Below are 288358 nucleotides of genomic sequence, written 5' to 3'. Positions count from 1 at the left end.
AAACTCACACCCCCAAGAAGCTAAATGCGAAACACTTGTTGGGGTGTTTTCCTTGGTTATTCACTTCACAGGTTTCTTGCCTCACTTATTATCATTTATCATCCACACTGAATTTAATATTATTCCACCAAGTGTTTGCCTTTTTTCACCTTCGTGACCTCCTCGTATTATTTCTATCAGGTAGCAACTTTTGCAATTAGTCTTTGGTATTTTCCTGATATCCTGAACAGGCCATTGTGCAATTTGACACTTTTTTTCTGGTCCTTGATCACTTAGGTTCAATAGCCACGTGGCATTTATACTTCAACCTCAATTACAATTTTTACATTTGATTCCCATGGTTAATTCAGTGTATTTTTTGCCCACTTTGTTGACATAATTTATTATCCAAATGTTCTTTATGATACCAATATTTTGGCTTACCTGTTGGAAAAAACTTCTGTGCTCACATTCTCCTTTTAATTGTTTTTATCATGTTTGTTATCTCATTAATAAAGATTTATCTTTTATTATTTGGCCTGTAAACTAATGTTACTATATAGCCATTAAAGAGGGCCCCATACTATTGTGGTCAAAACATTGAGAATTATTTGGGGGTAATCTGAAACGCATAGGCAACTCATAGGCATTTTTCCGTAAAGAACCTAGGTGCACTTATGTAATACATCTCTACATAAAGATCTTTCCCCTTAACAGCAATTATATATTGTTTTTATGGCAGCCAATTTGGGTATCAGGCAACAATTAAAGACCAATAATGTTGTTTTAGTTTCACCCCCTTAGATGCAGCGGTCAATATCCACCATAGCATCTAAGGTGTTTTATCAGCTGGCTGATCAATAATATGTAATGTAATCATTTGGTACCTATGCTATTGAATGGGCTTAACAATAACCCCCCAAATCATCTCCCTATTAGTTAATGCCACGAAAGAAGTGAAAACAGAAAATGTAAAAAAAAAAAACACAATAATTTTTTTTCCTTTTCTTCATCCCTACCAAAAATTAATCTATAAATAATGTGCACCCCTTTAATCTGCATTTATGGCATACTAACAGAATTAACCACAAATGCCTGGCAGATATGGATCCATTTGGAATTTCCTGGTTGCATTATACTTAAATTGAAAGCCTTCTTGTGCATAGAAGTCTCAAATTTATCACCTTTTCACAGCTTAGGTGGCAAATTACTAATAGAATATTTATTAGATATTATTTGACAAGATTTGAATTAGCCAAACTGTTGCTCACTGTCCCCCATACGGTCTTCGGAGCTTCATCTTATTGCGATCATGTGCTGAAACCCCAGGTTTCTTCTTTATGATAGACCTGGACTTTCGTCCGGGGCCTAGCCTTGGCCAGAAGTCTTAACGGAGAGTGCGCTTTACAAGTCTGCACCCCGAGGTTCTTCATTAGAGGCAGAAAGTCCCGGTATAGAGTCTGCATCATAAAATCTATGCACACATCATGATGACATCACCGTGACCTTGCAACACGCATGCACAGGGACATCCCGAGCCTAGTGATAACGTCCTAAGGTCATGGTGCATGCCACAGCCTTACAAAGTCCTAGGCTAGTGTGAATGTGCATAAGGGGAAGGAAAAAATCCAAAACGACAACCATAGGTCTATTATATAAAATTGCTTTATTAATGGAAGGGCAAGGCATTTGTGCGTTATTATCATCTGTTGTCCTTTGGCAACAATGTGTGCTTTTATTATTATATGTTTGCTTTTTTTTATCACTGCCCACAGTTAATATGCCACGCTTGCCATTTCCCCGATATGCGCATACACAGTGCCCTCACTATCCTGTCGACGCCGACGTCTATGGGCAATAGCAGGTGTCGGATCACGTGGGGCCCTACGTGTTTCTGACGTCACAGCCCTGATGACGCCGGGCCTGGCTTGTTTGTGGGTTGCCAGGGCAGCATATTACAACTTCCGGGGTCGGCTTACATGGTACTCTTCTGGTCTGCGGCCTTTTTAAACCCAGCCTACTTGCTTAACATCGCGCCCCCTGATGAAGGTGTTCTGAAACGCGTGTTGGGGCGGGCAGGTGGACCCTCTGTTTGCCCACACTTGCTTATTTATCAGGTGGTGTTTTTGTGCCAGATATTATATTGTTTCTATTTGTAACATGGAGATCTATCCTATACTATTTACATGACATCTTCTGGCTAGCATCTGTTTTAATTGTCTACTTATGTTAGATGGTATGTAACCTAATGTACCTTCTGATACTATGTGGTATTGATCTAGAGTTTATACCGTATGATGATTCTATATTCAGGGCATCCATGGTCTGCTGTGCCCTTATCTTCTTTTGGCTGACTATCGGCTTTTTTAGCATGTAATACTTTGCCTTGCCCTTGCATTAATAAAGCAATTTTATATAATAGATCTATGGTTGTCGTTTTGGATTTTTTCCTCCCCCTTATGTATGTATCTATTTGACAACTGGTCTTATTTTAGGTCCATGGTATTTATATATTTTTGGGGGGACTATCAATCTAAGATTTGGATATGATATTTGGTATATTTATTTTCCCCAAATGATTCATATACCAATGTTCACCACTTATCTTTTCTAGTGTGAATATACGCGGAGTTTCAGCTCGCGGTGGTGGCACAAAGCCTCACCAAGGAATGTACAGGAGAGGGTGAACAGAGGAGAAAGTCCGAGAGGTAAGTAGTGAGCTGAGTATTATTTTGCTTATTAATCTTTTGTTGGCCCTCTAAGATTCAGAAAAAAAATGGATTTGTGATGTGTGAATTACAAAAAAATCCACCTTCTGCAGAATTTCGACTTTTGTCAATTTCGAGTGGAATTGAATTCTACTCAAATAAATTCTCTGAGCTTGAAAACATCACTGATCACGAGAATGGAGGTTCTTATAGGCCATGATCTGTCACTTCAACTAGGATAGATTGGAGAAGCATGGTTGAGCATGACTATTGCAGGTCCAATCCCCGTCTATGGGACTGACGGAGATAGTCCTACAGTGGCAACAGTCACGCACTACCGTACCATTCCATTCACTAATGGCCGAATAGAGGCAAAGTTGGGTTTTGGGAGTTGCTTTCGCAAAAAAGAGTGGGAAAGCCCCATTACGTCTAAGAGAGTTACAAAAAGAACCAAACAAGCCGCTTTCCTGCCAGATGTTTTTAGATTTTCTTTATTTCATGCCTTGTTATAAAGTTTCTTCCTGCCCGGCTGGTGTTTTGCATTTTGCGGCTTCTATGCACATCCAGCTCACCCAATGTGCACACTTATAAACATGAATTGTGGGCTTGACTTTTATTTCCCATGACTCGTAATTTTCTTTTGCATTTATGGTCCGCGTATAAATCTAGCACTTGTAAAAAAAATTGGTACGGATCTTCTCTGATTTTATAGTAAAGCATACAGCACCACCTATTGACACCAGGCAAAATGGCAGAACTATACGGTATAGACATTCAGAAATACAAGACTCTCGACTGCACACCGGGATTCATGGAGATCTTTTTGGATGGAGTCGATCACAGATTAATGGGACCCCGTTATCAGGAGGGCATATTCCATGACACTCCACAATTTATTGTAGTTCCATGATGATTTTTTTTGAATTTTTCAGAATTAGGGAATTTAACTGATTATCTAAAATTTCTATCATTTACTTCCAAAAAAAAACATAAGATGCAAAAACTTTACTATTTGCCTTACAGGATGTAGCTATTAAACATCCTTTAGAATAAAAAATCACATCATAACTGATAAATGTTGCAGTCAGTGTTAATAAGCTGCAAACCAAAAGAAAACACATCATCAGCAATAATGAAATCCCGGCATAGAATATACGGTAAGTCATTATTTCCAAATGTAGAAACCCAATGATTTTCTCCATACAAAAATATTCAATAGCAATATGCTCAGTTTGTGTTTTTGTTGCTTTTTCTTTTTTTTTTTGCATTTTAAAGTGAATTTGACCCAGGGTTTTGGGGGTTTTTTTTAAGCAGAGAAATGATGGAATTTGGCACTTAAAAATACAATTTCTATTTTACGTATTTTTTCACCAACCAACGTAAGAAAATGTGCAAAGTAATGGTAAAAATAATATATCATCTTTATTTGAATATGGATTTAAAAGCATATGAATATCCCACACCATCGATACGCAAACAGTCTGTTGGGCGAACCAACAAGAAATCCTGCAATAAATAAAATGACGAGAAAAAAAAACAAATAAAAAAACAATAATTACAGAATAAATGTCAAAGTAAAAAAAAAGAGTATAAAAATATTCGCAGGTTAAATGTCAAAATGGTGTTTCAAAAGTGTAAAATTTAATACCCTGAAATGGAGAATAAAAAAAAATGTGTTAAAGTAGCATGATAAACTGACTCACTACCCAAACACACCCGACGCTTGTTTCACCAATACTTTGTCTGGGGTGATTAGAGCATGTTAGCTAAAAAAAAAAACAACCAATCAGATACTGTCATGGCATAAAGTGTTGGCACCCTTGAAATTGTTCCACAAAATGAAGTATTTCTTCCAGGAAAGTATTGCCATTACACATGTTTTGTTATATATGTTTATTACCTTTGTGTGTATTGGAACAACACAAAAAAAGCAGAGAAAGAAAGGCAAATTGGACATAATTTCATACAAAAATGGGTGAGATAAAATTGATGGCACCTTTCCAAAATTGTGGATAAACAACTTTGTATCAGGCATGTGATGCTGGTTCAAACTCACATGTGGCAAGTAACAGGTGTGAGCAATATGAAAATCACACCTGAAACCAGATAAAAAAAGGGAAGAAGTTGACTCAATCTTTGCATTTGTGTATCTGTGTGCCACACTAAGCACGGGGACGAGGAGGAAGAGGAGAACAGAACTGTCGGAGGGCTTGGGAACCAATATTGTTGAACAATATCAACAATCTCAAGGTAGCAAGTCTATCTACAGAGATCTTGATGTTCCATTGTCCACTATGAACAACATAATCATGACGTTTACCAACCGTGGCACTGGACCTAATGTCCCTGGTCATGGACGGCAGAGAAATATTGATGAAAGGTTTGTGGAGAGATTCTAAAAATTGCTGCTGGGAGAAGGCGCCTTCAAATATGAGAGACCTAGAGCAGTTTGTAAAAGAGTGCTCCAAAATTCCAATTGAGAGGTGTAAGAAGCTTGTTGATGGTTATAGGAAGTAATTGATTGCCGTTATCTATTCCAAAGGGTGAGCAACCAAATATGCAATAGTTGACAATAATTTTGTCCAACCCATTTTTGGTGTTTTGTGTGATATTCTGTCCAATTTGCCTTTTTTTCCTGTTTTTTTGTTGTTGTTCCAATAAACACAAAGGAAATAAACATGTGTATAACAAAACCAGCGTAATTGCAATAATAATCTTGGAGAAATACTTCATTTTCTGTAATAATTTCAAGGGTGCCAACACTTTCGGACATAACTTTTTTGTCTGACATGATTGGTTTGTTGTGTCTTACATAACATTCTTTTACTCCCAGAAATCACACCAGATAAAGAACTTGTGAAACAAGCATCGGATGTTATTGGTAGGTGAGCAGGTTTATCATATTTTTTGCAGTTTCATTTTCAAAAATTTTTTTAATCAACTTTGGCATGTCTGCCCTATGTAGAAACATGACCTTAAAAGAGTTGCTTACATGGAGCATGTTTTATTTTTTTTTTTGCGTTTATTTTTTCATGCTGATCAACCACGTTTTACAGTAACAGCAAAATTAATGAGATCTTTAGAATTTCATCCACACACTGCATTTTTTTACTTTTTTTTAACTTTTTTTTCCTTTAACCTGTGGAGCATTTAAAAAAAAAAGCATTACAGCCTGTCAATTCTTTCAGTGTTTTTACTGCAATTTTTACCTGTTGAGATCAAAGAGGCTCAGCAGCAAAAGCACTCAAGAAAAGAACATTTAACCCCTTCACAACATGCGGTGTTTAAATACCGCGCCGGTCTGAACCGGCTGTATTGAGCGGGCTCACGCAGCAAGCCCTCTCCGTACATGGCAGGCGAAGCAGGACCTGCCACCAACAATAGAGAGGAGCTCCGCCTGCGATTGTTGACCTGTGAAATGCTGCTATCAATCTCTGACAGCGGCTTTTAACACGAACCTACAAGCGCACATGTACTTACTTCCGTCCATCGGCGCACATGTGATGAGGTCGCGGGTCGCCGGTGGATTGTCATGACAGCCGGAGGTCAGCTACTGATCCCCGTGCCTGTAAATATGGAACTCGTTGCATATAGCACAACTGATCAGACGATCACATCTTCAAAAGATGACAATAAAATCAGTAAAAAGTAAAAAAAAAGTCTTAAAAAATCTAAAAAAATAAAAAAAACAATAGAAGTTCAAATCACCTTACTTTCCCCCCCAATGTAAATTACGATATTAACCCCTTCAATTCCAAGCCTGTTTTCACCTTCATGACAGGGAAAAATATTTTACAATTCTGTCCACTGTCACTTTATCTGGTAATAACTCTGGAACACTTCAACGTATCCCAGTGATTGAGATTGTTTTTCATGACATATTGTACTTTATGATAGCGATAACATTTCTTTGATATGACTTGCGTTTATCTGTAAAAAAAAAATGGAAATTTGGCCAAAATTTGGAAAATTTAGCTATTTTCAAACTTTTTAAATTTTATGCCCTTAAATCAGAGCGTTATATCACACAAAATAGTTAATACATAACATTTCCCACATGTCAACTTTACATCAGCACAATTTTTGAAAAATAATTTTTTTTGTTAGGAAGTTATCAGGGTTAAAATTTGACCAGTGAGGAAAAAATGGACCGCAAATTTCTTGTGCAATTTCTCCTGGGCATTCCAATACCCCCATATGTGGGGGAAAACCACTGTTTGGGCGCACAGCAGAGCTCAGAAGAGAAGGAATGCCATTTGAATTTTTTAATTTAATATTTGCTAGATTACTTAGCATACGCCATGTCGTGTTTGGAGAGCCCCTAATGTGCCTAAACAGTGGAAATCTCACACAAGTGACCCCACTAAGAAACTAGATCCCTAAGGGAACATATCTAAATGTGTGGTGAGCACCTTGAACTCCAAGGTGCTCCACAGAACTTTATAACATTGAGCCGTGAAAATAAAAAAAATCACATTTTCCCCTAAAAATGTTTTTTAGCCCCATTTTTTTCACAAGGATAGCAAAAGAAAAATTACCCCAAAATTTGGTATGCAATTTCTCCTGAGTACGCTGTGGTTTAAAACTACTTTTGAGGCACAATGCAAAGCTCAAAAGAGAAGTGCCATATTGGAGTTCAAATTTTCCTAGACTGTCTTTAGGCAGAGCCCTGAAGTGCCAGAACAGTAGAACTCTCTATAAGAGACCTCATTTTACAAACACCTCTTAATGAATTTATCTAGTGGTGCAGTGATCATATTGACGCCACAGGTGGGTCACAGAATTTTATAACATTGGGCAATGAAGACAAAAAATTATATTTTTAACCCCCCAAATTTTGTTTTAGCCCCAGATTTTACATTTTCACATGGGGAAATGGGTAAAAAATGGCACCAAAATTTGTCCCACAATTTCTGATGAATGTAGAAATACCCTAAATGTGGCTGTACAGTACTGCTTAGCCATATGGCGAGACTTAGGAGGGATGGAGCGTTATTTGCCAATAGAGCTCCGTCCCTCCTGACCCTCGCCATATGGCTAAGCAGTACTGTTATACAAAAGATATCATAAAGCGCAGAATTTTCTATAATAATTTGCGGACTCCATATACAGAGTGCCTAAGAGCTAGAAGAGCAGAATTCCCCCCTCAAGTGACCCCATTTTGTAAATTATACCCATTTGGGAATTTATCTACAGCTGCAGGGGTGATTTTGACTCCATGGATGCTTTCCAGAAACAAGCAGCAGTGAATGTTGCAGAGTGAAAATTACAAACTGCCATTGTAGTGACCAGTACATTGTGTTCAGCTCATGCACCCGTTAATTAGGCGGGCTTTCATCACTATAGTAACATGGAAGCCCCCTATATTTCCGTTAACAGATGACGAAAGTGAGTGGAGACTTTTATTGTGGATTGAGTTGAAGCTTTTATTACGAACATTTTACATCACAATTTGGAACTTATTTATCCGTCGCTCTACGCTGAGCACTTACATCAGGGTTTCCCTTTAAATCTTTGAGTGATATGATTCAGATGAAACCCCTGAGCGAGGCACTCACTATAATGAGGCAGCAGAGTTACTCTGGACTCCGTCAGGCCTCTGTTCAGTGGTGTCCTCTTTTTCAGAGGTGCAGAAAACTGTGGCTGATACCAACTATTATGCACTCCTAATATAAAGACTGACACCGACGGATCACAGGTTAGACAGCGTTCACAAAACTGCCATCTTCACATTTGAGGGGATCTTCCACCGAAGGTTCTGTTTGAATCATGCATTTCAGAGATTTAGACGGAAACCACGATGTAACAAGCGCTCAACACAGAATAAATGTGAGCCGAGCCTTACTGAGATCTTTGGGAGGCAGAATGAACAAATCAACATGTGAAGAATTGGTTTTATTTATTTTTTACGCTGTTCCTTGTGCAATATAAATGATTAGATGACTTTATTCTTCTGGTCGGTGTGATTACAGCGATACCAGAATATGTTTGGCTGCTGTCACACACTAAAAGACACTTTTTGTTTTCAAAAACTAGTTTTTGCATCACCAGATTTTGAGAGCTATGATTTTTCTATATTTCTACTGACATGTGAGGGCTTGTTATTTGAGGGATAAGTTGATGTACCATTTTCAGTCTCACAACATTTTATGATCGCTTTCTATTCTGATTTTTGGGAGGCAGAATGAACAAACACCAGCAATTCAGGATTTTTTTTTTATGTCGTTTCGTGTGTGGTAAAATTGAAAAGGCAGCTTTATTTTTCGGGGCAGTACGATTACAGCAATACCCCATTTATATCTTTTGTTATGTTTTGGCTCTTTTACACAATAAACTGTATGGCGGCTTGATTTTTGCGGAACAATATGACGTTTTCAGCGGTAACATTTTTATTTACATTCGTCTATTTAATTATGTTTTTTTCCACTTTTTGTTCGGCGGTAGATAATAAAGCATCTTTTTGTCTCGTTTCTTATTTATTTTTTTTCACAGTATTCACTAAAGGGGTTAACTAGTTAGACACTTTCATAGGTCGGGTCATTGTGGTCGCCCCGTAGGTGAGTATAATAATGTTTTGTTTTTGCCTTGCTGGACGAATTGGAGTCATATGTGCAGCATTATAGAATGCTGTCACATGGGGCTGAAAGGTGGTGGCCGTAGGTTATTTGGGATAAAAATGGCGACAGGTTCCCTTTAACGATTGGAGACAGACCGTACAAATATTTTAATCTACAAACATGGGGATCTGACATTGAAGAGATGTATTTAATCTATTTTTTCCCAGTAAAAATGAATATTCACAAGCATAAAGCAAAGATGTACTTTCTCCTGTTATAGAGAAAAAGGTGCCAATTCCGGTGCCAAGTTGTCATGATAGATTATTACTCTGCAATACTGGTATGGAAAGATGGCTGGCCTCATACCCGTCCTCTGTCTTGTAACTTTCCCTCTACGGAATTCTTGAATTTCCACCTTCTATTCGGCGGCAGACAGTTTTCAGCACAATATTTTAACATGTCATCCATTGGTCTTAATATGGAATCCATCCCGTCAGATAAGCAATGAACGACCTTTAACTCCATAAAGTCTATAACGTATTATCACTTCGATCAAGGAAAGCCACACACTAAGAAAATCTGAGAATGAAATAAATATATTTCTTGCCTGGCAGCTGGATGTAGACATAAGACGTTGGTGAGACATCCCAAGAACAGGAAGGTTTTCCACGGGAACATCTTCCCATAATCGAGGGCATTCACAGTTGTTAACGTCTATGTAGCCGGGTGCAGAAACAGCGACACGCTTGTGTTATGGGCTATATGTTGAAATGCAGATTATTCCCATTCACAAAAATGAAGACGAGCTGCAAAAAAAAAATAGTATATCATCACAGAGGTTGGATACGTTGCAGCAAACCTTCAGCACACGTTGCGTTTTTTTCCACACAAATTTTTTGCAAAAACTTTGCGGCAATTTTCATCACCAGTAAAATTAATGAGATTTCTCTAATCTTATGCATACGAAGCTTATTTTGTCCTTGCAGATTCAAATCTACAGCATTCCTTGCAACGTTTTTGCAACATATTTCACTCATACTAATATAAGTGGGGAAAAATGCGCAACAAACATGTATTTTACGCTGCATTTTTCCTGCCAAAACTTCAGGATTTGCAGCAGAATTTTATGTTGCAAGTCCTGAACGTGTGCACGTAGCAGTCTTGATTAAAAATCTTCTACCGTTTTGTGTACACAGCTCCCATACTGTAACGAATGGAAGCGGAGGCAGAGATGGTGAAGTTCACATTCGTTTTTATTTTTAAAGTGGAACCTCGGGACCACGGTCCGGGGGGCTCCGAAGGGGGCGTGACTAGTGAGCCCCGGGTACCCATAGTAAAGCCCCTCAGACAGGACCAGACTGTAATACCTGGAGGATACAGGTGCTACCTCCAGTTAGACCCCAGAAACGTGGCAGCTGTCCCAGCGGGACCAAAAGGGATAACAGAAGTGACAACAAAGTCCGTAGTTAGACGGGACCTGGATCTGGGTAGTTGGTAAGTAGCTGGTTCCAGTGACCTTGATGTGGTAGGGGTCGGGATTGGGGGGTGGACCACTGCTTACCCTGTTCGGACACCGCAGACACCAGGCGACTCAAGGACGAGGCGGAGACAGATTTCATGTGTAACAGTTCCGGATTTATTCGTCGTCCTCCTGACGACCACCAAACACGCATCGCAGCTTCTTCACACTGTCTCCAGGCCCGGGTACCTGCGCCTTCGTTCCAGTCACAGTAGCGCACCTCGTGGATCTTTCACTGAGGGCAGTCCTAGACCAATCTACCCCCAGCGCTTCACCTGTCCGAGGTCGTCGTCCAGTCGGTACCCCCGGGGACTCACTTGTTTTTCGATCCATCAACTCGCCTGTCTTGCGGTCCGTCGGGTCAGGGCCACCCCCCTGACCGTCTCTTCTCTGTCCATCCCCTGGCTGAGCTCTTCTCTCTTCCCTGTTTTCTTCTGAGCTCCTCCCGGGACTAAACTCAACTCGAGCCCTGCCTACTTCTATTTATCCCCTCTCTCACAGGGGAATTCCCCTCCCGGGCTCCTATCTCCCCGCCCCCCATGACTAAGCATATCCTGAGCCATAAGCTGATGTACAGTGCTGCACTACTCTCCCCTGCCATCTTATGGTTACTTCTCAGTACTACACCCTCCTATTCTGCGTTTCCTAGCTGTCACCCTTCTATCCTGTCAATCTCCATCTCTGGTGTACAAACCATCCCCTCCTACTGCCAGTCATGTCTGTCCGTCAAGTCACCTTCATCACATTGACACAGGCCTCGGACTCGGATGGCTGTTGGCGGAACGGGATGGCTTTCTCCCAGATGGTTGCAGATATATCCAGGATGATCAGGATACTGATATTATGTGGAGACAAATAGCATTAGAGAATGCACAGAGACTGCAGACGCAGCACAGACAGGTTAGCAAGAGAACCAGATGTAGCAATGATTGATACTCGTTGCTCCGGCGCTCTCCCTATGGAGGAAAGGCCAGAAATAGCCGCCAGTGCGCTGCCATTGGATAATTGCCCATTTTGAAAAATGCACGCTGTCCCTTTAAGAAGGCAAGAGAGCACGCGGGCATGCCCTAATAGCTTTAGTTGCAGATCTGCCGACAGGACGCCAGGAGGTGGGGGAAGGGGAGAGACCTGAAAGTAGCAGCATGAGACACAGAGGGAGCCGGCTGCTGCCCAAGGACAGCGTGCGAAGCACGAGGTGAGTTCCCAGAACGGGGGACAGTGGTAGACCTGGATGCAGCGCCAGGACAGAGACCGGGTGCAATAGTGACAGACCTGGGCGCCGCGCCAGGACAGGGACCGGGTGTAACACATACTGAACCATGGGCTCAATTTAACATTCGGAGTAAGCCAGTTTTCTGATGTAAAATTGCTTTAAAGGGAACCTGTCACCCCCCAGGCGTTTTTAAGTAAAAGAGCAACCTTGTGCAGCACTAATGCTGCATTCTGTCAAGGTGGCTCTTTTATTTAGCGTCCCTTCAACCGCAGAAATAAGCGTTTTTAAAATTTGTCAGACATACCTGAAGTTTGACCGGGGGTCAGGTCTTTCCCCCTCTGACACAGTCGCCTCACATTCATCAGTCATTTCTTCCTTCAGTCTTTGCTCCGCCTCCTCAGCGTTCATTTGAAATCCTGGCGCCTGCGCTGTACTATATTTTCTTGGGCATGCGCAGTTAGCGTTGCCCGTGCTCTGACATCACATCATGTCCTACCTATCACGCCTGCATGGTCGCGTGGCCAGAGATCCCGTCCCACACTGCGGGGCTGGGAATCTTGGGCATGTGCAGTAGTTCTCTGCGGCTCTCCCTCAAATCCCTCCGCCTCTTTCCTACTGTGCAGCATCATAGGAATTAGTGATGAGCTGACGATTCCTATGACGCTGCACAGTAGGAAAGAGGCGGAGGGATTTGAGGGAGAGCTGCAGAGAACTACTGCGCATGCCCAAGATTCCCAGCCCCGCAGTGTGAATAAAACAAAAGAGACTGCGGGGCGGGATCTCTGGCCACGCATCCACACAGGTGCGATAGGAAGGACATGATGTGATGTCAGAGCACGGGCAGCGCTAACTGCACATGCCCAAGAAAATATAGTACAGCGCAGGCGCCAGGATTTCAAATGAACACTGAGGAGGCGGAGCAAAGACTGAAGGAAGAAATAACTGATGGATGTGAGGCGACTGTGTCAGAGGGGGAAAGACCTGCCCCCGGTCAAACTTCAGGTATGTCTGACCAATTTTAAAAATGATTATTTCTGCGGTGGAAGGGACGCTAAATAAAAGAGCCACCTTGACAGAATGCAGCATTAGTGCCGCACAAGGTGGCTCTTTTACTTAAAAACGCCTGGGGGGGTAACAGGTTCCCTTTAAATGCAATTTATTTGTCGCTGCATAACATTTTTTTTAAATATTCACAGGGTTTTACATCAACTTTTGAAAATAAGGTGGATCTTAGTCAAATAGGAACTTGGTCCTGCACCCAATCAGATTACTCACAAAAGTGAAGTGAATTTTTTAGCTCGCGCCCACCAGCTGAGAAATGCACAAAATTAATTGAATTGTGCACAATTTGTGCATCTAACTCTAGTGCACTGTTCATGAAGGCTGCCGTACTAAGCACCATTTTTAATGAATTGGGTCGTATGTGTCTGCACCGTTAACACGGCTCTGCGGCAAGTAGTTAGTGACAGATATAAAGGTGCAAAGCTAGATCAGACTACAGAAGGTTTGTAGTCTGTAACCATGGAGACACACTGTTCTGCATGATATACTGTTAACTAGGAAGTTTTTAATCAAGACTATGTGCAACGTTGCTTTTGTTTTAAATTTATATCCACTGGGGAAAAAAATGGTTGCAAAAGAAGGTCCTGCCCTTTATACTTCATTGGATGAGTCAATGATTTGAGTTTATAAATTGACCATAATAATTAATTACAGGAAAACATTTTAATTTACGCAGATTAATAAACTGGGAAATGAAACTTTGTGGAGATGCAGCAGAACTGAACTCATCTCCGGCTCAACAAAGTGATCAAGCTATGCTCCAACTACCTGTACAAATAACCTACATACTGGGACGGGGGCCATTAATCATATACTAGAGTGATGTCTTGACTACTTGCCATAATGGCACGATTACAGGTTGACGTGTGCCGGGTGGTCCTAATTACAGCACAGCAAGTATTCCCTGACTTAAGACACCTGATAGTACTTAGGTCTCCTGCTAACAGTGGCTAGGAAAAACACTCATGATTGTTTCTACATATTATTAGTAATTGGAACATTTTACTTTTTTTTGTTTAATTTTATAGTTGGAATGATTAAAACAGGAACAGAAGTATAGAAATCCAGTCAAATAAAGAGCATTCCAAGTGACAAACGGATACTGGAGTGTAAATGGGTCCACCTGCAATATAAAAATATTCCAATAATGTAAATGGAACATGATATGTAGGGGTAGATTTGGGCAAATTTATTTGAGTGGAATTGAATTGGACTCAAATCTTACAAAAATGTGCTGTCTGGAGAAAATGGATTTTTGTAAACTGCTTCAATATAATCCTGCATCTGCCATTTTGCTGAACAGTAGAGGACTGGCAAAAGGTTAAGAAGAAAATGAAAACAAATACTCTTCTCACCACTCATCCCTTCAGCCGACCCTCGCTGCTCTGTTTGATTCTACATGCCTCTGTCGGTTCTTCGTGCCTTTGAAGGTTCTCCACGTGTTTGTTGGTTCTTCATGCCTCTGTCGGTTCTCCATACCTCTGTCGGTTCTCCATGCCTCTGTGGTACCACTTCTATGGCTTAATGTTTACCCTAGGTCGGGACTTCTGGAAGTAAGCCGTTCCTGGAGGTCAAAGGGCCTGCTCTTGACCGGAAGTCCTGACATAGGGTGAACACCGGGCTCAAGACAGAGGTGCACAGGACAGTGGGCAGGGAGCTTCCGGAGAGGGGGCCATGTTTTTTTTCTTTTTACAGCTTACGTTTATTACCAAGGATTTGGAGACCCCAGAGCATAATAAGGAACAAATTCACAGAGAAATAACTGCTGCAAAACAAATTTCCCAATAAAATCTTCTCGATTTGGCAAATTCAAATTTTGTCAGATGCACTCATTTCTAGTGGTGATTGTGCATTGGAACCCAGAAACTTCTTGATACACCTATGCTAAGCACATACCAAATGCTACACTGGTCCCCCCAAATAATCGTATGTTAATTCACGTGGACCCGTATTGAGGATGTCACTATGGCATGAAGAACCGAACTGTACAAGTCTCAGAATGCCAAATGTTTAGCTTTATTCACTAATATATTATCTGTATTCATGTTTGTTTCTCTCCTTGGTCCCCTATAAGTTTTTTTCTTTCATATGCAGCCTTACATTTGGAGTTTCTACTGGGAAAGTAATCTATCTCTGGAATTGTATGAGCCACCTGTCATGAGATCTGGAACAGACGCTACCAATCTGTTATGTTGGAGCCAAGGAACACAAGACTGGGAACGTATTGCCCGTAATTGCTAAGATGCCAATTCTCAAACGGTATTGGTGCACTGAATGGGAAAACACATCCGTGTTACGAAGCCACCAAACTCAGGGTCCCAATACTGCAATTACAAGCCATACTTGTCATGATCTGAGTTTGATCTGACAGATTTAATGTATATAGTGAACTTTTTTCCTTTGGCTTGGTGCCAAAGTGGGTTGATTGCCCCCGGTGGCCATTAGGGTCATTACACGTTTGTCGTTTGTATCAACAAAGAACCATATCTCAACTATTAAGTGAAAATTAGGGACCAAAAGAGTTTTAGCAAAAAAGGGTAAATTTTATTACATAATAATTAAAAACAACAACAGAGCATCAATGCTAAAGCAGGCAGTGATAGACATAAATAATAGATGACATCTAGAGAAAAAATCCAAGTGGAAAGAATAATAATAGAGAGCATTACTCCCTCAAGGTACTCAATAATAAGTCACATCCATATATTATAAATATGATCTAGAATGCCTCATTCATCAATCTGCCATAATTATGTAGTAGAGATAATAGAAAATATTTCTTTTGCCGAAGGATTTATTTTAATAAATTCACTAAAATATTAGTTCTCAGCTGAAGAAAGAATATAGGACCAATATTGTATAATGTACATAACGCCGTAAGCAGTTATCACCGCACGGAGAATAGGTTACAAAAAGCTGCACCAATCACGTGAACTCGCATAAAGTGGCAAGAGTTAAAAGTGAGTACAAGTAATTCCCACATTGTGAGCCGGCAAAAAAATTAGCCCACTATGATGTTCAAAAAGAACAACATAAGCAAACAGTTAGTTGCTCAGCAGAGTAAACCACATATTAATGTGAATAAGACTGGGCGCAATTTGAAAAGAAAATACAAGTAGTGACCTCAGCAAATACTGGCGAAAATAAGCCCATAAAAATGACCAGGCTAAGGCAAAAGCAAACTATTATCTACTATTCAGAGAAAAATACCTATTAATGCAAGTTGAACCGGATGACAATTAAAGAATAGAGTAACGTAACACTTACATTAAAGTGACTATGTGCTGCCGCTGCCTGCCGCCTCTACGCGCGTTGCGCCTTGGCTTCCTCAGGAGGAGGAACTTGCATTAATAGGTATTTTTCTCTGAATAGTAGATAATAGTTTGCTTTTGCCTTAGCCTGGTCATTTTTATGGGCTTATTTTCGCCAGTATTTGCTGAGGTCACTACTTGTATTTTCTTTTGAAATTGCGCCCAGTCTTATTCACATTAATATGTGGTTTACTCTGCTGAGCAACTAACTGTTTGCTTATGTTGTTCTTTTTGAACATCATAGTGGGCTAATTTTTTTGCCGGCTCACATTGTGGCAATTACTTGTACTCACTTTTAACTCTTGCCACTTTATGCGAGTTCACGTGATTGGTGCAGCTTTTTGTAACCTATTCTCCGTGCGGTGATAACTGCTTACGGCGTTATGTACATTATACAATATTGGTCCTATATTCTTTCTTCAGCTGAGAACTAATATTTTAGTGAATTTATTAAAATAAATCCTTCGGCAAAAGAAATATTTTCTATTATCTCTACTACATAAATATGGAAGATTGATGAATGAGGCATTCTAGATCATATTTATAATATATGGATGTGACTTATTATTGAGTACCTTGAGGGAGTAATGCTCTCTATTATTATTCTTTCCACTTGGATTTTTTCTCTAGATGTCATCTATTATTTATGTCTATCACTGCCTGCTTTAGCATTGATGCTCTGTTGTTGTTTTTAATTATTATGTAATAAAATTTACCCTTTTTTGCTAAAACTCTTTTGGTCCCTAATTTTCACTTAATAGTTGAGATATGGTTCTTTGTTGATATATACTGCTTTGTGAGTTATGCTATCACTTATTTCCCATTAACAGGGGATTTTTTTGGTACTTAACGTTTGTCGTTTGGTCTAAGTTACCCCGGTGGTGGTTAGTGATATTACACTTTAGTTAAAGTGCACATTTATCATGCAGGTGTGATTGCTGGCTCTGCTATAAAAGAGTCACAGGTGTTGCAATTAGAGTTGGTGATAGTTGTTCATTTGCAACCAACCTTGGTGGAGGAAGGAGCTGCAGAGAGAGCTCCTTGAAGCACGGTCTGAGCCCTGTTGTGGAAGTAGTCAGAGGGGATTTCCTTGCAGCTCTGACAGAGCTTGGTACCAGCATTTCAGGAGGAGAGCTGCATTCTGGTGGTGGACTCTGTGCTGGAGCATTAGCACAGAGAGAGCTAAGTGTTTCTTTATCCCTGTTTGTGACTTTCCTTATGTATGTTCTAGTACAGTGGTGGGATTAGTTTCCGCACCGACCAATTCCCTAGTGAGGGACTAGGTGCAGGGTGAGTCAGGGTTTCTAGGTTCCCGATCGGCGCCCGGTGCGGAACCGGCTTAGGGACTGTTGAGGAGTGCAGGGTCACTGGCTCAGGGGAGTGCAGGAGGTCTCCACGTCCCCATTCCCTAGTGCAGGGCCCACCACTGTAATTGTTCCCTGTGTTTACCCTTATTATTTAAATTCGCCAGCTGGAGGTGGGGTATCCAGTTTTACGTGTACTTCTTAAATTCGCCAGCTGGAGGCGGTGTATCCGGCTGCACGTTCCATTATTATTTAAATTCGCCTAGCTGGAGGCGGTGTATCCAGGGTCACGTGTGCCATAAATTCGCCCTGCTGGAGGCGCTGTGTCCAGTCACACGTTGATCGTTACAATACTTTTCAGTAGTACTATTGGCCTTAGTTGACAGCACAAACAAGTTTGTAATTATAGATACTGGGGATTCTAGAAATTTCAAATCTTCCATAATGTGTCGACGGCCTCAGAATAATGATTTGGATGTTCCACCCCCACGACTCCTACCCAGTTCCAGTGGAAATCCAGCTCCTTTTGTTGTGGTTGGGAATGAGAATTTTTAGCTGAAAAGTTCTGAAGGCCCTATCCATGCAGAGGTCTGGAGCACTGTTGCTGCATCTTGAACTACATGCTAGCACATGCACAGCGATTGGTGGAATGTGCCTTTGGCATTTTGTGTGCAAAATGGAGGGTACTGATGTATGCCTTCCAATTAAGTGAACAAAATGTCAATGCTGTCACTAAGGTATGTGTGATCCTACACCCAGATCCACGATTTCCCAGGGTATGTGGGTGATGATGGCCCAATCCCGGATCAGTCCCACATGTTGTCACTAGACGCCATGATCCTTCGGCCATGAAAATACGTGAAACATCTGCCAGCTATTTTATTACGATTAAAGGAATCTACTCCCTGGCAAGACTCTTCTGTTAGTTTGCCATAGTGATGTACGTTTCCCCTACAAACAATATAAACGTGAGTTAACATCAAATGTGTGCAGTGTCTTATATGAAGGTACTTTACAGTAAACTTAGAATTGTGGGAATTATAACTGATATAAATAATCTTCTAAAACTAAGTTAAATTTTGTAACCCAAAACCTAACCCAAAACCTAAGCCTACATAGAAGGCTCAGCCAGATTGTTGGCGTTAGGAAAAAAAAGCATTGGCGACTCTTGCCATAAAAACACCCAAAAAGTAGTTGACATAATAAATCAAATATTATACATTTTAAAAGCTGGCGGTGGTGGAAAAACATAGGAGGTTGAGGGAAGTGGGTTGAAGGCCCATGGTAAATATGGACTTGTGAAAAAAACACCGTCATGTTGTGTGACTTTGCCCCAAGGATGATACATGTGCACCACACTGTAATCATGGCTTGGGCTGCATGTTAGACTTCCCTCGCCATGTGTGGTGCTCATACTGTGAGGAAGGTGGTGGCAGCTGAAATGGTGGTGCTGTCGCCTGGTCTTCTTCCATCACCATGGGGTGGTTTCTGTTCTCAGAAGAAAGCTCCCAACTCTCTAAAAAATCAAAAAACACCAATGCATTGTTGGGTGGTGTGAACGCATGACTGCTGTGCAGCCTTATGGCCCGGGGTATGTCCGGAAAGTAGTGTCCCAGGCTATGGAAAAAAGCCTTTTCCCCATCATCATTGACAGTTTGAGCTTAATTAGTCCAGAACGCAACTATCTACCTCGAGACTGACAGTGATGAGGAGGTCCCTCCTTCAGCGGGCCCTTTGGGGAATTGGTGTAGTGTGGGGGGGGTGTAAGGGCAGCTTGAGACTGCTGCTCTGGGCTTGCTCTTTCTTATGTGGTTCCACAGATGGTTTTGTCGCAGCTCCTTCTTCCACTTCGAACACCCCAACTGGATTCACTATCTCAAACTTGAAGCATTGCCCCACTCTCTTATGTTGCACTTAGATCTGAATTGTCAAAGATGAGATTTATTTTTAAAATTTGGACCACAATTAAAACAATACATTCCTACATCCCAAAAGGAATGCACTTACAGATGCATATCCATAATGAGAGCTAAAAAAATAATTCGCTCCATGTAGCTGTATGGGCATTTTTCAAGGGCCGCATCACCATTTCTACGGTGCTGTTGACGCTTGAACCAAGAAAAGTCACGGCATCTCCGCCAGCATCTTATCACATCTCTCACTGGAAAGACAATGCAAAAACATTTCTACATTACAAATGAAAAATGATATATTTAACATTTATAGTGTGTTTGAAATGGAAATGGAGTATGGTCGTGTTAAAATATTGTAATGGCGTGAGAAACCAGAACAGTTTTGTAATATTAGCATTATATTACCATTGCTTCTAAGCGGTTGCTTGGTGGACAGATGTTACCTTCATACAAAATAAAAAAGGGGAGAAGCCAGCGCGCCTATAGTCAGAACGCAATACATAAAGTGTATGTGTACATATTGATTTCTAACTGTACTTTAAAATGAGACATTGAGCAAACAATTGATCAATTCTTTGAGCCACCCCGCCACGTCATAGGCATTCTCATATGGGGCAGTCTGTTATGATGAGTCACCGAAGGAGGAAAAAACAAAATACCAGCTAAGTCCAGAAAAACCAGAGAGGTTGGCAGCTATCAGATTGCAGACCCCTGAACCTATCCCCAACAACTAGCAGTAGCCGTGGGGGGTTCCTACGGTGCCCTAGACCCCTCGATCACAGCCGGAGAACTATATAGCCTAAAGACAGAAAGGGGAAAAACTAAACTGCCCCAGAGCAGACCCCAAAACAATAGGCAGCCCCCAACATATAATGACGGTGAAGCAAGATGAAAACACTAACACAGATAGAAAGATAGGTTGAGCAAATGATGGGGCCCAAGCTAACTACATAGGACAGGATAGGAAAGCTGCTGTCTGCCATCCGCAAAATGAGCCAACCGACTGATAGGGAAAACAGGCCCTGAAGATGCTAGGCTTCAAAAGACTATATCAGCACTCAGGTATATTCTGAAGACAGAGCAAAATATCAACAGATCAGAGACAAAAATGGAGTTCAGCTCACCCCCGGCCGGGGATGGCAAAACTCCCAAAAAAAACAAGGCAAAACAAAAACAAAACTGAAGAGTACAAAGCAGAGCAGAAAAACTTAGCTTTGAGATGCAGGAATCAGACTGGTCTCCAAGAATCCAGCAGGAAAATCACCAGCCAGGAAGAAGGGCGTCGGCAGCCTTATATCCAGTCCTCAATTCCAGCCACCCAGTCATCATCTAGCTGCCCATGTGTTTGGTAATCAGTCTCACTACCTTCCTTCACCAGAGGAGGGAGTTCATCAGACCTCAATGGTGAAGGAAAAAATGAGCTCACAACAGCAGTCCTACTCTACATTTTTTGTATTCGCTGTGCCATTACGGCCTCCTAAATGTACTCAAAGCAAGACTATATGAAATGCAAAATGTACCTGAAGCGTTTCTGAATCACTCCCATGGCACCAGAAAGGGCGAGCGCGGATAAAGGCTGACCAGGTCCGGACATGGACATTTCAGATCTAACCTCCACTCTGCCAAACCAGCAACCACAGATGAAGGGTGAAACAGGCCCAGACACAGGTGCGCAATCAAATACATCCTGGGGCAGCGCTGGCTTCTCCCTCTTTTTTAGCTACCTTCATATACTCAGTCCTTTACTGTGTGCACCCATGGACCCTTACACACTGTACAATACATTTTTCACTGATATAAAGGACACTATATGGACGGAATAGATTTCAATGATTTGCGGAGCTACTAGCACCATGCTGTGAGTTTTTCTCATGTCAAATTGGCAGGAGAAAAAAATGTTAATCAGCACAGCCCCACAGAATAACATTGGTCCGAGTGCTATCTGATAAAATATCGGATACCACTCGTTCGAGTGATGCGCGGAGCTATTAAGGTCAATGCGATTAGGTATACTAAATTTGCATTTTTTTCTAGTGACTTAAGTCAGGACTTTGTAAAAAAAAAAAAAAATGTGGTTTGTGTTGGCATTTTCCGAGATCTGTAACTTTTTGTATTTTCCCATCTGTCGTAAAGAAAAATTGTAAATTCCATAAAGACATCTTCGGAGAAGGTGACATATCATCATCAATTTGAACATATGGAATAAAATATAACTGGAAAAGTAAGAAACTAATTATAACTGGGGAAGTGAGAAAGAGCTGACACTTCAGTCTCCATTGAGGTAGGGTCCGCTGCTGTGAATAGGTAATTACAACAAGGAATCTGATGGGAACCAGCCAAAAAGGCTAGGATTTGTATACGCAGAGGTGAAAAAGTACACTTCCGAGCCAAGTGCTTCCTTTGTACGCTCTGGAGCCTCTGGTCAGTGATGAATATTGGTTTTTGCATCGATCCGATATTTATGGGAGATATATTTTCGATGTCATAGTGAAGGGACGAACATAATGCATTCGTTCACTTCATCGTAAGGCCGACTGAAAACATCCAACTTCATATCGGCAGTTAGATGGTGCTATTCATGCCATATTTCACCTCTATAGAAAGGTAAAATCATGACAGGAAAAATGACAACGATATTAACCACCTGGGACCTTCAGGGGAAAAAATATCCAAAAAGTTGGAGATTTCATAAAATTCTAAAAGCGGGTGGGGATAATTATTTCTCTCAAGATGGGGCACAGGCATGGGCCTTTTCCTTACCCTCTGATTCAACTGTTTCATTTTATAGTGGATGTTTTTTTCTCAGATTCATCTATGATGATCCTGATAGACCATCATTGGTTGAGTTTATTATCCATTCTCTGCTATAGTGGGAGCAGATTGCAGAGAATTACTGTGCCGAGTTTCGGCGCTGGTCCACAGATACACAATGGAATGACCAGGTGCTGAAAAGCTAGTTTTTCCAGGGTTTATCTGAGAGGGTGAGGGAGGGTTTGGTAATCTACAAGACCTCTCTTTCTATGGAGGACGTTCCGTGAGAGGAGAACCCCTATTCCACTTAAGAGGTGTGGAGATTGTTTTGTGGTAAAACGGGACACTTTGTCAGTACCTGTCCATCGGTGCCAAAAGAGAGACAGCAGCCGGAAAACTCTTAGACCCAGGTAACATAGTAACATAGTTTTGAAGGCTGAAAGAAGACCTTATGTCCATCTAGTTCAGCCCATTTTTAGTGCAGCTGTTCTGCATTGTTGATCCTGGGGAAGGCAAAAAACCCACAGAGTAGAAGCCAATTTTCTTTATAGGGAAAAAAATTCCTTCCCCTAAGCTGGGTCAACCATCTACCTATAATATTCTGTTATTCGTAACCTTCTATACTGTTAAGGCCCCGTCTCACTAAGCAATCTCGGTAGCGAGATCGCTGCTGAGTCACAACTTTTGTGACATAACAGCGATCTCACCAGCGAGATCGCTGTGTGTGACAGCGATCAGCGAGCGGCCCCCCTGCCGGTATCGCTGATCGCTGCAAGAAATCTCTGGACATTTCTTTGGTCGCTGGTCTCCCGCTGGCCAGCACGCATCGCTGTGTGTGACAGCGGGAGACCAGCGATCAGGTGTAAAAAATAATTAAAAAAATAAAAAATATAGTTATTCTCACCTTCCGATGTCCCGTTCAGCCATCCTGCCTCTCTCCACGCTCCGGTCCCAGTGATCCTTTGCACGAATGACTGCGAGACTTTGTTATCCCGCGAGACTGTGACATCTCGCGGTCATTCGTGCAAAGGATCACTGGGACCGGAGCGTGGAGAGAGGCAGGATGGCTGAACGCGACGTCGGAAGGTGAGAATAACTATATTTTTTATTTTGATTCTATTTTTTACAGGATGGCCAGCGATGCCGGGCGCTCGGCATCGCTGTGCTGATCGCTGGTGAAGCTGTCTGTGTGACAGCTCACCAGCGATCACATAGCGACTTACTAGCGATCCTGACACCTTGATATCGGTGTCGGGATCGCTGGTAAGTCGCTTAGTGAGACGGGGCCTTTACTCACAAGAAAAGCATCCATTCATTTCTTACATTCATTCAGTGAGTTGGCCATCACCACTTCCTCAGGAAGAGAATTCCAGAGCCTCACTGCTCTTACTGCTCTTAGGTACTTTTGGGGGATCTTAACCGGGGTCTTCACTATAGTGTTTCAGTATTTGATACCAGCCAGGAAAAAGATTGGAGACCAAGCGATTTCTATTTTCATATTTCTTGAGAATGATTCTTTACATCTGACCCAGGGGATCATTTCTGAGTTGATACAGGGGCTGGAACTCCGTATTGGGGTACTTCATTCAGAGAGCACATCATATTATGTCCTCCAAAGTCTTCCTGCACACGCAGTGTTGGGGTTTCCTTTGTTGGCCCTACATAATCCCACTGCTGATTAGCAAACTCATAAGAAAACAAAATGGAGCCCGGATTGTATGGACCTCAGTTTAGGAACCTGTATTTCTGTGGTTACCATAAACCTTCCTTGCCCTCTCTGATTTTTGTTATGTATTTGCAGAGAAAGGATGTCAGAAGTTACTACCCCATGAAAAAAATCAGCTTGTTATGAAAACTGTGACCAAAAAATGTGACAAAATCTGTGAAACAAACTATTCTTGTAACTATGCCCTAATATCGCATGTCCTATGTCGAGTGCGGTTGTATGGAGCCTGCAACACACAGGGCAGGTGGTGGCTGTAAAAGGTTTGAGGCCGGGATCACACTACCGTGCGTGATGCGAGAAATTCGAACGAGTCTCTCGCATCAACACCTGGCGCTACTGCCGGCACTCACGACCGGAGCTGCGGCTGCATAGAAATACATGCAGCCGCAGCTCCGGTCCTGAGTGTCGGCGGCAGCGCCAGGTGTTGATACTAGAGACTCGTTCGAGTTTCTCGCATCACGCACGGTAGTGTGATCCCGGCCTTATTCACACAGCAGTATCTTTGATCAGTAATTGTATGCCAAATTTCTCTCATCTCCTGGTTTGCTGTGACAGCGGCGCAGTCTGCTGGAACCCACCTCCCCGTGCCTGCCATTTTGGAGCTGCCTGCGGCCGTCCTCGACGGAGACGGTGATTTTTGCTATATGCAGTGATGCTGTGGCATTACTGTAAAGAGCACAAGCAATCGGACTATTGCAGCTTCAAGTCCCTTAAGGGGACTATTAACAGTAGAAAACAGTGAAAAATATAGATTGAAGAGCGAAAAAAAACTTCAATTCACTCCAATTTTCCCACATTAACAATAAAAATAATAAAAACATACACATATGTGGTATCAGCGCTCTGATAAAAGTCAAATCTATCCAAGAATAAATATAATTAAACACCGTAAAGTGAAAAAATTCAGGAATGCCGATATCACTTTTTTTGGTGGCTGCAATACCACAAGAAAATGATTTAACAAGCAATCAAAGCGTCACATATATATGAAAATGGCATCAATAAAAATATTATTTTTTTCTTTTTTATTTCTTTATTTTTGAGGAGGTAAAAGGCACTGATGTCAAATTTAAAAAGAAATTCTGTTTTAAAAGTTTTTTGTTTTTTTTTCATTTTGTATGTCACAATTGTTTTAGTCCCATTGGGTGAATTGCAAAACAGAAGCCGCGGAGACACCATCACATGTTTCTCAACGCAAGCAATCACCAGCCAGGTCTTTCCCCGGGAAGGAACAACCACGGGAAGGGCAGTCTCCAATGAAGGAAAAACCACCTATGCCAAAACATGGTATCCATCCACAGACAGCTGTCTTTTACTAGGCATTGCTCCTACCGGCCAGTTTCCTACTCCACACTGATGAGGGTCAATACCCCGAAACATCTGTCTGTGGATGGATACCATGTTTTGGCAAAGGTGGTTTCCTTCATTGGAGACTGCCCTTCCCGTGGTTGTTCCTTCCCGGGGAAAGACCTGGCTGGTCATTGCTTGCGTTGAGAAACATGTGATGGTGTCTCCGCGGCTTCTGTTTTGCATGTTTTACATATTTCCCATAAGGGATGGGGGCAGTGCCCTAGAATCACTGCGTTGAGAAACACGTGATGGTGTCTCCGCAGTGTCGGATGTTGATCTCCATTGGGTGAATTGAACCTGCCATCATCTGATGGCTTGTACTATCTACTGCAATAGAAAAGTGCTGCATTGTATAGTAAAATTACGGTTGACTGAGCTTCATAGGAGGGCTATCATGGCTGCCATGATAACACATTGGTGCACAGTGATCACGCCACGAGTGGCAAATGGAAGCCAGAGTGCGTGCATAGGCAATTACATCATTTAAATGCCGCTGTTAGGCTATGTGCGCATATTGAGTATTTGCTTACAGAAATTTCTGCAAGGTTTCTGCATCTCTTTGTTCTGTCCCCACATGAGGCACATGGAGGTGTATTTGATCGGGGTTGGGAGAGATTCCTACCTTCTGTTTCCTCAATGCAGGGCAGACAGGACCATATGCTGTTCAGCGTCCTGAGAGATGATGCACACCAGGAATTGTACAGTCCAGACTTGTTTAATTGGAAATCTGGACATACAACGTATGATTGGCAATACAATACGTTCTCCAGATATGCAGTGTTAACAACAAGGTGTGAGCAATGAAGTGTGTGGTCAAAAGACTGACTCACAGCTCGGTACAAGCATGTCTCTCCCAGGAGAAAGTGAAACTAAAAAATGGCTGCTAGAAGGAGGAAGAGAAGGCGTGACCTCTGAACCGAAAGTGAAAGGCATGTACAAGAATTAATTTGCTGCAGGCTGCCATACAGAAAAAAGACCAGCAGGTGGCAGCAGAGCAAATGCAAGACTATTATACACCATGGAAAATAACACAATCTATGGAAACCATAGAAGCATAGTTCAGGTGGAACAGCACACTCTTGGCTGCAAAAATGCGTGTTTTGCCGCGATTTTTGCTGCATTTATGCAGAGGTTTTGTATGCGTTTTTTGCATGCGCTTTTGGGCAGCAATGAAGGATTTTTTGAGTTAAATAAAGATATTAAAATAAAAAGCTTTGTGATGTAATTTCTTGGTTCAGCACCACCTTTTTCATTCTGATGCAGTAGCATCAGGGTAATAGGATTAGGGCTTGGTGTTAGCAGCTGTCACAGACACCAAGCCCTAGGCTTAGTAATTGAAAGGTGTCAGCCAGACACCCTCGTTAAGTTTGTAAACACAAATACACACACAAACACACACACATGTCACCAGTATATGTAGGACCGTTAGCAGAATTAACATACATAGGCTGTAACCAAAAAGCAATTCTTAATTTAAAGAAAAAACAAATTGTGTGGGCTCCCGCGTAATTGTCATAACCAGCAGAGGGAAAGTTGATGGCTGAGGGCTGATGTTAATATTTTGGGAAGGAGCCAATAGCCATAAAGGTTCCCAGCCTATTAATATCAGCTTTCGGCATAACCTTTACAGGTTAATTTACAGGGGGAACCCAGAAAAAAATTGACATAGGGTCCTCCTACAAAATCTAACCAGCAAAGGCTAAAGAGACAGCTGTGGGCTGATATTAATAGCCTAGGAAGTGACCATGGATATTGGCACCCACCCAGACTAAAAACATAAGCTCTCAGCCACCTCAGAAAAGGAGCATCTATAAAATGCGCCAAATTTGGCACTTTGCCTCGCTCTTCCAACTTGCCCCATAGCGGTGGCAAGTGGGTTAATGGTTGGGGGTGGTTGAAGTCACCTTTGTATTGTCAAAGCTGCGGGGTCACGGTGACATCTGGCATCTAAACCATTACCTTGATTGCCACCACACCAGGGCAATCGGGAAGAGCCAGGCAAAGCACCAGAATTTGTGCATCTAATGTGATGTGCCAATTCTGGGGTGGCTGTGTGCTGGTATTTTCAGGCTGGAATTGGCCCAATAACCAAGGACTTTCCCATCCCAATAATATAAGCCCAAAGCTGTCTGCTTTACCTTTGCTGGATATGAAAAATAAGGGGACCCCACATTATTTTTAAAAATTATTTATTTATGAAGTTAAACAAGGCTAAAAACATCTGTGTAAAAGTATTTACAAAGCATGTGCTTTTTTTTAACTGCAGATTTTCCAGATATAATGAAAGTCTATGGGGAAATTCCATACAGAAGTCTGAGCATTCAAGCAAGAGAAATTCAGAAACCATTATCCCATCCACTGTGCTTGTAGGCTGTGTCCAGAACACAAGTATTATTGATCTTGGGCATGCAGAATTAGAGATTGACAGCAGCATTTAAATGATTAAACTTCAGCCATCAGTGAAAGCTCCAGTTGCTGGCAGGTGACAGCTGTGTAACACAGGCGGTTTCTGCCTGGCATGATGCAGGCTAAGCTTTAATCCGCTTTTATCACCGATCTGTTTATCTGTTCAATTTATGCTCAATTCTCTATTCTCATCCATTTTTATCAGAATCAGAATTGGCCATTTTCGTGCATGGGGATCTGTTAAAAATGGATGAAAACAGAAAGCAATATAACTTTTACCAGATCCATCGCTAAGTGAAAATTGAAAAAAAAAGTTTCCATAGTTTACCTTGTTCAGTTTTTAAAAACTGATGGGGCAAAAAAAGAAGAAGAGGCGGTGCTGGAGAAAGACAGGAGTGAATGTGAGCTAAATCGACAGTTGACGGGAAAAATAGTGTGGCGTAAATTATAAACTAATGTCCATGAGCCATCTAGTGGCTGTAGATAGAGTGCGATACATGCCAGAAATGCTACACCGCCAATCCACCACTTCTATATGTAAAAAATGTGCCGAGAGGTTCCTATATAGGCAGGCGGACATTTAATTTCTCCAACTTCAGGTCACTGTACAGTGCTTCTTGTGAAGAGAACCTGCAGTATGTCAATTACAAGCACACACTTCACAACTTTCCAAGGATGTCCAAGGAGGCCGATGGATAAAGCGAAGACCTCCCAAATCCCCGGAAGATCAGGCATATCGTCTTAGCACTTCTTCTTGGCTAAGGCTAGTTTCACACTTGCTTTTTTTTGCAGCGCGTTTTTCCCGCAAAAAAACGCATTGAAAAAACGCATACATAAGCATACAACTGCTGCGTTTTTTTCAAGCATTTTTATGAGCATGCATGAAAAAAACGCAGCGTTTTTATGCGTTTGTATGCGTTTTTAGCGCGTTTTTACCGCGTTTGCGTTTTTTTCCAACATTTTTAGGTGGCCCCTCACACTACCCAAACCATGACTTTACTAACCCTAACCCTGACCCTAACCCTAACCCTAACCCTGACCCTAACCCTAACCCTGACCCTAACCCTTAACAAAACCATACTTAACCCTAATCCTGACCCTAACCCTGACCCTAATCCTTAACAAAACCATACTTAACCCTAACCCTGACCCTAACCCTAACCCTGACCCTAACCCTAACCCTAACCCTGACCCTAACCCTAACCCTAACCCTGACCCTAACCCTAACCCTAACCCTAACCCTGACCCTAACCCTTAACAAAACCATACTTAACCCTAATCCTGACCCTAACCCTGACCCTAATCCTTAACAAAACCATACTTAACCCTAACCCTGACCCTAACCCTAACCCTGACCCTAACCCTAACCCTGACCCTAACCCTAACCCTAACCCTGACCCTAACCCTTAACAAAACCATACTTAACCCTAATCCTGACCCTAACCCTGACCCTAACCCTTAACCAAACCATACTAAACCCTAACCCTGACCCAAAACCCAACCCTAACCCTGACCCTGACCCTAACCCCCCTTAACTAACCCTAACTCTAACTCAAACCCCTAAATTCCATGGTTAAAAAAAAAAAACGCATATGCAAAAAAACGCTTACATGAGCATGCCAGTGCGCACATATGCGCATCCATAGGCTATAATGGCCCTTTTTAGCGCAAAACGTGCGCATATGTGCGCATGCGCTTTTTTGCAGGGCCAAAAAATGCAACATGATGCGTCTGGAAAATCCAATCGCACACCCCAAAAAAACGCAGCGCATGAAAATCGCATACATGCGCTTACAAGCGCGCAAGTATGCGCACCCATGTTAAAGATAGGGGAAAAAACGCATGCGCAGGTTAGCGTTTTTTTCCAGCGCTAAAAAACGCAAATGTGAAACCAGCCTAAGTCCTTTACTCTACTCATTCTTGCAATCTTGCAACCTTATTCCCAGGTGGCCCAGCAGACAATGTCCTGATTTGGGGGCTACCTAATAACGATGTTTGCTGCAGTGTGTCTGAGAATAAATGAAGCTGCAGTAAAGAGAGTTGTCTGGTCAGAGGCCGTTCTAGTTTAGCACAGACCTGGGCAAAGTATGACTCTTGGGCCCCATGGCTGTTCGGTGCGACTCACAGACAGGGACAGCCAAAGGGCCGGATCCAGTGACGGTCCCACCAGTGTGGGACTGGACAGCAAAGGGCCCACCAGTAACATTGACTTTGAGGGGCGCACTTTTAACCTGCATACAAATATTACACCCCCCTCATTCACAAATGTACCTGTATCTCTAAATAATAATAAGCTAGGCAGTTTGCTTAATGAATGAAGAGATGCTGCTTTTTTCTGTACAGAGTAATTCAAGAGAATTATGCCAAGTACTATCTATATAGTGGGGTTGGGGCCCCAGATCTGCACAGGGGCCCATCGGGGGATTCCCCTGTTACCCTGTGGGCCAGTCCGAGCCTGGGTCCCACCAAGTGGCCGCTTCTCGCCCGGTGTCTCACTTTCACTGGCATCTTTATGCTCGGGATGCAGGTACCAATAAATACAGTGATGGAATAGATATGCTGTCAGCTCCCTCTTCCATCATTGAGCCTGTTCTTATGAGAGAGCAGCAGATGTGACGACTTCACCACATTGGGGCAACTGTGCCCCAATACACAACGCAGACTGGAGCAGCAGGGCAACAGGGTGAAGTGAGTAGCTTGTATGTAAGGGGGCTATGTGAGGACATTATACTGTGCAGGGGGGCTGTGTGAGGACATAATACTGTGTAAGGCTACTTTCACATTAGCGTTTTTTAGCGCTGTGCATCGTGCGCAATAGAAACGCATGCAAAAACTCATCATGCGTTTTGTATATGTGGCGCCCCTGAGGCTCAGTCACCACAGAGGTACTGCACCTCCTCATGAGGTGTGGTGCCCCACCATACAGGTAAGTTGGAGGCTCCTGACCACGCTCCAACACCTGCATCCCACACAACACAGTAGTTCAGCAAAGCGACATTGCGGCTCCCTGCTTGGAGTGTAGCAGAGCACCTTTGGTGGTTCCCTGCTTGGAACACGAAACGTGCTGGGAGGCGGGTGGAGTTAGAATACATAAAAGAGAGGGAAGGTTTAGGATTTGAGGTCAGTCAGTCAGTGAGAGGGAGTCACTCGGTGAGGAGTGAGGAAAGAAGATCCCTGAGAGAGGGATGGAGGAAGGAGGTGCTGCAGCAGATCTCAGTGACCTGGGTCTGCTGGCACGGGAAAGGAAAGAAGGAGAAAGACATTGAACTGAAACCTGATCTTCCATAAGAAGGAAAGACTAGTACGGAACGTAGGAGTAAAAGGGAACAGAGGACGTGGGTTAGAGGAAGAAGCCTGCCTAGAAGTTCTAAGCGCAAGGCCGGGGCCCGATCCCCGAGGTTGTATGGATACTAATGGTCCTACAGCAGACACCAGTGGAGTAGTGGACTGTAAATGCATTACTCCCATCTAAGACTTGGGGGCATAACAGCAACATTGATAGTGAGCCGGGACTCAGGAGTCCCCGAAGCAGGCTACTGCTGTCTGCCGTACAAGTAGAGTTCTTGGAAACATCTGTCAGGAGGCACTCCAGTGTAACTCAGTATTGGGAATACTTCACACTTAAAGGCGCTATAAGAGGAGACGTTCAGAAAGGCACATGTTGGCGGAGCATTGGAAGGGAGCATTCCATCTGGCCTGGAGGTTGATTGAGTCCCTGACCCGGAGGACACAGCACGGAGGCAGGCACTTGTATGTGTACTACAGACTGAGAGTAAAGCTTTGGAACTACAAGCCTGGTGTCCTCCATTGATTCTTGCGCCAACACACCCAGCACCGCTACATCTGGGTACCAGCTTCTACACCGCTTGTGCCTCTCCTCTACCCCTACATCTACACTGCCCTGGGGCTACAGCTCCACCTGTGGGGAGCTTCACCATCTTGGCTGCAACACACCACCAGCCCCAGAGGATCTGCACGCAGCGTCGGCTCAACATCTCACTTGCCGAACACCACAGGTGGCGTCACGAACTATTCCATTAATTACTTTCCACCATTCAAACTTCCCCTATTAATTGGGTGCCCAGGGCCACGGACCGGGTCACCGCTGCTGTGACACATCCCGCCGACACGAGTACCCCGAGGCCCTGGGAGGGCGACCCAAACTTGGCGTCACAAACAGGATGACGAGACCCGATGCCATTGGGTCCTGTGTGCCTGAGACTTAAAGTTTTTGAAGATGTGCCGAAGACCCAATTTAATAGACTGTAAAATGAACATTAAAAATGGCCGCTGGCATGGTGAAGAAGGGCGTGACAACATGGGAGGCCCTAAGAAAAGACCGCGAACTGTCCTGGGCCTCCCCTGCCTGAATTACTATGCAACGGCAACATGGCCCACCCCCGAGGGGTTCGTATACTGGCTTGGTATGAAGGAGCTGGAAGAAGACGCCGCCCCAAGAAGGAGGGGCGGAAGTCAGTGGCGGGAAAAGAGCCGAGACAGGAAGAACGCCAGAACGCCATCTTGGAAGGAGAAGGGAGGAGGCCTGCAGAGCGCGAGGAGGTTATGCTGGACCTCCCCGGCGCCATGGCTGAGGGCTCCAACCCAGTGTCCGAGATGAACCGCCAGCAGCTGGAGGACGAAATAGCCCAGCTGACACGCCACCTGCAACTGAGGCAGGAAGTGCTATGGACCTTAAAACTGCAGCGCGCCCAGGAGGGGCCTACACCTGCGGTACCTGCACCACCTGTACCCACCGCTGCTGCACCGGAATCTTTCCAGGCAGACATTGTGGAGCCTGAAACCGCTGCCATACCACCGGTAGCGTATAGTGTTCCCTCTCTGCCGTTACCACCGGAGGAGTTGAACACGGCCCTGGGAGCCGAAGCGGAATCATAGAATCATAGAATCGTAGAGTTGGAAGGGACCTCCTGGGCCATCTGGTCCAACCCCCTGCTCAAAGCAGGATTCGCTAAATCATCCCAGTCAGATGTCTGTCCAGCCTCTGTTTGAAGACTTCCATTGAAGGAGAACTCACCACTTCTCGTGGCAGCCTGTTCCACTCATTGATCACTCTAACTGTCAAAAAGTTTTTTCTAATATCTAATCTGTGTCTCCTCCCATTCAGTTTCATCCCATTGCTTCTAGTCTTTCCTTGTGCAAATGAGAATAAAGTTGATCCTTCTACAATGTGACAGCCCTTTAGATATTTGTAGACAGCTATTAAGTCTCCTCTCAGTCTTCTCTTTTGCAAACTAAACATTCCCAAATCCTGCAACCTTTCCTCATAAGACAGGGTTTGCAGACCGGTCACCATTCTGGTCGCTCTTTTCTGAACTTGCTCCAGTTTGTTGATGTCTTTTTTAAAATGTGGTGCCCAAAACTGGACACAATATTCCAGATGAGGTCTGACCAAAGAGGAGTAGAGGGAAATAATGACTTCACGTGATCTAGACTGTATGCTTCTGTTAATACATCCTAGAATTGCATTTGCCTTTTTTGGGAGGAAGAGAAGCCTCCGTCCGGACCTGACATGGCCGTGCAGGTCCCTCCAGAGACCCCTGCAGACTCGGAGCTGCCATTAGCTCCACCGCCGTCCCCGGCATCCCAGCGAACGGCGTCCACCGCCACTATGCCTGCACCGGAGCAGAGACCGCACCACCAGGAGGCCCCAGGTACGTCTGAAGCCCCTACACTTGGGAAGGCCCTAGGGTGTACCGCGGTCGCGGCGGCCGGCCAGATCGTGTTAGATCTGGTCTGGAAACGGGATACCTGTCCCTGGGGGGATTCATCTGAACCCCCAACGGTGGTGCAGCGGTACACCAAGAGCCGGTATCGGTCTCGGGAGGAACGAGAAGAAGATGAGAACTGGGCTGGCTGCCAAGTGACCATTCGACAACTGGCAGCTGAACACCGAGAGAGGGAGCAGCAAAGGTTAGCTGTACTGGGCCCTGATTTGGACTGGAAGGAGCAGGTCCGTGCCAGTCGCTATGGTCCCCGGGACGCAGCAGGTTGGGGGCACGTCCTAAATGTAAATCATGAGAGAGGGTTCGGCTTCATCCATAACCACGGCCAAATCTCCGATCTGTTCTTCAATCGGATGGACTTGGAACCCCACTTGAGAAAAGGGCACCCTGCCAGAAACTTGCATCCAGGAGATCATGTAACGTTTACCAGACATGAAGGATTGAGAGGCTAGTATGCAATGAACATCAGACGGGTCCCGGAGGATCTATTCAAGTCCTGCAGGCAGTAGCAGCCTACTGCCCCTTCATCCCCAGTGACCACTCCAACAGTGTTTGTGCCTACCCCCACGTGCCGAGCTGGATCAACACCAGTCCCGCAGCCAAGCGTACAGAAAACCACAAGTTTGACTCCGATGGAGAAGGAGTACCTGCGGACTGCCAATGCATTATTCTCCCCTAGAAGCAGTTCCAGTCCAGAAACCCCAGGAGGGGACAACAATTAGTCAAGATGCTTCTTTAATATAACTTTGTTGCCCAGGAGGGTATTTGCACCGTTGTGCCTTTTGTTTCTTATTTTGACCATCATGGTTTAGTTTTGTTTATTCCAGTTGTTGCCCAGTTTTATTGGCAGCTTCCCCACTTGAACTGCAGAGATCATGAATGCTGAATGGTCCAGAACTGTTATTGTATATAGTTTGCACCTCTTTAGGTGCTCTCTCTTCGTTTTACATAGGACTCTCTCTTCTTGAAGGAAGAATTACCTCAGCATAAGGACATTTCCAGACATGTTGGCGGGACCCCTGTCTATTATTTGCACTTATTGATAATGGTTAATATATTTTTAAACAGAAAGCTAGAAAGTGATAATGCTTAATGACAGATTTTATAGTGAATGTTTTACAAATGTCAAAATTTAGTAAACGGTATACTAAAGAAATTTTGAAGTCCAAATGCCTTGAATGTGAATAAAGAATTGAAGTTACATGTGATGAACCAGACACCAGCAGTTGTCATATAAGAAAGTAAGAGAATGTGTAGAGTAACAGAACAGAGATGTGTTGCTAGAAAAAGGTGAATTGATATTGAGTTGCATCCATAGCACTTTAAATTAGGTAGCATAATTTTGAATTTAGAGAGCTAGCTAAAACTGTTTGCAACGTTCAAGAAACCGTGCCTCCCACATTGAGAAGTTTAGTATAAGAAATGTTTATTGAGCATTACAAAAAAAAATTGTATGTTTCTGTATTGTCAACTTTGTTTGCCTTGCAGCCCGCGGACGTGCTGTGCTTAACGGGGGGGTATGTGGTGCCCCTGAGGCTCAGTCGCCACAGAGGTACTGCACCTCCTCCTGAGGTGTGATGTTATGAATGAGTCACCGAGGAGGAAAAACAAAAACAAGCTAAGCCACAGAAAACCAGAGGGGTTGGTAACTAAGCGGATTGCAGACCCCTGATCCTATCCACACAACTAGCAGTAGCCGTGGAGCGTATCTACGATGATCCTAGACGCCTCGTCACAGCCGGAGAACTAAATAAACCTAAAGCAAGAAAAGGGGAAATCTAAACAGCCCCAGAGCAGACCCCAAAGAAATAGACAGCCCCCAAACATGTATTGTCGGTGAGACAAGATGAAAACACAAACACAGATAGGAAAATAAGCTGAGCAAACGATGGGGCCCAAACTAACTAGAAAGGACAGGAAAGGTCTGCAATCACGCACAAAACCCAGCCAAAAAATGTCCAACACTTTCTGATAACAAAAACCCTGAAGTCACTAGACTTCAATTCCCTATATCAGCACTCTGGTATATCCTGAAGACAGAGCAAAAAGAGACCAATCTGATCAGGGACAAAAAGCAAACTGGCATAAACAGAGACATAAGAATGGAAATTCAGCACAGCCCCAGCAGGGGCTGGCTGACAACAAAAACTGAGAAAACCAGACCAAATCTCATGTGAAAAAATAGCAGAGCACACTTAGCTTGAGAAGGCAGGAACAGAACTGGAGACCAGAACTTCAGGGCAGGAAAATCACCAGCACAGAATTAGGGAGTCGGCTGTCTTAAATCCAGTCAGAGACTCCTGATGTCCACTCACAGTCCTCCTCCTCAGGTGGCAGGTCTCTGCCATTTAGATCAGCTTCATTACCTACTGTTACCACTAGAGGGAGCCCGGATGGAGAACTCACAACTCCTCTGTCAACACATCCAGCTCCACCACCCTCACCAGAAGCCAGAGGTAAACCAGAAAATGAGTTCACAACAGTACCCCCCCTTGAAGAGGGGTCACCGAACCCTCATTCACGCCACCGCGCCGATCAGGATGGGACCGGTGAAAAGCACGAACCAATCTGTCGGCATGAATGTCAGAGGCAGGGACCCAAGAGTTGTTCTCCTGGCCATAACCCTTCCACTTGATCAAATACTGGAGTCTCCGTCTAGCCAGACGAGAATCCAGTATTTTCTCCACCTCATATTCCACATTACCCTCAACACAGGGTCAGGAGGTGCCGCCATAGGAACCACTGGCTCAACAAACCTCTTCAACAGAGACTTATGAAACACGTTATGGATCTTAAATGTAACTGGAAGAGCCAATCAAAAAGAAACCGGGTTAAGAATCTCCAAAATCCTATAAGGTCCAATAAATCTTGGCTTGAACTTTGGAGATGCAACCTTCATAGAGATATTTTTTGACGACAACCAAACCATATCACCCACTTTAAACTAGGGACCAATGGTCCTATGCCAGTTGGAAAACCGCTGGGCCTTTTCTTGAGAGAGGGACAACTTATCCACCACTTGGTCCCAAATCTGCTGCATTCTCTCTACCACAGTGTCAACACCTGGGCAGGCTGAAGATTCCACTTGCCCTGAAGAAAATCGAGGATGAAACCCAAAGTTACAGAAAAAGGGCGACATCACTGTGGCAGAACTAGCTCTATTATTTAGGGCGAATTCGGCCAAGGGCAAAAATGAGACCCAATCATCCTGATCAGCAGATATAAAACATGTCAAATAAGACTCCAAAGTCTGGTTTGTTCTCTTAGTCTGCCCATTGGTCTGTGGGTGAAACGCAGAGGAGAAGGATAACTGAATTCCCAGCTTGAAACAAAAAGCTTTCCAAAATCTGGAGACAAACTGAACTCCTCTGTCTGACACAATGTTCTCAGGAATCCCATGCAACCGAACCACCTGTTGTAAAAACAAGGGCACCAACTCTGAGGAAGATGGCAGCTTTGGGAGAGGTACAAGATGGACCATATTAGAAAATCTATCACAAATCACCCAGATAACAGTCATTCTCTGAAAGACAGGAAGATCAGAAATAAAATCCATTGAGATATGGGTCCATGGCCTCTTGGGCACCGGCAAGGGCATCAAGAACCCACTAGAACGAGAACAGGGTTTAGACCGGGAACAAGTCCCACAAGACTGCACAAAATTCCTGACATCACAAGATAAGGCGGGCCACCAAAAAGACCGACTCACCAAATCTCTGGTACAAAAAAATACCTGGATGACCAGCCAACGCAGAGCAATGAACTTCAGACATCACTCTCTTCCTCCACTGGTCAGGAACATACAATTTTCCCATAGGACAACGCTCAGGTTTGCCCTCCTGAAATTCTTCCAGGGCACGTCTCAAATCGGGCGAGATGGCAGAAAGAACTACCCCCTCACCTAAGATGGTAGCAGGCTTGGTCACAACAGGAGAATCAGCAAAGAAACTCCTAGAAAGGGCGTCTGCCTTAAAATTCTTAGTGCCCGGAAGAAAGTAGACCACAAAATCAAAACGCGTGAAAAACAAGGCCCACCTAGTCTGTCTAGGATTCAAGCGTTTGGCCAACTCCAGGTAAATCAAATTCTTGTGGTCAGTAAGGACCACAACTTGATGTCTAGCTCCCTCCAACCAATGTCTCCACTCCTCGAATGCCCACTTCATGGCCAACAATTCCCGATTCCCCACATCATAGTTGCGTTCAGATGGGGACAACTTTCGTGAAAAGAAGGCACAGGGATTCATTTTAGAAGTCACCGGATCTTTTTGGGACAAAACAGCTCCTGCACCAATCTCCGAAGCATCTACCTCTACCTGAAATGGAAGTGAGACATCAGGTTGCCGTAAAACCGGAGCAGAAGTGAACCTCCGCTTCAGCTCCTGAAATGCCAAAACAGCCTCTGGAGACCAATTCAGCACATCAGCTCCCTTTTTGGTCAGATCAGTCAGAGGTTTGGCAATACCAGAAAAATTAGCTATAAATTTACGATAAAAATTAGCAAAATCCAAAAACTTCTGGAGAGCCTTCAAAGAAGTGGGCTGAACCCAATCATAAATGGCCTGTACCTTAGCCGGGTCCATTTCAATAGTTGATGGAGAGAAAATAAATCCCCAAAATGAAATCCTCTGTACACCAAAAAGGCATTTCGATCCCTTAACATACAGAGAATTCTCCCTCAAAATCCGGAACAGAGTCCGAACATGTTCCACATGAGAATCCCAATCACTGGAAAAGATCAGAATATCATCCAAATAGATGATCAAAAACTTATCCACAAAGTCCCGGAAAATATCATTCATGAAGGATTGGAAGACAGAAGGGGCATTAGTGAGCCCAAAAGGCATCACCAGGTACTCAAAATGTCCCTCCGGAGTAATAAACGCCATCTTCCATTCACCCCCATGCTTGATGCGAATAAGATTATACGCCCCCCCTGAGGTCAAGCTTAGTAAACCAGCAGGCACCTTTAACTTTGGAGAATAAATCAGGGGTAACGGATACTGATATTTAACCGTAATCTTGTTAAGGGAACGATAGTCAATACAAGGCCTTAATGAACCATCTTTCTTCGCCACGAAAAAAATCCCAGCACCTAAGGGTGAAGAGGATGGTCTAATATGACCCTTCTCCAACGACTCCTTAATATAAGATCGCATAGCCTCATGTTCAGGTACAGATAAGTTGAAAAGCCGACCCTTGGGAAATTTACACCCAGGTCTCAACTCAATTGCACAATCATAAATCCTATGAGGAGGCAGGGACGCAGACTTACTCTCACTAAATACATCATAAAAATCAGTCAAATAGTCAGGAACATCATGAGACTGGGGAGAGGTGGAGAAAACAGGAGTGTCACCAAGAGCACACCGACAGCCCCAACTCACCACAGACAAAGATTTCCAATCCAAAACTGGATTATGGATTTGCAACCAGGGAAAACCCAGAACAATAGCATCATGCAAATTATGCAGTACCAAAAATCTACAATTTTCTTGGTGGTCTGGGGCGACCCGCATTATCACCTGGGTCCAAAACTGAGGTTTATTCTCCGCCAAAGGAGTAGCATCAATACCCCTCAAAGGGATAGGCGTCCACAGAGGTATCATGGGAAAACCACAACGTTTAGCAAAATCCAAATCCATCAGATTCAAAGCCGCTCCTGAATCCACAAAAGCCTTGGCGGAAAATGTGGATAAGGAGCAGATCAGAGTAATTGCCAGAAGAAACTTAGGTTGTACACTGCCCACAGCAAATGTGTGTGCAAAACGTTTCTCTCGTTTAGGGCAGACATAAATAATATGAGAGGCACATAGCATAGGTTCAGACATTTGTTCAAAAGGTGGCAACACCTCTCGTGTAGTTTTACGTTCACGTAAACGCCGATCAACTTGAATGGCTAATGACATAGAATCGTCAAGACCAGTGGGAACAGGAAATCCCACCATAATATCTTTTACGGTTTCTAATAAACCCTTGCGAAAGAGAGCTGCCAAGGCACCATCATTCCATGTAAGGACCGCCCACTTTCTGAAATTTTGACAGTATAACTCTGCAGAATCCTGACCCTGGTTCAATGCCAATAGGGCTTTCTCAGCTTGATCAACGGCATTAGGTTCATCATACAACAACCCCAAGGCCTGAAAAAATGCATCCACATTAGTCAGAATAGGATCCTCAGGTGTCTAAGAAAATGCCCAATCCTGGGGATCACCGCGCAGCAAGGAGATGACAATTTTAACCTGCTGCGCAGAGCTCCCTGATGAGTTAGGCTTCAGGGCAAGAAATAATTTACAATTATTCTTAAAATTCAAAAATTTAGACTGATCCCCAGAATACACATCAGGAGTAGGGATTTTGGGTTCAACCGCATGTGATTGAGCGAGATAGCTGCTCCACACAATCAGACAATTGCTTAATCTCCATTAAGGAAAAAATCCTCCTACGGCCCCAGAGAAAAAGATGAAAAAATGCATAAAAAAAAAATTCTGACACTTTTTTTTTTCCTGCTTTGAGTACCCTAGAATCTGCGGTATGGCTGGTGATTCTGTTATGAATGAGTCACCGAGGAGGAAAAACAAGCTAAGCCACAGAAAACCAGAGGGGTTGGTAACTAAGCGGATTGCAGACCTATGATCCTATCCACACAACTAGCAGTAGCCGTGGAGCGTACTTACGATGATCCTAGATGCCTCGTCACAGCCGGAGAACTAAATAAACCTAAAGCAAGAAAAGGGGAAATCTAAACTGCCCCAGAGCAGACCCCAAAGAAATAGACAGCCCCCAAACATGTATTGTCGGTGAGACAAGATGAAAACACAAACACAGGTAGGAAAATAAGCTGAGCAAACGATGGGGCCCAAACTAACTAGAAAGGACAGGAAAGGAATGATGCTGTCTGCAATCACGCACAAAACCCTGCCAAAAAATGTCCAACACTTTCTGATAACAAAAACCCTGAAGTCACTAGACTTTAATTCCCTATATCAGCACTCTGGTATATCCTGAAGACAGAGCAAAAAGAGACCAATCTGATCAGGGACAAAAAGCAAACTGGCATAAACAGAGACATAAGAATGGAAATTCAGCACAGCCCCAGCAGGGGCTGGCTGACAACAAAAACTGAGAAAACCAGACCAAATCTCATGTGAAAAAATAGCAGAGCACACTTAGCTTGAGAAGGCAGGAACAGAAATGGAGACCAGAACCTCAGGGCAGGAAAATCACCAGCACAGAATTAGGGAGTCGGCTGTCTTAAATCCAGTCAGAGACTCCTGATGTCCACTCACAGTCCTCCTCCTCAGGTGGCAGGTCTCTGCCATTTAGATCAGCTTCATTACCTACTGTTACCACTAGAGGGAGCCCGGATGGAGAACTCACGACTCCTCTGTCAACACATCCAGCTCCACCACCCTCACCAGAAGCCAGAGGTAAACCAGAAAATGAGTTCACAACATTGTGGTGCCCCACCATCCAGGTAACTTGGAGGCTCCTGACCACGCTGCAACACCTGCATCCCACACAACATGGTAGTTCAGCAAAGCCATATTGCGGCTCCCTGCTTGGAGTGTAGCAGAGCACCTTTGGTGGCTCCCTGCTTGGAACACGAAACGTGCTGGGAGGTGAGTGGAGTTAGAATACATAAAAGAGCGGGAAGGTTTAGGATTTGAGGTCAGTCAGTCAGTCAGTCAGTCAGTGAGAGGGAGTCACTCGGTGAGGAGTGAGGAAAGAAGATCCCTGAGAGAGGGACGGAGGAATGAGGTGCTGCAGCAGATCTCAGTGACCTGGGTCTGCTGGCACGGGAAAGGAAAGAAGGAGAAAGACATTGAACTGAAACCTGATCTTCCATAAGAAGGAAAGACTAGTACGGAACGTAGGAGTAAATGGGAACAGAGGACATGAGTTAGAGGAAGAACCCTGCCTAGAAGTTCTAAGCGCAAGGCCGGGGCCCGGTCCCCGAGGTTGTTTGGATACTAATGGTCCTACAGCAGACACCGGTGGAGTAGTGGGCTGTAAATGCACTACTCCCATCTAAGACTTGGGGGCATAACAGCAACCTTGATAGTGAGTCGGGACTCAGGAGTAAGGAGTCCCCGAAGCAGGCTACTGCTGTCTGCCGTACAAGTAGAGTTCTTGGAAACATCTGTCAGGAGGCACTCCAGTGTAACTCAGTATTGGGAGTACTTCACACTTAAAGGCGCTATAAGAGGAGACGTTCAGAAAGGCACATGTTGGCAGAGCGTTGGATGGGAGCATTCCATCTGGCCTGGAGGTTGATTGAGTCCCTGACCTGGAGGACACAGCACGGAGGCAGGCACTTGTATGTGTACTACAGACTGTGAGTAAAGCTTTGGAACTACAAGCCTGGTGTCCTCCATTGATTCTTGCGCCAACACACCCAGCACTGCTACATCTGGGTACCAGCTTCTACACCGCTTGTGCCTCTCCTCTACCCCTACATCTACACTGCCCTGGGGCTATAGCTCCACCTGTGGGGAGCTTCGCCATCTTGGCTGCAACACACCACCAGCCCCAGAGGATCTGCACGCAGCGTCGGCTCAACATCTCACTTGCCGAACACCACAGGTGGCGTCACGTACTATTCCATTAATTACTTTCCACCATTCAAACTTCCCCTATTAATTGGGCGCCCAGGGCCACGGACCGGGTCACCGCTGCTGTGACACATCCCGCCGACGCCGGCCCGGTACCGAGTACCCCGCGGCCCTGGGAGGGCGACCCATATACGTTTGCCTATTTTATGCCCATGCGTTTTAACCAGTTTCTAGCCATGTTAACTCTTAAAACGCATGCGACTTTAAACGCAGGTGTGCGCATGTTAATGCGCACGCCAGCGCTCCCATAGACTGTAATGTGATTATTTTTCGCATTCCGTGTGCATTTGTGCGCATGCGTTTTTTTGACACAGGTTGGACGCACAAAAAATGCAACAGGGTGCGCCTAGGCGCACACTACAAAAAAACGCATGCGCACAAAAGCGCATACAAACGTGTGCAAACGCTAGACCATGCTAAAGATAGGGGCTCAGGACGCATGCGCATGTACGCGCACGATGCAGTGTGCTAAAAAACGTTAGTGTGAAACCAGCCTAAGGAGTCTGTTTGATGACATCATAGTATGTAAGGGGATTGGTGGCGACATTGTACTGAGTAGGGACTGTGTGGGGACATCATACTACATGGTGGACTCTGTGTTGACATACTGTGTAAGGGGACATCATGCTTTGTGGGAACATCATACTGTGTGGGGACATCATACTGTATGGTGGCTTTGTGAGGACATCATACCTTTTGAGGGGACATAATACTGTGTGTGGTGACTGTGGGGCATCGTATTATGTTGGGAGCTGTTGATCAAGACAGAGGGGCTGAATAACAGGAGCTATATTATTTACTATTATAAAGTGTATAAAAAAGCAGTAAATTACTTATATGGTGTTAATTAGCTCCTACAGGTAAGAATTCATGCCCTATCGTATCATGTATCAGCAGTAAGAGCTATTCAGCACACTTAATTCTGCTCAATATTAAGAGAAAAAAAACACAAAAAACAATAGTGTAAATTATGTTCGACTGATGGGTTCAGCCCTGCACAACAGTCACAGTCTCTCATGCGGCCCCTTTGCCCTCCCATAGTTTAGCAGGCCTGGTCTGGGGACTATCCTTATTTCAGAGTCTGGCCTGGCATCTGTGTATTTAGAAGGTGTTGTCTGAGGTCTTTATTCATTTGGTAGGGTCTGGATTTGCTCATTGGTCCGGATTCATTTTGGGATGTGATAACAAAGGTCATATGAAGGGCTACAGTCAGCACCCAATGAACAAGTGCAAGGGCCCACTGCAACTGGAGGTCTTACTCTTTACATTGTACAGGAGGAGGAGGATGTGAGCTGTGACACCGCCTATTGGGATTGGTAGATAACTTGTTATCAGCTGTGTATACAGATGTTACCTGTCATTGTAATCATGCTTGTGATTATAAAAAGCCTACTGTATACTCTTCCTCCAAAGGAGCAAAAAAGCCCCGGCAATCATTGTAAAAATGACAAGATTATAAAATAAAAAAAATAAATACTTTTAACACGAAAACCTTGTTTAGACAGTAGGTCATTTTCTGATGATAGCTACTAATAGGGTGTCCCTTCTGACACAGTTTCCTCACAACACAATTGAGGTTTGCCAAAGGAGTTGTCTTGGCATTTGGGGGCCTACTGAAAACGCCTGTCATAGACATGTTTGTACAGCCATTAGGCTCAGTCTGGGCACTGGGAATTTTTACAATGCACCACACTACTAAAATCGTGCAGTGTACTGTACCATTGATGTTAAATTTACATCTCCTAAAGGGAGTAATAAAAAATGTAAACAATGAAAAATATTTAAAACGTCAATTTTCCCGAAAGTTACATAAAGCCTGAACAAAAAAAAATGGAATATAATTGGTACAGTAACTCTCCAAACGCATATATATCATAATATTTATCCAATAAGGTGATTACCGAAATTCAAAGAACAAAAAAATTAAAAGGTGGGATTGCTGTTTTTCTTTTGGTCACTTCACTTTCCCCCAAAAAAGTTTAATAAAAAGAGATCATAAGTTAGTACGGACTCCACAATGGCACCAATAAAAACTACAACTTGTACCGAAGAAAATCAAGCCGTGACATTAGTCCAAGCACCAAAAAGGAAAAAGTTATAGCTCGTGGAAGACGAGGAGGGAAAGTCGAAAGTGATGGGGAACCCATAGGCGGCCTCGATCCTATGAGCTACTTGTCATTGAAGAACTGTCTTATGTTAGGGGTACTTCACACTAAGCGAGATCGCTGATGCGTCACCGATTTTGTGATGCAACAGCGATCTCGCTGTGTGTGGCATGTATCAGCGACCGGCCCCCCTGCCGGGTATCGCTGATCGTGCAGGAATGTCCTGGGCCATTTTTTGATTGTTGGTCTCCCGTTGGCCAGCATGCATTGCTGCGTGTGGCAGCGGGAGACCAGCGATCAGCCAGCTCCCAGCGTTGTAAGCAAATTGCTGGGAGCTGGTATCCAGGGTAAATAGCGGATAACTAAGCGACGCACGTCGCTTAGTTACCCGCTCTGTACCCTGGATACCAGCATGCTCACGCTGGGAGCTGGTATCCAAGGTAATCCAAGGTTTACCCTGTATACCAGCTCCCAGCGCGACCACGCTGGTATCCAGGGTAAACAGCAGGTAACTAAGCGACACGCGTGCTTAGTTACCCACTATTTATCGCTGGTGAGTCTGCCTGTTTGACAGCTCACCAGCGATCATGTAGCACCGCACCAGCGGTCCTGACCAGGTCGTATTGTTGTCAGGATCACTGGTGCGTCGTTTAGTGTAACGGGACCCTTAGGATGTGTCCTATATAAATGGCTAAAAAAAGTGTGACATCTCTATATCTCTAGATCTCTTTGGCAAACAGACCCCATAGAGTTAATATTGTGAGTTTGTTCATGATATTATATTTCCCGTCGCCGTCATAAATATTCGCCCATATACGTTTAACTATGTCAATGCCATGAGTCACCTCGTACCGGGAAACCAGGCTCAAGCACCACACCACAAAATGTAATGTATAAAGAGAACCCAATACAGATCGTTTTCCCGGCACAGTTCCTGTACATAAAATGTCGGGTCATTACCCTATGAAATACCATACGAGTTATCGGCCGGTGGCAGGGAGAGGCGTTGTTAGTGTAGGGATCTGCTTTCTCAGCCAGGTGCCATTACATGTCCTCCGAGATAACGTTCAGGAGCAGCGCAGGGTAAACAGACCCCGACCACATATTATAATAAAAGTTTAATGACTCTTTCCAGCTCCGCCGAACTTTCTCATACTCATTTTTTACTACTGTTCAGTTCATTGACATTGTGGGATCGGTTTTTAAGAGCAATTTCTTGGCGGGATTAAATTCTGTGTTAATCTAGCCGTCCGTGTAGAACAAATTATTTCATTTTTTTTTTTTATCCCAGCTGAGATCTGCTCCCATAATGTGGTGACGGAAAACTTCACATTTCTTCACTATAATCACCGTACAAATAATATAAGAATTATTTACCTTAAGTTATTAAAACTGTCTAAGGCAACATTCACAAGTGGCGTTTTGGTGCATTAAGCTGCTTTTACAGTAGCGGCAAAAGCTATGAGATTTCAGAAACCTCATGCACACACTTGTATATTTTTTTTTCCTAACTGAATAGGAAAATTGCAGCATTTCAATTCTTTCAGCATTTTTGCAGAATTTTTTCACCCATAAAAAACTTTGCCATCAATTTTTGCAGTGTTTTTTAGTAGAAAAAATACAGGTACAGCATGATGTGAAACCCATTTATTTTTGTAATTTTCCCAAGTTTAAATCAAAGTGTCTTGGTGCCTCACCTGATTCACTAGTAGGATTTTTTATGGATTAAACGTGCGCTGCCAGACCATCACTCCTCACAAGTTGTGTGCTTAATACATTTATTTCCCAACGCGTTTCGAAGTTAAAAACCTCTTCTTCAGGGGATGACATGTACAGACAGGTAAAGACATTGCCGGTTTTATACATACACAATTCAAAAATTGGCGCCCTTTTTTTTATTTACCAACGCGTTTCGAAGTTAAAAACCTCTTCTTCAGGGGATGACATGTACAGACAGGTAAAGACATTGCCGGTTTTATACATACACAATTCAAAAATTGGCGCCAATTTTTGAATTGTGTATGTATAAAACCGGCAATGTCTTTACCTGTCTGTACATGTCATCCCCTGAAGAAGAGGTTTTTAACTTCGAAACGCGTTGGGACATAAATGTATTAAGCACACAACTTGTGAGGAGTGATGGTCTGGCAGCGCACGTTTAATCCATAAAAAATCCTACTAGTGAATCTGAAGATTTATGGCCACAGCGTGGTCATTTGGATGTGCAGCAAGCTGACCTTGTTCCTTTATGCCTGCTACTCTCCTACATAGGGTGAGTATAATTAATTGTTTTACTTCTCGATTTTCTCAGATAAGACCCTATTGCGCTCTTTTCCTTTCAGTTTCCACTATTGGTGCCTCACCTGAGCACAGATGTTAGTGACTGCTCTCAAAGTCATCAGGATAGTCATAGTACATTATGAATTATCTCTTCACTTCGGACAGGGGCATAATATTGTTGGAAAAAGAGGAAATGTTCCAGCTTTTGGTAAAATTTTGAGAGTAATCTTTATTCCATCAAAACAAAAAATTAAAAATACAATGGACAGGAACAGGAGCAAGCGATGCGTTTCGAACACGGTTGTTCTTTATCAAGCATAGCTTGAGGAACATTTCCTCTTTTTCCTGCAATTGCTAAACACGAGTGGTCGGCTCTTGGTTCCGTGCACGCTGGACTCCTGTAAACTTCAACGGTGAGCTGGCATTATCTTTTATGCTTTCTGAGTAATATTGTTGTTTATTATTTTAATTAATTTACAGGAGACGTTGGCTTCAGTGAACTGGGCGATGATGTGAGTATGGTTTAATTTAGATTCAATAAAGGAGTTTGTGTCATTATTTCAAATAAAGGACTTTATTCTGGGTGTATGTGTTTTTTATACAATATCACTATGGGGTTAGTAATGAGGCCATCTTATAGATGCCTCTCCATTTCTAACTTCTGGACTTGACATCACCTAACAATACAAAGGTGACTTCAAACCCCCCCCAACTATTACACCACTTACCACCACTACACTAAGAGTGAGGCTAACTGCCAGAATTGATGCATTTTATAGATGCGCCATTTCTGGGACAGCTGAGAGCTAATGTTTTTAATCTGGCACAGGGCCAATATCCATGACCCTTCCTAGGTTAGTAATATCAGCCAGCAGCTGTCTGCTTAGCCTTTGCTTGTTATTGATTATAGAGGAACTCTACTTCATTTTTTGGGGGGATCCCACATTTAATAACCAGGAATGGCTAATTATAAAGCTGTGAGTTGATATTAATAGACTGGGAAGCTTCATGGGTATAAACATCTGCCCCCAGATGTCTGCTTTCCTTCTGCTGGTTATGAAAATTAGAGCCCACGCCATTTTTTATAGAAAATAATGCATTTTGTAATAAAATACATGTACAGTAAGCTGCACGCGCACTGAACTAATCATATATGTGACTGACATCTATATATGTATTTTATGTGTTCATATTTATTCTGTTGGGTCACACTGTGATTTTACTGTACACGGCAGATAAAATGTTGAGTTTTCAAGGACATCGGTGTGTAAAAATCGGACTGAACACGCATGGTCCGAGTGATGTGCAATTTTTTTTCTCACATCCATTGACTTGCATTGGCGAATCTAGTCCAAAATACGAGGGTAATCAGAGCATGCTATGATTTTGTTCTCAACCCAAATTCAGCTAAGAAAAAAAATTACAGATGAGCAGGGACTCATAGATTTACATTGGTCCGAGTTCAATCGGATTTTTTATCTGATTGCACACGTTTGTTTTTCTCGCAGTTGAGCATGAGCCCTAATAACCCCACGTGTGTCACCGCTGCCAGGTATGGTAATGCACACCAAGTTCTGAGAGTTGCTGTTTGGTTACAGCCTATGTAGGTTTTATCTATGAATGCTTCTACATAGGCTGGTGACAATGTGGGACATCCAGAGGCGTAGCTAGGGTTTTGGTTCAGGGGGGCGAAACTTCTGAGTGGACCCCTAACCAGAGAACCTCAACAGATGACCACGCTGTTGCCAAAAATAATCTATATATAAAAATACCAATATTGATATTACCGCCATATGGTCAGAGGTAAATAATACCAGTCCTACAGAACATATAATAGATTAGAGCAGAGTTACAGATTATGTCTTACCGCTGACGATCTTTCTGATGGAATCATTCACTTTTCAAGTCTTTTCCATCTTGTCCAGACCGACATGACGACTCCTCCAGCCAGGACTCGGCTACAGAGAATACAAGAAAGATATATTTCACTTCTCAGATTTTCAGCACTGTCACCAATTGGACTATTCTCAACCTGCACAAACTGCTCATCCTGCTGATACACCAATGCTGAGCCACAGCTGCCGTATGTGTCCCTGTTACTGCACCTACTATGTGACCTCTAAATTTTAAAGAAAACCTCTAGAATATAGTGATGCCTGGTGCAAGTGCCCTAGAAAACAGTGCCCGCATTGTGTCCCCTAGAAAGTAATAGTGCCCTGTGTGCCCCTTTGACAGTCACAGTAACCCAAGTTCCCCTATAATAAGTGCCCACTTTACATTTAGTAATGTCCCAAGTCTCCCCCTGTACAGCTCCCCTATACACAGTATGATGCTCTTATACACAGTATAATGCCCCCTCACTGTATGATGGCCCCCTAGATAGCTTCCATATAGCACAGTGGTCTCCAACCTTTTTGACCTCGAGAGCCACATTCAGCACTGAGAGAGGGGCGCGAGCCACATCCAGCTCCACTCACAGTAGTGTCAACCAAACCCCCATTACAGGTATAATGATAACCAAAGCTTTGCCACATAAATCACTCCAAATCAGTACACTGAGGTCCAGGGGTTCCCACAATCCCCCCAATCAGTATTCTCCCATCAAGGACTCCCAACACACTGTCACATCCAGCTTTGAGCACCTCCTCTAACAGGTAGTATCATCCTGTCTCCAGTGTAACATACTTAAAACATCTCTAAACCCCTAAGACCAGCATATGTGCATCCAGATCTGCTCTTCTGTACAGGGCTACTCACACAAGTCACCATATTGAGAAGTGCTCCTCATACCTGTTTGTTAGACCTGAAGCTAATGCACCAAGCTGGCTGACAGCCGCGAGCCACAATTCATGGAACCGTGAGTCACAAGTGTCTCCTGAGCTACAGGTTGGAGACCCCTGATATAGCATAATACACCAGATAGTCCTCAATATAGTATAATGCACTCCGCATAGGCAGAGTCTATAGTATAATGTACTTCCATAGGCAGCCTCTATATTACAATGCACCCCCATAGGCAGCCTCTGTATTATAATGCACCCCCATAGGCAGCCTCTGTATTATAATGCTCCCCCATAGACAGCCTCTGTATTATAATGCACCCCCATAGGCAGCCTCTGTATTATAATGCAGCCCCATAGACAGCCTCTGTATTATAATGCACCCCCATAGGCAGCCTCTATATTACAATGCACCCCCATAGGCAGCCTCTGTATTATAATGCAGCCCCATAGGCAGCCTCTGTATTATAATGCACCCCCATAGGCAGCCTCTGTATTATAATGCACCCCCATAGGCAGCCTCTATATTATAATGCACCCCCATAGGCAGCCTCTGTATTATAATGCACCCCCATAGGCAGCCTCCATATTACAATGCACCCCCATAGGCAGCCTCTATGTTACAATGCACCCCCATAGGCAGCCTCTGTATTATAATGCACCCCCATAGGCAGCCTCTGTATTATAATGCACCACCATAGGCAGCCTCTATATTACAATGCACCCCCATAGGCAGCCTCTGTATTATAATGCACTCCCCATAGGCAGCCTCTATATTATAATGAACAACCATAGGCAGCCTCTGTATTATAATGCACCCCCATAGGCAGCCTCTATATTATAATGCACTCCCCATAGGCAGCCTCTATATTATAATGAACCCCCATAGGCAGCCTCTGTATTATAATGCACCCCCATAGGCAGCCTCTATATTATAATGCACCCCCATAGACAGCCTCTATATTATAATGCACCCCATAGGCAGCCTCTGTATTATAATGCACTCCCCATAGGCAGCCTCTATATTATAATGAACCCCCATAGGCAGCCTCTATATTATAATGCACCCCATAGGCAGCCTCTGTATTATAATGCACTCCCCATAGGCAGCCTCTATATTATAATGCACCCCCATAGACAGCCTCTATATTATAATGCACCCCCATAGGCAGCCTCTGTATTATAATGCACTCCCCATAGGCAGCCTCTATATTATAATGCACCCCCATAGACAGCCTCTATATTATAATGCACCCCATAGGCAGCCTCTGTATTATAATGCAACCCTATAGGCAGCCTCTGTATTATAATGCACCCCCATAGACAGCCTCTGTATTATAATGCACTCCCCATAGGCAGCCTCTATATTATAATGCACCCCCATAGACAGCCTCTATATTATAATGCACCCCATAGGCAGCCTCTGTATTATAATGCACCCCCATAGACAGCCTCTGTATTATAATGCACTCCCCATAGGCAGCCTCTGTATTATAATGCACTCCCCATAGGCAGCCTCTATATTATAATGCACTCCCCATAGGCAGCCTCTATATTATAATGCACCCCCATAGGCAGCCTCTGTATTATAATGCACCCCCATAGGCAGCCTCTGTATTATAATGCACCCCCATAGGCAGCCTCTGTATTATAATGCACCCCCATAGGCAGCCTCTGTATTATAATGCACCCCCATAGGCAGCCTCTGTATCATAATGCACCCCCATAGGCAGCCTTCGTATTATAATGCACCCCCATAGGCAGCCTCTGTATTATAATGCTCCCCCATAGGCAGCCTCTGTATTATAATGCACCCCCATAGGCAGCCTCTGTATTATAATGCACCCCCATAGGCAGCCTCTGTATCATAATGCACCCCCATAGGCAGCCTTCGTATTATAATGCACCCCCATAGGCAGCCTCTGTATTATAATGCACCCCCATAGGCAGCCTCTGTATTATAATGCACCCCCATAGACAGCCTCTGTATTATAATGCACCCCCATAGGCAGCCTCTGTATTATAATGCTCCCCCATAGGCAGCCTCTGTATTATAATGCACCCCCATAGGCAGCCTCTGTATTATAATGCACCCCCATAGACAGCCTCTGTATTATAATGCACCCCCATAGACAGCCTCTGTATTATAATGCACCCCCATAGGCAGCCTCTGTATTATAATGCACCCCCATAGGCAGCCTCTGTATCATAATGCACCCCCATAGGCAGCCTTCGTATTATAATGCACCCCCATAGGCAGCCTCTGTATTATAATGCTCCCCCATAGGCAGCCTCTGTATTATAATGCACCCCCATAGGCAGCCTCTGTATTATAATGCACCCCCATAGGCAGCCTCTGTATCATAATGCACCCCCATAGGCAGCCTTCGTATTATAATGCACCCCCATAGGCAGCCTCTGTATTATAATGCACCCCCATAGGCAGCCTCTGTATTATAATGCACCCCCATAGACAGCCTCTGTATTATAATGCACCCCCATAGGCAGCCTCTGTATTATAATGCTCCCCCATAGGCAGCCTCTGTATTATAATGCACCCCCATAGGCAGCCTCTGTATTATAATGCACCCCCATAGACAGCCTCTGTATTATAATGCACCCCCATAGACAGCCTCTGTATTATAATGCTCCCCCATAGACAGCCTCTGTATTATAATGCACCCCCATAGGCAGCCTCTGTATTATAATGCACCCCCATAGGCAGCCTCTGTATTATAATGCACCCCCATAGACAGCCTCTGTATTATAATGCACCCCCATAGACAGCCTCTGTATTATAATGCTCCCCCATAGACAGCCTCTGTATTATAATGCACCCCCATAGACAGCCTCTGTATCATAATGCACCCCCATAGGCAGCCTCTGTATTATAATGCACCCCCATAGGCAGCCTCTGTATTATAATGCACCCCCATAGGCAGCCTCTGTATTATAATGCACCCCCATAGGCAGCCTCTGTATTATAATGCACCCCCATAGACAGCCTCTGTATTATAATGCACCCCCATAGGCAGCCTCTGTATTATAATGCACTCCCCATAGGCAGCCTCTGTATTATAATGAACCCCCATAGGCAGCCTCTGTATTATAATGCACCCCCATAGGCAGCCTCTATATTATAATGAACCCCCATAGGCAGCCTCTATATTATAATGAACCCCCATAGGCAGCCTCTATATTATAATGAACCCCCATAGGCAGCCTCTATATTATAATGAACCCCCATAGGCAGCCTCTATATTATAATGAACCCCCATAGGCAGCCTCTATATTATAATGAACCCCCATAGGCAGCCTCTATATTATAATGAACCCCCATAGGCAGCCTCTATATTATAATGCACCCCCATAGTCAGCCTCTGTAGCCCCTATAGGCAGCCTATTATAATTCACCCCGTTACAAAAATAAATACATCTAATACTCACCTCTCTTCCTCCCGGCTCCTGCGCTGCTCCCTGCTCTCCCGCTCATCTCCTGACAGCGGGCGCCGGGCAGTGACGTCAGCACGCCTGCTGTCAGAGAGAGGGGGATGATGGGAGAAGAAGCGCTCGCTCCCTCTCTCAGCACTGCGGTCAGCTGTATGGGTTAGATGCTGATACAGCTGACCCTGCGATGACGGGCGGGGGGCCCACTGCTGGCATCGGTCCCCCCACCGCCTGCTTGGGGCCCATAGCGGCCGGGCGGCAGAGCAGGGAGATCGATTCTCCCTGCTCTGCTGCAGAATGCAATTGTATCGGCGCGCTGTGCACGCCGATACAGTTACATAGCGTAGGTCCGGGTGGGCCCCTCAGAGCGCGGGGCCCCCTCTGCCCCGCCCCCCGGTAGCTACGCTACTGGGGACATCGCTTTAACCCTTGGATTACCTTCGGACCTGGGATGAGTATATATAGTTAATTTAAATAATTAAAATGTGTCTGTTTTATTTCAAATAGATTGTATTATTCTCCGTGTGTGTGTTTATTGAATTATTTACTTACAGGTTTAGTAATGATAGTGGCTGGCATCTTCATTACTAAACCTAGGGCTTGGTGTCAGAGACAATTGCTGACAGCAACCAGTAATTCCAATACCCAGATGCTACTGCACCAGGTAATGGGGAAGAACCTGGGCTAAGTGCCAGAATTGGTGCTTCAAATATGAAATGCCATTACTGGTGCAGCTGAGGGCTGGTATTTTTAGCCTGGGAAATAAGCATGAAAAAGAAGGTGTGACCCTCTGTAATGGGGATGTGACCCTCTAAAATGTGGATGTGACCCGCTAAAAAGTGCATGTGACCCACATCCACCTTTTATAGGGCCACATTCACATTTTAGAGGGCCACATCCCCATTCTTGATGGTTAAAACGTTTTCCCATACTTGATTGCCGGTGCCTGCCTGGAGGACACACGGGACCCCTGAATGATGTGAGCACTGTGAGTGGACTGTGGGAGCAATGGTGGCCGCTGCCTGTCTTCAGTTGTCAGACTCAGACCTGGCGGGGTTCAGACAGGGTTCAGAAGCGTGCTTACGTAGCACGCTGTATATGACACGCCTCTTTGTCTGAACCCTGACCGGATCCTCCAATCCCAGCACGCCGCCGCCACTGCCACAGCAACACCGTCTCAGACTGCAGTCAGTGCAGTGATTGATTGCTGCCTACCCGCCCCGCTGTGTCAGCCGTGTGTGGCTGGCCGCTCACTCTCCTCTCCACTACCGCGGGACGCGTGGCCACGGTCATGTTTTCTTTCATCATTGTAATGTACACGCTGCGGCTGCGGGGCGTGCGGGTGGCGTGGCCCTGTCTGATGCTAATTAACTGGCCCAGGGAGCAAATGCCTCTCTGCCACCCGACCCAGCCAGCCCCTGATCACTGCACTCCTAGATTAATTCATTGAAGGGTGTAGTTTGTAAAATGATGTCATATATTGGGGGTTTCTGCTGTTCTGGCACCTCAGGGGCTCTGCTAATGTGACATGGTAACCTCAATCCAGTCCAACAAAATCTGAATTCCAATATGGCACCTCTTCTATACTGAGGTTTGTGCTGTGGGGTATCGATGTACTCAGAAATTGCACAAAAAATTTTGGGTTCCATTTTCTCCTGCTATCCTTGTGAAAATTAGAAAATTTGGGGCTAAAACAACACTTTTGTGGGAAAAATATATTTTTTTCATTTTCACAGAACAACGTTGTAAAATTCTGAGAAGCACGTGTAGGTTCGAGGTGCCCACCACACATCTAGATAAAGTCCTTGAGGGGTTTAGTTTTCAAAATGGGGACTTTTGTTGGGGGTTTCCACTCTTAAGGCACATCAGGGGCTCTCCAAAAGCGACATGGCATCCACTAGTGATTCTAGCCAACTTTGCACTCCAAAAGTAAAATGGTGCTCCTTCCCTTACAAGCCCTGCTGTGCGCCCATACAGCAGATATCCTCCACATATTGGGTATTGGCATACTCATGAGAAAATGCATAGCAAATACTGTGGTTCAATTTCTCCTTAGGTGCTCAACACACGTATAGATACATTGCTTGAGGAGTGTAGTTACGAGAATGGCATCATTTGTTGGGGGCATCCACTGTTTAGGCACATCAATGGCTCTCTAAACGCGCCATAGCATCAGCTAATGATTCCAGCCAATTTTGCATTCAAAAAGTCAAACGGTGCTCCTTCCCTTCTGAGCCCTGCCGTTGTCACGCACAGTGTGGGAAAGACTAAGTCCAACATGAAGGGATGAGGGGAAGGAAGCCCAACACTAGGGAAGAGGGGAGTGGAAACCTTTAGGCAGATCTAAAGTCACCCTGTCTGCCCTAAACGTCCCTATATAGCTTCTGCACCTATCGCCGAGGAGGAACCTAATCCCTGCCTGACCTCTGGCAATAAACCCTACTTAGAGAAGGACGGGGTAAGCGCTAGTCGATCCCTACTTAAACTACAGACAGATGGTATAGACAAACAAGGGGAACACTTATCTTGAGTAGACTCAGCAAGATAACACAGACGGCCTCCAACAGCACCAAACAGGAAGATAGCTGACTGCTATAGGTCCAATACACAACAGGGGGAAATGGAAATATCACCGGCGATTCCCAGAAGCAGCAAGGAAGTCTATAAATGTGAAGCACAGTATTCAGTTGTACGGGACATCTTGTTCTCCAGATCTCCATTTTTGTGCTTGCGACGCCATTTTGTTGTTTACGAGTTAAATTTTGTAACTAGGTGAAAGTTCTCAGCTGTTATAAAACCAGACTGCTCCAGCTTGCAAAAGATATGAGATATGAGACCCTGAAGAATGCGCTATTGTTTTATTCTCTACATCACGTAACTAGGGATATATTCCGATTTTCTTGCAATACTATTGGCTTATAAAGTAAATGTATTACGACGATGCTATTGGTAGCTGAGTATTTTGCATAATTAAGCAAAATACTATAAAAAGGTGACATAATAAACGGGGTTAGTGATCTGCCTTGATCCTCCCATACAGAGGCACACGTCTCCGTCTGGTCATTCCCAGTTGCTAGCAACGCCTTGTGGATTAATTTGGAAATCACTTGGTCAACCGTGAAGGGTTAATTTAGCCCTCCCTCAACATAAACACCCAGGACCATGTGTGTCAATTAGAGCCAGGGGAAGGTCATCACTGGGTCTAAGAGTCAGAAGGACTAGGAAGGCGTCTGCAAAGCCAACCACAGAGACCTTCTGCAGCCAGATGCTGTTCAACGGTCTACAGCCTGTGACACACCCGTGACAGCCGTGCACCCAAACAGTAGTTTTCTGCCACATGTGGGGTGTTGGCGTGATTAGGAGAAATTTTGGGGTCTATTTTCGCCTGTTACCCCTATGAAAATAAAAAAATTCAGGTCTAAAGTAAAATGTTTGTAAAAAATGTTAAATGTTCATTTTTTTCTTCCACATTCAATTAATTCCTGTGAAGCAACTGAAGAGTTAACTTTTTGTATATGGTTATTATTACATACAGTGACACTGGACAGAATTGTAAATTTTGGCCTGGTCATGAAGGTGAAACAGGCTTGGGGTAAAAGGGTTAATTGTCTAGTGGAGAACTCTAACCATTTATCCCATGTTTGCCATGTTTGGGGTTCATAGGTAGCACCAGCATTGAACCCGTCAAACTAGAAAAATACACATCAGATTGTGGAAAAACATTATTTCTATGATGTGACACCAAATAAAATGATAGGTGATAGATATGTACAAACACTAATCCCATAATGACCCGTTTACCGTGAAGCCACACTGAGCACAAATTTTCCAAATTTAGAATCTTGGAGTTTTTTTTAGCCTTAAAGAGAAGAATCTAAAAATAACACATTAATGACTTCTAAAAATAGCAGAAGTCATTAGGAAAGGAAACTTTCCAGGTTCCATTAACATCGGGGTATATTTCCTGTGACCAGTAATGTTAATGAAGCTGTAAATGACTATTTAGTCTAATGATTGACCTTGAATTCTGGTCACTGCTGTAACTTTCTCTGAATATATTGCTGTATACTGTAAAATTTGTATGGTGTACATAGCAAAAATTCCTAAAACCGTGGCCTATATTTAGGGACGCTCTCGTATAAGTTTGTGTATCATGTATTTTACAGTGTCAACGATCTACATAGCACTTTAGTATAATGCAACATTGCCTATTTTTAAGATAAAATGCAACTTAGGCTGGTTTCTTATGTCAGACATTAACAGCCCAAGTACTGACTAGCCGTGTGTCTTCGGACCTCAGATCAAAAGTCTCATAGTCATGTAAGAGGATGTTGCCCTAGGGTGTTTTCACATTGCATTCAGGCACCCGTTCCTTGGCTCCATCGGGGGTTTGCGTCCGAACCTCGGGCAAAACTAGATTTGTGCAAATACGCCAACGTGGCCACAGACTAAAATGATGCCGGCAACGTGAACACGAGCACTGCCGGGCATCATTTTCTGGAGTGTGTGCCTACAGAAGGTAGACACTCAGACATAGTAGACTGCGTCTGGGTGTCTGTCCTAGACACCTGTCTGGTCCGGCCACAGATATCTTGATGCTAAGGGTGTTTTCACATTGCGTTCAGGCACCCTTTCAGTGTCCCATTCGGTGCTTGTATCTGAACCTCCCACAAAAGGGAAATCAGAAGCAATCCTCGACGAGGCCACTGAATGGGTGGCTGAACGCAATGTGAAAGCATCCTTAGGGTCAGGAAACCTTTGGCTGGTCCAGACATCGCGGATTGTCTTCAGATGATGAATGTTGTACATGTAAAACCGGTCTTAGCCCCTTTCTGACATCAGACATAATTATCTGTCCATGTGCCCTGGGCCTTTTTGACCAAGGATGGATTATTACGTCATTTTGATCACCCGCACACACCGGGGGTGCGCAGGCGATCGCTACCATGTGTCAGCTGATTCTGACAGCTGACACCCGGCACTAAGTGCCAGGTGTGGTCACAGACCGCTCCCGGCACTTCAACCCCCGAAATGTTGTGATCTAATGCGATAGCAGCATTCCGGGAGGCGGCAGAGGGCTGACAGGCCCTCTACTTCGGATTGGAGACCCCGCGGCTTAACGCAGGGTCCCGATCGTTGCCATTGTGACCTGATGTCATCATGACAACATCCGGATCACCAGAGCTAGGAAAGTTGTTGATCATGCAAAAAAAATAGCTATCAAAATATGGAGATAAAAAGCATTTTTTAGTGTCTGACAGCTGCCAAATTGCTAGGACAGGAACACCAGTAGACGCACATGCACTTTATATCTTCTACTGTTTACATCAGGTACTTTCTTCTATTATGCAACATTAGGGATTCTAACCGCCAGACGTATTGTACTAAGTTCCACACTTATGTGATGAGCTGCTGACTTCTACTGCCCATTTATGACCTTGCTGTATAATTGATTCCTCCCAAGGTAACATACTTTGTTTCCTCTTTCATGATAGTAGATTTGTACCTAGCCTAAGCAGGACAGGTTATTCTGCACTGTCTCATAGTTGTTCACCTATAAGAATGATGCCACATGGAGGTCACAATACCATTAGCTTGCCTCTCCCTGTACAGTAATGTGTTCAGAAAGTAGGGACAACGCTTGAACCACCAATGAAATAGCTCATTCTTTCTGCAGTTCGTGAAGTGTTTTTTTTTAGGAATTTTCAGACATTCTGGAAGAGTAGATAAAGCCACACACTACTAAATAGGTATGGCATCAGCACCACTTTTATGACCTTCTGACCACTAAACTGTGTAGGCTACTTGGTGATCTCAGCGGTTAGATCGCTAGTGAAGAGGTGCTGATGACATTTATTTCCCCAACATCAAAGGTTAAATGCCAGAGAAGATAGGTAGCAGCTAGTTTCTTAAGGAAATAAGGATATGACCACATTGTGCTGAAGTACAGTCAGTAGGCCAGAGTCCTGCCCAGGGATATGGAAAGAGAGAGAGACAGTGAAATGCTACAGTGACGACAGTACAGAAGCGAATGCCAAAGTCCCCACAGTGAGAAGTGGATTAGATGCAGACTAGGGACTACTCTACTTTAGTCAAAGTTGGCAACTGGAACATACATGGTAGTGACCTCAAACAGGAAAGCCAGGTAGTCAGCCTAAGGCTGGAGGACACAAAAACCCAGGAGAGGATCACCCTTAGACCAAGTGACAGACGAATGAGGAGGCGCCAGGCGGACTGTTGGGTTGGGATGAAGTTTGTGGAGTGAGAAGGCCGGAGTTGTGTGTGACTGTCTGGAGAAGTAATGAATGTGAGTGTGAGCGTGGACTTGACTAAGACCCATGAAGGGAGCTGTGACAGTGTGCAACACAGTATAGGTAACAGCACAAAAGCACTAACAGCTTGTAAGGGGGTCAGTTACTTCCTAGGGTCCCACTTGAGGATGGGACAAACACATACAACGAGACATGTAGATCATGGGAACTGTGGTTTGGTCAATAACGCACCAGGGATTGTGTTTTACAGTGGTCTCAGAAGAGGTAACAGTTGTGGTAACAACTCCTTATACAGGGCATAGACTTTTCAGTTAATACTGAGGTAGCAGCTAGTAGGTGGTAAATAGTCCCTACTCACTCCCTTTCTTGGAAGCTTACTGTATAACAGTACACCTTCTCTTACTGGCCTCACTGCTTCACGGTGCCTTTCTGTCCAGTTCCTCCGTACCGAGGACTCGCTACAGCGCAGTTATCTTCTCTCCCCTCCTGTCCACATTTTGAAAGAGTGGTAGTGTAGCGCCCCTGAGGCTTCAGTCGCCACAGAGGTACTGCAGCTTCTCCTAAGGTGTAGTGCCCCACCATCCAGGTAAGGTGGGAACTCCTGACCACGCTCCACACCTGCATTCCACACACAGGATAGTTCAGTGGGGCCACATAACAGCTTCAGGCTGGGGGTTAGCAGAGCACCCCTCGTGGAACCCTGCTTTGTAACACGAGATGTGCTGGGAGGCGGGTGGAGTTAGATGATATAAAAGAGAGGGAAAGTGTAGGATTTCAGGTCAGTCAGACGATGGTCTGAGAGAGAGCAGGCTGAGGAGCTCAAGGCGGAGAAAGGCAGTCAGACAGGAGAGGCTGAGGACTGGTCTTAGTGGAACGAGCTTCTCAGGGAAGGAAGTGAAGGAGAAAGACGTAGACTGAAGACTACAGATTCCATAAGAGAGAGATAGAACAGATCGGAGCGAAGGAGAAGGAGAACAGAGAGGAGGAGTGGGTTGGATAGGAACCCTGCCTATAGGTTCTCAGCGCAAAGGCCGGGGCCCGGTCCCCAAGGTTGATTGGATCTTTATATCCGGCAACAGACACCGGAGGAGTAGTGAGCCGCTAACGCCTTACTCCCACCATAGACTTAGGACACAACAGCGAAACGGTTAGAGAGCCGGGACTCAGGAGAGGAGTCCCTGAAGCAGGCTACAGCTGTCTGTCTTACAAGTAGAGACTAGAAACACCTAGAGAGAGGCATTCCAGGGTAACTAAGTACTGGAGAGCTTCGCACCTAAAGGCGCATTTGAGGAGTTGTTCAGTGAAGGTACATATTGGCGGAGTGTGGAAGGGAGAGTCCTGTCCTGCCTGGAGGTTGGATGGAGCCCTGACCTGGAGAACACAGTACGGAGGCAGGCAGTGGTGTGAACTGCAAACAGTGAGTAAAGCTTTGGAACCGCATACTCTGGTGTCCTCCAGTTATTCCCGCATCGATATACCTGGGTAACAACATCTACACCATCCTGTGCCTCTCCTCATCCATTGCACCTACACTGCCCTGGGACTACAGCTCCACCTGTGGGGAGCTATACCATCTCTGCTGCACACCATCAGTCCCAGAGGATCTGTACGCAGCGTTGGCTAACACCTCACTTGCCAAATACCACTGGTCGCGTCACGAACTATAACAATAAACTCTAACACCTTTAACACCACTGTAACAGGGTCTTCCAAGCTGGGGTACCTCTTTCAGTACCACCCAGTGCTTTCGGAGGTCCGGTCTGCGTTGGCTGGAGTCTGAATGAAGGATGCTGGCTGGAATTCCTCTGAGTGCTTGGGCGCATATAAAAGATCACTGCTTCTCCATGTATTTACAGTCTGACAACACTTTACTCACAGGACACAGAATATATCACACAGATACAGAGGGCCGGCCAATAGACAGGCGTCAGGCCAGACATGCATTACAAAAGCCGCAGGTGGCCGGAGCCTGCGTATGTTTACTGTGGGAATTACAAAGGCAGGGGGAGGGCGGACACTACTGATACATTAGGGACATGCATCTCCTATGGAACCTATTATACATACATATAACTGCACAACATATTCTGGGTGCTGAGTGGTTCTGTAACAACTACCGCCATTGATATTGGGCACCCAGGGCCACGGACCGGGTCACCGCTGCTGTGACACATTCCCCTGACACCGGCCCGGTACCGAGTACCCCACAGACCTGGGAGGGCGACCCAGTAGTACTTTGTGTCCAGTGGAACAGTCGACTGGAATATAGTCTTAAAAATGGTTGAAATGTTGCAAGATTTTTGTGCAACTAGTAGTGGTCTAAAAATGTAGCAACTTTGGGGATTTTTGTGCCAGTCCTGGTTGATGCTTCGTCAAGAAGAAATGTGGCTGAGCGCTGCCCACATGACAGGTGAAAGATGCACCAAATACTGTTTATTAATGAATTTAGCATTTCTTACTCTAGCACATTCTTTATAAATTGGCCTGCAAAATGACAGTCTTGATGAATCGGTGCCTTAGGCCGGTTGCCCATGATCTGGAAAAAGCAGTGCTTTGGACGCAAGGGATGTTGACTGTGTCCAAAGCACAGCCTTTCTATTGAACCACAAAGATTTACCGCATTCAATGCATTCTATAGATGTGTTTTCTCTTGCGGAGACTAGCATCTCTGCAAGAGAAATTGACATGCTGCAATCTGGAAAGACATGCCGCATGTCAGTGTCTGCGGGTGATCCACGGGCAATTGTGGACGCGTAATACCTGTTCCGAGCCGGGTTTCGAACTGTTGAGGCTGCCTCCCATGTTGCCTGAGGGAAGAAATGAGGGACTGGACCAACCTTATGACCCAGGTAGGAGGGGCAAGATAAAAGAAAAACCGCGCGCGGTGGCAGGCAGTTTGGCGCAAAACAGCAGCGTGCAGCAGGGTGAGCAATGTGCTCCATCCTTTGAGCACCGGAGCTGCGACAAGCTGTTTTTGTCGACTCTTGCCGTCTTCAGCGGGACGTTTGGAGAGAGAGGTGCCGTGTGCCCAGTGACTGTAAGAGAGAGAGGTGCCATGCGCTTAGTGACCGGGAGTACCGGGCACATGTGGAAGGGAGAAAGCCGGGTGTCAGACATACACTTGCGGCCTTCCCTGCCAGTTGCTGTACGCCAGTCCACGTTTGACTCGGCCACATGGGTTTATGGACTAGGGGCTCAGCAGAAGGAACCGGAGACCGACCGCTGCCATCAAAAGACGGACCATCGTTTAAAGGACCCCCTCCGTGGACACCTTCCCAGCCTTTGCCGGTGCTACAACCAATGCAGAATCATTTGTGGAGGAGGAACATAAAGGACACGATAACTTTGAGAATTGGACTGCTACTATTCTGCATTTGTTGTTTTTTTCCATTTTGGCATTAACTTTTTAACCATTTATCTCCCTGCGAGGAGTTTATACTCTGTTAGATTAAATTGTTAAATTCGTTAACCCTTGCTCTGTCTCCGATCCGACACTGCATCCCGCAACCTGCTTACAGCTGCATAAATATGTAGTGTCAAACTCGCAGCATTTGCTGATTATGGGTACATACCCTTAGTCTCTTACCATTTTCATGACTTCCTGGCCTTGGCTTAGTTCACATAAAGTTTGTTGTTGCACGCTACCAACCACGGTTTTCATACGGGCATTGACCTTTACTCACAGTTGTCTTTTCTTAGGGCTGAAAGCTTACTAATAAATAACTGTTTCTTCTGCGTTATGTCACTGGACTTGGCAAACCTCAAATTCTGTACTGCTGCGTTTTGGGTGGTGGATACCTTTTCCCCGCTACCATATTCCTGAGAAAATACGGCAATTAGTGAGCACTGATTATCTTCTTTACTTAGATCTGTGGCGCCTGAGCTGGGGTATGTCCCAGTTATATTCACTCTGCCCACATGGCGACATGATATTGTGGTCACTTCAGATTGTACCCAAACGTTAATCTTGTGAACATATGCAAAAAGATAAAAAGATGAGAGCACGTCTGTGGGAATAACTTAATGACAAGTAGTACAGCGGTATCCATGTGGGGTGGGGTGGTTATGTTCACCTTAAGGGGTTGCACTTGGAGCACAACATCCTTGGATGCCTATGACCTCAGAGGTATGAGCAGATGCCGGTCCTCATCCATCTGAATGCCCACTGGGGATCGGTCTTGTATTTGTGAGGTAATACGAGAATAGTAGAAGTAGTTAGGTGACGGGTCGCTGCCAGCGTATTTCAGGGATGAACCGCCAGCTTCATCAGGTGTATTGCGCATAATTCACAAAGGGGATTTTGAGCCTCAAAAACGTGTTGTATTTTGACACTGTACATGTTCTATTCATTTAGTAACGATCATAACTCTTTTTTCTGGATACTATTATCCTAAAATCGGGATCCAATTGCACCTCCATCTAGAGTCCAGTATCACGCGACGAATCTCATCACAGAACATTTCTATTACATAACCCATAGAAAACAGTTCAAGCACACAACTGGTGGAGGTGGACAGTGACATTTTTCAGTTCTTTTACAATTTATATTTTCACCACCAATCTGAATGCAGTTAATTTTTTTTCACCTGTTCACGACGGTCATCTGCTTATATGTCCCAATTATAATTTTCCAGAGAAGAAAAGCCATTACTCACATTCACTACCAGCACACGCAGTTAATATGCTAATGCTCAGGCTAGAATTTTTTTGTCTTGACCTAATTGGTCACATAAACTAATTATTCATACAATGTTTAACTTCTTTAGCTCTGTCTTGAGCTATTAGTACAGGAGGGAGTCCGAGATCTGACTCAGAACTAAAGAAGTCACATTAGATGTGGAACTGAGCAAAGCTTGCTACGACAATGGCAAGGATGGCATTGCAGTTGCTAGGCTTCTTCATATCGCTTATTGGTTTCATCGGAACGATTATTGCCACAGTGCTCCCTCATTGGTGGAGAACTGCTCATGTTGGCACCAACATTATCACAGCAGTGGAATACATGAAGGGCCTTTGGATGGAATGTGTGTGGCACACGACTGGAATTTACCAATGCCAAGTTCACCAGTCTCAGCTAGCGCTCCCTCGTAATCTTCAGATCGCACGAGGTATGATGGTGACATCTTGTGTCCTTTCACTCCTGGCATGTGTGGTCTCTGTGTTTGGCATGAACTGCACTCAATGTGCCAAAGGGTCTCCAGCCAAGAAGATGATTGTTGTCCTTGGTGGAATTGCTTTCCTCTTTGCTGGGTTTACATGTCTCATTCCAGTAGCATGGTCAACCAACGACGTTGTCCAAGACTTTTATAACCCAGTACTCCCTTACGGGATGAAGTTTGAGATTGGCCAAGCTCTCTATGTCGGCTTTATCTCAGGAGGTCTGACGATAATTGGTGGAATTATTCTTCTCTTTACGGCATGTCAGAAGAACATTCCTCAAGTTGCCTATATCCACCCATCACACAACATAAGGAGGGTACCAATGAGAAGACCAATGCCGGTCCATAAAAGTAGCCATACACCTACATGGTCCTCTGCATCACGCCATGGGTACCAGCTTAATGACTTTGTCTGACTTGATCCGTTTCCATTTTAGAACTTTCTGAAATTTATTTTTTATCCATGCAATGTTTACTGTATTTTTAGAACAAGTACATGGCGTCTGAGAAATGGAAGGACTTGTAAATATTTGTCATATTTTATAATAATTTATTAATCTGAATGCACAAGGATTAAAATATGTTTCTCTTGAAAGTTGGACATCTGGTGAACATTGTCGAAGTCTCCAGATTTCCAGGAAAATAAAGTAGCACAAAATGTAAATTTATTGTTGTATATTGTAAGTGTTTTCTAACAGCAGAGATTGGATACAGTTGTGGCCAAAAGTATTAACACCCCTGCAATTTTGTCAGATAATACTCAGTTTCTTCCTGAAAATGATTGCAATCACAAATTCTTTGGTATTATTATCTTCATTTAATTTGTCTTAAATGAAAAAACACAAAATAGAATGAAGCAAAACATTGATCATTTCACACAAAACTCCAAAAATGGGCCAGACAAAAGTATTCGCACCCTCAACCTAATACTTGGTTGCACAACCTTTAGCCAAAATAACTGCAACCAACCGCTTCCAGTAATCATCAATGAGCTTCTTACAGTGCTCTGCTGGAATTTTAGACCATTCTTCTTTGGCAAACTGCTGCAGGTCCCTGATATTAGAAGGGTGCCTTCTCCAAACTGCCATTTTTAGTTCTCTCCACAGGTGTTCTATGGGATCCAGGTCTGGACTCATTGCTGGCCACCTTAGAAGTCTCCAGTGCTTTCTCTCAAACCATTTTCTAGTGCTTTTTGAAGTGTGTTTTGGGTCATTGTCCTGCTGGAAGACCCATGACCTCTGAGGGAGACCCAGCTTTCTCACACTGGGCCCTACATTATGCTGCAAAATTTGTTGGTAGTCTTCAAACTTCATAATGCCATGCACACGGTCAAGCAGTCCAGTGCCAGAGGCAGCAAAGCAACCCCAAAACATCAGGGAACCTCCGCCATGTTTGACTTTTTTTCTCCTGTAAACTCAATGTTGATGCCTTTGCCCAAAAAGTTCTACTTTTGTCTCATCTGACCAGAGAACATTCTTCCAAAACATTTTAGGCATTTTCAGGTAAGTTTTGGCAAACTCCAGCCTGGCTTTTTTATGTCTCGGGGTAAGAAGTGGGGTCTTCCTGGGTCTCCTACCATACAGTCCCTTTTCATTCAGACGCCGACGGATAGTACGGGTTGACACTGTTGTACCCTCGGACTGCAGGGCAGCTTGAACTTGTTTGGATGTTAGTCGAGGTTCTTTATCCAACATCCGCACAATCTTGCGTTGAAATCTCTTGTCAATTTTTCTTTTCCGTCCACATCTAGGGAGGTTAGCCACAGTGCCATGGGCTTTACACTTCTTGAAGACACTGCGCACGGTAGACACAGGAACATTCAGGTCTTTGGAGATGGACTTGTAGCCTTGAGATTGCTCATGCTTCCTCACAATTTGGTTTCTCAAGTCCTCAGACAGTTCTTTGGTCTTCTTTCTTTCCTCCATGCTCAATGTGGCACACACAAGGACACAGGACAGAGGTTGAGTCAACTTTAATCCATGTCAACTGGCTGCCAGTGTGATTTAGTTATTGCCAACACCTGTTAGGTGCCACAGGTAAGTTACAGGTGCTGTTAATTACACACATTAGAGAAGCATCACATGATTTTTCGAACAGTGCCAATACTTTTGTCCACCCTCTTTTTTATGTTTGGTGTGGAATTATATCCAATTTGGCTTTAGGACAATTCTTTTTGTGTTTTTTCATTTAAGACAAATTAAATGAAGATAATAATAACAAAGAATTTGTGTTTGCAATAATATTCAGGAAGAAACTGAGTATTATCTGACAAAATTGCAGGGGTGTCAATACTTTTGGCCACAACTGTGTATGCCCACGGCCTGTAGGCGCCGGTGTAACTGGCAAGTTTTTCGAACAGAAGACGCTTCAATAACATACCAGCTGTGTTTTTCTCGAAGATTCTTTTAGGTCATTTTTTGCAGAAATGTTACTACCGGTGTTTTCTTCTTCTTTTTTTTTTAAAACTTGTATGCATAAAATAGTGGCCGACTTCTCAGCAGAAGCTGCAAGAAGAATGGACGAGTCACTTCTTTTAACCACTTTGCAGCTTTGGAACCCTGAAACAATTAAAAGAAGCTCAAAAGAATTAAATTATGATTGCAAATTATTTTTACATTGCACTGCACATGTTCAATGTTTTTAGTGTTTCCTTAGCTACAGGGGTGGTGAATGTCCGGCCTGAGGGCCGTATACGGCCCGCCATATCATCTGATCCGGCCCACAGCCACTCCAGAGCCGCGATCCGGTACCTTGTGGCAGGAGCCAGAGGAGGACTCTTGCTCTGCTTCCTAGCCCCGCCTGCCGGATACAGCGCACTGATACGTGCACGCACTGATGGGGACTGAGCACACCCAGCCGGACCCCAGCGGCCCCCGCGCACTGATACCGGCTAATCATGGGTATCTGGAGCTGGAGGAGTCACCGCGCGCCGCTACCCAGTGTGAGCTGCGCTGGATTCTGTCTGCGGCCTGCCTTCTCCATCACCCCGGCCTGCCTTCTTCATCACCCCGGTCACCGATGCGGTGGTGACCGTGTGCTGTTGTGTGTGCGGTGCGGGGCTTGGGGGCTATCCAGGAGGCCTGGTCAGCCAGTTACTTCCATCACTGTGTACTCACTGGACCACTCCAACACCAGGTCAGTATGTGCTGCCTAATGGGGACCTGTCCTGCTTAATGGGGACCTATGCTGCCTAATGGGGACCTGTGCTGCCTAATGGGGACCTGTGCTGCCTAATGGGGACCTGTCCTGCTTAATGGGGACCTATGCTGCCTAATGGGGACCTGTGCTGCCTAATGGGGACCTGTGCTGCCTAATGGGGACATTTGCCTGCCTAATGGGGACCTCTGCTGCCTAATGGGGACCTGTGCTGCCTAATGGTGACATTTACCTGTCTGTTGGGGACCTGTGCTGCCTAATGGTGACATTTACCTGCCTATTGGGGACCAATGCTGCCTAATGGGGACATGTGTTGCCTAATGGGGACCTATGCTGCATAATGGTCACCTGTGCTGCCTAATGGGGACATTTACCTGCCTAATGGGGACCTGTGTTGCCTAATGGGGACCTGTGCTGCCTAATGGGGACATTTGCCTGCCTAATGGGGACCTGTGCTGCCTAATGGGGACATTTGCCTGCCTAATGGGGACCTGTGCTGCCTAATGGGGACATTTACCTGCCTATTGGGGACCAAATATAGTTGGCTAATGTTTAAGTTATTAACCCCTTCACTACCAAGGGTGGTTTGCACGTTAACTCCCGGGCCAATTTTTACAATTCTGACCACTGTACCTTTATGAGGTCATAACTCTGGAACGCTTTCATGGATCCCGGTGATTCTGACATTGTTTTCTCGTGACATATTGTACTTCATGGTAGTGGTAAAATTTCATTCAAATAACTTGCGTTTATTTGTGAAAAAAACGGAAATTTGGCGAAAATTTTGAAAATTTTGCAATTTTCCAACTTTGAATTTTTATGCCCTTAAATCACAGCGATACAGCACACAAAAAACTTAATACATAACATTTCCCACATGTTTACTTTACATCAGCACAATTTTGGAACCAAATTTTTTTTTTGTTAGGAAGTTATAAGGGTTAAAAATTGACCAGCGATTTCTCATTTTTGCAACACCATTTTATTTTTAGGGACCACTTCACATTTGAAGCCACTTTGAGGGGTCTATATGATAGAAAATACCCAAAAGTGACACCATTCTAAAAACTGCACCCCTTAAGGTGCTTAAAACCACATTCAAGAAGTTTATTAACCCTTTAGGTGCGTCACAGGAATTTTTTGAATATTAAAAAAAAATGAACATTTAACTTTTTTTCACAAAAAAAATACTTCAGGTTCAATTTTCTTTATTTTACCAAGGGTAACAGGAGAAATTGGACTGCAAAAGTTATTGTGCAATTTGTCCTGAGTACGCTGATACCTGATATGTGGGGGGGAACCACTGTTTCGGCGCATGGCAGACCTCAGTAGGGAAGGAGCGCTGTTTGACTTTTTCAATGCAAAATTGGCTGGAATTCAGATCGGACGCCATGTCGCGTTTGGAGAGCCCCTGATGTACCTAAACAGTGGAAACCCCCCAAGTGACCCCATTTTGGAAACTAGACCCCCCAAGGAACTTATCTAGATATGTGGTGAGAACTTTGAACCCACAAGGGCTTCACAGAAGTTTATAACGTACAGCGGTACAATTAAAAAATCATATTTTTTCCACAAAAATGATCTTTTCACCCCCAATTTTTATTTTTCCAAGGGTAACAGGACCCTAAAAGTTATTGTGCAATTTGTCCTGAGTACGCTGATACCCCATATGTGGGTGTAAATGACTATTTGGGCGCATAGCACAGCTCGGAAGGGAAGCAGCGCCATTTGACGTTTTTGGCTAGAATTGAGATCGGACACCATGTCGCGATTGGAAACCCCCTGATGTACCAAAACAGTGGAAACCCCCCACAAATGACACCATTTTGGAATCTAGACCCCCCAAGGAACTTATCTAGATGTGTGGTGAGAACTTTGAACCCACAAGGGCTTCACAGAAGTTTGTAACGTACAGCAGTACAATTAAAAAATCATATTTTTTCCACAAAAATGATCTTTTCACCCTCAATTCTTATTTTTCCAAAAGTAACAGGACCCTAAAAGATATTGTGCAATTTGTCCTGAGTACGCTGATACCCCACATGTGGGTGTAAACCTCTATTTGGGCGCATGGCAGAGCTCGGAAGGGAAGCAGCGCCATTTGACGTTTTTGGCTGGAATTGAGATCGGACACCATGTCGCGTTAGGAAAGCCCCTGATGTACCAAAACAGTAGAAACCCCCCACAAATGACACCATTTTGGAAACTAGACCCCCCAAGGAACTTATCTAGATGTGTGGTGAGCACTTTGAACCCCCCAGTGCTTCACTGAAGTTTATAACGTCCGGGCGTGAAAATAAAAAAATCGTATTTTTTCCACAAACATGATCTTTTAGTCCCCATTTTTTTATTTTCCCAAGGGTAACAGGAGAAATTGGACCCCAAAAGTTGTTGTCCAATTTGTCCTGAGTACGCTGATACCTCATATGTGGGAGAAAACTACTGTATGGGCACACGTCGGGGCTCGGAAGGGAAGTAGTGACGTTTTGGAATGCAGACTTTGATGGAATGGTCTGCGGGTGTCATATGCGTTTGGAGAGCCCCTGATGTACCTAAACAGTGGAAACCCCCCACAAGTGACCCCATTTTGGAAACTAGACCCCCTAATGAACTTATCTAGATGTGTGGTGAGCACTTTGAACCCCCCAGTGCTTCACAGAAGTTTATAACGACCGGGCGTGAAAATAAAAATATCGTATTTTTTCAACAAACATCTTTTAGTCCCCATTTTTTTATTTTCCCAAGGGTAACAGGAGAAATTGGACCCCAAAAGTTGTTGTCCAATTTGTCCTGAGTACGCTGATACCTCATATGTGGGAGAAAACGACTGTATGGGCACACGTCGGGGCTCGGAAGGGAAGTAGTGACGTTTTGGAATGCAGACTTTGATGGAATGGTCTGCGGGTGTCATGTGCGTTTGGAGAGCCCCTGATGTACCTAAACTATTGAAACTCCCCACAAGTGACCCCATTTTGGAAACTAGACCCCCCACAGAGCTTATCTAGATGTGTGGAGAGCACTTTGAACCCCCAAGTGCTTCACAGAAGTTTATAACGCCTGGGCGTGAAAATAAAAAAAACATTTTTTTCCGCAAAATTATATTTTTGCCCCCAATTTTTTATTTTCCTAAGGGTAACAGGAGAAATTGGACCCCAAAAGTTGTTTTGTAATTTGTCCTGAGTAGGCTGATACCCTACATGTGGGGGTAAAACACTGTTTGGGCACATGGCAGAGCTTGGAAGGGAAGGAGCACCATTTGACTTTTTCAACGCAGAATTGGCTGGAATTGAGATCAGACGCCATGTTGCCTTTGGAGAGCACCTGATGTGCCCAAACAGTGGAAACCCCAAATTATAATTCCAACCCTAACCTCAACACACCCCTAACCCTAATCTGAGCCCTAGCCCTAACCCTAGCCGTAACCCTAACCCTAGCCCTAGCCCTAACCCTAGCCCTAACCCTAGCCCTAACCCTAGCCCTACCCTAACCCTAGCGGGAAAATGGAAATAAATACATTTTCTTTTAGTTTTATTATTTTTCCCTAACTAAGGGGGTGATAACGGGGGGTTTGATTTACGATGTATGGCGGTTTTTATGTTTGGCGGCTGTCGCACGCTAAAAGACGCTTTTTATTGTAAAAATAGTTTTTGCATCACCACATATTGTGAGCTATAATTTTTCCGTATTTTGACCCACCGAGTCATGTGAGGTCTTATTTTTTGCGGGACGAGTTGACGTTTTTATTGGTACCATTTTCGGGCACGTGACATTTTTTGATCGCTTTTTATTCCGATTTTTGGGGCGCAGAATGAACAAAAACCAGCGTTTCATGAATTTCTTTTGGGGGGTGCGTTTACACCGTTCCGCGTGCGGTAAAATTGATAAAGCGGTTTTATTCTTCGGGTCAGTACGGTTACAGCGATACCTCATTTAGGTCGTTTTTTTATGTTTTGTCGGTTTTTTGCAATGAAAACAATTTTATATAAAAAATAATTATTTTTGTATCGCTTTATTCTGCGAGCTATAACTTTTTTATTTTTTTGCGGATGATGCTGTATGGCAGCTCGTTTTTTGCGGGACAAGATGACGTTTTCAGCGGTACCATGCATATTTATATGCGTCTTTTTGATCGCGCGTTATTGCACTTTTTGTTCGGTGGTATGATAATAAATCATTATTTTTTGCTTCGTTTTTTATTTTTATTTTTTAAGGGGTTCGCTAAAGGGGTTAACTAATGGGACAGTTTTATAGGGCAGGTCATTACGGACACGGCGATACCTAATATGTGTACTTTATTGTTTTTGGTTTTTTTTATTTTGAAAAAATGGATTTATTGGGGAATATTTTTTTTTTTTTTTTACTAATTTATTTAGCGATTTTTTTTAAATTATTTTTAACACTTTTTTTTTTTTTTTTTTACTTTATTACCTTGTCCCAGGTGGGACATCACTGTCCTGTGACAGATCGCTGATCTGTCACATCACAGATCACTGTGACAGATCAGCGATCTGACACAGGCACTGCTGCAGACTTCCTCATGCCTGCGCTTTGCAGGCACTGAGGAAGCCAGCTTCCTCAGGCCCCCGTCGCCATCTTGGATTCGGGGGCCTGGAGGAAAGGAGCCCCCCGCAGCAGCGCTGCACATTGCGCTGCCGTGGGGGGCTCAGGGAAGCACGGAGGGAGCCCCCTCCCTGCCGATGCTTCCCTTTAACCCCCGGTACACCGCGATCGCGTTTGATCGCGGTGTGCAAGGGGTTAACGTGTCGGGGGCGGTCCGTGACCGCCCCTGACACATTGTGCCGGGTGTCAGCTATGATAATTAGCTGACACTCGGCCGCGATCAGCGGCGCTCACCACGTGGGCGCCGCTGATCGCGATGACGTAATATTCCGTCCATGGTAATTAGGTCCATGGTCACATGGACGGAATATTACGTCAATTGTAGGTAAGGGGTTAATGAGTGATGCGCAAGTATACTCGTTGCTCAGGCTTTCCTGAGCATGCTCGTGTGTCCTCCGAGTATTTTGGCGTCCTCGGAGATTTAGTTTTCGTCACCTCAGCTGCATGATTTATGGCTGCTGGACGGCCTGAATACATGTGAGGATTGCCTGTTTGTTAAAGGGGTTGTCCGGGCTTTTCACATAATCTCAGTACATATCTGGGCTGCAGAATTATGACAATAAGTAATTTACTTTCTGTCACTAGTTTGCACAGTTTTCTAGATATTCTGAACAGAACGTCCAAGGGGGGGGTGTTATGGCATTGAAATGAGACCTAGTCCTATCCTCCTACTCTACTCCAAACATGCCATCAATAGCAACAACCCCACCCTCCATAGCTACAGGCCCTCCCTTCCACATGAAGCCCGCATCACACAGTAACAAATCCTCCCCCTCTAGCAGCCTCACTGCAGAGAGCAGACCACCCAGCTGCTCCTCCCCCAGACACACACTGAACAGTTATCTATGGAAAGTGAAACTAGTGAGGAGGGAAAATCGTCCTGTATTCTGGGCCACTCCATGATTACAATACATAACTCATTATCAGTGATTCCTTCCCTCACTGTCCCAGGCTGCTGGCAGCAGTGAGAACAGACTGTGTGATGGCGAGTGATGGGGGTCTGCAGCTTCTAATCTGCACAGGGGATGGCAGTCACTGATGTAATCTGTTGTGTGACAAAGCCTCTGCTGTGTGACTGAGACAGCTCTGTGTCACTGATGTCTTCACACAGCAGCAGATTTGGTGCAGTGTATGTGTGAGCACTGTGTCTCTAATGACACAAATACTAATGGGAGCAGCCTGTCCCAGAATACAGGACGATTCTTCATGTGGATGGGGAGGGCCTGTAGCTATGTAGGGTGGGGTTGTTGCTATAGAGGGCATGTTTGGAGTAGAGTAGGAGGTTACGACTAGTTCTCATTTCAATGCCATAACACACCCCCCCCTTGGACGTTCTGTTCAGAATATCTAGAAAACCGTGCAAACTAGTGACAGAAAGTAAATTACTTATTGTCATAATTCTGCAGCCCAGATATGTACTGAGATTATGTGAAAAGCCCGGACAACCCCTTTAAGGAATCCCCACATGTCCAGCAGCTGTAAATCTCGCAAATGCATCGACAGAAACTAAATCTCCGAGCACGCCAAAATACTCAGAGGACACCTGAGCAGGCTCGGGAAAACCCGAGCAACAAGTATACTCACTCGCTCATCATTATTAATAATTTTATGCGGCCCCCGAACTCTATTATAAAATTCCATATTGGCCCTCGGCAGAAAAAAGGTTCCCCACCCTAGACATCGTGTGCACATCTCCTAATACTTTTCTCCATTCAGCTCAATGTTTACCTCTAAATAAAGGCTATGCTCACACTGAGTTCTTTGGGGCACATATAGCAAGCAGAAATTTTTCAATCAGAAACCACTTTTGGAAATTCTTTTTTTTAGTATTAGAAGTTTTCATTATTTTTCCTTAGTATATTTTGAAATGTTTTGAAGCATTTTTTTTTCCAGTCTTTTGATTGGACAGTGCCTAGTTTGGAGAAGAGGTGAAGTGCACTTTCTTTTTTTTTTTTACCAGGCGTTTCTTAAAAACCTTCTCAAGTGAAAAAAGCTTAAAAAAAAACTCTTTATATGCGCAGAAAACTGAATTTCCTATAAACAATTAATTGAAATTGTCTTTAAAGCAGTTTTTAGGAGGATTTTGGAGAAGATCCAAACCTAAAAACTACTCAAAAAACACCATTTGAACATATCGTAATAGAGTGTTCACACTGCGTCTTTTTTTTTGCAATTTACACAAAAAAAAATTCTAAAAAATATTAGCATATTCATTTCTGTGCAAAAATGACTTGCTGTTCATATGTTTAGGCTTTCACAAGTGTTTAAAAGAAATTACATGTCCATTCTAAAGGCATTTTCCAATAGCAAGACGCCCAACACTTTACAACACAAGTCAATAGGAAGGCTAAAAAATGGCTGAAACATGCCTGTGCATTTTTATTGCATGTTCTTAATTAATCATAATGTTCTCTATAAAAGAAGTATAATTTAGGGCAGAAATGTATGCCAGACTCTGTCTGTCATACATTTCTTGCAGTGGTGCACAGCGGCTAAAAAATGCACCAAATTCATTAAGAAGCACCTCTTAAAGAGGATCTTATATTTAAATGAGTTAAATATTTTGAAAAAAAATCCAGAACTTTCCTGATTCTGCCTCTCTTTTCTAATTTGCTCTGCTTCAATCCATTGCAGAGGTATTCACATTTGTTGCTGTTGGAGCGCTGTATGTGAAATCTCTGCTTGTAGTACAACTGGGCGTTTTGTCAGAGTCTTCTCTGGGGGTATGCGCTTTCACCCTGCCGTCATAGCACATGAGATTGCTAGATCAGCTGCCGACATGTGATGTGATTAACAGTGTCTAGGAGGGAGAGGAGGAAGTGCATAACCTCAGACAAGAGTCTGAAGAAATGTTCAGTTGCATTATAAACAGAGATTTCACATACCACTGCAAGGGCAATAAATGTGAATTTCTCTTCAATGGAGCGATGGAGACCAAAATGGAAAACAGAGGTAGAATTGGGGAAGCTCAGGGATTTTTATAAGGTATTAATGCAACTGAATCAGAGCCTTAATGTTTAAATATTGCTAATGTGACACTGACTATCGTCACTTCTCATGGACAAGCCGTAAGCCAGAGGAATAAAGATGTCCAGAGTCAAATACCAAGAGTGTATGTCAAAGGCAGAAGGGCAAGACAAAAGAGTAAACAGTTTACAGTCCGAAGTCAACAGTCCAAAATGGTGTGTATCAAGACAAAGGGGCAATACAAACGAATAGTCAAAAGCAAGGTCAGTACAGCAGAAGCACTAAAGCATAAAGGAACGCACTCCACCAAGCAAAGCTACAACTAAGAATAGTCTGACCAATATTTAATTATAAAAAAAGAATGACCTGACCATTACCCTGAGAGGGTGACACGGTCACCTGGAAGAGCCCTAGCAGGCCCAGCCTGTGATGAGACTGCTTGTCAATCCTAAATTTGCACAAGGACAGCCATGCATGGCCCAGCCCCAACTGGGCAGCTTGATTATCCTTAATTAGCATGGGGATAGACAGCACGCTCCAGTCCCTGGAGCCCAGGGTGGCTGGGCTGTTCCCTACACAATACTGACAGCTCAGTACGCCCCTGACATCTATTGTGCAGCTGAACTGTCATTCACTGCATCCCTAGGACACTGTGAGTGGTGGATTTGTGACAGCTGGTCTTCGCTGATTCTGCTGTTATGATGTCTTACACAAGGTTCACAGGACCCAAGTAATCACTGACCTCTGAGGTAATGCAGACATGTGCAGAGTGTGACCAATGATATAAAATAATCCCTGAATTGATGTTTTTTGTTCATTGTCTCCTAAAAATTGAAATAGAAAGTGATCAAAAATATTATGTTACCGAAAATGGTACCAATAAAAACGTCAACTCATTCCGCAAAAAACAAGTTGTCACATGACTCTGTCGGACGAAATATAAAAAAATTATAGCTTATAAAATATGGCAATGCTAGTTTTTGCAATAAAAAGCGTCTTTTAGTGTGTGACAGCAGCCAAGCAGAAAAAAAACTATTAAAATCTGGTATCATTGTAATCGCACCGACCCAAAGAAAAAGTTGCCTAATCACTTATACCGCAGAGGAACAGTGTAAAAAATAAATAAAACCAATTCTTCACCTGCTTTTGATTTGTTCATTCTGCCTCCCAAAGATCGCAGTAAGGTTCAGCTCGGCTCAAATTTATCCTGCGCTCTGCTCTGAGCGCTTACATCGGGTTTCCTTGTAATTCTCTGAAATACGTGATTCAGACGGAACCCCAGGCAGAAGATTCCCTATAGTGAGGCAGATGGAGGCACTGAAAAGAAGGACACCGCTGAACTCTGCTGCCTCAATATAGTGAATGGCTCCCTCTGGGGTTTCATCTGGATCACGTCACTTGGCATTTTAGTTGGAAACCCCAAAGTAAGTGCTCAGTGTAGAGAGATAAATGTGATCCCAAAAATTATGTAAAATGTTCCCAGGAAATGCTTCAACTCAATCCACAAAAATAGCAAGTCCCTATTCAGGTATGTCATCTGTCAATGGAAATACAGGGGGCTTCCATGTTAATCGTAGTACAAAGGCTATGGAAAAGTACTATGGCTCCTCGCAACCCAAAAGAAATCCTGCAAATTTTGCACTCCCAAATCTAAATGCCTCTCTCTCTTTTGAGCCGCACAGTGTGCCTAAACCACATTTAGGGCCCACAGCATGAGCTGCGGATAATGTAACTGGTCACTACACATACTGGTCACTACAACGTCAGTTGGCAATTTACTCAGCAACATCCACTGCTGCTTGTTTCTGGAAAACACCCATGGACACAAAATTGTCACTGCACCTGTACATGCACATTTACATGTAGGGTTTTTGTGCACTCAGGATACATTTTTACAACAAACTATTTTTTTCCTATTAGCCTTTAGAAATATTAAAACTTGGGGCTAAAACAACATTTTAGTGGTAAAAATGTAGTTATCTTTCTTCACCGCCCAATAGTATAAAAATCTGTGAGGCACAGGTGGTGTCAATATGATCACTGCACCCATATATGAATTCACTGAGGAGTGTAGTTTGTAAAATGGGGTCACATATGGGGGATTTCTGCATTTCTGGCACCTCGGGCTCTGCTAATGTGACATGCCACCTTCAAACCTGTCCAGCAAAATCTTAACTCAAATATGGCGCTCCTTCCCTACTGAATTTCGCACTGTGCCTCAAAAGTAGTTTCCAAGCTCATATGCAGTATCGCTATACTCAGGAGAAATTGCACAACAAATTTGGGGTCCATTTTCTCCTGCTATCCTTGTGAAAATTAAAACTTTTGGGGCTAGAAGAACAGTTTTCTGGGGAAATCTTATTTTCATTTTCACAGATCAACGTTGTAAAATTCAGTGAAGCACCTGGGGGATCAAGGTGCTCACCACACATCTAAATAAATTCCTTGAGGGGTCTAATTTCCAAAATGGGGACACTTGTGGGGGTTTTCCACTGTTTAGGCACACCAGAGGCTCTCTAAACACGACATGACACCTGCATACAATTCCATCAAAGTCTGCGTTCCAAAACGTTGCTCCTTCCTTTCTGAGCTGTGCCATGCACCCAAACAGTAGTTTTCCCCCACATATGGGGTATCTGTGTACTCAGGAGAAATTGCACAAAAAATGTATAGTGCAATTTCTCCTATTACCCCTATCAAAATGGTAAATTTTGTGATAAAAAAACATTTTTGTGGAAAAAATTAGATTTTTTTTATTTTCATAACTCAATGTTATAAATTTCAGAGAAGCATCTGGGGGTTCAAGGTGCTCACCACACATCTAGAAAAGTTCCCAGAGGGGTCTAGTTTCCAAAATGGCGTCACTTGTGGGGGGTTTCCACAAATTTTGGGTTCAAAAAAGTCTAATGGTGCTTCTTCCTTCTGAGCCCTGCCGTGCACCCATGCAGTGGTTTTGCCGCACATATGGGGTATCGGCATGCTTATGAGAAATTTTGGAGTCCATAATTTTCCTGTTACCATTGTGAAATGAAAAAAACGTGGGTTTAAAGTAAAATTTTGGAAAAAAGTTAAAAGTTAATTTTTTTCCTTCCACATTCTAAAAATTCCTATGAAGCAGGAGGGAAAACTTCCAAAATTGCCGGGGTTTCAAATACTTATTTTCCCTTGTATGTGTGTTTTTAAAGGGAGCTTTACACAGAGCCACAGGATTTTTTTCTCACAGGGGCATTTGCAAAAATGTACTTTGTTTTAATATATATCACCTGCACGCACCATTACGTCTGGCTAATAGAGCAATCTACTTATGCGAGCGCAGCCGCTAGTGATTTCAGATTAGTGCCCTGGAAGACTCGGTTTATACATATTGTATCCAATTCAGGAGGGAACCTACTACAAGAAGACGTAGATTCAGAGCATTTATAACATTTTAGAGGGTAAAACCTGTAGATAACATCTTAAAAGGAATCTGACATCAGGTTTTCCACCTATAAAGTTCGGCCACCACTCTTAAAGAGGTTTTCTCACAAATAGAAGTTGATTTTAATCAATAGACTTTGGAATAATAATAATTTCTACAGTTGGATGTGTTTAAATAAAATGTTCCTGTGCTGAGATAATCTTATAAATGTGCCCCTGCTGTGTACTGTGTAATGGCCGTGTCTGACTGTATAGGGACATGGTCTGATCATACCACAGCTCCTGGGCAGGAAGCAAAAGAGCATGCGGACATTACAGCTGGTCCTGAACCAGTGTGGGGCGCCCCTGAGGCTCAGTCGCCACAGAGGTATTGCACCTCCTCCTAAGGTGTGGTGCCCCACCATCCAGGTAAGTTGGGGGTGTTAAGTGTTACAGAACCACTCAGCACCCAGAATATGTTGTGCAGTTATATGTATGTATAATAGGTTCCATGTGAGATGCATGTCAATAATGCATCAGTTCACAGGCTGCGCCCCTGGGCAGAGGGGACACGATATTCTCCTTTTGTCCGCCCTCCCCCCCACCTTTGTAATTCCCACAGATAACATCAGCAGGCTCCGGCCACCTGCGGCTTTTGTAATGTATGTCTGGCCTGTCGCTTTTCTATTGGCTGGCCCTCTGTATCTGTGTGATATATTCTGTGTCCTGTGAGTAAAGTGTTGTCAGTCTGGAAATACGTGGAGAAGCAGTGATCTTTTATATGCGCCCATGTAACCAAGGAATTCCAGCCAGCGTCATTCATTCAGACTCCAGCCAACGCAGAGCGGACCTCCGAAAACACGGGGTTGTACTGAAAGAGGTACCCCAGCTTGACAGACCCTGTTACAGGGGGCTCCTGACCACGCTCCAACACTCGCACCCCACACAATAGAGTAGTTCAGCAAAACCACATTGCGGCTCCTTGCTTAGAGAGAAGAGCACCTTTGGTGGTTCCCTGCTTGGAACACTAGATGTGCTGGGAGGTGGGTGGAGTTGAGAATACATAAAAGAGCGGGATGGTTTAGGATTACAGGTCAGTCGGTGAGTGAGTGAGAAGGAGAGTAGGAGAGAGGAAGCCACTCGGAGAGGAGTGGGGATCCCTGGAAGAGGGATGGAAGAAGGAGTGCTGCAGCTGCCTCAGTGACCTGAGCCAGCCGGCACGGGAAAGGAAAGAAGGAGAAAGACATTGAACTGAAGCCTGAGCTTCCATAGGAGAGAACGACAAGTACGGAACGTAGGAGAAAAAGGGAACACAGAGGACGTGGGTTAGAGGAAGAACCTTGCCTAGAAGTTCTAAGCGCAAGGCCAGGCCCAGTCCCCGAGGTTGTATGGACACTAATGGTTCTGCAGCAGACACCGGTGGAGTAGTGGGCTGTAAATGCACTACTCCCATCTAAGACTTGAGGGCACAACAGCAACACAGATAGAGAGCCGGGACTCAGGAGTAGAGAGTCCCCGAAGCAGGCTACAGCTGTCTGCCGTACAAGTAGAGTTCTTGGGAACATCTGTCAGGAGGAACTCCAGTGTAACTCAGTACTAGGAGATCTTCACACTTAAAGGCGCTATAGAGGAGACGTTCAGAAAAGGCACATAAGTTGGCGGAGCGTGGAAGGGAGCATTCCATCTTGCCTGGGGGTTGACTGAGTCCCTGACCCGGAGGACACGGCACAGAAGCGGGCACTACAGACTGTGAGTAGTAAAGCTTTGGAACTGCATGCCCTGGTGTCCTCCATTCCTTCCTGCGTCCGTCCGCCTGGCACTACTACATCCCCTGCGCCAAACACTACACCATCTAAGTGTCTCCACATCTACACTGCCCTGGGACAACAGCCCTGCCTGTGGAGGGCTAAACCATCACTGCTGCACCACACCATCTGTCCCGGAGGATCTGTCTGCAGCGTCGGCTTAACACCTCCCTTGCCGAACACCACAGGTGGCGTCACAAACTATTCATCTAACTACATTCCACCATTCACAACATCTTCCTATTACTTGGGCGCCCAGGGCCACGGTCCGGGTCACCGCTGCTGTGACACATCCCACTGATACCGGCCCGGTACCGAGTACCCCACAGCCCTGGGAGGGCGACCCAAGTGTTCCCACAAAACTCTTATCTAAAGCAATCTTTCTTATAATCTTTCCCCCCTTATAAAACCTGTGCCCCTCCCTAACTTGAGCTTTTCCTACACTGTATTAACTATCACTTTACTGCATCTAGCTACTTCCTGAACTACACTGCCCTCCACTGTACTCCCCAATTACTAACTATCCTTATCCTTTGATCTATCTCCTAATGTCTGACTCTAATATTTTCCCTAATCTTGTTACAATATTATAAGACACAATGAGCAATAAACTGGAGTCATTCACAATAAAAACCGTTATCAAATTATATAAACATTCTGCAGCATTATTCACATTACTACAAAAAGTGTGCCCATTTTATTAGGAAAGGGCGAAGAGTATGCTTGTCCCTGATATATTCTTACAGATGCCAAAAAAGAGGTGTATTATACTCACAGACAACGCAGTCCGGTCCTATAGGCATCGCTATTCTTGATCCGCTTGCTCCTCTCTTGCGATTGCCTTTCCCCTTTCTTGCTTCATGTGGATAACGCGTCCTGTGTCATCCACGGTGTCCCCATCACGCTCCTGCGCAGGCGCACTTCTCTCTGCCCAGCCAAGGGTAGAGCACAGCACAAGCCCCAGTTTTACCTAAGGGTCATCTTCCCAGCGCATGCGCCCTACAGTACTTTGCTCTACCCTCGGCATGGAAGGGAGAAGTACGCTTGCGCAGGAGCGCTATGGGGACACTATGGGTGACATAGGACGCGTCATCCACTTGAAGCAGGGAAGGAGGACAGTGATTGAAGAGGGGAGCAAGTGGATCAATACCAGAGAAGCCCATCAGATAGGACTGCACCATCTCTGAGTATAATAAAGGTTTTTTTGGCATCTATAGAGGGGGATTGAGGACTTTTTACAGCATGACAGAATGCTGGAAAAGAGGGCTTACTGGTGGTGGCCGTACTTTATATAGGGAAAACAAGTTTCCGTTAAAGGGTTTGCCCACTACTTTAAACGTTAACCTTAATATATAACTTAGACCAGCCTATAATTACCTACAAGGCATGCATGACTCCCAAGCACTTGGTTAGTGTGCCCCCTGGTGGTCTGCTAGTATCAATATCCTGTGGAATGTAAAGGCTTCAGCCAATTAGAGGCCACTGATTGGCTGCAGCAGTCATTCAAGTGTTGTCTGATTTTTTTTCGAGCATCCACAGACTTGCAGGGCCGATTTTGATCCAATACTCAGATCAGTATTGGACATGTCTCTGCAGTTTTGAGCGGATTGCCCGTTATGTAAAAAAAAAATCAGGCAGGTAAACAGCCCTATAAAGTATAATAGGTTCGAGTGTCATCTTTAGATATTACTCTAAAAACGGATGTCTGGATGGTATTCAGACCAAAAATATGGCTGTGTGAACATAACCTAAGCGATCCACCTAGATTCATCGTAGGCCGATCTGTGCGGTTTGAGCTGACGCGATACTGGATTTGGAGACATCTTTGTTCCTCCAATGGTAAGACCACTGTGGCATGTGATTGGCTGCAGCAGTCACGTGACTTGAGCAGCGCATCATCAGAAAAACATCCTATGAAACGCTGCTCGTTACCTGCCAATCATTGGCTGCAGCGGTCCTGCTGCTGACGGAATGGTGTCATCTCCTCTGTCTTGTTGGGAAAGCACCCTGTGCTGGATAATAGTGTGGGCTGGTGGGTGAGGATTGATTAGGGCTTAAAGCCCCGGGAGACTTCTGTTTTTCTCCAGACAACCCCTTTCAGCCGATCATACGTAGACATTTTGGAATCTTTTCTCCTTGCTTGTTCCATGGCGATCGTGCGCTGCCTCCATTGATTCCGACATATGGGACTCATGAATGCTCCATGTAGCACATGTTACAGGCAATTGTGAATGTTAAATTCTGATTTACGTCCTGCCTGAGAGCTGACAATACATAAAACGGTGTCACAGTAACCCCGCGGCAGTAAAAAAAAAAACAACAAAAACAACAAAGAGCTTCCCAGGGAGCAAAATCCATACAGGGCTAATTGTCAGCACCGACAGCCGATATGCTCAAAGGACCTGGAGAGTATTAAGTGGCGACAAAAATCAAATGTAACTTTATGTGAAATTATAAACTTTTCCAGCTGACTAATTATTATATGATGGACGGACTTTCCAGCCCCCGTGTTCACATTTATCGTTTCCTCTCTTAACTTTTTACATTCGAGCTCTGACTTTGGAATTAATCGTCTCCTGTGTCTGGCTGCTTCTCCGCTCTCAAAGAAAATATCATGCACGGAGAAGTAAATATGGTGCTATTCTCATGAAATTCAGTACTGCATTAGGCCGAGAGTAAAGTTAATACCCCTATAAACCTGCCTCTACCATCTGCTGAGCCTTGGCCCACCAGCCAACCCAAACAAGCCTGAGAGCCCTCCTGAGATACGGAGCCGGGAAGTCGGGCCCGAGGAGCTATGTACTAAGACCTGGCTCTTCCTCAGGTATACATAACACCTCAATAGTAAATCTCTCCCAGTCCCACGCTTTGTCCTTGCCGTTATGTCACAATCTTAAGGTGTCGTAGTCCTGGGACGTCAAAGGCTGGAGGGGCTCTGGGCGGGGGACAGGACAGCTAGAGGTCAGCCAGGAGCAAAACAGCGCTCCTACTCAAAGGTGTGAAAATCACAGAACAGAAAAGATCCACAAAGGATGAATCGACTGACATGAAAATAACGAGCCAAGTCCTTATTCCAAATAATTGCCATTTATAAAATAATTTAAAACATAGAAGTAACACCGCTCAGCTTAAAGGAACAGTATAAATGTGAAACACATGTTATAATATGGGTTAATTACCCATGGATGCTGTAGTTGCTGCCCCTGCTGTGGCCACGTTCCCAGGTCTCTACCTATTCCATACACCACTCTTTCCTGCCCGTGTCCCTGTGCCTTCCCAGTCAGTTCCTGCCCCTTGTGTCTCAGCGTGCCCGCCTGCCAGTGTACCAGCTGTGCCTGCCTACTCATCCGAGTATCAGCCGTGCTCACCTGCCTGTCGCCCGCATCTGTCCTAGTGTACTGTCCCCCCAGTGGGATCAGCAGCCACAGCCAGGCACCACCTGGAGTGGCACCTGGCACCTGCCTGCCGCACAAGCCTGACCTCACCATCAGAGGCTCCAGTGAACACCAAGGCAGCTGCTTAGTTACGCCCCTTCCAGGGTAGTCTGGTTTGTGGCACAGTGGGCCCACATCCCCACGCTCGCGCCAACCAGTCAGGGCGCGTGCGTGACAATTAGATGTAGTCCTTCTACTGCCTCAACTCCCAGCGTAACTTTGCCCTCCGCTAGGTGATTGTCCGTTAATTAGCCCTGCTGCAGCAATTTACCTCGGCATCTAGAGGGATAAACATCCAGGATTGGTGCTGGCACTAGCCTGGACTGATGCTGCAGGACCTCAGCTTGGCGGTCAGTGAAAGGGGTAATGTGGGAATTTTGTCTACAGAGTAGTTCCTTCTCTTCCTCTCTGCTCTATTGAGGGACGTCACTGCCGGCACTATATTGATTGACAGCTGGCTCCCCTCTGCCTAGCTCTGCACAGGTGTGCTGAGTTAGTATGAGTTACATTGCATGAGCTTGCGCATGAGCAGTGCAAAAATTTCTGCTGAGTATCAGCGTCACAAGCAGAGCTAGCTACATTGCTCCTGTAATGTAAAGCACACTAACTCAGCGCGGGTTAGGCAGCGGGGAGCTGTTAATAAACACGGCGCCGGCATTGACACCCCATCAACAGAGCAAAGTGGAAGAGAAGGAACTACTCTGTCAATGTAACATCACATGAAGTTGGAAAATCGTGGAGTGGTCTGTGACATTTCATTTTAGCCATTACCAGATGTCCAACATACAGAGTTTTACTAGATGGAAGTGCAAGGTGCATCCTTTTGGCTTCTGTATTTCCAGAATATGTCAGTATATCCCAAAAAGGGGATACAGTAGCGTAGCAGACGATGGAACCCCATCCCATGGAGTCCAGTAAAAAAAAGACATAAGCTTTCATTTTGTATCTATTAGAGCTCAATCACACGAGCGTAAAAATCAGACCATTGCAATGTGAGAAAACATCGCATTGCACTATGATCAATGTTTATAAATGAAGCAGTGCGCATCTGTGATTTTTTTTTTTCCTCAACTCTAATCGGACAGAGAAAAAAATGGCAGCATGCTACAAAGTGGATGCGAGAGTCAGATCACACTCTCCAATGCAATCAATGGGTGCGAGAAAAAAAACGGATGGCCCATGGCCCATGTGTATGCCTTCCGATTTTTAACACATCTCAAAGGAAATCCGACACTTCATCAGCCGAGTACACAGCCCGAACCGCAGGATAGAATAGAGAATAGATGGATAATTAGATAGAAGATAGATAGATAATAGATAGAAAGATAGGAGATAGATAATACATAGTAGATAACAGATGATAGATAATAGATAGAATAGCTAGATGTCCTGTATATATCACAAGCCCCCTACATACTGTATAATAAACTTGCAACCTTTACTGCCTTTCATTTGAAAATAAAGGATGTTTAGCTTTATTTAACCTATTAAATAATCACCGAAAAATGAAATGTAAAAAAAGTGTATGTATGTAAGTGGAGATATGAATTCACCAATTATATACTAATAAAAGATATTTTTAATGCATACCGATAAAGTTATGTAAAAGATATACAAAACACCCCAAATACCAAAACGTGATCATAAAAAATGCAATATTCAAGTAGTCAAGGGCAGGGGGAAACAATAACCCTAATCTGTCCGCTGTTCTTGTTCCTACCTGTCAACGGAGGTTGGCACCCTCTTGAAACACAAATTGTCCCCCACTCCTCACCGACTTTCTCTGGTGTGCCTATTAGGCCCTCTGTAGATGGAACAATTAGGGAAACTACAGCTTAAAGGGAATCTGTCACCCCATTTTTGGCCTATAAGATGCGGCCACCGCCATCAGGGTCTTATCTACAGCATTCTTTACAACAGAAGTAAGAAGGAAGACGTCATCGCTAGAAGTTGGGAGGCGCCGACTGCGACACCCATCGGACCGGACCGAACCGGACCCCCCGGTGAGTATAATCTAACTCGTTTTTCTTCTCTTTCAGGTTACATCGGGGGCTTATCTACAGCATTACAGAATGCATTACAGAATGCTGTAGATAAGCCCCTGATGGCGGTGGCCACAGCTTATAGGCCAAAAATGGGGTGACAGACTCCCTTTAAAGGTTTGTCCTTGACCAGGTCACATAAATAATAACACTGTCTTCGATACAGTCATAGCATGTAACCTCTTACCAATAATCAACAAGAGGAACTCCTATCAATAAGAATAGATATGCAAAATTGAGCTGGTCCACTAGGTTTTATAAAAAAAGATATTGTTCCTGGACCACCAATATAGAAAAAATGGGCAATCATATTATCACATATGGTAAACAGCCAAAACAGTGTGGCTAGAATCTACCTAAACCCATAAGGTACCGTTCGGACAATGGGTATAAAACAAGAAGTTATGTACAGTACAGACCAAAAGTTTGGACACACCTTCTCATTCAAAGCGTTTTCTTTATTTTCGGGACTATGAAAACTGTAGATTCACTCTGAAGGCATCAAAACTATGAATTACCACATGTGGAATTATATAATTAGCAAAAAAGTGTGAAACAACTGAAAATATGTCTTATATTCTAGGTTCTTCAAAGTAGCCACCTTTTGCTTTGATTACTGCTTTGCACACTCTTGGCATTCTCTTGATGAGCTTCAAGAGGTAGTCACCAGAAATGGTCTTCCAACAGTCTTGAAGGAGTTCCCAGAGATGCTTAGCACTTGTTGGCCCTTTTGCCTTCACTCTGCGGTCCAGCTCACCGCAAACCATCTCGATTGGGTTCAAGTCTGGTGACTATGGAGGCCAGGTCATCTGGCGTAGCACCCCATCACTCTCCTTCTTGGTCAAATAGCCCTTACACAGCCTGGAGGTGTGTTTGGGGTCATTGTCCTGTTGAAAAATAAATGATGGTCCAACTAAAAGCAAACTGGATGGAATAGCATGCCGCTGCAAGATGCTGTGGTAGCCATGCTGGTTCAGTATGCCTTCAATTTTGAATAAGTCCCCAACAGTGTCACCAGCAAAGCACCCCCACACCATCACACGTCCTCCTCCATGCTTCACGGTGGGAACCAGGCATGTAGAGTTCATCCGTTCACCTTTTTTGCGTAGCACAAAGACACGGTCGTTGGAACCAAAGATCTCAAATTTGGACTCATCAGACCAAAGCACAGATCTCCACTGGTCTAATGTCCATTCCTTGTGTTCTTTAGCCCAAACAAGTCTCTTCTGCTTGTTGCCTGTCCTTAGCAGTGGTTTCCTAGCAGCTATTTTACCATGAAAGCCTGCTGCACAAAGTCTCCTCTTAACAGTTGTTGTAGAGATGTGTCTGCTGCTAGAACTCTGTGTGGCATTGACCTGGTCTCTAATCTGAGCTGCTGTTAACCTGTGATTTCTGAGGTTGGTGATTCGGATGAACTTATCCTCCGCAGCAGAGGTGACTCTTGGTCTTCCTTTCCTGGGGCGGTCCTCATGTGAGCCAGTTTCTTTGTAGCGCTTGATGGTTTTTGCCAATGCACTTGGAGACACTTTCAAAGTTTTCCCAATTTTCCAGACTGACTGACCTTCATTTCTTAACGTAATGATGGCCACTCGTTTTTCTTTACTTAGCGGCTTTTTTCTTGCCATAATACAAATTCTAACAGTCTATTCAGTAGGACTATCAGCTGTGTATCCACCAGACTTCTGCACAACACAACTGATGGTCCCAAACCCATTTATAAGGCAAGAAATCCCACTTATTAAACCTGACAGGGCACACCTGTGAAGTGAAAACCATTTCCGGTGACTACCTCTTGAAGCTCATCAAGAGAATGCCAAGAGTGTGCAAAGCAGTAATCAAAGCAAAAGGTGGCTACTTTGAAGTACCTAGAACATAAGACATATTTTCAGTGGTTTCACACTTTTTTGTTAATTATATAATTCCATATGTGTTAATTCATAGTTTTGATGCCTTCAGAGTGAATCTACAATTTTCATAGTCATGAAAATAAAGAAAACTCTTTGAATGAGAAAGTGTGTCCAAACTTTTAGTCTGTACTGTACGTCAATAGCAAATAATTGATGTAACAAATTACATAGTATGCTTAGCTATTATAGTAACTCTCAAACAATATGTACAAAACATGGATTTTTGTGATAAACTCACCGTAAAATCCTTTTCTCCGAGACGCTCATTGGGGTACACAGGTACTGTGGGGGTGTATGCTACTGCCGCCTGGAGGCTGGCACTAATTGAATGACAAAAAAAGGTTAGCTCCTCCTTCGTAGTATACACCCTCGCCTCGGTTGCAGGCGAAACCAGTTTGATGCAAAAGCAGCAGATCACAACAAACATATCAACCTTAATGCAGGTGACAACATGTCTAGAAAAAAACCCACCTAGTATTATAAATACATATTAATAAACAAAGTAAATAAAGAGCCAACTGACTATCAGGGTGGGTGCTATGCCCCCCAATAAGCGTCTCGGAGAAAGGGATTTTACGTGATTTTAGTGGTTTATCGCAAAAATCCATGTTTCTCCTTCGCCTCATTGGGGGACACAGGTACTGTGGGACGTCCTAAAGCAGTCCCTGGGTGAGAAGTTGACTTACCGATCCGAGCTACATGCACCTCCTCTCTTAGAGGTGCTCCACCGCTGCTTGGAGAATCCTTCTACCCATACTCGCATCTGCCGAAGCCTGAGTATGGATATTGTAGTGCTTTGCAAATGTGAGCAAGCTGGACCAGGTTGCAGCCTTGCAAACCTGTTCCGCCGATGCCTGGTGCCGAAGAGCCCAAGAGGCGCCCACTGCCCGAGTAGACTGCGCTCTGATCCCTGCTGGAACTGGTGTGCCTCTGATGCGGTAAGACTCCTGAATAGTCAAGCGAATCCACCTGGCTATGGTCGATTTTCAGGCAGCGAGTCCCTTCCTGCGCCCCTCGGGAAGCAAGAACAGCGTGTCCGTCTAGCGAAAGGGTGCCGTCCGCGACACGTACCTCTTAAGAGCTCTCACCAGGTCCAACGTATGAAGAGTCGTTTCCACACGGTGTACCGGTGCTGGACAAAAAGAGGGCAAGACAATATCCTCATTAATGTGAAACGAGGAAACGACCTTCGGCAGAAAGGGAGGGGCTGGTCTGAGAACCACCTTATCCTTGTGGAAAACCAGAAACGGAGCTCGACAGGATAGAGCTGCCAGCTCTGAGACCCGCCTGATTGACGTTATCGCCACAAGTAATACTACCTTCCAGGAAAGGTAGGCTAAAGAGACCTCCTGTAACAGTTCAAATGAAGTTCCTGTAGAATACTTAGGACCACGCTAAGGTCCCAAGCATCCAGGGGCGCCTTAAAAGGAGGTACCAAGTGGGAGACTCCCTGAATGAAAGCCTTTACCTGCAGATTGGTAGCAATCCTGCGCTGGAACAGAACGGATAAGGCCGATATTTGTCTCCTGAGGGAACTTGGGGCCAAGCCTGAGTCTAGGCCAGACTGGAGAAAAGCCAAGATGTTGGGAATAGAAATTCTCAGTGGAGAACAACCATGGTTCCGACACCATGTGAAGACCTTCCAGGTGTGGTGATAAATACGTGCTGAGGCCGGCTTCCGGGCGCTAACCATTGTAGCAACCACATTGCGGCCGAACCCAGCCTGGGCTAAAATCCAAGATTCAACGGCCAATCCGTCAAACACAGGGCCCCTGAGTTCGGGTGGTAGATCGGGCCCTGTGACAGTAGGTCTGGGCGCTCTGGCAGGCGCCAAGGAACGTCGGGAGTAGCTGTACCAGGTCTGCGCACCATGCTCGAGGCCAATCTGGGGCCAGCAGAATCACTGGAACCCCTTCTGCCTTGATCTTCTTGATGACTCTCGGAAGTAGTGGCAGTGGGGGAAATAGGTATGGGAGATGAAACTGGCTTCATGGAAGAACCAACGTATCTAAGGCAATTGCCTGCGGGACCCGGGATCGAGCGACAAACGCTGGTACCTTGGCATTCACCCTGGAGGCCATCAGTTCCACATCCGGCGTCCCCCATCGTTGGCAAATATGCTGGAAAATCTCAGGGTGTAGTGACCATTCCCCACATGCGAGACCCTGCCGGCTGAGGAATTCTGCCGCCCAGTTCTCTACACCCAGGATGTGGACTGCCGATATTGCCGAGTGGTTTCTCTCGGCCCAATGAAGCACATGCCCTACCTCGCGCATGGCTACCCTGCTGCGAGTGCCCCACTGATGATTTATGTAAGCCGCAGCCGTGGCATTGTCTGACTGAACCGAACGGGCCGGCCTGCTAGAAGGTGATGAATCTGTTGCAGAGCTAGCTGGATTGACCGTATTTCCAACAAGTTGATGGGGAGGCATGCCTCCTGCGGCGACCACCGTCCCTGGGTCGTGTGGTGGCGAAAACCACTCCCCAGCCGAGGAGGCTGGTGTCGGTTGTGACCACCACCCACTGGTCTGGGGGAAAGGGCTTGCCCTGGAGAAGTGAGGTACTGGCTGTCCACCACCCGAGTGCATGTCTGACCGCGTGGACAACCGGCATCGGCGATCGAGAGAGAATGGGTTTTTGTCCCAGGATGATAAGAGGGTGTGCTGCAGTGGGCGAAGATGGAGCTGGGCAAACGGAATTGCCTCCATTGCTGCCACCATCTTTCCTAGGATCCTCATGCAGAAATGGATGGTATGAGGGACTGGTTGGCGCAGTTTCCGGACTCCCTGCTAGAGAGCTAGGGCCTTGTCCTGAGGGAGAATTACCAACCCTCGGGAAGTATCGAAGATCATTCCTAAGAACGAAATCCTCTGAGCTGGAACAGGGGATGACTTTTTCAGATTGACCAACCATCCTAAGCTGGAAAGAGTATCTAGCGTGATGCTGACACTCTCCTCTCATGCCTGAAATAAAGGGCCCTTGACCAAGAGGTCATCTAAATAAGGAAAGACAATTATGCCCCGGGAGTGCAGGGTGGCCATGACGACCGCCATGACTTTTGTGAATACCCTGGGAGCGGTGGCCAACCCGAAGGGCACTGCTGTGAACTGAAAATGTAGGCCGTTGATGGCAAAGCGCAGAAACCTTTGGTGCCGGGGAAAAATGGGCATCTGTAAGTAGGCGTCTTGGATGTCGATAGAGGCCAAGTATTCTCCCCGCCACATGGCAGATATGACTGAACGGAGAGACTCCATCCGGAAATGCCTGATCCTGATAAACTTGTTCAGGAGCTTTAGGTCCAGAATGGGCCTATGTTTTTTGGGCACCGTGAACAGGTTGGAGTAGAACCCCTGAAATTTTTCGTTCTCCGGTACGGGGACAATGACTCCATTGTGCTGGAGTAATTTTATGGCCTCGAGTAAAGCCCTTGCTCGGGCAATTACTTTGGGAGGACGGAAAAGAAAAAAACTGTCTTGGGGGGTATTTGATGAATTCTATCTTGTACCCCAAGGACACCAGCTCTCTTACTCATGTGCCGTGTGTGACAGAGAGCCAGGCGTGGCGAAACCAAATCAGGCGGCCTCCTACCTTGCCGGAGTCACCTTGAAATTGCCTCGAGTCATTTGGCTGAAGATCTCTGAGACCTAGGTCCTCTTGATCTGGGCTGGTGGGTACGCATTCTCCCCAATGGGTTGGTTCTATATGAAACCTGCCAATCCCTGTCCTGGCTGGGACAACCAGAAGAGGTGGGATTGGTCGCTGCAGCCCACCCAGGGTTGCGAAAGGACCGAAACCGTGTCTGATGTTGGTGACGAAACTGCACTTTCCACCCATGGAATCAGAGATGAGCTGATCCAACTTCTCCCCGAACAGACGCCCGCACTAAGGCAAGGAAGTCAGGGATTTCTTGGAAGTTGAGTCTGCCCGCCATGTCCTCAACCATAAAGCCCTCCTAATGGAGATCGCATTTGCCGCAGCGAGTGCCGCGCAGCTGGCCGCATCCAAAGATGCATTGATTAGGTAGTCCCCGGCCAAAGTGATTTGGTTTGCAATCTCTGATACCTCTACTGGTAGGTCCATACCCTGCAGGGCTCTGTCCAAGGATTCTGACCAAGCCATCATGGCCTTTGCTACCCAAGTTGCCGCAAATGAGGGGGAGAGTGCTGAACCTGATGCCTCACTGAGCAAGCCAGGCTCTCTAGGAGACGGTCAGTGGGATTGTTGAGGGAGGGCTAAATTAATCCTTCACGGTTGATCCAGTGATTTCCAAATTAGTTCATGGGGCGTTGCTAGCAACTGGGAATGACCACACGGAGACGGGGGTCTCTGTACGGGAGGATCGAGACAGATCACTTTATTTTAATCGCTTCTTTTATAATATTTTGCTTAATTATGCAAAGTTCTCAACTACCAATAGCATCATGGTAATACTTCACTTTATAAGCCAATAGTATTGCAAGAAAATTGGAACATGTCCCTAGCTACGTGACGTAGAGAATAGAACAATAGCACATTCTTCAGGGTTTCATATCTTATATCTTGCACAGACTGGGACAGTCTGGTTTCATAACAGCTGCGAACGTTCACCTAGTTACAAAATGAATCTTAAAACAACAATATGGCATCGCAAGCACAAAAATGGAGGTCTGGAGAACAAGATGTCCCGTACATCTGAATATTGTACTTCACAGGATCCTTGATAGAGGACCCACTAGGTATGGATAACAGGGTTTTAGAGGCCAAGTGTGACACGGGTGGATCTACCGTTGGGGACTCTGCCCATTTCTTACGGAGATCAGGGGCGAACGGGTACCTTGCCTCGAGTGCCTTTTGCCCTGAGAAACGCTTGTCGGCCGCTCCCTGTATTGTTGCACTGTGCCCTCAAACTCAGGGTGAGAGCTAAATACTCTATGAGGCTGCTTTGCTTGCTTAAATGAGACCTTGTGACCTGAGGCCAAGGTGGAATCATATTCAATCCCAAGGGTCTGGTTGACGGCCTCAATGAGACTGTCAACTGTTTCCCGGTACTCTGGAGTACCCGAATCAAGCGGCTCATCCGAGTCGTAATCTGAGCTCCCGTTGTTAACGACCCTTGGTGAAGGTGAGCGAGGCAAAGCTTATGGATGCCGAAGCACCAGATGGACCGGGAGACGCTGTGTGGGTTCGTTTCCCCCGCGTCTGCCTAGAGTGAGAGCGGCCCCTGCAGGCCGAAGGCTCCTGTGAGGTGGAGGACCCCTCTAACACAGGCGAGCCGCTATCCCTGCCCCTATCTGGGTCTTGAAGGGACTCGATTGCTCTCGTGATGCCATGGACTGCGACAGAGATAGAGCCTATTCCAGGGGGCTCGGTCGCAGGGGAGGGCTCCTGGGCACATTCGGAATTGCAAGCTTCACAAATCTGCTTGGTTTGCGCATGTGGGAAGGCGGACGGACAGGAGGTGCACGCAATGTACATGAACGTGTGTGCCTTAGCTTTTCTGGACATGATGGCTAAGTGATATGCCAAGGGCAAAAAGCTGCTTAGCCTCTGGAAAACCCAGAGGGTGGCCTTCCTCCAGGGGTAGCACTTACCCCAGTCCTGGATCCTGTTAGGCATCCAGCCTGCCGACCAACTGCTGTTTTTTAAAATAAAGCGCGCCTTGGCGTGTGGGCAGGCCTTCGGACGAAGAGGAGGCCGCCGGGACGTCATGGGGCGGAACTTCCGTCCGTGGCCTAGCTCTGGCAGAAGCCGGGGACTAAATTTTTGATGTCCGCCGGAAGTGGCCGCGTCACGGGGGGCGGGACTTCTGACGGCAACCTACCTCCGACAAAAGCCGGGGACTACATTTTCTGCTCGCGCCCGGACCACCAGAAGCAGGGCCTGGGCAGAAAACCATGCGCCGTCGGCTGCCACGCTATATGGCGCAACCCACGGATGTCCAAAAATGGCGCCACCAGGAGTGCCGACCCCGGGGGTCCACAGGAGCCCTCCCAGCCCACCTCCTTCCACGCCTCACCCCTAGACATACATCTTGATCCTCAGGTTAGGGGGGCTGCAAAAAACTTAAGGACGGTGCAGGCACCCTAACTCCATCTTCCCTATAGGTGATGAGAGGGACCGTCCGCCACCTTCCATCACCGCTGGCATTGGTGATGCAGTGGGGGCCACACGGACTGTTCGTAGGCCTCTGCACAGCCTAGGGTTTCACTACCTTAGGGTGGTCAGTGCTCAGTCCAGCTTCATGTCCCACGTAGCGGGAGAGGATACGTGGAGGCGGCACTCGCACGTGCTCGCCCATTGTTGGTTTGGGGAAATCGGACCCTTTCAATAGGGTCCGTTGCCCCTGTCTTACCTTCATGGAAAAAAATGACAGTCTGGGAAAAAAAAAAAAACAGACGTGTACCCCCACAGTACCTTTGTCCCCCAATGAGGCGAAGGAGAAAATAATGTACTGTTCAAAGACAGATAAGCATACCATGTACTTTGTCTAACTCAAAAATTAAATAATTTTAAAAAAATTACGTGGGGGCTCTAGTATATTTGGTAACCAGCAAAGGTAAAGCAGACAGCTGGGGGCTGATATTATCAGGCTGGGAAGGTCCGTGATTATTTTGCCCTTACCAGCCTAAAAATACCAGCCCGCAGCCACCCAAGAAATGGAGCATCACAAGATGCACCAATTCTACCACTTTGCCCAGCTGTTCCCGATTGCCCTGGTGTGGTGGCAATCGGGGTAATAGTTGGGGCTGATGATGACTGTAACTAGCAGTAAAGTGACCGCTATTTATATGCACCGGTTACTGACAACAATGCTCATCAGCGTTGCTGGCTGACGCTGCAGTCAACGATGATGATCTTTGCTGTCACTACCTGGCATCTGTGGATAGCTTTCAATTTACTGCTATTCCCAGTCACTGGAGGCAGATTAGGGAAAATGTGGACAGTTGATGGCAGCTGTGATTTTTCACAAATCATAGCTGCCATGAACCCCAACTATCATTACCGTGATTCCCACCACTCAAGGTCAAGAAAAGCCAGGCAGAGCATCAGAATTGTCCCATCTAATGTGATGCGCCAATTCTGGAGTGGCTGTGGGCTGGTATTTTTAGGCTGAGATGGGCCCAATAACCAGGAACCTTCCCAGCCTGATAATATAAGCCTGAAGGGGTCTGCTTTACCTTGGCTGGCTTCTTTTTTTTAATTTATTTAAAATAAGGCTAAACTAAACATCCTTTAGTGACACATGAAAGGCAATAAAGGGTGCAAGTGTAATATGAAGTGGGCTTGTGACATTATACACCTACAGGACATCTATAGCTATATATAAGATTGCTTTTACTAGTTTTGTAAACCAGCTTTAAATGACAAGAGAATTAGAGTACCGTATGTAAAAGATTGTTAAATATGCATTGCATACAGATGGTAGATGAGAAAAATTGCATTATACTCGCATGACGTCCTAGTTTTCTGGATCAACATTGGACCGATTTTTTTATACACTAGTGTGACCCTAGCCTAAAAGCAAATGCTAGTTTATATTATGGGTGAAGAGTGCCATTATTAGAGTATACATTATAGGAATCTATCATGTATTAACCGAGATACATGATTTCACATCATTATTGTATTAAATAAAGGTTTTTGTGTTTTTTTTTTGTCTTGTGGTTTTGCTTTTCTTTGTGACAGTTGAGCAATAGATGACTAGAAATAATGTATTTGACATTATCTCCATCTAGTGGATACCTATAAAAATGCAAACACAAAAACACTTTTTTTTTGCTAGCCTTGCTACCCTGGGTAAGAATAGTCCAATAACATGGATAATATGCTTGGCAGGATAGGGATAGAAGACATATGGGGAATTTATGTTATCTACGTGAAAGGATCAGACAATAATAGCTTCATACAGGTGACTTGTAAATCATTAAGAATTTCTTTGAAAACAAAACAGGCAAATGTCTTGTCCTTGATTCGTTTTATGGCACATTGCTATCAATTTAAGAAAAATACAGGAAACTCAGGACAACATTAATAATGGTAATAAACATACAGCTTTCCAGGCTAGTAATATAAGCTCACTGCTGTATACTTAGACTTCACTGGTTATTAAAATGGGGCGCCATTTCTTGGGTGGCTGTGAGCTGATGCTTTCAGTCTGGGAGGGGACCAATATCTATGGCCCAGTCCACAGCTGTCTGCCTATCCTTTTCTGGTTATTAATTATAGGGAGGGACCATACAATTTTTTTTTAGGGGGAGATCCCTGATTTTAATAACCAGTAAAGGCTAAGTATGCAACAGCTGTGAGCTGATATTAATAGCCCAGGAATCTCCATGTTTACTACAGCTTTCCCTCAGCTGGTTATTAAAAATTCGGGGGACCCCACGCCTTTTTTTATTATTCTATTATGTATGCGTGTGTGTGTATGTATGTAACACATATCTTCTATTCCGAAAGCTTGGGTTGTGAATATACTATACTTGGTTGATGATCTGCCGGGTTTCCTTTGCGATGAGTGCATAAAAATCGCACAGCACACGCATGGTCTGTGAGTTGTGCGATATCTTTTCTCGAACCCATTGACTTGCATTGGCAAGTCTCGTCCGACATAAGCAGCATGTTGCATTTTTTTTCTAAGTTCATTCCAAACTGAGAAACAGAGGATGTGTCCCGTGTGGTGTCGTATACAAAGGACGTGTCCCATGTGGTGCAGTATATAGAGCATCGGCAGACACGGCATCCTCTCGTTTGCCTACTTCCTCCCCGAATTATGTGAACACAATGATGAAAACAACAAGCTTAATTATATTTATTTTTAGAATCAAACGTAACAAAAACTGCCATAAATCACAGAAATACACAACGTGGGAAGGAAAAATGTACAAAACACAGCGGTGAATGTTATAACAAGCAGAAATATAATTATAACAATACTATAACTGCAATCAGAACAGGATGGTTCAACTCACAAGAGGTGAATAGTATCGGCTAGACAAGAGTCAGGCCGCGTTCACACAGCGCAGCTCTCATGCGAACTGTAAGGCTACATTCACACGGACGGATTTTTCAATGCAGATTTTTTTTTCCTGTGTTCCTTTAGCAAATCCAAACTTTCCATTTGTTGCCAGTTTTGCCTTTTACATTGCAAGGACCGAGGCTCAGCAGTAAAGTGACAGCAGAGGACTTGTATTGTCAATTTCCGCTGCGTTAGGATGAGACTTGGTAAAATCCCACTTACTTTATAAAGGTCTCATTTCTGGAAATCAATGAAAGTCCCAGCAAGTCTTGCGGATAGACAATAACTCACTATCTGACTAACCCTTGTAAATTACAGAATCAATGAAATGTACACAGGCCTGATAAGCCCGGATGTAAAGCAGATGCCAACTTTCTAATATTTTGTAAAAATACTCTTGCAGATTAATCTTATCTTTATACTACAGTTTTCATTTTCTTATACAGAGCTCCAAATCCCCTGTGTATATATTATAGCTACTTACAGTCACCACTAGGGACAGCTCACTGTGTCTACACTGAACTCAGTTATCAGTATTCAGAGTGCTCCCTCTAGTGGTCGCTACAGATAACGGATATTTACAGTAAGTAATAAGTTATAAAGTATCCACTGCTAGACTGGTGGAGCTCCGACTTCAAGAGCATCGGCCAGGCCGGGGCCGTCCGCACTGGAGACCATGTGACCCGCTTCACACATAAAACTCACGCATGTGAATGTCAACACCTACTTCACTAGTCTGGTTTTTTTTTTGTTTTGTTTTTTTAAATACTTCTCCTTTAACTTGTTTTCCTTGGTAATTGACGAGATATAAAGAGTTGGAACTGTCCAGATCAATCCTTCTAAATTTAAAGGGGTATTTCCATCTCCGCTCCTCCTTTATACACCTGTCCTATCCATTATAACAGAAGAGGTGCTGATTGCCACAGATAATCCCCTCTAAAGTGGAAGTGAGTGGAGATGGAATACCCCTTTAATTTTGTGTAACATATATTTCAATCAACAGATAAAACAGAGCAATAAGTCTGATACTAGAGCAGCGTACAGCTCTATTAACCTGCTAGAGTTTGCGGAGGGAGAAGCAGTTTTTCACTGCGCTTTATCGTATGCTTTCTCGCAACCATCGCTCTCAAATCTGCATCGAGAGAGAAAAATTACAACTAGAAAGGGTTAAGCAAGGAAAATCCATCTCAGAAACATATCTGGGTGACCTGAGAGAGACAGTGTGAAAATGAACGAAATCCATAGTCGAGCGTCAATTGATGTGTAAGCATCTGCCGGATATCAGTCCTGCGCTGATCGCGGAGGAGTGCGCATACAAGACAGTCACAATTCCACCTACACTTTCCTACTTTGCTGTATCCGCGCTGGTGCTGGGAGTTTCCTCATTGTCTTTGGCGCTGCACGTGGACTGGTCAGTTTTCAGACGCTTTGACTCTGGGGGTTTACAACTCGAGTCTTGAACCGGTGAGTTTTCTGAAAGGCAAAAAAAAAGTATTTTAAATGTAAAAATAAACCAAATGAGGGGAGATCCATTGTTAAAATGGTCAGGAAATGGGAAAAAAAAAATATCAATTGGATGGGGTCATTTTGAAGAAAATAAATCTTGGTGCTTAGAAAAGATCAGCTCAGGAGACAGTCGCTCAGAGCGGAGAACGTATACAAAAGAAAGGCTTTCTACAGAATCTGTACTCCGCTTCTAACGAGCAACCGGTGGGAGTGTTGTGATGCGGACCCCCCCTCCCCCAAAATCTACTCAGAATTAAAGGACCTTAAAAAAACTTAAAAAAATAAAAAAAACTTTTTTTTAAGGCAATGTGGTCTCCTCTGCAAACCTTGGTGGTAAATGTGATATGTGACCAGGCCCCAGTTTTACACATTGTGGTTTTAGTTATTGCTTTATTGCTGTACACCGTGATGGATTTGGGTGCCAAGGGCCCATCAGTATCATGTAAATATCACATTACCCTCACTTAAAATCCTTTTCTCTGAGCTACTCATTGGGGGACAAAGGACCATGGGTGTATGCTGCTGCCACCAGGAGGCTGCCACTGGGTGTATGCTGCTGCCACTAGGAGGCTGACAAGTGAATACAAAAACGTTAGCTCCTCCTCTGCAGTAAACACCTACAACTGGCTCCAGCCCGAACCAGTTCAGTGACAAAGCAGTAGGATTTCATAAACATCAAATACAGGTACAACATGTCAAACCAAATAGCAAACCTAGCCATCAGGCCAACAGTGTGGATGCGGAGTCCCCCAATAAGTGGCTCGGAGAAAAGGATTTTACTGTGAGTACACAAAAATCCCTGATTCTCCTTCGCCTCATTGGGGGACACAGGACCATGGGACGTCGTCCTAAAGCAGTCCCTCGGTGGGAAACAATTTGACAGATCAAACCCCACGTACCAACTGACTAGAGGGGTGCAACTACCGGTTGCAGACACCGTCTGTCCAGACTTGCATCCACGGAAGCCTGAGTGTGGATATTATAGTGCTTCGAGAATGTGTGCAGACTGGACCAAGTTGCAGCCTTCCAGAGCTGTTCCGCCGACGCCTGGTGCTGAATGGCCCAAGAAACGTCCACCAGCCGAGTGGAGTGTGTCCTAATCCCCGCTGGGATAGGCTTGCGTTGAACACGGTAGGATTCCTGAATACCTGTGGGAATCCACCTAGCTATAGTGGACATACGAGCCGGCTAAGCCCTTCCTGTGACCCTCAGGAAGCACGAATAAGGCGTCCGACTTACGGAAGGATACCGTCCGCGAGAAGTACCTTCTGAGAGCCCTCACCCTATCTAGAGCGTAATGAGCCCTCTGAATACAATGTACCGATGCCGGACAAAACGAGGGCAGAACAATGTGTTCATTGAGGTGGAAAGAAGAGACCGCTTTGGTCAAGATAGCCGGGGACGGGGCCCTGAAAAACCACCTTGTCTTGGTGGAAGATTAGGAAGGGAGTTCGACAGGACAGGGCGGCTAGATCCAAGTTCCACCTGATTGACGCCACCGCGAGAAGGAAAGCGACCTTCCAAAAAAAGTCAACAAGACGTCTCACAGCGGTACGAAAGGAGTCTCCTGAAGAACACCCAGGACCAGGTCCCACGTATCTATAGGGGCAGACCCCCTGATGAAAGACATCACTTGCAGATTGGAAGAAATCCTGCACTGGAATAAAATCGATAAATCCGAGAGCTGACCCTTGAGGAAGTTAAACGGAAGGCCTGAGTCCAGGCCGGCTTGGAGGATCCACAAAAATGGTAGGAAAGACGTCCAGTCTCTGTAGCCTGCGAAAAAAGTTTTCTAGTTGTGGTGATAGATGCGCACTGACGCAGGCTTCCAGGCGCTAATCATGGTAGAAACCACCTGATGGGAGGACCCAGACTAGGTTGGGACCCAGGATTCAGCGACTAAGCCGTTAAACACAGGGCCCCTGAATTTTGGTAGCAAATCGGGCCCTGAGAGAGCAGATCTGGTCGATTCAGTAGTCACCAGGGGACGTCGGCAACAGCTGCACTAGCTCCTCATACCACGCCCAGCGTGGCCAATCTGGAGCGACTAGAATCACTGGAACCTGTTCCGCCTGATGACCCTCAGAAATGACGGGAGGGAGGGAAACACGTACGGAAGAAGAAACTGACGCCAAGGAAGAATCAGTGCATCCGCTCCAATGACATCTGGATCCCGAGACCAAGCTATGCACTCATGTACTTTGTCATTTAATCTTGAAGTCATCAGATCCACATCTTCCAGCGATGGCAGATCTACTTGAAGACCTCCAGAAGAAGAGCCCGGTCTTCCGAGGTGAGAGACTGACGGCTGAGTGGGTCTGCCGCCTAGTTTTCCACGTCCGGAATGTGGTACTCTGAAAAGACCGAGTGGATCCTCTCGGCCCAACGGAGAATGTGAACCACCTCGCGCATTGCAGCCCTGCCTCGAGTGGACTTTTGATAGCTGATATATGACACAGCTGTGGCGTTGTGTGGTTGAATTCGGATGAGGCGACCCGCCAGGAGATGATGGAACTGCCGTAGGGATAACGAGATCGCTCGAATGCCCAGGACGATGATCGGAATGAGAGACTTCGGAGGTGGCCAATGCCCCTGGGCAGTGTGGAGACAGCTCCCCAGCAGAGAAGGCTGGCATTGGTAGTGACCACTAGCCAATGGATTTGGAGAAAAAGGATCTCCTCTGATTGAGGGAAAACTCTTAACGTCCAACACCTGAGCGCCTGTTTGACCTGCGGGGCAAGCGGCACAGCCGGTCGAGAGGGAACAGGCTTCTGCCTCGGGCTGCCAGAAGCGCATGCTGCAGAGGACGAAGGTGTAGCTGAGCGAAGGGAACAGCTTCTACCGCAGCAACCATTTTCCCCAGTACCCCCATCAAGAACCGAAAGGAATGAGGGGGTGGACAACAAAATGTCTGGGCTCCCTGTTGGAGAGCAAAGAATTTGTCTCAAGGGAGAATCACCGACCCATCGGAGGTGTCCAGAATAATTTCTAAAAAGGTTATCTGTTGTGAGTTCATTTTCCCCTTCGTCACTGAGGTCTGGTGAACTCCCTATTCTTGTGAAGGAAGGTAATGAGCCCGATTATCAGGCACCTGAGCCTGATGAGGATGACTGGCTGAGTGGAGTCACGGACTGGATATAAGGCTGCCGACGCCCTTCTGCCCTGCGGGTGGACTTCTAGGACACCAGTCTGATTCCTGCTCCTCTAAGCTAAGTTTTTCTGCTTTGCCTGTTTGCATTAGTGTTTAGTTTTTGTTTTCCTTGCTTTCTGGATTCTGCCATTCCCTGCTGGGGTGAGCTGAATCTCCTTTTGCCTGTAGCTCTGTCTTCAGAATATTCCTGAGTACTGACATAGCTTTTTTGAAGCCTAGCGTCTTCAGGGCCTTTTTCACTGTCAGTCTGTTGGCTCTTATTTTCATAGGGTTTTTCACGGATTGCAGACAGCAGCCTTCCTGTCCTTTCCTATGTAGGTAGTTTGGGCCCCGTCTTTGCTCAGTCTATCTTTCTGTCTGTGTTAGTGTTTTCATCTTGCTTCACCGTCATTATATGTTGGGGGCTGCCTATTGCTTTGGGGTCTGCTCTGGGGCAGTTTAGTTTTCCCCTTTCTTTCTTTAGGCCTAGTTATTTCTCCGGCTGTGATCGAGGGGTCTAGGGCATCGTAGGAACCCCCCACGGCTACTGCTAGTTGTGTTGATAGGTTCAGGGGTCTGCAATCCGATAGCTGCCAACTTCTCTGGTTTTCTGGACTTAGCTAGCAGTTCTGTTTTTGCCTCCTACGGTAACTCAATCATAACAGTTATCCACTCAGCTGGAACTGAGGATGTTTTTTTAAAAAAAAAAAATATCATCCAGCCCCGGCGTGAAAGAGTATCCAAAGTGATACGCACACGCTCCGTGCAGGTTTGGAAGGACAGTCCTATGATTAGAAAGTCGTCTATAATAATAATAATCTTTATTTTTATATAGCGCTAACATATTCCGCAGCGCTTTACAGTTTGCACACATTATCATCACTGTCCCTGATGGGGCTCACAATCTAAATTCCCTATCAGTATGTCTTTGGAATGTGGGAGGAAACCGGAGTGCCCGGAGGAAACCCACGCAAACACGGGGAGAACATACAAACTCCTTGCAGATGTTGTCCTTGGTGGGAGTCGAACCCAGGACCCCAGCGCTGCAAGGCTGCAGCGCTAACCACTGAGCCACCGTGACGCCCAAGTATGGAAACACAACCATGTCCCGAGAGTGCAGAATGGACATGACAGCCGCCAAGACCTTTGTGAAGACTCGGAGCGGTGGCGAGACCGAAGGGCAAGGTTGTGAACTGGAAGTTTTCCTCGCGAACAGCGAAGCGCAAGGACTCCTGGTAAGGGGGAAAGATGGGGAAGACCAGCATCTCAGATGCCGATGGATGCTAGTAACTCCCCTTCCTCCGTAGAGGTTATGACAGAACGGAGGGACTCAGTCCTAAAGAGCCGAACCCTGCAAAAACTTGTTCAGAAGTTAGAGGTCCAGGATGGGCCGCACTGACCCGTCCCTTTTTTGAGCCACGGACAGGTTTGAGTATCACCCCTGGAATCTTTTGTTTTCTGGACGAAAAGGGAAGAACCGCGGAGAGAACTCTATTTTATATCCAGAAGAACACCAGGCCCTAAACCCAGAGCCAGACCTGATGAAACAAAAGCATGCGACAGCCTACCATGCTGGTGTGGACCGAATAATGCCACAAGTAATTGAGACAAAAATCAATGTGACCTGGATCCCTTAGATCTGGACTGTTTTGGCCGACTTCTCCATGACTGGTTGGTCCTGTACGAAACCTGTGAGTCGTTTGACTCTGTGATGAGGGAAGAATTTACTTTCTCCTCCTGTGGCATGAGAGATAAGCTGATCCAGCTTCTCCTCGAATGGTGTTTGCGGTGGAGAGACCACCTGATACAGCCGATATAAGGCACGTCGACCCTCTGTTTGCCTGCACTTGTGTCTCTCAAGTAATATGTAATACACATGTATTAGTTCACTTGATTTTCATCATATTTTTCTCTATCAGCTTGCGGTTAGAGATGGCCCCATAGGCACCTCTATTGTGTTATACTTCTGCTGATTAGGTCCTAATTAGAGACTTCTTTATAAGACTTTTTATATTATTATTATTATTATTATGCATTTATATAGCGCGATTTATTCGATGGCGCTTTACATGTGCAAAGGGGAAATATAGACAAGTATAATAAACATGTGTAAGACAAGGGACACACAAGTACATAAGGAGAGGGGACCCTGCCCGCGAGGGCTCACAGTCTATGGCATCTGTCTTATATATGACAATACTTTTGTACTATTGGCAACATGGTCCACTGTGTCCCTATTATTAGCAATGATTACCCAGAATTGTAGCATGTTTTATCTGTTTCTTGCCTTACCATTTAATAAAGCAATTTTATATTATGACCTATGGTTGTTGTTTTTGGATTCGTCCTCTCCCTTTTTCTCATGTGATTTTTAACAACCGGTCATTTATAGTCCACGGTATTTACTGTAGTGGGACATTGATTGCGATTGTATTTGATATGACTGCTGCTATATTGTCCCACATGACCTGTATACAGATTTTCACTATCCTTTCTGTATGTTCATGATGTCAACGTGGAGAGGGGACTGCACATCATTTAGTTCATACGTCTGCGTGACATCTCCATGAGATCCAGCCGTACACGGCCACTCTGATAACACAGAGAAGCTAGAGACTTTGGACGCAGGGTCCGCTTGCCAGTGCCTGATCGCATGATAGAAATAGCGTAAGAGGCTGCCAAAGCGGAACAGTTAGCTGCGTCAAGAAAAGCGTGCAGCAAATAATCCCCGGCCACTGCAATCTGATTTGCCTGCTCCACTGACTCCGGGGGCAGCTTACTGGTCTGTATAGCTCTGCCAAGGGAATCTATCCAAGAGAGCATGGCTTTGGCTACCCACACCGCTGCAAAAGAACGCGAGAGTGCCGAACCCGAGGCTTCCAAACCCTAACGTCAGGAGACTTCATCTGACAGTCTGTGGGTCTTTAACCCCTTCATGACCAAGCCTATTTTGACCTTAATGACCAGGCCATTTTTTGCAATTCTGACCAGTGTCCCTTTATGAGGTAATAACTCAGGAACGCTTCAACGGATCCTAGCGATTCTGAGATTGTTTTTTCGTGACATATTGGGCTTCATGTTAGTGGTAAATTTAGGTTGATAATTTTTGCGTTTGTCAAAAAATCAGAAATTTGGTGAAAATTTAGAAAATTTTGCAACTTTCAAATTTTGAATTTTTATTCTGTTAAACCAGAGAGTTATGTGACACAAAATAGTTAATAAATAACATTTCCCATATGTCTACTTTACATCAGCACAATTTTGGAAACAAAATATTTTTTTGTTAGGAAGTTATAAGGGTTAAAAGTTGACCAGCGATTTCTCATTTTTACAATAAAATTTACAAAACCATTTTTTTAGGGACCACCTCACATTTGAAGTCACTTTGAGGGGTCTATATGGCAGAAAATACCCAAAAGTTACACCATTCTAAAAACTGCACCCCTCAAGCTACTCAAAACTACATTCAAGAAGATTATTAACCCTTCAGGTGTTTCACAGGAACTAAAGCAATGTGGAAAGAAAAAATGGACATTTTAATTTTTCCAACAAAAATTGTCTTTTAGCATCAATTTTTTCATTTTCACATGGGAAACAGGATAAAATGGATCCTAAAATTTGTTGGGCAATTTCTCCGGAGTACAACGATACCTCATATGTGGTCATAAACCAATGTTTGGGCGCACGGCAGGGCTCAGAAGGGAAGGAGCGCCATTTGACTTTTTGAATGGAAAATATGCTGGAATATTTAGCGGTTGTCATGTCGTGTTTGGAGAGCCCCTGTGTGCATAAACATTGGAGCTCCTCCACAAGTGACCCCATTTTGGAAACTAGACCCCCCAAGGAACTTATCTAGATGCATAGTGATCACTTTGAACCCCCCGGTACTTCACAAATTGATCTGTAATAAAAAAAAAAACACTTTTTTTTCACAAAAATTTTCTTTTAGCCTCAGTTTTTTCATTTTCACATGGGCAACAGGATAAAATGGATCCTAAAATTTGTTGAGCAATTTCTCCTGAGTGCACAGATACCTCATATGTGGTCATAAACCACTGTTTGGGTGCACGGCAGGGCTCAGAAGGGAAGGAGCGCCATTTGACTTTTTGAATGGAAAATTAGCTCCAATCGTTATCGGACACCATGTCGCATTTGGAGAGCCCCTGTGCACCTAAACATTGGAGCTCCCCCACAAGTGACCCCATTTTGGAAACTAGACCCCCTAAGGAACTTATCTAGACGTGTAGGGAGCACTTTGAACCCCCAAGTGCTTCACAAAAGTTTATAACACAGAGCAGTGAAAATAAAAAATAATTTTTTTTCCTCAAAAATGATTTTTAGCACACTATTTTTAATTTTCACAAGGCTAACAGGAGAAATTGGACCACAAATCTTGTTGTCCAGTTTGTCCTGAGTACGCTGGTACCCCATATGTGGGGGGGAACCACTGTTTGGGCACACGGCAGGGCTCAGAAGGGAAGGAGCGCCATTTGACTTTTTAAAATGCAAATTACTTCCAATCGTTAGCGGACACCATGTTGTGTTTGGAGAGCCACTGTGTGCCTAAACATTGGAGCTCCCCCACAAATGACCCCATTTTGGAAACTAGACCCCCTAAGGAACTTATCTAGATGTGTAGTGAGCACCTTGAACCCTCAAGTGCTTCAGAAAAGTTTATGACGCAGAGCCGTGAAAATAAAAAAAAAAAATTTTCCCTCAAAAAATTATTTTTTAGTGCGCAATTTTTTATTTTCACAAGGGTACCAGGATAAATTAGACCCCAAAATTTGTTGTCCAGTTTGTCCTGAGTACGCTGGTACCCCACATGTGGGGGGGAACCACTGTTTGGGCACACGTCGGGGCTCGGAAGGGAAGTAGTGACATTTTGAAATGCTGACTTTGATGGAATGGTCTGCGGGTGTCATGTTACATTTGCAGAGCCCCTGATGTACCTAAACTGTGGAACCCCCCCACAAGTGACCCAATTTTGGAGACTAGACCCCCCAAGGAACTTATCTAGATGTGTGGTGAGCACCTTGAACCCCCAAGCACTTCACAGAAGTTTATGACGCATAGCCGTGAAAATAAAAAATATTTTTTTTTCCACAAAAAAAAAATGATTTTTAGCCAGCAATTTTTTTTTCACAGGGGTAGCAGGATAAATTGGCCCCAAAAGTTGTTGTCCAGTTTGTTCTGAGTACGCTGATACCTCATATGTGGGTGGGGACCACTGTTTGGGTACACGTCGGGGCTTGGAAGGGAAGTAGTGACATTATGAAATGCTGACTTTGATGGAATGGTCTGCGGGCATCATGTTACATTTGCAGAACCCCTGATGTACCTAAACTGTGGAACACCCCACAAGTGACCCCATTTTGGAAACTAGACCCCCCAAGGAACTTATCTAGATGTGTGGTGAGCACCTTGAACCCCCAAGTGCTTCACAGAAGTTTATAACGCAGAGCAGTGAAAATAAAAAATTTTTTTTTTCCCTCAAAAAAAATGATTTTTAGCTAGCAATTTTTTTTTTCACAAGGGTAGCAGGATAAATTGGACCCCAAAAGTTGTTGTCCAGTTTGTCCTGAGTACGCTGATACCCCATATGTGGGGGATGACCACTGTTTGGGTACACGTCGGGGCTCCGAAGGGAAGTAGTGACATTATGAAATGCTGACTTTGATGGAATGGTCTGCGGGCATCATGTTACATTTGCAGAACCCCTGATGTACCTAAACTGTGAAACCCCCCCACAAGTGACCCTATTTTGGAAACTAGACCCCCTAAGGAACTTATCTAGATGTGTTGTAAGCACCTTGAACCCCCAAGTGCTTCACAGAAGTTTAGAACGCAGAGACGTGAAAATAAAAAAAAATTTTTTCCTCAAAAAAAATGATTTTTAGCCAGCAATTTTTTTTTTCACAAGGGTAGCAGGATAAATTGGACCCCAAAAGTTGTTGTACAGTTTGTCCTGAGTACGCTGGTGCCCCATATATGGGGGGGGAACTATTGTTTGGGCACACGTAAGGGCTCGGAATGGAAGTAGTGGCGTTTTGAAATGCAGACTTTGAGGGAATGGTCTGCGGTCGTCATTACGTTTGCAGAGCCCCTGATGTGCCTAAACAATAGAAACCCCCCACAAGTGACCCCATTTTGGAAACTAGACCTCCCAAGTAACTTATCTAGATGCCTGGTGAGCACTTTGGACCCCCAAGTGCTTCACAGAAGTTTATAACGCAGAGACGTGAAAATTAAAAAAAAAAATTTTTCCACAAAAATATTTTTTTAGCCCCCAATTTTTTATTTTCCCAAGGGTACCAGGAGAAATTAGACCCCCAAAGTTGTTGTGCAATTTTTCCTGAGTACGCTGATACCCCATATGTTGGGGTAAACCACTGTTTGGGCACACGTCGGGGCTTGGAAGGGAGGAAGCACCGTTTAACTTTTTGAACGCAAAATTGGCTGGAATCAATGGTTGCACCATGTCGCGTTTGGTGACCCCCTGATGTGCCTAAACAGTGGAAACCCCTCAATTCTAACTCCAGCCCTAACCCCAACACACCCCTAACCACAGCCCTAACCCCAACACATCCCTAACCCTAATTCCAACCCTAACCATAACCCTAACCCCAACAGACCCCGAACCCTAATCCCAACCCTAACCATAACCCTAATCCCAACCCTAACCATAACCCTAACCACAAGCCTAACCCTAATTCCAACCCTAACCCTAATTCCAACCCTAACCCTAATTCCAACCCTAACCCTTTCCAACCCTAACCCTCTTTCCAACCCTAACCCTCTTTCCAACCCTAACCCTCTTTCCAACCCTAACCCTCTTTCCAACCCTAACCCTCTTTCCAATCCTAACCCTAACCCTCTTTCCAACCCTAACCCTCTTTTCAACCCTAACCCTCTTTTCAACCCTAACCCTCTTTTCAACCCTAACCCTCTTTTCAACCCTAACCCTAACCCTAATGGAAAAAAAAAATATTATCTTTATTTTATTAGTTCTGCCTACCTATGGGGGTGATAATCGGGGGGTTTATTTACTTTTTCTTTCATTTTGATCGCTGTGAGAGTGATCAAAATGAAAGAATGGAATCTGCAGCCGGCAGATTCGGGCGGGCGCACTGCGCATGCGCCCGCCATTTTGAAAGATGGCGGCGCCCATCATCCGGACCCGAGGGACACCGGGAGGGACACCGGAGGTACCGGGGGGGGGTGAGGGGGGGATCGGAGGCTGGCGGGGAGCAGAGGGAATGGGAGGGGGGCAGATGATGACAGCGGCGGCAGATCGCCGCTGTCATTCAGTTGCGGGGGGGGCGATCGCCGGTGGGGGGGGGTGGAATCGGTGTCTCCAGCCATGTCCGATGCTACAGCAGCATCGGACATGGCTGGATTGTAATATTTCATCAATTTTCATTGATGAAATATTACTATCGCTCTGATTGGCTGTTTCACTTTTAACAGCCAATCAGAGCGATCGTAGCCACGTGGGGGCGAAGCCACGCCCCCTGTGGTGAATTACAAAGCCCCCTGTATCTGCGGGTCGGGTGACCTTTCAGTGACCCCGGTCACCCGACCCGCAGGGGGGCTTTGAAGTCATGACGCCACATAGGCGTCACTGGTCAGATTTGAACCAGGTTTCATGACGCCTATGTGGCGTCATTGGTCGTGAAGGGGTTAATTGAAGATATGTCTGGAAGGGATAAGGGGTTTTGACGCCAGGCAAGATACCGGCGGGTCAACTGGAGGGGATGCTGCCCACTCCTTACACAGATCCAAGGAAAGGGATATTTTGCTCAAGAGGTTTCTGACCTGTGAAGCGTTTATCCGGTCATTGTTTATGCCGCCGAACTACCTCCTGAAACTCTGGGTGGTTGAAACACCCTATGAGGACGTATAGTTTCGTTGATGGACACCATATGGTCCGGGGCAGAGGTAGAATCCTCGTCAACCCTTAAGGTCTGGTTGACTGCCTCAATGAGACTATCCACTCTGACGAGTCCAGGTCAAAGAAATCCGACCGACTCGAACTCAGAGCCATGTTCGCTGCATGGGGAGAGCGAGACTGAAGTCATGGATGCCGAGGCGCGAGAAGGCACGGGAGACGTGCTATGGACCGGTTTTCTAAGTGCCTGTGTATCTCACGACTGAGAGCGGCCCCTGCAGGCCGACAGTTCCTGTGTGGAAGAAGAACTGTCTGAGACCGGTACGCGAATGGCCCGATTTGTGGAAGGAGCATGGAGGGACTCAAATGCTCTGTCTAGAGAAGCCATAAACTGTGACAGTGATGTTGCCCACTCAGGGAGATTAGAGACCCCGGGGTCGAGAATGGCGGAGGGCTCCTGAGCGCATTAGGGATCACAGGCTGTGCAGGATGGTGAAATCTGTCCCCGTGGTAACGCAGCGTGACAGGAAAAATTGCTGTATGAGCCTTACTGGGAGGAAACCGGAGTACCCAGAGGAAACCCACGCAAACACGGGGAGAAAATATAACTCCTTGCAGATGTTGTCCCTGGTGGGATCTGAAACCAGGACCCCAGCGCTGCAAAGCTGCAGTGCTAACCACTGAGCCACTGTGCCACCCTACTTAGAAGTCTCAGGGAGAGATAGGGTGCCCCCAGTGATTCCCTGCTATGGGGGGTACTGCAAAGAAGGTTAATGATATTCAGTGTAGCTTACCCTTTGTGACAGGTCTGTGCCTGGCGGTGTTAAGGAGCGGTGAGGGACTCAAACCAAGGTGGGAAGGCAGCGAGATCGTCCTATGCAGTCCATGGATTCTGGGACCATAAACACTTGGTGTCGGGTGCCACAGTGCACCGGCCGCTCAAAAAAACTTCCCCAGTCACCAGACATGGCCGCCGAGACTTCCTGGTAGGGATGTCTCGCACTGCAAGAAGCGCCAATGGAGATGGCGAGACCGCCGGGTGACATGCGAGTAGGATGTGGCGTTTTCAATTTGCGGCCCAGCAGAGGCCGAAGCCGGGGACTAAATTTCCGTCTCCAGCCGAACGGACCCTTCAGAAAAGCGCAGCGCCGCTCAGGAGCCCCAACCACTTTCGGACCTGACCCGGGCACTTACCCTATGATTCAGAAAGGGCCGTGGGACGATGTGCAGAGCCGGACTTCAGTATGGACGGTGCAAGAACCCTCTATCCACCATCCCTTTGATGGGGGTGGCTGGGGGGTGGAGAGGGACCGTCCGCCTCCTTCCATCGCCGCTGTTTAAGCAGTGGTAATGCAGTGGGGGCCGCACGGACGCCAGCAGTGCCTCTGTGTATCCTAGGGTTTCACTACCGTAGAATGGAACAGGGCTATGGTCCGGCAGAATTAGGCCTGGCTGCAGGAGGGGGTACACGGAGGCGACACTCCATGTTCCCGGCTGTTGAAGGTGTGGGGAGAGCGGAGCCCTGAAGGGACCCGTCGCCCCTAAACCAGCTCAGGCATATCTTCAATCAGTGCAGGAGGGGGTACAAGGAGGAGACACTTGAAGTTCCCGCCTGTTGTTGGTTTGGGGAGAACGGAATCCTGAAGGGAACAGTCGCCCCTGTAATCCTTGTTGAAAAAATCCGACGTAAAAGACCAGACCCATGTGCCTCCTACAGACACTAAGCATGAACTGGTTTGGCTGGAGGCAGTGGTAGGTGTATACTGCAGAGGAGGAGCTAACTTTTTTGTATTCACTTAGTGTCAGCCTCCTAGTGGCAGCAGCATACACCCACGGTCCTGTGTCTCACAATGAGGCGAAGGAGAAATGTTGCTATATTTCTATGTAATAATAAACTGGGTAGTTTGTTAAATAAATGTTAATATTATGCCCTTGTCTGTACCTTGTGAAAAAAAGTACAGTGCCAACTACTTCTCATATAGGTGGTGTGAAAAGCCCATCAATGCATGGGGGCCCACCGGAGAATGCTCCTGTTCTCCTGTGGGCCAGTCCGAGCCTAGCTGTACATGTACAAGACCTGACCTAGTTAGTTTACACTTTTGATCAAATTTGCCTAAGCCCACCACCAGTGTTTGCATAGGACAGTGTGCACCCTTATCCACTCATATTTCCCTGACAGGTTTTAACTAGATCAAAGTTGGATCCCATCTATTTCCTGGTTAATTTAAGGCTTGACAGCCACACAGTGGTAAGTCGATAAGATTAGGGTCCCATCTGAGCTAGGGGTCACCTTGGATTGGTATACTTAATTTTCATCAAAACTGTAAAATTAAGTACTACACTTTCTTATTATTTCTTACATATGTAGAAGCAGTGGAATTCATGTATTCGTTAATTGCAGAATGTTTGTACTTATTTCCTCAATCAGACATCAGTTTTTCAAGTACGAGCGCTATCTGTGTTTTTCATGGATAACACTCGTACCTGTACTAATGTATGGGGCTGTTCACATGTTCAATTTTTTTGCCTCGGATTAAGTGAGTGAAAAGCAGAGAGACTCATCTGAGTGTGGCATCAAATTTGCCTACACAACTCTATGGATTTATGGGGAAAAAAAAAAAAAAGTTGTATATATATTTATTATCATAAAAAGTAATCTGTATTGCACGTCATATTTATGGGCGATTGACTTGACCCAAGTATAAGACCTATACACATACAAAGGAAGACATGACGATTAATTCTACCTAAACACTGAGGAGAGTGAAGATTTAGCCAATGTTACAGCTGAAACTGGGATATAAGGAGCTAGAAGACAAAAGTTTTATACAACATTTTTCTAGTTAAGCACAAAAGCAGAGTCCGTACTGAAAAATGTTTTCCCCCGAGGGCCATTTTGTGGTGCCAAAACCCCGTGCACATATATATCCCCAAACTAGAGCCACTGGGATGAAAACTTGATGGTCGAGACCCTTCTTTCTATACTTCCGTGTCTGTTGTCCATATTATTATGGAGGTGGTGGTGTGAAATATTTATCCATAAGCCGGTATTACTCACCATTGCTACCGGGCTCCATTCGGCTGGGCCGGGGAGACTTCGGAGGGGTTTGCTCTACATTTGGTGAACTTGTCTTTACAGGAATGAGATTAATTCTCCTAAGGAGGGAAAAAAATATGATTAAATCAATGAAAGGAGCAAAAAACAAAAGAACAAGAAGTGACAGAAGTATCTCATTCTGGTTGTGCAGACATGTAAGATGCTGCCACTAGTACGAATCACTCAGAGGCCCTCACCTGGGGCTGGGTGTGGTGGGCTTGCTCCAGGCTTCCAGGGTGTTCAGGGTAATTCTTCTGGTCTGTGCAGTTTTATTTTGAGACCCCTTCCTTTCCTCAGATGTGGGGGTCGCAGGGATAATGTTTATTGCCAGCGGTGTTGTGGGATTTTTGGAGGCAGACTGTTTGCTTTGCATAGGAGTGGACGGATTAGACTGCTCGCCCGCTCGTAATATCGGAGATGATACCTTTCTGCCTTGTGATCTCCTGACCTTCTTTTCTGAGGCAGAAGGAGTACTTAAAACTAACGCAGGTTTCTCTTTTAGAGGAACTCCGAGTTCTCCATCATCAAAAGATACAAATGAGCAGTAGCCGTCAGTGGAGGAGATGGACAGGAACGATCCGTCGTTGGACCTGCCACGTAACAGAAAAAACAGAATAATGAGTCGTCCTAATGGCGATATCATGGACACCAGTTAGTTTTGTTTGTTTTTTTTTTGCACAAGACTACAGGGGTTTACAGCGAGGGGTCACAGTCACTGATGGCATCTAAAGCGTCTTCATTCCCCGGCATTAAGACGACAGCAATTGGCAGAGCATGCAGCAAGGTGGGTATGGGGAGCACTGATAAAGTCATAAATTACTCTTAGAATAGTCCTAGAAGCTTCCGTGTACGATGCTACGATCTTACCAGGATATGTCGCTCAGGGTGTGATAATGCACATTGGAAATGTAACCAAAGGGGAAAAGCTGCTGCGTGTCGTAGAAAATCACAGCGTCTTCTGAGGCAACGGCAAACACCATACGGTAAGGCAGCGAGACCAGACTCTGCTGGGGAACCTCTCCGGTAGCATCTGGAAAAGGACAAATCCCCCTTCATTAGGTCAGGATCTCTCTCTATACGCCAGAACAGAAAGCCACAGGGATAGAGCCAGCTTTTCTGTTCATAGTAAGATATCTATCCAGAGCAATAATAGCAACACCCAGCGCCATGAATATTTACACGAGGACCTGTAGAAAAGAGGGATTTTGGGTTCTTACCGTAAAATCTCTTTCTTGGAGCCTTCATTGGGGGACAAAGATTACCATGGGTGTATGCTGCTGCTGCTGCTAGGAGACTGACACTATGCAAAAACAAGAAAATTAGCTCCTCCCCGGCAGTATACACCCACCGACAGGCACCAAGTACCTCAGTTGGTGAGAAAGCAGTAGGAGAAGCAACCAAAAAAGACCCAACACGGTACAACAAACAGGGAGGGTGCTGTGTCCCCCAATGAAGGCTCCAAGAAAGATTTTACGGTAAGAACCCAAAATCCCTCTTTCTTTATCGCTTCATTAGAGGACACAGATTACCATGGGACGTTCCAAAGCAGTCCCGAAGGTGGGAACAGCAATAAAGGAACGAAAGAAGGAAGGGCTTAGGTCGGTCAATGTGCTACCGCCGCCTGCAGAACCTTCCTACCAAAAGCTGCATCAGACGAGGCCTGGGTATGAACCCTGTAGAACCTCGCGAAGGTGTGCAAAGACGACCAGGTCACGGCTCTGCAAAGTTGTAAGGCCGAAGCCTGGTGTCGCACAGCCCAAGAAGCCCCTACAGCCTGGGTGGAGTGGGCTCTCACTCCCAGAGGGGGCCGTTTTTCCCGAAGTCGGTAGGCTTCCAGAATGGTAGAACGAATCCAGCGAGCGATTGTGGATTTTGATGCCGGAAGCCCTTTCCGGCGACCTTCAGAGATGACAAGCAGGGAATCGGATTGGCGAAACGAAGCGGTCCTGGCAAGGTAGACACGCAATGCTCTCACTACATCCAGTTTGTGGAGCGACTTTTCCAGAGGGTGAGCAGGCGCAGGACAAAACGAGGGAAGAACGATATCCTCATTAATGTGGAACGGGGATACCACTTTTGGAAGGAAGGAAGGAACTGGCCTGAGAACGACTTTATCCTGGTGGAGGATTAGGTACGGGAAACGACAGAATAAAGCCGCCAGCTCAGAAACTCTCCTGATGGATGTAATGGCGATTAGAAAAGCCACCTTCCATGAAAGAAGGGACAGAGGAATGTTCTGAATAGGTTCGAACGGCGCCTTTTGGAGAGCGCCAAGAACTAGATTGAGATCCCACGAATCTATCGGAGAATGATGAGGAGGAGCCACATGGGCGACTCCTTGGAGAAAGGTCTTCACCTGCGGTAAGGATGCCAGATACTTCTGGAAGAGAATCGCCAGAGCAGATACCTGGCCTCTGAGGGTACTGAGGGACAGGCCCGCATCCAAACCGGACTGGAGAAAACCAAGTATGGATGGAATGGAGAATGATAATGGAAAGACATCGTAATCGTCGCACCATCGGAAAAAGCCTTCCAGTACCTATGGTAAATGCGGGAGGAGGCTGGCTTCCTAGCTCTGATCATGGTTTGAATGACCCGGCTGGAAAAACCTGATTCTCTCAGAATCGTGGCCTCAACGGCCATGCCGTTAAACTCAGAGACTGAGAATTCTGGTGGTAAAGGGGGCCTTGAGAGAGAAGATCTGGACGATCTGGAAGCCTCCAGGGGACGTCCGCGAGCATATTCATCAACTCCGCGTACCAAGGTCGTCTTGGCCAGTCTGGAGCCACCAGAATTACTGGGATGCCTTCTGACTTTATCTTCTCGACCACCCTTGGGATCAGGGCAAGGGGAGGAAACCGGTAAGGCAGTCGGAACTGGGACCACGGAATTACGAGGGCGTCGCAACCGACGGCTAGAGGATCCCTTGACCTGGCTACGAAGAGAGGAACTTTGTTGTTCATCCGAGATGCCATGAGGTCGACGTCCGGGATGCCCCAACACTGGCATATCTGATTGAAGACCGTGGGGTGAAGGGACCATTCGCCTGATGCTAGACCCTGGCGACTTAGGAAGTCGGCTGCCCAATTCTCCACCCCTGCAATGTGAACGGCGGAGATCGCCGGAACGTGACGGTCTGCTCAACGCAGAATCTTTGCCACTTCTGACATTACCCGCCTGCTGTGAGTACCGCCCTGGTGGTTTATGTACCCCACGCTAGTGGCGTTGTCTGACTGAATGCGGACTGGTTTGCCTATGAGGAGAGGCTGCCAACGGAGGAGAGCAAGAAAAATTGCTCTGATTTCCAGAAGGTTGATGAGAAGAAGAGTCTCCTGGGCGTTTCAGCGCCCTTGGGTCGTTTTCCAATGGAAAACTGCCCCCCATCCTAGGAGACTGGCATCGGTGGTGATGACTTGCCATTGAGGCGGAAGAAAGGTGTCCAGTTTTGGGCACCACATTTTAAAAAAGACATCAACAAACTGGAGCAAGTTCAGAAAAGAGCGACCAAAATGGTGACTGGTCTGCAAACCCTGTCTTATGAGGAAAGGTTGCAGGATTTGGGAATGTTTAGTTTGCAAAAGAGAAGACTGAGAGGAGACTTAATAGCTGTCTACAAATATCTCAAGGGCTGTCACATTGTAGAAGGATCAACTTTATTCTCATTTGCACAAGGAAAGACTAGAAGCAATGGGATGAAACTGAATGGGAGGAGACACAGATTAGATATTAGAAAAAACTTTTTGACAGTTAGAGTGATCAATGAGTGGAACAGGCTGCCACGAGAAGTGGTGAGTTCTCCTTCAATGGAAGTCTTCAAACAGAGGCTGGACAGACATCTGACTGGGATGATTTAGCGAATCCTGCTTTGAGCAGGGGGTTGGACCAGATGGCCCAGGAGGTCCCTTCCAACTCTACGATTCTATGATTCTAAAGGACCTTCCCTGGAGAACTGATGCCGGCAATGTCCACTAAGTCAGTGATTGCCTTACTCTGAGTGGAAGGAGAATGGGACGGTCCAGAGAAACTGAGGTCTTGTCCCAGACTGAAAGGAGGAACAGCTGGAGAGGGCGAGTGTGAAATTGTGCGAAAGGCACTGCCTCCATGGAAGCTATCATCTTCCCCAGGACCCTCATGCAGGACCGAAGGGGAATGGGCTGTGAGCGTTTTATGGATCGGATTCCCTTGCAAAGAGCTGAAAATTTGTCCTTTGGAAGAAACACCTGGGCTCGATTCGTGTCGAATTCCATGCCCAGAAAGGTCAGACGCTGACTAGGGTGCAGGATAGACTTCTCTTTGTTAGCTATCCATCCGAGGCGGCCGAGAGTATTCAGGGTTATCTGAAGACTCTGAAGACAGTCTTGGCGGGACGAGCCCTTGATCAAGAGGTCTTCCAGATAAGGGATGATGAGAATCCCCCTGGAGCGAAGAATAGCCATGACTGTTGCCATCACCTTCGTAAATACCTGGGGAGCGGAAGCTAGGCCGAAGGGGAGGGCCGTGAACTGATAGTGATTCTCCTGAAATCGCAAAGCGGAGATATCTCTGATGTTGCAAACACACAGGGATGTGAAGATATGCATCCTGTATGTCCACAGAACAGAGAAACTCCCCGGGTTCCATTGAGGCTATCACCGAGCGCAGGGACTCCATCTTGAAGTGGAGAATCCTTACGTGGCGGTTGAGCAACTTGAGGTCCAAGATTGGACGAAGGGAGCCGTCTTTTTTGGGAACTACGAAAAGATTCGAGTAGAACCCTGAAAACCGTTCGTTTGAAGGAACGGGGACGATAACTCCGGCGGAAAGAAGGGAGAAAAACAGCTTGAAGAAACCCTGAAATTTGGGACCGCTGTCTTGGTGATCGTGACAGGAAGCGCCTGTTTGGGGGGGGGGAGAAAATTCGATTTTGTATCCGGACATGATGATTTCCCTGACCCAAGTGTCGTCGACAACAGACAGCCATGCGTCCATGAAAGAGGAAAGTCTGCCTCCCACCCTGGAAGAATTTCCAGGTGGGGGTGACACGTCACTTTGAGGAAAATCTACCAGAACGGGAGCCTGAGGACCTGGAGGGTTGGCCTCTTGATCTCCAGTGAGGAGCGGGTTTATACGATGGTTTTCTGCGATCTCTGGAGACAGAGGGCCGGTCCTGCTGGGATGATCCTTCTGCTGAAGGGAAGGGACGAAAGGACCTAAACGGCCGAGGAGCCTTTCTGTTGAAAAAACGTCTAGGCCGAGACTGGGGAAGAAGTACTTTTACCACCTGTGGCATCAGAGATTATCTGATCCAGCTTGGCACCAAAGAGTCTAGAGCCGTGAAATGCCAGGTTAGTGAGCGACTTCTTGGAGGTGGTATCCGCACTCCAAGACTTCAACCAAAGTATACGGCGTATAGCTACTATGTTGCTGTTAGCTCTTGCTACACACCCGGCCGCATCTAAGGAGGCGGCCAAAAGGTATTTACCCGCATGATTAATTTGGTCTGCCAGATCTGCCAACTCGTTCTGAGGGGCAGATGACAGAATGCCCCTGCGAAGAATTTTTGCCCAAGCTGAAATGACTTTTGCCACCCAGGCAGAAGCAAAAATAGGGCACAAAGAGGCGCCGGATGCTTCAAAAATTGATTTAGCCAGAGATTCTATTTGCCTGTCTGTTGGATTTTTAAGGGATGCCCCGACCGGAAGGGATAGAACTGTCTTAGAGGATAGACGAGAAACTGGTGGGTCCACTTCGGGAGCTTTCGTCCATTTTGTAAGAAGGTCCGCATCGAATGGATACAGGACGTCTAAGTACCTGCGGCCTGAGAAGCGCTTCTCAGGGTGCTCCCGGTGTTTGGATAAAGTGGTCTCGAACTCTTTGTGATTAGGAAAAGTTCGGGAGGGAGGTTTCGCTCGTGTAAAGGGGACGGAGCCGTCTTGAAGAGGAGCTTTATCTTCCTTTATTTCAAGCATTTTGAAAATGGCCGATATGAGACTATCGACCATGTCCTGAGTCTTGGACATGTTATCTGCGTCTGAGTCAGATCCCGATTGAGAGTCATTGTCTGACCTAAGGTCGTCTTCTGACGAGGGAGACGAGGAAAGCAGCCTGGGTGGAGCGGACGGACCTTGCAAGCTGGAAGACGAGCGAGAAAGAATGCGCTTCCTAGAAATCCTACCCAGCCTGTCCCTGTGGAGGTCGCGGTCAGGTGCAGACGAGACTCACCGTGAGAGGCGTTCGGAGCACAGGTGGCTGAAGATAGTTGCGGAAGTCGTTCTAAGACCTGGACCAGGGACTGAGACTTTAGTCAGGTCAGAAACCGACTGAGACATTGCAACAGCCCACTCAGGAGGAGGGGGAGTGCGCTCATCCCGGGACTCGGGGTGCTCCGGTGGGGCAGACATCGCAGAAGGACAGCAGGACGGGCAGAAGGGAGACGACTGACCTGACGCCCACTTCTTTTTGCAGCGCGCACAGGCGTAGTGGGTAGCGGTGGGTCTAGGGTAAGGATCCCCTGCAGGGTTGGACATATGCAAGGACTGCAGAATTATTGCGGCCAGTATCTGAACAGGGAGTACTGCCGCGGGAGCTAAAATTAGCTGCTCAGAAAAAATTGGAGCCTACCGTCACCAGCACCGTTATCTGATGTGCAGCAGAACAGCAGAAGTGTCCCCCAAGCTGAGATCCCTGGCGTGTCTCACACAAGGAATCAGAGAGTTGCAGGACCTTAGAGATGGGCGGAGCGGGGCGGCAGCGCTGCGCGATTGGCTGTGGCCTTTGGGGGGGAGGGCGCGGGTCACAAGGGGAAAGAGGATCCATGAACCAAAAGTAGCACTGTGATGGGCTGATGAATGGCGCCAACAAAGCGCGCGCTCTGCAGTGGGCGTGCACCGGAGCAGAACGGAAAGCGCAGCGCCGGTTTCTTCCCCCGGAGCCCTGATCCTGGCATGATGAGCCCGTGACGCCGCGGTGGAGAGGGAGGTAAGGGACAGAGGCGTGGGAGCTGAAAGGCGCGCGGCTGCAGAGGCGCGCGGCTGCAGAAGAATGGGCGGGAAATTCAAAGGAGACTCTGCTACCAGGCATGTAAGGAGCGAGCATGGGACTGATGGTAGCCCTTTAGGCTGCTTACCTGACGTCCACATGCTTCCTGAAGAGGATGACCATAGGGGCCCGCGATGAGGGAGGGCCCCTGGGAATGAATATCCTCTCCCCTGCACTATGTCTGAATAGTGTAGAAGACAAACTTTTCTGCCCGCAAGGGATAGTCACCGCCGGTGACCGCCGTCTTCCCTGTCCCGGGAGAGGGGTGAGGAGGGGAATTGGCTAGGACCCACCACCTGAAGTCAGCCCGTAGCACCCGAGGGTGATAGGGAAAGGGTCCTGCCTGCGGTCCTGAGAGTTGCGATGTGGGTAACACCACATTGCTCGTTCATCCGAATGATATGGGAAAGCAGGGTGAACATTTACCCCGTTTCCCGGTGTAGAATCTGGAAAATAAATGGGAAAAGATTAATACACAAAAAACCTAAAAGAAAAAGGTTAGATGCAGATCTGGGGAGATCCCAGTCCGCCTCCTACAGACACTAAGCACAAACTGAGGTACTTGGTGCCTGTCGGTGGGTGTATACTGCCGGGAAGGAGCTAATTTTCTTGTTTTGCATAGTGTCAGCCTCCTAGCAGCAACAGCATACACCCATGGTAATCTGTGTCCCCCAATAAAGCGATAAAGAAAAAGCCGTGTTCTCACTATGTAAGTGCTAAACGTGATCATGGCCCAGATGGAATAGTATCAACTGCACTATTATATCTCACTACAATATATGTATATTAGGGGTGATGGACATCCACGAATGTTCACCTCCTCGCTGACTTCTCAGGCCGCCCCTCTGCGCGTTTCATGCTGTCTGGTCCTCTTTTTTCTATCGTACAGTGGCGCGTCCTTGGCCACGAGTCAGCAGAGCGGCTGGGAAGACGGTCCGCGAGGCAGCAGAGAGACTGGGAAGGCGGGCCGCGAGGAAGCAGAGGGCCAGGAAGGAGGTCCGCGAGTCAGAGGGGCTTAGGAAGGCTGGCCGCGAGGCAGCAGAGCGGCCGGGAAGGTGGGCCCGCGAGGCAGCAGAGCGGCTGGGAAGACGGTCCGCGAGGCAGCAGAGCGACTGGGAAGGCGGGCCGCGAGTCAGAGGGGTTGGGAAAGCTGGCCGCGAGGCAGCTGAGCGGCCGGGAAAGCGGGCCGCGAGGCAGCAGAGCGGCCGGGAAGGCGGGCCCGCGAGGCAGCAGGAAAGGAGGGCCGCCAGGCAGCAGAGCAGCCGGAAAGGAGGGCAGCGAGGCAGCAGAGTGGTTGGGAAAAAGGGCCGCCAGGCAGCAGAGCGGCCGGGAAAGCGAGTGGTGAGAGGCTGAAGAGGTTAGCACTGAGTATTTGTTTTATTTCAAAAATCTGAAATTTGTATCTATGAGTAGCACTTAAGTTGGATGTTCCTAAGCCAAGGCCTGCATCATGATTTAAAGAGATTAAAAAAAAAAAAAAAAAACCCAGCATACTTCCCAGTTCTTGGTTTAGAAACCCTGCGCTGCTTTCATGTCACTGATACATCCTCAATAGTGTAATAATTCAAGCATAACATAAATGTGAGGATCACGATACATCACCTTTAGCCGTCGCTCTCAACTCAAAAAACACAGGGCAACATCGTACAGCAAGTGTGGCCTTTCCTGGGCACGGGAGGTGAGCTATGGGTCTAATAAAATAAAACATATTATACATAAAATGTAATTAATGAAAATAATTAAAAGGACATCGATAGAAAAAGGGGGATTTTTGGTACTTACCGTAAAATCTCTTTCTTGGAGCCTTCATTGGGGGACACAGGTTACCATGGATGTATGCTGCTGTCGCTAGGAGGCTGACACTATGCAAATAAGAAAAAGTTAGCTTCTCCCCAGCAGTATACACCTACCGACAGGCTCAAATTACCTCAGTTGGTGCTAAAGCAGTATAAGGAGCTACTATAAGAAACTCAAACGTAAGAACTCAACTTATGTACCAACCAAACAAGGCACATTAGCCAACACGGTACAACATTAAGGGAGGGTGCTGTGTCCCCCAATGAAGGCTCCAAGAAAGAGATTTTACGGCAAGTACCAAAAATCCCCCTTTCTTTCTCGCTTCACTGGGGGACACAGGTTACCATGGGACGTCCAAAAGCAGTCCCCAGGGTGGGAAAGAAATGCTGAAAGGAACTTAGGTTGGCCGGTGTGAGACCGCCGCCTGCAGTATCTTCCTTCCTAATCCTGCATCAGCAGAATCGCGAGTATCTACCTTGTAGAATCTCACAAAGGTATGGAGTGACGACCAGGTAGCGGCCTTGCAAACCCGAAGCCTGGTGACGAACGGCCCAGGAAGCTTCTACAGCCCTGGTGGAGAGAGCCCTCACCCCCGGAGGAGGCTGTTTGTCCTGGACGCTGTATGCCTCCAGAACCGCTGAACGAATCCAACAAGCAATGGTGGATTTGGAGGCTGGAAACCCTTTCCGATGACCATCTGAGACTACAAACAGGGAGTCGGACTGACGGAAAGAAGCAGTCCTAGCAAGGTAGATTAGAATTGCCCTCACCAAGCCCAACTTGTGCAGGGATCTCTCCAAGGAATGAGTTGGAGAGGGACACATAGAGGGCAGGCCGATGTCCTCATTGATGTGAAAAGCAGAGACCACATTAGGCAGAAAGGCCGGAACCGGTCTGAGCACTACCTTATCCTGGTGCAAAACCAGGAAAGGGGAACGGCAGGACAAAACTGCCAACTCTGACACCCTCCTAATCGAGGTGATGGCGACCAGGAAGGCGACCTCCTACGAGAGGAGGGAAAAGGAAATATCCTGAATCGGCTCAAAAGGCGCACGCTGGAGGGCGCTCAAAACAAGATTCAGAGCCCATGGGTCGACCGGAGACTGGTAAGGAGGCGCTATGTGAGCGACGCCCTGAAAAAAAAAAACTTTGCTTGAGGAAAGGAAGCCAGATCCCCTTGAAAGAGGATAGCCAGAGAGGACACTTGACCCCTTAAGGTAGTGAGAGAAAAGCCGGAGTCGAGACCCGTCTGCAGAAAACCCAGAACGGAGGGGAGAGAAAAGGTCATAGGAAATAAACTGTTGACCACACACCACCGAAAGAAGACTTTCCAACATCTATGATAGATGCGTGATGACACCGGTTTCCTTGCTTTAATCATGGTCTGTATGACCTTGAGGGAAAAACCTGCGTCCCCCAATACTGCGGCCTCAACGGCCATGCCATTAAACTCAGAAACCGAGAATTCTGGTGGAAGAGGGGCCCTTGCGATAGAAGGTCTGGACGGTCTGGTAGCCTCCAGGGACCTCTTTTGCCTTTATCTTCTTTACGATTCTTGGCAACAGGGAAAGGGGTGGGAAGAGATAAGGTAAGCGAAACTGGGACCATGAGGTCGACATATGGAACGCCCTACCTCAGACAAATTTGGTGGAAGACGGCGGGGTTGAGAGACCGCTCGCTTGACCCGAGCCCTTGACGGCTCAGGAAATCGGCTTCTCAGTTATCCACCCCTAGAAAGTGGACGGCCGAACTGGCGGGAACATGGCTTTCCGCCCAACGCAGAATCTTTGCCACCTCCAGCATGATTTGCTTGCTGCGAGTTCTGCCTTTGGTGATTTATGTACGCCACGGCCGTGGCGTTGTCCGACTGGATGTCCTGCGAGGATGGACTGCCAGCGGATGAAGGCAAGGGGAACTGACCTGACGACCGAGCGATTGATTGGGAGGAGAGCCTTCTGAGCATCCCAGCAGCCCTGCGCTGTGAGGTGGAGGAAAAACCGCTCCCCAGCCCAGGAGACTGGCACCGGTGGTGATGACTTGCCACCGAATGAGAAAGAAGGATCTGCCGCGTAGGGCCGAGGTGGGAAGCGTCCACCACTGGAAGGGATAGCCTCACCTTGAGAGGCAGAAGCACCGGTCGGTCCAGGGAAAAACGTTGTTTTGCCCCCAGGCAGATAGGAGGGCTGGCTGAGAGGGCGGGAGTGAAAGTGAGCATACGGCGATCTGGCTGGTGTCGAATTCCATGTCCAGGAATATGAGACGCTGAGCTGGGGTCAGGGTCGACCTCTCTTTGTTGATTATCCAGCCGAGACGGCGCGTGTCCAGAGTGATCTGGAGGCTGTGAATGCAGTCTCGGTGAGATGGACTCTTGACCAGGAGATCGTCGAGATAAGGGATTATAAGAATCCCTTTTGGACGAAGGGTGACCATGACCACTGCCATGATCTTCGTGAAGACACTGGGGGTGGACGCCAAACCGAATGGGAGAACGGTGAACAGATAATGGTACTCCTGTAAGGCAAACTGGAGGAACCTCTGATGCTGCACAGAAACAGGAATGTGCAAAAAGGCAACCTGATTGTCCACAGAACAAGGATATCTTTCCGGCTCCATGGAAGGCGATAAAAGAGCGCAAGGACTCCATTCAAAAGTGGCAAACCCGAAGGTTGCGATTCAACTGCTTGAGGTCCAAAACCCGGAAAACCGTTCATTCCAAGGAACAGGTACAAATACTACTGAGCTTAGGAGGGAAGAGACAGACTTGGAAAGCCCTGGGGCATGAAAGGGCTGTTTTGGTGGACGAGAGGGGAAGAAACCTCCTTTGGAGGTGAGGAAAAATTCTATTTTGTAGCCTGATGTGACAATGTCCCTGACCTGGCGTTGTCGACCGCCGCCAACCGAGAGACCTTGAAAAAGAGAAGCCTACCTCCCACCCTAGAAAGATTCCCAGGTGGGGTGACCAGACATTTTGAAGAGAATCTGTGCCCGCGGGAACTAGAGAGCTTACAGGGGGGGCCTCCTAGACCACTAGCGAGGCGTAGGTCTGAAAGAAGTTTTCCTTCTTTCCCCTAGTGCGGAACAACGGTTCTGCTGGGAGGATCCGCCTGAGGAAGAGAAAGGTTGAAAGGACCAAAAAGGCTGGGTGCCCTTTCTGTGGAAGGGGTGTTTTGGCCTAGATTGGGGCAGAGAAGTACCTTTGCCTCCAGTGGCGTCCGAAATGATCCAGACCAGCTTGGCCCCAAGGAGCCTGGAGCCCTGGAACGGTAGGCCAGTGAGAGTTTTTTTTTTTTTTTTTAAAGCTGGATCTGCGTTCCGTGCCTTCAACCAAAGGATGCGACGAATAGCAATAAATGTTGCTGTTTGCTCTTGCTGAGCAAGCAGCAGCGTCCAGGGAGTCATTCAACAGGAATTTACCTGCAAGGGCAAATTGGTCTGCCAAACCTGCTAACTCTTCCGTGGGAGCTGCCGCCACAATGCTTCGACGAAGTATCTTGGCCCAGGCAGATACTGCACTTGCCACCCATGTGGAGGCAAAATTTGGGCAGAAATAAGCACCTGACACCTCAAAGGCTGATTTGGCTAGAGCCTTGATCTGTCTGTCCATAGCGAGCTTGAGAGATGTCGCATCGGAAATGGATAGGACTGAGTGGGATACTAAGCATGAGACCGGTGTGTCCACCTTAGGAGATTCAGACCATTTGCTGATAAGGTCTGAACTAAATGGAATAAAGAAAGTCTAGCCGCTTCCTTCCGAGAAGCGGTTGCCGGGATGTTCCCAGGGTCTAGAGGTAATGACCTCAAACTTGTTGGTCCTGAGCAGTTGCATTTTCCTTTTATTTTGAGGGTTTGAACGAAAGCTGAAATGATGCCATGTACCCTGTCCTGCGTTCCAGATGTCTGACCTGCATCATAGTCAGACACTGATAGAGAGGCTACATCTGACCCGACGTCCGCCTCCGAGGAGGGGGAACGGGCAGAAAGAGGCACCCTTGGTGCTGCCGAATCTGAAGACAGAGTCCGCTTCCTAGACCTTTCTTCTGATCCGTCCCTGTGAAGGTCATGTTCAGGTGCATGCGAATCACCGTGTGAGGTGTTCGGAGCACTGGCGGCAGTAGAGAGATGCGGTATCTTTCCAGGATCTGTATCAGGGACTGTGATCTTTTGGCGAGGTCTGAAAACCGACTGAGATATGGCAACAGTCAGACCTGAGACCGAGTGGGACATGGCAACAGCCCACTCCAGAGGGGGTGTGTGCCCTTATTCCATCATTAGAGTACTCCTGAGGGGCAGACATGCTGGAAGGACTGCAGAATGTGCAGAAGGGAGATGGCTGGCCTGAAGCCCACTTCTCTTACAGCGGGCACAAGAGTAGTGAACTGCCATAGGATTGTAACCAGTGGCCCCTGTGGGGTTGGGTATAGGAAGAGCCTGTGCGACAGAGCAGAAGGATGCCAGTAGGTGATGCTGCTGAGGGGAGCTGATAAGAAGCGGCCAGGGAATGAGAGAAAGCAAGGCCTACCTGATACCCGGCGATTACGCGGCTGAAGAGCGCACGTAGCTGTGTCCCCCGATGTACGTCAAAAGGGATTCAGGCACTGAATGACTGACGACGCTGCAGGAGCTTCGGCTGCCAAGATGGAGGCTGGCTCTCCGTGGCCACAAGACGCGCTGAAGGAAGCGTGGATGGGGAGTTTAACATGCAGGGCAGACAGGGAGAAGGGATTCCCTGTAATTAGTCCGTCGGTCCGGACTCGCAGGAAGGGGGCGTGCCCAGCCTGCAAAAGTGAAACTTGTGTCCTGATAGGCAGAGTCGCCTAGAGGGGGCGCGACAACATGAAAGTGGGCCCAATGCTGCGCGGTGATTGGCTGGCCTAAGTTAAGGGGGTGTGACCGTGACAAGGGACGCGCCGAGGATGAGAGCAGGGAGAGCGGGGGGGCTGTCAGAGAGTCGGGGGGCGTGGCCTGGACGCAACACAGCCGGGGCAATACGAAGCCTTAAAATGGAGGAGACCGCTCACGTGTGAAGCAAAAAAGGGTGCGAAATTTGAAAATCAAGAGCCCTGATGAGGGGGAGTGCAGGGACCTATCGGAGAGTTGCTGCTGCAGCTGCCGCCGCTGCCACTGGGGGGGAGGGGGGGGGAATTATACTACCTGTTACAAGAGTCCAGCTCCTCTTCACATCTGAGGATCGCGTCAGGATCCCTCGGGAAAGAGAGAGGGTCCTGGGATGAAGATCCTCCTTCCCGCACTGTGTCCGGACAGTGCAGAAGACGGTGTCACCCCTTAGGAACAAGGGGGAAGGCCACCACCGGTGGCCACCATCTTCCTCTCAGCCCTCTCCGAGGAGAGGGGTGAGGAGGGGAAAAGGCAAGGACTGGCCACAGATAGTTGCCCAGAAACACCCATAAGGGTGACAGGGGACAAGTCCTGCCTGCGGGTCCGAGAGTGGGCGATGTGGGTGACACCACACTGCTCTCTCGGTCGCATAAATGTGGGAAAACAGGGTGAGTAATCTGCACCCTGTTACCCGACGAGCTGTATCTGAAAAATAAAGGTGAAATGATTAATAAACACACACAAAATCTGTAAGGAAAAAACACTGCGGATCTGGTGCTAGATCCAGGTCCGCCTCCTTCAAACACTAAGCAAAAACTGAGGTAATTTGAGCCTGTCGGTGGGTGTATACTGCTGGGGAGGAGCTAACTTTTTCTTATTTGCATAGTGTCAGCCTCCTAGCGACAGCAGCATACACCCATGGTAACCTGTGTCCCCCAATGAAGCGAGAAAGAAAATGCATTAGATCTACAGTTATCATACTATTTTTGGTTGTCTTAATTCAATTCAGTTATACAATTTCCTTAAATGACCACTAGGGAGAAACAAAAATATTTCCTGCGGTTAATGTAAAGTTTATTCTCAGATATTTAACATTTGCATCACTATCTAAGAGTTTTTGCTGTATCCCCTGTCCCTGAATGCCCATGTAACTTCAATCGGAAAGCAGAAGCTGAGGTCACAGGCCCACGCTCATCAGTAGCAGGAACTTCCTCCCGATCATCAGTAGTCTCCCCAGTTTACTGAAAACTTGCAAAGTGAAGGACTGTTCATGGACAAGTATATACTGATAGTAAATTGTACATTTAGGACACGAGCACTTACCTCTTCAGACCCTTCCTAGAGAACACGTATGTTGTGTTAACAAGCGACTCTCCGACCTCCACAAATCCAGCTTAAGATTGGGAAAACACAACAAGCATTAGGGTTAGAAACTTCTTTAACACTCGCAAGCGAGGCCACCGCTGCATTCCACTAGGCAATAAGTGAGGGTCCCAGAGGTCAGTGACTGATCAATTTGGCCGTCGTCACCTGTCGTGTGGAGGAACTGTAAGCAGATTTCACAATATAAGCTGCAGACATTAATAGCTCTCAGCTGCAGAGAGCTCAGGAGTGTAAGTGTATTCACTCTCCCCTCACCATGCCTGACATCTAACTGCAGTTTGTACTGAGCGGCGTAGGATTTCAGCAGCAGGGAGGACACTGAGGAGATATCAATCAGGTTATGTGGGTGCAGTTTTAGCAACAGCAGGGAGGAGGGACACTGAGGAATAGCCAATCAGGATATGTGGGTGCAGATTCAACAATAGCAGATAGGAAGAAGACAGGGGAGCAGCCAGAATAAGTGGATAGAGATTCAGCAAAATCAGGGAGGAGCTGCACTGAGGAGAAGCCAATCAGGATATGTGGGTGCAGATTCAGAATAATCAGGGAGGAGGGACATTGAGGAGCAGCTAATCAGGATATGTGGGTGCAGATTCAGAATAATCAGGGAGGAGGGACATTGAGGAGCAGCCAATCGGGATATGTGGGTGCAGATTCAACAATAGCAGACAGGAAGAAGACAGGGGAGCAGCCAGAATAAGTGGGTAGAGATTCAGCAAAATCAGGGAGGAGCGGCACTGAGGAGCAGCCAATGAGGATATGTGGGTGCAGATTCAGAATAATCAGGGAGGAGGGACACTGAGGAGCAGCTAATCAGGATATGTGGGTGCAGACTCACAAACATCAAGGAGGAAGGACACTGAGGAGCAGCCAATCAGGCCATGTGGGCGCAGATTCAGCAACAGCAGAGAGGAGGGACCCTGAGGACCAGCCAATCAGGCTATGTGGGAGCAGATTGAGTAAAACTCATGAATACACTTGGTCTTGTGTTCTTCCAGTCTCTTGCTGGACTCAAATGTTTAAACAGGATTTATACTTCCAGTATAACATTGTTTTTCACAGCAAATGTATCAGACACATCAGGTCTAATGGTTCTATTTACTAGGTATGCAGCTTACATTGTAAAATCTGCTGATAGATTCTGCAGGGCAAAGAATATACACATCTTCACAAAAGAATAGTCTGAAGAAACAAACCTGGGGTGAGGAGCAGAGAACCATCAGGTGTGAAGGTCAGCCTCCTAAAGAAAGATTTCATACTATCATCATGATACATCCGGTATGTTTTAGCCTGCAAGCGAGAAAAATTCACAAATTTCAGAGCCTAAATTATAGATTCACAGATCTCCATAAAAGCAAAACGGAGCACAAACGTTCACAACAAAAGCATGCGATCAAGAAAATGAATAGCGTACCTCTCCTTCGGGAGTGGGGATGGCGGACATCATCTTGCTGACGTTGAAGGCGACTCTTTTGGTTTCGGTTCTGTAGACTCTCATCACTCTGTGCACACAACAAACTGGTTGTATAATTTCAATACAAGTCTAAAACTTGCCGAGATGTTAGTTTTATGAATTGTAAACTATCAACATGCACTAATAAAGTCAACCGCTCAATCATGAAATGCGTCATTCTTGCCATTAAATGTGACAAATGCCATGGAGGCTCCAAAGAGTCCACAAATGACACTTATCACCAAGATTTTATAGATCTAAAGTGATAAAGATCAGTAAAAATGAAGAAAAAAATTAAAAAGAGTACGAATCCTTAAAGGGTTAAATTTCTTCTATTATAAGGGTTCATTCAGATATTCGTGGCTATCGTTTCTGGCACAAACTTAAGCACGGGCTGGCCAAGGCTCTCCCGACCAGAGCGTGAAAGCCTCATCTATTTCTATGAGGCGATCACTCTCGGGTCATCATTCCATGCATTGCAGTCCGATATCGGACCGACATTCACGGATGTCAAGAGACACAATTAGGCTGTGGTCTTTACTTTTTCCACACTCTTCAACAATATAAAAAGCACAATAATAATAATATTTAATTTCTATAGCGCCAACATATTCCGAAGCGCTTTACAATTCATCAGTTGCCTTTTATTTTATTATTATTTTGAAAATCTCTATTTGTAAATTGTTGAATTTTTTGGCACCAAATTGGTAAAAATGTTGACTATGTTTAATGAATTTTGTGCAACTTTTTGATCACAAAAGTCACATGTTCTGCTGAAATGTTGCAAAATTTGTGCAGAAATTTCAGGTTCACTTAAAAATCACTCTGAGAGGAAGATGGAGGACGCTGGAGTACATTTGTGACTTTAAAATAAGACACAATTGACGAATCGGCCAAAAACATATGGCCACTACAAGCTCTGCCAACAATGGCAAAACACAAAAGATATACAGCAAAATGATAAGAAAAAAAGGAGCAAATTAAGAGGGAAATTTGTTGCAAATGAAAAACAGGCTAAAAAATAAAGAAAAGTAGACCGTAAATGCAATAATGAATCGGGCCCTAAATGTTTCATCCAGTTCCTATAACGTCCAACTAGTTCTGCTCCATGAATTCTGCGGCTGCCATAAGAAAGCTAAGATTCTGGAATATGTAGCCCTCTGCCATAATGAAATATGTACTGGCTTCCCTGATTAATCAAAGCTTTTATGACAAGACTGGCAAAAAAAAAAAAAAAAAGCTTTGAAAAGTTGCAAAATTTTTGAGCAAAGAGAGGCAGCTCAAAAAAGTTTTGTAAGTTAACGGTGATATTTTCATCCAACTGGAGGCGCTTGGTTGGGATGGGGGCATAGCCATTTCTGCTTGTCAAATTCATGATGAGTGACGGCGTTCCTTACACCTCAAACCTTACTCCAGTCCCTTCTGACTGGAGTAAGATTAGTGGCGAGGCTCACAACACAGTATGTAGCAAGTCTCACCGGTCACAGCTCAGCGTGGCGATGTACTGTCCTAGAGGGTCCCAGGTGACTCCCTGCACGTAGCTCTTATGCTCATTAAATATACCGATTTTCTGACCTAAAAAGGAGAGAAGTTCACATTATAGCCGAGAGACGGATGCCGCTTTTATTCCAGAGGAAATCACTTACTGACGGGTGAAATCCATGCAGGTTGTAGAATCTATGTACATGTGAGCACGTTCGCTCATGGCTACCAGGGATTCTTCAACATCGTCTATACACAGCGATCAAGTAAAGAGCAGCTCTCTCATAATGGGTTTTAATATAAGGGCTCGCTCATCTATACCAGTTTTTTTTCCATTTATGGACTATCCTTAAAGCTAAGCCATCCTCTAATTTACCTGTATTTAAAATTCCCCACCTCCCCTCCACTATTGAACTGCTTTTCTAAATTTTTTATCCTATTTCTTGTGGGATGACGCTTCATTTGAGAATCGTACTGCATGCTGGGATACTCAAACAACGCAGCGGGCAAAGGCTGCGGTCAATGCCACAGCCCCTGCCTGAAATGAAGCGTCATGAGTGATGCTCGTTTCAGCTGCTGTGCTCACCCCTGCTGTGTCCCTCCCTGCGACCTCTGCACAGTGACAGCGTCCGTTCTGTTATCGGCCCAAATCAGTATTAATCAGCTGGCAATCTGCTGTTTCGGAATGTCCGGCATGAAGGAGATTAGCGCTGTCCATACTAGTGATGTCACTCATCTCCAGCGTGCCGGTTATTCTAACACCGCTCGGCTGCCGACTGATTATTACTGATCTGAGCCGACAACAGAGCGGGCGCTGTCACTGTGCAGATCGCACAGAGGGACACAGCAGGGACGAGCACAGCCCCTGAAAGGATTCTCAAATGAAGAGTCATCACACAGGAAATAGAAAAAAAAAAAATAGAATAGCAGTTAGGGGACGGTAGGGGATTTTTAATACAAGTATATTAGAAAATAGCTTAGATTACAGCACTAGAGATTTAGAATGAAATTTAGTTTGACTCCAGACCACCACTTTAAAGAGATTGTCATCTTCTTTGATATAGTTTAAGAATGAGGCAATGGTTGGTACTTTAAAAAAACAAGCCATACTCACCTACAAATCCCCCTGATGCTCCTCCGTGCTGAAGAAGAGGGGTGTCTCTGGCTTACTCTGGAGATTGGGGTAATCCTGTGATTCCTGCAGCCAACTTCCGTTGGAACGATAGAAATTTTTCTGAAGACTCTGGTGGAACTTGGACCACTGCAGTCAATCAGTGGCTGCAGCAGTCACCTGACAACGCACCTTCCCACTCACCAGAAGAGGAAGTCAGGAGACGAGCGGAGAATACCAGCAGCAGCGTGGAATGTCGATGACCCCATTTTTAAAATATGTCAAAGCAGTGGATGACCCCTTTACTGTCGTCAATCAATGCGTTATCAAAGGGGCAGCAGAACTCACTAGATTCCTGCAGCTTCTCGACTGCAGTGCTAACACAGCTACATACCTACGATAATGGGTCTCAAGCCCTTTTACTTGTTGCGTGGGACCAATCCCACATTGATAGTCTATCTTACATATTATTGAAAAAAACAGTTTCATGGATAATAATACATTTTATTTCTATAGCGCCGACATATTCCGCAGCACTTTACATTTCAGAGGGGATTTGTACAGACAACAGACATTACAGCATAACAATAATCACAAAGATTATAACAAATACCAAGAGGAATGAGGGCCCTGCTCGCAAGCTTACAGTCTGAGAAAAGAGGTAGACACGAAAGGTGGGTGGTAACAGTTGCCCTAATTGTTTGGACCAGCCATAATGTTAAGTGTGTAACAGTACAGACACAGAGGGCTAATGGATGCATAAAGCATGTGGGAACATGATGCGGGGAACCTGGTTATGTTAAAACTTATGGCTGTGCCACACAGGGATAGATTAGGTTAATGTGTTGAGGCGATAGGCCAGTCTGAATAAATGCGTTTTCAGGGCACGCTTAAAATTGTGGGGATTGGGGACTAATCGTATTGACCTGGGAAGTGCATTCCAAAGAATTGGCGCAGCACGTGTAAAGTCTTGGAGATGGGAGTGGGAGGTTCTGATTATTGAGGATGCTAACCTCAGGTCATCAGCAGAACGGAGGGCACGGGTAGGGTGGTATACTGAAAAAAGGGCGGAGATGTAGGGTGGTGCTGAGCCATGGAGGGCTTTGTGGGTGAGGGTAATAAGTTTACACTGAATTCTGGAGTGGATGGGTAGCCAGTGTAATGACTGGCACAAGGTAGAGGCATCGGTGTAACGATTGGTGAGGAATATGATCCTGGCTGCAGCATTCAAGACAGATTGGAGAGGGGAGAGTTTGGTAAGAGGGAGACCGATTAGAAGAGAGTTACAATAGTCGAGACGAGAATGAATAAGAGAAACAGTAAGAGTTTTTGAGGAGTCAAAAGTAAGAAAAGGTTGAATACTAAAAATGTTTTTGAGGTGCAGATGACAAGAGCGAGCCAGTGATCGAATGTGGGGGGCAAAGGAGAGCTCGGAGTCAAGTATGACCCCAAGACAGCGGGCATGTTGCTGGGGAGTAATAGTGGAACCACACACAGAAATGGCAATGTCGGGTATAGATACATTAGTAGCGGGAAGAAACACCAGGAGTTCAGTCTTTGACAGGTTCAGTTTCAGATATAGTGAGGACATGATGTTAGACACAGCGTTTAGACAATCGCCGGTGTTTTCTAGAAAGGCTGGCGTGATGTCAGGAGAAGAAGCGTATAATTCGGTGTCATCAGCATAGAGATGGTACTGGAAACCAAGTCTACTGATTGTTTGACCAATAGTGGCAGTGTACAAGGAGAAGAGGAGGGGGCCTAGAACCGATCCTTGAGGAACTACACACATAAGGGGAAGGTGAGAGGAGGAAGAGCCGGCAAAAGATACAGTAAAGGAGCGGTCAGAGAGATAGCAGGAGAAAAAGGAGAGAACGGTGTCCTTGAGGCCAATGGAACGGAGCATAGTGAGGAGGAGCTGATGATCCACAGTGTCGAATGCTGCAGTGAGATCCAAGAGAATTAGCATGGAGTAGTGACCGTTAGATTTAGCTGTTAGTAGATCATTAGAGACTTTAGTGAGGGCAGTTTCAGTAGAGTGTAAAGAGTGGAAACCGGATTGGAGAGGGTCGAGAAGAGAGTTATCAAAGAGATAGCGGATAAGATGGGAGTGGACCAGGCATTCCAGGAGTTTAGAGAAAAAGGGAAGATTAGAGACAGGTCTATAGTTAGCGGCACAGTTTTGGTCGAGGGATGGTTTTTTAAGTAGTGGATGTATGATGGCATGCTTAAATGAGGAGGGAAAGATACCAGAAGAGAGAGAGAGGTTAAATATTTTAGTTAGGTGAGGGGTGACAGCAGGGGAAAGGGACTGGAGGAGATGTGACGGAAATGGGTCACTGGTGCAAGTGGTTGGGCGAGAAGATGCAAGGAGCCTGCTTATTTCTTCTTCTGTGACTGGTTGAAAATCAGAGAGAGCGCTAGATGCAGTGGGGGAGGGAGGACAGTGCATGGTATGAGGTGATTGGGAGATAATTTCCTGTCGAATCTGGTCAATTTTTTCTTTGAAGTAATTGGCCAGATCGTCAGCTCTGAGCTCCGTGGTTGGGGCCTGTACTCTGGGGTTGAGTAGAGAATGAAAATTGTCAAAGAGACGTTTAGGGTTATTGGACAGTGAGGTGATGAGGGTGTTGAAATAGGTTTGTTTGGAGAGGTGAAGGGCAGTGTTGTATGTTCTAAGCATAAACTTATAATGGATGGCAACGATAACCTGGAAGATTTGTTAGACATGCTTAAAAAGTCTATTTAAAAATAAAAAAATAGCAAAAGGCAAATGTAACCACACCTTTAACTATATCCCACATGATTGCTGAATTATCCACAGATGCAGACACCATGAAGTTGCTGTCCTGCGTCCAGCTAATGTCGTACACATCTTCCAAGTGGCCCCTGCAAAATGAAAGGGAAATATTTAGATTTTGCCTTTCCGGAGGTTGTCTGCCAACATAAAAACGAAGGAAATATGAATAACTCAATGTATTTTCTAACAACTAAGGACTAAAAAATAATCCATATCATAGATCTAGAATACAGTGTTCAAAACAATATAATATTTATTGGCACAAACTAACTCCGATTTCAGATGGAGACGCAGAGGAGGATGCGACCTCAGCATTTCTTGTGATCTTCAGACTCCTGCAAAGTCATGATGTTGTGACAGATTTAATCACATGACATCGGGGGGGGGGGGCCTAAAAATCATAAGAAGTGTCCAGGACGCCAGCATTCGAGTGCTAGCTGAGGTCCGGTTCGGGTGCCACAGAATCCCAATGTGGACACCGGATCAGGGTTGCACAAATCCTTTTTTCGGCTCGACGCTAGCAAGAGACATCGATAATTGGATGCTGCCCTAAAGCCAGATACCTCAGAGTCTTAAAGACAGTCCAGTTTTCCTTGTTCAGCTCAGTTTCTTCTTCGTCGTTAAAAGGAGTGGATAAAGGAGCGGATTCCAGTTCTTTGCTTTCGCTCAGTTTCCATAATAAGATGACGGCATCTGCGAAAGAAAGGAAAAAAATATTCCAGTTATCAGGAACCCAGAACATCTGATTGAACTCAGAAACCAGAACTCAAGATTACCTGGAAATTCAGGGGAGTTTGTAGCTCAAGTCCAGGATAATTTTAAGAAATCTAGTCCCTACACCACCACTTTTAATCCCATCATGACATATGATGTAAACTTATGTCATACGTCATGACTCTGCCTATAACGCGGACTCACACGCCAAGCTCGCATCTTTCCCCGCAATTCACCTGACTGCGAGGTGCAGATGGGTTGTAATAACAGCCAGGGGTCTGCTGATGACCCCCACTCCTGCCACGCCGACTGCGATCCTCCTGTGAACACCGGCCTGTGGCTGGTGTTCATAGGAGATTGTGATATTCACTATATACAGACGATTGCGGCTTCAAATTCCCTAAGGGTACTATTAAATACAGGAAAAAGTGAAGAGAAAGGGAAAATAGCTACCCCAAAAATGGCATCAGTAAAAACGTCAGCTCAGGTCGCAAAAAAATAAGCCCTCATCCGAACCCATATATCAAAAAATGAAAACATTACGGGTCTCAGAAAATGGTGACACAAGCATTTTTTTTTTTTTTTACACATTTACGATTAAAAAAAACTAAACAAAACAAAACAAAAAAAAAAAAATAAACACAGAACAAAGCTATACGTTTGATATCTATGCAATCGTACCAATCTGGAGAATTATATTGCCAGGTTAGTTTCACTGTATAGTGAACTTGGGACATAAACCCCCCAAAACAAATTTTAGAACTGCCCCTTTTTTTTGCACTTTCAATGCACTTGTAATTTTTTATTCCTGCTTTCCAGTGCACTATATGGCAGAATAAAAGGTGGCAATCAAAAGTATAATTTGTCTCGCAAAAAACAAGCCATCGTACGACTATGTGGATGAAACGTACGTGTACGTGTGTCTGTGTGTGTGTGTGTATGTATGTTATGGCTTTTGGAAGGGGAGGAAAAAAACAGTAATTAGACCTACCGGTAACTGTGCTTCCAGGAATCCATCCTGACAGCACACTGGAGGACGTCCTTCTCATCCGCAGGGGGACAGGAAACCACGAGTTTAAAAGGATCCTCCCCCTACCACCCTTCAGTGATTTCACAAAGTAACACATCTGGATGGATTCAAACATAAATTTTTATGTAAACCAACATTTTTCATACACGTTACATCACAGTTGTATGGATGTGTTTGTCGGGAGGGAACTAATAGTGCTGTCAGGATGGATTCCTGGAAAATCAATTACCGGTAGGTCTAATTACTGTTTTCCAGGTCACCACCTGACAGCACACAGGAGTAGTACCAAAGAATATTGGTCCTAGGGTGGGACTACTGCGTGGAGTACCTTTCTCCCAAATGCCAAGGCCACGTCTAATTTATAGTGTTTAGAGAACATACTGAGACTGGCCCAAGATGCTGCTTTGCAGATCTGTTCTGCTGAGGCTCCCCCCCTCTCTGCCCATGATGTGGCCATGGCTATAGTTGAGTGGGCTCTAAGGCTCCCCGGGGGGCTCTGACCCTGTGCTCTATAATGGATTTAATCCACCTTGCTATTGTGGATTTCGACGCCTTTTTCCCCTTATTCGGGCCTCTGAACTGGACAAAGATTATTATCCTGCCTCCAAGGCCTGGTTGCGTCCAGGCACCTGAGCACTGTTTCCCTGACATCCAGGTTATGGTAAGCTTTTTCCTTGCTATTTTTAGGAAACTGGCAAAATGAGGGGAGCACTACCTCCTGATTCATGTTCGAGTCTGAGATAGCCTTGGGGAGAAAAGCCGGGTCGAGTTTTAGGACTAACCGGTCATCGAATATTTATAAGTAGGGATCTTGGACAGATAGGGCCTGAAGTTCCCCTAGTCTTTTGGCTGACATAACTGCCACTAGGAACGACGTCTTCAGAGAGAGGCTCCCGATATTTATTTCTACCCCTAGCTGGTATGGCTGTCTACATAGCGCATTGAGAACTAGGTTGAGGTCCCAAGGAGGGCGGTCTTTCTTATCAAGGGTTTAAGTCTCTGCACCGCCTTCGAGAACCGGGCTATCCAAGGGTGAGCGGATAGGGTTGTGTCGTAGAACACGCTTAAGGCCGCAATCTGCACTCTCAGAGTGCTGGGTCTAAGGCCCAGCACTCTCAGAGTGCTGGGTCTAAGGCCCTTTTTGAACCCTGCAAGAAGTCAAGGATCTTCGGGATGTGGGGTTGGTCAGTCTCGACTGTCGCCTCTCCACAAAAGCTGCAAAATTTTTTCCAGATCTTGTTATATATTGCTGCTGTTACGGGCTTCCTACTCGCTTGCAGAGTGGATATGACTTCGTCCGATAGACCTCTTGCTCTTAGGACCTGCCGCTTAGGATCCAGGCTGATAACTTGAGCGCTTCTGGCCTTTGGTGGAAGAACGCTCCCTGGTGAAGCAGGTCTTCTCTTTTTGGCAGAAGAATGGGATCTTCCCGTGATATCTTCCTGAGTAGAGGAAACCAACTTCTTCTTGGCCAATAGGGGACCACCAATATGACCCTGGCTCTGTCCTCGTAGACCTTCCTGAGAACCCGTGGAATGAGAGCTAGAGGTGGGAAGGCGTACAACAGGCCCCTGCTCCAGGACTGTGATAGAGCATATATCCCTGTCGGGTTTCCCGCAGGGTTCAGGTAGTAGAAGGCTCTGACCTTTGTGTTCCCCATGTCCGCAAACAGGTCTATTTCTGGTTGTCCCCAGCAGTCGCACAGGCTGCTGAACACCTCGTTGTTGAGTTCCCAGTCTGTTGCGGTTATTCTTCTACTGCTGAGGAAGTCCGCAACTCGGTTCCTGATGCCTTCCAGATGTACTGCTGAGATTGAGAGGACCTCTCTTTCCGGCCATCTGAAGATCTGTTCGGCTAGGCTCTGTAGTGCCGGGTGTCTTGGTCCACCCTGGTGGCGGAGAAAGGCTACTATCGTGGTATTGTCCGACAGTATTTTGACGTGCTTGTTCTTCACCCGAGACCAGGCGACGAGTAGTACCTTCCAGACCGCATGTAGCTCTCTGAAGTTGGAAGACCTGTTGCTGTCCTCCCGACTCCATCGTCCCTGGTAGTACTTTCCACCGACGTGTCCACCCCAGCCATACAGACTTGCATCTGTGGTTACTATGATTTCTGGAGACTGAATCCATGAGACACCGGTTTTTAGGTTTCTCGGGACGGTCCACCACAACAGCGACCTTCTGACCTGGGGGATTAACTGTATTTTCTTGTCCAGTGAGCCCTGCCTTCTGTCCCAGGATGCTAGGACTGCCCGTTGTAGTTTGCGGGAGTGGAATTGACTCCATCTGACACAGGAAATCCACGAAGTTTTCAGCCCCAGGATCCTCATTGTGTCTCTGATCGATACCCGGTTCTTTGAGAACTGACGAATCTTCCCTGGCATGCTGGTCTGCTTTTCCTCTGGAAGATAGAACATTCTTCTTTCCGAGTACAGCATGACCCCCAAAAATGTTATTCTTGGCTTGGGTGTAAGATCTGATTTTGACCAATTTATGATCCAACCCAACCTCTGCAGCGTGGAGATTGAGGACTGACAGTTGACCCTGAGCTGGGCTGCTGAATCTGCTACGATTAAGAAGTCATCTAAGTACAGGACCACCGTGATGTTTCGGGCTCTTAGGTAGGCCACTACTTCTACCATTACCTTTGTGAAGACTCTTGGGGCTGATGCTAGGCTGAAGGGGAGGCAGCGAAACTGGTAGTGGTGTATCCTGCCCTCCTTTTCTACCGCAAACCTGAGATATTTTTGGTGGTCTGGGAGGATGCGGACATGGTAATACGCGCTGTTTAAATTGAGCGTGCACATTACCACTGCTTCTCCCAGCAACGGAATCGTGGCTCTTATTGACTCCATCTTGAAGCGTTTGTATGCTACCCACTTGTTTAGGGGCTTGAGATTTAATATGGTCCTGGTCTTCCCCGATGTTTTTTTTTTATTGCGAAGAGGCTTTAGTGCCCCCCTCTTTCCTCTTGCGCGGGTACTGGAATGATTGCCTCAATTTCTAGGAGGTCCTGGATATCCAACCACATGCGGGAGGTCGCTCAGAGTCATGAGCTGGTCACTAAGAACCTGTCCGGGGGTAGGGAGTTAAACTCTATCTTGTACCCTTGAGAAATTACTCGTAGTACCCAGGGGCTGGTGGTAACCTCCCGCCATTCTCCCCTGAAATTGAGCAGTCGCCCCCCCTACTCTGGTGGCGTCATTTTTTCCGGGAGCTATACCCTTGGCCGGAGAAGATGGTATCTCTGCTCCTATTTCTACCCTCGCCCCCTTTGGGGTAGCTCCATCGACCCGACTTTCCCTTTCCTCTGTAGTCCGTTCTCTGGTTGTAACAGGGTCTATGAAAGGGCTGATACTTTCTACGTTTCTCTTCAGGGAACCCCTTTTTTTCATCTGATGCCTTCTCTAAGATATCATCAACCACGGGCCCGAAGACTCTACCCCCCGAGAAGGGAATTGAGCACAGTATATTCTTTGACTGCATGTCACCTGACCAACTTTTAAGCCAGATAGCTCTTCTGGCTGTGTCGGACAAAGATTGGCTTCTGGCCGTGAATCTAACGGACTCTGCTGAGGTGTCAGCCAAAAACCCGTAGCTAATTTTAGCAAGAGAAGGGATTTTAGAATAGTTTCCCTCGGAGTTCTATCTGACAAGCGTTCCTCCAAATCATCTATCCATAGATGCATGGAGCGTGCCACTGATGTCGTGGCTATATTTGTTTTTATGACTGCCACTGAACTCTCCCAGGCCCTCTTTAAGAGCCCGTCGCAGGCGAAGCCTGAAGTCTCGGGGAATAGTTAATCTCTTCTCTGCTTCCTCCCACTTGTCTAATATCATAGCCCGTATATGGGTATTTACTGGGAAGACCATCGAAGTCTGGGAGCGCAACCCCCTGAACATCTCATCCTGTATTGAGAGAGTAGTCGGGGGTTTCTCAATCTGCATAGTCTGCTGCGCTGCCCCCAACAGCTCATCCGTATCGCCGGATGCAAAGAGATATTTCCTTCCCCTTTCCGGGTGCTCTCTGATCTCCTCCTCTGCGACTGATTCGGACAGTATGTCTTCGGAAGACGTGTCCGACTCCCTCTGCCTCTTACTGGATGCCTGGGGGTTCACCTGCGGGGCTCGGGACATGGCTAGGCCGGACACCAAAGCCTGTACTTCCTCTCTAATTATGGCTCTCATGTGGGCGGAGGTAGCGCTCTCTGGTCCCGGGCACGGCGCGCTGGCCTGCCACGACTCACAGCAGGGGGAGAGGTGCGGCGATCCTCTGCCGGGGTCCGCTTGTGGGGCCAGTGGACTCCCTAGAGGCGGCCCCGGTACCCGTATATCGGTGGTGGCGGTGGCATCCCGGGTCGAGAGCCCCCGTCGGGAGGAAACGACCCCGTGTCCAGGAGCAGCGCTACACTAGACGGGTTGAGGGACCCTGTGCCTGTGGGTATCAGCTGCAGAATTTCTCAGGTAGGAAGGGAAAGGCTGGGCCCCCCGATCCTGACCATCTGCGCGGAACGGACTAGATCTTCCTCTCGTCGTTCCTATCTGCAGTGGGACAGGAAAAACACTGAAGGGTGGTAGGGGGAGAATCCTTTTAAACTCTTGTGGTTTCCTGTCCCACTGCGGATGAGAAGGACGTCCTCCAGTGTGCTGTCAGGTGGTGACCTGGAAAACAAGATAAAAAAATGGAAACTCTACATGTGATGAAAGTTAATCCCTAACATTTTACTCACATAGGTAAAATCACTCTGGTGCCACGGTCCTGAGCACTATAATAGTCCGGCGTGGTGAAGGAATGGAGCAAAGACAAAGAAAGTGATAATGCCGGCTTTGCTCCAGCATTAGCCGAAATGGCTGATAACAGGGAGCAATAGACAAGCAACACAACTGAAAAAAACATTTAGGTCTTTTGACATTTTTAGCTATTCAAGAAACCAACGATTGAAACAATTCACCGGATGCTGAACGTAGACGAAATGTAAATGAAAACCTTACCATCACCACCCGATGCCAAAATCTCCCCGTTAGGAGAGAATCGCACGACGTTGACGGCCTTGGTGTGACGGGTGAGGCTGGCTAAGAACTCCACCATAGCTTTCCCCTTTTCATTTTTCTCCACTTTCCATAGCTAAAAAAAAAAATCAATCAGGCAGAAAAATTAGTAAGTCATACAGATCTCCCTTGTGAGACTCACTCAGATAAATTATCACACACAGTATATACTGTGACACTGGCAACGATGAGTAAACTACTTTGCCCGGTTCACCAAGAGAAACCATTTGCCTTCTTCTGGTGGTCTTAGCCAGTGTTCCCTCTTCCCACCCAATAAACCTACCCGCACCGCAGTGTCCACCCCGGCGGAGGCCAATCTGTTAATTTTGCTGTTGCCATGCTGAAAATCCACGCTGTAAACCGGCTCACGGTTGTGCCAGGAAATTTCACACGTGATGACTTTCATCCTGGATATAAAGAACAGACAGATTACCAAACTGGACATCCAAAATTGTCATTGATTCAGCCATATTGGGTCCCACCCCCGTACTAATAACGGTGGGACCAGAGGGGGCCGTATTGGGACTTATCAATTTTTATTCAGCTAATACTAACTGTGCCCTCCCCAGCAATAAATGTCTATAAAATGAAAGAAATTGCAAAACGTATATAGTAATTCGGAATTATTTTAGCAGTTTCTGTGCTCTTATCAGAAGGCCAGATCCCACATCGAGAAGTCATTATTAGTGGGGAGCGAACGTCTGGGATAAGGTGTTATCCGCCATGCTCGTGTGCTAACCAAGTGTCTTCGGCATGTTCGTAAAATACGTTCAGAGTCCCTGCGGCTGTACGACCGCCGCCACACATGCAGGGATTGTGTAAAAAAACGGACAATCCCTGCATGTGTAGCGTCTGTCGAACAGACGCGGAAACGCGAACATATTATTCGAGCTCGCCGAAGTCACTCGGTTGGCACCCGAGCATGGTCGGTCATCACTAGCAACTATATGATGTGGTCCAGTCTCCACAGGCCTCCGCCGAAAATGTGGACATCAGTTGTCCCCACCCTTTGAGGCCGAGCTCAGATCAAGAGACCTGCAGTCCGTCTGGGATTCGTGCTTTGCGCTCGGACAGTGAAGTTCTGAGGTGTGAACGATGTCTGAGATCGCCACCAGCCACACCACTCCCCCCCCCCCACCCCAAATACATGAAATATTCACCTGTTCTTAATGGGGAGAAAGCAAATAACAAAAAGCTTTGTCTTATTTCCTATAAGGACAAAGCATCGGGCATCGGGATATAATCAATTTGCCTGATCTTTGTATCTCCCAAAAACTGCCGTCAAAGGCAACAGCCCAATATACATGAGGTAGTTGAATAGTTCGAATTTTTATCTTATGTGTAAGAGCACAAAGAGTCTAAGGCTGTGTGCCCACGTTGCGTTTTATAAGCGTTTCCGCAGCACTTTTAGACAAGCGTTTCTGCTGCGAAAACACTTAAGAAAAGCATCCAATTAATTATAATGGAAAATGCACATGTTGTGCTAATGGTGCGGAAATGCTAAGCGGAAAAAAACAGAGCATGTTCATTAATTTTGCGGAAACGCGTGCGTTTCCGCATACATTCAATTTTATTGCAAAAACGCATAAAAAACACACGCGAAAACGCTTAAGAAAAGCGTCAAAAACGCTTACAAAAGCGCTTCATAAAACGCATGCGTTTTCCCGGAAAGGGGGTGTGCGTTTCCGCCCAGGAATATTCTGCATCAAAAACGCTACGTGGGCACATAGCCTAAGGGTGTGTGCACACGGTGCAGATTCTGGTGCGGATCCGCAGCAGATTCTCCTGCGGTGTACAGTACTATTATATTCAATGTAAAATAAAAACCACTGTGCACATGCTGCGGAAAAAGCCGCGCAGAAACGCAGCGGTTTCACACCTTCTCCATTGTAGAGGTGTGAAACCGCAGGGCTAAACCGCAGGTTAATCTGCAGGTAAACCGCAGGTCTTTTGACCTGAGAATTACCTGCGGATTTTTCCAAATCCGCGCAGAAAAATCAGCAGGACCTAAAACTACATGTGCACATAGCCTAAAAACGCAGGTGAAACTTGCACAAAAACTGCAGAAAATCCACAGGAAATATGCACTAAATCCGCAAGTAAAACGCAGGTCATTTTACCTGCCGATGCAGCAAAATCCGCAGCAAAATCCGCAACGTGTGCACATACCCTTAGGCTATGTTTACACGATCAGTAATTTACCTCAGTATTTGTAAGCCAAAATCAGCGGGAATCTCATTGATTGAGGACCTGTTTTTTTGCACACATCCAGTCCAGTATGGTCTATTTTTTGTAAATAAAGTACCTAACATTCTAACAACCTTCTGACATGGCATATTTACAATCGGCGGGGATACAAGTGCTAAAAGTTGCTCACCGTTTGCTAAAATAGGGGGACTGAAGCTCAGACTTTTTGTACCCCCTTTTCTACTCTGCGATCACAGCGTACGGATTCATAGGAAGTGTACAAATCCGTAAATCATCTCTCCAAACAAAGGCAAGGTGTGAAGCGTACTTTTTTTTTTTGTCAGCTGAAAAAAAACAATCGGATCAATAATGAAAATGATGCGCTGCTCAGAGCTTGATCCAATTCTCTCGGATGAAGAGAAAATAGAGGAAAAATATATGTCTCCATCTTCTCCATTGTGTCACTCTGTGGAATTCATCCGAGGGCAGTCCGATGCTCCCACTTCCCATGAACTCATTGACTTGCCTGACTGAGTCTGATCACAATAAGTGATCAGACTCGGGCATGCAGCGATGCTTTCCTCCTAGGAAAAAAAAAACTGCACTGTTAGCTAAGGAAACACTTAGCTAACCTAAATGAATTCAAGTCTCCAGGTCCAGATGAATTACACCCCAGAGTGCTGAAGGAGATAGCAGAAGAAATTTTTGAACCCCTCTCCATAATCTTTGAAAATTCTTGGAGAACAGGAGAAGTCCCAGAAGACTGGAGAAGAGCAAATGTTGTTCCTATCTTCAAAAAGGGGAAGAAGGTGGACCCAGGCAACTATAGGCCGGTGAGTCTGACTTCTAGACCAGGAAAGATCTTTGAACAAATTATTAAACAACATGTATGTCAGTACCTGGATAAGAATGAAGTGATTAAACAGAGTCAGCATGGGTTTGTAACTAATAAGTCATGTCAGACTAACTTAATTTCCTCCTATGACGGAATCACTGATTGGGTGGATCAAGGAAATGCTGTAGATATAGTATATCTTGACTTCAGCAAAGCATTTGACAAAGTATCTCATACAATCCTTATTGAAAAAATGACTAAGGCTACTTTCACACATCAGGTTTTCGGCGTCAGGCGCGATCCGGCGTCGTGCCGGAACGCCGGATCCGGCAAATGTTTCATAAAACCGGATGTGACGGATCCGGTTTTCTGGCGGATCCGTCTTTTTCTGGACAGACAAAACCGGATCCGTCTCATCCGTTTTTCTATCCGTTTTTCGACGGATTACGCCGGATCCGGTTTTTAAAATTGACCCTTGTGGCCTTCCGAACGGAATTGGCTACTGGAAAACTATATATAGCATGTTCCTACAGCCCTTCTTTGACAGGTTGTAGAGGAGAAAGTGCAGGTTGGAGAGAAGAGCAAGTTACTGGCGAAGATGGATGTTGTCATTTGAAATATTTTGAAGAATTTGGCGGATTTTACAGCGGAGGCGAATCGTTTGAGGGTGATTGTTCTGGAGAAGGAGAGAGCGAGACAGCAGCGCATCAGGCATCGTAGACGACGTTTGTGGATCCACCCCATCACAGCCAAGAGAATGACGCGTGGGGTCTATTCTACACTATGCATGGACCTTCGACGAAACCCGGATACATTTTTTGGATATGTTAGGATGAAAATGGAGAATTTTGATTACTTGGTGGAGCGCATTGCACACCTCATAAGAAAAGCGGACACCTATTGCCGCTTCTCTGTTTCACCCGCAGACCGTCTGATGGTGACTTTAAGGTAAGCCACATTTATTGGATATGATCGCATCAGAGCACACTTTCACTGCAATCTTGTTGGTGGTAATTTGTATCTCCAAGTGTTATAGGTCAGTTTTGGTATGTAATGCTGTGATTTAAAACTAATTTATTGTTTTTTAATTCCCCACAGATTTCTTGCAACTGGAGAATCCCTTTCGTCACTGCATTTCCAGTACAGACTCGGGATTTCCACCATATCTGGAATTGTGAAGTACACATGCCGTGCACTGTGGGACTCCTTAGCTGAAGAGTTTTTACCAGAGCCCACAACAGAGAGGTGGATTGAAATTGCTGACAAGTTTCAACAGATATGTCAGTTTCCAAACTGCTTGGGCGCTGTGGACGGGAAACATATCCGCATTGTAAAGCCAGCTGGATCGGGATCGGAATATTTCAATTACAAGAAATATTTTTCAATTGTCCTCATGGCCATCGCTGACACGGAATACAAATTTAATGCGGTTGATATTGGGGCCTATGGCCGCTCCAATGACTCAAGTTTTCAAACTGTCTGCCATGGGGAGTAAACTGTATGGAAACACCTTCCAGTTCCCACCACCTAGACCGCTGCCGCAAACATCTGGTCCACCTATGCCATTTGTCTGTGTAGGGGATGAAGCCTTCCAGCTGTCAGAACACCTTTTGAAACCGTACTCTAGCAGAGGATTGACAAGACCAAAACGCATTTTTAATTACCGCCTCACAAGAGCAAGAAGAATGGTTGAATGTACCTTTGGTATTCTGACAGCCAAATGGCGGGTCCTATTGACTGCGATCAACCTCAAGACAGAAACTGTGGACGAAGTGATCAAAGCGTGCATGGTACTCCACAATTTTGTTATCTGCAAGGAACCCATTTCCATTGAGGACACCTCTGAAGAAACCACCTTGCAAGATTACCATGACATTACCACTAGAAGTTCTGTGACGGTTTCAGTAATGAGGGACAATTTTGCACTATACTTTATGTCACCTCAAGGCAGAGTACACTGGCAGGATGACAGAGTGTGAAAGATTTGTGCCCTAACCAAACTTGTGTACCTTCAGTACCAACAGTATATACCTTTGCCAACCAAAGTTGGCTATCTTGTCATGGTCTCTATTTTTAGCTTTAGGCCACAGGTGTGTACCTGGTTGTGTTTTATGCAAAGTATTTCACCTTTTAACAAAAGCTGTGTACATTGTTAGGAAATCACCAACAATAAACACAACTTTTTAGGTGAAATACTTTGCTTCAAACACAACCAGGAACACAACTGTGGCAAAAAGGTCAAATTTACCCACAGTTATATACCAGGTTTTGAATACCATTTCACCTTTTAAATACCCTGTATTTAACCTTTTTCGCCGCAGAAAGAAATGACAGACAACCAGTGTAAAATAATTTAACTTTTATTGAAAAATGTTTTTTTTAGTAAACTTTTTTAAAATTTTAATAAACTTGTTTAATAAAACTTTGAAACTATAAAACTGAAACCATAAAACTGGTCATTTTTATTTAAATACACACATTATAATTCTGTGTAGTGTGTGGTGGAAATACTGCTGGAGGGGCTGCGGTACACTTCGACACTGGGAGTGTGGAGAGAGGACTGGGATCGTGGTGGGGAAGGAACAGTTAGAGGTGAAGGTGTGGAAAAAACTACAGAATGGGTGGACATGTGGGAAGCAGAAGCGGTGGTGGGTGGTGGAGTGGAGGGTTGGGCAGGGACTGTAGGAGCAGATGATGTTGATGGCAAGTTGTATGGGGAAGGAGTTTGGTACGGGGCAGGTTGCTGGAAGTGGGGAGATGTCTGGTACGGGGCAGGTTGCTGGAAGTGGGGAGATGTCTGGTACGGGGCAGGTTGCTGGAAGTGGGGAGATGTCTGGTACTGGGGAGGTTGCTGGTACTGGGGAGGTTGCTGGTACTGGGGAGGTTGCTGGTGCTGGGGAGGTTGCTGGGGAGGTGGATGGTGCTGGGGAGGTGGATGGTGCTGGGAAGGTGGATGGTGCTGGGAAGGTGGATGGTGCTGGGAAGGTGGATGGTGCTGGGAAGGTGGATGGTGCTGGGAAGGTGGATGGTGCTGGGAAGGTGGATGGTGCTGGGGAGGTGGATGGTGCTGGGGAGGTGGATGGTGCTGGGGAGGTGGATGGTGCTGGGGAGGTGGATGGTGCTGGGGAGGTGGATGGTGCTGGGGAGGTGGATGGTGCTGGGGAGGTGGATGGTGCTGGGGAGGTGGATGGTGCTGGGGAGGTGGATGGTGCTGGGGAGGTGGATGGTGCTGGGGAGGTGGATGGTGCTGGGGAGGTGGATGGTGCTGGGGAGGTGGATGGTATGTAATAGGAGGGGGAGGATGGAAAGTGGCTGGAGGTGGATGGTATGTAATAGGAGGGGGAGGATGGAAAGTGGCTGGAGGGGGTGTAGATGTAATAGGAGGGGGAGGATGGAAAGTGGCTGGAGGGGGTGTAGATGTAATAGGAGGGGGAGGATGGAAAGTGGCTGGAGGGGGTGTAGATGTAATAGGAGGGGGAGGATGGAAAGTGGCTGGAGGGGGTGTAGATGTAATAGGAGGGGGAGGATGGAAAGTGGCTGGAGGGGGTGCAGGTGGAGGAACTACTGTGGTGGGAGGAGGAGGAGGTTGGGAGGTAACTTGCTGGAGAGCAGCGTGGCATGAATGCATTACATGCATCTGCTGGGCAGGAGAGAGCGTTTCCATGCGCTCCACAACAGACCTGAAAAAGGTGTGGTTTGGCGAAGATCTTGCTTCTCAATGCATGGTTTGCAGAAGTGTCTTCACCTCCAGAATGCTGGAGTTGATCTGCTGATAGCCTGCGGAGATTTGCTCTGACAAGACTTTTAGACAGTTCTGGAAAGATGCATTCAGATGCAAGAACTCTGGCGCATAAGTCTTTTCCTGACCCCTCTGCCGCTGCCGCCCAGTACCCGCAGGTGTACTAGAGGTGGCAGGGGCAGAAGGGTGGGGTAAAGGGACAGCGATCTCCTCACCAGCAGCTTCATGTAATGTAGGCGGCCACGATGCTCCTGTGCTGGTGGATGGGACAGATGGGTCGAATGTGTGGGAAGGCTGGGAAGGTGCAGATGTACCGGGGCGGTCGAAGTGTCCCTCGGTGCCGGTCTCCTCAGGGATCGCCTCAGAAGGGTCCAATCGTGCCGGCTCCCGAGTGCTGCTCACCGTGCTGTGGAATAAAGAGAAAAAAAAACAATTAAAATACTGCAATGGTATGGCCCTGGCTGAAAAAAAAATTTACATATAACATTTTTTTTCACATGTGGTGTGTAATATTTACCTTCTGGTGACCATTGTTTCCCGGAGGAACGACAGGGCTTCTGCGTACTTGTACTTGCTCCTGCGTCCTCAAGATCCACTCGGGGCCCGCATCTCTTTATTGAACTCCTTCTTGAAACGATCTCTCACAGACCGCCACCGATTCACAATTCTGTTCCCTGAAACGAGAAAGGAGTGGTTAGTATACAACATCAGTGTTTCCCAAACTCCAGTCCTCATGGTCCCCAGGGGTCATGTTTTCAGGATTTCTATAGTAAATAGAAATCCTGAACACATGATCCGTGGGGACCACGAGGACTGGAGTTCGGGAAACACTGGTTTACATCAAGCAACCGGTACTGTATATACTTACGCTCTTTAATCTGGGCCCGAGCTTCGAGGTCCTCCCAGCGGCCAACAAGGAGCGAACAGATTTCCTCCCAGAGTCGTCGGGTAACGATCAGGTCAGCGTGGCGGCGGTCAGCCATATTCCAGAGCGGCTCCCTTTCTCTGACGAGATCGATGAGGCGGTCCACATCAATCCCTCCATCCTCACCGTCAGAGTCGGGAGCACGCTGTGAAGGCTGTTAAAGAAAAAGACAAAAATAACATAATTTGCCTCCACAAAAGAAATGAAATAAAAAGTGCAAAAAAACAAAGCAAAAATATTTATACTTACACGCTGGTGACCGCCGCGTTGCTGTCGCCGACGACCCTGGGAGGCACTGCGAGGACCTCTTGGCCAAGCACCAGATTGGGAAGACTAGAGAAGAAAACAAAAAATGTTATGTCTTTGGATGTAGGCATTTGTTTGCTGTGTGTGGTCTGCAGAACATTGTTTTCTATGTGTTGTGTGTAGTGTGATGTTGTGTTTCTGCGTTTGATGCAAAAAACTTACCAATTGTGAGCCCACTCCAGGTGTCTGTCCACCCCTTCCTTCTTCTTCTGGGAGCTCCTCTTCATCTTGTGATTCCTGTTTTGAAATGAAAGGCCATGAATAGACATATATTACAGAGAAGATGGATTTTGGAAATAAAAACTTACCGTCAAACGCTGACGATGCGAGGGAGGGCTCCCAGAAGATGATGTGCTGTCTTCCTGGTGGCCACACTCCATGCCTGTGGGTGGTGTTCCAGCTGCTGCCATTGCTGCTGCTGCATCTATTGGGCGGCTGTTGAATAAAGAGAAACAAAGGGCCAATGAATATCTTGATATTCAATAGCCCTAGTTTGGAGGAATGGGTTATTTGATAATTACCGTCTCTCATCTGCTGCTGGCCTCCCCTCCTCAGCATGTTCTATTTGCTGCTCCATTTGGGGTGGTGGTGGTGCGGATGGTGCTGCAGTGGTCTCCTGCCTTCTCCTGCGCCTGGTTGCTGTCTTGGGTGGCATGTTGGGTGTGGCTGTGGGTCCCACTGTCTTGCTTTTATATATGTCTTGTGGGCAGAGCTACTGAGCATGCTCAGACCAAAAAACCGGATCAGGCCGCCGGATCCGGCTTTCGCCGGATCCGGCGCATTGCGGCGCTCATAGGCTTTCATTGTGTGAAAAAGCCGGACGCGCCGGATCCGGCGTGTCCGGCTTTTTCGCCGGAGACAAAAAACGTTACAGTCACCGTTTTTTCCAGACGCCGGATCGCGACACATTGCCGGATCCGGCGAAAACCGGATGAAACGCATGGCCATCCGGCGCGATCCGGCGCAAATGCAAGTCAATGGGGGGGAACCGGATCCGGCATTGCATTTCGCCAGATCCGGTTTCTGTCAAAAGCGCCGGATCACGCCTGACGGCGAAAACCTGATGTGTGAAAGAGGCCTTAGTATGGAATGGACAAGGCAACTGTTAGGTGGATTCATAACTGGCTTAGTGATCGGACCCAAAGAGTGGTCGTAAATGGCTGCACATCCAGTTGGAAGAATGTCTCAAGTGGGGTACCACAGGGCTCTGTCCTGGGCCCTGTATTGTTCAACATCTTTATCAACGATTTAGATGAAGGAATTGAGGGTAAACTGATTACATTTGCTGATGACACAAAGCTAGGAGGGATAGCTAATACTAGAGAAGAGAGAGGATTCAAAAAGATATAAATAAACTGGAGCAGTGAGCAGCAACTAACAGAATGGTTTTTAACAGGGAGAAATGCAAAGTACTACATCTGGGCAATAAAAATGAAAAAAACATACAGAATGGGAGGAATAGGGCTAAGCAACAGCACATGTGAAAAAGACTTGGGTAAACTAATAGATCACAGACTGAATATGAGTCAACAGTGTGATGCAGCAGCAAAAAAGGCAAATGCAATTCTAGATGTATTAACAGAAGCATACAGTCTAGATCACGTGAAGTCATTATTTCCCTCTACTCCTCTTTGGTCAGACCTCATCTGGAATATTGTGTCCAGTTTTGGGCGCCACATTTTAAAAAAGACATCAACAAACTGGAGCAAGTTCAGACAAGAGCGACCAGAATGGTGACCAGTCTGCAAACCCTGTCTTATGAGGAAAGGTTGCAGGATTTGGGATTGTTTAGTTTGCAAAAGAGAAGACTGAGAGGAGACTTAATAGCTGTCTACAAATGTCTAAAGGGCTGTCACATTGTAGAAGGATCAACTTTATTCTCATTTGCACAAGGAAAGACTAGAAGCAATGGGATGAAACTGAATGGGAGGAGACACAGATTAGATATTAGAAAAAACTTTTTGACAGAGTGATCAATGAGTGGAACAGGCTGCCACGAGAGGTGGTGAGTTCTCCTTCAATGGAAGTCTTCAAACAGAGGCTGGACAGACATCTGACTGGGAATATTTTAGCGAATCCTGCTTTGAGCAGGGGGTTGGACCAGATGGCCCAGGAGGTCCCTTCCAACTCTACGATTCTATGATTCTATGCACATGTGCACGACCCCAGAGAATAACATTAATCCGGGTGAGATCTGATGTTTTGTCGGATCACACTTGGACCAATAATACTTTTGTCTTCACAGGCCCTAAGAGGTCGCACTTTGCCCTCAGCACCCAATCAAAAGTTTCTGACATCGCACAAGTTTAATGAAATTGTGACTTCTACAACTTTCTGATTAACTAGACAATTCAATACTTAGTTCTCTTTGCTGCCGGTGAATGAGAACGCTCTCGCTGACATTGTTGCACTGTGGACTGGACACTGACACATTGTAACAAACGAGCGACAATGTCTCTGCTGCTGGCGAGGCGTCACAGAGCATTGGATACATCCCGACCTGCCACAGCTCTCGGTATCCGGATCTGAAGGAATAATAATTTGATGTGGAAGTGTGATGCATTATTTTATTTGCATCTGGTCACAACAAACAAGGGCGGCTGTAATCCTTCCCCATGAGCAGCGGCATTAGGGAGGATATAACTTCATTCTCTCCCTGCAGCCGCTCACATCTGATCACTGCACATGATGACGGCTGTAATCCCTCCCCGCGAGCCTCAGGGAGGATAGAACTTCATTTTCTTCCTGCAGCCGATCACATCTGATCACTACACACAATGGCGGCTGTGATCCCTCCCTGTAAGCGGCAGCGTCAGGGAGGATAGAACTTCATTTTCTCCCTGCAGCTGCTCACATCTTATTACTACACATGATGGCGGCTGTAATCCCCCCGCGAGCCTCAGGGAGGATATAACTTCATTCTCTCCCTGCAGCCGCTCACATCTGATCACTGCACATGATGGCGGCTGTAATCCCCCCACGAGCCTCAGAGAGGCTATAACTTCATTTTCTCCCTGCTGCTGCTGACATCTGATCACTACACACGATGGCGGCTGTGATCCCTCCCTGCGAGTGGCAGTCAGGGAGGATATAACTTCATTTTCTCCCTGCAGCTGCTCAAATTTTTTCACTACACATGATGGCGGCTGTAATCCCCCCCCCCCGCGAGCCTCAGGGAGGATATAACTTCATTCTCTCCCTGCAGCCGCTCACATCTGATCACTGCACATGATGGCGGCTGTAATCCCCCCGCGAGCCTCAGAGAGGCTATAACTTCATTTTCTCCCTGCTGCTGCTGACATCTGATCACTACACACGATGGCGGCTGTGATCCCTCCCTGCGAGTGGCAGTCAGGGAGGATATAACTTCATTTTCTCCCTGCAGCTGCTCAAATTTTTTCACTACACATGATGGCGGCTGTAATCCCCCCGCGAGCCTCAGGGAGGATATAACTTCATTCTCTCCCTGCAGCCGCTCACATCTGATCACTACACACGATGGCGGCTGTAATCCCTCCCTGCGAGTGGCAGAGTCAGGGAGGATAGAACTTCATTTTCTCCCTGCAGCCGCTGCTCTAGATAATTATGTTCAGAGGGTTTATACGCATTAACCTCCAGAATACTCCTATATTTCTGGAGGCCACAGGTTACTACCAAGCCATAAATTTTGGATTTCTGAAAAATGATTAAAGGGGTTGCCATGAAGAAAAAAAAATAGTTCTAGGCATTAATGTTTTTAAAATAACAATAAAAGGACACGATGGTCTGTCATCCCCTGTTGGTTCAGTGCAGGGCGCGCCGGAGATCTGCGACAATTAGATGTAGATAGGAGCCACTAAAGCAATGGATTGGCTGCAGCGGTCAGGTGCCTGGAGGACAGTGCGCGGGTATAACAGACGGGGAGCAGTATATTTTCCCATTATCAGGGTATCCCTGTTCTCTCATGACATACCGTAATTAACACGTCACACGCCGGGTACCAGCGCGCACCGAGCCCAGGGGGGGGGGGACGCCAATTGTGTGACACAGCCGGCGCCTGCCTGCTCCGATCTCAGCTGATTATTTACATGCCACTGCTGACGATCACCGACAGCAGCGTCTAAATGGCGCCATCGCGGGCGATCAAATGGGAGAAAGGTGCTGAAGGGCGCGGCGGCTGCCATCTTAGTCCTCACATGGAGCCCGGGATAAAGTGGTGACTTTTGGAAGAAGGGGGGATAAAAAAAACAACTCTAAATTAGTTGCAGCAGGAAGGGGGTTAAATAGGAATGCCTGCAGTCCTATGTAAACGTATGGAAGTGTTATGTCAAAAAAATAGGATTACAGTCGTCCTGATCGAGAAATCGCATCAACTGATCGGCCATCAGTGCAGTGAGCAGAGGAGGCGGCTGGGAGGAAAACACACACGATACATATACAGTGTATACAGCGATGTGAGGAGACACAGGTGTGGATATATATTAGTGTATACACACCCCGCTATAGCGCCTCCTATGATACGTGTGTGTGTATAGCACAGACCGCTCTGCCGCCGCCGCCGCGGAATCCCCGCACACTCCATCCCTCTGTGTCCGCACTGCCCTCGCTCGGCTGCTCGGGCCGCCGGTACCGGGGGAGCGCGCTCTTACCTCTCCGTCCGAGGTTTGACTGCAGACACTTTCCCGCCCGCGCTCTCTGTCCCGTCACCCGGAGCCTCGGAGGCTGCAGCACCACCTGGCGGCGGGGAGGGAGCAGTGCGGCCGCCTGGGGGGCCGAGGAGGAACCTGCGGCTGTTACTTGTGGAGAGGGACAGTGATGGATTCCAGAAAACAGTACACAGACCAGCACCTCCTTCCCAGCAGTGCAAGCCGCAGAGCGCCCCCATAACCAGTGCAACCGCAGAGCACCCCCATAACCAGTACAAGCCGCAGAGCGCCCCCATAACCAGGGCAACCGCAGAGCACCCCCATAAACCGCAGAGCACCCCCATAACCAGTGCAACCGCAGAGCGCCCCCATAAACAGTGCAAACCGCAGAGGACCCCCATAACCAGTGCAAACTTCAGAGCGCCCCCATAACCAGTGCAACCGCAGAGCGCCCCCATAACCAGTGCAACCGCAGAGCGCCCCCATAACCAGTGCAAACTGCAGAGCGCCCCCATAAACAGTGCAAACTGCAGAGCGCCCCCATAACCAGTGCAACCGCAGAGCGCCCCCATAACCAGTGCAAATCGCAGAGCGCCCCCATAAACAGTGCAAACTGCAGAGCGCCCCCATAACCAGTGCAACCGCAGAGCGCCCCCATAACCAGTGCAACCGCAGAGCGCCCCCATAACCAGTGCAAACCGCAGAGCGCCCCCATAACCAGTGCAAACTGCAGAGCGCCCCCATAAACAGTGCAAACTGCAGAGCGCCCCCATAACCAGTGCAACCGCAGAGCGCCCCCATAACCAGTGCAAATCGCAGAGCGCCCCCATAAACAGTGCAAACTGCAGAGCGCCCCCATAACCAGTGCAACCGCAGAGCGCCCCCATAACCAGTGCAACCGCAGAGCACCCCCATAACCAGTGCAAACCGCAGAGCGCCACCATAACCAGTGCAAACCGCAGAGGACCCCATAAACAGTGCAAACCGCAGAGCGCCACCATAACCAGTGCAAACCACAGAGCGCCCCATAAACAGTGCAAAGCGCAGAGTGCCCCCATAAGCAGTGCAAACCGCAGAGCACCCCCATAACCAGTGCAAACTGCAGAGCGCCCCCATAACCAGTGCAAGCCGCAGAGTACCCCCATAACCAGTGCAAACCGCAGAGGACCCCATAAACAGTGCAAACCGCAGAGCGCCCCCATAACCAGTGCAAACTGCAGAGCGCCCCCATAAACAGTGCAAACCGCAGAGCACCCCCATAACCAGTGCAAACCGCAGAGCGCCCCCATAACCAGTGCAAACCGCAGAGCACCCCCATAACCAGTGCAAACCGCAGAGTGCCCCCATAAGCAGTGCAAACCGCAGAGTGCCCCCATAAACAGTGCAAGCCGCAGAGTGCCCCCATAACCAGTGCAAACCGCAGAGGACCCCCATAAACAGTGCAAACCGCAGAGTGCCCCCATAAACAGTGCAAGCCGCAGAGTGCCCCCATAACCAGTGCAAGCCGCAGAGCACCCCCATAACCAGTGCAAGCCGCAGAGCGCCCCCATAACCAGTGCAAACTGCAGAGCGCCCCCATAAACAGTGCAAGCCGCAGAGCACCCCCATAACCAGTGCAAGCCGCAGAGCACCCCCATAACCAGTGCAAGCCGCAGAGCGCCCCCATAACCAGTGCAAACTGCAGAGCGCCCCCATAACCAGTGCAAACTGCAGAGCGCCCCCATAACCAGTGCAAGCCGCAGAGTGCCCAGTCAGAGCTCAGCTTCATTTTCTGAGCAGCTTAAGAAATAAAAGCTGAGCTGTGATTGGCAGCCATAGGCGGTCTGTAGGTACAATATGTAGCAGTGACTATGCTGTGGTTACCGTCATGGCCAATAAGATGGTGCGGACTGATTATAATTAGAATATCATCACAAAGTGAAATTATTTCAGTTCTTCAATACAAAAAGTGACCCTCCTATATTCTATAGAGGAGAGAGAGAAAACGGATCCGCCCCTTTTTTGGCGGATCCGTTTTTTTCAGAAATTGGTGGATTTTGACTGACGCCAAAAAACTGATGTGTGAAACAGGCCTTAATATGGATGATTATGGCTCACAGCCAATGAACACCCAGAAGTCATTATCTCAGTGAATTAGAATACTTTATAACACCAGCTGGAAAAATGATTCTAATATCCGAAATGTTGTCCTACTGAGATGTATGGTCAGTAAATGCACTCAATACTCGGTCGGGGCTCCTATTCCTGCATCAGTGCGGCGTGGCATGGAGGCGATCAGCCTGTGGCACTGCTGAGAGGTTATGGAGGCCCAGGTTGCTTTGATAGCAGCCTTCAGCTCGTCTGCATTGTTGGGTCTGGTGTCTCATCTTCCTCTTGACAATACTCAATAGATTCTCTATGGGGTTAAGGAAGCCCAGTGATACTGTTGTGTGTACACCAGGTATTGGTGCTTTTGGCAGTGTGGACGGGGCCAAGTCCTGCTGGAGAATGACATTTCCATCTCCAAAAAGCTTGTGAGTAGAGGGAAGCATGAAGAGCTGTAACATGTCCTGGTAGACGGCTTTTGTTAATTATTCTAATTTACTGAGATAATGACTTTTGGGTTTTCATTGGCTGTAAGCCGTAATCATCAACATTAACAGAGATAAACACGTGAAATAGATCACTCTGTGTGTAATGACTCTATAGAATATAGGAGAGTCACTTTTTCTATTGAAGAACTGAAATAAATTCACTTCTTGATGATATTCTAATTTTGTGAGAAGCTCCTGTAAATTATATGTATATAAATATAAAATCACGTTTCCACTTTTTTCCTCAGAAAAATAAAGTGCTCAGCCTCTAAACTAACAGTAGATGCTTAAAATTTAAAAAAACAAAACAAAAAAAAAACTAGAGTCAGTAGCGTAGCTACCGGGAGGCAGGGGGACCATTGCCCCAGGCCCCACGCTCTGAGGGGACCCACCCGGAGCTACGCTGCTGTAACTGTATCGGCGTGCACATCACGCTGAACAGTTACATTTTGCGGCAGTGCAGGAAGAATCGATCTCTCTGCTCTGTTACCCAGCCGCTATGGGCCCCTGAGCAGGCAGGGTGGGCCCGGTGCCAGCAGTGTGCCCTCGTCCGTCATTGCAGGTTCAACTGCATCGGATACATGCCAATACAATTGACCGCATTGATGACAGAAGGAGAGTTACGCTCCCTCTCCCATCATCCCCCCTGTCAGCCTGACGTCACCAACGTCAAAACTGACAGCGGGCGCGATGACGTCACTACTCAGCACCTGCGGTCTGGAGATGAGCGAGAGCTCGCAGCAGCAGAGGAACCAGGAAGAAGAGAGGTTTTTATTTGTTTTTTTTATAGGGCTGCAGAGTTTGCCTATGTGGGTGCATTATATTAGGGGCTGCATTACACTATAGAGGCTGCCTATGGGGCTGCATTACACTATAGAGGCTGCCTATGGGGCTGCATTACGCTATAGAGGCTGCCTATGGGGGTGCATTACGCTATAGAGGCTGCCTATGGGGGTGCATTATACTATAGAGGCTGCCTATGGGGCTGCATTACACTATAGAGGCTGCCTATGGGGAGTGCATTATGCTATAGAGGCTGCCTATGGGGGTGCATTACACTGTAGAGGCTGCCTATGGGGGTGCATTACACTGTAGAGGCTGCCTATGGGGGTGCATTATGCTATAGAGGCTGCCTATGGGGCTGCATTACACTATAGTGGCTGCCTATGGGGCTGCATTATGCTATAGAGGCTGCCTATGGGGCTGCATTACGCTATAGAGGGTGCCTATGGGGCTGCATTACACTATAGAGGCTGCCTATGGGGCTGCATTACACTATAGAGGCTGCCTATGGGGGTGCATTATGCTATAGAGGCTGCCTATGGGGCTGCATTACACTATAGAGGCTGCCTATGGGGAGTGCATTATGCTATAGAGGCTGCCTATGGGGGTGCATTATGCTATAGAGGCTGCCTATGGGGGTGCATTACGCTATAGAGGCTGCCTATGGGGGTGCATTACACTATAGAGGCTGCCTATGGGGCTGCATTACACTATAGAGGCTGCCTATGGGGAGTGCATTATGCTATAGAGGCTGCCTATGGGGGTGCATTACACTGTAGAGGCTGCCTATGGGGGTGCATTATGCTATAGAGGCTGCCTATGGGGCTGCATTACACTGTAGAGGCTGCCTATAGGGGTGCATTATGCTATAGAGGCTGCATATGGGGGTGCATTACACTATAGAGGCTGCCTATGGGGCTGCATTACACTATAGAGGCTGCCTATGGGGAGTGCATTATGCTATAGAGGCTGCCTATGGGGGTGCATTACACTGTAGAGGCTGCCTATGGGGGTGCATTACGCTATAGAGGCTGCCTATGGGGCTGCATTACACTGTAGAGGCTGCCTATGGGGGTGCATTATGCTATAGAGGCTGCCTATGGGGCTGCATTACGCTATAGAGGCTGCCTATGGGGCTGCATTACGCTATAGAGGCTGCCTATGGGGCTGCATTATGCTATAGAGGCTGCCTATGGGGCTGCATTACACTATAGAGGCTGCCTATGGGGGTGCATTATGCTATAGAGGCTGCCTATGGGGCTGCATTACACTGTAGAGGCTGCCTATGGGGGTGCATTATGCTATAGAGGCTGCCTATGGGCCTGCATTACGCTATAGAGGCTGCCTATGGGGCTGCATTACGCTATAGAGGCTGCCTATGGGGCTGCATTATGCTATAGAGGCTGCCTATGGGGCTGCATTACACTATAGAGGCTGCCTATGGGGGTGCATTATGCTATAGAGGCTGCCTATGGGGCTGCATTACACTATAGAGGCTGCCTATGGGGGTGCATTATGCTATAGAGGCTGCCTATTCTGACCTTAGTCACCTGACCCTGGACTTTGCCTCTAACTATCCGTTTGTCTTATCCCTTTGTTTTTGACATACCCTCATGACTTTTGACCTCTAAACGGTGAGCCGTCGTGGTGGTAGCTCTGGTTGTGGTAGTAGTATTCTGAGCCTGTGCTAATTTTGAGATGGGAATCAGGTGGGAGAGGCCAAGACGCTCTAGCCATTTCCCACACAAATGCAACGGTCAGTCAAATCAGGGGATATAGATGATTCTATGGGGACAAGACTTGTGAGACCGGTCTTGAGGAGGTGATGTCATCAGAGGAGGCAAGTATTGACCTCAGCAATATGCAGCGCAGGCAGTATATGACTAAAAGATGCTATGGGGCTAAATCCGCTTGCTCTGCTGTCAGCTCTGGAGCAGGTAACGCCACACTTGCTGTTGGTGGAGGTGGTTCAACAATGCCTAAAACGTTTGTTGGGGTGGTGGCGAGGAGTGCCGGCTGGCTTCTTGTGTGTGGGAGCTGCACAATCAATCCCTGATCATGTGTTGAGGAAAGAGACGTACACTTCTTGTCATCCATTTCTGTGCCAACTGATCTCCCGCCAGGTCAAGTTGCTGGTCGTGCAGTCAGTTTCACGTGCACTCAGTTTCAGTTGGAGCAGACGTTACGGCCATAAACAATACATGGTCCCAGCCCACTGTGTGAAAGTTTTCAGTGGCAGCGATACACTACCACGAGAGGGACAGGTGGTGGAGCCTCTGCAACTTAGAGCTACATCTGTATCCACTGTCTGTCTCCTCATACACCGCCTTCGGATCATACGCAATAGACATGACCTCATCCCAACAGCCACAGAGCACAGCACTTAATCCACAATCTGCACTTATTTTTTTTTTTTGTTGATGCATGGTTAAGCGATGCAAAGTTTTTCAGCTTCAAAACATGGAAGACAAAAGCAAAACAGTAGATAAGTTGCTGCTGGACATCAAGTGGCAAATCTCATTGTGGCTGTCGCCCCATCAACTGCAGCTGGGAACCGTCATGAACAAATATATATATATATATATATATATATATATATACACCTATTTGAAAAAAGTGGCGAGGAAAGTGTCTGCTCATTTCAGCTGTTCTTATGCGGCAAATTAGTCTTTGGCTTTGTATTAGACTAGTTGACAGAACAGCACTGATTTGCAACTGCTCAACCTGCTGCTGTTTATGTTGGAGCATCTGTATGAGCAATGTAAAATTGTGACTGATTAGATCATATACAGCGGCATATCAAAGTTTGGGCACCCTTAGTCAAAATTACTGCCATTGTAAAACCTTCATCTTGCGCCTTTGGAGGTCTTCTATTGTGGATTTAGGATCATTTTCTATTTGTAGAATCCATCCTCTATTCAACTTCAGCTTTTGTACAGATGGTGTTATGTTTGCATCAAGAATTTGTTGAAATTTCTTTGAATCCATTCTTCCCTCTACCCGTGAAATATCCCAGTGCCATTGGCTGCAACACAACCCCAAAGCATGAATGATCGGTGCTGTTTTTAGAATGGTGTCACTTTTGGGTATTTTCTGTCATCTAGGCCCCTCAAATGACCCTTCAAATGTGAGGTGGTCCCTAAAAAAAATGGTTTTGTATATTTTCTTGAAAAAATGAGAACTCTTAGGGCATGTGCACACGTTGCGGATTTTGGACACGCAGCTCATGCTAGACAGCCCAGGAATTTACAGGAACTGGAGGCTTTTTGCCAAGAAGAGTGGGCAGCTTTACCATCTGAGAAAATAAAGAACCTCATCCACAACTACCATAAAGGACTTCAAGCTGTCATTGATGTTAGAGGGGGCAATACACGGTATTAAGAAATGGGGTATGTAAACTTTTGATCAGGGTCATTACGATTTGAAAAGAGAAAACACAGTAGTTTGACAATAAATGGCTTCACCCAACCTCTAACCACGAGTGGAGAAAACGTTTTGGTGTTATCATTCATATTCTCTGAAAAAAGGCCAAGTAAGCAAAAATTCTACCGGGGTATGTAAACTTTTGAGCACAACTGTATATATAGTTGATTTTTTTCTTTACTGAAATACAAAGGAAATGTGTCATCTTTAACTTTAGGCCTTTTAGAGATAATTTAATCTCCAACTTGGTTAACAGTAATTTTGACCAGGGGTGCCTAAACTTTGACATACCACTGTAGCAGCTAAACTGGAGTGCGAGTTATGGTGAGATCCGACATTAGGAGCTGGTGAGCAGGGTTGCCATCCGTCCAGGATAGTTCGTAAAAAATAGGGCACTATAAAAGTGTAAGAAGTCCGTGATTATTTTTTTTTTTTTTTAAGCTGAAGAAACTTTTACAGATTTTGACTGTAATGATCATTTTGCAGTTTGCTGAGAATGCAGCTAAGGTCTTTATATCAGAGTTAGGGGCCGCAGATGTGTATCACCTACAGTCATGGCCAAAAGTTTAGAGAATGACACAAATATTATATTTTCACATGATCTGCTGCCCTCTGGTTTTTATGTGTGTTTGTCAGATGTTTTTATCACATACAGAAATATAATTGCAATCATATATGAGTAGCAAAAGGTTATATTGACAGTTAGAATGAGTTAATGCAGCAAGTCAATATTTGCAGTGTTGACCCTTCTTCTTCAGGACCTCAGCAATTCTCCCTGGCATGCTCTCAATCAATTTCTGGATCAAATCCTGACTGATAGCAGTCCATTCTTGAAAAATCAATGCTTTTATTTTGTCTGAATTTGAAGGTTTTTGTTTGTCCACCCGTCTCTTGATGATTGACCACAAGTTCTCAATGGGATTAAGATCTGGGGAGTTTCCAGGCCATGGTCCCAAAATCTCTATGTTTTGTTCCCTGAGCCATTTAGTTATCACCTTTGCTTTATGGCAAGGTGCTCCATCATGTTGAAAAAGGCATTGTTGATCGCCAAACTGCTCTTGGACGGTTGGGAGAAGTTGCTCTTGGAGGACATTCTGGTACCATTCTTTATTCATGGCTGTGTTTTTAGGCAAGACTGAGAGAGAGCCCATTCCCTTGGCTGAAAAGCCACCCCACACATGAATGGTTTCAGGATGCTTGACAGTTGGCATGAGATAAGACTGGTGGTAGCGCTCACCTGGTCTTCTCCGAATAAGCCGTTTTCCAGATGTCCCAAACAATCGAAAAGGCGAATCATCAGAGAAAATGACTTTACCCCAGTCCTCAGCAGTCCACTCCCTGTACCTCTTGCAGAATATCAGTCTGTCCATGATGTTTTTTCTGGAGAGAAGTGGCTTCTTTGCTGCCCTCCTTGAGACCAGGCCTTGCTCCAAGAGTCTCCGCCTCACAGTGCGTGCAGATGCACTCACACCTGCCTGCTGCCATTCCTGAGCAAGCTCTGCACTGCTGGTAGCCCGATCCCGCAGCTGAAACACTTTTAAGAGACGGTCCTGGCGCTTGCTGGTCTTTCTTGGGCGCCCTGGAGCCTTTTTGGCAACAAGGGAACCTCTCTCCTTGAAGTTCTTGATGATGCGATAGATTGTTGACTGAGGTGCAATCTTTCTAGCGGCGATACTCTTCCCTGTTAGGCCATTTTTGTGCAGTGCAATGATGACTGCATGTGTTTCTTTAGAGATAACCATGGTTAACAGAAGAGAAACAATGATGCCAAGCACCAGCCTCCTTTTAAAGTGTCCAGTGGTGTCATTCTTACTTAGTCATGACAGATTGATCTCCAGCCCTGTCCTCATCAACACCCACACCTGTGTTAATGGAGCAATCACTGAAACGATGTTAGCTGGTCATTTTAGGGCAGGGCTGCAATGATGTTGAAATGTGTTTTGGGGGATAAAGTTAATTTTCTAGGCAAATATTGACTTTGCAAGTAATTGCTGTTAAGCTGATCACTCTTTATAACATTCTGGAGTATATGCAAATTGCCATTAGAAAAAATGAAGCAGTAGACTTTGTAAAAATTAATATTTGTGTCATTCTCTAAACTTTTGGCCATGACTGTATAATCAGAATGGTTTATTTATGCTTCTGCAACGTGACTGTAAAAAAAAAATATTGTCTGTCCATGATTTTTTGATAGGATGTCCAGAAAAAAATGCGGCTGATGAGGGACACATCACCTACTAAAGCTCATTGAAGAGGCTACAAAACAACTGTGGAACCAACAAATTTTTCCTCCACACATTTATCCTGGAAAAAACATCAAAACGCAAAAGGGGATTGAGGAAGAACAGCAACTTACACATGTTCCTTGCTGCCCCGTCTCGTTGAGGACCCTCAAGGTGTATGCTACATGCTGCAGGATGTAGAAGAAAAGGAGCAGCAGCTAGTGGATGTTGGCATAGGACGAGTCTAACTGAGTGAAAATGATGATGACGGCGGCCATGACAACTAACCATCACAGAGGGGTGATGAAAGTGAACCAAAGGGGACCTCAGCCATGCTGGCCCGCATGACTAGCTGTATGCTGGATTTGTTGTGGGATGACATGCATATTTTTACCCTCAAGAAAAAGGATGACAATTGGACCATTTTTTAGTTTTTTTTGCTACAAAATAGAGGAACTTTTTTGTTTCCCGTTTATCGAAGCATTCAACAAGTAGATGCCTGCCGACTGTACGACTAACCAGAAGACCCTTCTCCGCAGACCCATTGCTCCCCATCTGTGTTCAAGCTACCACAAATAGCTGAGACAGCAACATCTACAGTATATTTGACATGATGGACCAGATGTTTCATTTGCCAAAGCACCAGCCAGGCACAGCTCAGCAGAGACGCGCCGGCTGAACAACCAGATTTAATCGTACTTAAACTGTGTCCTTTCTCAGGCAGATACATCGAGTCTCCATCCCATGGACTTTGACACAGCAGACTGAACCAGAAATTTGCAAATAGTCTCTTCAGAGAGGATGTGGACTTGAACTCTAGTGCAACCTATTGGATGTAGGCATTTAAAAAAAAATCAATATTGATCCTTTAAAGGGAATCTGTCACCTCATTCGTGGCTAGTGAGATGTGGCCACCACCATCAGGGGCTTATCTACAGCATTCTGTAATGCTGTAGATAAGCCCCCGATGTAACCTGAAAGAGAAGAAAAACGAGTTATATTATACTCACCGGGGGGCGGTCCGGTGCCTCCCATCTTCTAGAGATGACGTCCTCCTCCTTACTTCTGCCGCGGCTCCTGCGCAGGCGTACTTTATCAGTCCTGTTGAGGGCAGAGCAGAGTACTGCAGTGCGCAGGCGCCAGGAAAGGTCTGAAAGGTCCGGCGCCTGCGCACTGCAGTACTTTACTCTGCCCCCAACAGGACTGATAAAGTACGCCTGCGCAGGAGCCGCGGCAGAAGTAAGGAGGAGGACATCATCGCTAGAAGATGGGAGGGGCTGGACCCAGATAGCGACACCCATCGGACCGGATCCCCCGGTGAGTATAATATAACTCGTTTTTCTTATCTTTCAGGTTACATCGGGGGCTTATCTACAGCATTACAGAATGCATTACAGAATGCTGTAGATAAGCCCCTGATGACAGTGGCCGGAGCCCATAGGCCAAAAATGAGGTGACAGATTCCCTTTAACGAGCATTGACGTGTGACTTTGGGCATGGATTATTGCAGAATTATTACGCAAGAGAGTATTTTGACCATACCATAATTTTCATGCAGATTTTCCAATTTCAAGCTATCTAAAAGTGAATGCTTATTGGAGGAAGCAGATCAGGAGATGTGTGTGTAATGAGGGCAGGTGCAGCCTAAGGATATAACACCCTTTATCAGGGGGTGCAGAATAGTTAAGCAGCAGTGATCTTCGGGCAAAATAGGCAAATTAACAGACTAAAAAGTAAAAAATTAAAAGTCTTACGGAGGGATGCAGAACTCTTGAGATTGGTAAGATATTGGGGCGAGAACACAGAATCATCAAAAGTTTTGTAGGAAATAGTCAACAGGGTTATGAAAAACAAAATCTCACATGGTTCCATCACTCATTCTTGAATCTCGATAGCAGGTTGTTTTCAGCAACACAATAGTTTTGTTGTTCCTTTAGGATAAAGATTAGAATCTGTTTGATACATGGTATTCTGTGAAACATCTTTCCGTCCTGAAGCTTCCCGTGCCTTGGACCCCCTTGGTGGCGTAGGAAGGCCACTGTGGTCACGTTGTCCGACATGATCTTTATATGCTGGTTCTGTAGGCATGACTTGTTTCTCTTCAGCGTTTCCCAAACCGCTCGTAGTTCTCGGTAGTTTGAGGACTGTAAGCTGATGTTCTTGGGCCATGTTCCTTGCAGGTATCTTCCCTCTAGGTGAGCTCCCCATCCTTCTCTGCTGGCATCCGTGGTGATGGTCACACATGGAGATAGGATCCAAGGAACCCCCTGGCTGATATTTCTGTGGTTGGTCCACCACTTCAGGGATGATCTTAAAGCTGGAGACGGCCGGAACTTCTTGTCCAGTGAGGACTGTCGTCTGTCCCATCTTGACAGGATCTCCCTCTGCAGGATTCTTGTGTGGGCCTGGCTCCACATAACGCAGGGTATGCATGCGGTTAGGGTGCCCAGAATCTTCATCGCGGTCCTTATTGAAACCTGGTGCTGATCGAGTTGACGAACCTTGTCCATGATGGGCCTTTTCTTCTCTTCGGGTAAGAGTGAGATTCTTCTTCTGGAGTCCAACATGACCCCCAGGAATTTTTTCTGAGAACTGGGCCGAAGATCTGACTTTCCTCTGTTCAGGATCCAACCTAGGCTCTCGAGCCTGGAAATTACTGAAATGAGTTGTTCCTTCAACTCCTCCGCTGTACGGGATACCACTAAAAAGTCGTCTAAGTAAGGCACGATGATTATGCCCTCTAGTCTTAAATTGGCCACGATCTCGGCGACCAGTTTCGTAAAAACTCGAGGTGCTGACGCCAAGCCGAACGGAAGGGCCTGGAACTGAAAGTGGTAGTATCTGCCGCCTTTCTTTAGGGCGAAACTTAGGAACTTCTGAGATTGAGGATGGATGGGCACGTGATAATACGCACTTTTTAAGTCTATAGTGCACGTAGACGGCGGTTTTCAGGGATTCCATTCGGAATCTCTTGTACCGAACCCATTGATTTAATGGTTTTAAATTTGTGATGGTTCGGCTCTCTCCTGACGGTTTTTTTATCGTGAAGAGAGTTGAATAGTGCCCCTGACATCTCTCCGCTTCTGGGGCGGGAACCACTACCTCGGTCTTTAATAGATCTCCTATGTCGGCCCATATAGGATCTATCAGGGCTCTGGAACAGGGTTCTGTGACTACGAATCGTGCAGGGGGGTTTTGTGTAAACTCGAGGGAATAACCCTGGGAGATTGTATTGAGGACCCATGGGTTCTGGGAGATGAGATGCCAAGCCCCCGCAAAGTGTCTGAGACGCCCCCCTACTGGTATGGCGTCATTGCCTTCTGCTCCTGGAACTTTGCCCGGAACGAGACGCGGGAGCACTACTTTTCCCCCCCCTCGAATATTCCCAGCGAGGAGATTTCCCCTTTCCTCTATATTCCTGCCTTTGGTAAGGACGGAATCTCTGAAAGGAAGACTGCTTTTTAGGTTTCTCCTCTGGAAACCCTTTTTTGTCATCAGAGGCACTCTCTAGAATTTTATCTAAAGCCGGCCCAAATACTTTCCCCCCCGAGAAGGGTATGGAACATAATTTATTTTTAGACTGGTAGTTCCTGACCAGGTTTTCATCCATATGGCTCGACGGGCCGCGTTGGATGAAGAGTTATTCCTGGCCGCAAATCTCACAGATTCTGCCGAAGCATCCGCCAGAAAACCAGTTGCGATCTTTAATAGGGGAATGCTCTCAAGGATATCGCCCCTAGGGGCTTTTTTCTTTAATTGTTGTTCCATCTGGTTGATTCATAGATACATGGACCTAGCGACTGAAGTGGCGGCTATGTTTGCTTTCATCACCGCCGCTGAGGCCTCCCAAGCCCTTTTCAAGAGCACGTCGGCCTTTTTGTCCATGGGTTCTTTGAGACTGGAAGAGTCCTCAAAGGGAATTGAGGTCTTCCTCGACACCTTAGCCACCTGGGAATCGATTTTAGGCACCTGATCCCAAATGTTGATGTCTTCCGGGTTAAATGGAAGTCGCAGTTTAAAGTCTCGCGGCACAATCAGTCTTTTCTCGGCATCCTCCCATTCTTCCAGGATCATCGCCCGGATATGGTCATTGACTGGGAAGACCTGACGGACCTTGGCTCTTAGCCCCCCGAACATCGCGTCCTGGATGGATTGCTCCTTCGGGGCTTCCTCGATCTGCATCGTACTCCTCACTGCCCTGAGGAGCTCGTCCGTATTCTCTGATGTGAAGAGGTACTTTTTCCCTGTCTCTAGGGGTTCAGAGGTGATCTCACCTTCTTCCTCCGAGTCCGTACCCCGTATCTCCTCCTCTGAAGAGTGGTCGGACTCCCATCTTGGCCTTTTGGATTGGGACCGGTCGGCCGACTGCGTGGGTAGCCATGCAGAGACGGAGGCCTGGACCTCCTCTCTGACCACAGTGCGCATCTCCGTGAGGAACGTGGCCTGCTCTCCTCTGATGATCCACAGGGTACAGTCCTCGCATAAGGGTTTCTTCCATGTGCTCGGCAGCTTGCTGGCACAGATGGGGCATTTGGGCTTGCTTGACCCCCTAGATGCTGCTGCCGCCAGGATCGGCGCCGACTTGTCCTAACAAAAGAACAGGAGACTGTTTTACTAACAGCTCCTGTCTTTGAACTCACAACCCACCCGGCCTCCTACTCACGGCCGCCGGGTCTGGCTCGCTCCTGCGTCCGTGTTCTCCGTCCATGATCCTGAAGGTGACCGGTCGCTCTGTACCGCTGTCCGCTTTCCCCCCCGCTCTTATCCTACCTTGTCTTGCGCTGGAAACGCTTCTCCCGCCATGACGCTCTCTCCTGACGACGCAGGCCCAAACCGGAAGTCGTCAGACCCGGCAACCGGAAGTGACGCGCCGTCGGCTCTCGCGGGAGTCGCGCTGGAGGGGGGGAGCGATACATCGTCCCGGAGCGACGCTCCACTGGACCGCAGGCGGGAAACCCCCCTTAGGGGGGTGCCGCGCGCACCGTCCGACCGGAGGAGTTGGCGGTTGGGACCCCGAACCTCCTGACCCCGGTAAGTACTAACAGCTCCTGTGCTGCTTCCTGCCGCCGCCGCTGCGGCGCTCTCGTGCCTGTCCTTACAGGGACAGGAAAAACACTGGAGTGTGGTGTGGGAGGGGACCTTTTAACCTCTCGTGTATTTCCTGTCCCTGTAAGGATGAAAGGTCAACCCCATGGTGCTGTCAGGATAGGACGTCCTGGAAATAGCCTTAAGAAGCAATGACTTCACTTTCAAATCAGCTAACCTGTTCCTGCCCGCCTTATTAAAAAGGGATAATTTTTGGACAGCTTGAGAAAAAGCTTCTTCATTTATCAAAGAAGAAAAAAAAAAAAAGAAGCTCTTGACACTCCTCAGTGAGCATTTGTGCACCACTCCATGTGAAAAAGCCACTGCTCCTTCCGTTCTTCATCGCCTGTGTCTAACACACCAGCAAGTCAGACATTGGACCCGCCAAAAAAGTTTAATTCTTGGACTGTTTTTACAATTAAAGTAGCTTAAAAAGTCAGATACTGCAGTGTGCTGTTTTATAGGCTTTTGGTTACCACTTTTTTTTTTTTTAAATATCCAGACAGGTCCAGGTCACTAGGATATTAACAAGGCAGTATTTGTATTAAAGAGCTCAAAACAGGCTTAATACAGTAAGGCTATGTGCCCACGTAGCGTTTAAATCCGGACATTGAAAACCGGACTCCTTCCCAGAAATCGCACGTTTTTTTCCCGCGCGATTTTACCGCGATTCTGCCACGATTTTTCTCAAGCACTTTCCAAGCGATTTGAAGCATCGCTTGGAAAGTGATTGACAGGTTGGTCACACTCGTCAAACATAGTGTTTGACAAGTGTGAGCAGCTTTTTACTATTGAGGCCGCCTATGCAGCATCAATAGTAAAAGATAGAATGTTAAAAATGATTAAAAAAAAAATAAAATAAAAAATCGGGGTATATTTACCTTCCGACGTCCCGCGCTGCCATCCCGGGCCTCAGCGTTCCCAGCGATGCCTTGCGAGACCTGTGATGACGTTGGTCTCACGTTGCTATAGCGATCACACGGGACCGCTAGAGTCACGCGAGACTACGTCATCACAGGACCTTGCCGCAAGGCATTACTGGTAACGCTGAGGCCCGGGAAGGCAGCGCGGGATGTCGGAAGGTAAATATACCCCGATTTTTTATTCTTTTTTTTTTTTTACAAGGGTATGGTACCCAGGGCCTGGAAGACAGTCTCCTCTCCTCCACACCGTGGGTACCAACCGCACGAGACGCTTAACTTTGCGCATGGGGGGCATAGCCACATGCGGGAAGTAAGCGGTTCTCATGCATTCCTATGGGTGCAGAATTGCGGCAATTCTTTGCGATTCCGCACAAAAGAATGAGCATGCTGCGATTTCTTCCGTGATGCGATTCCGCCGTGGAAAAAAGCGCAGCATTAGCACAGCATGTGCGGAATGCCATAGGAATGCACGGGAGGCGTTCTGTGATTTTTAAACATTTTCGCGCCAAAAATGCTTAAAAGTCGCATCGTGGGCACACAGCCTAAGTCCTAGCAGACACATTTTCCAGGCAACTAGGGGCTTTTAGAAATTGACTCACAGGTAATCCTTTATAGCTGCAGATATCTTCCACTAGGGGAACTCACCGCATTAAGACTGAAGTCAGTGGGAGCTGAGTACACCTGTCTGCAGAGACCGTCATCTAGCGGTGGCCCACTGCAAAATCCGATCTAGCTGTGTCTTTGGGCTTGTTCACATCATGTTTTAAGCCTGTGTTTGACAGATATTCATTGGGATATATATATATATATATATATATATATATATATATATATATATATATACACACACACACACACACACACACACACACACACACACACACACACACACACACACACACATATACGGAGCTTTCCCAGCCTATAGGCATAAAAACATGTCCCGACTTACCTTGGTTTGTATATGACCCATACGGCTTTTTATTACATGCACCATAATCCTAAATGACCTATCTGGTTAAAAAATAAAAACACTTAGAAATCAGCAAATAATAAAAACAAAAAAATGTGTTTAATAAAAAAAAGGTAAAATTTCACAATAACAGCCCAGAATTATAAACAGCATGAAGAGAAATGGACGATACCATCATCCGTTATAGCCGCTCTAGGAGACAAAACGCAGAAGTAAAAACATAAAAAAAACAGTACGCAAGTGTTATATATCTGTACACGACTGAACGTATCAATGACGGGTCAGGCAGAGCGCAAATCAGAAAATGTGTTATTTGCTGCAGAAGAAACACAATGGGTGTAGATACCTGCAGCAATGGCGACAAGTGGGCGTACGAGAGGAAAACGGCATCGCCCTAGTGCACGGGCTGCGCCTCCTATTGCAATCAATCCATATTAACGTCAACGGGGTTGAGCTGCAATACCAGAGAAAACCACAGAAAAGAGTGGCGCTGTTTTGAACGCATAAAAAAAATCTGCTATAAAACATTTTTCTTTATGACCTGGAGGGGAATAACACTGAGGCACAGCCGACCTTCACCTGGGCTGCGCAAACACCTGGACCAGCCGCTGTGCCGAAGAAGAGAACAAGGACATAACCAGTGGCATCTAATTATTACAGCGCGTCCAGGAGCTTCTGTACCATGATTTCCTTCCCTAATCTGCAACTTGCTGTGAAAGGAATTCTACCTCCTTCCCGACAGTGCATTTACTGCAATAAATATATAGTATTAGTACATTTGCATAGTTAGAACTCCATTTATTACAATTATCCTACGTATCAATATATACATACGGGGGAAATGGGCAGTTAGAATCCAGTCTGTTATTGGGCCATAGTCTCAGCTTTACATGCATTTTTTTTTTTCTTCTTTGCTGCTTTTTTTACCCCCTATACATTAATGGGATCAAATCAGAGAAAAAAAAATTTGCAGCATTTTCTGCCACCGGACAAACAAGTAGAAGATCTATAGATTTGCTCACACTCCACTTGTATTGGCTGGCAATACTTTAACGGGATGTGTACAATGGGACGCACTATATGTATGTAATAATTATTGCTATAAATACTGTAATTTTTTAACAGACTTTTTTTTTTTTAGCAAGGAAAAAAAAAATCCTGCTGGGATAAGTTTACAGCGGCACAACTCACTCTCCTCCAGCCAGACGCAGATCTGTCTGATCTCTGCAAGGCCGGAGAGAAAGCCACCAGGACCTGCACAGATGCTACAATAGCTGAAGGGGCTATTAAGTCATGTGAACAGTAACATGCCTGGAAAGAAAAATGTGGTAATGCTTACAATGTGTGTGCGCTGTTGATAAGCTGTGCGTGTGCACATGCACTAGAAGTGTGAGTATGTAGCTAAGCCGTGTGTGTGCGCATGTAGGAGAGCTCTGTGTGTGTGTGCGCATGTAGGAGAGCTGTGTGTGTATGCAGTAGAGGGTGTGAGTATGTAGGGTAGCTGTGTGTGAGTATGCAGTAGCGGTGTGTGTACATGTAGGAGAGCTGTGTGTGTCTGCACATGCAGTAGAGGGAGTATGTAGGAGAGCTGTGTGTGTGTAGCAGAGCTGAATGAGCATGCACGGTGTAAAACCACATGTGTACAATGGAAATGGTGCACTAAAGCACTACAAATAGATCTATTACATCTCCATTTTACCCTAGTGCATTAAAATTATATCGATCTCCTCCACTTCTTTATACCAACAGGGAAGTTTTAATAAGTAGGAAATATGTTTTTCGTGTTTTCTCCTGTCTGAAACTGGTGATCGTTCAGTCCAAAAAAAAAAACCCAAACAAACAAAAGTAGTACATTATTTATAAAGAATGCTAGGAGTAAGCTGGAGTTCAGCTGTTTCTGAACTACAATTTCCAGCCTGAAGTTACACTTCTGCCGTAAGTTTCTGACCCCTGAATCGTTGATCTCAGACTACGGCTTTCCAGCTGTCAAAAGTTCCAAAATTCCCCATATAGTGCATGCTGGGAGTTGTAGTTCTACAGCGACTGGATGGGGCTACAATGTGGTAAAATTGTTGTTGAATGATTCACTGCTTAAAAAGGGAGTTTCATCTTTATGAGTGATGGTTTCTAGATCAGGTAAAAAAAAATAAATTTATATATTTATATATATATATATATATATATATATATATATATATATATATATATATATATATATATATATATACACACACACACACATATATATATACATATATATATATATATATACATATATACATATACATATATCTATCCTCTGGCGGCTCTTCTCTGCATTAGCTACGCCATCACCCGCCAACCTCAGGGCATCACATGACCACTGTCCCGCTTCTTGGCTCAGATACAATGTCAAGGGTACAGATCAGTGGCCGCTTATTGGCTGCAGTGGTCACATGAGTGTTGAAGCCCTGAGACCCATAGGGGAGACAGTAGCGAGTTCGGGAGGAGAGAATAGGATTATTTTTTTTTTTATTATTACCCAACACTGGGTTAAAACCAATCACTCAAAATGGTGGAAAACTTTTTTCAATATGACGAAAATAAATACAATGAAACATTAAAAATTGTCCAGATCGGGCATCCACCTTATCCTAACATTTCACCATTAGCGCGGTTTTGGCAATTTACGTATGAAAAATACAACAGGGTATTCTATAATTCGTAAAATCTGTAGAAAAACTGAGGTATCCGCCTTGTGCATAAATCTCTTGCAAATAGAACAACAAGGCGTGTGGTGTCCGTCGTGTGCCACAGGAGGCCCAGGAACACTGGAGAGTCAGATTCTCAGCGGCGGCCATTGTTGTGTTCATCGTAAGATTTAAATAAAGTTTGAGATAAAAACTCTTTTCACCGCCATCCTTAACGTTATTCGTGGCCGTTGGCTTGTTTCTCCGCCTGCTCCAGCACTTGCACTAATATCTCATCGATCACGTCCACGTCGTAGTCCACCTGCTCCAAGTCCAGGTCTGGCATCAGCGTGGTCAGTAGCTGGGCAACGTGAATCCGTAGCGTCCGTAACTTTGTCCTGTAAAGGGTAAGAGTGTAAAAACGTGTAAGGAGTGTGTGCGACAAAATGGGGAAAACTAATGCGCCTTTAACCCTCTGGCTGTCACTTAAAAGGCGGCATATACAGATGAGGTCACTTGTGCTGCACACTGAGGTTTTGGGAAATTCAGCTATTGCTGGGCTCATCTTGGGGGCTGGATATTTAAATGGCAGTAAAGAGTCAGGGGGGTGGAGACACTCACTTGAACAGTCAGGATGGTCCGCCCCCCCCCCCATGGCATCCCACATGTCTGGAATGTCCCCCACAAGCCATAACCAGAGGCATGTGCCCCATGCGCAGTGCCTAGAGGCTAGAATACTGCCCTACATCAAGTATGCACTCCACGGTCCAGGTCGGGCACAGGCGAGTTTTACTGTTCTGTAGAGAGGTTCCACCTCTGTGGATATTTACTGTTTTAGGCTCTGCCTCTGACTTTTTACTGATGTTTTAATCAGTAAAAGTTGGAAGAAGAAGGGAAAAAAAGGAAGTGTAAAAATGAAAATTGGCAACGGCGGGAAGGGGTTGTATTGAAAAATATGGCTAACTTCTTACAGGCTGTGTTGACTATTGCAGCTCACAAAGTTTTAGGTAGCATGAGAAAAATGGGGGCATGTTCTTTTTCTACTGTGGTGCTTCCTGCTTATGATTAGTCAAGTCACATAGGCAGAAGTACATGCCCCCAGTGAAAACTAAAGGATAACACCCATGTAGCTAAAAGGGAATCTGTCACCGGAAGTTGGCGGCCTATGTAAATGGCCTGTGTCCAGTCTGATGGGCGGTGTTTCTTCTTTTTTTCTCCACCCCATCCGTGGCCCCCCTCCGCGATCTTTTCCAGAATTCTAGTTGTTCTACTCCATAGTTTGCGCATGCGCAAAGCAATCTTGCTTTGTGCACGCGCAGTATGCTTTACCCAACTGCGGGCAAAGCCGAAAATCATTACTGCACATGCGCTGGTACACTATGCCCCGGAACACAGCGAAATACTTCCGGGACATAGTGTACCAGCGCATGCGCAGTAATGATTGCTTTGCGCACGTACGAACTATGGAGTAGAACTACTAGAATTCTGGAAAAGATCGCGGATGGGGGCCACGGATGGGGTGGAGAAAAAAAAGAAGATACACCGCCCATCGGACCGGACACAGGTCATTTACATAGGCCGCCAACTTTCGGTGACAGATTCCCTTTAAAGTGAACTCATTGGAACTAAGCTGCAATACCAAACAACCACTCGATCAAGAGTGGCGCTGCTTCAAATTTCATACAACCCCAAAAGTCTTGCATACCTCTCTTCTCTCAGTTCATTGATGGAGCCACTACTCTCATTAGCAGCTTCCTTTAGTTGTTGTATTTCCATCTTGAGTTGTTTATTCTCGGTCTCTAGCTTCTTCTTCTCCTCCTGTAACTGCTCGATCTGGAAGATGCAAGTAATGGAGAGGGTTATATGATGAACCATCACCATGGCTGCTACAACCACACTGCAGATAAATCTGGGTATCGTACAGAGGAATGATGCTTAAAAAAAAAAAAAAAAAGCAGCCGTCTTCCGCAGCTGACCGTTAACTGCATGTAAGTACATCCATTGAAGTGCATGTGTAAAGTCTACACAGACTTGTTTTAGGTAGCATGAGGTTGGTTTCACACTAGCGTTTGATCACGCAGCGCATCGTGCGCGCGCAATGTTCCCCTATCTTTAACATGGTGATCGCAGGATCTTGCGAATGTACACGCGCATCAGCGTTTAACGTGCGCTGCGCATTTTACAGGTGTGCACCCAGACGCGCCGTACGCTACATGTTGCATTTTTTGTTCCGCCTACATACTTAAAAAAATCGCGCGCGCACGTGTACGCTCGATGTGCGCCCAAAAATAGCATTACAATCTATGTGATCGCTGACAAGCGCATGGCACCGCGCACGTCAGCGCCTTGTGCGCGCACGCGCTTTGAGTAAACAATGTCTAGACACTTGTCTAAAACTCCCCCTAAACAAGCAACATTGTTTGGGAGGAGTGCAGATAAAAGAAGGTGTCTTCAGGGTCAGACAATTACTCTACAGACAGCCTTGCAGAGAGCAGACAAGAGCCTTTACAAGTGTGGATTCAAGCTTCAGGACCCAAAATGTGAGTATTCTTCAACATAATGTCTGTGTGTCCTGTACAATTTTATAATGTACTAATGTTTATTTTGTTTTCATTTCAGCATGTCTTCTTCCGGATCGGTCTATTCGCCATCTCGGCAAGAACTGGCCCAAGCTGATCGTGAGGTGACAATCTTGCTGCCTTTGGGCAAGTATAGCTGCCTCTAGAAATGTGTTTTCTTTACAGACATCGGACATGGGCAGTGAAGATGGAGTGCGGGAGCAGTCTGAGCGGGAGCAGTCTGAGCGGGAGCAGTCTGAGCGGGAGCAGCGTAGTCAAGTTGTGGCGAGGAGACGTAATGTGAGTATATAATAATTTTTTCTTCTGTCTTTATTTTCATCTTTTATCTTGCTTCTTCTCTGTTTCTTTTTCTATCTTTTTCATTCTCCAAAATTACAAACATTCAATATATTTCTTTTTTTCTAGGTTCCACAACGGGATGACGAAGAAGTCTACATCGACAACGAGCACCTTATCCGCCTTGTTGAGGAGTGTATCCCGTTGTGGGACAGCCGTGACCAGCAGTACAAACACAGTGGTGACCCGGCAGCTCTGGAATGAGGTGGCCGCAGCGATGATGGATGGCTGGGACAACGCCTCTGCAGCTTCCAAAAGGGCGTTCAGTAAGTATAAAGATGCTCTGTGATACTGCATTGATTTCTGGTCCTGAAGGTGCTGGTGTTTTTTTGGCGAGATATATTGTATTGAAAAGTTCAATCTGTTGTGTGTGCGCTTGTGTGCTGATATTTAAGTTGCCTTAGGTGCATTTTATAATGCTCTTTTTTTTTCTTCTTCACAACAGTGAACAAAATCCGCACATGTTGGCGCTCGATGAAGGACCGCTTCAACTCTGATGTTCGTGCTGAGGGACAGGTTCGGAGTGGTTCAGCGGCAAGGCGCAGAAGAAAGTACCGCTACTATCAAGAGTTGGCTTTCCTGAGACCGGTCCTTGCCAGCAGAGCATAAGTTTTTTTTGTTTTTTTTTTGTTATTACTAAGTGCTTTTCAATTCCACAGGTGATGCTTCTTGTAAGTACATGATACTAATGTTTTCCCTTTCTTTCCACAGCACCTGGAGCAGCACCCTGCAACCTGTCCCAGGAGCGGTTCTTCATCGATCGACCTCGGACCCGTCCCAGCCATCCGACAGCCAGGAAGCATCTTGCAGGTCAGCAACACAGACAGCTGGTGACCAGGAAGCTGGTCCATCAGGTGTTCCCCTGTCCCAGGTCTCTGTCACTGGTCATGCGGGCACTACCCACCATTGGCAGAGGACCTCGGACAGGCCTGTCATGCCCGAGTTCATGCACTTGAGCGAGGCCTTTCAGGCCAGCCTCAAGGCGCTGGCCGCCAGAATGGAAAGTGGTTTTTCCCTGATGGAACGTGGTCTTAACCACATGGAACACCGCTTCAACTCTGTCGACCAGTGCCTTGACCGCCTGGAGGCCGACCTCAACAGACTGGCGCACCATTTTTTCAGTAGAATTGAACAGGGCATGGCGGAACACCTTAGTCCTGAGCAACAGCTGAGTGTGTTACAGGCCTGCAACACTGTTTACTTGCAGGCTATGCAGCAGAATCGGTATGTTCAGCAGTCAGTGGTGTCATTTCCAACAGTTCCACCGCTGACTCGCTTTACCGACTTCTGCTGCATACCACTGCACGGCCACCTGCATTCCCAGCGCAGCCGGACACCACCCCAAGTCTGAGTGCGGCTGGACACTCCTCCGCCACCACCACTATGTCAAGCGCTGCTCCTGTATGGAGCACCACCACAGCACCACCAGCTTGGAACCAAACCACCACAGAACCTGCTTGGGCCACTGACACCACCAGTCAACACCAAAGGAACAGAGCACCGCCAGCACTCATCAGCAAAAGAGCACCGCCACCAATTCTCCTCCTCGGAGTCCCCAAAGAACATTGCCTGAGATCCCAGACAGGCAGCCTCCTGCTCGGAGCACCGACCCAACTTTCTCCCCTTCTAGGAGCACCGCCACTGCCACTTGCAGCAGCACCGACACCACCACCACCACAGAGCAGCAAAGTGGGGATCCGCATTCCCTTTTTTACAGGGCAACGCCACAGTCCACCGTCACCAGGCGGTCAACAAAAGTAAGGCGTTCACAGGCTGCCAGTCAGTCCGGGCAGGATATTCCTGCGCCAAAGAAGAAAAAAAAAAAAAAAAACTTTGTTCGTCCATCCACCCTCTCCTCCTAATGTCTCTCAACATGCCTCCTTGTCCATTCCAGAGCTCCCTTCCCCCAGTACTTTCGTCGCCCCTTCTCCTAGAACCCCGTTCCTCAACCTCCAGTCGCTCCTAGTCTCTCCACACACCCAAAAGTATCCCAAACTTCCCCCAAACGTCATTCCTAATTTTTTTTTTTGGTACAAAATAAATGTGCACTTGTACCTTCACAAAATCTGGATTGGTTACTGTGTCTATCGCCAACTACACACACTGCGCCGTACACTTAGCGTTTTTGCCACCAGATATCTCCATTACTGACATGTTTCTTGTGTCAGTCTTGGAGATATGTGTTGTCAACGCAACAAATCTACAGGACTTGTCTTTTCCACAGCAATCTCTAGATTCTTGTAATATTGCACGGTTCCCCAACTCCAGTCCTCATGGGCCACCAACAGATCATGTTGTATGGAATCCTCTTTTTATTTCATTACAACATGATCTGTTGGTGGACCTTGAGGACTGAAATTGGGGAACCTTGCTGTATCCAGTCTGTGCAATATTACACGAATGTAGAGAGTTACCTACTCAGGAGTATTAGTGAATTCATGAAGCACAAAACACAGCATCATAAATTCACTGACACACCGGGCTACTTGCTAATGGTATTGGGAGTGTAAAAACTGAGAATGCACTCAGTACAGGTATCAAAACAGGTTTTTTTTATTAACATACCAACAACATGCAATAAAATTTTTTTACAACATTTGCTCTTGCCATTCCACCCGTCCGACATCTGAGTTGAAGTATGCCGCAAATTGGTCCCTCATTTGGCCAACTTCAACGGATAACCTGAGAGGGTGCTGTGTAAATTCTGGCAAAGGATTAGGAGCAACATCATCAAGATCAAAGTTCAGGGGCTCTCGAGAAATTACAAAATTATGTTGAACAACACACGCCTTCATGCCTTTAAGATTAATAGCTGTGCCAAGAATGCGACATCTCGATACAAGTCTACCAAAAGAACACTCTACTGTTCTCCTGGCCCTGGTGAGCCTGTAATTAAAAATTCTTTTTTGTAGGTCCAAGTCCCGGCTGGAGTAGGGTTTGAGGAGGTTTTGTCACATCTGGAACGCTTCATCACCAACCATTACAAATGGCTGTGGCGGACCTTCGGTGTTGGGAAGAGGATGTGGCATGGGGAAATCGAAGTTGTTGCCATTCAACCTCCTGCCCATGTCCGAGGTCTTAAAAGCCTGGGAGTCAATCCCACGGCCAAATGCACCAATGTCCACTGCAATAAACTTACAGTCTGCATCCGCAATGGCCATCAGTACAGTAGAAAAGTACTTTTAGTAGTTATAGAACTCAGAGCCTGTTCTTTTGGGCTTGATAATCCGGATGTGTTTCCCATCCACCGCTCCTAAACAGTTTGGGAAATTGCAGACAGTCCAGAATCTTTCGGTGATTTCCAACCACTTTGCTGCAGTGGGCATGGGCATGAATTCGGGACAAAGAACGTTCCACAAAGCTCGGCAGGTGTCCGCTACAATTCCAGACAACGTGGAGATTCCAATCCGGTACTGGAAGTGCAGTTACGAGAGTGTCTCTCCAGTAGCCAGGAATCTGTAACACAAAGAAAACAATATTTGTGAATACATAATTTTTTTTACACACGTTTAATTAAAAAAAAAAAAATAAAAAAATTTTGCAGCCTTTGGTTTATGAAAACTACGTACCTTAATGTGACCAGGAGCCGTTCCTCAGGAGTAATCGCACGCCGGAGCTGCGTGTCCTGTCTCCGGATGACTTCTTTTACCCGACCAAGCAAATAGTGAAAGGTTTCTTTGGTCATCCGGGTATAATCCGTAAATTTCTCTGGGTTTGCCTGGAGCTCGCTGTAGAGGGTGTGGTACGCTCCACGGCTCTCCCGGAGTTCCATAATGGGATGTATCCACATACGCCGCTGCTGCCATCTTCGCTGCCTCTCTCCCTCTGTTCATGGCAAGCAACGGCATAAGCCTGAGCCGTCCTCATGTCCAGATCCAAGTCAAAGTAAAAGCTCTTCCAGCGCAGATCCATGTTTCTCAAGTCAAATGCAAACAAATGTGAATAATTCAGCTGTAAAAAGGGGCTATATAAAGAATTTCCATAAGACACGCCCACTGCTTTCCCATTGCTTGAGTGTGCTGCAAGAATTTTCCAAGGATTTTTTTTCTAGTTTATTGCACATAAAAAATGCAAACGCATGCAAAACGCTTACAAACGCATAAAAACGCTGCGATTTTTGGTCCTTATGTGCACAATAATGCTACAAAATAACGCAGCGTTTGTATGCGCTTTTCACATGCGTTTCATGTGCGCTCCTAACGCAGCGCAAAAAAACGCTAGTGTGAAACTAGCCTGAGAAAAATGGGAAGTGTTCTTTCTTTTGTGTTGCTTCCTGCTTATGATTGGTCAACTCATATAGGGAGAAGTTCACGCCCCCAGTGAAAAGAAACTGATAAAACCTATGTGGCTTAACGAAGTTAACTCATTAAGCGCAAAAACAGGATTTTTGGGTTGCTTACCGTAAAATCTGTTTCTCGGAGCCTTCATTGGGGGACACAGAGACCATGGGTGTATGCTGCTGCCACTAGGAGGCTGACACTATGCAAATAAGAAAGTTAGCTCCTCCGCAGTATACACCTCACCGACAGGAAGTAAGATATCCAGTTAGTGAGAAAGCAGTAGGAGAAGCAACAGAATAGAGAATAAACAGACAACTCAACTGTAAACCTAAAACACATAGCAAATAACAGGAGTTGTAAAACATGGGAGGGTGCTGTGTCCCCCAATGAAGGCTCCGAGAAACAGATTTTACGGTAAGCAACCCAAAAATCCTGTTTTCTCTATCGCTTCATTGGGGGACACAGAGACCATGGGACGTCCCAAAGCAGTCCCTGGGGAGGGAAATCAAACTTCCATCAGGCCAGCGGACTCATCACCGCTGCCTGCAGGAGCCTTCTTCCTAGGCTGGCATCCGCCGAAGCGTAGGTGTGGACCCTGTAGAATTTCACAAACGTGTGAATAGATGACCAGGTTGCAGCTTTGCAAAGCTGCAGAGCAGAAGCTGTGTGGTGCACCGCCTAGGAGGCACTCACTGCCCGGGTAGAGTGAGCTCTAATTCCAGGAGGGACCACTCGATGCTTGACCCGGTAGGCTTCCAAAATTGCCGATCTGATCCAGCGAGCAATAGTAGCCTTGAAGGCCGGCTGACCTTTCTGCGCATTATCTGGAATGACGAAGAGAGAGACTGTGTTCCGCAAGGGAGTCGTCCTAGCGAGGTAGACTTTCATCGCCCTGACCATGTCTAGCTTGTTCAAGGAGCGTTCAAGAGGATGAGTTGGACCTGGACAAAAGGACGGGAGAACAATATCCTCATACAGGTGGAAAATGGACACCACCTTAGGAAGGAAAGAGGCGGAGGCCGCAGGACCACCTTATCCTAGTGGGGTACCAAGAAAGGGGAGCGACAAGAAAGGGCCGTCAATTCTGACACGCGCCGGATGGAGGTGATGGCCACTAGGAAGGCAACTTTCCAGGAGAGAAGGGATAGGGAAACTTCCCTGAGAGGTTGGAAGGGTGGACCTTGCAGAACCTCGAGAACCAGATTAAGATCCCATGGATCCACAGGCGTGCGGTACGGAGGTGCCGCATGAGCCACCCCTGAAGGAAGGTCTTGACCTGCGGATGGGAGGCCGTCTTCTGGAACAGAATGGAAAGCGCCGAAACTTGACCTTTTAAAGAGCTGAGGGCAAGGCCTGCATCAAGGCCTGTCTGGAGGAACGCCAGGACAGAAGGGAATGAAAAAGGACATGGGCGGAATGTTATTGGCCTCGCTCCAAGTGAAATAGGCCTTCCATGTACGATAATAAATTTTGGAAGACGAAGGCTTTCTAGCCCGGATCATGGTGTGAATAACCCGATCCGTAAAACCTGACCATTTCAGAACCGCGGTCTCAACAGCCATGCCGTTAAATAGAGCGGCTGAGAATTAGGGTGGCAAATCGGACCCTGAGACAGCAGATCTCCTCTGTCTGGAAGCTTCCAGGGGGCGTCCGCGAGCATGTTGACGATGGCCACGAACCAAGATCTTCTGGGCCAATCAGGAGCGATGATGACGACTGGAACCCCTACCACCTTGATTTTCTTCAACAATTTGGGAAGAGGAAGGGGAGGGAAAAGGTAGGGGAGCTCAAACTGAGACCAAGGAATGGTCAGAGCATCGGCGCCCACTGCGAGAGGATCTCGGGCCCTGGATACGAACTGTGGGACTTTGCTGTTTAGGCGAGACGCCAGCAGATCTACGCCTGGAGTCCCCCAACGACGGCATAGCTGATGAAAGACGTCCGGATGTAAGGACCACTCTCCCACTGCGAGACCTCGCGGCTGAGAAAAACGGCGGTCCAGTTGTCCACGCCGGGAATGTGCACCGTGAAAATCGCTGGGACTGATACCTCTGCCCAGTGAAGAATCTTGGACACTTCTGCTAGAGCTGAGGAACTTCGTGACCCCTCTTGGAGATTGACATATGCCACCGCTGTGGCATTGTCTGTCTGAATTCGGATTGCAGACCCCTGAGAAGCTTTTCCCTGTGAATGAGAGACAGATAAAAGGCCCGTATCTTGAGGACGTTGATAGGCATAGTTGTGTATTGAGTCGACCACCGACCCTGAACAGCGTGATTGCGAAACATTGCACCCCAGCCTAAAAGACTGGCATTCGTTGTCACAATCTGCTAGTGAATCGGAAGGAATTACCTGCCCAGAGAAAAGAGAGGTGACGCCAGCCACCAATTGAGGGATTGTTTGACCCGGGGTGAAAGGTGAATTGGCCGATCCAGGGAAAGGACAGACCTGTTCCACCGAGACAGGATGGCTTGTTGAAGCGGTCTTGAGTGAAATTGGGCAAAGGGAACAGCTTCGGCCGTCGCCACCATCTTACCCAAGACTTTCATGGCTGACCGGAGAGATGGAAGCCATGTGCTTTGCAGTGACCGTACATCTCGCCGCAGAGAGATCATTTTCTCTAGTGGGAGAAAAACCCTCGATCGACGGGTGTCGAACAATAGGCCTAGAAACACAAGACGTTGTGTCGGAACAAGGCAGGACATCGTTTGTTGACAAGCCACCCTAAATTGGACAGGGTGTCGAGAATGATGGGAAGACTTTGGCGAGTCTGGTGAAAAAACGGAGCTTTGATTAGAATGTCATCGAGGTACAGAAAGAGGGCGAGACCTCTGATCCTCAACAAGGCGATCAACGCCGCCATGATCTTTGTAAATACTCTGGGTGCGGTGGCGAGACCGAACGGCAGTGCGTCAAACTGGTAGAGGACCTGGTGAAATGCGAAATGTAGGAATTTCTGATACCCGGAAAGGATGGGCACATGCAGATAGGCATGTTGAATGTCTATTGAGCACATGAATTCCTGCGCTTCCATGGAAGCGATTACTGAACGAAGTGACCCCATCCTGAAATGTCGTAGGCGGACCCTCCTGTTCAGTAACTTGAGGTCCAGGATGGGCTGGACCGCGCCGTCCCTTTTTTTTCGGTACTACAAACAGGTTTGAATAAAACCCTGTGAAACGTTCTGACTCGGGAACGGGCACAATCACCCCGGAACTGAGGAGGGAAGCGATGGATGCAAAGAAACCCGGAACTAAGGCAGGGTCTTATGGAGGTTGGGACTCGAAGAAACGATCCCAGGGCCGAGAAGCGAACTCTATCTTGTATCCTGAGGATACAACCTCCCCGACCCAAGAGTCTTCTACTGAGGCAAGCTAGACGTCTCTGAAGAAAAGGAGTCGACCGCCCAGTTGTGAAGGCGCCTTGGGGTTTCGTTTATAGTCATGCTGATGTGGACCGTCCAGTTCTAGACCTGGAGGATATGCCCTGGGAGGAGTGAGATAGCCAGGAGGGAGTGGGCCTAAAGAAGACCTTCTTGCTATCCTGGCGTGCTTGCGGCCTTTCTTGGCTGGAAAAGGTTACTGCCGTCGCGAAGCAGCGGAAGGACCAAAAGGGCCGAAACTGACGCCTTGGAGGAGGTCTACGAGGCTTGGACTGAGGGAGAAGAGAGCTTGTGCCTCCAGTGGCGTCCTTAATAATCTGGTCCAGCTGGGATCCGAAAAGACGCGCTCCCTGAAAAGGCAGATTGGTAAGGGACTTTTCTGAAGACAAATCCGCATGCCAAGCCTTGAGCCAAAATGTACGCCGTATTGCTACCACGTTGCTGGACGCTTGAGCTGCGCTAGGTGCAGCAACCAAGGAGGCCGACACCAGAAAATCCCCTGCATGGGAGATTTAGTTGGCTAGCTCAGCCAAAACGCTCTGGTTGGGCTTTATCTAAAATGCCCTGGTGGAGATCCACCGCCCAAGTAGCTACGGTTTTAGCTACCAAGTTGAAGCGAAGGCAGGGCTCAGCGCCATCGCAGCCGCTTCGAACGCTGACTTTGCTAAGGATTCTATGATCCTATCGTTACAATCCTTCAGAGACGCCACACCTGAAATCGGGATGACCGTGTTGTTAAGATAGTCTGGACACGGGAGCGTCTATAGAGGGAGACGCCGACCAATTGTCGGTGAGCTCCTTTAGAAAATGGATACAGCACGCCGAGGCGCTTCCCTCTTTGAAAGCACCTGGTCGGATTTTCTGTCTCCCTGGTAAAGAGCTTGCCAAACTCAGAGTGCGGGGCGAAGACTCTGGAAAGGTGTTTCTGCCCGTCTGAACGAAACCTCCTGATCTGAGGGTTTCGCAGGGGAGTCCGTGATTTCGAAAGTGTGGTAAGTCGCAGCAATGAGGTTCTGTACCGTAACCTTCATGTCCGTGTCCTGGTCCGAATCCAGCTCTAAAATCTCTTCGGATGGCGCATCCGAGTACGCCTCGCTTGATTCGTGGGAAGTACTATGAGGAGAGATGGGGCGAGGGGAGGATTCCGGCCGGAGATTCTGCCTGGGCCTTTGCGGCTCATGGTCGCTGGCTCGGATGGAACCTCTTGTGCCCTGCTGGATACTGTAGAAGTGTCCAGGGGCAGCTTATCAAGAACGGCAACTAGGGACTGAGACACCTTAGTAAGATCCGCCACCGATTGTGAGAGAAGAAGCCCAGCCAGGAATGGGGGGGGTTCACTCTCACGGGTAGCCATAGGGGGCTCCTGGGCGGCGGGTTGAATGGAATTGCTGCAGTCGAGGCAGAGCAAGACATAATGAAGGGACAGTCACTGAAGGAGTACCGTAAGGTTGGGGGACAGGGAGGAGGGTGTCAGTCTGCAGAAGCAGAGCTACTCACGGTCCGTAGTCCTGTGGATAGCCCAAGCAAGCGATGCTGCGCAGCTTGTGGATTTGCAGGGTCGCGTGCAGAGTCCGGCTGACAGTGTCCGGCTGACAGGTCAGAGAAAATGGCGGCCGCCAGAGGAGACTGAGGGAGAAGCGCGCTCTTTCAGAGAAGACGAAGGGTGGAGCTAACCGCCACGCTGAGAAAGGTACCGCCTGCTGGAAAAAGGTGGGCTGAGCGCTGCGTTGTGCTTAAGTCAGGGCGCTAGGAGCAGAAGGAGAGGTGGTGGGCGGGCCTAGGACGGGCGGGAGAGAAGCCCGCCTGAGAATGACGGCGGGGGGCGTGGCCGCGACGCAGGAGTGGGCCCAAAGCGAAGCCGGGGCCTAAATTAATAGCAGCAGCCGCCTGTCAGCACGGGGCGGCGCGGAGGTGACGCAGCACGAACGCTGCCGAGAGAATCCTGGCCGGGGTGAAGGTAGCGGGCTGTAGGGCAAATGCAGTGGCTGCCTGGAGGCGTGGGACGGCCACGGAAGCCTGCAGCGCTACCACAGCCCCATTCCAAAGAAAACGCTGTAGCTGCGACCGTGCCATCTGAGGCGAAAGGGGCCCAATACTTACCCTGTCCCGCACCCATATGTTACCTGCTGAATAAAGGTACCTTGCTTGTCTTGGATTGAAGTATGTCCGCGACTCATCCAACCGACAGGCTCTGGTAGGCGAGTGGGTGGGAGACGGAAGACAAGGACCATCTGAATCGCTGACACGTATTCGTGTTGGCGTCCGCCTGGAAGGCTGCTGGTCCTGCTGCGGAGAGCTGTGAGGATACGGGGTGGCAGTACACGCCGTACTCACAGTCTCTTTGTGGGACTACAGATGTGACTGTTCACTCTGTATCCCTCCGGAAAACCTGAAAAGAAACGACGCACATCGAGGTAGCTATGGGTCTAATGAAAGACCCGTGTCCACCTCCTACTGACACTAAGCTAAACTGGATATCTTACTTCCTGTCGGTGAGGTGTATACTGCGGAGGAGCTAACTTTCTTATTTGCATAGTGTCAGCAGCATACACCCATGGTCTCTGTGTCCCCCAATGAAGCGATAGAGAAATACTTAAATTGCTAATATTTCCTTAACGGATGTAAAATAAAAAAAAAAACAAATGTTTTATTTAATTTTCTTCAAGCCAGTTGCACTACGGCTTGAAGAAAAACTTGTATGTAAGTATAGTAATTTATATTAATAGAACATTGAAGAAGATTTCTCACCTCTGCTTTGCACTGATCTTTTTCTGCCGAGCAGGTGTCAAGTTTCCGGAAAATGTCATCCAGTTGTAACGCCATATCGTCGACTTCACTCGTGCTGTCCACTTCAATGATGGGAGAACAGCCGGACTCGGATTTCAGCTCCTGCAGTTTTTTACACATTATATTAAGTCTGCTGATTTCTTTTAAGGCTTGTTCATACTTTACGTCCCTGGTACTGGGAAGAGTCTGCGTTTGCTGGTGAGATGTCTCTTTTTTCATTTGCTGAGCTATGGTTTCTCCCAAGTTTTTCAGTTTAATGCTGAGCTCTTCACAATGCTTCTTATAGTATTCCTTCTCATCTTGTACCGCAGGGCTGTGATTCTGCTGGTTATGCCTCATGGCACCATTGCAGCGTTGGTAGACCGGCTCACCGGGAATCTCCTGACGCCCTTGGAAGTTTCCATAAGAGTTTCCGTCATCTTCTTCCTTTTTTACAGTTATTTCTGGTCTGTCCGTCTGTGTGGTGGCTGCAGTCATGCCCGCAGGTACACCCTCCAAACTTTCCATGGGGATAGGACTAAGACCTGCGCCGTTTTCAGGTGTTTTTTCACTCTTGGGTTTGGGCGTACTGACCTCCTCCATGATGATCACATCTCCATCATCTACCTCCATCTCCTTATCATCGTCATCATCTCCATCAGGAAGCTCTATGGTCTCAGTTACAGTAACGTTAAGCTTTTTAGCCGGCTCCGGAGAATTTTCTTGTGAAAGCAGACGTTTCCGCCTAAAAGGTAACATCAGTAATCAGGTTTAGAGGAAGCAAATAACAGAAGTATAAAAGTAAAAATTATCCCCCTCCTAATCTACAACACAATAGTACTTCCTACATCAAGTGCAGGAACAAAGTGCACAAATACATAGCTGGTGGCGGCTGGTACCCGCCTCCAAGAGCACCAACCGGCACTAGCTCTGATCATCGCTATTTAACCATTGGGATGCTGCGTTTCAATCTCTGACACATAACTAGTTCCTTTGTGTATGCGCCATTGGCTTACTATAGCAGCTGGGAGGTCTCCAGAAGGCCCCTGCATCACTGCCATATTTGTACTCCTAATTTATGTCTGGGTTTCACAGGTGACTCATTTTTTGCAAACTATTTCAATATTGAAGACATTACATTATATACCGTATTTTTCAAACTATAAGACACTGTGCCCGCTATTAAAGTGAATATTCACAGCTCCACACGCCCATAGTCGCTCCCACCTCTATGCACTGAAGCCGGCGCCAAGAGGTGGGAAAAACTATGGGCATATGGAGCTGTGAATATTCATTTCTCTTTAATAGCAGGCACAGTGTTAGCCGCAGCCGCCGGCCGATCATGTGTGCTTGCTAAGAGAAATGAATATTCAATGCTCCACATGCCCATAGTCCCAGGTGTGGGGAGCAGTGAATATTCCGGCAGCTGTCCTCGGCTTGTAGGCAATGCAAGACCTTACTGTCATGTGCAGCATACAAGCTGAAATCAGCTGCTGGCATCAGAACAGGACGCTGTGTGGGATTTTTTAAAAGATTTTTTCTGATGGTGGCCACGCACACCAGAATGGGGATGAGGGGGGCCACGCACACCAGGCTGGAGGACGAGGGGGGCCACGCATAATAAAGTTCAGAACTTTACCATAAACCACATGCACATACATATATACACACTATACAAAAAATAAATAAAATAACCCTTATATGGCTATTTGGCCTTAAATAAAAAAATAAAAAATTGTCTCTTAAAAGAGGAGGATAAAAAAAGCGCAAAAACAAAACGTTGCCGGTGTTAAAGGGCTTTCATATACTTAAAAAGGTCGTCCGCTACTAGGACAACTCCTTCTCATACCACATGCTTGGCCCTGATAAAATAAAAAACAATCACCTTATACTAACCTCCCGTGTCGGCGCCGTTACAGGGGTATCGGCACTCGTGTTCCCGGGGCCCATGTGAGATTGTTATGACACATGAGCCCGATGCCCAATCAGGCGTCACTATTCCCGCCTTCGGACAAATCAATCAAGAGGAAGTCTGGGCTGCGGCTCTCACTTCTTCTTGACGCTTGATTTGTCTGAAGGCAGGGCCAGTGACACCAGCGCTGATTGGGCACCGGGCTCATGTGTCATAACCTCACATGAGACCAAAAATGTGAGTGCCGAAACCGCTGGAACAGCGCCGGCACGGGAGGCAAATATAGGCTTTTTTTATTTTATTGGAGCCAATCATTTGGTTCAAGAAGGAGGTTGTCCTAGTAGTGGAAAATCTCTTTAACAATAGCCTGCCGTTACTTAGCACCACCGCTCGAATTACCCCTGCGGATGTTCTAGATTAGGCTGGTTTTACACTTGCCGTGTTTTTGCTGGCCGTTTTAGCGACCCCAATGCATTCCTATGGGGCCGCAAAAAATTAGTAGGAAGGCCGTGCTCCGTATGGCCGTATTTGCGGCCATGAAAAAACATTGAGCTTGCTCGAAATATTCCACGGCTTACGGACATGGCCGCAATGCATTTCAATGGTGCTGCAAAAACAACGATTGCTTGTTTTTGCGGTACACCGTATTTGCGGATTGACGTTTTTTCCCCCTGCTATTTGGGAAAAACGGTGATCTGAAGGTTTTTTTGCGGCCCAGCATGTGTAACAGTCGCCCAAGTCTACTGTCTTGAATGGCGCTTGACTGCAGCAACCAATTGCTAGTCACTGGATGACAATAGTCCCTGCTACGACCACTGTTGGGCTGCAGTGGTCATGGGCAGTGATATGGATGAATGACAGGAAAGTTGTTTTTTTTGTTTGTTTTTTTTATGAAAACCCAACTTTTCGACTGCCTCTAACACTGGTTAGCCTGTATTAATAAGTGATTACATTTTATAAGCGGTTGTCTTACCGGTCAGGAAGTCTGCCAGGATGTGGAGAGGTTTCCGGTGACACCAAAGACGGAGGATTTGTGGTGGCTGCTGATCTATAATTGGTCTGAACGATGTTTAGAGCTTTTTGCATTTCTTTACTTGGAGGATTAAACAGAATTGTTGGCTTATTAGCGACCTGGGTAAAAACAAAGTGCATTAAAAGAAGAGAAAAAATATATAAAGACATTTTTATATTGATGTATTATTGATGAATAACATTTGCACTTCACTTGAACTTTTAAAATCATCATAATCAAAACACCATAAATACCTGCGATGCCAGCTCAAACTTCCTGCAAAATATAAAAAAAATTGAATTAAAAAAAAAAAAATCTAACATTTACCGTATTATACTCCTGCATAAGCCGACCCGTGTATAAGCCGACCCCCCTAATTTTGCCACAAAAAACTGGGAAAACGTATTGACTCGTGTATAAACCGAGGGTGGAATCCATAGACTATGCCCCCCATATGCTGCTCCACAGAATATGCCCCCCATATGCTGCTCCACAGAATATGCCCCCCATATGCTGCTCCACAGAATATGCCCCCCATATGCTGCTCCACAGAATATGCCCCCCATATGCTGCTCCACAGAATATGCCCCCCATATGCTGCTCCACAGAATATGCCCCCCATATGCTGCTCCACAGAATATGCCCCCCATATGCTGCTCCACAGAATATGCCCCCCATATGCTGCTCCACAGAATATGCCCCCCATATGCTGCTCCACAGAATATGCCCCCCATATGCTGCTCCACAGAATATGCCCCCCATATGCTGCTCCACAGAATATGCCCCCCATATGCTGCTCCACAGAATATGCCCCCCATATGCTGCTCCACAGAATATGCCCCCCATATGCTGCTCCACAGAATATGCCCCCCATATGCTGCTCCACAGAATATGCCCCCCATATGCTGCTCCACAGAATATGCCCCCCATATGCTGCTCCACAGAATATGCCCCCCATATGCTGCTCCACAGAATATGCCCCCCATATGCTGCTCCACAGAATATGCCCCCCATATGCTGCTCCACAGAATATGCCCCCCATATGCTGCTCCACAGAATATGCCCCCCATATGCTGCTCCACAGAATATGCCCCCCATATGATGCTCCACAGAATATGCCCCCATATGATGCTCCACAGAATATGCCCCCATATGATGCTCCACAGAATATGCCCCCCATATGCTGCTCCACAGAATATGCCCCCCATATGCTGCTCCACAGAATATGCCCCCCATATGCTGCTCCACAGAATATGCCCCCATATGATGCTCCACAGAATATGCCCCCATATGATGCTCCACAGAATATGCCCCCATATGATGCTCCACAGAATATGCCCCCATATGATGCTCCACAGAATATGCCCCCATATGCTGCTCCACAGAATATGCCCCCATATGCTGCTCCATAGAATATGCCCCCATATGGTGCTCCATAGAATATGCCCCCATATGATGCTCCATAGAATATGCCCCCATATGATGCTCCATAGAATATGCCCCCATATGATGCTCCATATTCATGAATGGCAATGAGCGGCACCACGTGACTGCTGAAGACAGGAAGGGAGACGGTGGAGAAGGGAGCGAGGCTGCAGAGACCGCGGCAGGATAGGTAAGTATGATCTGACACCCCCGCTCCCCGTGTATAAGCTGGCGGGGGGACGACTTTCAGCCCAAAAAAATGGGCTGAAGATCTCGGCTTATACACGAGTATATACGGTAAATACGGGGTCATGTTGATTTCCCTTGTTTATTGGAACAACACACAAAAAAGGTAAATTGCACATATCACACAAAGCCCCCAGAATGGGATGGACAAAATTGCTGGCACCTTCAGCCTAATATTTGGTTGCACATTCTTTGGAATAAATAACTGCAATCAATCATCAGATCAGTCTGATCGATGCCGAGCAGGAGAGCTACTATCACTAAAGCTGCATGTCCCAGTTAGCTGAAGGTCTTTTCACGTCATGTAATCAGGCACATGCCTGGAAGGAACTTCAGAATGTGCTAGCGTATGTGTATGATCACTTGCCTCTTCTTGTGCGTCTTCTCATACGTGGAGTGAGTAATCTCATCATCATCCTCCGGTTCCTCGGGAACATTACAGTCTCTGTTTTGGGTAAATCATCAGTAATTTAGACAGGTGATACAATGGAATACGCTGTGACATATGGATCAGAGCGGGTACCTGAACTGTGGGTCGGGGTTCAGATAACAGAACCACTTTTGTGGAAGTTTCCCCATGGCGTCAGGAAGTTTTCTCCATTTTAGGCAAGCATCGCACTGGGCCCAAGTCTGATCGGGTCGTTTTCTACATCAGAATAGAAAAAAAAAAAAGTCTAGAAATTTTTGGGACATTTGGGTGTGACAAAACAATGAAAATATTAGTACAATCTTTTTTGGATTATCCAGTCTTAGTCAAGTTAAAAAGGGGTATTCACAAGAGCCTACAACAATATGTAGTAGGAATAATAATAACAGTTCTTCTGATTCGCTATATCACTTACCCATGTGCAGGGCACTGCAGTTGCTTAGGAATCCATGGTTACGACATCTAGCAACTAACTGTCACTATATTAGTGGTCGTAACCATGGAAACCTAAGCAACTGCAATGAACTGAACATGAGGTAAGTGATATAGCGAATCAGGAGAACTATACTAAATTTCTTATTGCAAGTTTATGCTAATATTACAGCTACAAAATATTGGGATTGGATCTTGGAGATGGAATACAGCTCCTCTCAGCTGACTTAGGACTACATGAAAGTTGAACTGAACTTTGGAGGTCATAAAGCATCTGAAAGGAGCTCAGAAGACATAAGACAAGGGTATATAAGTGCACACAAAGTCTTTTAAAACGCCGGCGTATCCGCATCATTTTTGAAGCAGAAGACTATTCAGGAAAACGGTGGTGGTGTTTTTCCTGAAAAGTCTTTTCTGATGTCTTTATTCCCATATGGAAAACTGAGTGGTTAATGTGCTGTCTATGAGCAGGCTGCTGAGGACACAGAGAGAAGATGTGAAGAGGTATTGATCTATAGCTGGCCTAAGCTAGAAAAAGAGCCACATGTTTTTGCGCTTAATCAATATCATCACCTTTCAACTGTTATACACGTAATGCATTGATCAAAAATTCATTCATTTAGGGAAAAAAAACAAAAACAAAAAAAAACAACCCTGTTCTGCAAATCACGAGTCCACAGCATCAATTTCAAAGCTAATGTCATTCTCACAGGGCAACGCGAGTCTTGTGAGCGACATTATCTTGCAAAAACCAGATGCCTTTGGAAAGTTTTGGCTGAAGTTGCAATCTTCACCCGACGTGGGTAACTTTTCTTAATCATAATTTCAAAATGACCTCATCTTGAATAATTTATCCCTTAAATATTCGATGCAGACTGTGTGTCAATACCTCCTCGTTAGTCTAAGACTTGAGAGGCTTCTCACACTCTGTTTTTTTGCCACTTTTTTTTTTTAATCAAATTTGTTTGGAAAAATGGATCTGTCAGCAGGACTGCACACCCACTATTTTATATGTGCATGCAGCTCTTTCAAAGACAGGTCAAGCAACACCTTTACATGGCCAGTCCGTGCCTCCATTACTGAGAAGTCAGCGTTTGGATTTTTGTGCAAATGAGACTGAAGAGCTATGGTAGATCTGAAGCCTCTGTCACTCCGGCTCTATTCCCTGCCCAGCACTGCCACCTCCTGTCTTTGAAAGAGCTATGGTAGTTTGGAGGGTGAAACTCTGCGGACAGGTTCCCTTAAGTTATAAATTACAACATCCCCTCTACCTGCAGCCACCACAAGAGGGAGCACACTGAATACAGTTTTATGTACGACTCTGTAAACACAGTATTTAGTAAGAACCTCATTCTCCACTGCCTTGTGCAGCAGATGAGGGACCATTCTCGATCTCTAATTAACGGGATCAGTTTCTTTGAACATGTAAGATCTGTTCATCTGAAAACTTTTTTTTTTTTTAAACAGGCGAGGGCGCTGGCGACCAGATCTGAGGAAAGAGGCTACTCCAGAAAAAGTATCAAGCAAGGATTCCAGAGAGAGTCACGTTCTTAGGCCGGGTTCACACTTCCGAATGTGATGCGAGTCTCTTGCATCAATACCCGGTACTGCCGCCAGCGGTTCGGACCGGAGTGTGCGGCTGCATAGAAATACATGCAGCCGCACACTCCAGTCCTGAGTGCCGGCGGCAGTGGCGGGTATTGATGCGAGAGACTCGCATCACACTTGTAAGTGTGAACCCGGCCTAAGACAGATGATCTTCTTGGACCAATGACCAAACCAGCCTCCAATCAACAGGTAAGATTCATCTCCAGGTTTCACGACAGATGGTACTAAATGAAGGGTGCCCTCCAAAAGTACTGACGATTGCTCAAAATAGACTCTCTCCAAAATACACCTTGGAGAAACCAGCTATACCATGCAGAAGGGCATCAATTTGAGGAACTTCTATGAAAACCCCAAATTGGAAAATGCCTTTGGATCTAAGGGTCCCAAATCTTCCCATGTCAACGTTGTGTTGGATGCCTGAACTTTTTGTCCAGTGACGGCACGAAAAACATTTTTGTTCATGCAATCACATTACGTGCAATATCATAGGGATTGTGCACTATGTAACACGCCCATGCAAATTTATGTTGGTCTCACCTCAAGACAACTGAAGATACGCGTCAGAGAACATGTCTGTGATACCAAAAAGTTGCTGATCTTTCACAACTCAAACATTTTAGAATGGCCAGTGGCTGTGATGTCAGCCTCTTAAAGGTTATGGGCATTGATCGTGTCTGTAAAGACTAGCGTGGGGGGAAATTGGAGAAAGAACTTGGCACAGCTGAAGGCCAATGGATCCTTAAAGTCGACTCCGTCCAACCAAAAAAAAAAAACTAAAAAGAACTTACTAGTTTTGCCCCATTTCTATAGGTAATTTTGTCTCTCAGAGTGTATTTTAGGGGTTTTTTCCCTTCCCATTAGGCGTCTGTTTTTACAATCCTGTCTACCATAGTGACTCCAACCTGGTCTTTGCCTCCCCTTTGACATCTTCATCCATGCTTACCTCTTTGGAATTTAGCCGTGGCATTTGCACCAAAAGCACTTATCCAGATTTCCTAGGTCTTTGTGACTTGTATCTATTCCCATTGATGAACTAATTCTATTTACACAACGCTGTTGGCGAGATTCTAACAAAAACTCTTCCGTTTTGTTGTTTCATCATCGTATACCCTGTTGAGTTTTGACTTGATATCTTTTCTATCCGTTCTCATTATGAAGGAATATTTTTATACATCCCTTCAAGCATGCCTTGTCTTATGGCCTGTGCCTTGATAGATATGAGATTATATATACAGTAAATTGCAAAAGTGAGTACACCCTTCACATTTTTGTAAATATTTTATATTTTCAAGGGAAAACACTGGAGATCTGACACTGATACATTGTACAGCAGTCAGTGTGCAGCTTGTATAGCAATGCAAGTCTGTTGCCCTCTAAGTAACTCACAGCCATTAATGTCTAAACGGCTGGCAACAAGAGTGAGTACCCCCCCCCCCCCCCCGAATAGAAAATGGCCAAATTATGCCTAGCTAGCCATTTTCCCTCTCCTATGTCATGTGACTCATTAGTGTTACAAGGTCTCAAAGTGTGAGAGCGATGATAACACCAGATATTACACACCTACCACCCCATTCACATCTCTCATACTGGTCACTGGAAGGTCAACATGGCACCTCCTGGTGAAGAACTCTCTGGGGATGGGGAAGAACAAGAATTGTTGCTCTACATAAAGATGGCCGAGGATATAAGAAGATAGCCAACAACCTGACACTGAGCTGCAGCCCAGTGACCAAGACCAGACAGCGGTGTAACAAGACAGGGTCCACTCAGAACTGGCCTTGCCATGGTCGACCACAGAAGTTGAGTGCAGGTGTCCTATCCAGAGGTTGTCTTCTCACAATAGATGTACGAGTGCTGCCAGCACTGCTACAGAGGTTACACAGGTGGGGGTCCGTCTGTCAGCGCTCAGACCATACAAAGAGGTTACAGGACTGAGGAAGTCTGCCTGTCAGTGTTCAGACTATACACCGGACATTGCATGAAATTGGTCTTCGTGGCTGTCGTCCCAGAAGGAAGCCTCTTCTAAAGATGATGCACAAGAAAAGCCACAAACAGTTTGCTGAAGACAATCAGACTAAGGACATGGATTACTGGAACCATGTCATGTGGTCTGATGAGACCAAGATAAACTTCCTTGGTCCAGATGTTGTCAGATGTGTGGCAGCAGCAATAAGGTGAGGGGTACAAAGACAAGTATATCTTGCCTACAGTCAAGCATGGTGGTGGGAGTGTCATGGTTTAGGGCTGCATTAGTGCTGCAGGCTGTGTGTGTGTGGGGGGGCTACAGTTCATTGAGGAAACCATGAATGACAACATGTTCTGTGACATACTGAAGCAGAGGATGATCCCTTCCCTTTAGAAACTGGGCTGCAGGGCGGTATTCCAACATAACGACACCAAACAACTCCAACCACTGCCTTGTAAAGATACTTAGGGTAAAGGTGCTGGACTGACCAAGCATGTCTCCAGACCTAAACCATACTGAGCATCTGTGGGGCATCCTCAAACGGAAGATGGAGGAGCATAAGGTCTCCAACATCCACCAGCTCCGTGATATCGTCATGAGGAGTGGAAGAGGATTCCGGGGGCCACCGGTAAAGCTCTATTGACCTCCATGCCCAAGAGAGTTAAGGTGGCCACACAAAATATTCACGCTTTGGGCACAATTTGGCCATTTTTACTTAGGGGTGTACTCCCTTTTGTTGCCAGCTGTTTAGGCGTTAATGGCCACTTGTGAGTTACTTAGACGGCACCAAATTTACACCGTTATACAAGCTGCACACCGACGACTGTACATTGTATCACAGTGTCAGATCTTCAGTGTTGTCCCATGAAGAGATATGCACATGCACACATATCTACAGCATTTTATCCTATTTACCTTTATTAGAATGAATGGGTTTTGCTCTTGTATACACACACACACTTACCAGTTTTATATACTGATTTCTTTAGCTGCTTTTTCACATACCGTATATACTCGAGTATAAGCCGAGATTTTCAACCCATTTTTTAAGGCTGAAAGTGCCCCTCTCGGCTTATACTCGAGTCATATACCAAGTGGTCGGCGGGGGAGGGGGAGCGCGGGTCTCAAATCATACTCACCCCCTCTTGGCACAGTCTCTGCAGCCCCTGCTTCTCCCATGGTCTCCGGCACCGCAGCTCTTTCTGTGTTCAGCGGTCACGTGGTACCGCTCATTAAAGTCATGAAAATGCGCATATTCATGACTTTAATGAGCTGTACCACGTGATGGCTGAACACTGTAAGGAGCTGCGGCGTCGGAGACCATGGCAGATGCAGAGACGTGCCAGGAGGGGGCGAGTATGACAGGGAGGACGGGGGGAGCCATGCTATATTCACCTGTCCCCCGCGTCCTCTGGCTGTGACGTTCAGGTCAGAGGCCGCAATGACGTAGTTAGTGCACGCCCTCTACCTGAACAGTCACTGCAGAGAGCCGGAAGCCAGAGTGGCACGCAGCGGAACGGAGACAGGTGAATATCGCAGGTGCCGGGGCCCTGAACCAGCGGCGACACTGGCACCTGGCCCCTTTAGCGCGCCGATGTCCCCGCCTGCTCAGGACACCGGCACCTGGCCCCCAGCGATGAGGCGAGTATGTCACTTTTTTTTTTTTTTATTCGCAGCAGCATTTGGGGCATATTCTATGGAGCATCTTACGGGGCCATAACTTGATGGAGCATCTTATGGGGCATGTTATTATATGGAGCATCTTATGGGGCCATAACCTTTATGGAGCAGCATATGGGGCATATTATTCTATGGAGCATCTTATGGGGGCATTATTAACCATAGTGCAGCATTATATGGGGCATATTTTGTATGGAGCATCTTATGGGCCCTTCATGAACTGTATGAAGCATTATATGGGGCTCCTGATTCAATATGGATATTCAAAAACATTTAGTCTACTGATGACTCAATTGATTTTACTTTTATTGGTATCCATAATTTTTTTTTTTAACTTACCAGTAGCTGCTGCATTTTCTACCCTAGGCTTATACACGAGTCAATACATTTTCCCAGTTTTGTGTGGCAAAACTGTCAGTCAGCCAAACTACAGACTCCAAAGCCCTGGTCACTACTGAGCATGTACATAAAAGTGCAGCACAAAAAGCTGAGATCCTTAGATCAGGAATAGAACAGACATTTATAGGACATTTCATAACTTTCCCAAATTGTGAAAAAAGAAAAAAATAACAGCACATCCTGCACTGAACTACTGTACTCAATGTATTAAATATTTTAGGAGTCGGAGTCAATCCGTTTTATATAGACTCCGACAAAATGGGGACTCCACAGCCCTGATTGTATAGGATAGCCCTGCAATAAGCATACACCTAATGTTACTATCTCTACTATATTTATTATTATTACCATCATTAATACTTTATTACACTTATCACTACATTATATTTATTTTTATCACTCGTATTATAGCTGTTACTTTTATTACTATTGTTTTTCTGTGTCTCACTATTTTGTGCCATCTGAATCCAAAACTAATTTATATTTTTTTCCCCTTTTCCCCACTATTCTATACACTCTTACCATTTGTCTGTTTTTTGTATTATCTGTCGCTCTGCCTTGGGCGCATTTATTCCTATTCCTCCACTTGGGGATATGACAGTGGATGTGTGAGAGAGCGCGCGCGCATTAGTTTTTTTTCTCCCCCTCTTTTACATTCTATTAAGTATATTTTTTTGGATTGGTTTTCACATTTAGCCATACTAAATTAATTTGTTACGCAACGATCCCCGATCCGTGCCTTGATTCTCTATACCCAGTCCGCCAGACTGTTGTGCTACCGTCAGGCTTTGGAGATGGGCTTGGACTTTATCATTTGTGGCCTATCCTTAGGATGGGTCATCAATGTCTGATCAGTGGGGGTGCGACATTCAGAACCTCTGCCGATCAGCAGTTCCCGATACTGGCAGCGGCAGGAACTACTCAGTTATGGAGCTGCACAGCCGTGCACTGCACAACCACCCGTCTCAATTGAATAGAGGGCAGATGTGCAGTGCCCAGCTGTGGACACTTTTCTGTAGATGGAGCTGTGCAGCTTCTTAAAGGGCCTGTCACACTAAGCGATATCGCAATATCGCTATAACGTCACTGGTTTTGTGACGTTTTAGCGATATTGCTAGCGATATCGCTATGTCGGATACTTACCCCCGACCGGCTCCCCCACTGGTTATCACTGATCGCGCGAGAACGGCCTGGGACGTTTCTCGTCGTCAGCTTCCTGCTGGGCTTCCTGTGGCGCCGACGAACGACGCGTGCGGGAGGATGTTAGGATCGCTGCATCTGACAGGTAAGCAGCGACCCCCGACCGCTGCTAAGTCGCTGGTGAGACCTGCCTGTGTGGCAGCTCACTAGCGACCACTTAGCAATGCACCAGTGATCAATGTCGTTGTCGGGATCGCTGGTGCATCGCTAAGTGTGACAGTACCCTGAGTAGTTCTTGCCGCCACCAACATCGTGAACAGCTAATTGTCAGCGGTGCCGAGTGTCGCACCCCCACCGATCAGGCATTTTCATCGGTCTGCTTTATTGTCATTATTTACATTAGGGCTTTTTCCTTTTGTATCTGTGAATTCAGTCTTTATTTGCTTTTAATTGTGTATGTGATTATTAAAGATTTATTATGTGACTTCTATAGTGCAATTTTTATAGAACAGATAGTAATGCCTGTGCTGAACGTTCTCACTTACTGTTCATCTTCTACCGGGACGCTGGACAGTGAGTTTTTCTGCAGCTTCATCTCATTCCAGTAATCGTTCAGCTTCTCTCCTATAGCCGTCAGCGTTAGTCTGGAACAGGATGGAAAATGTGTATAACGTGTTAAGGCAAATGTTAAATTTTTAAAACAAAAAAAAAAAAAAAAAAAAAAAAAAAAAAAGAAAAGTCATTTCAGAACTTTCCACTTTTAGGCTATATTCACACATTGTATTTTTACTGTGTTATTTTTTAATGCAAGTGTTAAGCTGTTTTTTACAGTACCAGCAAAAGCTATGAAATTTTATGCACACCCTTTTTTCTCTGACCCAAACTGGAAAACTGCAGCAGGTCACTTCTTTCAGCGTTTTTGCAGCTTTTTTTTTTTTTTCACCCATAGAAAGCAATGAGTAAGTGCAAAAAGCAACAAACATGCAGGAAAAAACTTTGCCATCAGTTTTTCCAGCATTTTTGGTGAAAAAGCAGGTACAGCAGGATGTGAAACATTTATTTTTGTGATTTTCTCAAGTTTAAAACAAAATGTTTTTGTGGCCTCCCTGGAGAAAGGATGTTAGAATTAGTACAGTTTAATTAAATTACTGATAGGTGTGAATAGTAAACAATGCCAGACAAATCAATGCCCCACCTATGTGTGAAAGTAAACAAAGCCCAGTGTGGGGGTGGAGGGTGTAAATGTCCTTGTGATCCTGCCTGCATCTCATCAGCGCTGTGATTCCTGTAGGGGCCACAGTCTGATGATGACTGTTAACAACAACTCTCAGTATCTCGTTAACAATGTTGGAAGTTGTAGGTTCAATATGATACAATTGTACATGGAGCCATGAAGGCTAGATATGTGTTTCATCTCAGCAAATATATATCTGGTAACCAGCTTTTTCAATCTCTGCTCTGAATCAACACCTGTGTGTCTCCACTCCATTCAATGTCAGCAAGCAGTTAATCCTGAATGCTATGTGTGTGTTTCATCTTAGCAAGTATATATCTGGTATATTGTTATTTCAACTTACTCTGCTTGTCCACTTATATTGTGAGGTCAAGTAACTTTTCAAAGTGCTTTATGATCCATGTAGTGCTGGACATTTGTTTATTTGACCACAACATTTATTGGGTCCTGCTGTCTCAGTTTTAGTTTGATAGATTGGTAACGAGGAAAAGAAAAAAAAAATAAAAAAAAAAAAAAAACAACAAGATCTGAGAACTAGCCTGCTATATATTCAGACCTAGCTTGGGGAAGCTATTATGCACATTTAATCGAAGTACATTTGATCAAAGTATGAGGCAGTTATAACATGGCAGTTAGACAGGGCAGGAGACAGGTAAGACATTTATATACATTTCTCCCTTGTACATTTGGATTACAACAAATATATACCATATGCATAATTTATATCCTGGATGCCGCATTCACCCACATCCACCGCCCTGGCATTAACTCTCTACACTCCATCCATATTGGCCCCTCACTCCTTTCCTCTCCTATGTATAGCACTCACACTCTTTTCACATTGTTAAATTGCACAGATCCAGTCAGTCCCACCATCCAACATAAGAGATGCTCCTCTCTGAAATGTAAAGTGCTACAGAATATGTCAGCGCTATAGAAATAAAAATGTATTATTAATTGATCGCTGTACTAAGCTTGGCAATTTATTCGTGCCCCGACAGCGGTTCTGGCGCTCCACCAGTGCCCCGACAGCGGTTCTGGCGCTCCACCAGTGCCCCGACAGCGGTTCTGGCGCTCCACCAGTGCCCCGACAGCGGTTCTGGCGCTCCACCAGTGCCCCGACAGCGGTTCTGGCGCTCCACCAGTGCACCAGCGGTGGCTCTGATCTTGTACACAAAATGTGCTTCATAGCCATGCTAACACTTTAAAACCCTCAAAACTTAAGGATATTGAGATCACGATGAGGATTTTGAAAGATTCTGCTCCAAAATCCTCTAAGATAGCATATCTTCACACTTAATTTTTTGGAGCAGAATCTCTCCAAATCCTCCTCAACTTCTCAAAACTTGTTTCTGGTGATGTGTTAATGTACTGATGGTGGTTCTGGTGCTTTATTCATGTAACATTTCCCCTTTTAAATTTTTTTGAGGCTTTTGGGATTGGTTCAATATGGCGTTGCGGCCCATGGACCAAAAAGTGTTATGCACACCTTTTATACGGCAATAGGAATGATAACTGGTAATGTGTCTCTATACAAAAGAAAAAAAAGTTAAGTGCAAAAAAAAATTTTGGGCTGCAGTGAGAAGGGGTTAAAAGTGGTTCCATAGTATAACAGACGAGATTACGCCTTACCCAATCACTGATACTTACCTATAGTCATTTGTATAGTCAAAGTCCTGTTTGTTGTGTGTGGGCTTCAGATAGTTACATTCGATGACGCCAACCACGCCAACACCCATATTATTAGCCTAGAAGAAAGTGAACACAGATCAGACAGAATCATTCCCTCCTACAGTACGACCCATACACCCATCACATGCAAAGTTTACCTTCAGCTGACAGCCGACTCTCACGTAGGCCTTAATCAGCCGGTTCTTGTGGTACATCATCATGCCGTAGTGCTCCTTGTTCCGACAATTATAACCAAAGGTGATTTTCACAGGTTTATGCTGAGAAAATTAAGGAAAATTCTACTTCGAGGAGAACCTGTCACCAGGTCAAAAACGTTCCATTTTTGCTTATATTCCCGCTGCCCCCCTGAGTTTTCCATTTTTTCTCAAATCCACCATATGGTTGCAGAGATATAGGCTTTTTAATTGTTGGTTTTATGGTATTTTCTAAGGGGGCGGAGCTCACAGGTTAATTATGCAGAGCAGCCTAAAGACACGCCCCAAGAAAAACGTCAGCCACACCCCTGCGATAAGGACTATAGGGAAGAAAAAAAAAACGCAATTAATAAAAAGGCCCATATCTCAAGAACCGAAGGAAGGGAGCAGGTGTCCTGCAAAAGCTTCTCTCTGCTTATTTAAGAGTTACAGGGAAAATTCCCCTCCTGGGAATGCGGGAAAGAGGGGTACCCCGGGGTGAGAATTAATGCAATTTGGGATATGTATTATTACTGTTTTGACTATACTCATTTTTCAGCCAAAAATTTACACCTTTTTCTAAAACATTGGGTTAGTTATTCCTGTGTGATGGTGTACAAGCAGCAGGTTTATGAAACTGCTCCTCCGCTCCACAAGTGTAAGGATACGGATAAAGACTTGGGTCTGTAGACATCTTTTTCTATATGAGCCAGGTTTTTGGAAACAAGTTGTGTTTGAACTTTTTGGCCCCGAAGAACGATCTGCATCCGCGGCTTCAGATACAAAATACTGCAATACGCCTGAGGGGGGGGGGGGGAAATTAAAAAAAAAAATAAAATACAAAAATATATAAAAGGAAAAAAAAATAAAAAATACTGACATACACCAGACATAAAACGAAATAAAATTATAAATATATTACTTTTTATAAATATAATAAAAATGCTGCAACATGTTCAATACAAAAAGACAAGAAAATAAAATGCTGCAATGTGCTTAAAAAAAATAATAGACATGCAGAATTTGTGTTGGATGGGTTTGTAGACTTTGGACAGCTCCAAGGGAGCTCTCGGGGCACCTTGAATTATTTCGGTGTCCTTGACATCAGGTCTATTTCTTGCACAGCGCCAACGTTCATATTTTGCAGTTGACTGCTACGCAATCATTTGCACTAGGACAGACCCCCCTCCCTCCAAAATTGGCGAAACGCTAGATGTTAACCACAGAGGATCACATCACATGAAAGCAAAAAAGCTGGGAAGCACAAGGTCCAACTATTTGCCTATATGACCCTCTTATCTGTACTTTAAATGTTGGGGGAGGAGGGCTCAGGCTTGTGTCGGGGGTGGGGTGCAAGTTTCTCTGTCAGCTACAGTACATTGCACAGATGGAGACAGCAGGGATTCCAGCCTCTGCCTGGCATTACATGCTAAAATCCTTGTGAGGAGCAGACAGGACCTTCCTCCATTATTAGCTGAACTGTGATAAAAATGTTAATAATTAGTTAAATGTTTAGCCCTTTCCTGATGGGGCTATTTTCCATTTTTGTTTTTCCCCTTCCCTTCTTCCAAGAGCCATAACTTTTTTCATTTTGGTCCTCAGACATATGAGGACTTGCTTTTCTCGAGACAAGAGGTTTCTTTAGAATCACGCGCAGTTAGGGCCCCGTCACACAAGTTTTGTGACACCAGCGATCTCACCAGCGAGATCGCTGTGTGTGACAGCGACCGGCCTCCCTGCCGGTATCGCTGATCGCTGTAGGAAAGCCCTGGACTTTTCTTTGGTCGCTGGTCTCCCGCTGGCCAGCACGCATCGCTGCGTGCAACAGGCGGGAGACCAGCGATCAGCTGGTAACTAACGTACACATCGGGTATCCAAGGGACGTGCGTCCCTTAGAAACCCGATGTGTACCTTAGTTACCAGCTCCCTGCATCAGCGCGCTGGTAACTAATGAACACAGCGTCGCTGTGCTGATCGCTGGTGAAGCTGTCTGTTTGACAGCTCACCAGCGATCATGTAGTGACTCGCCAGCGATCCTGACACGTTGATATCGTTGTCGGGATCGCTGGTGAGTCGTTATGTGTGACGGGGCCTTTAGGTGGGTGGAATGACGCGACCCCCTGCCGGCTTGTGTCACATGCCACTGTCAAGAGATTAAAGACACATGATGGCTGATTAAATCACCCATCGTCTGCCGGTAAAGATGCAGGCTCGGCGTGCGAGCCCCCATCAAAGTCAGGGACATGATCTTTGGCGTACTTGTACGTCAAAGGTTGTAGAAGTGTTTTATACACTATAGGTCCTTAACATCACAAGTAATGGTAACGAGCACTGATCTGTACAGCAGCAGCTAAAACATGCCCCCTTCTGACATCACTTCCTGCTCTGCAGCTATTGGCAGAGGCTGCACCACACAAACTTCCTGCTCTGCAGCTATTGGCTGGCTTCCTGCTCTGGCCACGCCCCTGAATAAATTCTGCACATATTACTTTTATTACTGCCAATTCTTAGAGCCAAATGCAGGCAACTAGCAAGAATAATATTATATGCAAAACACATACCCTTAAAGAATAATCACTGTCTGGAGCAACGTGATCGATCCTTTCTTGCTTCTTATACCCCTTCCTGGAAGATCCATCAAATTCCTCAGGAATCCTTATGTCATACTTGTCCACAGTGAAATCAAATTCTGGTTTCCCATTTTTGTCTCTAAATAACAAAAATGCGTAAAAATGAATATTAGAGAAATTTCACTTTTTTTCGCCCTCATCTCCTTTCCCATACACTAGCACTGGAAGGGGAAGAAGAGTCACGTCACATAGCAGGATATATAAGTGGGTTGTCCAAGACCAATCCGTAGGGAGGGTCATCAATATATCACTGATCGGGCAACACCTGACACTTCCACCAATTAGATATCTGAAGGTTTATGGCAGTAAACAGTGTACAAAGCCACAAAACAACAGCTCTGTATGCTGTGTAGTGGTCACTGCCAGGTACTGTAGCTCTGCTCTTGTGATTTCCGCTGCAGTACCTGGGAATGGCCACTACACAGTGTAATGAGCTGTGGCATTGGTATTCTGACCTGTCCCCCGAGGAGCCTGCAGACAACCGATTGAAGGGCGGTCTAAAAACCCTATAGCCCGGATATCGTTGGCAACCTGTGTTCCATAACAGTACAGAATCCTGCATTTATTAAAAACGTGGAAAAATGCATACTTTCTTAAATTCCAGATAATGATCCTTGTTCCCTTTTTCCCAAAAATTGCATCCATTTCTGTCAGCAAGTCCTTTTGTGTTCTCAGAATAGAATGTCCCAAGATCGCCTGTAGATTTACATCGGAGTCGGAGTTCTTCACCAGCTGCCGTTTGTGCAGTTAAAGAACGTACAACATTTTACATCTCCATCCAGTTATCCATCTGCAGAAATCTTCCTGTAAACTTCTAAGGAGTTGACTGAGATTTGGTCCTAAATGACCAGACTTAGGTTTATTTTTTTCCTTTCTTTAAAAGCTGCCAAAATATTGTGTCATTTTTTTTAGGCTCCCTAAATTCTTGATTTTTGATCTGTGGGAAATTAACTAGAAACTTGCTTTAATTTGCAGCTTTCCAATTATAATAAGGACTTTCAGAAAAGCCCCAGTTACAGGCAAAAATTATCCCTTTGTGGCTTTAGTCACTGAAAGAGCTAATCTGAGTATGATAAGACCCAGCAGATAACTAGCAGGCGATCACATTATCACAGAGTCCGGTAACAGCATCGATACCGTCTCACTACACTACGCTCAGTTAGTACTAATGTACCGTATTTTTCTGTCTGTAAGCTGCTCCGGATCATAAAGACGCACCCCAAATTTTCAGAATGAAAAAAGGGAAAAGGAGATTTTTGTGTACTCACCGTAAAATCTCTTTCTCTTAGCCTTTAATTGGGGGACACAGAACCTTGGTGTTATGCTGCTGTCCACTAGGAGGCGACACTATGCATAATCTGAAAAAGATTAACTTTGGCTCCTCCTCTGCAGTATACACCCCTGCCGGCGTCAGCCTTCTCCAGTTTTGTGCCAAAGCATAAGGAGGAACGTAACCAAATAACATAACCATGCCTGTAAGAAGGCTACTATGTACGAGCTCAAAGAACAATATGAGAACACAACAGGAAACAACGGCCCGTAAGGGCAACAGGGTGGGAGCTGTGTCCCCCAATTAAAGGCTAAGAGAAAGAGATTTTACGGTGAGTACACAAAAATCTCCTTTACTCTGTCGCCTAATTGGGGGACACAGAACCTTGGGACGTCCCAAAGCAGTCCCTGGGTGGGAAGCAGTGGACGAATATTGTGCTGACAGTCCCCTAGACTTGGGGTACTGCCGCCTGCAGAACCAGTCTACCCAGGCTCGCATCCGCTGAGGACTGGGTATGAACACTGTAGTGTTTCGTAAACGTGTGTAGGCTAGTCCAAGTGGCCGCCTTGCACACTTGTTGTGCCGAAGCCTGATGCCGAATGGCCCAGGAGGCCCCTACTGCCCGTGTAGAGTGTGCCGTGATACCGGCCGGAAGAGGGGAACTGTTAAGTCGGTAGGCCTCATGTATGGTGGACCTGATCCACCTGGCAAGGGTAGCCTTGGAAGCCGGCAACCCCTTGCGACTACCTTCCGGAAGAATGAAGAGGGAATCAGATTTCCGGAAAGGTGCAGTCCTGGACACGTAAATTCGCAATGCTCTGACGAGGTCAAGCGTATGCAGAGCCTTCTCCATTCTATGAACCGGAACCGGGCAAAGGGAAGGCAGTGAAATCTCTTCATTAAGGTGAAAGTTGGACACAACCTTCGGAAGGAAGGATGGTACCGTGCGGAGAACCACCTTGTCCTGGTGAAAGGCTAGGAAAGGCCGTCTGCAGGAAAGTGCTGACAATTCCAACACTCTGCGTAACGAGGTGATCGCCACTAGAAAAACCACTTTCTGAGACAGAATGGAGAGTGGAACTCCTCTAAGAGGTTCGAAGGGTGGAGCTTGCAATGCTGTCAGGACCAGATTGAGGTCCCACGTATTCAGCGGACGTTTGTAGGGAGGAACCAATCGGGAAACTCCCTGGATGAAAGTCCTTACTTGCGGTTTAATAGCAATGCGCTTTTGAAAAAGGACTGAAAGCGCCGACACCTGACTCTTAAGCGAACTTAAGGATAGCTTGGCATCTAGGCCCGATTGAAGAAAACCTAGTACCTTCGGGAAGGAATAAGGGAGTGGGACTTGTCCATGAGATTCGCACCAAGAAAAGAAAGCTCTCCAGGTACGATAATAGAGCTTGGCGGAGGCAGGCTTCCTTGCCCTGATCATAGTTGTAATGACTGCCGGTGAAAAACCTGCCTGGGTTAGAATCCAGGTTTCAAGGGCCATGCCGTCAAATTGAGAGCCCCTGAATTCTGGTGGAAGAACGGACCTTGAGACAGAAGGTCGTGACGGTCGGGTAGACGCCAGGGGGCGTCTGCCGTAAGTTGGACGATGTCGGCGTACCAAGTACGTCTGGGCCAGTCTGGCGCGATGAGGATGGTCGGAACTCCCTCTCGCTTGATCTTCCTCATGACCCTGGCGATTAGGGGGAGGGGTGGAAAAATGTGCAGGAGTCGGAACTGGGACCAGTCCTGGACCAGGGCATCCGCTCCGAGCGACCGCGGGTCGTGTGTCCTGGCCATGAAATTGGGAACCTTGGTATTGAGATGGGATGCCATTAGGTCCACATCCGGGGTTCCCCAGCGTTGACAGATCTGGTAAAAAATCTCGGGATGGAGAGACCACTCCCCCGAGTCCATTCCTTGCCTGCTGAGGAAGTCGGCCTCCCAGTTTTCTACACCCGGAATGTGTACCGCAGAAAGTACCGACCTTGTGTCTTCCGCCCAGCGGAGGATATGAGCCACTTCTCTCATCGCCTGGGCGCTGCGGGTCCCGCCTTGGTGGTTCACGTATGCCACAGCCGTGGCATTGTCCGACTGTATCCGTATGTGCGAGGCTGCAAGCAAGTGATGAAAGGCTCTCAGTGCCAAGAGAATGGCCCTGATTTCCAGAACATTGATGGGCAATGTCACTTCCCTCGGTGACCACTTGCCCTGTGCCCTGTGATGTAGGTGCACCGCCCCCCAGCCTGTCAGGCTTGCATCGGTAGTCAGGATCTTCCATTGTCCTGAGGGGAATGGCTTCCCTCGTGTAAGCGAGGTTGGTTTGAGCCACCAATGCAGGGACCTCCTGGTTGATGACGTCAACCTGAACTCCCTGTCGAGGGAGAAGGGGTTCCTGTCCCAAGATCTGAGCATGGCTAGTTGAAGGACCCTGAGGTGAAACTGGGCAAATGGCACTGCCTCTATTGCTGCTGCCATCCGGCCGAGGACTCTCATGGCAAAAAGGAGAGATCGAGGAGGACTGCGAAGGAGTGTGCGAACTCCCAGACGGATGGCCAGTGTCTTGTCCTTGGGAAGGAGCACCAGGCCCCTGGCGGTGTCGAATACCATTCCCAGGAATGTTAGAGTCCGAGTTGGGATGGTCGACGATTTCTGTAGGTTGACTAGCCATCCCAGGCGACTCAGAGTGTCTAGAGTGATTGAGACACTGACCTCGCAGTCTTTGAAAGTGGGAGACTTGACGAGGAGGTCGTCCAGGTACGGGACGACTAGGATGCCTCTTGAGTGCAGGACGTCCATGGTGGCCGCCATGACTTTGGTGAACGTTCTTGGATCCGTGGCGAGTCCGAACGGAAGGGCGACAAACTGGTAGTGGTTTTGGTTGACCGCGAACCTGAGAAACCTTTGGTGGGCGGGAGCAATTGGTATGCGGAGATACGCATCCTGTATGTCTATGGAGGCGAGGTATTCTCCCTGCTCCATGGATGCAATGATGGACCGGAGGGACTCCATGCGGAAATGACGGACCCGTACGTAATTGTTGAGCTGTTTTAGGTCCAGTATGGGTCGGACGCCGCCTCCTTTCTTGGGGACTACGAACAAATTTGAGTAGAATCCTCGGAATCTCTCGTTCGTGGGAACCGGCACCACAACTCCTGATTGAAGGAGGAAGAGAGGAAACCGCTTGGTGGAAAACACGAGCCTTTTCTGGTGGTGTTGGAGGAACAGAAAGGAAGAACCGGTTCGGTGGAACGGAAGTGAACTCTATCTTGTATCCGGAAGACACTATTTCCCTGACCCACCTGTCTTCTGTAATAGGCAGCCAGACTTGCTGAAAGAGTAAAAGTCGGCCGCCTACTGGTGGGGTGTCTTCCGGAGGTCTCGAGTCATGATGAAGTGAAGTTCTGAGGTTTTCCTCCCTTGGGTTTCGCTTGGCCTGCTTTCGACTGCCAAGCCCTGTCCGGTCGCTGCTGAGTCCGTGGGTTGTCTCTGCGTGGAGAACGGTTGCGGTTTTGCACTGGGAGCGAAACGGACCAGCCTGAGGAATTCCGAAAGGATCGGAATCGCATCTGGTTTCTTCGTTTAAACGTGCGTTTCGGTTTTAGTTGAGGGAGAGAGGTACTCTTACCCCCAGTGGCATTGGCTATCATGGTGTCCAACTTTTCGCCGAAAAGTCTTCCAGTAAAATACGGAAGTCGCGTGAGGGACTTCTTTGAGGCCGCATCCGCTTTCCATTCTCGCAGCCAGAGGATGCGTCGGATCGTGATGGCGTTTTATGCTATTCCCGCTACACCTCTGGCGGAATCCAGGGCTGCATGAATCATGTAGTCTGCTACCACTGCCATCTGGACCGCTTGGTCCGAGAGTTCAGGATTTGAAGCCTGAAGACCCTCCTGTAGTTTTTTGGCCCAAGCCAGGATGGCCTTGGATGCCCAAACTGAAGCAAATGCAGGGCCCAGAGAGGCGCCTGCCGCTTCGAAAATAGAACGAGCCATGCGTTCTACTTGCCGGTCTGCTGCGTCCCTGAGGGTTGAGCTATCCGGCAGAGAGAGTAAAGTCTGCGCTGCTAGCCTAGAAACCAGCGTGATTAGGGAAGACCTTAGGTGGTTTTTTAACACTTTCGAAGCAAATCCTATGTTCTGGGACTTCCGGGGGCGACTCTGGAATTTTTAGCACCCGATGAATGGCAGAAATTATGTCCTCAACTAGTGCTGTATTGCTAGGGGGAGAAGGTACCACGGACCTGACCGTTTCATTATCTGAGTCGGAGTCACAGATGCCCTCCGAATCCTGTGCCTCGCTAAGGTGATCCCTGGAGGGCGACCTGGGGCGGGGGTCTTCTGTGGTGGGGGATCCCTGTGGTAAATTGCACTGTCTGTCTGTGGCAGGGGACTGCCCAGGAGACCTGGAATGACGCTGTCTCTCCCTAGAGGGGGACGACCTTGTGCTATAGTGCGACTTAGGTGATCGAGACCTGTGGGTCCGCTTACGTCTGTGAGAGTCGGAAGCAGCATGTTCCTGAGACAAGCTGTCCGTTTGCTGTGTACCGTCCATAGCCGGGGCCCGACTCTGCAGAGCTTGCAGTAATGTAGCAGTTAGGTTGTCTATGGACTGTGACATAGACTGAGACATCGGAGTTGCCCATTCCGGCGTGGCCTGTGACACTGAAGCGTCAGTAGGGACTCCCTGGGGTTCTGACCCAGAGTTCTGGATGCAGTCCCGGCAGTGCGTATACGTGCTGCCACTAGGGAGTGTGGCTTTGCAGGCTGTGCAGAATGCATAGAAACATTCCTGCCTGGTTCTCTTCCTTGAGCCCGGCATAGTGCACAAAGGCTGGCTATAAGGGATCGTACAGGGGTGGCTACGCAGAGGGAACCCACAGAAAGCCTTATAGGAAGTATAGATTCACAGCTGAGTAATGAGAACCCAGCTGTGAGCTTACCCCACCGGTGTGCCCCTAGGTCCAGCGCCGACAGATCCAAGTTCTGTGCCCCCCGGAGACCGCTGTGATGCTCCTCTCCTGGATCTCATCCAGAAAAAATGGCCACCGGGGCTCTGAGGAGAGGGAGGAGGGGGCGGAGAGCTGAAAAGGGCGCGCTGGGCTGTGTAAAAACGCGCCCTTTCTGCCCCAATCCGCCCCTTCTATGACACTCCAGCGTGTCATTTTGGTCATCCGGGGGGCGGGGAAAAGGCGGCGGCTTCAGCTAGGCCGAAGCCGCGGCCTAAATTAGAAGCCTGATGCCCAGGAGGGCTCCAGAGCGGCGCGGTAGTCCGGGGGGGGGGGGGCAGATTTGTACCAGACCCCCCCAGAATGGTCGACTGGATAGCGGTGGGGGTAGCGGTTTTTGTATGGGGTGCCCCTGAAGCGCTATGGAGCCGCTGCTGTTGCAGAGACAGGGACGCAGAAAAAACCCTGTCTCTGCTGTGCCATCCAGTCCGCACCCTCCCCCGGCCCCAACAGGATCCCTCAGCCAGCCTGGGGTCCCTGGAAGCTGCGAAATGCTGCCTGATCTCCGACCCTACCTGAGGCGTCTCAACCTAATACTCCCTGCGGGGGATTAGGGAGGGTGCGTCTGTCACCGTCAGGGGGTCTTCATCCTCGCCTCAACCTCAACCCAGACCCCTTAAAGGGGTTGGGGAAGGAGGGGGGTCTCGACCTCGAACCAGGACCCGAGGGACTGGGGAGGGAGCGACATGGGGAAAAAACCACCTCGACCTCAACCGGGTACCCCTAATAGGGGACCGAGGAGGGAGCCATGCCGGGAGTCTCGCTGGAGACCCACTTTTCTTCATCTGTATTTCCGTGAAAAAAAGGAAAAAAACGGAAGAAAAAAGGTGTGCCTCCTTGCGACACTAAGCAAAAACTGGAGAAGGCTGACGCCGTCCAGGGGTGTATACTGCAGAGGAGGAGCCAAAGTTAATCTTTTTCAGATTATGCATAGTGTCGCCTCCTAGTGGACAGCAGCATAACACCAAGGTTCTGTGTCCCCCAATTAGGCGACAGAGTAAGAAAAATTTGTGTGTCAAATGGGGATCCGTCTTACAGTCCGAATTCAGCTTACCCGGGGGGGAATCAGCAGCACTGGTGGAGAGGGGTCACAGGGGGTGTTCGGTGGTCTGGCGATATGACTCCCATCCCAGGTTGGTGCGGTGGCCTCCGGGAAATCTCATCCCAGGCTGGTGCGGCTCTGTGGTGTGGGTGGGCTTGTTGCCGAGATCTCAGTCCAAGCATGCGCAGCCCCCCGGCGGCCATTTTCCCGAAGGCCATCGCAGCAAATGGATATGCGGGGCCTCAGGGCTTTCACAAGATGCCGGCGGAGCCCCCCCCGCCAAACCTGCCTGAGAAGGGAGTGTGATCATCGCTCGGCAGTGTCGGACCAGGACCGCCGCAGAATCGACCGACTCCTGCTGCCGCCACAGTATTTGTAATTATATTCTGAATATAAGACGCACCCCCATTTTCCCCAAAAATTTTTGGAGAGAAAAAAAAAAAAAGTGCGTCTTATAGTCCGACAAATATGGTAATATAGTGCTTCACAAAACACAAAAAAAAGTTTCTATTTTCTCTTGTATCCACTCTGTTCAACTAGATTGCAGTAACTTTAATCCTCGCCATAAATTCACAATGGTAAGGGTTTAAATACGCCCGGTAGGATGCCTGTCATGTGCCTTATTAAGCTGAGGATGGAGGGCAACCATGTAAGAGCGTCTCCCGTTCTTGTATGAATGACGACCTAATACTATTTTGCCCCCTTATAACGACCTCTCATCCCAATCATGAATATGAAAATCCTTCTGCAATTTATTTCTGCATAAAAAACATTTACAACCTCCACAAAATAATAAAAAAAAAAAAAAAAAAAAAAGGATATTTTGTTTGTCGAAGGAGATGATTGGTACAATGACGTTTTCTGCCTTCACAGCCTCCAGGTAGGACTGGGACAACATTCCCACGTGCATCCCGGAGTCGTTTTTGGTCAGTACAAGGGCATCCTTTCCCAGGCGCATGGATCCGGATTTGAATCCGTTTCCGTAAAGGCCGACGGGAACGTGACCTTGTACCGCAACCTTGTCGCTGAATCCGAAACTGAAATGAGACGCAAGATAAAACGTTATCGCTTATTAACCTTTACAGTAAAAATGTAAGACTGCGGAGACTAAAAAGTGCCGACTCTCTGACACAGCACGCACCTCAGCATCTTGTGCAGTTTATCCAAAGTCATCCCATTCCCGTTGTCTGTAAAGATTAAGCTCAGGTAACCGTTCAGAAAAGTCTGATCAATCCATATTTGCTTAGCGTTGACATCTGGGTCATAGGCATTATCTAATACACAAAGAAAACAGAGTTATTGTAGTTCAGCAACAACAGCCTCCAAAGCTTTGTGTCAGGGGAACATCCAGGAGAATCACGCAGATCCAACCACTGCCCATAGCTTGTCAAAGAATACACTCCACCACCTCCGATCATCAGGACAATTACGCAGTTGAGTAATGAACGAGGCTGCGGCTTTTCTCACTACTAGGCCGTTCATTAGGGAGCTCACAGTGAGCGTATGATATATACACCTCCAATTCCAACGTACGGAATATGTTTACCCCTTACGGTCACTACCAACTTCACAATAACTAACTGCCACCATCAATCGTTTGTGCAGGTTGATTGGACACCCATTATAGGTAGTGTTTGGCTTCAGGGGTGCGGTTTACAGAGCAAGAGGAATAGAGCTGCTAAATTTATATATTTAATCTAGAAAGGTAGGCAGGGTTTCTAAAAAATATATAAAGATGATACTAAAATGGCAACAAAACAATATAGCATATACATTTACATGAAAAAGGGATAAACACAAGAAATGTACTAAACCGGATGTCACAGGGTTGGGTCAGTCTCTTATGAAGGGGAGTTCTTTGTTTTTGGGGAGTAACAGTAAAAAAAAATAAAAAAAATCACAGTGGACGGTCTCCCAGGACTGACACTGATTGTAGTACAGTATTTGCTTTCATTAACACAAGTCATACACTCTGGTGACTTATAACGGGGATTGTCATGGGAGATGGCTAGGTCTTTAAAAAACGATAGGTTCCCCAACTGTCACGATATCTTCACCTCTGGAGGTCCCAGATGGGAGATACTAATGCCACAATTGCGATCACGATTCTATCTTTCCATAGATAGAAAACATGGCATGAATATTGTCACCCATCTGATCAATATTAATTTGGAGGTGTTTCCGCAACCCATCCAGTGGTGCAAGACAATGTGTTAAATTCACCACTTCCATTAGTTAGCTGATACACTTTAATTACCTGTTCACAGCAGGGGAGTCCCGCTGCACCAGGGTCATCGGGAGTGCCTTAGCTAATTTTTGGTCCCTAAAATTCATGTTGTTAATCTTCACTATGAGAAGGCTTATAGATTTTACAATTACGTTGATGACATTTTCCTTTAAACTTTGGACATCAAATAGATTAAAAAGCAAGTCGGGGGTCCTCTGAACCACTGCACTTGGTGCCACTTAACACTCTATTTTAGTTCATTGTCACGTGGGACCATGAGGCCACATTCATGACTTATTGGATTGTAAGATGCCATCCTATAAATACGAAGTACAGGAGCTCGGGGGAGCTCTATGGGTGAAGCTTTCTTTTCTAAGGGTATCTATTAAGCAAGCCAGGTGCAAAAGATAGCTGTGAGCTGAATGTACCTTCGGCTCACAGCCATGGAAATGTTTTTTTTTTTTCAAAATTATTTTTAAATGGGGAAAAACGGGGCAATTCGATTTATGTTTTTTTCATATATTTTAAAAAATTTTTCCACAAATGTTTAGTCCTCGTGGAGGACTTTAACCTGTGATTATTTGATTGAAGTATTTTAGCATATAGTACAAGCAGTATAAAGTGAAAATTGGTCTTCTATGAAGCTCAAGCTTCAAGGGGAAGGGTGGGTACTTTGATGGCAATGATTGGGGTAAACCACCCATTGAAACCCATTGGCATCCCGTGGGTGGGGGCAAAACGGGCGTCTGAACAGATGTGTCACTGGCATCACGGTTCATAAATCCCACTGTCAGAGATTGATGGCAGAATCTAAATGGTTACGTAGCTAGCACTGCTAGAGGGAGGTGCTGGCTCTTGCAGATCTAGAAAACGGCATATTTCAAGATCATGTTACTTCGTTTCAGATTTCGTGACAAAATCTGAAGCAGCAAATCCAAACAATTTGCTGCGGCTTTGTCCTGTGGATCTCCCTGCTTCTTGGCTGCATAATGAGCAGTAAACCTGTCTTATGACACGGTCAGACGGCCATATAACATGGATGACAATCCCATCGCAATGCTCAGACTGTCTGGCGGCTCTCCTGACCTGAGGGGGACTGCATGTATTTCTATGTAGCTGTCACACACAGGTCAGGAGAGCCGCCAGCCAGTCCGAGCATTGTGATGGGATTGTCACCAGTGTTATACAACCGTCTGATTGTGCCCTTAAGTGGATCCTCAGAGTGACCTCCAATCTCATGTATTTATCTTGTCACCCGCCTTTGATCTCCCTCCTGCTCTGCAATTCGTTGTAGGATATGGGCCCGAACACTGAACCTCACGTGGTCCTATCCTTCATAGAAATCTGGCTTGGTTCAGACAGCTCAGACAGAAAAAAAAAAAAAAAAAAAAAAGGAACGGTGTGTGAAGGGGGCTGGCTTACTGCTTATTTCAATAGCCAAGCCAGCCCCTTGATGTATTGATGACAACATCAGTGTGAACGGTTATTTACCGGGAAGACACAGACTTACCTATGAGCTCGGCCACTGCGCTGAACGGCCACGTGTGACTTGTGGAATTGGTGTGCAGAAACTTGGGACACAACTAGAAAATAAAAACAGAAATAGATAGTCAGAACACAACACTCTGTCCTACAGAAAAGGTAATGGCCGCTGCGTGACCTGAATGATCCTGCTGGACAACGAGCAGTCAAGCAGCGCGTGTGGTTTCCAGGTGATTGTTCTCTCGGGAACTCAGGGTGGTGAGGGCTATTTCATACTGACACAGTGACCAGACAAGCAAAAAGAACACACATTTGGTCATCCTGAGACAGTGAAGCCATGGAGGAAACCCACACAAATACGAAGAGAACATAAACTCTTTGTAGATGTCCTTGGTGGGATTTGAGTCCAGGACTCCTAGCAAAGTTATAGTGCTAACCACGGAGCCACCCACTATAGTCTATGGTGCTGTTCGCATGTTTGTGTTTCTTTGCAGACTGTGTCCAGGAAAAAAAAGGTCAGGAAACATGTCCATTTTCATGAGAGTCATGACTCAAACCCACCTGCTGAAATCAATGGTTCTGAGAATAAATACATAGGACACGGAGGCCATCCACGGATCATAAGAGCACCCTGTTTCTTACTTTTTAACGTTGAAAAGCTCAGATATTTAAAAAAAAAAAAAATAATAATTTATGTCACAGTGATGGTAAAAAGTGGAAACATGGAGCCTCGGTCACTCCAGCTCTATTCCCAGTTGAACAACGCCTCCTTCTGCTTGACTGACGGCAAACAGCATAGAGTCTCCGTCTCTCTCCATTGACAGCCTCTATTCTGTGTGATTTCAGGCAAAGGAGCCGTCAGTCAAGCAGGAGAAGGTGGCGTTCGATTGGGAATAGAGCTGGAGTGTGAGAGGGAATTCTATATGTCCTTTTAGTATCAATGTATTTCTGGGGTCTTACATGTATACTCTGTATATGAAAATGCTGTCTCACGATGATGATTACATATAACCTTATTCTTCATAAGAAATTGTACATGATGGATAAACGGCTTACTGCACCTAGTTGGACATTGAAACTACACGACCACATGTGAGCTAGATACTGGGGCTATGAACACTTAGTAAGGCAGGTTAATGAGGCTAATGGAGCTATAACCGTCATGAGGATAGATTAATGAGAAAGATATTGGAGTCTTGTGTAATTTACACAAGACCTACTAAAGCTTCCATCACGTCTGCACAAATACTAATAATTAACAGCCGAGTACAATCTGATTGGTTATAAAATATGAATATGATTGGTTGAAACCATTTATGCTTACTGTTGAATGATCAATTGTCCAATGAAATGTGATGACGTAATGTAACCGCCTACTCAAATGAGCATATAAGCTACCTAATTAAATCAGGAAAGGGGGAACATCCTGCAGATACATACCCTGTCTCTGTGTGTGTTTGTTCACCCCTACTCGAGTAGGCCTCAGACCAAAATCTGGCAACCTTCCAGCATATCGATCTCCCATTGAGAGATAAGCATCAAATCATAAACTCGTCAAGTGACAAAGGATAAACAGGACAGTTTTTCTTAGAGCTAGCTATACTCCCATCCCCTGATGACACCCCCAGGGTGTCACTAAGGGATATGTTGGCAATCGCCTCTACTTTAGATTAGAATTTTTTAGGCAATATAGGGACAGCATATTTCATGTTCATTACCCCCCCCCCCCACACACACACACAATTTTAATCCATAATAAAAGTTAAGTTTTAGGACTTTTTAGTGAGAGTTCCTGTTGGGTTTATCCCAAAAATTGGAAGAGACAGATAAATCTATAATAATAAATGCGCTAAGCAGCTTCCGTCCGGTTGTAATGCAGCTTCCGTCCGGTTGTAACTTGGTGACGTCACATCCACCACACACCTCTTGCCATGTTAACCCTCAACACACACTCCTCCTCAACACACACTCCTCTCACCTTTCACCATCTCCACTCACGTCCCCCCCCTCTTTCACTCCAAATACGACCCTTTCTCTCACTCCATCTCTCATACTCACGCCGTCATTGCCGCTGCTCCACTATCCCCGACATCTTCCGCCGGCGCCATCTTGGATCCCGATGTCGTCCACGCCGGCGACATGTTCTTGTGGCGACGCCATCTTGGATCGGCGAAATCCCGCGATACTCAAGATGGCGTCGCCGCAAGAACATGTCGCAGGCGTGGACGACATCGGGATCCAAGATGGCGTCGGCGAATTCCTGGATCCAGACGTTGTCCACGCCGGCGACATGTTCTTGCGGCGACGCCATCTTGGATCGGCAAAATCCCACGATACTCAAGATGACGTCGCCGCAAGAACATGTCGCCGGCGTGGACGACGTCGGGATCCAGGATGGCGTCGGCGAAATCTCGCCATCTTGGGTCCCGCGGAATTTCGTCATTTACCTCTCGCCGACTTGCTGTGCGGACATGTTGCCTTGCTCCTCTGCCTGTTCACTGCCGGTGTCTAATTACAGGGCCAATTTGCCTCTACACTTCATAACTACTGCTGGGCAATTACAGGGCCAATTTGCCTCTACACTTCATAACTACTGCTGGGCAATTACAGGGCCAATTTGCCGCCACCACTTCATAACTACTGCTGGGCAATTACAGGGCCAATTAGTATCTGTTTACACTAAAATACTCCAGGACGCCTTCTTCACTGCCAGATAACTGCCAAATAGACTCCTTTACCTGTGCCAACATGAGTCATACCAAAAAGTATGCCAATGCCAGTGAAAGGAAAGCAGCTTTAGAACTACGACAAAAACAACGCCGTGCTAATGAGACTCCTGAGGAAAAACACCATCACCTTGACAAGATTAAGGCTTATAAACGCCGTCGCCTCACACACGAATCCCCCAACTCTAAATCCATTAGATTGGCTGTCGCCTTTGCACGCCGTCACCGCCGACAACAGACGGCTTCTTCCTCATCATTATTATCAGACTCACAACAGGATGCGTCCACATCAGCATGTGGAACAAGTTACTACCACACTTCATCCTATATGCCGTTCACTGACATAACTAATCAGCAATCTGTTTCTGCCCTATCAATACCACCATTCAATACCAACGCACAGTTTCTTCACATACAAGCTGCAACAGTTAGCCCGCAGAAAGTGCAACCAAGACAAATATACGTTGGTCTCAAAACTAGGCGCACCCCCCGGTTGATCATGCACTTCTACTACAACCTCACATTTTCACTAATGATGAAAATAGTATTACTGAACACAGCTCTGGTGACATGACCCATGTATGTGAGCATTGCCAAGCTTTGCATTTTGTAGCAGAGATACCTTCTGATAACAACTTTACGCTCTGCTGTCAGAAGGGTAAAGTCCATGTACCCATACTACAATATCCTGATGTCTTTACACGTTTGCTGAAAGGGCAAAGTGAATTTAGCAAAAATTTCATGGATAATATTCGAAGTATTAACAGTTCCTTTGCTTTTGCCTCCATGGGTGTAAATATTTCACCACCTCCTGGATATGGCCCATACTGTTTCCGCATACATGGGCAGATCTATCATAGAACTGGAACACTACATCCCTCAGATGACCAACAACGCGCATTTGCCCAACTTTACATTCTTGATACCGCTACCGCAAACGAACAACGCTTACGATGTAAAGAAAATCAAAAAATGTCATCCTACAATGATGAACATTATTGCCCTTCAAATCCAAACTATTAATCCTTTTGTGGCAGCTTATCAAATGTTACGTGATGTGGAAGAACAGGAAAAAATTAAATCTCATGCCAAACATCACTATGGCTATTAAACAAGATCATACTCAAGACCCTCGACGCTACAATAATCCCACTGTCAGTGAAGTAGCAGTCGTGTTTCAAAATGACAATGGTGAGCCACCTTAATTCATTTAAAAACTGATCCCCACAACCCTTTAGCTCCAAAAACATAACAAATTAGCATTCTCCATAGCAATTTGGATGCCCTCCTCTATCCAATATTTTTCCCTTATGGAGACCAAGGATGGCATGATGGACTCAAACAACAAGGCAAAAGTCCGAGGAGGATCACACAACTCCAATACTATTGCTATATGTTGTTATCTGTCAGAAAACGGTAATTAGACCTACCGGTAATTGTGTTTCCAGGAATCCATCCTGACAGCACATTGGAGGATGTCCTTCTCATCCGTAGTGGGACAGGAAACCACGAGAGTTTAAAAGGATCCTCCCTTTCCCATCCCTCAGTGATTTCACAAAGTAACACCTCTGGATGGATGAAAACAGATTTTATTTAAACCAACATTATTCATACACATGTTACATCACAGTTGTATGGAAAGTATTAATCGGGAGGGATCTAACGGTGCTGTCAGGATGGATTTCTGGAAACACAATTACCAGTAGGTCTAATTACCGTTTTCCAGGTCACCACCTGACAGCACATTGGAGTAGTACCAAAGTATATTGGTCCTAGGGCGGGACTACTGCATGGAGCACTTTTCTCCCAAATGCCAGCTGTGTGGATGCTATGTCTAGTTTATAGTGTTTGGAGAAAGTACTAAGACTAGTCCAGGATGCCGCCCTGCAGATCTGCTCTGCCGAGGGCCCCCCCCCCCCTTCTGCCCATGATGCGGCCATGGCCCTGGTTGAGTGGGCTCTAAGGTTCCCCGGGGGATTTTGACCCTGCGTTTTGTAAGCTAAGCTAATAGTGGATCTAGTCCACCTTGCTATTGCCGACTTTGATGCCTTTTTCCCTTTATTAGGGCTAACCGTATTTTGCTGTCCAGAGAAGTCTGCCTTCTGTCCCAGGACGCTAGCACTGTGTGTTGGAGGTCGCGGGAGTGGAACTGACTCCATCTGACACAGGAAATGCAAGAAGTCATCAGCCCCAGGATCCTCATTGCATCTCTGACCGAAGCCCGATTCTTTGAAAACTGACGAATCTTCTTCTCGGCTGGTAGATACGACATCCTTCTCTCTGAGTCTAACATGACCCCCAAGAATTTTACTCTGGGCTTGGGTATGAGATCTGATTTTGACCAATTTATTATCCATCCTAAACTCTGCAGCGTGGAGATTGAGGATTGACAGCCGATCCTGAGCTGGGTTGCTGAATCGGCTATAATTAGGAAGTCGTCTAAATATGGGACCACTGTGATATTCCGGGCCCTTAGGTAGGCCACTACCTCTATCATCACTATTGTGAAGACCCTCGGGGCTGATGCTAGGCCGAAGGGTAGGCAACGAAACTGACTGTCCAACCACATGGGGGGAAGCTGAACTGAGACGTGAACTGGTCACTAGAAATCTGTTCGGGGGCAGGGAGTTGAATTCTATTTTGTACCCCTTCGAGATGACCTGTAATACCCAGGGGCTGGAGGTGACTTTCTGCCATTCTCCCGAGAATTTGAGCAGTCGCCCCCCTACTCTGGTGGTGTCATTTTTTCCGGGAGCTGGACCCTGGGCCAGAAAAGATGTTATCTCTATTCCTATTTCTGCCCTCGCCTCCTTTGGCGTAGCTCCATCGACCCAACTTCCCTTTCCCCCTGTAGTCCACTCTCTGATTGTAACGGGGTCTACGAAAGGGCTGGTATCTTTTACGTTTCTCCTCAGGGAACCCCTTTTTTTTCATCCGACGCTTTCTCTAAAATGTCGTCGAGCACGGGCCCGAAGACCCTGCCCCCCGAGAAAGGAATTGAGCAGAGTTTATTTTTTGACTGCATGTCGCCTGTCCAACTCTTAAGCCAGATAGCCCTTCTGGCTGTGTTTAACAGGGACTGGCTTCTGGCCGAGAACCTTACTGATTCTGCTGAGGCGTCGGCCAAGAACCCCGTAGCTAATTTAAGTAAGGGGAGTGACTTTAGGATGGTTTCCCTCGGGGTTCTATCTGACAGATGCTCCTCTAGGTCATCTATCCACAGATGCATGGAGCGTGCTACAGATATCGCGGCTATATTTGTCTTTATGACCGCTGCTGAGCTTTCCCAGGCTCTTTTTAAGAGCCCGTCTGACTTCCGATCTAGGGGTTCCTTCAAACTTGAGGAATCCTCGAACGGAATTGCCGTCTTTTTTGATACTTTAGCTACGGGAAGGTCAATTTTGGGGATCTCCTCCCAGACTTTAATCTCCTCAGGGTCGAATGGCAGACGCGACTTAAAGTCCCTGGGAATAGTTAACCTTTTCTCTGCCTCCTCCCACTCCTCCAGAATCATCGCCCGTATGTGGGTGTTTACTGGGAAAACCATTGAAGTCTGGGAGCGTAAACCCCCGAACATTTCGTCCTGTATTGAGAGGGAAGGAGGGGGTTCCTCAATTTGCATAGTCTGCCGCACCGCTCCCAATAGTTCGTCTGTATCCCCAGACGAAAACAGGTATTTTCTCCCCCTTTCTGGGTGTTCTCTAATCTCCTCTTCCTCTGCGTCTGAGTCGGACAGAATGCCTTCAGATGACGTATCAGACTCCCTCTGTCTTTTCCTGGATGACTGGGGGTTCGCCTGCGGGGTCTGGGAAGTGGCTAGGCCGGATACTGAGGCTTGCACTTCTTCCCCATTATCGCCCTCATATTGGACATAAAAGAAGCCAGCTCTTCCCCCATTATACGCCTTGCACATGCGTCACAGAGGGTCTTCTGCCACATGTCCTTTAGCTTCTTAGAGCAAACCGGACAGCTGCTATCCTTCCGCTTAGGCTCCTTTTTCTCAGAGGTAGAGGTTCCCCCCTAGAACATATAAAATATGGGTTCTGTGGGGGCTATCCTTACGGGGCTCTGCAGTGACCTCTTCAGAGGTTACTCACGTGACCCTGGCACTCTGCTCCTGCCGCCGTGGTGATGGAAACCGCTGCTGTCTGCTGCCACTGTGGAGACACAGACCTGTAAGCGGTGACGGGGCCCCTCCTGCCCTGTGGAGCAGAGCTGCATACCGCCTCTGTTGCGCTGCCGATCCAGCCTCCGGACGCCTGCCCTTCTCCCTGATGGGCCTCTGCTGCCGCGGTGTGCTTGGTACCGGGCGGTCGCTGCCTGAGGTGTCCTAGCGGCGACGTGGCCGGAAGTGATGCGTCCGACCGGAAGTGACGAGCCCCCCGGTCTTCTGACGCACGCCCTGGCCTGCGTGTCCTCCTCCGGTGGGGCGGCCAGCCCCGGGGCGTCCCCGGACTCTGACGCGCGCCTGCTACTGCGCGCTCCTGCCTCCGGGCATAGCGGCTCCTCCAGACACAACGGCTCCACCCGGAAGTAATCCTGTAGGAGGACCGCTTGTGGGCTCTGAAAACCCCCAGCGGCGGTTTTGGCGGTGGTGGCCTCCAGGGTCGAGAGCGCCCATCAGGAGGAAGCGACCCGGCGTCCGGGAGCAGCGCTACACCGGAGAAGCTGAGGGACCCTGCATTGGGTGTCAGCTGCAGATCTCAACAGGTAGGAAGGATGAGGCTGGGCCCCCCCGATCCTGACCATCTGCATGGAACGGCCGGATCTTCTCTCGTCGTTCCTATCCGCAGTGGGACAGGAAAAACACTGAGGGATGGGAAAGGGAGGATCCTTTTAAACTCTCATGGTTTCCTGTCCCACTACGGATGAGAAGGACGTCCTCCAATGTGCTGTCAGGTGCTGACCTGGAAATTACTTTAATCCACTCCTCAATGGTGGCAAGCTAACACAGCAATATTTAGTAGATGTTTATGTCAAAATCGAAGCTAATCGCCTACATTACATCCGCAACTACCAAAAAGATTTAAAAGTGGAGGATTACTGCCTCCTTCAAGAACATCTACTCAAAAAATCGGTTCAAAAGGGCATCCCTATTGGAAAAAACTGTCATTTTACCATCTTCTTTTGAAGGCAGTCCAAGAAACATGCAGCAGCGCTACCAGGATGCTATGGCTATTGTTACGAAGTATGGTCGACCAGATCTATTTATCACCATGACATGTAATCCTAAGTGGAGTGAGATTACTACACATTTAGAACCGTGGCAGCGTGTTGAACACAGACCAGACTTGGTTGCACGCATCTTTAACCCCTTCACCCCCAAGGGTGGTTTGCACGTTCATGACCGGGCCAATTTTTACAATTCTGACCACTGTACCTTTATGAGGTCATAACTCTGGAACGCTTCCATTGATCCCGGTGATTCTGACATTGTTTTCTCGTGACATATTGTACTTCATGTTAGTGGTAAAATTTCATTCAAATAACTTGCGTTTATTTGTGAAAAAAATGGAAATTTGGCAAAAATTTTGAAAATTTCGCAATTTTCCAACTTTGAATTTTTATGCCCTTAAATCACAGAGATACGGCACACAAAAAACTTGATAAGTAACATTTCCCACATGTTTACTTTACATCAGCACAATTTTGGAACCAAAATTTTTTTTTGTTAGGAAGTTATAAGGGTTAAAAGTTGACCAGCGATTTCTCATTTTTACAACACCATTTTATTTTTAGGACCACATCACATTTGAAGCCACTTTGAGGGGTCTATATGATAGAAAATACCCAAAAGTGACACCATTCTAAAAACTGAACCCCTTAAGGTGCTCAAAACCACATTCAAGAAGTTTATTAACCCATTAGGTGCGTCACAGGAATTTTTTTGAATATTTAAAAAGAAATGAACATCTAACTTTTTTTCACAAAAAAAATACTTCAGGTTCAATTTTTTTTATTTTACCAAGGGTAACAGGAGAAATTGGACTGCAAAAGTTATTGTGCAATTTGTCCTGAGTACGCTGATACCTGATTTGTGGGGGGGAACGACTGTTTCGGCGCATGGCAGAGCTCAGAATGGAAGGAGCGCCGTTTGACTTTTTCAATGCAAAATTGGCTGGAATTCAGATCGGACGCCATGTCACGTTTGGAGAGTCCCTGATGTACCTAAACAGTGGAAACCCCCTACAAGTGACCCCATTTTGGAAACTAGACCCCCCAAGGAACTTATCTAGATATGTGGTGAGAACTTTGAACCCACAAGGGCTTTACAGAAGTTTATAACGTACAGCGGTACAATTAAAAAAATCATATTTTTTCCACAAAAATGATCTTTTCACCCCAATTTTTATTTTCCCAAGGGTAACAGGACCCTAAAAGTTATTGTGCAATTTGTCCTGAGTACGCCGATACCCCACATGTGGGGGTAAACCACTATTTGGGCGCATGGCAGAGCTCGGAAGGGAAGCAGCGCCATTTGACGTTTTTGGCTGGAATTGAGATCGGACACCATGTCGCGTTTGGAAAACCCCTGATGTACCAAAACAGTGGAAATCCCCCACAAATGACACCATTTTGGAAACTAGACCCCCTAAGGAACTTATCTAGATGTGTGGTGAGAACTTTGAACCCCCATGGGCTTCACAGAAGTTTATAACATAAAGCAATACAATTAAAAAATCATATTTTTTCCACAAAAATGATCTTTTCACCCTCAATTCTTATTTTTCCAAGGGTAACAGGACCCTAAAAGTTATTGTGCCATTTGTCCTGAGTACGCTGATACCCCACATGTGGGGGTAAACCACTATTTGGGCGCATGGCAGAGCTCGGAAGGGAAGCAGCGCCATTTGACGTTTTTGGCTGGAATTGAGATCGGACACCATGTCGCGTTTGGAAAACTCCTGATGTACCAAAACAGTGGAAACCCCCCACAAATGACACCATTTTGGAAACTAGACCCCCTAAGGAACTTATCTAAATGTGTGGTGAGCACTTTGACCCCCCCAGTGCTTCACAGAAGTTTATAATGCCCGGGCGTGAAAATAAATAATTCGTATTTTTTCCACAAACATGATCTTTTAGTCACCATTTTTTTATTTTCCCAAGGGTACCAGGAGAAATTGGACCCCAAAAGTTGTTGTCCAATTTGTCCTGAATATGCTGATACCCCATATGTGGGTGAAAACTACTGTATGGGCACACGTCGGGGCTCGGAAGGGAAGTAGTGACGTTTTGGTATGCAGACTTTGATGGAATGGTCTGCGAGTGTCATGTTGCCTTTGGAGAGCCCCTAATGTACCTAAACAGTGGAAACCCCCCACAAATGACCCCATTTTGAAAACTAGACCCACTAAGGAACTTATCTAGATGTGAGGTGAGCACTTTGAACCCCCAAGGGCTTCACAGAAGTTTATAATGCCAGGGCATGAAAATAAAAAAATCGTATTTTTTCCAGAAACATGATCAATTAGTCCCCAATTTTTTCATTTTCCCAAGGGTAACAGGAGAAATTGGACCCCAAAAGTTGTTGTCCAATTTGGCCTGAGTACGCTGACACCCCATATGTGGGAGAAAACTACTGTATGGACACACGTCGGGGCTCGGAAGGGAAGCAGTGACGTTTTGGAATGCAGACTTTGATGGAATGGTCTGCGGGTGTCATGTGCGTTTGGAGAGCCCCTGATGTACCTAAACTATTGAAACTCCCCACAAGTGACCCCATTTTGGACACTAGACCCCCCACGGAACTTATCTAGATGTGTGGTGAGCACTTTGAACCCCCAAGTGCTTCACAGAAGTTCATAACACTCGGACGTGAAAATAAAAAAATCATTTTTTTCCACAAAAATGATATTTTTGCCCCCAATTTTTTATTTTCCTAAGGGTAACAGGAGAAATTGGACCCCAAAAATTGTATTGCAATTTGTCCTGAGTAGGCTGATACCCTACATGTGGGGGTAAAACACTGTTTGGGCGCATGGCAGAGCTTGGAAGGGAAGGAGCACCATTTGACTTTTTCAACTCAAAATTGGCTGGAATTGAGATCAGACGCCATGTTGCATTTGGAGAGCCCCTGATGTGCCCAAACAGTGGAAACCCCCAATTATAACTCCAACCCTAACCCCAACACACCCCTAACCCTAATCTGAGCCCTAACCCTAGCGCTGTGTGCACACGCTGCGGATTTTGCTGCGGTTCCGCAGCGGTTTTGGCTGCTGCGGACCCCAGTACCATGATTCCCTATGGGAATCAAAAACCGCAGTGCAGACGGTGCGGAATTTTCCGCGCGGATTATCTGCGGTTTTCAATCCGCAGAAAGAATTGACATGTCAATTCTTTCTGCGGATTCTCCTGCGGTTTGCCATCTCCTCTAATGAGGAGATGAAAAACCGCAGGACAAAACCGCAGAGCAATCTGCAGGTAAAACCGCAGGTCTTTTGACCTGCGGTTTCACCTGCGGATTTTACAAAATCCGCGCGGATGAATCCGCACCTAATCCACAGCGTGTGCACACAGCCTTACCCTAACGGGAAAATGGAGATAAATACTTTTTTTTTAGATTTATTATTTTTCCCTAACTAAGGGGGTGATAACGGGGGGTTTGATTTACTATTTATGGCGGTTTTTATGTTTGGCGGCTGTCACACACTAAAAGACGCTTTTTATTGTAAAATAGTTTTTGCATCACCACATTTTGAGAGCTATAATTTTTCCGTATTTTGACCCACTGAGTCATGTGAGGTCTTATTTTTTGCGGGACGAGTTGACGTTTTTATTGGTACCATTTTCGGGCACGTGACATTTTTTGATCGCTTTTTATTCCTATTTTTGGGACGCAGAATGAACAAAAACCAGCGTTTCATGAATTTCTTTTGGGGGGGTGCGTTTACACCGTTCCGCGTGCGGTAAAATTGATAAAGCGGTTTTATTCTTCGGGTCAGTACGGTTACAGCGATACCTCATTTAGGTCGTTTTTTTATGTTTTTATCGGTTTTATGCAATGAAAACTATTTTATATAAAAAAATTATTTTTGCATCGCTTTATTCTGTGAGCTATAACTTTTTTATTTTTTCGCTGATGATGCTGTGTGGCGGCTCGTTTTTTGCGGGACAAGATGACGTTTTCAGCGGTACCATGGATATTTATATGCGTCTTTTTGATCGCGCGTTATTACACTTTTTGTTTGGCGGTATGATAAATCATTTTTTGCTTCGTTTTTTTATTTTTTAAGGGGTTCGCTAAAAGGGTTAACTAATGGGACAGTTTTATAGGGCGGGTCATTACGGACGCGGCGATACCTAATATGTGTACTTTTATTGTTTGTTTTTTTATTATTTTCAAAAAATGAATTTATTGGGGAATATATATATTTTTTTTTTTACTAATTTATTTGGCGATTTTTTTAAATTTATTTTAACATTTTTTTAATTTTTTTTTTACTTTATTACATAGTCCCAGGTGGGACATCACTGTCCTGTGACAGATCGCTGATCTGTCACATCACAGGTCACTGTGACAGATCAGCAATCTGTCACAGGCATTGAAGCAGACTTCCTCTTGCCTGCGCTTTGCAGGCACTGAGGAAGCCAGCTTCCTCAGGTCCCCGAAGGCCCCCGTCGCCATCTTGGATTCGGGGGCCTGGAGGATAGGAGCCCCCCGCAGCAGCGCTGCACATTGCGCTGCCGTGGGGGGCTCAGGGAAGCACGGAGGGAGCCCCCTCCCTGCCGATGCTTCCCTTTAACTCCCGGTACACCGCGATCATGTTTGATCGCGGTGTGCAAGGGGTTAACGTGTCGGGGGCGGTCCGTGACCGCCCCTGACATATAGTGCCGGGTGTCAGCTGTGATAATCAGCTGACACCCGGCCGCGATCAGCGGCGCTCACCACGTGGGCGCCGCTGATCGCGGTAGACGTACTATCCCGTCCACGGTCATACGGGCCCGGGTACCGTGGATGGGATATTACGACGGATGTCAGGAAGGGGTTAAAATTAAACTGGAATCCCTCTTAAAAGACATTAGCAGTGGATTATTTGGAAACGTCACTGCAATGGTCCATGTCATTGAATTTCAGAAGCGTGGTCTCCCACACGCTCACATTTTAATTATTCTTGACAGCCTGTCTAAAGCCCCCGATACACACAGCGATATCACTAGCAATATCGCTGTAAAGTCACCGATTTTGTGACGTTACAGAGATATTGTTAGCGATATCACTGTGTCTGATACTTACCTCCGACCGGCTCCCCCGCTGGTTATCGCTGATCGCGCGAGAAGCTCCTGGATCATTTCTCGTCGGCCACTTCCTGCTGTGACGACAAACGACGTGTGGAGCCGGGCGGGAGGACGCAGGATCGCCTCGTCTGACAGGTAAGTAGCGACCCCCGACCCCTGCGATGTCGCTGGTGAGATCTGCCTGTGTGGCAGCTCACTAGCGACCACCTAACGATGCACCAGCGATCCTGACCGCGTCATATCGCTGGTCGGGATCGCTGGTGCATAGCTAGGTGTAACGGTACCCTAAATTACGGAGTGAGGCGGACAGACAATATAGTATACTTGATGAAACAATCTACCCTCAGCTCCATAACATTGTTCTTCAACACGATTCATGGTCCCTGTGGAGAACACAATCCTAATTCTCCCTGTATGGATCTTGGAAAGTGTAGCAAAGGTTTCCCTAAACAATACCAACCATATACCATCAAAGAAAAGGACGGCTATCCCACTTACCACAGACCCATTGGCAAAACATATGAACACCATTCTAAGACGATTGACAATTCATGGGTAGTTCCATATTACCCATTTTTACTCACCAAATACAAGTGCCATATTAATGTAGAAATATGTGCTTACATTCAAAGTGTAAAATATTTAAATACGTTTACAGAAGGACATGACAACGCCAAGCTTGAAATTTCCCAAAATAACATCCAACATGATGAAACACACCAATTTAGAGATTCTAGATATGTTAGTGCGTCTGATACTTACCTACGACCGGCTCCCCCGCTGATTATCGCTGATCGCGCGAGAACAGGCTGGACTGTTTCTCGTCGTCAGCTTCCTGCGGCGCTTCCTGTTGAGAGACGAGTGACGCGTGGAACCGGGCGGGAGGACGCAGGATCGCCTCGTCTGACAGGTAAGTAGCGACCCCCGACCCCCTGCAATGTCGATGGTGAGATCTGCCTGTGTGGCAGCTCACTAGCGACCACTTAGCGATGTACCAGCGATCCTGACCGCGTCATATCACTGGTCGGGATCGCTGGTACATCGCTAAGTGTGACAGTACATTTAGAGACATGTTTGCTTATATCTGTATTTTTGGCCCCTCCAGTAATCCACTTGAATTGTGGAATGAATTTAAGGACCATTTTTTACAAGACCACTGTCATACATACCACAGCAGAGACACTGAAGAGTGTATCAATTGTGAAGGATATGCTATGAAAGATGTCCTCATATAGTCCATGGAAAAACTTGATTTCAATTTACCACGCCCAGCAAAAAATATTAAACACCTCCTTAAACAATATGATAAGGATTAGGAGTTAAAAAAAAAAGCTGCAGAGATGAAAGAAACTCTTAATCAGGAGCAACTTTTTGCCTACGATGTCATTACTGAAGCTTTACAAAAAAGCAGTTTAACACCAAAGTGCTTTTTTCTCGACGGACCTGGTGGCAGTGGAAAGACCTACCTATACCATCTACTTACACATCATTTAAGAGGACAAGGAGAAATTGTCTCACCTGCAGCGACTACAGGAATAGCAGGAGGCCGAACAATCCACTCTCTATATGGCATACCTATTCCGATCAACGAAACATCCGTATCCAGGAATAAAAACGATACAAATGCAGGAAAACATTTACAGAGTACAAAACTTTTTATTATTGATGAGTGCACTATGGTCCAAAAACATGCATTGAATGAGATAAGACTTCTACGTGACATCATGACAACAAATGTTGCTGAAAAAAAATAAAACACCGTTTGGAGGTAAAGTTATTGTTCTTGGAGGAGACTTCAGACAATGTCTTCCCGTCATCGCTCATGGAACAAGAGCAGACATTGTAGATTCCTGCATTAAATATTCACAACATTGGCAACATTTTACCAGACTACCGCTAATCAACAACCTGCGCCCCACTGATCCTGAATACAGCACTTGGTTGCTTAAACTTGGAAATGGTGAGCTGTCTAATGAACATAACCTTGGAGAGGATGTCATTGAAATTCCTCCATGCAAAACAGAAGCCGCGGAGACACCATCACATGTTTCTCAACGCAAGCAATGACTAGCCAGGTCTTTCCCCGGGAAGGAACAACCACGGGAAGGGCAGTCTCCAATGAAGGAAACCACCTATGCCAAAACATGGTATCCATCCACAGAAAGCTGTTTCGGGGTATTGCCCCTCATCAGTGTGGAGTAGGAAACTGGCTGGTAGGAGCAATGCCTAGTAAAAGACAGCTGTCTGTGGATGGATACCATGTTTTGGCATAGGTGGTTTTTCCTTTTACTTTTCCTTTACTAGGCATTGCTCCTACCGGCCAGTTTCCTACTCCACACTGATGAGGGGCAATACCCCGAAACAGCTGTCTGTGGATGGATACCATGTTTTGGCATAGGTGGTTTCCTACATTGGAGACTGCCCTTCCCGTGGTTGTTCCTTCCCGGGGAAAGACCTGGCTGGTCATTGCTTGCGTTGAGAAACATGTGATGGTGTCTCCGCGGCTTCTGTTTTGCATGTTTTGCATATTTCCCATAAGGGATGGGGGCATTGCCCTAGAATCACTGCGTTGAGAAACACGTGATGGTGTCTCCGCAGTGTTGGATGTTGATCTCCATGAGTTCATTCATCCTCATCTTCACATTGAAATTCCTCCAGACATGCTTTGCACTGGCTCTATAGTAACCAAGATCTTTGGAGACCATACTTGCATTGATGTTAATGACAAACAAAGCCTCAACACTGCTGCATCACATGCTATACTATGGCCAAAAAATGAAGACGTAGATTTTCTGAACTGTAAAGTAATGGATCGCATCAGTGGTGATTATACTGTCTATACAAGCGATGATTCTGTCGATGCTGATGAGGCAGAGGAATGTGAAAACTACCCAGTTGAATTTTTTAAAAACTCTGACACCATCAGAAATGCCATCACATCTCTTAAAACTTAAAATTGGCACCATTGTGATGCTATTAAGAAACCTAAACACCAAGAAAGGTCTCTGCAATGGCACTTGCCCCATTGTTACTGCCTTACTCCGCAACATCATACAGGCTAAAGTGATTACTGGCTCAGCTGAAGGAGACATTGTGTTTATTCCACGCATCGATTTGTGTCCTTCAGAAACTGGGTTACCTTTTAAATTAAAAGGTCGACAGTTTCCTCTAAAACCTGCTTTTGCTATGACCATTAACAAATCCCAAGGACAGACCCTCAATCGAGTTGGCATTTTTTTGCCCGAACCTGTATTTGCCCATGGACAATTGTATGTTGCATTCTCCCGAGGAAAGCAACGCAGCAACGTTAGGGTCAAAGTGGTGGATGCACCACTTCAAGGACAAGTGCTACCTAATAGCCTAAAAATCTTCACTAGAAATGTCGTTTACAAAAATGTCTTACTTTAAACTATTTAAGTTGGTCCTGGAATGGATAGATATATAGATATATAAATGATAGTTACATTCTAAATAGATATAGATAATAGACTTCTATACATAGCTTGATATGTGTGTTAGATATAGATATTCTAAGCAGATATATCATACACTAATTTTCTCTTTCACATATATGTCAGACATATTTAAATCCATAAAAACATACATAGGTATATATAGATTAAAAAAAAAAAAATACAAAAACAAAAAATTTAGGCACACATACGTAGATTTCAACTACATAGCTAACATAACTTAAATAATAATTTTTGATTTATTTATAGAGTTCTATTATTTCAATAGCACTTTACATACATCAGTAATACTGTCCCTCTTGAGGCTCACTATGTAAATATCCTATCCACATAAAAACATAGGTGTGATACATTTACACATAATTCTCAATATTACTGTAACACACGATAAGTATAAGAGGGGAGATGTGCATCATCAAAATTCTTTCATTTGGTGATATGAACCCAGATGTCAAGGTCCCGCACCATATTTGCTGCTGAGATATGTTATTTCCTCTTAACAGGGCCGGGGTCTTGTGAACAGCTAAAGAGATGGGCGGGATGGCTGTTCACCACATCTCCTTCTCAAGGTGCGCTGCTCACAGTGCCGCACAGCACATGGTCAACGCTACATCACTATCCTCCTGATGCGATAGCACCGGGCCTTAATCTAGTAGTCAGATAAATGCCTTCCAAGCCCATACAAGATCGCCACAATTTGCACATTGATATTGGAGTGATAGTGGATTCAGATCTACCGTAGCTCTTCAGCCTCATTTGCATATCAAAGTGAACACTGATTTCTCAGTAATGGCAGAACTGACTGGCTATGTAAGAGGCATTATTAGACTTGTCTTTGAAAGAGCTAGAGGCACTTAAGGCCCCGTCACACTAAGCGACTTACCAGCGATCCCGACACCGATATCAAGGTGTCAGGATCGCTACTAAAGGGCCTGTCACACTAAGATATCGCTAGCAATATCGCTGTAACTAGTGACGTTATAGCGATATTGCTAGCGATATCGCTGTGTCTGATACTTACCTACGACCGGCTCCCCCGCTGGTTATCGCTGATCGCGCGAGAACAGGCTGGACTGTTTCTCGTCGTCTGCTTCCTGTGGCGCTTCCTGCTGTGAGGACGAGCGACGCGTGGAGCCGGGCGGGAGGACGCAGGATCGCCTGGTGTGACAGGTAAGTAGCGACCCCCGTCCCCAGCGATATCGCTAGTGTGATCTGCCTGTGTGGCAGCTCACTAGCGACCACTTAGCGATGTACCAGCGATCCTGACCGCGTCATATCACTGGTCGGGATCGCTGGCACATCGCGAAGTGTGACAGTACCTTAAGTCGCTATGTGATCGCTGGTGAGCTGCCAGACAGCTTCACCAGCGATCAGCACAGCGATGCCGAGCGCCCGGCATCGCTGGCAATCGCTATAAAAAATAGAATCAAAATAAAAAATATAGTATTCTCACCTTCCGACGTCCTGTTCAGCCATCCTGCCTCTCTCCACACTCCGGTCCCAGTGATCCTTTGCACGAATGACCGCGAGATGTCACAGTCTCGAGGGATAACAAAGTCTCGCGGTCATTCGTGCAAAGGCTTACTGGGACCGGAGCGTGGAGAGAGGCAGGATGGCTGAACGCGACGTCGGAAGGTGAGAATAACTATTTTTTTTAATTATTTTTTACACCTGATCGCTGGTCTCCCGCCTGTCACACACAGCGATGCGTGCTGGCCAGCAGGAGACCAGCAACCAAAGAAATGTCCAGAGATTTGTTCCAGCGATCAGCGATACCGCCAGGGGGGCCGCTCGCTGATCGCTGTCACACACAGCGATCTCGCTGGTGAGATCGCTGTTACGTCACAAAAGTTGTGACTCAGCAGCGATCTCGCTACCGAGATCGCTTAGTGAGACGGGGCCTTTAGTGTGAGTGCAAATCCTGCTGACAGATTTCATTGTAATCACTCTTGGTGTATATTGTGCATGTTTGTATGACTTTTGGATTTCTTTTTCCTTTTGCAGTATACTATTTTTCAAAGGTGAACACGCAGCAAAAGTGGAAACCCTGTACACCTTATAAAAAAAAAAAAAAGTTACTTGGACAATAAAATGTAATGTGAACCCAAAAGGTACCATAAATGCGGCAGTACCATAATGCAGGCTCTCCCTGCAGTAAGGCAGCGGGGAGCCGGACGTCCATCAGTGGGAGCGGAAGAGAAGCACCTTCTCTATTGAAGCAACGTCACCGGAAGCCGCAGTCCGTGAGAAACTGGTGCCAGTCATAACAGAGGCGTTTTTCAGGATCCCAAAGTTCAGCTTTGCTTCCACCATAAAGCGTTAACACAGGCCACCAATACAACACATATGTTCATGAAAAAATACACATACAAAAGTAACAGCTGGGAAAGGTGAATTGGTCTGGAATAATTTTCACAGTTTGGTCTGCCATTGAGTTGCTCAGGCATCGGTCAATCTCGCACCTCGGCCTGCCCCAAGGCATCGGTCAATCTCGCACCTCGGCCTGCCCCAAGGCATCGGTCAATCTCGCACCTCGGCCTGCCCCAAGGCATCGGTCAATCTCGCACCTCGGCCTGCCCCAAGGCATCGGTCAATCTCGCACCTCGGCCTGCCTCAAGGCATCGGTCAATCTCGCACCTCGGCCTGCCACAAGGCATCGGTCAATCTCGCACCTCGGCCTGCCACAAGGCATCGGTCAATCTCGCACCTCGGCCTGCCACAAGGCATCGGTCAATCTCGCACCTCGGCCTGCCACAAGGCATCGGTCAATCTCGCACCTCGGCCTGCCACAAGGCATCGGTCAATCTCGCACCTCGGCCTGCCACAAGGCATCGGTCAATCTCGCACCTCGGCCTGCCACAAGGCATCGGTCAATCTCGCACCTCGGCCTGCCACAGGCATCGGTCAATCTCACAACTTTGTCATCCAATGTTTACACATCACTAATTTAATTAAACTGTACTAATCCCATCTCAGGTGATCAAGACAAGATGAAAAATACACAAAAATAAATGGGTTTCATATACTGCAGTACTTGCTTTTTTCCCATTAAAAATGCTGCAAACCCGATACCTGCGTTTTTACAGCATTTTTTTTTTTTTTTTTACATTGCCCATTGCTTTCAATGGGTAAAAAAAAGCTGAAAGAAGTGACATGTTCTATGTCCAAATAAAAAAAAAAAAGAATAAAGACAACAGTGTGTGCATGAGATTTCTAAAATCTTATAGGCTTTGTTGGTACTGTGAAACAGTTGAAAATTAGCATGAAAAAATGCATTAAAAAAAGGCAGAAAAAACAGCTAGTGTGAACTTAGCCTTAAATGGAACTCACAACACAATAATGAAGTAGTATTACATTATCATCAATAATATACAATCTGAACGGGTCCTGTTATTGACCATAAACCTGCCCAAGTTGCAAAGAGTTGTACACAGGACAATTATGTGGGTAAGGCCGGGATCACACATGCGAGGACTACAGCCGAGTCTCGCATGTTATTACCCGGCACTCGGGAGCGGAGCGTGTGGCTCCTTCTACTGCTATGTGGCCGCACGCTCCGCTCCTGAGTGCATGCAGCAGTGCTGGGTATTAAGATGTGAGACTTGTAGGTGTTTCTCGCATGTGTGATCCCAGCCTAAGGCTACATGCACACGTATGCAGAAAATTTCTGCACATAAACAGGATTCCTTCCCAGAAAACGTGCGTTTTTTCCCACGCGGTTTTTGAACGAATACTGCACATTTTTTATGTGGTTTTTTTTCCCACGCGTCCCCAGACACATAGAAAATAGCTAAAAATGCGGAACTGTCCGCAAAATTAATGAGCAAACTGCGTTTTTTACCGCAAAGCCCTTTTTTTTGCTGTAAAAAAAACGCATACATCTGCACAAAAAATGCAGAATTCATTATAATGAATGGTAAGCTTTTTCGCATTTTGGACGCGGTTTATTTGGTAAAAACGAGAAAAAAAATGAAATGTGTGAACACAGCCTAAGACTGCAGATTTCTGTTTGAGAACACAAAATGCCAAAAAAAAAAATCGTCCTTGCATGAGAAGAGAGCCCGATGGTAAGAAGAATGAGAGACATCCCGGCGTGTGACGTCGCAGCCTGCCGGTGGCCGAGCTCCAGAACTGCTCCATAGTGTTTCGGACATGCTGATCAGGGAGTATGACGACTCGGGTAGATTCTCTATACAGTAGAGCGATCTTTGCCCCTGCGTACATAGATGCTGATAAGAGGTCCTTACTAGTGATGAGCGAGTATACTCGTTGCTCGGGTGTCCTCCGAGTATTGTGGCGTGCTCGGAGATTTAGTTTTCGCCGTCTCAGCTGCATGACTTGCGACTTCCAGACCGGCTGATTACATGTGGGAATTCCCTTACACACAGGCATTCCTCACATGTATTCAAGCTGTCTGCAAGTCACAAATCATGCAGCTGAGACGACGAAAACGAAATCTCCGAGCACACCACAATACTCGGAGGCCACCCGAGCAACGAGTATACTCTCTCATCACTAGTCCTTACTGATTACAATTTCTGCCCATTCAGCTCGATGGCCTACTAATTCTATACTAATGTCACATATGGTAATTAAGCCTACATAAAATGTACATTTTTTTTTCTTGGTGTCGGACAGTCAAGCTACGGGCGGAGTGTGGCTCTTTCCACACGCAAGGAAACCCTTTTGTGGTCCCAAACAGGAATCAAATTTGCGATCTCAGTTTGTAAAACGGTTCTTTGCAACTCATCGATCTCGGCCAGGTTTTATGGTCACCTATGGGACTAACCGCTGGTAAGACAGATGTTATATTACGGCTATTAATAATGTAATATCACCTATACCGTCTCCATATACCGCCGGCACCAGGGGCGACTACTCCGCCTTCTAGAGTTGTTAAATTAGAAAATGCTACAACTTTTTCAATATATACCTACAAGAAACAGTTCAAAGTCCAAAATTGTAGACACATATAAAGAAGCTTTATTACAGAATAACAATAACTCGCATGATAAAAAGTGGAAGGAAATGGCGCACAGTGTCGAAAGGTATCCAATGCGTAAATCCACCAAAATACCGGCCATGAGATATATGATGTACAATTACCAACAAGTCCTTGTAATAATACAATCTACAATGATATCTGGATTATAATAGATCATTCAAGCTGCCAAAGATCAAAATAATCAAAACCAGAGGGACGTATACACAGTAAATATGTGTGTCACAGCATAAAGTAGAGTACATAGTCCCAAAAATGCTCTTATAATGCTCTTATGAGAAAATTAGTTACACCATGTGTGAAACGTAACCTGGCCATGGCAAGCATACACAGAGAGAAGGACATCTCACCCACTCTAACCCATTAGTGGCAGTGCAATAAATAGCTGCCCCAACGCGCGTTTCGCATGGGCTTCCTCTGGGGGGCTGTTGTTGCTAATTGTACATCATATATCTCATGCCTGATATTTTGGTGGATTTGCACAATGGATATCTTTTGACACTGTGCGCCATTTCCTTCCACTTTTTTATCATGCAAGTTATTATTACTTCTGTAATAAAGCTTGTTTATATGTTTCTACAATTTTGGACTTTGAACTCTGTTTCTTGTAGGTATATAGTCTTAGTGGAGTGTCCGCAATTTATAGTCCATTACTATGTAAAATGACACGATTGGGTGTCATTAAATTGTCTGTAGTTTGGACGATATTGATTGTAACTTTTTCAATATACAGTGATTGAGATTTACAACAGGGGTTCTCTATTTTCACAAGAGTGGTGTCAAACGATTGCATCATTGTAAAATAACAGCGGTCTTGTGTGGAAAGCGATAGCAAGGAGGTTTTATACTGCCGGAGAGCAGAACATTGCTTGTCTCGTATAATACACGGTGTGGGTTAGATGCACAGCTCTGGACTGTAGGGAGCATTATATAATGACTGGAACTGACCCTGAGGAGCCAAATGTAAAAATACATCAAAAACAAGTTTATTCCATAACAAGAAAAGTGCCAGAAGCAAAACGCAAGAGTCACAGTGATCCCGCAGTCACAGGACCGAAACTGAAACTAAGAACAAACGCTCCATTTAACCAATTCAGCGTCACTATCAGGAAAACATCTAGGAACAGAACGACTCAGACAACACTAGTAAAACCAAAACTAGGGAGGCGCCGACAGGCCCAGGGAGGCTCAGACAGCGGCGCCGACAGGCCAAGGGAGGCTCAGACAGCGGCGCCGACAGGCCAAGGGAGGCTCAGACAGCGGCGCCGACAGGCCCAGGGAGGCTCAGACAGCGGCGCCGACAGGCCCAGGGAGGCTCAGACAGCGGCGCCGACAGGCCCAGGGAGGCTCAGACAGCGGCGCCGACAGGCCCAGGGAGGCTCAGACAGCGGCGCCGACAGGCCCAGGGAGGCTCAGACAGCGGCGCCGACAGGCCCAGGGAGGCTCAGACAGCGGCGCCGACAGGCCCAGGGAGGCTCAGACAGCGGCGCCGACAGGCCCAGGGAGGCTCAGAAAACATATTGATTACTTTAGATTTCCAGACTTTCATTTATTCACAATTGGCCAATAATTAGTAATATGTTTATTGTACTACAATAGGGCAATTGTTAGTAATTTTACATTGACTCCACAGCCCTGGTAAAAAAACAGTGTCCACTTTGGTCGAGTCAGAGTTGGTATAAAATGGACTGACTCCGACTCCTAAAATATATAATAAACTAGATGGAGGCCCAATGCTATCACATCGGGAGGGCGGTAATGTCACGATGGGGGCAGGCTTTGCTGCGTTGAGAATCTCTCCCCCCATGTGCTCACCCACCTATCCACTCTCTCTTTCCCCATGTGCTGACTTCTCCCGTCTGTGCTCTCTTCTTTGAACTGTCTACCCCATATACTGTCCCCCTTGTCTGCTGTCTCTCTCCTTCCTGTGCGCGACCAATCAGCAACGCCGGATTTGCATTACAAACAGAGAGAGACACAGACAGAATTAGTTAGATGATTATATAGTAGATTGGGTTCAATCGTTCAGTGCAGTTTGTGCTGTAAATGTTTTCTTTTCATAATTTGGGAAAATTATGAAATGTCCTATACACTGCGTTCCAAATTATTATGCAAATTGGATTTAAGTGTCATAAAGATGTAATTTTTTGTTTTTCAAATAAACTCATAGATGGTATTGTGTATCAGGGCTCTTTGGATCACTGAAATCAATCTCAAATTCCTGTGATAATTAGTTTACCAGGTGAGCCCAATTAAAGGAAAACTACTTAAGAATGATGTTCCACAGTATTAAGCAGGGCACAGGTTTCAAGGAATTTAGGAAAGAAAACTGATCTCTCTGCTGCTGAAAAGCATCAAATAGTGCAATGCCTTGGTCATGAGATGAAAACATTAGATATTTCCCAAAAACTTAAACGTGATCATTGTACTGTTAAGAGACTTGTGGTTGATTCTGAGCACAGACATGTTTGTGCTGATAAAGGCAGAATGAGGAAGGTTTCTGCCAGGCAAGTTCATCGGATTAAGAGAGCAGCTGCTAAAAAGCCATTACAAACCAGCAAACAGATATTTAAAGCTGCTGGTGCCTCTGGAGTCCCTCGATCCTCATGGTGTAGGATCCTTCAAAGGCTTGCTGTGGTGCATAAACCTACTATTCGGCCACCCCTAAACAGTGTTCACAAGCAGAAATTGTAGCAGTGGGTCCAGACATACATGAAGACTATTTTTCATACAGTCTTGTTTACTGATGAGTGTCGAGCAACCCTGGATGGTCCAGATGGATGGAGTAGTGGATGGTTGGTGGATGGCCACCATGTCCCAACAAGGCTGCGACGTCAGCAAGGAGAAGGAGGAGTCATGTTTTGGGCCGGAATCATGGGGAAACAGCTGGTAGGGCTCTTTAAGGTTCCTGAAGGTGTGAAAATGACCTCTGCAAAGTATATAGAGTTTCTGACTGACAGCTGTCTAACATGGTATAAAAAGCAGAAATGTGCCTTCAGGAGCAAAATCCTCTTCATGCATGACAATGCACCATCTCATGCTGCTAAGAAGACCTCTGAGTCATTGACTGCTATAGGCATAAAAGGAGATAAAAGGAGATGGTGTGGCCACCATCTTCCCCTGACCTCAACCCTATAGAGAACCTTTGGAGTATCATCAAGCAAAAGATCTATGAGGGTGGGAGGCAGTTCACATCAAAACAGCAGCTCTGGGAGGCTATTCTGACTTCATGCAAAGAAATACAAGCAGAAACTCTCCAAAAACGCACAATTTCAATGGATGCAAGAATTGTGAAGGTGATGTCACAGAAGGGTTCCTATGTTACCATGTAACTTGGCCTGTTAGGATGTTTTGGCGTTAAATAGCTTTTTTGTTCAGTGAATGTGACCTCCTAATGCTGCAAATTCCACAAATGAACATTTTCAGTTCTTTAAAACATATCAAATGTTTAGAAATTCTACTGTGCCTAATAATTTGGAACAGTGCAATTTGAGTTTTTATTCATTTTGGAGATTATACTGTTATCATTGGGAGGTTTCTTCAATAAAATTCGATGCATACCCTAACGGGTGATGACTTTTATTAGAATGACTGTCATTTGTACCGACTATTTAGGAAAATCATAGAAAAATATCATTTGCATAATAATTTGGAAAACAGTGTAAATGTCTGTTCTGTTTCTAATTTGAGGATCTCGACTTTTAGTGGAGATGAATCTGTGCTGCACTTTATGGAAATGCTCAGTAGTGACCAGTGCTGTGTAAATTGAGGAGTGGGAGGTTTGGCTCACAGACAACACAGCCCTGGTTTTTACACATAGGGGCCTTGAATTAAATTACATTTATATCATTAACATTTCCAAACTCCTATAACAGTTAATAAATCATATAAAATCACCAGCGCTTCCCCTACAAAAAAGGTATAATGGATAAAACAAAGCCACATCAGCTAAAGGCACAATCTGCCCCAGTGCTTGTGACACTATTCAGGGTGTGTGCACACCGTGCGGATTCTGCTGCGGATCCGCAAGCAGAGTACAGCACATTGTTATCCAATGGCTTTTAAAAACCGCAGTGCACATGCTGCGGTTTTAAATCCGCAGCATATCAATTCTTTCTGCGGATTCTGCTGCGATTTGACACCTGTTCCATTGTTCAGGTGTCAAAACGCAGGGGGAATCCTCAGGTAATTTTACCTGAGGATTTACCTGCAAATCTGCACGGAAAAATCCGCAGCTGAATCCCGCACACTGTGCACTCACCCTTAGAATGCAAAAACTTGTATAGCGTTACACTATGGTACCGATATGGATCTAGGTATAGGTCAGTTTTGTAACATTGATACATAGATCCATATCAGTATCACAGTGTAAAGGTACTGTCACACTTAGCGATGTACCAGCGATCCCGACCAGCGATATGACGCGGTCAGGATCGCTGTACATCGCTAAGTGGTCGCTAGTGAGCTGCCACACAGGCAGATCTCACTAGCGACATCGCTGGGGACGGGGATCGCTACTTACCTGTCACACTAGGCGATCCTGCGTCCTCCCGCCCGGCTCCACGCGTCGCTCGTCCTCACAGCAGGAAGCGCCGCAGGAAGCAGACGACGAGAAACGGTCCTGAACGTTCTCGCGCGATCAGCGATAATCAGCGGGGGAGCGGTCGGAGGTAAGTATCAGACATAGCGATATCGCTAGCAATATCGCTATAACGTCACTATAGAGATATTGCTAGCGATATCTCTTAGTGTGACAGGCCCTTTAGGCTATACAAGTTTTTGCGTTAATAAATCACAGATTTTTTTTTTCTAAATTGGAGTTAGTAAATTTCATAGATAACATAACTCGGAACATAAGACGAGAGAGGCTCAGGCAGCGGCGACGGGGACAGGAGCCAGGGAGCCTCGGGGGACAGGAGCCAGGGAGCCTCGGGGGACAGGAGCCAGGGAGCCTCGGGGGACAGGAGCCAGGGAGCCTCGGGGGACAGGAGCCAGGGAGCCTCGGGGGACAGGAGCCAGGGAGCCTCGGGGGACAGGAGCCAGGGAGCCTCGGGGGACAGGAGCCAGGGAGCCTCGGGGGACAGGAGCCAGAGAGCCTCAGGGAGCAATAGTGGAACCACAACAGAAACCTTGAGCCTCAGGTAGGTCAAGAAATAGATGTATGAGGGGTTTCTAGTACTAGAGAGACGAAGACAGCACTGGGAGAACACCACAACTGTGGATCTACAGAAAGAACCAAAACAAGGAGGGGGGGGGGGAATCAGAGAACAGCAGAATCACAGCCCAAACCAGGGGCCACAGAGATAACAGGACACTAGAGATCACCCGGGACACCCAGCACCAGCAGAGCAGGCAGGACAGAGCCAGAGCCGGCGAGACAGGAGCCAGAGCCGGCGGGCCCCGGAGCAGCAGCGCACACAGCACCAGAGCCGACACTGCGGGCCAGCACCGGCCATCCCCGCCCCCCCGGAACCTCGCGTCCGAGCCTTGTTTCCCTCCGGCACATCCCGGGGCGCACACATCACTGGGAGCTCTCGGCGTTGTGACCACAGGAGCTGGAAACCGAGCCCATTCCAGCTACAGCCATGTCCGGCCTCACGGGGCCCCTTCCTCTCCCCGTGTCCCGCTCCCGGCAGCCCCGTTTACCCCTCTCTCACCGCACTCAGACGGATCCCGTCCGTTGTCTGTGCCGCCATCTTTGAAAAAAAAAAAAAAAAAAACAACGAAACACCTCACAGTGCGAACAGCTGAGCACTCCCTACTTCCGGGCGGAGCTACAGCCGCGCCAGCCAATCAGCGCGCAGCACAAGGAATAACATTAACATCACATGACTGTGGCCGCTGTCAGCGTGCAGGCGACTGCAATATCGACTCAGTGCACTAGATGGCGGTGTTCACCACACTGTCGAATTTCCTTCTTGACTCTGCCGACGTCATCACGACCATGTGAGATGATGTCATGGCAAGGGGCGGGGCCTTCAGTGCAGCGCATATATAGCAGGAGGCCAGCTTGTGTTGAGTGTGGACTGATGAGGCAGAGGAGCGGCACAATGGTGGGGGCGCCGCGCACAGGACGCAGTATAGCTGATCTGAGCGTTGTGGGGGCACAGATAAGTGGGTCTTCCTACATGGGGGGCTGCACAGGAAGCAGGGTGATTTTTGAATGTGTGGGTCTGTATGGGGAAGGAGGGGGTGCTGTCACTCACGTGGGGGGTCTGTATGGGGAAGGAGGGGGTGCTGTCACTCACGTGGGGGGTCTGTATGGGGAAGGAGGGGGTGCTGTCACTCACGTGGGGGGTCTGTGGGGAAGGAGGGGGTGCTGTCACTCACGTGGGGGGTCTGTATGGGGAAGGAGGGGGTGCTGTCACTCACGTGGGGGGTCTGTGGGGAAGGAAGGGGTCCTTGTGTGGTGCAGGGGGTGACTTTCTTTGCGTGGGGAAGTGCGTGATGTTACACTCATTGGGCTAGGTTCTGGGTGGCTGATGTGTGAGAAATGGTGATGTTTTGTGGGGGGGCTACATGGGGAAGGGGCTGATATTCCTCCCATAGGGCTGTGTGTTGGGGGGGGGGGGTTGATGTTACAGGCTTCTGCATTGTGCTGCATGCGGGGGTGCGCAGGGGTGTGTAATGTGACTTGTGTGGAGGGAGCTGTATAGAGGAAGGGGTGATGTTGTGGATCTGATGGGAGGGAATGATGTTATTTACATGGGACTGTTCCTGAGGGGGCCGCTTAGTGAGGACTGAGACCTGTTTTTCTATTAATGGGAGTGCAAATGTCTCCACTCAACTAGTGTTGTGGTCGCCCCTTCCTAAAGAGCCAGTTTGGGTTTAGATGCGTACGATCTCCAAATCTGCCATTATTGGTCTCAAATTCAATGCATCGGAGATAAGAAACTAAGTCTTTCTGTATGAAAGCTCACTAGCGATCATTTAGCGATGCACCAGCGATCCTGACCGGGTCGGATCGCTGGTGCATTGCTAAATGTAAAAGGGCCTTAACACACAGCCCCCATCTGTCTGTGTACAATTCTTGTCTGCCCTCCGATCCCAAGTAATAAGTATTTTATTACACCCCATGGCTTAATACATTATCTGAGGAAAACGTTGTAAATGATGGATTCTGCTGAATTCTTTCAGCCTGGTTCTGCCCAGCTTTCTCTACCTTCAGTATGATGCCCTGTGTTATTGCTTTAATGAATAACACTTCTAAAGCTAATAACACAAAACTATCAGATATATAGTCAAAATGATAAAGCAAAATATAAATACCATAACAATTCCTCCCTTTTTATTATTTAGAGACGATGGATCCATCAGCTACTTCCCTCGTGTTATGGTAGCCTGGAGGGGACGAATCCCATTCACTGACGGACATCTTTTTTTTTTTTTTTTTGTAAATCTCATCATATATATATATATATATATAGAGCTCTGAGATATTTTGCACATGTGATAACTGACCGCCTGTGATGCCTGATCTTACGTGTGTCTTTACATAGTGTCGTCATAACAAATATACCAGTTCTAGCGGCTACATACACTAGTAGTACCACCATTCCTATCTGTAGGATGCCCTGCAGAATTCCCATCAGCCTCTCGCCTATACCATTGAATCAATTGAGGGAATTAAGGAATCAGAATTATTTCTTTCTTGCTTTTACTTGGATATTCCCTGTTTGTCTATGTAGGGCATATCTGATATATTTGTGTAATTAAAATGGAAATGACTATATTACTAATCTTATTCTCTATCCCCATTTCCACTACATGAGGTCTACCATTCGGTCTGGGGCGATTGTCTGCAGCTCGTTTATATAAAGCAGGGGTGGGGAACGTCCGGCCCGTGGGCCGTATACGGTCTGCCATATCATCTTGTGTGGCCCGCAGCCACTTTCCCCATTTTTTGGCCGCAGGCCCTTTAAGAGGTGTGCGTGATATTGTGCGGTGCTTTTCCAATCAGTGCTCAGTGGGGAGACTCCTGCGGTGTGGCTCCAGGCGAGGGACAAGTTATAACCCGGGTACTGCGGCAATAGACACGGGTGCTGGAGTTTTGGCAGCATATTGTGAGGATGCGTCCCCCCCCCCCCCCCCCCCCCCCCCGCTCCATCCACTGCTGAGCGAGATAGCAGAGCTGAAAGTGTCACATCCTCCTGTGCGGCTGCAGTGTGCAGGGTAATCATGGTATCTCAGGCCCCATGTGCTGTATACCGCAGACTCCATGTACCCCCCATGTGCTGTATACCGCAGACTCCATGTACCCCCCATGTGCTGTATACCGCAGACTCCATGTACGCCCCATGTGCTGTATACCGCAGACTCCATGTACGCCCCATGTGCTGTATACCGCAGACTCCATGTACGCCCCATGTGCTGTATACCGCAGACTCCATGTACGCCCCATGTGCTGTATACCGCAGACTCCATGTACGCCCCATGTGCTGTATACCGCAGACTCCATGTACGCCCCATGTGCTGTATACCGCAGACTCCATGTACCCCCATGTGCTGTATACCGCAGACTCCATGTACGCCCCATGTGCTGTATACTGCAGACTCCATGTACCCCCCATGTGCTGTATACCTCAGACTCCATGTACCCCCCATGTGCTGTATACCTCAGACTCCATGTACCAGCCATGTGCTGTATACCTCAGACTCCATATATCACCCATGTGCTGTGTACGTCAGACTCCATGTACCCCCATGTGCTGTATACGTCAGACTCCATGTACCCCCATGTGCTGTATACCTCAGACTCCATGTACCCCCCATGTGCTGTATACCGCAGACTCCATGTACGCCCCATGTGCTGTATACCGCAGACTCCATGTACCCCCATGTGCTGTATACCGCAGACTCCATGTACGCCCCATGTGCTGTATACTGCAGACTCCATGTACCCCCCATGTGCTGTATACCTCAGACTCCATGTACCCCCCATGTGCTGTATACCTCAGACTCCATGTACCCCCCATGTGCTGTATACCTCAGACTCCATGTACCAGCCATGTGCTGTATACCTCAGACTCCATATATCACCCATGTGCTGTGTACGTCAGACTCCATGTACCCCCATGTGCTGTATACCTCAGACTCCATGTACCCCCATGTGCTGTATACCTCAGACTCCATATACCACCCATGTGTTGTATACCTCAGGCCCCAGAAATGGGGTTAATCTGCAGGTTAGTAGTGTTCTGAACCTGCCTGGCTCCTGCATATAAGGAAATACATATAGAGGAAATTAACTCTAATCCTCCCGGAAGTGTTCAGTCACGGCTTTGTAAATTTAGAGCAGCGGCTGTAACTGCACCCTCCCTTCATGGTTTCCAATGCAAAGCAGCTGTCAGTCAGTTCGGAAGGCTGCGGTCACAGCTGCTGCTCTCCATACACAGCGGTGACTGAACCCACACCGGCGCCACCTCCATGACGGAAACCATAACGTTGCTAGGAGAATTAAAGTTCAGCAGGGCAGCGGAGTTCAATCTGCAAGCGCCAAGCAGGATTCAAACGCTATTAACCTATATCTGCAGGCTAATAGCGTTTTTACAGGTGATAGGTTCCCTTGAAATTATTTTGCTCAGTCATGCTTTTTATTTTTCAAATGGTTCAGGTAGTGGTGAGACATCATAGAAATGGCCAGTGAAAAGAAAAGTTGATGCAGAGTGTCGAGGTTTTCAAGATAAATGGACAAATGATTATTTTTTTGTTGAAGTCAAAGGCAAACCTGTGTGCCTGGTTTGTGCTGATGCATTAGCAGTATTGAAAAAAGCCAATCTGGAGCGTCATCACAGCACAAAACATGCAAAGCTCAATGAATTGAAAGGCCAACTGCGTCTGGATAAAATCAATGCTCTTCGACGGAGTTTGGAATCACAACAATCCGCTTTTACTAGGTCGCATTGTGACAGAGGCAATGTTATCCAGACGAGTTATGTAGTTAGTGAGCTAATTGCAAAGAAGCTGCGACCTCATGTAGAGGGGGAGTTTGTGAAAGAGTGCATGGTGGCTGCTGCAGAGCTGTGGCTATGTGCACACACTGCGGATTCTGCTGCGGATCCGCAGCAGTTTTGGCCCTGCGGATCCACAGCAGAAATAGCTGCATTGTACAGTACCATTCTATTCTATGGAAAATGGTGCAGAATTCTCCGCGCGGTTTTTGCTGCGGTTTCCATTCCACAGAAAGAATTGACATGTCATTCTTTTCTGCGGATTCCGCTGCGGTTTGCCATCTCCTCCGTTGTAGAGATGATAAACCGCAGGCTAATCCGCAGATAAACCGCAGGTCTTTTGACCTGCGGATTTACCTGTGGATTTTGCAAAATCTGCGCAGAAAAATCCGCAGACCAATCCGCAGCGTGTGCACACAGCCTTAGCATCAAAGTAAAATTGTTTCAGAATGTTAGTTTGTCTCGGAGAACCGTCTCAGATCGGATTAGCACAAGATATTGAAAGAACTCTCAAGGATTCAGCAGGAGATTTCCAATTTTTCTCTCTGGCTTGTGACGAGACAACAGACATAACAAATACTGCCCAACTGGCCATTTTCATTCGTGGAATCACTGCAGAGTTTGACACACGAGAAGAGCTGCTGTCACTGGAAGCCATGCATGGCAGTACAAAAGGTGAAGACTTGTTTGAGAGACTTGTTCCATCAATGAAGAAAGATCAACTATCATTTGAAAAGTTAACTGGCCTTACTACAGATGGAGCTCCAGCCGTGGTTGGCTCGCAAAAAGCGTTAATTGCATTTGTCAAGAAAGAAATGAATTGTTAGTCTTGATCCAAGTGATTTAGTTGTATGCCACTGCATCATACACCAAGAAAGTCTCTGTGCACAGTCATTGCGGCTCAACAACAGGGCAGTTTCTAGGGAATTTTGCCAACAGGGCGAACATCGAAAAAGCGCCCCCCCCCCGACCATTAACATAAATATCGTCACACCATGGCCAGACCACATATTACCACCACATAGTCACCGATTAATACCACATACAAGAAACAAATAGCGCCACACCATGACCAGACCACATATTACCACCAGATAGTGACTGAGTACTGCAATACTGACCATTAATTAGAAACAATACTAAGTGCAATTGTATACAGGAACTCTATATTTACTGTCAGTGTGCAGGTAACACACTGACTCACCAGTGAAGTCTCTAGCTGAAGTCCTTCATCTTTGCTTTTCTTTTTCATCTAGCACAGACCGCCATCACTTCTTCCAGCCAAGACTCATCTCTGCATGAAATAACACAGTTACCTAGAGCACGGCTTCCAGAGCACATTCCCCACTTTTTCCCTTCTACACTACACATCTGAATACAGACATGCACCCACCATTAATACATAATTGGTTATTATGCAACCCACCATTCCAAATATAAATTATAATCCACCACTGTGCACCCACTAACTATAAATGTCACTTTCCCCATTTAATATATAAATTAGTACCTATACTCTTTCCCCCAATTCATTACCTGGCACTTCAACCTCAACGCCCCCCCCACTATGTACCTCCCACTCTAACCCTAACACCGATTCATTATATTTACATGCCCCTCCTGCCTCAATTCATTGTCATGTCTTTCTCTCCCACCCTCTATTCATTATCAACTGCTCTACCCCACATTCAATACATCACTTACTCCCCCACACTCAAAATTCTTTATTTGTTCTCCAGATAGATCATTTGCTCTCCTCACCCCCCACCTTCAATTAAAGTGCTGTGCCTCGTCACTCACACTGAATTCATCATTTGCAGTCCCCCGTCCTCTCCTCCACATCATCATTTGCAGTCCCCCACTTTAATTTGAAGTCCCCTTCATCCGTTGCAGTCCCCTTTCACCCCTCACTTCATCTGCAGTGCCCCTTCATCATTTGCAGCCCCCTATCCCCCTTCCATTTCATCATGTGCAGTCTCCCTTACCCCACTTCATGATGTGCAGTCACTCTTACCCCCACATCCTGTGCAAGTCCCCCTTACCCCCCATTTCATCATGTGCAGTCCCCCTTCATCATGTGCAATCCCCCTTACCCCCATCATCAAGTGCAGCCGCACTCCATCATGTACAGCCCCCGCACCCCCCTCCATCATGTACAGGCTCAGCCCCCTGTACCCCTCCATCATATGCAGCCATATTCACCCCCCTCTATCATGTACAGGCTCAGCCCCCGCCCTCCATCATGTGCAGCATATTCACCCCCCTCCATCATGTAAAGGCTCAGCCCCCGCACCCCCCTCCATCATGTACAGGCTCAGCCCCCGCACCCCCCTCCATCATGTGCAGCCATATTCACCCCCCTCCATCATGTACAGGCTCAGCACCATTCACCCCCCCCCTCCATCATGTGCAGCATATTCACCCCGCTCCATGTACAGCCCCCTCACCCACTGAATTCATTAAAAAAAAAGTTTCCCTTACCTCACAGCCGCTCCCCAGCAGCGCCTCTCTGCAGCCAGCGTCCGGGTACATGTCTGCGTGATGACATCATCGCGCAGGCCCGACACCTGACCCGGAAGTAGAGAGGGAGCTGCGAAGCTGTCAAGGTGACGGCCGTGCACAGCTCCCTGCACGATACACTGTGACGCGGGCGGCTGTATGCTGACGGCCGCGTCACAGAACAGAGCGCACGGCCGCACAGTACCGGATCGCGGCTCTGAATCTCCCCGGTTCGGGGAACCAGCTGCATTTTTAACAACCGGTTCCACCGAACCGGGGAGAACTTGCTGAATCCCACCCCACACAGACAGCTAGGCACTAGGCAGGCGCCCCCTGGCTGGGTGGCGCCCCGGGCGATCGCACGCCCCGTCCCCCCCTAAAAACGGCCCTGCTCAACAATGTGATGTCAACAGTTGTGTCATGCATAAACTTTATCAAAAGCCGAGCGCTGAACAGTCGCCAGTTTAAGGAGTTACTGAATGATCTTGAATCGGAGTATGGTGATCTTGTATATCACTGGGAAGTGCAGTGGGTGAGTCGCGGGAACATGCTCATGAGGTTTTACGAATTGTAGGAAGAAGTCAAGCAGTTCATGGAGATGAAAGGGAAACTTATCGGTGAACTCAAAGATGGCAAGTGGCAGTGTGATCTAGCGTTCATGGTAGACATTACTAAGTTCGTCCCAGAGCTGAGCGTTAAGCTGCAAGGCCCCAATCAGCTTCTTAGCTCTGTGCTTTCAAACGTGAAGTCATTTGAAGCTAAACTAACGGTACCGTCACATTTAGCGATGCACCAGCGATCCCGACCACGATACGACCCGGTCAGGATCGCTGGTGCATCGCTAAATGGTCGCTAGTGAGCTGCCAAACAGGCAGATCTCACTAGCGATGCAGCAGCGGTCATTGCCTGTCAGACGCGGCGATGAAGACGTCCTCCCGCCTGCGTCCACGCGTCGCTCGTCGGCGCCAGCAGGAAGCTGCCGCCGAGAAACGGCCCAGGACGTTCTCGTGCGATCAGCGATAGCCAGCGGGGGAACCGGTCGGAGGTAAGAATCACACATAGCGATCTCGCTTAGTGTGACAGGGCCTTAAGGCTGTGGAAAGTGCAACTTGAAAGGAATAACACAGTTCATTTCCCCACTCCGGAAAGACAAAAGCCTTCCACGACACTTGAATATGCTGGTGAATGTGCAAAACTAATTGAAGCATTTGATGAAAGATTCAATATCAAAAGTATTCAATATCAAAAGTAAACAAATGGAATTAAACCTCTTTGCTGCACCATTCAATGTGGAAGCAGCTGATGTGCCGGATGACCTACAACACAAAATCATTCAGCAGCAAAACAATGCTGAGCTGAAAGCTAGGGACAGTAACCTCCCATTGCTGGAGTTTTATAAACGTGAGCAATGATGATTTTCCCACTGTGAGGAAACGTGCATTGAAATATGCATCTGTGTTCGGAACAACGTATTGCTGTGAGCAGTTCTTTCCAAAACTTTCCATCGCTAAGTGTCGACTTAGCTCAAGATTGACTGATGCAAACTTAGAAAACCAGTTGCGAGTAGCAACATCATCAATACCTCCCAATATCAAACGCCTCACCAAAGAGAAGTCATTCCAGCCATCACATTAGGTAGGAGTTATTTAAATGTTTGAATAAATACAGTTGGCTAATATTTAAGTTATTAATTAGTGATGAGCGAGTATACTCGTTGCTCGGGCTTTCCCAAGCATGCTCGGGTGTCCTCCGAGTATTTTGGCGTGCTTGAAGATTTAGCTTTCATCGCCTCAGCTGCATGATTTATGGCTGCTGGACAGCCTGAATACATGTGAGGATTGCCTGTTTGTTAAAGAATCCCCACATGTATTCAGGCTGTCCAGCAGCCGCAAATCATGCAAATGCGTCGTCAGAAACGAAATCTCCGAGCACGCCAAAATAATCGGAGGACACCCGAGCATGCTCTGGAAAACCCGAGCAACGAGTATACTCGCTCATTGTTATTAATAATTTTATACGGCCCCCCGAAAGCTATTCTAAAATTCCAAATGGCCCTTGGCAGAAAAAAGGTTCCCCACCCCTGATATAAGGAATGTATGGGGACAGCATTTATATCTAGGTCACCATACAGAAGTATGAAGGTAGTAGGCGTAAGACGTGCTAAGCTGCAGATTTCTTCTGCACCCTGGGGGAAGCCATTTATAGGCCCGGTGACCACATACTAGGTGTAAATCCTTAGGCAGTATGCAGGGTATGATGTCAGTGGGTCTCCCAAGACAAGGTATATAAGTCAAAACTCCTTGCATTGGAGGTTTGGCACGTCAAATTTGATTGTTTTGAAAACCAACCTCATTCCTTTGGCATGTCAGACTCGGAAGGGTAATTACATGGGTCTAGTTCACAAATCTTGGCAGTACCTGTAAACCACAACTCACTATTGTCCAAATATCCATTTTCCTGAAAATATCAGAAATCAGACGTGCTCTCGCACCTTCCCTAGTCCTCGGAGAGTGGGCATCATAGGCTTGACTTAAGTTCTTTTACTGGAGTCTCACCTACTGGAAACGTCTTAGCCCTGTGTGTTATGCATTTACCCTATAGTAGGTCCAGCACATGCCACGCTACCCATGATATTTATCTGTAACCATGGACTCTCCCACAATCTGGACTGGAACCACATGGCTGCTGGTGAGGTTTCCTCCGTCATAATGGGTAAAATCAAAATTTCTTTCACGGAAACAGCTATGGTTGAGAGCCTCATATCGGGTTAGGGGCACTGCGAGATATGAATTAGTATTAAGAGTCTTTAGCGTCCATGTCTCTCAGCAGGACTTGGTGATACTTATCAGTTTCTTGATTGAAGAAAAACAATTGCAGAAATTTTTGCAAATTTATTAAAAAAGAAAAACTGAAATATCACATGGTCATAAGTATTCAGACCCTTTGCTCAGTCTCTCGCATCAATACCCGGCATTCGGGACCAGAGAGTGCGGTTGCATGTATTTCTATGCAGCTGCACACTCCGGTCCCGGGTTCCGGATATCGATGCGAGAGACACGCAAGAGTTTCTCGTATCACACAGAAGTGTGACCACGGCGTTACGGCACCTCTGCTGCATGAGAACTTTTTCACCGCAGCTCAGCGCACACACTGCAGCAGTGATTACATGCTCCTGTCAAGGCGTCGCCGGCTGCTAGGTAAAACAAGGTAAAACAGTCACATCAGCTGATGTGACTGCTCGACAGTGATCTGAATGGTCGCAAGACAGTTGATTACGGTGGATAGGTGAGGGATATGGTGGCTTATTATTTTTTCCCTTTTCCAGGTGACATGGGCATCGGCGATTAGCCATTAAGGTGAGTATATGGTGGTTTATTTTTTTACAGGAGACAAAAGGCTTTGGAGATTAGGTGTAAGGTGATTATATACTGTTTATTTGTTAATATTTCATTTTTTTAACTTTCTTTTTTTACTTTGAGCAGTGGCTGATGATTACGTCAATCAGCAACCACCTGCTCCCACTGTAATCATTGACAGCAGGCATCGGCTGATGGTAGATGTAGTCTCATCAGCCGACGCCGGTGACCGGCAGAAAGCTTTTTACTGCGGGTCACAATATCTCTGCGGGGTCATGCTGGCATCTGACAGTGTGACCCCGTGGTGCTCTGATGAACGGTAACGTTATCACTGATCAGAACAGCCCCGCCGGTGTTTCTCGCGCTGTCACACAGATGACGGCATAGGAAACACCATAGAAAGCCCGTAAAACCGCAACAGATTAACAAATATTTTTATACCTGCGTTTTTGCTGCGGATTTGACCAGCTCAGTTGAAGTCAATGGGTGTAAAACACTAAAAATGTGCACAAACAATTGACATGCTGCAGATTTAAAAGCAGCAAAAATCTGAAAAGGAAAATTACTGATCGTGTGGACAGAACTTCAGAATTCTCATTAACTTTGCTGGTAGAAGGATTCCGTAGCATTTTTGGGCCAATTTCGTGTGTGAAAAAGGTCGTAAAAGTGTATTGTCTGCAGTCTGCACACAGCCTAGCAGTTAGATATTTGTGTAACTTCAAGACATATTTAGTGAGGGAACTGTACGAATCCTGCAATTACTGTGGGAAATACAACTCTTTTTTAGGGACACTACCAAACAGTGTTTCATACGGGGACAGCTTCTCTAGACCCCTTGGAGCTGTCCTCACTGAATGCAATAACAAGCAATCTACCAGAACCAGTGTGTTTCTTCCATGCACTTCTGGAGTTCTAATTTCAGAGTACCATGAAGGCGTTCCACCTTCCCACTACTTTGTGGTTCTAGGGAACATGAAAAGCCTGTTCTATCCAAACACTCTAGTGTTTTTGACACCACGTAGCTCTCCATATACAGTATGAGTCCTGCATTGCTCCCTAGAAACAGTATGAGCCCTCATATAGCCCCTATATATAGTATGAACCCTCACATAACCCTCTATATACAGTATGAGCCCCCTCATAGCTCTCCATATACAGTATGAGCCAAATAACTCCCAAGATGTGCCCCCACATAGCTCTCTATATAGAGTATGAGCCCTCACATAGCCCCAATATATAGACAAACATCCCAGAGACAAATTTAAAAGAAAAAAATGTGCTCTTCTCCGGTCCCCGAGGTTTGACTTCTACTTGTTGCTAGCGTGTACATGACGTCATCACGCTGGTACATCACAGCAGAGCCCAGCATACAATTGCACAATAAAGGCCCGCAAAGGTCGTTGTTCAAACAAGGGTACTGCACAGTGTCTGGTTCACAGCCTATTAGACACGCCCCTACTTTTCGATTAGGCGGGCTGGCCAGCACACTCTCAGTGCATCACAGTGTGAACACCCCTCATGCGAGACAAGACGTGTTTGGGCTTGGCTGCACCCCGAAAAACATAGTACAAAAAATACAAAAATAGTGAGGTATTAGTTAATATTTTGACCAAAATATGTAAGCTTGCAACCTGCGCCAAGGGTCCCCATGCTTACGAGTCCCTACACTAGACTAATTAGCAAAGCCGCTAAAGAAGTCTCCAAAAATTCAATTTAAGCAGCAGACAAAAAGTCAGCAACACTTACCTGCCCAGATCATGGAACAAATGCACTACAGGGAGACTTCTTTAGTGGCTTTGCTAATTAGTTTAGTATAGGGACTTGTTATGATTGAGTCACCGAAGAGGAAAAAACAAAACACAAGCTCATCCCAGAAAATCAGAGAGGTTGGAAACTAGCGGATTGCAGACCCCTAATCCTATCACACAACTAGCAGTAAACGGGGAGTGTTCCTACGGTGATTCTAGACACCTCATCACAGCCGGAGATCTAAATAAGCCTAAAGAGAGAAAAGAGAAAAACTGACTGCCCCAGAGCAGACCCCAAAGCAATAGGCAGCCCCCAACATATAATGACGGTGAAACAAGATGAAAACACTAACACAGATAGAAAGATAGGTTGAGCAAACGATGGGGCCCAAGCTAACTAAAAAGGACAGAACAGAAAAGCTGCAGTCTGCAATCCGAGAAAACCCTGCTAAAAATATTACCAACACAACTGATAAGCAAAAAGGACCCTGAAGTCACTAGACTTCAAACCCTATATCAGCACTCAGAATATTCTGAAAGCAGAGCAAAAGAGAACACTGATCAAGGAATAAGAATCCAGCACACCCCCGGCCGGGGATGGCTGAACTCAAAAAACAAGGTAAACAAAACCAAAACTAATAAGTTCAATAGCAGAGCAAAAACTTATCTTTGGGAAGCAGGAATCAGACTGGTCTCCAATAATCCAGCAGAGAAATCACCAGCACCTCAGAAGGGCGTCGGCTGCCTTATATCCAGTCTGAAGTTCCTGTTACCCAGTCACAATCCACCTGATCAGGTATTTGGTTTCTTTCATCCAAATCAGCCTCACTACCTTCCTTCACCAGAAGAGGGAGATCCTCGGACACGAAAGGTGAATGAACAGATGAGCTCACAACAGGGACTCGTAAGCGTGGGGACCCTTGGCGCGGGTTACGAGCTTACGTATTTTGGCCAAAATATCAATACCTCACTATTTTTGTCATTGCACCAGCATGTACACGCTAGCAACAAGTAGAAGTCGAGCCTCGAGGACCGGAGAAGAGAGCCGGGGGAACAGGAGCGAGATGAACGCATGTTTTTTTTCTTTTAAATTTGTCTATGGGATGTTTGCCTATATATTGGGGCTATGTGAGGGCTCGTACTGTATATAGGGAGCTTACCTGGACTTGCGCTGCCATTCTGTATCTTTGGCAGCGGAGCACTAGGAAATCTCCCTGCCAGTATTTGATCACAACCAATGGCAGTGCACAAAATATAATAAAGGTAATTTAGCCATGGGGCCTTCAGAGCCTCTAGCCTTGACAGTAGCCCAGATTGCCCTCATTATAATCCACCAATGGTGGTAATATGTGGTTTGGTCATGGTGTGATAGTATTTCTCCCTTTTATATGGTACTATTTGGTCACTATGTGGTGGTGGTGGTATGTGTCCTTTGTATGTGGTATTATAGCTGCTACCTGAACCATATGATCACACTTATAATGTCCCAATGGCGATAATGAGGGAGTACTCTCTCAAATAAGAATCCAGATGTCGCTATTGACCGTGGCATCTTAGGAGTTAAACAGCCATGGAAGACTTATCCGTCTCTGCATGTGAGTTGGAAAAATCTTTGCGTTGTACTTCAATCTTAGCACACAATAGACTTCTGTAGATACAAAGTATTCACAAGTGAGACTGGATGTCAGTTTGTACTGACACAATACACTTTCTGTACAATAGCTATAATCACAAATGCATGGACTTAGTTTGTTTCATTCAACAACGTGCAATTGTGTTTGGTTCCATTTGGAACTTAACCTAAAAAAAATTGATTGAAAGATTAGGTTAGTTTTAGTAGACACATTCACTTTAAGCTCTTAAAGTGGTTCTCTGATCTCAGAAGAAAAGTCTGCAGTCGCTCTATGTGAAGAAGTAAATTATGAATTATAAAGTTAGATGTTTCTAAACACAAGTTAGATCCATTTGTAGTGTTCATTATACATATTTTTTTTACTTTATTTGTCATCACCATTAGGAGGAGATGAGCTGTGACATCGCCTATTGTGAGTGCTGGATCCGGTGTTCTCTATATAGAGGTGTTATCAGTCATTGTACAGGAGGAGATGAGCTGTGATATCACCTATTGTGAATGGTGGATCCTGTGGTATCTACTGTATATAGAGGTGTTATCAGTTATTGTACAGGACGAGGAGGAGGAGGTGAGCTGTGACATCGCCTATTGTGAATGGTGGATCCTGTGCTATCTACTGTATATAGGAGGTGGGAATTGTCATTCTACTTCCATCTGTAATGATAGTGAAACTGCTGAAAAGACTCCTGTAGTGAGTATGGAGTTTGACTCTAGTGGCCAATGTGAAAATTTAAATTTCCTATTTTTTTATAATATATAGCAGTAAGGTAAACATTGCAAAAAGGATTATCGAAAAATGTTTAAAACATACATTTAACATAGCAACCTGTAAAGAGGACCTGAGTATTCTGGGGTTTTTTTTCCCGTTCTTTTTGTTATTTTCAAAAGAAAAAGGTCAATATCTCTGGAACCATGTGGTGGATGTAAAAAAAAAACTGGAAAACTCAGGGGAGTAGCGGGAACAAATTAAAAGCAAAATGGGAATAAGTTGACAGGTCCTCTAAGCAATCGGCCATTTTCTGATTGTACAATGTAGCGCAGTGAAGGGTTAATGCAGATTCCCTCTGATCTTATCTGACAGGTGGCAATTATCTCTACTTCCCTCAATCAGTAAACTGTGTATAGTCCTGATGGACAGGACCCCGAGAAGGACGCCAGGGGCATCTACTGCACCAACATCAGCCTCCGGCTTCTCGCAGAGGAATGTCTACTCTATCACAGGTTTTTTATTTCTGTCTTTTGGAGCCTAATATAATGACCGGACCTGAACCAAAATACATGAGGAACAAATAAAGTCGAAACCAAACAGTGCCAGAAGCCAAACACACCTCAGGGAGTCACCGAGACTTGTCACACCGCAGAAACGAAACTGAAAATAGTGAAAAACATTGAAATTCTGAATTTAAGGCTCAGACAACACTAGAAAAACCAGAATAAGGGAGGTCCAGACAGCACTGCTAGGACCAGAACCAATGAACCTCAGACAGCACTAATGGAACCAGGGAGGCTCAGACTACACTAGAAAAAAACAACCAGGGAGGCTCAGACAGAACTAAAAAACACTGAGGCTCAGACACCACTTAAAGAACCGGGGAGGCTTCGACAGAGCTAAAAAACACTAAGGCTCAGACACCACTTACAGAACCGGGGAGGCTCCGACAGCACTTAGAGAACCAGGGAGGATCAGACAGCAGTTAGTGTCAGAGTGATCTCTTAAAGTGAGATCTTAGTGATTGCCTGTTCCTGACCTGAGCTGATTGCTAGCTTAAAAGAGACACATCGAACACAGAGTTAGATGTACACTCCTTTCTCAGCCAAGGCTTGCACACAACTAAACTTTATTCTCGGAACAAAGAACCATATAACAGGCAGGAAGTGGGTGTTACACAACTTCTGAGTAGCAAGTGTCTGTCTATGATAGTTCGATGCCAACTCCACTCCATATATGGTCTCCTGTTGTGAGTTCATTCTCTGGTCCACCAGTAGTGAGCTCTCCTTTCAGACTCCCTCTGGTGGTGACAGGAGGTGGTGAGGCTGATTTGGTCAGTGGAGATCTACCACCTGATAATGATGATGACGATTGGACCTCAGGAATCTTAGACTGGATTTAAGACTGCCTACGCCCTAAGTCAGTGCTGGTGATTGCTTCAGGCTGCTCAGGTCTTTGATTTCAGCTCTGTTCCAGCCTTCTCAAAGCTAAGTGTTTTTGCTAATGTTCACACTTGATTTTGTTGGTCTATTCAGTTCTTTGTGTGTTCAGCCTGCCCCAGCTGGGGCTGTGCTGAATTCCCACTCTTATTTATCTGTATTTGCCAATTTGCTTTTTAGTCCCTTATTAGATTGGCCTCTTTTTGCTCTGTCTCAGAATATTTCAGAGTGCTGATATAGTGGGAGAAGTCTAGTGACTTCAGGGTTAATTTTGTTATCAGAAGTGTTGGACATTATTTTTGTAGGGTTTTTGGCAGATTGCAGACAGTGTCTTTCCTTTCCTGTTCTGTATAGCTAGTTTGGGCCCCATCATTTGCTCTGCCTATTTTCCTGCCTGTGTTTGTGTTTTCATCTTGCTTCACCGTCAATACATGTGTGGGGGCTGTCTATTCCTTTGGGGTCTGCTCTGGGGCTGTTAGTTTTCCCTTTTCTTGCTTTAGGCTTATGTAGTCCTCCGATGGTGACGAGGCATCTAGATCATCGTAGGAACGCTCCACTGCTACTGCTAGTTGTGTGGTTAAGATCAGGGATCTGCAATCTGCATAGTTACCAACCTCTCTGGTTTTCTGGGACTTAGCTTTTTGTTGTCCTCCTCGGTGACCCATTCATAACAGAATCACCAGCCATACCGCAGATTCTAGGGTACTCAAAACAAGGGAAAAATTTGTTTAAAAGAAAAGAAAAAAGTGTCAGAATTTTTTTTTTCTAATTTTTTTTTATATATTTTTTCCTCTTTTTTTTTCTGGGGCCGTAGGAGGATTTTTTTTTCCCCAATGGAGATTAAGCAATTGTCTGATCGTGTGGAGTAACTTGCTGCTGAAGTGCAGAGAATTTCCACCTACCTCATTCAGTCACATGCTGCTGAAAATAAGATCCCTACTCCTGATGTGTTTTCTGGGGATCGGTCTAAATTTCTGAATTTTAAGAATAATTGTAAATTATTTCTTGCCTTGAAGCCTAACTCATTGGGGAGCTCTGTGCAGCAGGTTAAAATTGTCATCTCCTTGCTGCGCGGCAATCCCCAGGATTGGGCTTTTTCTCTGACACCTGAAAATCCTATTCTGACTAATGTGGATGCATTTTTTCACACCTTGGGGTTGTTGTATGATGAACCTAATGCTGTTGATCAAGCTGAAAGAACCCTGTTGGCATTAAGCCAGGGTCAGGATTCTGCAGAGTTATACTGTCAAAAATTCCGAAAGTGGGCAGTCCTTACTACTTGGAATGATAGTGCATTGGCAGCTCTCTTTCGGAAGGGTTTGTCAGAGACCGTAAAAGATGTTATGGTGGGATTTCCTGTTCCCTCTGGTCCGGATAATTCTATGTCATTAGCCATTCAAGTGGATCGGTGTTTACATGAACGTAAAACTACACGGGAGGCGCTGCCACTTTTTGAACAAATGTCTGAACCTATGCAATGTGATGGGGTTTTGTCTAGGGCGAAACGTCAGGAGTTTTTAAGGCGTAATAAGCTGTGTTTTTTTCTGTGGAGATGCCTCTCATACTATTTCTGTCTGCCCTAAATGAGAGAAACGTTTTGCACACACATTTGCTGTAGGTGGTGTACAATCTAAGTTTCTTTTGGCAATTACTCTGATCTGCTCCTTATCCACGTTTTCCACTAAAGCTTTTGTGGATTCTGGAGCAGCGTTGAATCTGATGGATTTGGACTTTGCTAAACGTTGTGGTTTGTCCATGACGCCTCTGCGGACGCCTATTCCTTTGAGGGGTATTGATGCTACTCCATTGGCGGAGAATAAACCTCAGTTTTTGACCCAGGTGATAATGCGAGTTGCCTCAGACCACCAAGAAAATTGTAAATTTCTGGTGCTGCATAATTTGCATAATACTATTGTTCTGGGTTTTCCCTGGTTGCAGGCTCATAATCCAGTTTTGGATTGGAACTCTGGGTCTGTGGTGAGTTGGGGCTGTCAGTGTGTTCTTAGGGACGCTCCTGTTTTCTCCACCTCTCCCCAGTCTCATGATATTCCTGATTATCTAGCTGATTTCTCTGATGTATTTAGTGAGAGTAAGTCTGCGTCTTTGCCTCCTCATAGGAGTTATGACTGTGCAATTGAGTTGATGCCTGGGTGTAAATTTCCCAAGGGTCGGCTTTTCAACTTATCAGTACCCGAACATGATGCTATGCGATCCTATATTAAGGAGTCGTTGGAGAAGGGTCATATTAGACCATCCTCGTCACCTTTAGGTGCTGTTTTTTTTGTGGCCAAGAAAGATGGTTCATTAAGACCGTGTATTGACTATCGTTCCCTTAACAAGATGACGGTTAAATATCAGTACCCGTTACCTCTGATGTCTGATTTATTCTCCAGAGTTAAGAGTGCCTGCTGGTTTACTAAGCTTGACCTCAGGGGGGCGTATAATCTTATTCGCATCAAGCATGGGGATGAATGGAAGATGGCGTTTAATACTGCGTAGGGACATTTTGAGTACCTGGTGATGCCTTTTGGGCTCTCTAATGCCCCTTCTGTCTTCCAATCCTTCATGAATGATATTTTCCGGGACTTTGTGGATAAGTTTTTGATCATCTATTTAGATGATATTCTGATCTTTTCCAGTGATTGGGATTCTCATGTGGAACATGTTCGGACTGTGTTCCGGATTTTGAGGGAGAATTCCCTGTTTGTTAAGGGATCGAAATGCCTCTTTGGTGTTCAGAGGATTTCATTTTTGGGATTTATCTTGTCTCCGTCGACTATTGAAACGGACCCGGCCAAGGTACAGGCCATTTATGATTGGGTTCAGCCTACTTCTTTGAAGGCTCTCCAGAAGTTTTTGGGTTTTGCTAATTTCTATCGTAAATTTATAGGTAATTTTTCTGGTATTGTCAAACCACTGACTGATCTGACCAAGAAGGGCTCTGATGTGCTGAATTGGTCTCCTGAGGTCTCAGCATTTCAGGAGCTTAAGCGGAGATTTACTTCAGCTCCATGTGTGGGGGCTGTCTATTCCTTTGGGGTCTGCTCTGGGGCAGTTAGTTTTCCCTTTTCTTGCTTTAGGCTTATGTAGTCCTCCGATGGTGACGAGGCGTCTAGATCATCGTAGGAACGCTCCACTGCTACTGTTAGTTGTGTGGTTAAGATCAGGGATCTGCAATCTGTATAGTTAAAAACCTCTCTGGTTTTCTGGGACTTAGCTTTTTGTTGTCCTCCTCGGTGACCCATTCATAACAGTCTCCAGTGTGTCTTAACTTTGACATTCCAAAGATTCCTTCCAGGCTGCTATTCCAAAATGCAGAGCCATTTTGTTACATCATATCTGAACTGACTTATATAAGGTTTAATAAATTATTTAATTAGCTATTCTCTCCTTCACAGTCCCCCCTAAATCAATTATTAACTTGATATCACGATGTGATATGACCCAAAAGGTGATCAGTTAGCGAACAGCGCAACACACACAACGGGATGGAAAAATGGTGAAAGGAAGGCTCTACTGATAAGGAAATTGGGGACGGTCAGCACCTGCACGTAATCTGAGCCTGTCTCTGCACTCCCCTTATGCCCTAAGTGGGTTCTCCCCCCCCCACCACCATCAGGAACCTCGTCCCTCACTGTCACCTCACACTGCCCTGACTAGTGCACTGGTGTGATGGTTACGTGTGACTGGACACACCGCCTCCAGCAGGGTGAATTTCTCTGACACACATGACCCTGGATACACCACCTCCAGTAGGGCGAATTTAAATAATATAACGTGCAGCCGGATACACCGCCTCCAGCAGGCGAATGACAGTATTACATATGTATCTGGATACACTGCCTCCAGCAGAGCGAATTTAAATAATAAAGGGTAACACCAGGGAAACCGATACAATGGAGGGCCCTGCGATAGGGAACGTGGATGTGGAGACCTCCTGCACTCCGCTGAGATAGTGTCTCTACAATCCTGACAGTCCCTATGCAGGTTCGGCACCTGGCGCCGAGCAGGATACCTAAAAACCCTAGCTCGCCCTGCACCTAGCCCTTTCTAGTGAAATGGACGGTGCAGAAACTAATCCCACCACTGCACTGAAACACACAAAAGGAAAGGTACAAACAGGGATAACACCACTTAGCTTTGCTCTGTTGCTCTTGCTCCCAGCAACAGAGTCCAGCACCAGAATGCAGCTTTCCTCCTGAATAGCTTCTACTTCACCAAGCTTTGTCAGAGCTGCAAGGAACTCCTCTCTGTAGCTCCTTCCACACCAGGGCTCTGACTGTGCTGCAAGGAACTCTCTCTAGCTCCTTCCTTCACCAAGGATGGTTGGAAATTACCAATATCACCAACAGTGAGTGAGAGAACAAGACACTCCTATATAGTTAAGCCAGAGCAATCACACCTGTTAGTGATTCCCGTGTAATAACGCTAACACCAGCGGGGGCAAACTAGAACAAAAGACACCACTGTGTAATGACCCTAATGGCCACCGGGGGCAAAAACTAACTTTAAGCAACCAGCTTAAAGGAAAAAAAAGGTTACAAGTGCTTTTATCTGTCACAATCCAGCATAGATCATGACAACTGGCCGGCAAGGGCGCTAGCGTCACCACTACATACAGTGCCTTGCGAAAGTATTCGGCCCCCTGGACCTTTTCAACCTTTTCCCACATATTGTGCTTCAAACATAAATATACCAAATGTAAATTTTTGGTGAAGAATCAACAAGTGGGACACAATTATGAAGTTGAGCTAAATTTATTGGTTATTTTACATTTTTGTGGAAATTCAAAAACTGAAAAGTGGGGCGTGCAATATTATTCGGCCCGTTTAACTTAATACTTTGTTGCGCCACCTTTTGCTGCGATTACAGCTGCAAGTCGCTTGGGGTATGTCTCTATCAGGTTTGTATATCGAGAGACTGAAATTCTTGCCCATTTTTCCTTGGCAAACAGCTCGAGCTCAGTGAGGTTGATTGGAGATTTTTTGTGAACAGCAGATTTCAGCTCTTTTCACAGATTCTCGATTGGATTCAGGTCTGGACTTTGACTTGGCCATTCTAACACCTGGATACGTTTATTTGTGAACCATTCCATTGCAGGTTTTGCTTTACGTTTGGGATCATTGTCTTGTTGGAAGACAAATCTCCGTCCCAGTCTCAGGTCTTTTGCAGACTCCAACAGGTTTTCTTCAAGAATGGTCCTGTATTTGGCTCCATCTATCTTTCAATCAATTTTAACCATCTTCCCTGTCCCTGCTGAAGAAAAGCAGGCCCAAACCATGATGCTGCCACTACCATGTTCGACAGTGGGGATGGTGTGTTCAGGGTGATGAGCTGTGTTGCCTTTACGCCAAACATATCGTTTGGCATTGTTGCCAAAAAGTTTGATTTTGGTTTAATCTAACCAGAGCACCTTCTTTCACATGTTTGGTGTGTCTTCCAGGTGGCTTTAAACGACGCTTTTTATGGATATCTTTGAGAAATGGCTTTCTTCTTGTCACTCTTCATAAAGGCCAGATTTATGCAGTGTACGACTGATTGTTGTCCTATGGACAGACTGTCCCACCTCAGCTGTAGATATCTGCAGTTCATCCAGAGTGATCATGGGCCTCTTGTCTGCATCTCTGATCTGTCTTCTCCTTGTTTGAGATTAAATTTTAGAGGGACGGCCTGGTCTTGGTAGATTTGCAGTGGTATGATACTCCTTCCATTTCAATATGATCGCTTGCACAGTGCTACTTGGGATGTTTAAAGTTTTGGAAATCATTTTGTATCCAAATCCGGCTTTAAACTTCTCCACAACAGTATCACGGACCTGCCTGTTGTGTTCCTTGGTCTTCATGACCTTTCGTGTCTCCCCTTTTTCCCTCATAGATTGTAAGCTTGCGAGCAGGGCCCTCATTCCTCTTGGTATCTGTTATGATCTATGTGATTATTGTTATGCTGTAATGTCTATCGTCTGTACAAGTCCCCTCCGAAATGTAAAGTGCTGCGGAATATATCGGCGCTATAGAAATAAAATGTATTATTATTATTATTCATGATGCTCTCTGTGCTTCAAACAGAACCCTGAGACTATCACAGAGCAGGTGCATTTATACGGAGACTTGATTACACACAGGTGGATTATATTTATCATTATTAGTCATTTAGGACAACATTGGATCATTCAGAGATCCACAATGAACTTCTGGAGTGAGTTTGCTGCACTGAAAGTAAAGGGGATGAATAATATTGCACGCCCCACTTTTCAGTTTTTGAATTTCCACAAAAATTTAAAATAACCAATAAATTTTGTTCAACTTCACAATTGTGTCCCACTTGTTGTTGATTCTTCACCAAAAATGTACATTTGGTATCTTTATGTTTGAAGCATTATAAGTGGGAAAAGGTTGAAAAGTTCCAGGAGGCCGAATACTTTTGCAAGGCACTGTATAATATCACACTGGGGACAGTGGCAAACACAAAAAGACAAGGAGAAAACACAATACATAGATCATGACATCTGAGCTGTCTGTTGGCCAGGCAATACTAAGCCTTTACCCCCTTTGGTACAGTCTTTACACATGTGGAAATCGGATGTATTTATCCCTATCTAATAAATTGAACAATGCTAGGTACATAATGGCAAGGATATGTATTACTCGGCTGGTTGGTCCACTTTCTGCAATGGGAGGCGTGGATCCATGTTGGTCTCCCTTCGAGTTTCACTGAGGTAGGCGTTGTCAGGAAAACTTGGAAGGGTCCATCAAATCAGGGCTCGAGGGAATCTCCTGATGTGTCTTTTACCACCACCCGGTCCCCGGGCTGCAGAAGGTGGCTCCGTTCTATAGGATCTGGAAGGGAAAAGTAAACTCGAGAGCATATGTTAGACAAGCGTTTTATAAGTGCAATAACATAAGACAGCTGTTCCTGCTGCATCTGGAACTGCTGTGAAAATACAACCCTAGCTTAGGGGCTGACCCAAATAACACCTCATATGGGCTGAGGCCTATATTTTTGTTGGGAGTATACCTTATAGAGAAGAGTGCAAGGGGCAAGAATTCTGTCCATGGTCTGCTCATTTCAGAGATGGCTTTCTGGGTTTTCAGTTTCAGGGTAGCATTCAATCTCTCTACTCTACCGTTACTTTGTGGATGGTACACAGCATGAAGGCCGCTCCACTCCCAGGGCGGACATTATCTCCTGCATTACTTCTGGTAAAGTAGGTACCTCTGTCACTCTCTGTGGTCTTAGGCACCCTGTATCTGCAGACGACTTCTGAGATCAGTTTCTTCACTGTATCCTTGGTGGTGGCTTTATACACACTGGGTACGCCTCTGTCCATGCTGAGAGCAGGCCAAAACAGACAATTATATCCTTGGGAAGTTGAATGTAGTCTTTCCGAAGGTGCTGGAATTGTTACAAGGGCCTTGTTGTGCATCTCATAGACGTCTTGGTGATGCTTCCCACATTGCTGAGTGCACAGGTCAGACAGGCTTGGACGTGTTTGGCTGCAGTGACACAGAACCCAGGAGCATACCAATGCCGATGGACGAGGTCTGTCATGGCCATCTTTGGTGGGTATTGCCGTGGGTGACTTGAGCCATCATAGGATACAGTACCTGGGAAAGGTAAACTTTGTCCCCACATGTCACAGTCCTTATGGTGACGGCACAGGTCTCTTCTCTTGCCATGTGGCGAATTCTTCAACGCCATCCTGTTGTAGCTTCTGGAGAAGGTTGTAGGTCATTGGTGGGTCCACCACGGAGGCCACTTGTGTTGCTGCGATCCCGACAGGGTTGTCTCTTGGGTGGAAAGCAGCAGATTTAATTGGCCAGGTGATTGCCTTTAGATGTAATTGAGTCGTCCTTTGCATGGCCTTTGACTTTCACTAGGGCAATTTTCTCGGGTAAAAGTAGGGTGTCCATCAGGTGTTGGACGGATTTTTCATTCTTGATAAGCTTAACTGCCATTCCAAGGAATGATCAAGCTCTCCATAAGGCTAAGTGCCCACATTGCAGAAATGCTGCAGAAATGTCTGCAGCATTTCCGCAGCTCCCTGCCGCAGGTAAAACACATGCGGAATTCGCATGCGTTTTCCCGCAAAACACAAGCATTTTACAAGCATTTTTAGCTTGCAGAATGCGCTTTTCCAAGCGATTTGAAGCATTGCTTGGAAAAGTGATTGACAAGTTGCTCACACTTGTCAAGCATAGTGCTTGACAAGTGTGACCAAATTTTTACTATTGATGCTGCCTATGCTGCGGATTTTACCGCCACAGAATTGCATAGCGGGAAAATCCACAGCATGTTCATTATTTCTGCGGAATCGCGGCGATTCCAGCGACATAGGATTGCATTGAAACGCTCACTTTATGCATGTGGCTATGCCCACCATGCGTAAAGTGAGCGCTTCATGTGCGGATGGTACCCAGGATCTGGAGGAGGGGAGACGGTCCTCCATGCCCTGTGTACCATATTCCTGTAAAAAATAGAATTAAAATAAAAAATAGAGATATAATCCCCCTCTGACGGCCCCCGGAGTCCTCCCGGCCCTCAGCCACGCTACCAGCACCTTCCGTTCCCAGGGATGCATTGCGCGAGTGACCTCTGATAACGTAGCGGTCTTGCGCACATTAGAAAATATATATTTTTTCTGTTGCTAAGCGTGATACAGCCTGCTGTGTCCCCCGTTGTAATTTTTTCAGGTTGATGTTAGGCTGTCATGTTGTAATTTTGTGGCGGTGAAATGGTGTGTGCAGAGCTGTTGTACGTAAAAAAATTTGGGTTTTACAAACATGATACAGCAGGCTAAATCCAATTTTGAAATAGTTTGGAGCATATCTTGTAGGTTATACAGGCGTCACACACAATAATAAACTATTGGTCAGTTACTAATGTTGTGCAGTAGGGGACATCTCACTTTGAAATTGTTTGTAGCATCTAGTCTATGTTATAGACGCCTCATCCACAGGCCCCCAGAAAATGCTTTTGTTACTTACGTCATATAGTAGAGGATATCTAATTTTAAAATTGTTTGGAGCATAGCTTTGTTATACAGGTCTCATCCACACGCAAACAATTCTTCTGTGACTAATGCAATTCACGCCATAGTTCACGTTGTCATTTACTACCGCTGGAATTCAGCTGTTTGCAGAGCCGATGCAGAGTTACCACACTATCTATGTAACATGACTGGGAAAAAGCTAGGTCATGGTGGAAGGGGGATTAGGCTTGGTGTTCAAGGTGTACGTTGTAGGTAATGTTTGTGAAGGCACTAGTGAACCAACAACGTCACGTCCTATGCAAAGATAACTGACAACTTCTGTTACTGGATGGACTACTCCCCTACCTTTCTTTGGCAGACGCACAGTGGTACACCTTGTTGATGAGGCCCAGATAGAGCATGTGCTCGAGTGGATGGCAAGCGCAGCTTCAAGTGGCCTCTTTTCCTCTTCTTCCATCTCAACATCACACCAAGTACAGTCCACAGAGGTGGCACCCAAGTTTCCCTTGTTTCCCCCCATATCACAACTCTCCAACCGTACAACTGACTGTATGGAACCACAGATGGGTGAGTCTGAAGAGCTGTTCTCACATTCTATGCCATTGGTATCAGAAGTGTACTCCGAAGCTTCACAGAGTCAAGAGGAGGAAATCTGCACTGATGCCAACATTTTTTTTTAACTTGGATCCGGGGCAGGATAAAGTAGGGACCGAGCAGCATCCTGACCCTTGTGACCAGATGTTATCCCCTGGGGGGGAGGTAATCCTGAACCTGTGCCCTCAATCTCTGCCTTAATGAGACTCACATTCCAGCAGTGCATAGCGAATCCCCACCACCTCCGTACTGCGCAGCCAAGGCTCACTGCAATCAGTCAGTGTTAAAATTGATATGCCTTGGAGATTGCAGTCATACAGCTGAAGAGTTGTGGACAGCTCTCCAGGCCGAGTTTGAACAATAGAAAATCTACAAGAAGCAAAATAAACATAAACCCTTCTGTGACTAAATAAGTAAAAAGCAAAAGTGCTTTTCAATAATGCAGAGTTCTTAGAAATACTGCTTTTGATCAAAAATAGCATGAAAGCCATCTCACCGTCGACAAGGTGACCCTGATCGATATGGTCCTACTCTGTCTAATATTAGAAACCTTGCCATGTGTCAAAGTTGACCTCAGTGTGTGAATAAGGGCAGACAAAAGGACTGGGTCCCGACCTAAGGACACCAGCCTGGAGAATCTTTTAAATGTAATTTCCAGCTCAAGAGGGTGAGGCCACACCCGACTTGCACAGAGTGCAAAAATACAAAACACAAAAATTGAGCTTGTTTAAAGTTGGTTTACATGCAGCATATAAACGCATGTTCACTTAGCCATGAAACAGAAAACCTACAAGAAGCAAAAAGAAACATAAACCCTTCTGTGACTAAATAAGTAAAAAGCAAAAGTGCATTTAAATAACACAGGGTTCTTAGTAATACTGTTTTTTGATCAAAGATAGCATGAAAGGCATAGCTTCCAACCATCCCGATTCTCACGGGACAGTCCCGTTTTTGACAACCCCCACCCGCGTCCCGCCTGGAATGCTATTTTTCCCGCATTGCACTGAGCTGCCACGCCCCCCATGCACCGACCCCATCCTTGCCCTCCCAGAGAACCACCGCAGCCTGCAATGAAGTCGCTAGGCTGTTCTGTGGCTATGCGCACAGGACAGTGTGGATGTAGCAGAGCTGTGTGTATAGAAGGTGTACGGAGCCACGCGTGTACGAAGTGGACGGAGCGGAGCTGTGTGTGTACGAGGTATATGGAGCGGAGCCGCATGTATACGAGGTGTACGGAGCCACGTGTGCATGAGGTATATGGAGCAGAGCCGCGCGTGTACGAGGTGTACGGAGCGGAGCTGCGCGTGTACAAGGTGTACGGAGCGGAGCCGTGCGTGTATGAGGTGTACGGAGCCACGTGTGTATGAGGAGTACGGAGCGGAGCTGCATGTATACGGGGCGGAGCCATCTGTGTACGAGGTGTACGGAGCGGAGTCGCGCGTGTACGAGGTGTACGGAGCGGAGCTGCGCGTGTACAAGGTGTACGGAGCGGAGCCGTGCGTGTATGAGGTGTACGGAGCCACGTGTGTATGAGGAGTACGGAGCGGAGCTGCATGTGTATGGGGCGGAGCCATCTGTGTATGAGGTGTACGGAGCGGAGTCGCGCGTGTACGGGGCATACGGAGTCGCGTGTGTACGAGGTATATGGAGCTGTGTGTACGAGACATACGGAGCAGAGCTGCGCGTGTACGAGGTGTGCGGAGCTGTGCATGTACGATGTGTACGGAGCCACGTGTGTATGAGGAGTACGGAGCGGACCTGCATGTGTACGGGGCGGAGCCATCTGTGTACGAGGTGTACGGAGCGGAGTCGCGTGTGTACGAGGTGTACGAAGCGGAGCTGCGCGTGTTCAGAGTCGCGTGTGTACAGGGCATACAGAGCAGAGTCGCGTGTGTATGAGGTGTATGGAGCGGAGTCGTGTGTGTACTTGGTGTACGGAGTGGAGCCGCATGTGTACAGAGTGAAGCCATATGTGTACGGGATGTATGGAGCAGAGGCAAGTGTGTACGAGGCATACAAAGCGGGCTTTTCCCACGGACACAGGAGTACACGGTGGAGCACATTAAAACTGACACATGACGTTCCACCGGAAGTGACATGCTGAAAGTGACATGCCCGAGGGGCCGTGGGATACTCGGTACCGGGCCCGTTAACTTCAATGTGAGATGTCACAGTGGCGGTGACCCAGTCCGTTGCACAGGCGGACATGTAAAAGGGGTAGAACTGAATGGGGATAAAGTTTATGTAGTGATTCGTTACGCCACCTGTGGTTTCTGGTCAGTTTGACCAGCGCTGCTGTGTTGCTTCTCTGGGGCAGGTGTTGGGTGCAGCTCTGATGTTGAAGCCCTGCACAGGTAGAGCTGTAGTCCCAGGGCAGTAGAGATGAGTTTGTAGATGGTGAGGTAGTGTGGAGTGTAGGATGTAGCAGTGCTGGAAGAGTGGCGCAGGAATAAAATGAAGGACACAATTGCATGTAGTTCCATAGGCTTTACTCACAGTCTGTCTGCAGTACAGGTGCCTGCTTCAGTGCTGAGTCCTCCCGGAACGGGGTCCAGATAGCTTCCAGATAAGATGAAATGCACCTTTCCAGCTTTCCCAGTCGGTGTGTTCCTTTCCTAGCCGTCTCCAAACTAAATGCTGCTTTTCCGCCTTACTTCCACTCCACCACTTCACAATTATCATTCTGGGCCAGCAGCTGCGAATCCTGTTCAGACAACGCCTCACCGTTACTGTGATTCTATATAGCCGCCTTTCCAGTCGCACTAACTGTGGTAGGGGCGATGGTCCATAAAGAAACCAAAGCTATCGGCTTGCTAGTGACACCCAGAGAAATGCGATCTAGACTAGGGGCCGTTCCCTTTGCGACCAGTCTGGTTCCTTCCTCCACCTGACGGCGGTCAGCGTGGAACGAGACCCACGGGATAACTTTCCAACCGTGTCTGTTATGAATGGGTCACCGAGGAGGAAAAAAAAAAATAACAAGCTAAGTCAGAAAACCAGAGAAGTTGGTAACTATACAGATTGCAGATCCCTGATCTTAACCACACAACTAGCAGCAGTCGTGGAGCGTTCCTACGATGGTCCTAGACGCCTCGTCACAACCGGAGAGCTACATAAGCCTAAATCAGGAAAAGAGGAAAACTAACTGCCCCAGAGCAGACCCCAAAGGAAAGACTGCCCCCCACATGTATTGACGGTGAAACAAGATGAAAATACAAACAAAGGCAGGAAAATAGGCTGAGCAAACAATGGGGCCCGACTAACTAGAAAGGACAGGAAAGGAAAGATACTGTCTGCAATCTGCCAAAAAAACCTACCAAAATAATGTCCAACACTTCTGATAGCAAAATTAACCCTGAAGTCACTAGACTTCTCCCACTATATCAGCACTCTGAAATATTCTGAGACAGAGCAAAAAGAGGCCAATCTAATAAGGGACAAAAAAGGCAGATTGGCAAATACAGATAAATAGGAGTGGAAATTCAGCATAGCCCCAGCAGGGGCAGGCTGATCACACAAGAAACTAAATTGACCAACAAGCGCAAGTGTGAACATTAGCAAAAAACAAACTTAACTTGAGAAGACTGGAAGAGAGCTGAAGTCCAAGACCTGAGACGCAGACTGAATCACCAGCACCAGGATAGGGCGTCGGCTGTCTTATATCCAGTCATACTCCAGAGATCCAATCGTTATCCTCCTCATCAGGTGGCAGATCACTACCACTTAAATCAACCTCACTACCTCCTGTCACCACCAGAGGGAGAACGGAAGGAGAACTCTCAACAGGTGGAGCAGAACATGAGTTCACAACACGTGTCCCTGGAAGAACCAATCTTCCTTACGAAGAATCTGCTGTTTTTGTAGTCCAATCCATCTGGCGCTCCCCATACAGTCAGGAGCTGCTCCAGACACATCCTTCACCTTCCCTACCTCTCAGGGGATCTGTCCTAACCTCAGCCTAGACTCTCCCTCCTTGCTACGCTCCGCTCACCTCCAGCACTCTTTGTGTTCCAAGCAGGGAGCCATAAAGGGTGCTCTGCTACACTACTATGGTGTGTGGGGTGTGAGTGTTGGAATCTGGTCGGGTGCATCTGGGTCGCCCCTCACACCCAGGGCAGCGGGGAACTCGCTACCGGGCCGGTGTCAGGGGGATGTGTCACAGCAGCGGTGACCGGGTCCGTGGCCCTGGGCGCCCAGTATCAATGGCGGTGATGTCAATAGTGTTATAGCTTAGCTGCATAGTTCGTGACGCCACCCGTGGTGTTTGGCAAGTAAGATGTTGAGCCAACGCTGCGTGCAGATCCACTGGGACTGATGGTGTGGTGCAGAAAAGATGGTGTAGCTCCCCACAGGTGGAACTGAAGTCCCAGGGCAGTGTGGGTGCAATGGATGAGGAGAGGCGCAGAATGGTATAGATGCTGGTACCCAGATGTAGCGGTACTGAAGGTGTTAGCAACGAATGAATGGAGTACACCAGGGCTTGCAGTTTCAAAGCTTTACTCACAGTTCGTGGTACCCACTGGTGCCTGCCTCCGTGCTGTGTCCTCTGGGGTAGAGACTCAATCAACCTCCCGGACAAGTCAGGGTTCTCCTCTCCAACACTCCGCCAACATGTGCCTTTCCTGAACGACTCCTCTATTGCGCCTTTTAGTGTGAAGAACTCCAGTACCGTAGTTCTCTGGAATTCCTCCTGTCAGATGTTCCTAGAACCTCACTTGTATGACAGACAGCTGTAGCCTCTATCGGGGACTCCTCTCAGAGTCCTGGCTCGCAAATCGGTTGCTGTTGTGTCCCAAGTCTTGAATGGGAGTAGTGCATTTACAGCTAACTACTCCACCGGTGTCTGCGGCAGAACCATAAGTGTCCATACAACCTCGGGGACCGGGCCCCGGCCCTGCGCTGAGAACCTATAGGCAGGGTTCCTCTTCCAACCCACAACTCCTCTCTGTTCTCTTACTCCTTCGTTCCGCGCTGTTCCTTCTCTCTCTTATGGAAGCTTAGGTTGCAGGTCTACGTCTTTCTCTTTCTCTTCTCCTTCCCGTGCCAGCTGGCTCAGATCACTGAGGCAGCTGCAGCACTCTTTCTAAACTGAACTCAAACTGAACTCAAAACTAGCTTCAGAACTGAACTCCTCTTTCTCTGGGACTCACCCCAGACTGACCTTCTGTCAGACTGACCTCCAATTCTAAACCTTCCCCCTCTTTTATACTAACTCCACCCACCTCCCAGCACATCTCGTGTTACGAAGCAGGGTTCCACAAAGGGTGCTCTCCTACCCCCAGCCTGAAGCTGCTAGGTGGACCTACTGAACTATCCTGTGTGTGGGATGCAGGCGTTGGAGTGTGGAAAGCAGTTCCCAACTTACCTAGTTGGTGGGGCACTACACCTTTGGAGACGGTGCAGTACCTCTGTGGCGACTGAGCCTCAGGGGCGCCACACATCCACCGTATCTGGTTGTGGGATACCACACCTCTGGGTGAGGTGCAGTACCTCTGTGGCGACTGGATCCTCATGGGCACCACAGAAGCTGAACAGAAATGAGGTAATTTCATGTGGAGATTATGACAGAACCAGGAATGCTTCAGATCCATCACCGTGTCCTCCTCCGACAGCGCAGACAGCAGGATCGCCTCGGAATCAGGGATGCCGGCCATGTGAGCGGATCATGATATGTCCTGCACTGGGAGGCTCAGGTGGGCATTACAATGGGAGCCAGGCTCCTATAGTATCTTTATAGAATCTTTCTTTCTTTTTCTTTCTTTCTTTTTTTCTCTCTCTCTGTTTCGTTCTCATTCTCTGTTCTGTCTTTCCCTCTCTATCGTTCTGTTCTTTCTTTCTTTCCCCTCTTTCTTTCTTTCTCTCTGTTCTTTCTTTCTTTTTTTCTCTTTCTTTCTCTCTCTATTCTTTCTTTCTTTCCCCTCTTTCTTTCTCTCTCCCTCTGTTCTTTTTCTGTCCCCTCTTTCTTTCTCTCTCCCTCTGTTCTTTTTTCTGTCCCCTCTTTCTTTCTCTCCTTGTTCTTTCTTTCCCCTTTCTCTCTCTGTTCTTTCTTTCGCTCTCTGTTCTTTCTTTCCCCTCTTACTTTCTCTCTCTATTCTTCCTTTCTCTTTCTCTCTATGTTCTTTATATCTGTTCTCTCTCTGTTCTTTCTTTCCCCTCTTTCTTTCTCTCTGTTCTTTTTTCTGTCCCCTCTTTCTTTCTCTCTCTGTTCTTTCTTTCTCTTTCTTTCTTTCCCCTCTTTCTTTCTCTCTGTTCTTTCTTTCCCCTTTCTTTCTCTCTCTCTGTTCTTTCTTTCCCTCTTTCTCTGTTCTTTCTTTCCCCTCTTTCTTTCTTTCTATTTCTTTCCTCTCTTTCTTTTTTTCTCTGTTCTTTCTTTCCCTTCTTTCTTTCTCTCTGTTCTTTCTTTCTCTCTCTTTGTTCTTTTTTTCTGTCCCCTCTTTCTTTCTCTGTGTTCTTTCTTTTTCTCTGTTCTTTCTTTATTTCCCCTCTTTATTTTTCTCTGTTCTTTCTTTCCTCTTACTTTCTCTCTCTCTGTTCTTTCTTTCCTTCCCCTCATTCTCTCTGTTCTTTCTTTTGCTCTCTGTTCTTTATTTCCCCTCTTTCTTTCTCTCTGTTCTTTCTTCTTTCTCTCTCTGTTCTTTCTTCTCCCTGTTCTTTCTTTCTCTCTCCCTCTCCTTTCTTTCTCTCTCTGTTTTCTTTTTTCTCTCTCTGTTTTCTTTCTTTCTTTTCCTTAGCAGTCAGAGTGCCCACAGTACCAGCTACTGTTCCCATAATGCTAGCCACTGTGCCCTCAGTAGCAGTCAGTGTGATCAGCAGTGCTAAATGGGTGCGGTTGGGCGTGGACAAGGGTGTGACTAGTTGCAAAATGGGTGTTATCAGGGCGTGGCCTAAAATTTGTCCCTCTTTCCCTTCTTCAAAAGTTGGGAGGTATGTGAAAGAGTTTATGTTTATTTTGCTTCTTGTAGGGGTTCTATGTTTCATGGCCAAGTGAAAATGCGTTTATATGCTGCATGTATACCAACTTTAACTGTAAAAGAATGGTCAGCCATAATATACTGAGCGGCCATGATGAGTCAGGCAGCCATCTTGTTGAAAGTTAGAGAAGATTCAACTTTTACAAAAGAACTCATAAGATGTACTTTGAAATGGAAGAATTAAAATGAGATCATGTCTGCTATCACCCTGGCAGGCTTGCATAATGGAAAATTGGAACAATAGAGTAATAGGGTTAACAAATATATGGTCAATGTGTGTATACGTGAGTGTTGGTAGAAAGAGCAAACTCATTAAAATGTCAAAATGCACGAATTTATGGATATAGTCTGGAGGCAATGATAAGATTAATAACAGTAGCTAGAGAGAATATTGAATTCTATGAGTTTTAGTGTTTGGGGAAAGGTTAATTAATGTCTTCGTATTATGTCATTATATTCTCTGTTCTAAACCACGTTTCTCTAGAATTATCATGTAAACGCTCTCTGCAGCAAAGATGCAGCTTTATTTGTTCTCATTATGTATAAGAAGTCCCTGTTACTGTTGCTTGTTGCCATTCCACCGCCATCGTGCCGTCGCGCCACACCATGATCTAGCACGAAGCCTTATCACCACCAGGCTTCCTAGCGAATCTCTGTCCGTCTGAATTCCTGTCTTTGCCCGCATATTCCAACTCCTCTGTTTTCTGTCTCTGTTCTGCCTTGTATCTCCTGAATAAACCTCGACCTCAGCTTTATCAAGAAGATTGTCTGCAATTTTTTCCGGCTCTTCCAGCTCTCTCAGTAAGAACTTTCTCTAACCTTAACCAAGCTCAATTTTTGCAAGTTTGAACAATGGCTGTCTCCGCTGAACCTGCATCCACGAAAGGCCGTGTCCGATAACGGTGCCAACCTGGTGGCAGCCCTACGGCCAGGCAAGCTCACACACGTGCCTTGCATGGCTCATGTCCTTAACTGAGTGGTACAGTGTTTTCTCCCCACTATCCTGGCCTGGGTGAGCTGCCTCAGAAAGCACGGAAGCTGTGTGCTCACTTCTGCTGTTTGCACCCCTCAGGTCATCAACTTCTATCGATACAGAGGTCTTTGTGCATGCCAGTTAACAAGTTGTTATGCGATGTGCCGACATGGTGGAATTCCACTCTGCAGATGTTGCAGCGACTGTGACAGCAGCAACAAGCCCTGACGCAGTATGTCATGTTGTATAGCCTGGGCCAACACAGTACGGACATGGCGCATATCACGTTTCCGGAGTGGGCACAGATTAAGGACCTCTGTACCCTTCTGCACAGTTTCAAAATGGCTACTAAGATCTCCAAGGACTTTTGAACCCCAATCGTAGACTGTACAGACTAGGCGATGTTGCATTTTTTAGTTTGCTGCATTAATCTCGAATAACTGCACTCTGTGATATCTTTAGTGTGGCCTCTGTCCCTGCAGTTGCTACTGCTGCTGCAGATGTTAACACAAATTTGTGGATATGTGTACAGACATGGTTGGTCTTCATCTACTGGGTTAGTTGTAGTGGAAGACGTGTTGGTCCCTATGATACTTTTTCTACTCTTGTGAAATTTATGCCACTTCGGTGATATCAGGCCCTATTTTTTTTTTTTCAGTAAATATATTTATTGGAATTTTAAACAGTAAAAACAACCATTACAATGTCCAAAGCTATACATTACGCCTCTGTGAAAGCAGCACAAGTGTAGCCGAACAAGGACTCTAGCACATAAAGGGTATATGCTTGCCATCTTGAGAATCATCTCCGGACATGAGCCTTATATACAGAATAAATAACCTGTAAGAAAAGCAATTATGGATATAGGAGAAAAAGAGAGAAAGAGAAAAGAAAAGGGAGGAGAGGGGGAAGTATGGGAAAAAGGAAGTAAGGAGGGAGTGGGGAGGGAGGGTTAAGGGAGACCCAGCAATGTAAATGCCCACGCATTGAGGATTATGAATATGTACACAGCCAAGTCAGGAACCCCGTGCTCTCCTTGAAGGATTGCCAGAGGAACCAGGTGCGGCCCTGTTCATACGCAGCATCACTATCACCCGCCGCCAGTGACTCCAGACGATGTAATCTCTCCATTTCAATTATCCATTCCTCCGTGGAGGGGACCTCAGTGGACCTCCAATGTCAGGGAATAACCGCTCTGGCAGCCATTAGGCAAAATCTCAGGATCCCTTTTTTAACGGAAGCTATCGAACTGGATATCAGAGACAGTAAGGCCGCTTGGGGGGGAGGGCTCGTGACGAACCCCAGTCATCACGTGAAAGGCATCGAAAACTGAGTTCCAAAAGGGTTGCAGGGGACCACAGCACCACCAAATATGAAGCATAGAGCCCGTGGCAGAGCCACACCTCCAACAGGCGTCCGAGAATCTCCGGGTTAATCCTGTGTAGAAGGGAAGGACACCTATACCAGCGTGTCAGCAATTTATAATTCCTCTCCTGCGCCTGACTGGACATTGTCATCTTATGTGCAAGAGTAAAGATTTTCAAACTGTCCGCCTCAGAAAAGGTGATCCCCAGGTCCCTCTCCCAAGCCTCCATAAATCCAAGCGTGGTAGGGGGAAGTGAGTTCAAGACCAGGCCATAGTCCACCGAAACCACGTGGGAGGGACCCTCGGTAGGGAGCATCAGGGACTCAAATGGCGTCAGCGCCCCCCCATCGGCACACTGAGAAGAAATCTCCGCAATTGTAGAAACTCCAGTCAGGACAGCGGTGTCGTATGACCAGGGCCTCGTAACCCCCGCACGTCGGAGAGCCCCGCAAGCTTATCCTTCACCTGACCCAGTCCCACCCCGTCAAGTCGTGACCAACACAAATATGTGGATCTATTCATTGCTGGGGGAAAGACTGGATTGTCAAAAAGGGGACTCAATCTGCTCAGTCGGGAGGTCAGGCGTAATTTCACACAGGATCTATCCCAGAACCTCAGAGCAATCTGTGTGGGTGGAGCATAACTCGACACAGGTGGGCGTCCGATCCCTCCCAGCTAAGGCAGCCAGTACAGAGAAGAGGGCGATAAGAGTTTCTCCAAGAGCACCCACTGTTTATGAGCATCACCGAACCTCCAGTCAACAATCCTAGAGAGCAAGACTGCCTGATAATAACGTTTAAAATCAGGGAGGCCTACCCCCCTTTAGTCTTGGGTCTCACTAATACCGAGAACCGAGTCCGCGGTTTCCTAGTTCCCCAGATAAAGCTATTGATAGCCGATTGCAGGCGCCTGAAAAAGCAATCCGGAACCTGCACCGGAGCCGTCTGGAAAAGATAGAGGAATCGAGGTAAAATATCCATTTTAATCACTCCCTCTCTTCTGAACCAAGATAGCTGAGGTCTGCTATACCGTTTAAGGTCTGAGATAGCTTTCCGCAGGAGCGGGACATAGTTCAAAGCATATGTTGCGCCAATGTCAGCAGGTATTAAGACTCCCAAGTATTTCAAGGCGGTAGTCTTCCACTTAAAAGAAAAGGACGCCTGGAGCTGGGAAACCAGATCATCAGGCAAACAGATACCGAGCGCCTCCGTCTTGGAGTAGTTAACTTTAAAATTTGACACTTCCCCGAACCTACGGAACTCTCGGAGGAGTACAGGAAAAGCCACGGTCGGGTTGGTAATATATAGCAATAGGTCATCCGCATGCAGGGAAATCTTAAACTCATGTTGACCTATCCGCAGGCCCTCAATATCAGACATCTTCCGTAATGCCGCTGCCAGATGTTCCATCGCAACAATATAAAGTAAGGGGGATAGGGGGCAACCCTGATGGGTTCCGTTCCTTATATCAATAGGCGGGGAAAGGGTGCCGTTTACTCTAAGACGGGCCATAGGCCTGTGATACAAAGCAAAAATCCTCTCAAACATGTTAGAACCCACTCCCAGTTGCTTCAAGGAAGCACGAAGAAAGGGCCAGCCTAGTCGATCAAACGCCTTCTCAGCGTAAATAGATAATAGGCATGCTGGTACCCTTCCTGTGCGCATATACAAGGTCAGGAGCAACGTCTTCACCGTATTATCCCTGGCCTCCCTGTGTGGCACAAAGCCCACCTGATCACTATGGATGAAACTCAGGGAGAACAGGGCTCAGTCTACCAGCTAACACTTTCACGAACACCTTCACATCCACATTAATAAGGGATATGGGCCTATAGCTTGCACATAATAGGGGATCCTTTCCCTGTTTAGGAATCACGGTGATTGTGGTCATCAGCGTTTGAGGGGCAAAGGGACCGCTGGCCGAGATGGAGTTAAACAGTTTGGTCATGAAGGGGAGCAGGGAATTCGCATATAACTTATAGAAGGCAGCGGAGAATCCATCCTGACCGGAGCTTTTACCATTAGCCAAGGATTTTATTGTGCCTAAAACCTCCTGCTCCGAGAAAAGACCCTCCAGGGCCTCAGACTCCTCCACCGACATAGGCGGGAGCTCAGTGTCCCTGATATAGTTGTCCACCCATGCTTGGAACTCGGGAGGGCACATATCAGACAGTGGGCCACTTAAATTGTAAAGAGAGTCGTAATATGTTCTGAATGAGTCCACAATCTCCTCAGGAAAATGGACTAGTTCACCCGTAGCAGACCTCATGGTAGGAATATAAGTGATGAGGACACGGGGGTGCAAAAACCTCGCCAGGGCTCTCCCAGGTTTATCAGAATACTTGTATAGAAATTTATGGAAGCGGTCCCTCTGTTGTGCTAACGTCGTGTCCAACAAGGTACTCAACTCAATGCGTGCCCGGAGGAGATCAGCCAGCACCTTGGCATCTCTAGTTCGTTTATGATCCAACTCCAAAGCTTGGACACGAGTCAACAAACCCACTATGTTAGTCTCCCTCTCTCTCTTCAGTCGGGCCCCCGGCACTATTTTTTTTAATTTTGAAGACTCCTGATTGGGTTTACATCTGCTGGGTAGGTTGTAGTGGAAGACGTATCGGTCCCTAGTGAATGAGATACTATTTCTACTCTGGTGAAATTGATGCCACTTCAGTGGTGTCAGGCCCTAATTTTTGGAAATGTGAACACTCCTGGTTGAGTGTCCATGTGACGGGTTGGCTGTAGTAGAAGAGATGTCGATCCCTATTATACTATTTCTACTGTGATGAAATTGATATCGCTTTGGTGGTGTCTGGCAATAATTTTTGGAAATGTGAACACTCTTGGTTGAATGTCCAACTGTCCATCTGCTGGGTTGAGTGCGGTGGAAGATATGTTGGTCCCTATTATACTATTTCTACTGTGATGAAATTGATATCACTTTGGTGGTGTCTGCCAATAATTTTTGCAAATGTGAACACTCCTGGTTGGGTGTCCAACTGTCCATCTGCTTGGTTGAGTGCGGTGGAAGATATGTTGGTCCCTATTATACTATTTCTACTGTGATGAAATTGATATCACTTTGGTGGTGTCTGCCAATAATTTTTGGAAATGTGAACACTCCTGGTTGGGTGTCCAACTGTCCATCTGCTGGGTTGAGTGTGGTGGAAGATACGTTGGTCCCTATTATACTATTTCTACTGTGGTGACATTGATGTAACTTTGGTGGTGTCTACCACTAATTTTTGGAAATGTGAACACTCCTGGTTGGGTGTCCAACTGTCCATCTGCTGGGCTGTGTGTAGTGGAAGACCTTTCAGTCCCTATTATACTGTTTTTACTGTGGTTAAATTGATGCCATTATGGTGGTGTCGGCCACTAATTTTTGAAAATGTGAACACTCTTGGTTTGGTCTCCTTCATGTGTGTTGCCTGTAGCAGCAGGCCTCAGAGACCGTCAGGCCTCCACTTCCTTGGAGTCAACTACCCATGTTACTACTATTTTTCTGACAATAGTCATCTAGTAAACTGATATTTGTGCCACCTGAGTGTGGTTCAGCATGAAAGCAGGTTAAGCTGTTGCATGTGGTATCAGGCCTCACCCACCTCATTTTACGCTGAGTTTCAGTTGAAAGCTGTAAATGCTGTCCCAGACCCCGATACTTCATTCTTGGCTGATTGCTGCAGTGCCATGCTATAATTTGTACTATTTATGAATTGAGGCCACTTACCTGGTGTCTGCCCCTGATTTGATGTGTTTTGGCAGCTTTTAGAGCCGTTTGAAGGTGATGTGCGTGCGTTTGTTTTTGCTTCCCATTGACTTGAATGGCATTCGGCTATGTTCGGCGAATATTCAACAAATAAATTGGCAAATATTGCAAATTCGGCAATTGTAATCCGATCTGAACATTTAAATATTTGCTCATCTCTACATGCTACGTCAGCTTCAGCAGGGAGGAGTATTGCTCCGAGTTTCGAAGGTGGTTCACTGATACTAAGTGGAATGATCCTGCGCTCCAGTTCTGTCAGGGGCTATATCTAAGGGTGAAGAATGTCTTAGCCCTGTATGAGACTTCAGTTTCTCTTGAGACGGCCATGTCTCTGGCTATCCAGGTGGATTACCGTCTTCAGGGCCACCATCAGGACATTACTTCTATGGGAGTGCATTATATTATGGGGTACATTATACTACTATTGGGTTGCATTATACTACTTTGGTGGTGCATTATACTACTATGGGGTGCATTATACTGCTATACATACCTATGGGGTGCATTATACTACTATAGGGGTGCATTATACTATGGGGTGCATTATACTGCTATATATACCTATGGGGTGCATTATACCACTATGAGGGTGCACTATACTGCTATATATGTGGGTCGCCCTCCCAGGGCTGTGGGGTACTCGGTACCGGGCCGGTCTCTCAGAGGGGATTGTCACAGCAGCGGTGACCCGGCTGTGGCCCTGGGCGCTGATGTAAAAGGGGTTGAGTTGGGAATAAAGTTTTTAAGTGATTCGTGACGCCACCTGTGGTGTTCGGCAAGGGAGGTGTTAAGCCGACACTGCAGACAGATCCTCTGGGACAGATGGTGTGGTGCAGCAATGATGTTGTAGCCCTCCACAGGTAGGGCTGTTGGTCCCAGGGCAGTGTAGCAGAATGTTTAGGAAGAGGGTGCAGTGTTTGGCACAGAGATGTAGCAGTGCTGAGGATGTTGCAGGAAGGAGACAAGGACACAACAGGGTGCAGTTTCTTTACCTTTACTTTGCAAACGCAGTCCAGGGTCCTGATTACAGATGGCACAGGAGCAGGCTAGCCTGGAAGCAACTCAGGAATCTATCAGATGGGTTGTGTAGTCTCCTTCCTAGCGCTGGCTTGAGGTACATGCAGTACAGTGTTACACTGAAGTTCCTCCTTCATATTGTCTCTTAGAACTACCTCGTATGGCAGACAGCTGTAGCCCTCTATCTCTCTTGGCTCACCCGTCGCTGTTGTGCCTCCGAGTCTTAGTTGGGAATAGAGCATTTACAGCTTCCTACTCCTCTGGTTTCTGTTGCAGGACCTTCAGTATCCATACAACCGTGGAGACCAGGCTCCAGATCATGCGCTCTCGCTGGGAGGGAGCTCTCTTTCCTCAGCTCAACCTCCAGCTTCTTTCCACACATCTACACACGTGGCCCTCCTCACACTAACTGACTATTTCCCCTCCTGGCCCTCAGAGCGCGCTCCTCCCCCAATCCTGGTTCAGAGCTCCCTCTGCTGGCCTGGAATGGGAACTGTTGTGAGTTCATTTTCCCTTTCACTACTGAGGCCCGATGAACTCCCTCTTCTGGTAAAGAAAGATAGTGAGCCTGATTAGCAAACACCTGAGCCTAATGATGATGACTGGCTGAGTGGAGTTACTGACTGGATATAAGGCTGCCAACGCCCTTCTGCCCTGCGGGTGATTTCTCTGTGGGATCCTTGGAGACCAGTCTGAATTCCTGCTCTTCTAAAGCTAAGTTTTCTGCTCGGCCTTTTGCATTTTTGCTTTGACCTTGTTTTGCTTTGTTTTTCTGGATTTCTGCCATCCCCTGCTGGGGTGAGCTGAATTCCTTTAGCTCTGTCTTCTGAAAATACCTGAGTGCTGATATAGTTTTTGAAGCCTAGCTGCTTCAGGGTCTTTTTCCATATCAGCTTGTTGGCTTATGTCTTTGATAGGGTTTTGGCAGATTGCAGACAGCAACCTTCCTTTCCTGTTCTGTTTAGTTAGCTTGGGCCCCATCGTTTGCTCAGCCTATCTTTCTATCTGTGTGAGTGTTTTTTCATCTTGCTTCACCGTCATTATATGTTGGGGGCTGCCTTTTACTTTGGGGTCTGCTCTGGGGCAGTTTAGATTTCCTTTTCTGTCTGTAGGCTATTTAGCTCTCCGGCTGTGATCGAGGGGTCTAGGGCACCGTAGGAACCCCCCACGGCTACTGCTAGTTGTGTTGATAGGTTCAGGGGTCTGCAATCTGATAGTTGCCAACTTCTCTGGTTTTCTGGACGTAGCTTCTATTTTTGTGTCTGCCTCCTACGGTGACTCGTTCATAACAGAATCACCCGCCATACCGCAGATCCTGGGGTACTCAATAGCAGGAAAGAATTGTAAAAAAAAAAAAAAAAAAAAGTGTGTATATTTTTTCCTCTATATCTCTGAGGCCGTAGGGGGAATTTTTTTTTTCTCTCAATGGAGATAAAGCAATTGTCTGATCGTGTGGAGCAGCTCGCTGTGGAAGTGCGGGGAATTTCCGCCTACCTTGCTCATTCACATGCTGCTGAACCAAAGATTCCTACACCTGATGTATTTTTTGGGGATCGGTCTAAATTTTTGAATTTCAAAAATAATTGTAAATTATTTTTTGCCTTGAAGCCTAACTCATCAGGGAGCTCCGCGCAGCAGGTTAAAATTGTCATCTCTTTCCTGCGTGGCGATCCCCAGGATTGGGCGTTTTCTTTGAAACCAGATGATCCTATTCTGACTAATGTGAACGCATTTTTTCAAGCCTTGGGGTTGTTGTATGACGAACCTAATGCCATTGATCAGGCTGAAAAGACCCTGCTGGCATTGAACCAGGGTCGAGATTCTGTAGAATTGTACTGTCAAAAATTCCGAAAGTGGGCGGTACTTACTACCTGGAATGATAAAGCCTTGGCTGCTCTCTTTCGGAAGGGTTTGTCAGAGGCCGTAAAAGATACTATGGTGGGATTTCCTGTTCCCTCTGGTCTTGACGATTCTATGTCATTAGCCATTCAGGTTGATCGGCGTTTGCGCGAACGCAAAACTGCACGAGAAGTGTTGCCACCTGTTGAACAAATGTCTGAACCTATGCAATGTGATAGAGTTTTGTCCAGAGAGCAGCGTCAGGAGTTCAGAAGGCGTAATAAGTTGTGTTTCTTCTGTGGAGATGCCTCGCATATTATTTCTGTCTGTCCTAAACGAGAGAAACGCTTTGCACACACGTTTTCTGTTGGTGGTGTTCAACCTAAGTTTCTTCTGGCAATTACTCTGATCTGCTCCCTGTCCACATTTTCCACCAAGGCTTTTGTGGATTCGGGAGCAGCCCTAAACCTAATGGACTTGGATTTTGCTAAACGTTGTGGATTTCCTATGACACCTCTGCAGACGCCTATTCCTTTGAGGGGGATTGATGCTACTCCTTTGGCTAAAAATAAACCTCAGTTTTGGACCCAGGTGGTAATGCGGGTCGCCCCAGACCATCAAGAAAATTGCAGATTTTTGGTGTTGCATAATCTGCATGATACTATTGTTCTGGGGTTTCCCTGGTTACAAATTCATAATCCAGTTTTGGATTGGAAATCTGTGTCTGTGGTGAGTTGGGGTTGTCGGTGTGCCTTTAGTGAGGCTCCGGTGTTTTCCACCTCTCCTCAGTCGCATGATGTTCCTGATTATTTGGCAGACTTTTATGATGTATTTAGTGAGAATGAGTCTGCGTCTCTGCCTCCTCATAGGAGTTATGACTGTGCAATTGAACTGAGCCCGGGGTGTAAATTTCCCAAGGGTCGGCTCTTCAATTTATCTGTACCCGAGCACGAGGCTATGCGATCCTATATTAAGGAGGCGTTGGAGAAGGGTCACATTAGACCATCCTCGTCACCCTTAGGTGCCGGGTTTTTTTTTGTAGCCAAAAAGGATGGATCATTAAGACCTTGTATTGATTATCGTGCCCTCAACAAAATTACTGTTAAATATCAGTATCCGTTACCCCTGATTTCTGATCTATTCTCCAGAGTTAAAGGTGCTTGCTGGTTTACCAAGCTTGACCTCAGGGGGGCGTATAATCTTATTTGCATTAAGCATGGGGATGAATGGAAGATGGCGTTTAATACTCCGGAGGGACATTTTGAGTACCTGGTGATGCCTTTTGGGCTCACTAATGCCCCTTCTGTCTTCCAGTGCTTCATGAATGATATTTTCCGAGATTTTATCGATAAATTTTTGATTATCTATCTGGATGATATTTTGATCTTCTCCAAGGATTGGGATTCTCATGTGGAACATATTCGGACTGTGTTCCGGATCTTGAGGGAGAATTCCCTGTATGTCAAAGGATCTAAATGCCTTTTTGGAGTACAGAGGATTTCTTTTTTTGGGATTTATTTTGTCTCCGTCAACTATTGAAATGGACCCGGCCAAGGTACAGGCCATTTACGATTGGGTTCAGCCCACTTCTTTGAAGGCCCTCCAGAAGTTTTTGGGTTTTGCTAATTTTTATTGGAAATTTATAGCAAAATTTTCTAGTATTGCCAAGCCTTTGACTGATTTGACTAAGAAGGGTGCTGATGTGTTAAATTGGTCTCCGGAGGCTGTTTCTTCGTTTCAGGAGCTGAAGCGAAGATTCACCTCCGCCCCGGTTTTGCGGTAACCTGATGTCTCACTTCCGTTCCAGGTAGAGGTGGATGCTTCTGAGATTGGTGCAGGAGCTGTTTTGTCCCAAAAGGATCCTGTAACATCTAAAATGAATCCCTGTGCTTTCTTTTCCCGAAAGTTCTCTCCATCTGAACGTAACTATGATGTGGGGAATCGGGAACTGTTGGCCATGAAATGGGCATTTGAGGAGTGGAGACATTGGTTGGAGGGAGCTAAGCATCAAGTCGTGGTCTTCACTGACCACAAGAATTTGATTTACCTAGAGTCGGCTAAGCGCTTGAACCCTAGACAGGCTAGGTGGGCCTTGTTTTTGACACGTATTGATTTTGTGGTTTCTTTTCTTCCTGGAACTAAGAATGTCAAGGCAGACACCCTCTCTAGGAGCTTCTTTGCTGATTCTCCTGTGGTGACCAAGCCTGCTACCATCTTAGGCGAGGGGGTAGTTCTTTCTGCCATCTCGCCCAATTTGAGACGTGCTCTGGAAGAGTTCCAGGAGGACAAACCTGAGCGTTGTCCCAGTGGAAAGTTGTATGTTCCTGACCAGTGGAAGAAGAGAGTGATGTCTGAAGTTCATTGCTCTGCTTTGGCTGGTCATCCAGGTAATTTTGGTACTAGAGATCTGGTGAGTCGGTCTTTTTGGTGGCCCTCCTTGTCTCGTGATGTCAGGAATTTTGTGCAGTCCTGTGGGACGTGCTCCCGGTCTAAATCGTGTTCTCGCTCTAGTGGGTTGTTGATGCCTTTGCCTGTCCCCAAGAGGCCATGGACCCATATTTCAATGGATTTCATCTCTGATATGCTTGTCTCTCAAAGGATGACTGTTATTTGGGTGATTTGTGATAGGTTCTCTAAGATGGTTCATCTTGTACCACTCCCTAAGTTGCCGTCTTCCTCTGAGTTGGTGCCCCTGTTTTTTCAACAGGTGGGTCGCTTGCACGGGATTCCTGAGAACATTGTATCTGACAGAGGAGTTCAGTTTGTGTCTAGATTTTGGAGAACTTTCTGTTCCAAGCTGGGAATTCAGTTGTCCTTCTCCTCTGCTTTTCACCCTCAGACCAATGGGCAGACAGAGAGAACAAACCAGACCTTGGAGTCATATTTGAGATGTTTTATTTCTGCTGATCAGGATGATTGGGTTTCATTTTTGCCCTTGGCCGAATTTGCTTTAAATAATAGAGCTAGTTCTGCCACTTTGATGTCACCTTTTTTTTGTAACTTTGGGTTTCATCCTCGATTTTCTTCAGGGCAGGTGGAGCCCTCTGCCTGCCCAGGTGTTGACACTGTGGTGGAGAGAATGCACCAGATCTGGGACCAAGTGGTGGATAAGTTATCTCTCTCCCAGGAAAAGGCCCAGCGGTTTTCCATCCGACATAGGACCATTGGTCCCCAGTTTAAGGTTGGTGATATGGTGTGGTTATCATCAAAAAATATTGCTATGAAGGTGGCTTCTCCTAAGTTTAAGCCTAGATTTATTGGACCTTACAAGATTTTGGAGATTATTAATCCGGTCTCTTTTCGTTTGGCTCTTCCTGTCACATTTAAAATCCATAATGTGTTCCATAAATCTTTGTTGAAGAGGTTTGTTGAACCTGTTGTTCCAGGGGTGGCACCTCCAGACCCTGTATTGGTTGAAGGTAACATGGAATATGAGGTAGAGAAAGTACTGGATTCCCGTCTGGCTAGACGGAGACTCCAGTATTTGGTTAAGTGGAAGGGTTATGGTCAGGAGGATAATTCCTGGGTCTCCGCCTCTGATATTCATGCCAAAAGATTGGTGCGTGCCTTTCATCGGGCTCACCCTGATCGCCCTGGTGGCGTGGTTGAGGGTTCGGTGACCCCTCCTCAAGGGGGAGGTACTGTTGTGAGTTCATTTTCCCCTTCACTACTGAGGCCCGATGAACTCCCTCTTCTGGTAAAGAAAGATAGTGAGCCTGATTATCAAACACCTGAGCCTAATGATGGTGACTGGCTGAGTGGAGTTACTGACTGGATATAAGGCTGCCAACGCCCTTCTGCCCTGCAGGTGATTTCTCTGTGGCATCCTTGGAGACCAGTCTGAATTCCTGCTCTTCTAAAGCTAAGTTTTCTGCTCGGCCTTTTGCATTTGTGCTTTGACCTTGTTTTGCTTTGTTTTTCTGGATTTCTGCCAGGGTCTTTTTCCATATCAGCTTTGATAGGGTTTTGGCAGATTGCAGACAGCAACCTTCCTTTCCTGTTCTGTTTAGTTAGCTTGGGCCCCATCGTTTGCTCAGCCTATCTTTCTATCTGTGTGAGTGTTTTTTCATCTTGCTTCACCGTCATTATATGTTGGGGGCTGCCTTTTACTTTGGGGTCTGCTCTGGGGCAGTTTAGATTTCCTTTTCTGTCTTTAGGCTATTTAGCTCTCTGGCTGTGATCGAGGGGTCTAGGGCACCGTAGGAACCCCCCACGGCTACTGCTAGTTGTGTTGATAGGTTCAGGGGTCTGCAATCTGATAGTTGCCAACTTCTCTGGTTTTCTGGACGTAGCTTCTATTTTTGTGTCTGCCTCCTACGGTGACTCGTTCATAACAGGGAACTGTGTTGCATGTAAATGATTAACTGCTAGAGAGACCCTTCCTTGCTTCCAAGCATGACATCACCTTCCCTGGAGGAAGGTAATGCCACTGTGGTGACCATACTCCTGGGGGCACCACATATGCAGCGTCGGACTGGAGCACCTTGGGCCCACCAGAGAAAATCATTCTTAGGGCCCACTATGTAGCTATGTAGAAATAAATACAAGACCACCAATTGTGCGGTAAAACACTAATATCAGGGTATACTATAAGGTAGTACACGTCTTAATTATGTAGCAGGGGTTGGGGTAGCCCCCTCATTGAATATAATGTAGACCCCTCATAGAATATAATGTAGACCCCCTCATAGAGTATAATATAGCCTCCCTCTTAGAATATAATGTAGCCTCAGTATACTTTATATAGTTCTGAAGAAGGCCTCTGTTGACCGAAACGTCAATTATCTTTTGCAACTGAGCTGATATTATATAACATGTTCAGTAAATCAGTATTTCGAGTGCCAAATTATTCATGTAATATATATGACTCTGGGATGCATTATACTACTATGAATGACTATGGGGTGTATTATAATACTATGGATGACTATAGAGTATGGAGAGACATGGGGGCAATATGGAGAGATGTGGGGGCAATAAGGAGAGACATGAGGCAGAATGGGAGGACATGTGGGGTCCAGATTGGGAGGACACGTGGGAGCAGGATGTGGGACATTATTACTCTAGGGGCTAATTAAAGATTATTTTTGAGGATACGGTTTTCAGTGTGGGGGAGGAGAGATCCTGCCATTGTGCTGGGAGACATGGTCGTTTTTCTTCATCCGGCGTTGTGTAGAGGTTGGGGAATGTGCTCTGGATAACTGTGCTGTTTTCTGCAGAGACAAGTCCTGGCTGGAAGAAGTGATGGCGATCTCTGCTGGATGATGATGAAGGACTTCAACTAGAGACGTCACCAGTGAGTCAGTGTGTTACCTGTACACTGAACTATACATTGACACTATATACAGAGCTCCTGTGTATAATGTCACCAGTAATCACTGTATTACCTGTACACTGACACTATATACAGAGCTCCTGTGTATAATGTCACTGTTGATCAATGTATTACCTGTACACTGACACTACATACAGAATTCCTGTGTATAATGTCACTGGTGACTACTGTATTACCTGTACATTATACACTATATACAGAGCTTCTGTATATAATGTCACTGGTGATCACTATATTACCTGTACTCTATATACTATATGAAGAGCCCCGTATGTAATGTCACTGATTATCACTGTATTACCTGTACACTATACAC

The 288358-nt window shown here is 46.3% G+C and overlaps 3 protein-coding genes across 4 annotated transcripts; 1 reads left to right on the top strand and 2 right to left on the bottom strand.

The window, feature by feature from the left end:
• The first annotated feature begins 63903 nt into the window (after positions 1–63903).
• Positions 63904–64614, top strand: CLDN14 (claudin 14). The gene has a single exon (XM_073584746.1). It carries the CDS (start codon positions 63904–63906, stop codon positions 64612–64614), a length of 711 nt encoding a protein of 236 aa, XP_073440847.1.
• Positions 64615–96289: 31675 nt separating this feature from the next.
• CHAF1B (chromatin assembly factor 1 subunit B) lies at positions 96290–153589 on the bottom strand. Of its 2 annotated transcripts, none has more exons than XM_073584654.1 (14): positions 153436–153589; positions 141099–141222; positions 140759–140891; positions 134587–134716; positions 134009–134112; positions 130109–130205; positions 128592–128679; positions 128374–128467; positions 127118–127187; positions 120764–120852; positions 113012–113174; positions 112342–112734; positions 112106–112203; positions 96290–97993 (listed from the first exon to the last, which is right to left on the bottom strand). In XM_073584654.1, exons 2-14 carry the CDS (start codon positions 141219–141221, stop codon positions 97866–97868), a joined length of 1710 nt encoding a protein of 569 aa, XP_073440755.1. In that variant the 5' UTR covers position 141222; positions 153436–153589; the 3' UTR covers positions 96290–97865. The 2 variants fall into 2 exon arrangements, with proteins under 2 accessions (XP_073440755.1, XP_073440754.1); XM_073584653.1 differs by lacking the exon at positions 153436–153589 and adding an exon at positions 153283–153429.
• Positions 153590–169491: 15902 nt separating this feature from the next.
• MORC3 (MORC family CW-type zinc finger 3) lies at positions 169492–241663 on the bottom strand. The gene is made up of 17 exons (XM_073584652.1): positions 241517–241663; positions 214448–214520; positions 211852–211984; positions 211533–211747; positions 203992–204139; positions 203334–203481; positions 201441–201572; positions 200737–200856; positions 200558–200655; positions 198219–198317; positions 190545–190667; positions 190385–190466; positions 188605–188622; positions 188312–188469; positions 185409–186171; positions 173789–173916; positions 169492–172481 (listed from the first exon to the last, which is right to left on the bottom strand). The coding sequence occupies exons 1-17, from the start codon at positions 241553–241555 to the stop codon at positions 172322–172324; spliced, it is 2637 nt and encodes an 878-aa protein (XP_073440753.1). The 5' UTR covers positions 241556–241663; the 3' UTR covers positions 169492–172321.
• Between the last annotated feature and the right edge of the window lie 46695 nt (positions 241664–288358).

The sequence above is a fragment of the Dendrobates tinctorius genome, unplaced genomic scaffold, assembly GCF_039654945.1.
Source record: "Dendrobates tinctorius isolate UK_male_01 unplaced genomic scaffold, ASM3965494v1 ptg000084l, whole genome shotgun sequence".
Classification (NCBI taxonomy): Eukaryota; Metazoa; Chordata; class Amphibia; order Anura; family Dendrobatidae; genus Dendrobates; species Dendrobates tinctorius.
This window is presented reverse-complemented; position numbering and strand designations above follow the sequence as displayed.

Coding starts and splice junctions, on each gene's coding strand:
- CLDN14 (XM_073584746.1), top strand. CDS start 63,904: ATGGCAAGGATGGCATTGCAGTTGCTAGGCTTCTTCATATCGCTTATT.
- CHAF1B (XM_073584653.1), bottom strand. CDS start 153,368: ATGGAGTGTGCGGGGATTCCGCGGCGGCGGCGGCAGAGCGGTCTGTGC. Junction 134,717..140,758: donor TTTGGCATCGGGTGGTGATG/GTAAGGTTTTCA, acceptor TTTCTTTCGCAG/ATGCCGTCATCTTATTATGG. Junction 130,206..134,008: donor CATGTGGGATATAGTTAAAG/GTGTGGTTACAT, acceptor TCTCCTTTTTAG/GTCAGAAAATCGGTATATTT.
- MORC3 (XM_073584652.1), bottom strand. CDS start 241,555: ATGGCGGCACAGACAACGGACGGGATCCGTCTGAGTGCG. Junction 198,318..200,557: donor GACTATACAAATGACTATAG/GTAAGTATCAGT, acceptor ATCCTGTTCCAG/ACTAACGCTGACGGCTATAG. Junction 190,668..198,218: donor GTCCCGGTAGAAGATGAACA/GTAAGTGAGAAC, acceptor ATTCTGATGTAG/AAAACGACCCGATCAGACTT.